Source organism: Trichosurus vulpecula, chromosome 2, assembly GCF_011100635.1.
Source record: "Trichosurus vulpecula isolate mTriVul1 chromosome 2, mTriVul1.pri, whole genome shotgun sequence".
In the NCBI taxonomy this organism is placed as follows: domain Eukaryota; kingdom Metazoa; phylum Chordata; class Mammalia; order Diprotodontia; family Phalangeridae; genus Trichosurus; species Trichosurus vulpecula.
This window is the reverse complement of record NC_050574.1, coordinates 118,333,648-118,620,709: the sequence shown is the minus strand read 5'-3', so window position 1 is coordinate 118,620,709 and position 287,062 is coordinate 118,333,648. Positions and strand designations below refer to the sequence as shown.

General features: G+C 43.1%; 1 protein-coding gene across 2 annotated transcripts; it reads right to left on the bottom strand.

Moving 5' to 3' along the window:
• Positions 1 to 46,900: 46,900 nt before the first annotated feature.
• PAK1 (p21 (RAC1) activated kinase 1) lies at positions 46,901 to 259,729 on the bottom strand. 2 transcript variants are annotated; one of them, XM_036745606.1, is made up of 15 exons: positions 164,465 to 164,975; positions 143,999 to 144,206; positions 116,125 to 116,225; positions 108,983 to 109,130; positions 99,684 to 99,721; positions 93,980 to 94,096; positions 87,341 to 87,518; positions 84,484 to 84,547; positions 73,127 to 73,175; positions 68,013 to 68,125; positions 60,047 to 60,164; positions 59,706 to 59,805; positions 56,998 to 57,194; positions 54,414 to 54,551; positions 46,901 to 48,344 (listed from the first exon to the last, which is right to left on the bottom strand). In XM_036745606.1, exons 2-15 carry the CDS (start codon positions 144,186 to 144,188, stop codon positions 48,258 to 48,260), a joined length of 1,638 nt encoding a protein of 545 aa, XP_036601501.1. In that variant the 5' UTR covers positions 144,189 to 144,206; positions 164,465 to 164,975; the 3' UTR covers positions 46,901 to 48,257. The 2 variants fall into 2 exon arrangements, with proteins under 2 accessions (XP_036601501.1, XP_036601502.1); XM_036745607.1 differs by lacking the exon at positions 164,465 to 164,975 and adding an exon at positions 259,253 to 259,729 and having other exon boundaries at positions 46,902 to 48,344.
• Positions 259,730 to 287,062: the final 27,333 nt, after the last annotated feature.

The following is a 287,062-nucleotide window of genomic DNA, read 5'->3' as shown; positions in this document are numbered from 1 at the left end:
CTTAAGCAAGGCCCTGCTTTGCTTTCCAGCCACCATTTTGGTTCCACCCTCCTGCCCACTCCGACGGAATCTGCGTTCTTTTGTAAGAATGTGGGCCCTAGGTGGACAGATGGTTTGTTGTGACTTCCTAGGGGGCCATCTTAGTAAACACCATTACTAAAAGCTAATTGTGTCTACTGGCTGACTTTTGGCGAAGGGGTCGCTTGAGCTGTAGGATCTTATCATCCCCTAGGGACCCAAGCCACTGCTGTGAATACAAGTTGGGAGAAGACCAGAGAGTTGCTGTAAATACCAAACATGCGGGAAGCTTCGTTGCCACTCTAAACTCATCAAAATGTCACCCCTCATTCAACTTGGGGGAGAAGCATATCTTCCATACAAAGGCTTGAGCAGGTTCCCCACCCCTGGGCCAGACTATAACAATGAGTGGAATGAGTGAAGACCTCTCATAAAAGGGTACAAATTAAATAGAAGTAAGTAGTGAGGCTCATTTGTCTTAGATATTTTCCTTTCTGTAAAGCCATTTCTAGTGACCGTAAGGCCCCCGGGGATAAGAATAGGACACCAGATATTCCCATCCTGTGTATTTACCTAAAGGCGAGAGGCCCAAAAGAAAGCTAGGTGAGTAAGTCAGCAACCCTAAAATCCTCTGAGAGTAAGGATGGACACAGAATGCTCACCTCCCGTGTATTGGCCCGAGGATAACAGACCCTCGGCTCAGAAGAAGAACGGATGAAAAGCCAGGTGCAATGTAGATGTGCAAGACCAGTTAGGTATTAATGATGGGAGACAAAATGTAAGGGTGCTGGGGGACATCCATCACAGATGCAAGGGTGATAGGAGGTATCCATTGCAGAAGCAAGGGTGGTAGGAAAGGCTAGTTTGCCACAGATGTGAGGATGAGGTAGCCAACAAGTGGCTTCTGCTTGTCACAGATAACCAAACCATTTGTTCATTGTCACTGAGGTAGATTTATCACTTAAGATATAAGAATGGTGCATCACCTGCTTGTCAAAAATAGCCACACTATTTGTTCTTCGCCATTGTCACCTGGTAGATTTATTGCATCCAGATTGTACCCTCAAAGATTACATCTTCAAGCCAAGAGGAAGGAGGCTGGGTAGGGGAATTTCAGTTAGGGACCTATATAAACACTCCAATTCTGTGTCCAGTGCCCTCTGACACTGAGAGGTGCCTGGAGTTGCCCTTTCCCATGGGATCGTAATAAATTTTCCTTTCTACTTTCACCTTGAGACGCCTCTCTTTTAATTTGTAAATTCACATCACACAGCAATGACAAGGTAAGGTTCTGTCACCACTGCAAAGAGCAATTACAATTTCTTTCACTCACCTGTCTGAAGATGTATACCTCTTTTCACGCAAAAAGAAATTCTTTCCAAAAAAATGGCCACTTGGGGCTAGGATCATCATAAAACATAGGAATGAGCTCTTGGTAATGGTGAATTTAAAATCTTCCACAGACAAGATGTTTTTGATTGCCAAAATTGTCTTTTCCTTTGCCCCAATCCTAGAGATGTCCCAGAATCCCACATCTTCATCACTTTCATGTTACCCCGATTGACCCTAGCAGATACTAAGCTACTTGGAACTAGGATTGTTTAGTGGGGGCAAGAGGAAGGTGAAGAGCCCTTACAAGACAGTATGTTCAGTTTGGAGTGTATGTGATCCAATACCCACTTTGCTAGGGAAGAAAACACATTTCAAGAGTCCAAAGACATGAAGAAGCCAGTTCCAAGGAGGCTGCTACTTTCTCTACACTGAGAAATGATTAATAGGGTAGACCCACCCCCTCAGGTTTCTGCAGGACAATGGGATGCCTGCCCAGGGGACTTCCTCACTTTTTTTCACCTCACCTCTTTCACAATGAGGGAGCTCAACATTTCTCATGTCAGTCCTTTGGTTGAACTTCTACAACAATTAGGGAAGTATCCATGATTACAGGACAGAAATTATGCCAAGCCAGGATGCTCCTAATCTCTCTGGCTGTCCTAGTCAGAGAAATACCCATTCGTCTATGGATACGGCCAGAATAAATAACAAGCCTGATAGTGACCCCGATAGGGAATATATAGCACTATTGCCAAACTCCTGATCGGAAGTGAGAGAATTCATTCCTGTATTTCATATTTGATTTTACTAAGTGATTTCATTCTGTATTCTATGTAACAAACCTAAGCTCTATTCTATCTCTTAGTGAAGATCATGTGTGCCAAAATTCAATCTCCTTTCCCTCTGAAGTTAAATACCAAATCAAGACTGTTCAAGAAAAATCTGTTCAACATTCTCAGCGCTTTCTGCAAGGTTTGTATATTATCCTTTAGTAGCTGAAGTAGCTGACCTTGTCCCATCCTTAAAAAAAAAAAAGTCACAGTTAAGCCTATATACCTGGGTCCTTAATCAGCAACCCCAGGATACAGCTGAGGCCCAGAGAATTCACAGCATTCCTTAAAAATAGAGGGGTGGTCTCTATTCACGTTTGGACTATGCCTACTTTATTCAACGTAACCAGTAATGAATCCTCACCCCCTCACATCCCAGCTAATAATGTGATTTGTTCTGTTCTTTGTTCTATGCTTATAAAAATGAGTTCTGTCTTCAATTCAGAGCCTTCTGGCCAGAGGCATTTTATGAACAGGGCTTGTGCCGATTAATAAAGGTATCTTACTCAGAATTACCTCAGTTTACCCCCTTCTTAAATTTCACACACTACAGAAAAAGGCACCTTTCCCAAATTGTAAGACAATATGTGCCACATCTATCAAAGGACTAGATAAATGATGGCAAGACGGACCCTGTGGCTCATATTAGAAACAGCTGAACTTCCTTCAAGTTCTCCATCGGAAGCAGTACACGTTTGATGAAAATCATCTTCCCATAATAAGTGATTGCCTTGAAAATCAATGCTGAAAACTAAATATGTTAAATAAATTAAAAAAAAAAGTAGTGATTGCCTGGGACTGACCGGGACATCCAGGAAGTACTGAATGAGTAACTAATGAGCTCCTGATAATAGCAAACTTAGAAACCTTCAGCAGAAGAGTTTTAACACCCCCCCTTCCCCCCCTCCACCTTCGCCCCAGGCTCAGGAATTCCTTAACTTCTAGTCTCCATCTTCAACCCCATGCCAAATTACTCATTGGGCATCGCAGAAACTAATCTCCCTGAGGGCCAAGACTGTTTGCTTTGGGCTTTTTAGTGTTGATCTCCCCCCAGCTTAACACGGTCTCTTCCACCTCCAATCCTTTCGCATTAGACACAAAAAAGGCTGAGTCCATAAGCACAAAGTGAGGATGCCCAATAAGGAAAAGCCAGCAAGGACAGTGTTCTCACTAGTTCCTCCAGGACAACGACCTCTTGCCCTGGAGATTTTTCTACCCATAAAGGGACACAACAGGTCAGAATCCAGTTAAGTTCTTTTGGAATACCGTCCCACCAATAAAGGGAGTGCACTGAGAGTCCAGGGTGGTAACAATGCCAAGCCAGTGACTGAGCTGTCTGTTTTTATGAGAACTATGGTTTGTTTTCCGTGATGTCAGCCTCAGAGAACCAAGAGAAATGTCAACTGGGCTAGACCCTCCGTAACTTCAACCCAACCTATTCACAAGACTTAGCTTGGTAAACAAACATCTCTCATCACTACCACAGGACTAGTCTAGTAAAGGCCAGGCCTTATCAACATTACTAGAAATAGTGAAGCTTCCTGTACTCAGGGGTCTGAAAATGTACAACTCTTTTACATATGCTTGAGGAATACTGCCTTTCCACAAGACATGGCCATGGCAGACTGAAGCATACCAGAAATATGGGGATAAGTTCTTAACAACAACTTAGAACCCTTCCAGAAACAAGTTTTTCCCCTCAGGTCCTCCCCCCACAAATGATCATCTCTCCCTTTGCTACAATCACAGGAATTCCTTAGATTTTCAGTGTTAATATCCTCAAGCTTAGTAGTGTTTTGCATGACAGTTAATAGTTTGTTTTGTTAAAGCAAAACCAAAATATTGCCCCACCTTTCATAGTGAAGAAAACGCTAAGAGGTCCCAAAGAGTTAGGGGAGCAGAGACCATTTCTCCCTGATTCCTCAAACACAAGCACCCTTACCTTGAAGACCGCACACTTTCCCTTTTCTAACCCACCTGCTCAACACTTAAAGGGCACAACCAGCATGTACCTCTGTAAGAGTTAACATAGGTAACACCAACTACAGCACGTGTCAGAAAGGAGACACAGGAGCTTTTGGTCTACAGGCCCCTAAGCAGGTTCTTAATCTGGGCGGCCAGAAAGACAGCATAAGGAGTCAATTAATTAACTCTTCTATTCTTCTCAATGCGTTGCTGATAATGAGAACCAACTCATACAACTTCCCTCAACTACTCTTCTCACATGGGCTGGTGAGAAGGAGAGGGCCAACCAAGACCAGCAAACACATTCACAAATCCCCCCCCCCAAGCCTTGATGGGAGCCAATCAAGGTATGCTCAGCATTCCAGCTCGTGCATTCCCATTCCCCCCATGGGCTGGCTTCCCCCCTTACTGACTGGAGCTCAATTATTTATACAGAAGCACACAAAGACGACTTTTTGCCAGCAACAACCTCCCAAATTTGCATTAACTTTAGCAATACCATGGTAATTCAGCATAGGAACTCAAATGTTGACATTATTTTAAGATTATGATAAAATGCACAATCATGGTGGAAGGTTATGGCCATGAATCCTGGGAACTAGTATCTTATTAAGAGTAACAAAATCCACTGTACGTACTGCCTCTTATGCTGAGGTCAGACCTGTCTGTTTTTAGGGGAAAATGGCTTATTTGTAGATTCAAAGAACAGGGCTGTCCAACCTAGGTTTCATTCAAACAATAGACATTTTCATTTGCCATTTTAGTGAGAACTCTGTGGTAGCTCAGCTTCATTTACTAAAGCAGTTAGGTAAATGTCTATTTTTGTAAGCAAGGCACATAAATCACATGCAGCCCATGGGCTGCATTTTGAACAGTCCTGGCCGAAAAAGGGAGATAGATAATGAGGAGAGATGATTTTCAGTTGTTAAGTTTCCTCATTGCTAACAGACCACACACTACTAGACCAGTTTAAATTCGATTCCTCCAGGAAGTAACTACAAATGACAAGGGTCCTCTCCTGATTGGGTAAAAAGATATGGAGAATTGAAATACCACTCTTTAATAGGTTAAAGCTTCTTTGCTAATTAAGATTGAAGCATGGCTTTTTGATGGGTTAGTTTTCAAGCTCTGAATATTATGCTAATAAAGGATTGTAGGCAGCAACTTTCCAGTAAGACAAAACCTGTTTGGGATTAAAGTGCTTCCCGCTATAAAGAAGACTGTGAGCGCTGGGTTAGGGAAAAATAAAAGCCTGCAAGCTTCTGCAATTTGCCCTCCCTGCTATCACTGCTTGATGTACTGGGGCAGTGGTACTCAAGACTCTGAGCTGTGGCACACAGATACCAGACACATAGATTCCCAAAGTTGGCGATACCACCCCCTAAGGGGTGGAATGATCCAAGAGGGGCGGTAGTAGCCTTAGTTGTCAATTGGGGGGCATTCAATATAAATAAGGATTAACCTAACCCCAGGGGACACTATTTTGAAAGGAGGCAGGGTCAAATGTTTGCAAACCTCTGAAAGATGCAGACCACTCCCTTGACCCAACAGCTTCATGTATCTTTGGAGATAAGCATCTCCAAACTCCACCAAAAGCCATAGTAACAAGGCCACGACAAGACTCATCAGGCACTACAGGTGAAGCTCCCTGTTCTCATTTTTGTGAAGATGAGGAGCTTTACAAAGATTGAGAGGATTTGGGAGAACTGTTCCCAAAAGACATGGCCATGTGGAACTGGGGCATTCACGAAGTATGGGATGAGCTCTTGGAACTGGTGAACTTAGAAACCTTCAGCCAACAGCTGGTGATCCCAGAAGGGTTTTGTCTAACTTTTCCTAAATCTCAAGAATTCTGTCTGCAACCACCATTCACTTTCTTCATCCCAGTGGTATGTTACTCAATGATCTGCAAAGTAGGCTTCTTTTAGTCCAAGCCTCTTGTTTTGTGGCTTTAATATCTCCAGGTTAACAAGTTCTTAATGTATAAGAGACTCAATATATTTTGTATCATTAAACCTCATACCCATTTTACAAAAGATTAAAACATCCAGATGCCCACAAGCAGGGCAGATTTCCAAAAAGGATGTGGCGACACCTTTACCAGAGTGAGGAAACCAAACTGAAAAGTAAAAACACCAAGAATTCACTGATCACCTGCTGAAACAGACCCCAAGCTGGAAACACCTAGGAATGTCATAGTTGGAAGCCAGGGCTTCTAAATCAAAGAAAAAATACTGGAAAGACCCAGAAGAGTTTCAACTATTAAGGGAACCACAATCAATACAAGACCAGTGGGTCCCCTAGGAAAGTTTTGAATGGTCAAGATTTTTCTAAAACTATTTTCATAATGATACTAAGACATGATTTGCCAATTCTTACCAGTGGAGCCTTAGTCCTAAGGCTACATGACCTGACACTGTCATCACTCCTGAAGTTCTTTGAGCAAGCTCATAAGGTCAACTGGCAGTGCTCACCAAGAGCCTAAGGGTCCTGCAAACCCATCTGTCTCAGCACAAATCCAGGCAATGACAACAATCTATAGCTAGTCACTGTATTCTTCACTTCCATGAGCTCATTGTTTTAAAAAAAAACCCAGTTTCACTTAAGTATGTGCCTGGTGATTTGGTGTGTGACATCTGAACTAGCCACGTTTTTTGTAGAATACCATTTTTACTTGAAAGAGTGATGAACTGTGGTTATTCAGACTTGGATGTGGCAGACTTCTCAAATACGGAACAAAGTGAGTCTGTCACTCCACAGCAAGCAGCTGAAAATATTTATCATCAATGATGAAATTTAAGCTTTTAAGAAAAAATGAGAATTAGAAAGCCTGTATCTGCTACTATTGTTCAGTCATCATAGGACCAAAAGTCTGACAGCTTCCCAATACTTCAGACTTTTCTGATGGAGTTGGTCATGATACTGACTATGTGATTTTCAGAGACTACATCACAAAACGCGTCCACATTCATAAGATCTGCACAACTGAGTGAACAAGTACTTTCCAAAAGCCAGTGCCTGATATTACAAAAATCATTGAAAACATATTAAGACCAATGATTTTCATGTAATAGAGAATGAAAAATTCTTTGATAGGAGTCCAGATTCCACACTGCAATTAACCATTTGACTTTAGATAGTCTAAAAGAATATCCACAATTTGCAAAGGCTATTAAACAGCTGCCCATCTACGTCAGACCTCATTTCTGAATAATTCAATCATGTCACAACAGATGGAACGTAAACATAGATAGGAGAATCTAGGTTTCTATTAAGCCAAACAAGCAAAAACGTGAAATAATGCCGATCTCACTAAAATTTTGCTTTGGAAAATGTTTTTTATGTTAACTTGTAATGGGTTTATAATTGTTATTTAAATGAACTGATAAATTTTTAATCCATATGAACAAAACTCTTTTGGAAGTCCTCAAAAACTTTTGAGAGCATGAAGAGGACTTGAGGCCAAGAAGTTTGAGAACCACTGTGCTAGAATATACTGTATGATTTTCTACAACAAAGCTGCCCACTATTACCCTGCTGTTTTTTCTCATCATCCCTGTAATTAAATCAGTGGCCATTTAACTATGTTACCTGCCCCCTTTCGCAGGTTTTTGATCTCCATTTCCCCCAACCCAAACCCATTTGTATCCTATATCCAACCCTGCCTAACCCTTCCAGTGTGTCCTTTGGAATTCCCATTCCAGAGCAAATAAATTTCCCTTCACCCTGAACCTCTTCCTCTCATTCTTTTAAACTACTAGCCCTCAAAGACACCTCGGATTGACACTGTTCCTCCGGATTATCACTAGTAATAGAACGAGAGGAAAAATACTCCTTGTTCCCTGTAGTCACTTTCAGACTCTTCCTTTGCCTTCTTGTTTCAGTGCACTTTTCTCTTTGGAAGGTCCACTCAGCAAGTTTTCACTCCATCAGAATGATGCTAGCTATAGTATACAGAGCCTCTAGAGGTCCTTCTACCTCCTTTCTAAAGCATCCTGTACCTGGCTCACCATCCTCCTCTTTCCCAGCTCATGCCCTTGCTTGTACTAGGGGGCTTTGATGCTCCCTCAAATCCCCTCATCTCCATTTTCTCAACCCCCTTGAGTCGTATGACCCACTCCATCTACCTCAGCCACACATAGGATCTTGCCTTTGCCCACAAATGTTCAATTTTCCCCAATTAGAAACTCTTGACATTCCCTCATCAGAACAACCACTTCCTATCATCTCACCTCCTTCCTATGCTTCACCCCTGTTTCTTCGCCCTCATGAGACCTCCAATCTTATGGAATCTTAATTGTGTCTTCTTCCTCCCACATCCATCCATTCTTCTACCCACCCCCTCAGTACTTTCAAGTTCTGATTTCACTTTCTCCCCTCTCCAACCTCAACCCAGTAAACAGCCATTTCAACTCTACAATGTCCTCTTTTCTTCAATCCTTTGGTCCCCAGTTCTAGCTCTGGATTACTCCCCACAGTTTCTGCTAGGCTTTGAAAACGTACGAATTCACAGACTGGGCCCTAATTAAATCCGAAGGAGTTATTTCAAACTTTCTGTTCTCTCCCACTCCTAATCTCTCCCTTCCCTCTGTGAGGACCTCGCTTCTTAATACTTTACTGAGAAAAAAACATCCAACATGAGCTCCCACTTCTCTCCCTCTCTTCATCTCAAAACACCTCACCCTATTTCCTACTCTCTCCTTTCCCCCAATCACTGACAAAGGCAGCCCTTCTGACCAAGAACAAACCTTTAATTTAACATTCAATCCATCCCTTCCAGCAGTCATCCCCCACTCTCAATCTTAAATTCTTCCTCTCAACTCGTTCCTTCCCTTCTGGCACCTACCCCTCCGCTATAGCCACTGTCTTGTTTCTTCTCCTTTTATTAACCAAACTTCGTGGTCTCCACTGTATTTCTATGATGTCTTATACAGTGGTTGTAGGTTTTTTTTACTTGCATTTCCCACTTTTTCGTGCTTGTTATCTTTACACATTGTTTGCATTAGTTACCGGTAGATTATGTTTTGCCATGTTCAGCCCAGAAATGGCTCCAAAAGATTTTCGTACAGGTGCTGAGTTCAAGTTTAAAGTGACCCAGTTAGCAAAAATGAAATGGAAATCATGCTGCTGAATGTAAGTTTGGCCCTCCTCCAACTGAGGAAACGATCCGAGACTGCCTACAAGAAGAAACCCTACTGAAAACACCACAGCAGAAGGCCATGAGAGGCAAAAGTCAGCAAAACGGCCTGATTTAGAGAAGGAAGTGAAGATATGGATTGAAGAGCAAAGGGCAATTGGAATTCGATGGTTCAGCATGAGGCAATAAGAAAAATAATTTACTGTTTTCAAAGAGGACACAATCGGTGCTTCAGATTCATGAAACAGAACTGTCTAAGCATGCTTACACGCAGACTTGCCCAAAAGATACCTGAAAGCTATGAGCAGAAGGTCCTTGAATTTCTTTGTCATTCAACGTCCTAAATCGGGACAGATTGCAAACATGGATTAAGTTCCCCTTCAATCTGATGTCCCACTGTTGATAAGAAGGGGGTGAAAACTAATTGTGTACACAAGTGGACATGAGAAGGGCCATTTTGTTGTGCCTATGGAACCAAGCTGCCTCCTAGGCTGATTTTCCAACACAAAAACAATGCCAAAATCAGACGTTCCTTGAGGAGTGATTGTCATGACAAGGGTTGGATGGATCAGTTTGGGATGAAGATCTGGTTTGAGAAAGTTTGGAGCAGGGCACCGGGGGGCTCTTATGCAAACCTACCCTATTGGTGGCTTGATCAGTTCAGGGCTCACACATATAACAAACACAACATTGCAGCAGAGCAAAACTTGCTATCATACCTGAAGCTTGACATCCCAACTCCAACCACTTGAGGTCAGCATTAAACAAACCCTTCCATGCCGCCATGGGAGATAAATGGAACCAATGGGTGTAAGCCTTCTGGGACAATTTGACACCAGCTGAAAGAGTGAAAGAAACCAACTACGGAGATGTTTGTACCTCGGAGAAAAGATCCTGGGACATTACCAAGAGTGTGTCGTTGTCAATTAAGAAGCATGGCATTTCAAATGCCATAGATGGAACTGAGGACAGGCAATACATGAAGACAATGATTGGTCATCAAACACAAATGAGGACAAGCTAATAGATGGGAGCTTTGACTCTCCATCACTGTCAAACTCCTCTGGTTCAATAACTTATGTAATATTTTTTTTCCCAAATTTCAGGCCCCAAAATTAAGGCATGTTTTATACCTGGGGAAATATGGTATCATATTTAACAAAACAGTGCCTCTCACTCAGGGAGCCAAGAATGTCTCACATCCAAGGGATCCCAGACTAATGATGGCAAGAACACAACCTCTTGTCACCATTAGCAACAGCTGACACTTCCTTTACTCATTGGTTTCAAGATGGGCACCTCTTTATACACATGCCATAGATGAGCTAACCCTCCAATATGATTAACACGTTAACAATGTTTAACCATTACTCCAACATGATTTCTCCCCCTGCCCCCAGAAATTCTTTGGTTTTTCAACATTCATATCCCCAAGATTAAACACGTTGTCATGACAGGCAGTTAATAAAATTTGTGGAAGTCAATCTGTGTCCTACCAAAAACAAACCCACAGGCACATTTTCCTCTATGAGGAAGAGCCAATGGGGGACAGCTCTCCCACTGGCTTCCCAAGACAATATACTCTTTCCTAGGATTTTTCACCCTCCTGCCTTTTCTGGCCTACCTCTTCTTCGTGTATAAGACACAAGTAGGCAGAACCAGGTCAGTCTTTTTGGAAAATTGTTACACCAATGATGTGAGTGCCTCATTGTTCAGGAGAAAGGATACGGAGCCCTGAGATGGTCTTTTCCCACCTTAGCAATACCTACTTCTTCTTGCTCACAGATAGAGCTGAGAAGGCTGAGATGCAAATGCCGGCACAAACCTCCTGCCCCAGGATAAACGTCACCTCAACTAGGGAATTAAGCCTACCAAGTCGCTCAGGCCTCATCCCCACCCCGTAAGCACACACCTCTTGGAACGTGTTTGTTCACCTATTATACAGATGCCAAAGGAAAATCCTATTCCAAGAAAGTCTGGTTACTAGAGATAGGAGCATTCACAAAGCCCACGAATGAGCTCTTGCTAACAAGTGAACTTAGAATTTTGCATAGACAAGTTTTTTTAATCCTCCCGTTTTCTTTTCCTTTCCCAAAATCCTGAGAATTCCTTGCCAAAAGTACCAGTCTATTTTTTTTTTTTTTGCCATGCTAAGTTACTCATTAATCCTGACTAGAAACTAAGCTCCCAAAGGGCCTGGTCTGTTTTGTTTTGTGTTTGTGTAAGTGAATCCGGTACTGAACCAAGCCAGCCCTTTTGGGGAACTGTTACATCAATGAATTAAGTGCACTTTTGAATCTAAAATGGGTATTTCTAAGGCAGTCTGCTCCTCTTCTGATATAGTATCATGACCCATATGTTTCTAGGAAGAAATAAGGGTTTTTTATTGATGGATTCAGCCCGAAAAAGACATAACACCAACCCAGACTCCTAACCATAAAGGCATGTTTCACTAAATGAAAAGCCACCCATTTCAATAGGCTTGGGGAGGGGGGGGCTCTCAAGGGGGAGTGGCTAAGACCAGAGCCAATAGTAGGCACCCAAGTTCTGGTCACTCAGATGACATTCTAGTTGACAGGGATGCTGCCTACCAACTATATAACGAGGTAGAGAAAACACAGCTCGGAGATTGAGACGCAGCAGAGGGAGGAGAAGGAGAAGCGGTGGTGGCAGCAGAAGCAGCAGGCGCTACTAAAAGCGGGACTAACCCTCATGCAGAGCAGAGAGTGCTGAGCAAGGGCTTGAGGCCAGTGGGTATAATCTTCTTACTGAAGGGCCCTAGCATTGGGGGGGGAGGGGGGGGAAGCACCAGCAAGGCTCATGTTTTTTTGTAACCTCCTGGTCACTATTGTGAGATAGGCATGTTGGTTTTGGAAGATTCTTGACAGGATATCAAATTGGGGACACTGGTCCATGAATCTGCTCTTTTGGAGCTTAAGAATTCCTTACATCCTGTGATTCTGGACCACTCAGGAATGTTCATGATTTTCTTTGAATCACGAATTCTGCCTTAGTGATTTACCTGGCAACGAGGATGGGATGGCTAGGTATCAGATCACTATTTAGTTACAAGCAGAACTGCAGAGGAAGAGATGTATGTCCCAGGGTAAGCAAAAGAACAGGCTAAAAGAGCTGAATTCTGTGAAAACTGGGAACCAAGGCTACAGAAAGAAGTAAAGATTTGGAAAGGTGTTTACAAGAGGTTAGAACTCAGTCAGGGGCATCACTATCCAGGCAAAGCTGGACAGTTTTATCAGCCTACCGGCTAGTATACAATTAAGTGGAAAAAAATGGGTACACTCCTATGCCATGGCAAGATGGGAAATCAGAGTCTGACTCAAACGAGAATTTTTCCATTTATGTGGCTAGGAGCAATAGGAGGTCAAATAGGCTAAGAGTACATTTCAACTCAGCCCAGGTCGAGCCTGACCCCACAGGAAGGGAGCGGAGAGAAAAATGAGACAACGTCAGGGGCTGAGGCACAAAATGCTAGAGTTCAAGATGTCCCTCGCATAGAGAATGTGAGGTCAATTCTCTAACACTCAGACGTTCATCCCATACAAAGGAAGACAGAAATCCAAGGTGACAATTCTGTTACAAGGGGAATTCAGCAAGATTTTTCACGGCAAGAGATCAGACATTTTGAGTAGATTCACCCAAATAATGGGAGAACTTAATATCTTGCATGGTAACACTCAGTAATCAAAGGGCTGGTGGAATCAGTAGACAGATATCACCCATGATCCTCTAGTTCAGCACATCATCAGCAAAGAGATGGTGATGGCAAGACTAATCGTTGGCATTAGCCACTGAGGGATAGAAGAGACAGGACATACTGATTCAATGTGGCCCACTGAGAAAAAACCTTGGTATTCACTTAGAGATTGTATCATAAAACTAAAGAAGGAGGTAATTAAGACTGCTATCATGATGGGAACTTCTAACACATATTACGATGATTCCTTGGAAGTCCCTCATAGGATTTTAATAGTCAGGACAGCTCCTCCTGCTTATAAACACCTAATTTTGACTCAGTTACTTGGGGAAATAGGGAGCCGATTTTCAGCGGTGATACATAAGACTTCAGAGTTAAGTGACTTAGACTGGGGAAGGGATAGATCTCCCTGAGAGTTTGACGCCAAAACAGTGTCCAGAAAAGAAATGTTCACTGCTCTATTGAGAGCAGGAGTAGACCTTGAAATGATAGATAGCATTCTAAGCAATGACCTGTACAGAATGTACCAAGATAAAGGACTTGATAACAAAATAGGGAAGTAAGAACTGCTCCTGTAGACAGCACAGACCCTGAACCCTCACACCCAAATGAGTCACAAGTTAGGGAATACTAGGAAACAGGGCAAGCGCTCCAGCCCACATTAAGGAAACACACAGGCTGGATTGCAGGCCCTACATTAACTTGACTATATATTGGAAAAATGGGCCAAGTACTGGGGCAGAGGCCATCCTTATCTATGGAAAATCCAGCAAGTTCAGCCATGGAACTCCTACTACCATCACAGGTTTAGGAGGAGCTGAAATAGCCAGACAAGTTAAACTGATGATGAAAATTGGACAGTTGCCCAAGAAAGAATATGCTGTGGTTATTGTGCCAATTCCTGAATACATCATTGGGATAGACGTGTTTAAGGGTATGACCTTGAATTTACCTGAAGGGGAAACGCCAATTTGCTGTGAGGAAAACCGGCATTAATGCAGTCCCCTGAACCTTTGGAAGTGATTACTTTGAGGCAACATGTGCCAGATGGGCAAGATGAAATTGCTAGTACCATAAAGGAATGTGTTGAAGTGGGAGTGTTAGTCCCTACAACTACTCAACGGAACAACCCTGTCTGGCCAGGTCTCAAGTCAGATGGAACATGGAGGATGACAAAAGATTCTAGAAAGCTGAACGAAGTGACTCCTCCCCTGTATGCTGCTGTTCCAGATACTGTTACTTAATAAATACAGAAACATGAAGGGACTTGATATGCAGTTACTGATTTGGCCAGTGCCTTCTTTATGATCCCAGACCCCAAGCAATGGGACCAGTTTGCTTTTACTTGGCAAGGCCAATGCTACACATTTATGTGCCTGCCACAAGGATATCTTCATAGCCCAACTATTTGCCACAGGATTGTAGCTGAGCATTTAGATGAATTACAGTTACCTAGTGTATAGCTTACCCACTACATGGATGACACCATGATACAGGGGAGAAAATATAAAGTGTTAGGGGCGCTCTGGACCTAGGCCCCCAGAGAGGGTAGTGAGACGCCAGGGAGTCTGGACCTGCTGACGTGGCAATGCCTGCATGGTTTCTGCCACCTCAGTACCAGGGCGGCTCTAACTGGAGGAGCTCCAACCCTCGGGGAGGAACTGGGGAGGAGCCAACCCAAACACCCAATATAAGGCGCTCCCCAGAGAGGGTCAGTGGGATTTGTGTGTGAGATTTCTGGTACGCCATTGCAATAAAACTGCTTGTCGCATTCCAGTGTACTGCCTGGTGATTCTCCTCTCGCATCCCCCGAGAGGAGCCGGAGACGTCCGAACACCCGAGGGCAGGGTAAGTGGTAGGCGGTAGTCAGGGAGAGCGGGGTGCCAAGTGGGCACATCCCGCCCGGCCGCCGACAATAAAGAGAAGAGTTTGATGCTATTAATTGACCATATGAAAGGAAAGGATGGGACAAGGTTCAAGGGCCAGCTCAAACTGTAAAATTTGGGGGGATACAGTGGAACAAAGGACTGTGAGAAATTGTTCCACAAGCTCGACAAAAAATCCAGGATTTTCTCACTCCTACTAATTGGAAAGAGGCCCAAAAGTTCACAGGGCTATTTGGTTATGGAGACACCACATCCCACACTTGGGACAGATTTTGAAACCCTTGTATAAAGTCACCAGGAACGGCGGAGCCAAGATGGCCGCATGAAGGCAGGCATCTTACCGGAGCTCTCTCACAAGGTCTGTCAGATTCCTATAAAAAGTTAATTTGAGCAGATTTGAGAGAGTCAGAAACCACGAGCAGTCTGCGTGGGGCAAGTTTCCGAGCCGGGAGAGTCTGAAAGGCTGGAGGAACGAACCTGCAGGCTCGGAGAGTGCTCGGTGCGGAGCTGCTCCAGACCAAGACGGAAGCGGCTGGCCGAGAATTCCACGTGGGAGACGGGCTGGGAGAAAGCTGGGTGCCCGAAACCGGCAGAGATCCCCAGGACTCCCAACACAGGACGGCAGTCTGTGGGAGGAACAAGAGGCAGCACAACGCCACCAGCTGCGAAAACACCCAGTCCTGACGCTTGCAAAACCCAGGAACTCGGCTTCTTGAACTTCCGGAAGACTCAACGGCCAGGTAAAAGACTCTAATCCCTCCCCCCCTCACCCAGAGAATTCCTCGGGGGAGAAAAAAGAGAACTGAAACAGAGGAGAGAGTAGAGGGGCCTCACAGGACAAATACTAGAAGCTCATTAGTCCCAGAGGGGCAGAGTGGCAGGAGTTAACACCGGGAGCCCAGACATAATCTTGCTCCCCCAGGGGAAGTGCCAGACATCAGCTCAAACAACAAACAGCTGAGACCATTGCTGAAAAGCAAGTGCTGGAGAGCACCCACAGGGAGTGAGACGCCAGGGAGCCAGACCCCTTCCCCACACCTCAGGAACCTGAAGGTCATAATTCTAGACTCACAACCCCCAGAATAAGAAAGCTGGGACAGAAAGCCCCGAGACCCACAGACAGAAATTCGTTGAAATGCCAGGAAAAGGGAAAACAACAAACATTAATACAAAAAAACCGAGGACAATAGATTCTTTTTATGGAGACAGGCAGGATCAAAATATCGATATGGAAGAGGATGGCAATGACACGGTAGATACATCAGATACCTCAAAAGCTAATATGAACTGGTCTCCAGCCCAAAAAGCACTGCTGGAAGAGCTAAAGGAGGATTTTAAAAACCAAATTAGGGAGCTAAAAGAAAATATGGAATAAAGGGAGAAAAAATCCACTGATGAAATCAAGTCCCTAAAGAGTAAGATTGGCGAAATGGCTACAGAGATTCAGAATCTAGAGAGAGAAAAGGACACCCTGAGAGGTGAAATCAACCAATTGAAAATGGAGGCTCAAAAGCAAAATGTAAACACTAACTCATTTAAAATTAGACTTGAGCAAGTGGAAGCTAATGAATCTATGAGGCATCAAGAAGTAATAAAACAAAACGTAAAGAATGAAAAAATAGAAAAAAATGTGAAATCTGATTGGCAAAACAACTGACCTGGAAAATAGATCCAGGAGAGATAATTTGAGAGTTATTGGTCTACCGGAAATCCACGATGAAAAAAGGAGCCTTGACAGTATCTTCGAAGAAATTATCAGACAACTGCCCAGAGGTCCTAGAACCAGAGGGCAAAATAGTCATTGAAAGAATTCACCAATCACCCCCTGAAAGAGATCCCAAACTGAAGACACCAAGAAATATTATAGCCAAATTTCAGAGCTATAAACTCAAGGAGAAAATACTGCAAGCAGCCAAAAAGAAGCAATTCAAATATCGTGGAACTACAGTCAGGATCACGCAGGATCTCTCAGCTTCCACATTAAAAGACAGGAGAAATTGGAATATGATATTCCGAAGGGCAAAGGAGCTGGGACTACAACCAAGGATCAACTACCCAGCAAAACTAAGCATAATTTTCCAGGCAAGGGGATGGACATTCAATGAAATAAGGGAATTCCAGACCTTCCTGATGAAAAGGCCAGAACTCAATGGAAAATTTGATCTCCAAATACAAACCTCCAGAGAGACATAAAAAGGTAACCAGGGAGAAAAACCCCACAAACCTCATTAACCAATAAGCTTAGGTTGTTTACATCTTTATGTGGGATTACATCATCTTATGTATGTTTTTTATGTATATATATATATACATATACATACACAAGTCGTTCTTGTGAATGGTACAACTATTATGACAAATGAAAGGGATATACATAGGTTGTGAATGCCTGTATAAATTAACTGATGAAGAGATATAAAGGGAGGGCTGTGAGGAAAGTGGTAAGGAGGTTGTAGAAAAGGGTAAATTTTACATCAAATTGGCAAAAAAACATATTATAGTAGAGGGAAAGAAGGGAGGGAGAAGAGCAGTATTTGAGCTTTACTGTCATCTGATCTAGTTCAAGAAGGGAATAACATACTCTGATAAGTTTAGAAATCTAACTTGTCCTACGGGAAGTGGGAGGGAAAGGGGGGAAAAAGGGAGGGGGAGGGCAGAAGGAGAGGAGAAGTAGCAATTGGTACGGTAAGATAAAGGAGGGGAATAAAAAGGGAGAGATAACTGAGGAAAGCGGCGGTCAAAAGCAAAACTTTGTTGGGGAGGAGAAGGGGAAAGGGAGAAATATAAAAGCATAAACAGGGGGAATTAAGATGGAGAAAAAGACAGATAGAAATCATAACCCTGAACGTGCAGGGGATGAACATTCTAACAAAACAGAAGCAGATAGCAGAATGGATTAAAAACCATAATCCTACAATATGCTGTTTACAAGAAACGCATCTGAAACAGGGGGATACACATAGGGTTAAGGTAAAAGGCTGGAGTAAAATATATTGTGCCTCAGCTAAAGTAAAAAAAGCAGGTGTAGCAATCCTAATCTTAGACAAAGCAAAAGTAAAGATAGATCTAATTAAAAGAGATAAGGAAGGACATTATATCCTGCGCTAAAAGGCACCATAAACAATGAAGCAATATCATTGCTTAACATATATGCACCAAGTGGTAAGGCATACAAATTCTTAAAGGAGAGGTTAAGGGAGTTACAGGAAGAAATAGACAGCAAAACTATAATATTGGGAGACCTCAACCTCCCCCTTTCTGAACTTGATAAATCTAACCTCAAAATAAGAAAAAACTTAAGGAGGTTAACAGAATTTTAGAAAAGGCACATATGATAGACCTCTGGAGAAAACTGAATGGGGATAAAAAGGAATATACTTTCTTCTCAAAAGTATATGGCACATACTCAAAAATTGACCATGTACTACTAAGGCATAAAAACCTCACAATCCAGTGCAGAAAAGCAGAAGTAGTCAATGCATCCTTTTCAGATCATGATGCAGTAAGAATCATTTTTAATAAAGTACCATGGAAAAATAAGCTAAAAACTAATTGGAAACTAAATAATTTAATTCTAAAGAGCGAGTGGGCCAAAGAACAAATCAGAGAAACAATTTCATTCAAGAGAACGACAATAATAAAACATACCAAAACTTATGGGATGCAGCAAAAAAGCAGTTCTTCGGGGAAGTTTTATATCTCTAAATGCCTATATGAATAAAATAGGGAAAGAGGAGATCAATGATCTGGGCAGACAGCTGAAAAAGCTAAAAAAGAGCAATTGAAAACCCCCAATTAAATACCAAATTAGAAATACTGAAATCAAAGGAGAGATTAATAAATTGAAACCAAGAAAACTATTGAATTAATAAATAAAACAAAGAGCTGCTTTTATTTAGAAACCAATAAAATTGACAAACCTTTGGCCAATTGGATTAAAAAAAGAAAGAAAATCAAATTACCAGTATAAAAAATGAAAAGGGGGAGGTCACCTCTAATGAAGAGGAAATCAAAACAATAATTAGGAATTATTTTGCCCAACTGTATGCCCATAAATTTGACAACCTTAGAGATATGGATGAATATCTACAAAACAAACTGCCCAGACTAACAGAAGGAAGTGAAATTTCTTAATGACCCCATCTCAGAAAAAGAAATTGAGCAGCCATCAACGAACTCCCTAGGAAAAAATCTCCAGGGCCAGATGGTTTTACATGTGAATTCTATCAAACATTTAAAGAACTAATTCCAATACTTTGTAGACTATTTGGGAAAATAGGTGAAGAAGGAGTCCTACCAAATTCTTTTTATGACACAAATATGGTACTAATACCCAAACCAGGTAGAGTCAAAACAGAGAAAGAAAATTAGACAAATTTCTCTAATGAATATTGATGCAAAAATTTTAAATAAAATATTAGCAAAAAGATTGCAACAACTCATTACGAGAGTAGGATTTATTCCAGGAATGCAAGGCTGGTTCAATATTAGGAAAACTATTAGCATAATTGACCATATCAACAACAAAACCAGCAGAAACCATATGATCATCTCAATAGACACAGAAAAAGCCTTTGACAAAGTATAACACCCATTCCTATTAAAAACACTAGAAAGCATAGGAATAAGTGGAACCTTCCTCAAAATTATAAATAGCATCTACCTAAAACCATCAACAAGCATTATTTGTAATGGGGATAAACTAGATGCATTCCCAATAAGATCAGGGGTGAAACAAGGATGTCCATTATCACCCCTATTATTCAATTTGGTACTAGAAACATTAGCTGTAGCAATAAGAGAAGAAAAAGAAATTGAAGGAATTAGAATAGGAAAAGAAGAAACTAATTTATCACTTTTTGCAGATGATTTAGAGAATCCTAGAGAATCAAGTAAAAAACTACTTGAAATAACAACTTTAGCAAAGTTGCAGGATATAAAATAAACCCACGTAAATCCTCAGCATTCCTAAACATTACTGACAAAGCCCAACAGCAAGAGATAGAAAGAGAAATTCCATTCAAAGTTACTGAAGGCACTATGAAATATTTGGGAGTCTATTTGCCAAGACAAACCCAGGGCCTATATGAACATAACTATGAAACACTTTTCATGCGAATAAAATCAGATCTAAATAAATGGAGAAATATCAGTTGCTCATGGGTAGGCCGAGCTAATATAATAAAAATGACAATTCTACCTAAATTAATCTATTCAGTGCCATACCAATCGAACTACCAAAAAATTTTTTTTACTGAGCTGGACAAAATAACAACAAAATTCATTTGGAAAGACAAGAGGTCTAGAGTATCTAGGATATTAATGAAAAGATAGGCTAGAGATGGTGGTTTAGCCACACCAGATATTAAACTGTACTACACAGCAGCAGTCATCAAAACTGCCTGGTACTGGTTAAGAAACAGGGGTGTGGATCAGTGGAATAGGATAGGTACACAAGTAGGAGAAATCAACAAGTTTAGCAATCTACTCTTTGATAAACCCAAAGAAGCCAGTTTCTGGCTAACTATTCACTATTTCGCAAAAACTGGGCATAGACCAATATCTTACACCATATACCAAAATAAAGTCAAAATGGGTTCATGATTTAGGAGTAAAAGTTGATACTCTAAGTAATTTGGGAAAGCAAGGAATAGTTTACTTATCAGATTTGTGGAAAAGTAAAGAATTCATGACCCAACAAGAGATAGAGAGCATTACAAAGTGCAAAATGGATAATTTTGATTATGTCAAATTGAAATGTTTTTGTACAAAAAAAGCCAATGCAACAAGAATTAGGAGGGAAGCAGAAAATTGGGAGAAAATCTTTGCAACTAGTATCTCTGATAAAGGCCTCATCTCTAAAATATACAGGGAGCTAAGCCAAATATATACGAATACGAGCCATTCCCCAATTGAGAAATGGTCAAAGGATATGAACAGGCAGTTTTCAGAGGAAGAAACTAAGGCTATCTACAGGCACATGAAAAAATGCTCTGGATCGCTGCTGATTAGAGAAATGCAAATCAATTCTAAACAACTCTTAGATACCACATCTCTCCTGTCAGATTGGCTAAAATAACAAATCAGGAGAATGATAAATGCTGGAAAGAATGTGGGGAAATTCGAACATTGTTGCATTGCTGGTGGAGTTGTGAGCTGATCCAGCCATTTTGGAGGGCGGTGTGGAACTATGCCCAAAGGGCTATAGAAATGTTCATACCTTTTGACCCAGTAATACCACTTCTAGGGTTGTATCCCAAAGAAATCACACGAACGGGAAAAGGACCCATATGTACAAGAATATTTATAGCAGCTCTCTTTGTGGTAGCCAAGAATTGGAAAGCAAAGGGATGCCCATCAATTGGGTAATGGCTGAACAAGCTGTGGTATATGAAGGTGATGGAATACTATTGTGCCATAAGAAATGGGGATGATGCAGACTTCATAACAACCTGGAAAAACCTACACGACATAATGCTGAGTGAGCGGAGCAGAGCCAGGAGAACGTCATGCACAGCCACAGATACATGGATTCCGTGAGGTCCAACCCTGACATACTGCGCTTTTCTCAGCAACCTAAAGGGCAAGGACAACTCCAGGGGACTCACGATGGAGAATGCTATCTTCATTTAGAGAAAGAACTGCGAAGTTTGAATACAGACTGAGGCACACCACATGCTCGCCTTTTCTGCTTCTCTTTTGTTTTTGGTTTTTTTTTTTTTGGTTCTGTTTCTTCTTTCTCATGATTCATTCCATTGGTCAAAATTCTCCACGACTTGACTAGTGCATAAATTAATTCAATGCGAAGTTATACATGACAGTTATGAGACTTCATGCCGTCTTGGGGAGGGAGGGGAGAAAACCTGGAACTCAAAACTATGTAGAACCGTGTGTGGTAAACTAAAAATAAAGATATTTATTAAAAAAAAAATAAAGTCACCAGGAAGAAATACGAATTTGACTGGGGACTTGAACAACGTTGAGCTTTTGAAGGAGCAAAGGCTGCTATACAATTAACCCTGGATTTATGGCCTACGCAAAATGGGCCAGTGGAATTACAAGTGACTGTGCAAGATGACTACGTGAATTGGAGTTTACAGCAAAAAAAAAAAAAAACCCACAAAGCCAAAGTGTACCTTTAGGATTTTGGTCAAGGAAACTACCTTCATTCAGAATGCAATATACACCTCAACTGACTTTGGGTCATGAACTTGTGTTAAGTCCTGGAATTCCGATTATGACCGGTAATGAGTACCCCAGCTTCCCACAGAATTAGACATGAACAAGAGGCGAGCATGATCAAATGGAAATGGTATATTCAGAATAGTCTGAGAGCAGGCAAAAGTGGAGTTTCTGCTCTACATGAATGTGGCAAACATTGACATGGAGGTGAACGAATAACCCCCTGAACCTAAGCAACAGTTGGTATCATCCTTAGTGAAATGAAGTAACGGATATGATGGACTAACCAAGGAACAGAAAAAACATGCTTGGTTTACTAATGGGACAGCAAAATATTTGGGACGCAAGAGACATTGGAAAGCAGTAGCCTATAACCCCTGTACTAGGCAAACTCTGGAAAGTTCTGGGATAGGTGGAAGTAGCCAATATGCTGAACTGATGTTATTACACACCAAGCCATCAGAGAAAGGAGGACAGTCATATTTACTGACCCACGGGCAGTAGCTAATGGGTTAGCCACATGGAGTTTGGGTTAAAGAGTTGTGACAAGACATGAGATACATTTCTGGTTACAAATTTGTCAGTCTCACGATGCTCACATGACCTTGACCACACCAGTATGCAAGTACAACGCACATGCGGATTGGCTAGCAAAGATTGCTACTGAACATACTGTCCCTACTCTGACCCCAACTGATGACCCAACCTTGGCAAAATGGGTCCACTAGACAGCCAGCCATTTAGGGGTCCAGGCCACTCATCAATGGGCACAGGATCGAGGTACTAACATCTCTCATGCATTAACAGAGGAGTGTTGTATGTGCCAACCGCAAAAAGAACAAACTGTTCCTAGGATGGTAACTGGAGAAATACCAAGGGGGAAAAGAACCAGCCCAGATTTGGCAGATAGATTACACCCCAAGATAAGGGATGTAAATATGTATGTTCATGTGTTGACACCTACACCTGTAAAACCCTAGATATTTTAAGCTTATACTATGGAATCCCGATGCAGATTCAAAGCGACAATGGGTCACATTTCAAGGGTAATGAAATGAGAAGATACTGTGTATTGAATAACAGAGTGGATATCACATTCCATACTACCCACAAGCATCTGGGCTAATTTTTTTTAAAGAACATTGAGAAAATTAAGCTCTAATAATTCGTATTGACATTGAAGGATGTGTATTAACTTACATAATTTGAACAACAGGCCCTTAGGAGGGAGTACACCTCTAGCCAGAAAGATGACCCCAAATCTGCAGATTAGAAAATGGCAAACACATGAGATCCAAAATACTGAATTTTGGACAGAGAGATGTCATCCCACAATATGATTTACATTGTATAGAGAATTTTAGGTTGAATAGTAGAGAGATAAGGAAAACCTCTACTGGGGTACGTATGAGAATCTCCAGGAATCATTTTGGGACAGATATTACCTAAACCAGAATTAGCAGCTCAAGGAGTACATGTATTGGCTGGAACGATAGACCCTAATTATCAAAGATAAATTTTTGTGACACTCCAGAATTTGGGTGAGAAACCTGTACAATTCTGTACTATAGTATAGTGCAAGTAATTATTATCCCCTATGAAAAAATACCCTTGGTGAAAACTGACCTCCTTCCTTCCACAATAACTCTCAGAGGAAAGGAAGGTTTTGGTTCTACTGATGGAATAAAATTGGGAGCTAAAGTATGCGTAAAATGGAAGCCAGATAACGTTCCAAAGGCTACATAAGTCATAGCCCATGGGAAGGACAATACTTTTAACAGTTGTCTATTCAGGGGAGCATAATTACCAAATTGGACCCCTGAACCATATATTTTACTGTTAATAGGGCTATGATAATAAATGCCACAAGCCACTCAGAGGGAAGGTGATCTTGTGTGATTAACAGATTTAAGTTTGTATTCCTGAGTTAGGCTATGAGATTGCATTTTTGCATAATTGGAGTCTCAATGAAGGCAGAGATGATTTTATTTGAAGGATAACAACCCATACTTACCTACCCCTTTTTGTTCTTTGTTCTGGTTAACTTTGTTGCTAGTTCTGTCTCCTTTAGACTTAGGTACCTTAAGTACCCTACACTTTCAGATGACTGACTGCCTAGGCACCTAGCATCCTGGACTCCTGCCAGCTTGCTAAATAACTGACCTCTCAAATGGGACTCTTGGGGTAGGTACAGGTCCAATTTCAGCAAGAAGCAGCTATGGAAAATGAGACCTTCACCCCTCAACCAAGATTTTGAGCCCAATTCGTTCAAGGGGCAGAATGATATCGTTCAGTGTACTTATTTTGATAATATCGTTCAGCATACTTATTTTGTATTACGGTATTATTGACACCTGTTTCCCATTGACCTATGTAATGGATAGAAATATCAAGGGGCCAACAAGTGAGCCATGTGGCCACTCTGATGAGATATTAAGTAAATCTTTGCAACAGTGATGTGTTCATTTCATGGGGGATTCTATTTTACAAAAAAAAGGGGAAGAAAGTTCATACCTATTTAGACACAAGTTGCCTATTGAATGAAAAAGCAATCAAGATCTTTCCCACCCATTTCAATAGGCTTGGGGGGGGGTTCTCACAGTCCTAGGGGGGAGCTGCTAAGACCAGAGCCAACAGTAGATGCCCAAATTCTGGTCGCTCAGTTGACATTCTAGTTGACAGAATGACATCTGGCAACTATATAAAAAGGAGAGAACGCAGCTTGGAGATTGAGACATAGTGGAGGGAGAAGTAGAAGCAGGAGGAAGGAGCAGCGGTGGCAGCAGAAGCAGCAGGCGCTACTAAAAGCGGGACTCACCCTCCTGGAGACCAGAGGGTGCTGAGCAAGGGCTTGAGGCCAGTGGGTAGTCTTCGTAGGGCTTGGCTTGCTGCCATAGGATTTCTCTGTAACCTCCTGGTCACTATTGTGAGATGGGCATATTGGTTTTGGAAGTTTCTTGCCAGGGTATCAAATTGGGGACACTGGTCCATGGGTCTGCTCTTTGACTCCTCTGCCTTCTACTTAAGGAGAACTCCTTACATCCTGCAATTCTGGACCATTCAGGTATATTCATGATTTTCTTTGAAGTCATGAATCCTGCCTTAATGATACAGGCAGCTAGGTGGTGCAGTGAGTAGAGCACCAGCCCTGGAGTCAGGAAGAACAGAGTTTGAACTTGACCTCAGACACTTGAACTTACTGTGTGACCTTGGGCATGTCACTTAACCCCTCAAAAAACTAGCCAACTGATTTCAAGGCCAGGTTTCACTCCCACTACTAGAAGCACTGAGGCATCCTTCACTAGCCTTAAGATGCACTGCCCTTTACAAACATAACAGAAAAATCCTCTTCCCAAAACACAAGGCCCCATCCAGCTAAAGCATCCAAGAAGCGTGAAAATTAGTTCTTGTCCCAAGTTAACATAGAAACCTTCCTCAGTTTTAGATCCCAAACATTTTCTTTTCCAAATCTGAAGAAGTTCTTGCCAATTCGTACCTCTCCATCTCTTTTTTCCGTTACCAGAAAGGTTTTTTGGGGGCCAAGACTTTTAAAAAGAATAGCACTGTGTTAACCCTAGGGTTATCTCATAACTGCCAGGCCTCTCTACTTTCCACTCTATTTCCTCCACTAACAAGCATATAATTCAGACGAACCATGGCAGTCATTCTGTGAAACTGCTCAACCAATTAACTGAATGCTTCACAGCCTCCAAGATCTTCTCTGGATAGGCCATCTGATCCAAAACATAGTAACTTAATAACTATTAACTATGTGTTCTTATCAGTGGGTGTAGCTTGAGAAGACTAAGAGGTGTGGAATGACAGAAGATGCAGGGAAGGCGCTGCTCAAGGAGACCCCTTCTATCTAGCTACACTCATTTGGACCTCTCCACCATGATATCTCCATGCTACCTACCTCTCCCTTCCCTCAGCTTTTCAAGCTTCCTTTTTTTGTGTGTTGTCTTTGCCCATTAGGACTGTAAGCTCCTTGAGGGTAGCAGTTGTCTCTTGGGATACCAAATGCTTAGGACAGTGCCAGGTATATGGTAGGCATTTAATGTTTACTGACTTGACTTAGGAGAAAAACTGTCTTACATCCACCAGCTAAGGGCTAGGCCAGGCCCTGTTGTTGCTAGATGCCTCCCCTCCTTTGTGCACTAGTACTGAGGAAAATCTTCCCCAAGAGTACATCCCCAAGGACCTGAATCATCTTGGAGGACCCTGGGTGGCTCCTGGCACCAGTGACCTTGGAAACATTCTATAGAAACTTCTGGTTAAGATGGCAACAAGAAAAGTTGTAATGGAACCCCCAAGTCTCCCACACATGAGAATACACTGTAAGAACATTTACACCAGGAACGCAGGTAACTGAACATAACAAAACAACATGACTGAAACTGGAGAGGTAATGCGCAACCAAAAGTGAAACTCCACGATGAGTTCCACAGAGTGGGGAAAAAAAAAAGGGGCTTGGCCATGAGACCTACACCTACAAGCACTGGAAAAAGAAATGAAGCAAGGAACAAAAAAAAAAACCCAAAATAATATTCAAGTCCTGGGGGCCCCAAGTGCTTTGAAGACATAGGAAGGTCATGGCTGTGGAACGTTGCCATCTATTTGCAGATTTTGTCCACCAAAAAAAAAAAAAATGATTCATCAGGTAGGATGACTTCGTGGCAGGGGCCCTGAGGTGGGACGCAGGAGGAAATGTAAGAACAAAAAAAAATACATACACATGTGTATACAAATTTAGGTTTCTAAAACAGTACCTCATCGTCAACCTTGACCAGTGCTTCTATCAAGTTGACTCTCCAGCATGCAACATTCCTATTATTCTGCTTAGGTCACGTAAAACCTCTCATTTAAGCTTTGTACCCTTATTTAATCTTTCTGTAGCATTCTGTCTTCATTATCTAATGAACGCTGTAAATTGTTAGTAGAAATGGTTTGTCAGATTTTTCTATTAAAGCAGGAAAAACTCTGCCTGTTAGATTCCTCATTGGAGGGGCTCTGGTAAGACAGGCACACCAAGACCAATATAACTGAAAAAACTGAAAGCATATTCTAATAAAGCATGCATATCCTTTGACCCAGTGGGCAAATACCTCAAAGCAATCAAAGCGTTCAAAGGAAGAAAAGATCCACAGACACAAAGCTATTCATAGCAACTTTATGTAATAGCAAACAATTGGAAACTAAGTAGTGCCCAGTAAATGGAAGAATGGCTAAGCACATTATTGCATACAAAAATGATGGAATATTCCTGCTGTGCTATAAAGAAATGATGAAAAAGGATAGATTCGGAAATACTTTCTAAGAAGCTGCATACATTTGCTGTATTTAACAGATCAGAAGCTCCATCACCCCAATCCCCTGACCACAATGTACCTCTCTTAACTAGCATCAGACAAGCCTGTCCCACACATACCCAAGGATCAGACTAATTACAAGTGTATACCACCCCACTGTCACGATTAGAAATTAATAAGCTTCCTTTATTCTTCTGCCTGAAGATATGTACCTCTTTACATTACACACAGACCTCAGGAAAATCCTCTTCCCAAAACACATGGTTATGGGGACATGGCATCCAGGAGGTATAAGGATGAGTTCCTGGCACTGCTGAAGTTAGGAAACTTCCAGACAGCAGTTCTTGATCTCCACAATTATTTTCTCTGACTTTTCCCCAATCCCAAGATTTCATTGCCTGGAAACGAATGCTATTTCCAACATCCTTGTCCGGGTACCATGTTATCCCTTGTCCATTAGATACAGGGTAACATGGTCCTCATTCAAAACAAGCACATCCCAGTTTGCTTCATTTTATCTCAAATCCATTTTTCAGGTGAGGAAAACAATGTTTAGAGTCCCACAGGGCAGAGCACGTTTCCTGTCTCTAGTTATTTTCCACTAGATTTCTTCTCCAATTAAAACAAGTACCACTGCCTTAAGGCCAGGTATAATTTCAATTCTGTCTCCTCCACCTCAGTAATAACTATACCCTTCTTATCAGTTGGTAACACCAGATAATTAAGAGTTATGAAAGGGTAGAAGATGCCAAGCATCCCTCCAACCTCCTGACCAGGAAGGTACTTGTTATAAAACTTGGTATGGAAGTGTTTCTCCCCTTCTAGGCAAGTAACAGCAAGAGAGCCCTCATCATCAGTAGTAGAAACAGTGAAGTTGCTTTACTCATCTGTCTGAAGGCATTCACCTGTTTCTAACACAGGCTAAAGGAAAATCCTTTTCCAGGCACATTACTGGGGTTGGGGCATGCAGGAAGCATGAGTTCTTGCTAACAATTAATTTAGAAACCTTCCACAGACAAGAGAATTCTTTGCCTGGAACCACCAGGCCACGTCTTCCCCCAGTCAGGTCATCCACTGACCCTAGCGTAAGTCACTCAACTTGAACAGCAGGTCTGTTTTGTTCTTGTTTTTCAGGGTTTACTTTTAACTTAAGTGCCTTGCACAGAGCAGGCAATTCACAGATGTTTGTGTAAGGGGGAAAAGGCTCAGACTACAATAGGCATAAAGCTGACTCCCAGAAGCATGTTACTTTTTTTGCCCTAGGAAGAGGAAACAGAGGGATATCGCTCTAATTGATCCCCCCCAGGACAAAGCAGTCTTCTCTTGGAGACTTCCCCATTTCCCCACTATCTCCTCCATGCTCAAAAAAGACAAATACCCCAAAACCAAACAAGTTCTTTGGGAAAGTTGTTAGACCAAGAAAAGTGAGTATGCTTCTGAAGCCAGAGCAGACAATGCCAAAGCCAGCCTGCTCCTCTCCTTCTGGTGCCTGACGTATTTTTGAGAATAACCATGGTTTATGATGTATGGATACAACTTTGGACAACTACGATGTCAACCAGGTTGGAACTCCTGACAACTTCAACCCAACCTCCTGACCAGAGGGGCACCTCTCACTTGGCTTGGGACATGTGCATCTCTCATCTACACCAGATGACTTGACTGGTAACAGCAAGGCTTCATCACCATTACTGGAAATACTGAAGCTTCCTGCACTCATCTCTAAAGATGTACACATGCTCAGGAAAAAGCTTTTCCTCCCCAAAGACCTGGCTGTGAGGTGCATCCAGAATGTGTGGCAATGAATTCTCGATAAATGAACTTTAGAACCTTTGACAGAAAAGTGTTTAATCCTACAAAATTATTTTCTCTCCCTTTCCCCCAATTCCAGAAATTCCTTGCCTGAAACTTCTAAGTCCATATCTTCAATCCCATGCCAGGCTCCCAATGGCTCTAATAAAAGCAAAGAAGATGGTTTCATTTTTTCAGTGTTTATATCCTCTGGCTTAACACAGTGCCTTTCACATTAACAGACAATAAGTACAGGTTTGTGAAAATTTATGCAGTACCCACCCATCTCTAAACAGAACCCAAAAAAAGAGGCCCATAAGCCCAGAGGGCATGATGGTGACTCCCTAAGGCTCTTATTTTCTCCCCAAAAGGGCACAGTCCTCCCAGAGACAACAGGAACAACCCTCCAGGAACAAAGTGTTCTTGCCCTGGAAATATCCCCCCCCTCCCCTTATTATTAGTAGCCTGCCTCTTCCACCCGTAAAGGGCACAACGGGCCAGAATCCAGCAAGAAGAACTTTTGGACTTTTGGAATACTGCTCCATCAACAAAGGAGGGGACCCCAGAGTTCAGGATGGTAGCAATACCCAACTAGTTTTCTCTTCTGCTGGTGTCCAACCTGTCTGTTGTAACTAAAAACATCCATGAAGCATAGGTGAGCTCCTGGAACGAGCGAACTTAGAAACCACTCAAACAGCATTTCTTAATTACCAAAATGACTTTCTCTGACTTACCTCCAAAAATTCTTTGCCATCACCACTCTACATTTCCATCCCCATGTCATGTTACCCATTAGCCCTAAGATAAGCACCTTGAGAACTAGGACTCATATCATTAGGTTGAGTACCTTGTATGTTAACAGATAACTTTATTGAATCTCATATACCCAGCTTTCAGAAAAGGAAAATAACTTTCAAGAGTCCCACAGGCCCAGTGTAGATTTCCAGGATGTTGCTACTTTCCCCAGAATGAGGAAGAGCCAACAGGGAAAATTTTTCTTCACATTTCCCCAGGACAAAGGCATTCTTCACCTTTCTGTGGTCTTGCCTGTCTCTTCCACTGTATTTCCACCCCCTTTAAAAGTACCCAACTCATAAGAGAAAAAGCTTTTGTTTTTTGGCTCAGGGAGATTTACATCCTGAGCCAGGAGGAGTACCTTCAACCAATATCACTGAACACTTAACTCTGAAAATTAGCTTTTGCTTCAGCCTTATCTTCAATACTTGTGCAACCCAGGTTTTGTCTGGGCACTCCCAAATTCCCTAACATGGGGAATATAAAGGGGGAAGAGGACAGCCTTTGATTAGGTGCATAATTAGAACTGGCTACATCTTTAAAACCGCAAGTCTTTCCGATGCGCTTGCTAGGTTTACATTCTTTCCCGCACTCATCCAGGAAGCATTAGTTTGTTTCACTCACAGCACGGATGCCATGAACTTAACTGCTGCTCCCTCTTCTACCCCAGTTGGGGATGTTTATTTCTGTTCCGTTTCATTGGGCCTTCTTAGTTTTTAGGTGCCAGCATGATCTGCAGCAGAGCCACTAGTAGTTTGAGCCATGGTGACCTTGGAGCCAGGATTCCAGGTGGGATGGTATACAGCAAACAACATTCTCAACTAGCAGTGAAGTCCTGAGAAAGCAGGGTAACTGAGAATCTAGCTTGAGAGAGACTTTGGACTTGGAATAAGGGTTGTGCTCTATAGGAACTGAGGTAAGTAAGCTATGAACTAATAAAACCTCAAAATTCATACAATTGTGAAATTAAGAAGCTTCCAGTTAACTTTTAATAGGAAGTGATTAATCTGCAATTTAATGACATGCTAATATAGATAACAGAATTCTATAAATGCCTTCCAAGCAAATGAACACTGTCATTTGGTCATGTCTGACTCTTCATGACCGAATTTGGGGTTTTCTTTGCAGAGATGTGAAAGTTTACATGACTTGCCCAGAGTCACATAGCTGGTTGTCTGAGGCCAGATTTGAATTCGAAAAGATGAATCTTCCTGAAGGCCCAGAACTATCCACTGAAGCACCTAGCTGCCCCAAGCAATAAAAACAGGCAATTAAAATCCTAATTTTGGCAGTACCTATTCTGTGTGAGATGACACCTCCAAAGATGGAATGCATGAAATCTCATAGATCAGCATTAACAGGATGAAGGTTCTCAATATTTTGTTGAGAGCGAACGTTAATTTTGAACCTCAATTAAGCAAAAAGTTATCCTCCAAGAAGGAATTCCGTTATTAGCCAACAGAAGTTTAACAAATGCTTACAGGAGTGAATCTAATAGCCTCTTTATCATAAGTGAAAAGGAAAAAGCCACAATGCTGACTCCCAGGGGCAGCCTCAATGAGGGAGACAGAAGAGAGCCATTTATCATACCGCGCCCCCCCTCCCCCTCCAAGGCACTCATGCCCTGGGGACTTAGCTCCCTGGTGTTCTCCACACTCTTCAACCCTTGAAGGAGGAAGGGCCACAACCAAGTACATCCTTTTGAAAGTGTTGCACCAATAATGCGAGTGCATTTCTGAGTCTACGGTCTACGCTGTTTTTAGAAAGAACTATAGCTTATCTGTGCATACAGCCTGAAAAACACTATGTCAAAGACATTAGAAAATGCTAAGCCCCAACCCAACCAGAAAAGCCATTCACACTTACGCTTATTTTCAAGTTCTCGTCTCCAGCAGAGGTCTAAGCTATTTAACAGTGAAGACCAGCCTCAGCACCACTGCTCAGACACTGAAACCCACCCTCATCTTCCTGAGGATGGGTATCTTCTACACGTGGCAGAGGAAAACCCTATTCCCAAAAGAAGTAGCCATGGGGGACTACAGCATCCAAGAGAAAAAGGGACGAATGAGGTCTTGGAACTAGTGAACTTAGAAAACTTCCACAGACAAGTTTTTGATATGTAAAATACCAGGCCCCAGGGTTTTCTTACCCAGATTTTCCACCTTCATCCACCCCCATGCCAGGTTACCCATTGGCCACAACAGAACGTAAAAACTTTTTCAGCCCCAGGACTGTTTTGCTTTGGGTTTTCAATGCTTACAGCTCCTAGAATGAGCACAGTGCTTTGCACGTAAGGCAGTTAATAGATGTTTACTGAATTGGACTGAACGCTAATTTTGGAGACTGAAGATTCAAAGGCCCACAGGCTTTTTAGCCAACTCCCTGAAGGCTGCCACTTTCTCCCCAATGCGGGAGAATCAACTTGGCTGGTCCTTCCTAAGATTCCTATAAGTCACTTTCCCCTTTACTGCGTATTTTATTCCCACCTCATCTAGTCTTCACTTTAAGATATAAAAATTTTGGAAAAATTCTTCACCAACAGGGTGGTTCTTATTCCAGGATTCGGGCAATGCCAAGTCAGTATTCTCCTCCCCATAACCTGTCTTGTTCACCTTAGACATAACTATAGGTTCTTGTCTGCGAACACAAGTCTAAGAAAAACGAAGAGATGTGAAAGAAAGTTAGAAGCTTCAAAAAAACCACTCTCCTGACCAGGAGAAAGGCACTTGCCGCTCAGCTTGTCTATCAGTCAACTATGACTCACACCCACCTGAGGACTGGGCTATTAAGGGCCAGATTAGACCCAGCTGGCCCTATCATAAAGCAGGACATTTCTGAAGCTCTCTGAAATTGTCCTTCCCACACTTACCATAGGAAAACCTATGATAAGCATGTAAACCAACAGCATCTGCCTGATTCAGATGAGCTCCTGCCACTATTAAACCCTCCACTGACAACTGACTCCTTAAGTTATTTTCTATCTCATTTCTCCAGCTTAAATTCCCCACCAGTCCCCAGTTCATCGCCATTTCAACACTTCTGCTTGGGAAAATAACAGCACCTTTACGTTGAAAGTTTTTCTTTTCTTCTTTGTGTGTCCTTGTATTCTTTGGGCCTTGCATGTGCATGATAGTTAATAACATACATGCAAAGTAGCCATTTTCCAGAGAATGTTAAACTAATAATCCAAATTCCCTTCGGCACAGAACACTCCTAGAAGGCTGCTGCCTACCCAAGGAGAAAAAGCCAACAGGGCAGGTTCTCTACTTCCAAAAAGAGGGTTTCTATTTCCCTTGAATCTCTCCCCTTCTCCCCGCCATCTCCTCATTTATACGTCAACGCTTTCTGAAACCTGCTCCCCAAATAAGTGAGTGAACTCTTCCGCGGCCTATCCTACCTACCCAAAGAATACCTATAGATTATTATTGTCCGTATAGCCCAGGGGAACTGTGACATCAAAGTTTAGAGGCCCTGGTAAATTACCAACCTCCTGTAACTTCACCAAGCTTGGAATACTTGGTTTTAGTTTTAAAATCTTCGAAGCCTGTCATGTAATTTTGTTTGAAGTGAATTTAATCTTTGAGCACTAACAGTACAGAATGAGTTTTCCTTCTAAGAAGGAGTAACATCTTCCTAATTAGGCAGATTCATGCATCTCTCTCTAGCTCTCACATTCCCATCTCCTCATTTTCTCCCCTCCCTCCTCTTTCTTCCACCCTAGAGCGGGGAACCCAATTTTAAAGAGGATGCCCACAGCATTTGCACTCCTAAAAGGTAAACAAACAGCTAGTTGCTAATAGAGTAAGCAAGAAGAGAGGACACCTTGTTGGGCCGAAAACAAGCGAGACCCAGATGTAAATTTAGATGTAGATTTATTGAAGCAAGCGACTGCTCGGAGTAATCACTCAAGTCGAACATTCCTGAGTAAAGAAAAGAGTATTTAAAGGGAAAGAACACAATTAGATTTCCGTGGAGATGAGGCCCACAAGCAGTGGGACAAGCTAAGGCAGGATTATTTGCGTGGAGAAGCGAACACAGATAGTGGGGTCTGTGGAGATGGGAGTACAGAGTGAGCTGGGGCAAGATGGAGAAACTGAAAGGGGGGGTAGGGCATAACAGCCTCAGGTACAGAATTTCTATACTTCACCTTGGGACTTCTAGATTACAACTACGGAAAGAGGACCCCAGCAGTGATGAGGATCCTTAAGAATTAAAAGTAATATTGAAGATTGCTTTTTCAGTACACCTTGTGAGGTCCCTTCCTGAGCCTGAGGGCATCCTAGAATCTCTCCCTTTATCTTGAATTACCATGTAACTTCCCCTTTATCTTGGACCTTGGAATTCCTAGTCTCCGGCCCCACCCTGGGTCATAAAACGTCTCTCTTGTCTTGTGTCAACTGTGGTCCTCTACCTGTGTTAGGATTACCCTATCCCTACAACTCCAACCCCCACAAGAAACTCTAAAGTCACCCTACAGGCTGTTATCTATGTATGTCTATGAAGTCCCGTTCCTTCCCCACGTCAGTGCCTTTGTTTAGCTCCTAGCTAAACCTCAGGCCTGCTGCTTTTGCGTCAATAAAGCTCCCAATAGCTACAGAGAAGGTCTAAGGTAATTCTTTCACATTTGAAGAACCGGCTCTCCCAACTCTGACCTCACCAGCAGTACCCCCCTTCCTTCTCCTGCCACCTCCTACCCTTCCCCCCTTCCTATGCTGTATCTTGCAAGTTGGGGGGGCAGGAAAAGGCTGCAAAGTGTTCTGCAGCCCTAGAGGTAACGTGGGGCAGTTTTCTGCAGCATTTTCAAGGACGTCTGTTTCGGGCTGGTGGCAAGGTTGCCCCGACAGCTTCGGAGGAAGGAAGAACACCTAGAACGGGGATGCTCTCTGCAGCATATTGGCGGCTTGGTTAGAGCCTGCAGCAAGTGGCCTAGCAGCCGCCCTCTGTCCCTAACGCAACCATGGCTGTAATACAGGAGGCAGTCACGGGGCTCCCACTTGTCGGGAAACCCCGCCGTTCCTTGAACGGCTTCCCCCTTTTTTGGGGGGGGGGGCAGTAAAGAACGAGGCAGGCCCTGCTGTGGAGGGAGCACCGCAGGCAGGAAGGCATGCACCACCCAGCCTGGGGCTCAGGGAGGAGAGAAGGCGCAGCGGCGGCAGCCAAGGCGACTCCCAGCCCAGACTAGGGCGCACGGAGAGCCCGGCGGGCCTGGCCTGCAGCCTCTCTATCCCCCCTCTCCTCTCCCAGGCCCAGCCCCCATCTCCCCCGAGGCTCTCTCAAGAACGACTCCAGGAAGGCTTCCCCCTGCGCCCAAGTCCCTGGAACTTCAGGAACAGACTGAGCAGGAGCCGGGCGTAGAGCGAGAAAAGACCCGCCCGAAGCTCCCCCCTGACTTCTCTAAAGTTCCAACTAAACTCCCATCTTCTACAGGAAGCCGCGAGGTAGCAGGGGCGGCCGGGCAGCGCTGCAGCGAGGAGACGCCTGGGATAAGCGTGAGGACGCCAAGCACCCGCCGCCCTGCCCCAGCTCGCTCTGCCGGTGCGTGCCCCTGCACTGACTTTAAAGGCTGAGGGCGTGGGCGGGGCAGCCTCGTTCTGGGGCCTGAGCGCAGCCTCGTTCCCATCACGGGGCAGACTATCCACCAATGAACAGCGTCCTTGGCAGATCCTCGCCCTGCCTCCTTCCCAGGGCAGCCTCTTTCTAAGAACTAGTTCCTAGGCCAGACAGGAAGGCGGGGTCTAAGGGGCTCCCCTCCCCCAAGTTGTAGTTAACCCAACTTTGACTTTCATCAATCACTCAACAAGCGTTTATTGAAGGTTTACTGTATACCAGACATTGTGCTAGGTTGTAAGGATGGGCTCAAAAGCATAATGAAACCCTTAAAGGGACTTAAGTTTTGTAGATTAGGGGCTCCTAACCAGGGGTCCATAAACTTTTTATCCTGATGTTTTAATAACTTTTTAAAAATTCTTAAAACTTATTTACATATTTTGAAAATTGTGCTTTCCAATAATTAAAATCATTTGAACAACAACAAAAGCAAGCACTCTGATTAATTGCATTTTACAGCTTCCCTGTGAATGGGACAGATAATTGTGAAGACTTCACAGGGTATGTCTAATGGAGAGGTTTGGGGATTTGGCCTTGTAATTTTGGGAAGGCGTGCCCTTCCCCCCCATCTCTCACAGATGTTAGAAGATAATGAACTTCCTGTGAGCTATTTGTTCTCTGCTCCAGGAAAGGTCTCTCCTTCCCCCACCCCATTTCTTTCTACCAAGACTTTCAGACGCCACCCTGGCAGTTGAGTTCTCATAGGGAAAAACCTGAACGAACCGGATCAATCTTGGTCCTCTGTGTAGTTTTCTCGCCTAGACTGTAAGCCCACCTCCCAGCCAATGGTGAGAAGGGATAGAGGTGGGTGGGAATCTTTTCCATTAAGACTATAAATTAAGGCAGGTTCCCTTTTACCTCGCCTCCTCCATTATGGAGGTGTGCCTGAATCTTGCAAGGTTTGTAGAATAAATTTACTTTGTTTCTCTTAAAGATGTCTCTCCTATTATTTAAAAATTTTGTCCCATACACCTGGACCTTGCTACAGTGATGCATTTTACTCTGTTAGCTAAATTTGCTGTAGTCACATCCAGGTCATTTTCTCTGGCTGTCTGCCTCCCCTGAAAAGCTCTCTCTTCATCTCTGCCTCCTGGCTTCCTGGAAGTCCCAACTAAAATCTCATGTTCTACAGGAATCCTTTCCTAAACCCTCTTAAATCTAATGCCTCCCCTCTTCTTTCCTGTTTATCCAGTATATTGCTTGTTTGCACACATCTGTTTGCTTGTTGTCTCTCTCATTAGATTGTGAGCTCCTTGAGGGGAGGGACTGTCTTTTGTCCCTTTCTGTAACCCCAGCACTTGACAGCGCCTGGAATATAAGTCCTTAATAAATGTTTAATGACTGACTGACCAATATGCAAGCTCTTTTTATGCCACCAAGACCAAAACTGACTAGACAGGCAGTGCTGCAAAGTCATCATTCAATCTCAGTAGTTATTTCTTCTTTTGATGTTGAGTCAGCAGTCACAGGTGATCTTTATCCAACCTATTGGCGTCTGATTACCAAGTTAATTAAAAGAAGTAACAAAAAAGGCAATCCTTGTGTAGCATTTAGTGTATATCGGCAAGACAAATTTCATTATAATTCACCCAAAACCTACTTGCTTCTGTTCAATTAATTCTTTTGAAGGCAGTGGGTTTCTCCTCTTGTGTTTCTGTCTTCAATTTAGAATTATCAGATTTCTGACTCCCAGCCATATCTGGTTTGTCATTTTTGCAAAGTAAGCAGCGATAGGGGAGAGACACCAATGAATCATATCTCCAAGGTGGCAGCTCTTGACTATATCAATAACCATATTTCAATATGTAATCCTTTGTATTTTACTTTATATATTTTATTTTCATTGCATTTCATGCATTTTAAAAACATTATTCTGAGAAGGGCCATAAATTCTGCCATACTGCCAATGGAGTCCACAACATAATAAAGGTTAAGAACTGTAGGGTACACATAAACATACATGTAACATGTATTAAAGGTAATTTGGGGGGAGGCCCTAGCAGCGAGGCGGATCAGGACCAGCCTTGTGTTGGAGGTAGACTTTGAGATGGGCTTTGAAGGATTCTAATAGGCAAAAGAGAAAAGGGAGTGCATTCCAGGCTCATACAATGAATCAGGTCCAGCATTCTAGCCTGTAGAGGCCTATTTTGGATGCATTGAAGTTGTGAGCTAACCCCCTCAGCTTTGTGTCATCTACAGGTTTCTTAAAGCATAGTCAGAATGGAATTTAGAGGCCACTCAGTCCAAACCCCTCATTTTACAGGTGAGGAAACATGAAACCCTGAAGATTACATTACTTGCCCAAGGTCAAACGAGTAGTAAGAATTAGAGGCAAGAATTCAGTGCCTAATAAAGTGTCAAACACATAAGGCTTGTTGAAAAGTCTATACACTTTCCTTGCCTTCCCTGGCTCAGTTCCCATTTAATTCTCTATCCCTTTCGACCCTGCTTTGGACCCCCCACTAGTTGAATGAATGAATGAATCAATGAATGAAGGAATCCATTGTAGAGGGATTAGGAGAGGGATTTAAGGGGAAGGGGTAGTTAGTACCCATCTTCCCCTCATCAAATGTCAGCCATCTTACCACTGATGAGTTCTTTCCAGAACTTCCATTTTGGAGAAAGGACCCAGACCAGGATCTCTGCTTCTCCATACTTAGCTATTAGGCCCCTCCCATGAAGATGTCTCCTACCCACCCCCATCCCTCAGTTTTTCAAAGCTTTCTTTTAAATTCCTTCCTCATTAGGATGTAAGCTGTTGAGGGCAAGAACTCTCTTTCTCTTCGCTTGTATTTGTATCCTGTGTTGGTAACCAAAAATGGGCTCCTTAGCACTTAGTTCAACAAGTGCCCTTGAATAATTTGGCTTTTGTTCCCTTTGAGTGATTCATTGAGCCTTACTAGGTGCTAAGCCCCAGGCCCAAACCCCTATTAGGTGTAAAAACTCAGTGGATGTGGATTGGCAAATAAGGTGGGGCCCAAGGTGGGGCTAACTCCAGGGAGGGCCTAGTTTACATATCTGGGAGAGCAGAGGCTTTTAGACCACGAGGGTTTAAGTCCGCCTCTTTGTGACGATTCTAGGTCACGTGGGTGAGTCGCATGTGTGACTCACTCCTGACACTAAAAAAGATATAAAAACCAGGGGTTGGCTGTCTATTCTTTGGAGCTCATTCCCGAAGCAGTGGTGACACTCGTGACTCTGGGCCAGCCCGTGTTCTGAGCTCCCGGGCTGAACCTAGATGTTGGTAACTATGAATTGTATTGGGTCTGTCTGTTGATGTTTGTACTTTATTTGTATTTTGTTCTGAAGTTCAGGGTGCTGGATTTTTCCCCTGAACTAAGTGAATGCTGTTTGTATGCTGGATTAAAGTAAGCTTGTCAACCCCTTCACCTTGCTTTCCTTAGTTAAGCAGATCAATAGAACCTGTGCTGTTGGCAGCTTTCTGGGTGCTGGCTGTGGGTGGATCTTACACCTCCACAGAAGCTGCTAGCCGGATTGTTGAAACATATCCCCAGCACTTACTAAAGTTCCTCCCACATGGTAAGTAAGCAAATAAATGCTTGTTTGACTTGACACCACCAGGGAACCTCCCTCCCCCTTCACTCTTAATGAAAGATCTGGTTTCATTCTTTCCTGAGAAAAGTAGATCTCACCGTTGTGGGCCCCCTCTTCCCCTAAAATACCCCTCAAAACCTCTCATTATTCCCTTCACCTTTCCTTTCTTGCAATATCCGATAAAGAAGTGCCTGGACTTGTTAAGGCCAAAACCTTGTTGTGTGCCCTGGGTGCTATCCTCTCCCATCTCCACCAACAGCCTGTTACTTCAATCATTCCTTCTTTCTCATCTTCAGTCTCTCCTTGTTTACTGGCTTCTGCCTCGATACCCACAAACTTTCAAAGGGATCCTTAAAAGACCTTCTTTTGAACTCAAAATGTTATGAAAGTTGATGTTGAAAACTAAAAATAAAATTTTATTTAAAAGACTCTCTCTGGATCCTGTCAGCCTATCAAGCTATTGTCTTTTACAGTCAAAATCCTTAAAAAAAAATCCACTTTCATTGCCCTCCCTGACTCAGTTCCTTCTTAATTCTCTATCCCTCGCTGTCCTGCTTTGGACCCCACTAATTGACCAACACAGCTCTCTTTGAGATGACCAGAGGTTTCTTAATTGCTAAATCCAGCTGCCTTTCCTCCATCCTCAGCCTCCTTGACCTCTCTATAGCTGTTAACCGCCCCATCCCTGGTGCACACTTTTCTCTCTGGTTTCTTATAATGCTGCTCTCTCCTAGGTCTTCGGTCTGATGGTCTCTTTCTTCCCTTCTTTGCCTGGATAATGAGAGAGAGGGAGAGAGGTACAGTGTAAAGAATGATGGTGAGGATCTAGAATGAATTAACTTCGTCTCTTTGGGCCTCCCTTGTCTTGTATGTAAAATGGAAGAGTTAGACTGGATTATTTCTGAGGTCCCTTCTAGCTATTACACTGTGATTTTATGGCCTGCCTTTCACGTCTATGTATCTGAGGCTACCCTAGGCTCTCTTTATTCAGTGATCTCCTCTGCCCCCACGAGTTCAATTTTCTTCCTGCCTCCAGGAGGACCTGAGTTCAAATCCGGCCTCAGACACTTGACACAATAGCTGCGTGACTTTGGGCAAGTCACTTAACCCTGATTGCCTCCCCTCCCCCCTCTAAAAAGAAGAAAAGAAAAGAACTCCCAACTCTATATATCCAGCTTAAGTCTCCTCTGCATTCTAGCTCTATAACACAAGCTGCCTGTTAGACATTTCCACCTGGATGTCCTATGGGCATAGAAAACTCAATTTGTCCAAAATAGAACTCATTATCTTTCCCTGTAAATGTATCCCTCCTAATAAGTTCTATAGGACATCTAGGTGGCCCTTTGGATACAGCTCTGAGCCTGAAGTTAGGAAGACCTATGTTCAAGTTTGACTTCAGATACTTACTGGGTGACCCTAGGCAAGTCCCTTAACCTTGTTTGCCTCAATTTCCTCATCTGTAAAATGAGCTGGAGAAGGAAATGGCAAATCACTCCACTATCTTTGCCTAGAAAACCCCAAATGGGGTCACAGAGACTCAGATGCAACTGAAATGACTGAACAACAACAAAGAAGTTCTAATTCAATACCATTCTAGTTATCCAGGTTCGCAACCTCACAGTCACATTTGAGTCTTCACTCTTCTTCATCTCACTTTCATAAATCAGTGCCAAACCTTAACGATTTTACCTACTCATAGCTCACATCCATTCCTTCCCTCTACTCAGTTAGCCACTACCCTGGTTCAGGATCTCAGTTTCTCTTGCCTGAATTATTGTAATAGCCTCTTAATTAGTTTCCATGATTCTAACTCTCATTCTCTAATCCATTTTCTGCATAGCTACAAAAATAGTCTTCCTAAAGCACAGCTGACTTCCCTGCTCAAGAATCTCCAGTGGCTCCCTATCACCTCTAGGATTAAACACAGACCCCACAGTTTGACATTTAAAGATCTTCCTTTTCTGGCCCAGGCCAACCTGTTCAGGCTTACTTCACTGTGCTCTCCATCGCACACTCAGTTCCAGCTGGATGGGAGCAGTGACTGTTTACCAGGCTCATGATCCCATCTCCTAACTCCATGATGTGGCACGGGCTTTTCTGCATGTCTAGAATGCAGTGTCCTCTTACTCGTAGACCCTCTAGGGTCCTTCGAGGCTCAATGCAGAGACTACCTCCTGCAGGAAGCTGCCTCCTTCCTCAAGTCGTATTTCATTATGTATATTTGTAGACTCCAGTAAGACTAGGTTCATTGAAGACATAAGCTAGGATGGGGTTTTTTCCATTATGAATTCTGAAGTTAACACCAGGTAAGATACACATTTCCAAATTCAGAGTAGAAACTACAAATGTCTATGATTTTGAGCTTCCTTTTGTTCTCAGTCTATAATAAATTCATCATGAAACTTTCTAAGCTGGCATTCTTTTGTTTCCTTGTGTGTGTTTTATTTTTAAAAATTGCTTCAGTGACCCTCATGACCCCCTTTTCCCAGCACCCCCCACAGTACCTTCCAATATAGAAAAAAAGACCTTAAAATGTTTATTAAATGGAAAGTGTGAGAGCCAAGACTGGAATTATCTAAAAAGCTGCAAACGACCAGCAGGGGGTATCTTGACTCCATTAATGATACCATTCCCTTGGACCACATGGAATAGTGGAAAGAGCCTTGGCCTGGAAATCAGGAAACCTGTGTGTATTCAAGATCAGTTCTTGGCCCTGGCTTTGTGACCTTACGCATCCCCCTGGAGCTACCCCCATCCCCATCCCCCATCTCTCTGGGTATCAGTTTTTCACCTCTACAAATGGGGATAATACCTGCCCTGCCTGCTAGAGGGAGCTAGGTAGTTCCGTGGGCAGAGCAACGGGCCTGGAATCAGGAGGATCTGAGTTCAAATCCAGCCTCAGACACTTACTAGCTGTGTTACTCTGGAAAAGTCACTTAGCCTGTTTCCCCATCTGTAAAATGGGGATAATAATAATACCTACCCACCCAGGGTTGTTATAAGGATCAGATGAGATGATTGCAAAGGAGTTAGCACAGTGCCTGGGACATAACTTATCATGTTAGCTATTTACATTATTACAAAGCAATTATAGTAAGTGCTATAGAAATGTTAGCTATTATGTTATATATAATTATGTATTATTAATATATACATTATACATATAACAATATATACACATATTATTATATTATAAAGCTAGGAGATAAGAGAACCAGAACTCAAACCCAAGCTTTCAAATTCTTTAATCCTTTTTCTTTCCACTACATCACAAATCCGTTAGACGAGTTCAAGGATTGGCAAACCTTGGCCCGTAAGGCCCAATCGGCCTGAGGTAATAATGCGTTTCAAATTTTACAGTAATCGTATTTATGAAGTTGATTTCTGAACCCAAGTATAAGATCTTATCGTTCACCCTATTAAAATTTTCTTTCAGTCTAATGTTCTAGCAGAGCCTTCCTTTTGTCCAAATCCTTTCTAATCTCGATTAGAGCACGTGGGCCACCCCTTCCAGCTTTGTGTCATCTCCACATTTGGTATATATGCCGTCGATGCTGTATTCCATGTCCCTGATGAAAACATCAAGCCAGCACGAGGCACGGGGGGTCCTTATGGCTCCCAATGGAGGCATCTTCCCAAGGCGATGGCTACTCTGAGGCCCACATCACTCCCACTTATCCGCAAGAATATCATGAAAATTTATTAAATACTTTTCTTAAATCTAGGTCACCTCTTATGTGCACCATCCCTAGATCTACCAGTCCATTAATCCTGCCAAAAAGAAATTAGGGTTTAGTCTGGCATGACTATTCTTGATTAAAAACTATGTAAGCTCTTTTCTTTTCTAGATGCTCATTAACCATCCTTTTAATGATACATCCTAGAATTCTTCCAGAGAGTCAAAGTCCAGTTCACTGGCCTATCATTTACAGAATCCATTCTCTTCCCTGTTTTGAAAATTGGAACTTTTCCCACCTAATCCTGAATTACCTCTGCCTGTGTCCATGATCAAATCCTGCCTTAGAGGATCATAACAACACTTTCCTCAGAATTGTTGTGAGGATCAAATGAGGTAACATATACTCATGCTTTGCAAACCTTGACATGCTACATAAATGTGAGCTACTATAATTATATCCATGTTATCATAGCTAATACTTCTAGATGCACTTTATATGTATTATCTCATTAGATCCCCACAATGACCTTAGGACGGGGGTGTTATCATTATCCCCATTTTATAGATGGGGAAACTCATAAGTTTAGTGACTTGTCCAGAGTTACACAGCTAGTAGTATCTGAGGCTGGATTTGAACTCAGGTCTTCTGATTTTATATACAATGCTCTATCCATTTTCTGACCTAGCCACTTCCTTGTGGCTAGTGTTGGCTGGCTCTTGGTGATTCCTCTCCTCCTGCTTGTTGGCTAGACTAAATGCACCATCACTTTAAAAATCAGCTAATGGATTTTACCAGGAATCTACATCTGGCTCACCAGCCTGCACCATTTGAAAATATTCCCATTCTAAGGGATCCATATGTACAAAAATATTTACAGCAGCTCTTTTTGTGGTAGCAAAGAATTGGAAATCAAGGGGATGCCCATCAATTGGGGATTGGCTAAACAAGTTGTGGTATTCATATGAATGTGATGGAATACTATTGTGCGATAAGAAATGGGGAAGATACAGACTTTATAACAACCTGGAAAGGCCCACATCATATGATGCTGAGTGAGCGGAGCAGAACCAGAATATTGTACACAGGCACAGACATATTGATTCTGTGATGACTAATTTTGATAGACTTGGCTCTCCTCAGCAATACAAAGTTCAAAGACAGCTCCAAAGGACTCATGATGGAAAAAGCTGTCTATATCCAGAAAAAGAACTATGGAGTCTGAATGCAGATTGAGGCAAACTATTTGCTCTCTTTTTTTTGGTTTTGTTTCTTCTTTCTCATGATTCATTCCATTGGTCATAATTCTTCTTTACAACTTGTCTATTGTGTAAATAAGTTTAATGCAAAGGTATGTGTAGAAGATATATCAGATTCCATGCTGTCTTGGGGGGAGGAGAAGAAAATCTGGAACTCAAAAACATGCAGAACTGAGTGTTGTAAACTAAAAATAAAAAATCTTAATTAAAAAAAAAATTCCCATTCTTCCCCTTCCTGAAAATTGGGACATTCCCCAGCTCCAGGCCACTGGTACCTCTCTTGCTTGCTGCCGTTCTTCAAAAATTGCTCAGCAATCGAAGTTAAAAATCCTTTTAGTACCCAGTGACGACTTTGATCTATGGCCAGAAACTGAGATTCATTAAGTGGCTACTAGGTGCTTGCTTAACTCTCTTCTTAGTTTGGGTTTCAATTGCCTGTTAAACATTTTTGTTCCATCCTTCCCTGTCATGGGAGGCCTCCAATGACCCCTCATCAGGGATACTGTAGAAGGGCAGTCTTCTCAGATTAAGGGTCCAGCTAGATGTCTTTTGAGATTCCCCCATGACTCACTCTGTAATTTTAGGCTTCAGTGAATGTTTCTTGAAAAAATTGCTCTTCTGGCTTCCCTACTTGACTATAAACTCCCTGGGGGTAAGGGACCAAGTCTCTATTTAAAGGAGCTGCTCTTTTTTATTTTTTTGGTTTTTAAGTAGGGCAATTGGGGTTAAATGACTTGCCCAAGGTCACACAGCTAGTACATGTGTCAAGTGTCTGAGGCTGGATTTGAACTCAGGTCCTTCCTGACTCCAGGGCCAGTGCTGTACTCACTGCGCCACCTAGCTGCCCCCTGGAGCTGATCTTTTTGCCAGGCTGCTACCTGTTCTGAAAGGTCAGAAGGTCCACAGTAGGATGCCCACCACCAGGAGAAGTCCTGGCAAATACAAGAATGCCTAAATGGCCAATAAAGAAAGAATCAGTGAGTTTGATGCAAAATTATTCTTTATCCATAATAATAGAAACAAGTGATACGCTTACATAAATCTTTACCATTTATAACAGGTCTTCCTCATGATTATCTTAGGGTAGGTCATCCAAAGTATCATTATCCTTAGCTCATATGTAAGGAAACTGGGACTTAGTAAATTGACCTCTGTAGGTCACATAGCTCATAAATGGCAGAACCAGACCTTAAATTTGGCTCTTCCAATCATAGACCCAGGATTCTTTCTTTCTACTGTATCACAGGATCACAGATTTAGAGCTTGGAGTGACTTTTTTTGGAGAGGGGATGGCAGGGCAATTGGGGTTAAGTGACTTGCCCAAGGTCACACAGCTAGTAAGTGTGTCAAGTGTCTGAGGCTGGATTTGAACTCAGGTCCTTCCTGACTCCAGGGCCAGTGCTGTACTCACTGCGCCACCTAGCTGCCCCCTGGAGCTGATCTTTTTGCCAGGCTGCTACCTGTTCTGAAAGGTCAGAAGGTCCACAGTAGGATGCCCACCACCAGGAGAAGTCCTGGCAAATACAAGAATGCCTAAATGGCCAATAAAGAAAGAATCAGTGAGTTTGATGCAAAATTATTCTTTATCCATAATAATAGAAACAAGTGATACGCTTACATAAATCTTTACCATTTATAACAGGTCTTCCTCATGATTATCTTAGGGTAGGTCATCCAAAGTATCATTATCCTTAGCTCATATGTAAGGAAACTGGGACTTAGTAAATTGACCTCTGTAGGTCACATAGCTCATAAATGGCAGAACCAGACCTTAAATTTGGCTCTTCCAATCATAGACCCAGGATTCTTTCTTTCTACTGTATCACAGGATCACAGATTTAGAGCTTGGAGTGACTTTTTTTGGAGAGGGGATGGCAGGGCAATTGGGGTTAAGTGACTTGCCCAAGGTCACACAGCTAGTAAGTGTGTCAAGTGTCTGAGGCCAGATTTGAACTCAGGTCCTCCTGACTGTAGGGTCGGTGCTCCACTCACTGTGCCACCTAGCTGCCCCATACTTGGAGTGACTTTTAAAGGATATCTAGTTCAACACCTTGATTTTATAGATGTGGAAATTGAGGCCCAGAGAGGTCAGGGCCACATAGGTAATAAATAGCAAAGCCAGGATACAAATCCAGGTCCTCTATGTTGTTGTTGTCTAGTTGTGTCTGACTCTTCCAAGGGGTTTTCTTGGCAAAGATAATGGAATGCTTTGCTATTTCCTTCTCCAGTGGATAAAGGCAAAAAGAGGTTAAGTGACTTACTCAAGGTCAAACAACTAGTAAAAGTCTGAGGCCAGATTTGAACTGAGGTCTTCCTGACTCCAGGCCTTTATCCACTTTATCCACTGAGCCATCCAGCTGCTCCCAGATTCTCCATATTAGAGTAATATTTTCAGTGCCTCATGCTTGTGTGTCTGTGTGTGTATGTCCACATGCACTTGTGTGTGTGTATGTGCATATACACATGCATGGAGACTCTTTATACCCACCAATGTTAAAAACGGTGGGTGGAGAATGAGGATGCAGTGTACAGTCCACTCAGAATTCATAGATTTAGAGTTAAAGGGACCCAAGCAGCTCACCTAGTCCAATTCTTTCTTTTTACCAATAGGGGACCTGAAGCTTAAGAGACTTGGTCAAGGTCCCATAGACAGGCAGTGTCAGAGCAAGATTCAAACCCTGGTCCTCTGACTCCAAACCCCTAGGATACTATACTTAAAGGAGAGAGGCTCAGGAGGGATACCCACAACCTGCCATCTGCTAGAACTGAGTTCTCCCAGGTGGGACATGCTACCTCTTTCTTGACCCCAGAAGATTTTATATAAAGAAAGATGACACCCATATAGTATTTTCATCTCCTTTTATTGAAGGAAATAAAAACTTGTGCTACGGAGTCTGGGACACCTTCAGAGTAGGACTCAGTGGCCAACAGGCCTGATGGGAGGCCACGGCTAACAATGCCAGCCCAGGCCCTGTCAAGGTGGGAGAACAGGCTACAGAAGGGGTAGATGTGAGCCAACCATTCCAACCGCACATGGAAAGCCAACAGCCAGGCCACGCATCTCCTGGGACAGCATCTCCTTCACGGCTGCCAAAAACATCATCTCACGCTATTCCTCTTGCGCTGTAAAAGCCAAGTTTATTCAATCCTCCCTGTAACCAAGCGTGCCCCAGATCTGGCAATACTTGAATTCTCCCCCTTGGCTCATCTGCCTTGAAGAGCCAACCTCATCGTCCGGCTAAAAATTCTAGGCTGAAACCAATTTGAGTTCTCTCTAAAAATAATCCATAATAAGTTGGCAGAGGCATAACCACCCTAAAAGAAGAAAAAATGGCTCGACAAATTTCCCCACCCTCAGCTTTCTCTCATGTTACCCCCCTCACCCAACATGTGTCCTTGGAAACTTCTCGGTGGCACGAAACATGTAGAAAATAATGCTGAGAGGGAGCGAGCTTCAGGGGAGAAGGGGGCCAGTACAGGAGCAAAACTGAAACCTGTTACATTAGGCAAGGCTGGTTCACAAAAAAAGCACAGGGACCTTTATTGGGCCAAGTCCTCCCAATGGTCACAAGCAGTGCACAGACACTGAAAAGTCCAGGTCTCACCCGCCAATGGGCCAGAGGGGCTCGAGTCAGGCTCCAGGAAGCAAAGCCATACCCTATCCTCTGTTGGCTAAAGCTGCTCACCATTCTTCCAGTATGTTCCAGTCTTTGATTTAAAATGAGGTTGGCAGATATGGCAAAGAAATATGGAAGCCTTCACTACTGGGAGAGATAGGCTATCACAGGATCAGGCCCCCCAACAGTTCTATTTTCTTTGTAGGATGACAATAAAAGTTATAGGGAGAGAAGGAAAATATTTTGCTATGTGGAAATCGGGTTCGGCGGCTCTCCGTGAAGATGCCAGACCATCCATACGCAATCTTTGCCTCCTGGCCCATGGCAGAGAGGGCAGGTTCTTGGCTTAGAAGCAGCAACAGACGGATTGGTGTCTCCATCCCAGATCTCTCACTGACGTTGGACCAAAGCTATTTTTGCCAACCTTTACCCAAGGTTCTCAGGCTCAAGAGCTCTAGGCGAGCAGGGAGAGGAGGACGACGACGAGGAGGCGGGGACCAGGAGCGCACCAGGGATCGAAGGTCTCTGCGGGAACGTTTCACAGCAGGCTTGGCAGGTGGATGCTAGGGAGGGTTGGGGGTTCTAATGGTTGTTTTTGGTGGCCTCCTTTGCAGCGGCAATCAGGGGTGTGAGGCTGGAGAGAGGTTTGGCGAGTTTCAAGAACTGATGCTAGAAGAATCAAAGAAAAGAAAAAGAAAGTCATTGTGGGAAATGCGCCGCCCCCCCCCCCCTTATTCAGAGCACACAAGAAACAAAGGCTCATTGACTTGACACTAAAGATCTGTCCATACAGGATGTGAAGACTGAGACAGTCTCCAAACAGTAACTAGTAATTGTATAGTTCTTTTATGACTTGGCAAGTCCCAAACATTATCCCACTTGGGTCTTATAACAACCCACTGCGGCAGGTGCCACAGTTACCATTACTTCCTATTTACAGACGAAGCGACTGGCTCTCGGTCATATAAGACAGTGAGCGTCAGAGATGAGTTGGAAGCCCAACCTGGTATTCCTGATACACCAAGTATTACAGATAAGAAAACAGTGTGTTGGAATGGAAAGAAAACTGAATGGGAGTCCAGGGACCTTAGTTCAAATCCTGATTCTGCCTGAGTACTCTCTAAGGAAGTCACTGAACCTCTCTGGGCCTCAGTTTCCTCATCTGTAAAATGAGGGAGTGGGGTTCAAAGAATTCTAAGGTTCCTTTCAGCTCTAGATATAGGATCCTATGACTCCAGCCCCCAGCCCCTATCTCCTACATCTTGCCTCCAGAATTCTAAAGACGCCTTTCAAGAGTCCAAACTGTCTCCTCAAACATTATTTCCATCAGACCCACCGAAGTGCTAATATACTAACTGGGGGCATTTAAGCATCCCTATTAAATTATAAGGGGATGGCAATGAGCAAGGCTGCCTGGACAGACCCCTATCACTATTATACCTTATGTAACATTGCATCTCCCCTAGTACCCAGCATTGAGCTCTGCGTACAGTAGGTACTCACTAACTGCAAGCTTTTGTTATCATGCCCAGTTATGGGAAACTCACTTTGAGAGAAGTATTAACGAGCATAGGGCAGCTGGCGGCTCAGTGGAGTTAGGAGGACCTGAGTTCAAATCGAGCTTCAGACACTTAGTTAGCTATGTGACCCTGGGCAAGTTACTTAATCCTGTCTGCCTCAGGTTCTCATCTGTAAAAGGAGCTGGAGAAGGAAAAGGCAAACCACTCCAGTATCTCTGCCAAGAAAACCCCAATTGGGATCAGAGAGTCAAACACAACTGAAAACCACTCAACAACAACAAACACTGACAAGCTTGAGTGCATCCAGGGAAAGGTGCCCAGGGCAGTAAGAGAACTCTAAACTAGAGGTGTCAAACACACTACATGAGGCCCACAACACCCCCAGGTGTAGCCAGAACCAGATTAAAATGTGATTGAGAAATATTTCACAAAATAAATGAAAAGACCCTAAAACACAGATACCTTTACATTTTAAAACTAAGTCACTCTGCAGCCCTCAGGGATCCTTCTGTATGGATTAGAGTTTGACACACTGCCGTAACTGTATCACAAGAAGGACGGGATAGATTAAATAGTAATCAGTTTAGACTGGAAAAAGGAAGGTTTAAAGACTGCGGTCTTTACACACATGGAGGACTGTAATAAGGAATAGTTTCACTCTACTGGGGAATGTGAGAGGGGAAGCTCAGAACTAGGGGCAATAGGAGGAAGTTACAGGAGGAGCTTTTAGCTCAAATGCAAGAAGAAATCTCTAATAATAAGAAATATGCAACAAAAAAAAGAGGAAAAAATAAAGTTTCCTGTCACCAGAGGTGCTAAAGCTGAGGAGGGATGCCGGCGCTTCTCAAGGAGACCTCAAGTAAGGGCTAGTCTAGCCAACTTCTGTGGTCTCCTCCAGCTCTGAGGTGCTAGGACGCCAGGTAGCCACAATGACGTAGAAATAATAACAATGATGATGATGATAATAGCTAGCAGTCGGCACCAACAGCCAGCGCGTCAACAATCACTAGCATTTCATCACGTTGACAATTGCTGGCGTGTCAATAACAAAAGTGATTGCTAGCCTTTTATCAGAAACTGGCATGCCAACCACAACAGCCAGCGTGTGTAGCCCTTTAATGTTTATCAAGTGCTTTCTGTTATCTCATTTGACACAGGTGTTACTTGAACCACCACAGCCAAATAACAGCTACATTCTTGCAAAAGTTCCCCTACTTTCCCTCACCGGCTCCTTTCACAACTAAATAGGGTTCTTCCGCTGAGGTGCCTGAGCTGGACTATTTCTAGGTGTGGTTTCTCTTTCTGGGGAGAGTTCAGAAGTGGTGACGTTTTTTCAGCATACAGCAGAATCCAATTATAATCTTAACACCTTTGGATGTGGAGTCTTCTAAATTTAAGCTGTCATGGCAAAGAGAGAACAAGGCCTCGGAAAGGAGAACTAAGAACAATATATGATAAAAATAATAATAGCCGGCTTTATGTAATGCTTTAAAGTCTGCAAGGCATTTTAATAGAATAACGTAATTGCTAGCATTTATACAGCACTTTAAGGTTTGCAAAGCACTATACGTATGCTGTCTCATTTGATCCTTTACAGCCCTGTGAGCTAGGTGCCGTTACTACCTCCACTATAAGGAGGAGAAGACTGAGGTGGTGAAACATTAAGAGGCTCAGAGTCACACAGCTAAGCAAACGTCTAAGGCAGGATTGGAACTTAGGTCTTCCTAACTCTAAATTCATTGTTCTACCCACTGTGCAACCTAGCCTCAGAATAATCCTGTGAGGTAGGTGCTACAATATCCATTTTAAAGCTGTAGGAACTGAGGCAGACAGAAATTAAGTGACTTGTCCAGGGTCATACAGTGAGTATCAGAGGCAGGATTTGAACCCAGGTCTTCCTGACTTGTCAAGTATAAGAAGAATTCTTTTCATGTATGGTGACCAAAGTTCTTTCCAACTCTAAAATTCTGTAATTCTGAGTCCAGCAACTGACTGCACCATGCTGCTTTTCAGGAGGCAGATTTCAGTTCAATATGAGAAAACTTCCTAATAACCACATCTACAATGCAATGGGCTGCCTTATAAGGTAATGAGCTCCCCGTCACTGGACTGATGCAATGTGAAGCCCCTTCTGGATCAGAGGTTCTATCGTTACATGGCGTAGACACATAAACATGCCATAAAACCTTTGGAGGACTGCTGGACTCTCAACAGCACCACGGTATGTGTAGAGATGCATGGTTGCCTTCAATTTTTCTCATGCTTGTAAATTCTTTAACTATACTTTTGTCATTTCCAACTAGATGTTTTGGAATCAGTCACGTGGTGCAGGAATCAGCCTGCCTCTGACACTTATGAGTCATGAGACCACAGCCAAGTCATTGATCATCTCTGTGCCTTAGACATCAGGGAAGGAAGTTTCCACACTGGAAATTCCCCATGCTGATGAAATCACAAGGCTGGACATTGTCACCTGCATGTCCCTCCCATAAGCATCTCACACTCAAAATGTCCAAAATAGAACTCAGTTGTCTTTCCCCCTAAACCCATCCCTCTTGTGGGAGTGACTTTTCGTAGGTCACAAGGGCAATAAGTGGAAGAGTCAGGATTTGAACCCAAGTCTGCCAACTCCAAATCCAGTGTTCTTCCCAATGTGCTTTGCACTATGTACCCAAGAGTCACTTAATAATATTTTCCTACTTCTGGGTGCATGGAGGCACACATTGACAGAAATGCCCACAGTGACTGATGAACCCATAGGCATAACCAATAAGCACCAATTCATTCACTCATTTATTGACTTATTCATCCATCCATTTATTTATTTGCTCAGTTGTGTTCATTTTCTCATTTGTTTAAACCAACCCAGGTGTCCATTCTTATCTGCCTTACTTCTAATTGGTATAATCATGGGTGCTTGGATTTTTCTTACCGTTGGCAGTTCCTACCAGAGTAGCTTCTTTCTCATCCCAGGCTATAAAGGAGCGTACCCTCAGAAGGGGCAGGGAGCCACTTGGGATCAGTCTCTAGTCCTGGCAAAGGCAGCTAGCCCCTGGTTACATCCCACTCATGCCACCGAATGTCACGTAATCAGAACAGATGGGACCTACCGTGGCCCTGTCACGGGCTGGCATGTGCATCCTCACTGTACCCTGCGGTACAATGCCAACAAATCCTAGTTAGGTGAGTTCCCGGGGGGTGTGTGAGTCATGTACCTTTTGAATCCATATGTGAACTGATACAATATCTCCTCCTTAGTGCCTCTCAGATGAGGGGATCTAGAGTTGGAAGGGACCTTAAAAAAGACATCTAGTCCAGTTCCCCCATTTTACAGATAAGGAAACTGAGACCCAGAGAGATTAAGTGACTTGTCACAAAGGTAATAAATGGCAGAGCCAGGATTTGAACCCTAGCTGCTGACTTCAAACCCAGTGTTCTTCCCACTCTGCCATGATCCGTGTACCCAGGAGTCACTTAATAATTGTTGGCTGAATGAATGGTTCTCCCTGCTACTGGTATCTCCCCTCTCTCATAATAGCATTTATATATAGCCTCTTAAGGTTTGCAAAACATTATTTTTATATATATATATATATATATATATACATATATATATATATATAATCTTGTTTGATCCTCATGATGACCCTGTGAATTGCTATTATTACATCCATTTTACAGATGAGAAAACTGAGGCTGGGAGAGGTTAGGAGACTTGTCCAGAGTCACACAGATTACTAAGTGTCTGAAGCAGGATTTGAACCCAGGTCTTTCTATCGTGTACACCACCTAGCTACTTTAATGCATTGTGCAGAGGCTATTAAACATAGCTTCTTCATTCCCACTTATAGGACATCACCCAGCCCCCTGCTCCTAAAGCTTCAGTGGCTCCACATGCATGCAGGTTAAAGCCTATAGGCCTTAGACTAAATTCTAAGGCCTTTCACAATGGATATTCCTAATCTTATCTCAAGCTACCTTCCAGGCAAATGGGTACAAACACTGTACACCAAAGAATTCTCAAGATTTTCCCCTCTTCTTGCTTTTGGTCTCATTCTTCTCTCTGCCTGGAATACCCTTGCCCTGCCAGCTCTGGCTATCTGATTCCGACCCATCCTTCAAGGCCCAGTTCTAAGGCCACCTCCACCATGAAGCCTTCCCTTTTCCTCCAAGGTGGAAGTGATCTTTCCCACCTCAGAAGATGCATTGCATCTTATAGCATTTCCCCCCCTGGTCTTTCATACTGTCCTGGATAGCTGTCACTCCCTGAGTTTTCTCTCTCCTCCCAGACTGTGAATTCCATCAAGGTAGGGACAGGCTACACCTCACTCATCACTAGATAGTCTCCATTGTTTAGCACATGACATGCCCCAAAGAAGTTTAGAAAATGTTTGTGGTTCCTACCCACCCTTTAAAGCCCAGCTCAAAAGCTACAGAACTATCCAATTTAGAATGGGAAAAGAGCCTAAGCAAACATAGAGCCACAGGTTTACAAGTGAAAGGGACCTCAGATGTCATCTCTTCTTTTTTTTTTTTTTGAGGTCATCTTTTCAAATCCTCTCATTTTACAGAAAAAGAAACCAGTATCACACATTAAGTGACAGAGGCAAAGTTTTCCTGCTCTAAAACTAGGGTTCTTTAAAGTTAGCAGACCACTAATGTCAAATTCTAATAGAAGCAGGTCCCCATGGGCCACACAGTGACTTAGAAAACCATAAATTAACATTATCTATGTTGTGTTGTATTTTTATTTATTTTGTTAAACATTTCCTAATTACATTTTAATCTGGTTTGCTACCACTCAGGAGTGATGTTGCCCATAAGTTTGACACATCTGTCCTGGACTAGACCACACCTCTTCCTTGATGTCCACCACCCCCAGTCCCTTAGACCTGGTTGCTGGCAATTTCCCTCCCCATGGAACGCTTTTTTGCACTCTCTCTGAAGGAAGTGCTTGTCCTATGTGTAATAATGATCTGTGTGTGTCTTATCTCCCTGCTAGATTATAAGCTCCAAGAAGGCAGGAACCATCTTTTTTTAAAAAATTCCTATCTCTCCCATCACCTCACACAGTGTTCTGCGTGTTATAAGCGCCCAAGTGTTTGCTGAGCGACTAAATGAATGAATGAGTGCCCCCTCTGCGCTTTATGACAGAATGAGCTGGGATAAGGACACAGGCTGAGCCAGGAACCCAGAGCCCCACCAATCTGGGTGTTACCTGTAACAGCTCTTTGGCTGACCCTCTCTTCTCCACATCCATCTCAAGACAGCGGTTCAGGAAATCCCGGAAGATGGCGGACAGCTTCTCTGGATTCTGAAGCTCAGGAGTACCGTTAGTAGCAATGAGGTATAGGGCCTGTCAGAACAAAGAGAGATGATACTCTGGAGGCCATCATTTGATATATTCTACATGTACAAAAACACAGTCAGCGTATCTCCATCCCTCCACTAGACAATGTCCTGACTGGACTTTCCCTTCAGCCTACCACGACCCAGATGCTGGTACAAAAATATGAGTGTATATTTCTGTAATGTGTCCAGGTGACATATGTGTACACACATACCCGTGTGTATATACCCACAGTTAATATACATACATGCATTTGCATGTGGACACACACATGCACACACACACACCCCACGTGTCCCTCAGTGCAATTTCAAGCTTTAACAGGTTACAACTACACAAAGACTCTTGGGACACCCTATATATAATAACTCGGATTTCTATGGCCTTTTAAGGTTTACGTTCTCCTCCATATCACCTTGTGAGGGAAGTAATGCAAACATGACTCTCCCCATTTTCAAGATAAAAAGCCCCAAAATAACTTGATAATAAATGTCTTAAAGTGAGGACTTGAACTCTGGGTCTTCCTACTCTTGGACTGGTCTTCCTACTCGTGGTTTCCTCCCAGCTCAGGACACTAAACAATCACTGTGCCCATCTCTGCAGCACATGAGGCTCACACAGCATTTCCCCCACTGACCCCCAGGGTCCAGGAGAGCCAGGAAGACTGGCCTTGCTTTCCACGTGCCCCTGTAAGCTCAATCTGGGGAGATGAGTCATCCTCCTGGGGCCTTTCTTCTCCATCTCACCAGTGTCCCATTGAGGTATTGGGAGAATGTCAACTCTTAGAAGGCAAAAACACCTTCACTTCTGTCTTTATAACGCCTTCATTTAGTACAGTACCTGGCACATACTGAGTGTCACGATTATTTGTGGATTGCTTGACAGATTGTTGGGACAGCCAGGTGGCGCAGTGGATAGAGCACCGGGCCTGGAGTCAGGAAGACCTGAGTTCAAATCCAGCCTTAGACGCTTACTAGCTATGTGACCCTGAGCAAGTCATTTAACCCTCTCTGCCGCAGTTTCCTTATCTGTAGAATGTGCTGGAGAAAGAAATGGCAAACCATTCCAGTAGCTGTGCCAAGGAAACCTCAAATGGGATCATGAAGAGTCAGACATGACTGAACAACAACAATGGCAGATTGTTGGAGGCAACCTTGGGTTCTACCCAAGTGGAAAGGCTTTGAATAGGGTTCTGACCACCGACTATGCCTATTTTGTGAGAAGTGGCCTAGCTAAGTGTGGAAGGACCACCTGGTGACTGATTCTTTAGCAAAGGCAAGCCATGAACAATCCATGAAACAAATCATATATATATATATATATATATATATATATATACATACATACATATACATATATACATATATATATACATATACATATATACATATATATATACACACACACACACACACACACACATACATACACATATATATATACACACATTGTATATATACATGTGTGTAGGTATATATGCATACATGTTTGTGTGTTTATATATGTGCACATGTATCTCCACATACATATATGTACATATGCACCATCCAGGTACCATTAAGCACAGGATCCCAACCATGATGCTTTTCTTGGTCTGTTCTGGTGAAAACACATATATATTTGTGTGTGTGTGTGTGTGTGTGTGTGTGTGTGTGTGTGTGTGTGTGTGCATTCTCTCTCTGTCTCTGTCTCTTTCTCAACCCTAGAGCACTCCAGATGGACAAGTACTGATAATATTGCCATCCACAACCCGTATGTACAAAAATATTTATAGCAGCTCTTTTTGTGGTGGCAAAGAAGGGGGAATGGCTAAACAAGCTGTGGTATATGAATGTAATGGAATACTATTATTGTGCTATAAGAAATGAGGAGCAGATGGACTTCATAAGAACCTGGAGAGTCTTGTATGATCTGATGATGAGTGAAGGGAGCAGAACCAGGAGAACATTGTATACAGCCATAGACACATTGCTTCTGTGATAACTAACTTTAATAGACTTGGCTCTTCTCAACAATGCAAGGTTCTAAGGCAGCTCCAAAAGACTCATGATGGAAAAGGCTATCCACATCCAGAGAAAGAATTATGGAATCTGAATGCAGATTGAAGCAAACTATTTGCTCTCTCTCTAATTTAATTTTATTTTATTTTTGGTTTTGTTTCATCTTTCTCATGGTTCATTTCATTGGTTATAATTCTTCTTTACAACTTGATTATTGGGAAAATAAGTTTAATGTGAAGGTATATGTAGAACCTTTATCAGATTACATGCCTTCTTGGGCGGGGAGAGGGGAGGAGAAGCAGGGGGAGAAAATTTGGAACTCAAAAACTTGTAGAACTGAGTGTTGTAAACGAAAAAAGAAAATTAATTAATTAATTAATTGAAAGATAGATAGCCATCCGCAGCACTGGAAATGGAAGAGATGTGAGTATGTGAAACCCAGAGACACTCACCCTCAGAGGGTTTTCATTGAGGTAGGGGGGCTCCCCCTCAATCATCTCTATGGCCATGATGCCCAGGGACCAGATGTCTACCTTTGGCCCATAGGCTTTCCGAGTCACAACCTCCGGTGCCATCCAGTATGGGGTCCCAACCATGGTGCTTCGCTTGCTCTGTTCTGGGGTGATCTGAGCACAGAAACCAAAGTCGGCTACAGAGAGAAAGGAGAACAGAAAGTGAGTTTTATTTGAACATTCATTTATTCGCTTAACATTTAGGGCTTTCATTCCCCGAGCCTTTAGAGACTGTATAGTAGGCTGCGAGGTCAATGTTAATCAATAGTGTGATGTGGCAGCTAAAAGAGCTAACGTAACGCTTCTACATTAGGAGAAGCGCAGAGTACAGCATAATAACAGTGACCAGCACGTGTGTGTAACATTTTTTCAGTCACGTCTGACTCTTCATGGCCCCGTTGGGAGTTTTCTTGGCAAAGATGCTGGAGCGGTTTGCCATTTCCTTCTCTGGCTCATTTTACAGATGAGGAAACTGAGGCAAATGAGGTTAAGTGACTTGCCCAGGGTCTGAGGCCAGATTTGAACTCAGGAAGGTGAGTCTTCCTGACTCCAAGCCCAGCACTCTACCCACTGCACTACCCAGCTGTCCGTATAACGTTTTAAAGTTTATTATCTCATTTGAGGCTCACGATAACCTCATGAGGCAGGCACTATCATTATTCCCATTTCTTACACGATGAAACTGTGAGTCTGAGAGAGGTTAAATCATCCACCCAGGATCACGCAGCTGGGGGTGCCACAGAAACGATTTGAACTCCGGTCTTCCTGCGTCACCTAGCTGCCCTCAATGAAGGAGGCAATGGTCCCGCTATATTGCCCTGGTCAGACACTCGAAGTACCGTACTCAGTCCTGGGAACACGTTAATCAGAATTCCAAGGACAAGCTGGAGTGTCTCCAAAGAGGAGAGACGAAGGCGGCAAGGAGGCTGCAGGGTATATCATGTGAAGATAGGCTGAAGAAACTGGGAATGTTTAATTCAGAAGAGCGTAGACTTGGGATGGGCATCATCACTGACTTCAGGTACCTAAGGGGCCGTCGTGTGAAGGAGGAAGTGGATTTGTCTCGCTGAGCTCAGAGAGTAGGACTAGGAATAACACATGAAAATTCTACCAGCTCCTAATATAATTGGAGCTGTTCAAAAGGCAAATGGGCCGCTTTGGAAGGTAGTGAGTTTCCCATCACTAGAGTTCTACAAGAGGAAATTAGATGATTACTTGTCAGAGATGTTATAGGGAGGTAACATGACATATCATGGAGTGGGGAGTTAAGGAGATGTATTTGCAGCCTACCTCTGACATTAACTATCTGGAGAGATCGCTTAGTCTCTCAGTCTCTATTGCTTCACCTGTAAAACGGGCAGCTAGGAAGTGCAGTAGATAGAACTGCTGGGACTGGAGTCAGGAAGACTCATCTTCCTGAGTTCAAATCCGGCCTCAGACACGTCCTAGCTGTATGACCCTGGGCAAGTCACTTCACCCTGTTTGCCTCAGTTTCCTCATCTGTAAGATGAGCTGGAGAAGGAAATGGCAAACCACTCCAGTATCCTTGCCAAAAAACCCAATGGGGTCATGAAGAGTCGGACATGACTGAAATGACTGAATTAAAAAGACAACAGATGGCGTTTCTAATGCCTCTAGTATTTATCTCAGTGTTGCTAAAGAATAAAGAGAGACAATGTATGTAAAGTCCATAGGATCAGAGATGTACAGCTGGAAAGGTTCTTGGGGCCATTTAGTTCAAACCCTTCATTTTACAGATAAGGAAACTGCGGTGCAAAGTGACTTGACAAGGTCACAGAATTTGAGCTTAGAGCCAGTGATCTTTCTGCTGTATCACAGGCTATACACAAGTGTCACTTATTGTCATTATAAGGAGGGGATCACCATTCAGGCAGAAGTTGTACCACACCAGTGGTGTCAAATTCAAGCAGTAAACGGGTCCCTGTGGGCTGGATACTGACTTAGAAGACCATAAATTAACATTATCTATGTTGTACTGTATTTTTGCTGATTTTGTTAAACATTTCCCAGTTACATTTTAATCTGTCTCTGTACTAGATGATCCCTTCCAACTCTGAGGATCCATGATTCCACCAAGCATGCACCAAGCCCTCCGCTCAGCACTGTGGGGCTGGGGGTGGGTGGGTGGGTGGGAGGGCCAGCATGTCACAGAAAATGCAGTCACAGTCATAGATGAGGCCAAAGGATGTAGAAATGAAAGGGGCCTTCACAGTTCATCTGGTCCAAACTTCTCATTTTACAGAGGACATAGAGACCAAAGGGTCTTTAGTGAGTCCCCTCACTAACGAGGGACAGTGAGTTACGCAGTGTCACACGGTCAGGCCCCAAGTGCAAGCCTAATGAGTACCTAGCTGTGAGAAGGGCCATCCTATAGAGAGCCAAACTGTGAAATAGGCTATGTTTATCTCTGGGGCCTGCCGCCCCACATGCCCTCATAATTCTTTCCACCACCAAATCAAACTCACTCTCCAAAAAGGGTGGTTAATATGGCTGACCGTATCGCTGCTCTTGTCCAAGGGCCTATCCCTGATATAACTTAGTCCTCTGCAACACAGACCTCACCTACAGCCAGGACCCAGGGCTCCACAATTAAAAAGGGGTGATCATTACCCGGACCATAGACATACTTAGCTTGACAGAACCATCCATCCCAAGCAGGATATTGTCGCTCTTAATGTCCCTGTGAATGACCTGGCTGGAATGCAGAAACTCCAAGGCCTGAAGACACTAGAGGGAGAAAAGAAGAGAAACCCATTAACATAACACATTCTGTGATTCTGAGTCTCTATGGCGCTAATCCTAAAATCCTATGAGAATCTAAAGTTCTATCATTGCAGCATTTTAAGACTTTGCCAGTGTAGATCTCCTCTCGCTTCTGTTGGTGCCCAGCCTACTTAGTTCTAAGCCTGAGGTCCCTCAAGGTGAAGGGACCCAAGCTGGTAAAATAGGTTTCTTAGGCCAATCTTACCTCCCGGCACACAGCTGCTATCTGTCCTTCATCCATGCAGGTTTCAGTCACAACGTCTGTTAAGGAGCCACCAGCCAAGTATTCCATAACAACCCACAGCTCATCTCCCACTAGGTAACTGCAAAGGCAGGAAGCCGGAGACAGAAACAATGAAAAAATGAAAAAAATCTTTGAGCCACGACGCTTCCTGAAACTGAAAGGTAAGGAGTACCCCTTCAAGGCACAGGTCTCCAGAGGAAGCAAAACCAAGCCAGCAGGGCTTCCTTTCATGGCCCACAGCCTGACGCTCAGACCTGTTTTCACAGAGAATCTATGGAGCTGGCCCAGGTTAAAAGTCTTAGCTTCCCACTACCCTGCTACATGACCACCCTCCACTTCTCCTGTGCTGGGTTCGTTGGGTATAAGACTGACTGGGCCCTGAGCTTAATGGAGACCTGGGGCTGGCCCACAATTATTATTAAGGCCTCACAAACACCCACAGAATATGGTAGACAAAGGGGCTCTATGTTCTTCCTGCACCTCTGATCAACCTTAACTAGCTGTGGGATAAACTACCACCTTCCCCCACCTCTTCCATTATTTGTTGTTGCTGTTTAGTCGTTTTCAGTCATGACCCCATTTGGGTTTTTGTTTTGTTTCTGGCAAATATACTAGAATGGTTTGCCATTTCCTTCTCCATTCATTTAACAGATAAGGAAACTGAGGCAAACAGAATTAAGTGACTTCCCTAGGGACACACAGCTAGTAAGTGTCTGAGGCCGGATTTGAACTCAGGAAGATGAGTCTTCCTGACTCCAGACTCAGCGCTCTATCCAGTATATCACCTACCTGCCCCCTCTCCCATTATAAGAAAGAGCAAATCAAAGAATTAGGAAGCCCTTTAAGGACCCTCCCAATTTTAAGAATCTGTGATGCTGTGTTAATAAGACACCAAGATTCTATGATTTCAACATTTTAAGATGCCAAAGTTCTAGGATGCCAATGATCTATGACCTCCCATGGAACCCTTCATGGGTAGTGTTCTCTATATTCATTTGGATGATTTAAGTCCTGATAAAAAGATCCATTCAGAAAAGACAAAGGATTAGCAACCAAGACCTGCCTCCCTAGCACAGGGATAGAATATTGGAGCTGAGCCACCGAACAAAGAAACACAACAGATGACCCGACAGGAGGAATGATTCACCAGCATACCACCTGGGCCAGCTCTTCAGCAACTTCCTGACTAGGGAGTTAGGGAGTGAGTGAGTGAGTGTGTGTGTGTGTGTGTGTGTGTGTGTGTGTGGGGTGGATGGAGGAAGATGGCAGAATGCTACTGCTATAAATAAACAAATACATGCATACATAAAGAATGCTTTATTCTTTTCGACGTACTTTTATATCCATTACCTGGCCTATTGGAGAATAGGGAGAAGAGTGGATTTTAGAGTCAGAGGGTCCTTGCCACTTATTAACTGTGTAGCTATGGACAGCTCACTTAATCTCACTGAGTTTCAGTCCCACGGTCAGTGAAATGGGTTTGATTATGCTTGGGCTAGCCACCTTTAGAGGGGTAGGGAGAAACAGCAGAGTACATTTTAAAGTGTTTGAGAAACCGGGGTCTGTGATGACATCAGCCCGTCAGGCAGCATTCATATTGAGTGCTCGATATATGCCAGGAATTATGCTAAGGTCTGAGGATACAGAGAAAGGCAAAATGTGGCCCCTGCCCTCAGGGAGCCCACAGTCCAACAGGGGAGAAAATATGTAATTCAGTGTGAACATATATGGACTATGTGGAAGGTGATTCAGTGGTCTTGTGATCTCTTCATGCCCATCTAGAACAAACAGGACATGAATAAGGTCCCACCTCAGACCTCCTACCCCCCTCGCCCTGTTAGGCTGCCCAATATCCGCCAAGCCCCAAGCACAGTCCTTTTAGAGAAAAAAGCCTCAAAGAAAGCTCAGTGGTGCCTATTCTTCAGATAAAGAGAATATTCTCATTTTCATCAACACCTATTACACAGCATTCTATCCACTACGTATGTATGTGAATGAAGAAGTCATAAGGTTATGTTTTTAGAGTTGGAAGACACTTTAGAATTCTGGCTCCAATATTTCCTGCCACCTTTTTGCCACATCCACCACCACTCTGTCTCCCTCCTAATGCCCCTAAACAGCCCTCTGGAGCTGCCATCAACTACTCCCCTCCTCCCCCCCTGAGAACCCTCCCACACCAAATGCAGCTTCTGCCTCTCTACAAACCCTTGGCATCACCAAGTGAGAGAACTAGGGAGGCTACAAGGTGGCTCAAATGGGGACCCTCCTCAACCTGGCACTTCAGGCTGGGCAGAGCCTTATTACCAACAGGAAGCCATGGCATGTGCCTATTTCCCTACCTGAGTATTGACACTGATTCCCAGCCAGGGGCATTGTACGGGGAGAGATGGCACTTTCCAAAGAGGGTACACTGGGTAGAAGGGACACATGGAACCAAGGTGACTCTATCCAGGCTCAGACTACAAGTAGAACCAACCAAGGTTTCAAGGACTCAGAAACCCCAAACCTAGAACTCACTGAAGTCAAACCTGATGCAGGAAGCCCCTCTCCAGAGTTCAATGTGCAGGGTGTGCCAAAGGTGTTAGCGCAAATTAAAGCAGAGAATACAAACAAATGAGGGAACTAGGGAAGGCTTCACCTGAACCAAGACTTAAGGAAAGTTAAAGACTCTTGAGAGACAGAAATGAGGAAGGAGAGCATGGCAGATGTGGAGGCCACCTGGGGTCAAGGCATGGAGGTGAGAGATGAAATGCTAAATTAGGGGAACAATGTGGAGGACACCTGGGGTCAAGGCATGGAGGTGAGAGATGAAATGCTAAATTAGGGGAACAATAAGGAGTCCGCTGGGGCTGGAACAGACAGTACATAAAGTAGGGGGTCATCACACTGTGGTCTCTCTCCATTAAAACTCAAGTCATGGGAAATAAGTATCTCTTTTGCTCAAACACCTACAGTGATAGGGAACGCACTATCTCTTCTTCCTGTTCCACTATGGCTCAAATTGTTTGAAAGTGCCTTTTTATACTGAGCTGGAATCTGTACCCACACCCCTCAAAAAATTTCTTCCCACTGCTTGTGGTTTTACCTCCAGATAGCACCAGGAACAAATCCACTCCCTTGCCCCTTTGACAAGCTTTCAGATGTTAGAAAAGAGCAATCACATCCCCACTAAGACTTAACTGAATACTTCTAAGACTTTTCTCCTAAGCCAAGGGGATAGAATACCAGATTTTGAGTCAGGAACATCCAAGATCAAATCCTGTCTCAGACAATCACACGGCTCATGAGTGCCTGAGGCAGAATTTGAACTCAGGTTCTCCTGATTCCAAGTCTACCACTCATTATTATATTATCATCAAGCCCCCAGTTGCTCTACATATAAGAAATCCACTAGGACCTCTTAAAGCAATCCAGTCCATTTTTGGACAATTGCAGGAATTGCAAATTTTTCCCCATATTGAAATAAAAAATGCCTCTCTGAAGTTTCTACCCCACTGCTCTTGGTTCTGTCCTGTGGGATCGAGGGAAAATGTCTAATCCTTTTTCCACATGACAACCTTCACCGATCTGATAAGAGCTATCATGTTCCTCACAGGTCTTCTCCAAGCTAAACATTTCCCAGTTCTTAAAAATAATCTTTATGTAACACAGTTGTTAACAAGCCCCTCACCATCCTGGCCACTCTCCTCTGGAAAAAGTCCCACATGCTTTATTTACAATATCCTTCCACAAATGGGGCACCCAGAATGGGACAAAGTAATTCAGAAATAGGCTGAGCAGGGCAGAGAGGTGATCTCTTCCATCGCTTTGTACATCAGACGCCCACTCGATGCAGACAAAAACTACAATATCCATGATATTCTGCCTCAATGAAGGTCCCCACTGACCCAAAATCCTCTGATCATTTTTGAATAAGTTTGTGTACAACCATGCCCATTCCATACTTGTGTGACCGATGCTTCGATCCAAGTGCCGGGCATGATACTTATCACTATTAAACAAGCAAGATCTATTAAATTATTTTTTATTCAATGCGGCCCATTACTTTAACTTGTCTAGATTTTTCTGAATCCTGACTCCATCATGCATAAGCAGACTAGGTGCATTCATCCAAGTCACTGATAAAACTCTGAATAGCACAGGGACAAAGAAACGGGGCACCCCACAGAAACTTTTCTTCTGGCGTATATTAATTCTTAAATCACTACTTTGGGATTCTGTCACATACGCTGCCAATGGACTAGTGTGGGCTCTTTTCATTGGCCGCCATCAGTCACACCACTGATGTTCTCAATCAAATCCCTCAGATTTATTTTTCACAGAAACTACTGTGTATCCCAACTTTTCCCATGCTATACTCAGTAAGGTATTTTAAAAAAAAACGAAGTAGAGAATATGTAATTTAATTCTTTAATTTCATCTTTTTTTTTTCATTTGATCCAACTTGCTAGGCTGTGAGATCTTTTTTGCAGCCTGACTTTGTGATATATCCTTGCAAACTTTGTGTCACCTGCACATCTGGCAAGCCTTCCTCCTACAGCCTCATCTAAATCACGGGTAAAAACATTGAACTGTAAGGGGCGTGTGGAGGACTCCACTAGAGGTCTCTCTCCAAGTGAACAACCAGCCATTAGTGGCTGTATCCTGTGGTTCCAGCTATCTAACCAACTCTGAATTGACCTAAACATCCTATCGGCTAGCCTATATCTCTCCATCCTATCTACAAGAATAGCATAAAGGACTTTCCGAAATAAACCATCTCTAGCATTCCTCTGATTTTCCCTTCTAGGAGCCTCATCAAAAAATGAAATAAGATTTCTCTGGCATAATATGTTCTCTGGGATCGCTGCTTCTTTTTCTAGATGGCTGCTAACCATCCCTTTAATATTTTTTTTTATCATATCTGTGATTTTATTGGTACAGAGAATTCCTGGAAAGGAATTTCTTCTACCTACATGGACTGGCACCTTCTCCACAACTTAGACCCTTTGTGATTTGCCCAGAAGACTAAGGGGTCAAGTCATTCACCCTAGGGTCAGAGACCAAATGTGTCAGTGACAGCACTTAAACTCAGGCCTTCCTGGCTCTGAAGTGAGCCTCCCTACCCACTGTTCCACACTGTCCTTTAATAATACCTTCTAGAATTTTGGCAGAGAATCAAATATAGCTCTCTGTCCTAAAATTTGCAATGCAAAACCCATTTTTTTGAAAGTTGGGACAAGTTTCCTTTTCCCCAGTCATACAAGTCGTACCTACCCTGTTCTCCACCATCTTGCAAAGATCACCAGTAATAGCTGAGACATCATTTTGGCCAGTTCTTTCAACCCTTGAGGATGCGACCCCCAGATTGGTAACTTGAACTCACTGATGGAAGCTAAGTGCTCTTTCTTTGCTTAGCTGTTTTTCGGCCTTGTCCAACTCCTCATGACCCCATTAGAGGTTTTCTAGGCAGAGATGCTGGAATGGTTTGGCATCTCCTTCTCCAGCTCTATTTACAGAAGAGGAAACTGAGGCAAACAGAGTTATGGGACTTGCCCAGGGTGACACAGCTAGTAAGTGTATGAGGCCAGATTTGAACTCAAGAAGATGAATCTTCCTGATTCCAGGCCTAGCAATTCTATCCACTGAGCTATCTCACTGCCCAAGGGCTCTCTTACTTTTATGTTGCTTGAATTTCAACTTTCTCTATCAGCTCCTTTTATTCCATCTTTCTCAGACCAAAGATAAACGAAAAGCAGAGATGAAGTGAGAGTTGAGTATAAGAGCGAACCCAGGGGAGCTGGGTTCATTTCTTGACTCTTCTGCTGACTTCGTCTGCGACCTTGGGCAAGGCCTTTCCCTGAGTCTTCATGAGTTTCCTTGTGAGGAATGGGCCTGACATTCCTCATAAATGCACCCCTTTAAATGCTAGCTGTAATGATGATTGGAAAGTGAGAAGGTTGGAACAGATGGTCCCAAATTCCCTTCTACCTACAGAGCTATGATTCTACACTGATGAGCTAGGAAAGAAGATTCTCCCTGTCATGCTTTCCGGTTCTCCCATCCTCCCTGAGTAGCAGCTCTTTCCCTTTAATTTGTTCCTCCATCCCTCAGTGCCACTTAAAAAAAAACTGCCAAAACGTTTGCTGTCCACGACTGACGTGGAAATGTGTTTTGCATGACCACACATGTACAACCTATATCAAATTGCTGGTCTTCTCAATGCGGGGGTAGAGGAGGAGGTAGGGAGAGAATTTGGAACTCAAAAATAAAAAAAAAATTTAAAGAGAATTAAAAATTGTTTTTACATGTAATTGGGGGGAAAATAAAACACTAAATTAATTTTTAAAAACTGTTCCTTGTCCTTAGCGTTCATCAGACAAGCCTCAGCTCATTCTGTGCTTCGGCACTGCTGACACTTAATGCTTTGTATTCATCCTCAGTTATCCAGCCTGCTTTCCATCTTCTCTGTAGCTTTTAAAAAAATCTGAGTCCATCAGTAAATTCCCTGTGCATTCATATGAACCTCTTTAGGAAACTCCTCTACTTTCTGTTTTATGAGAAATATGTCTGCTTGAATCTTCACAATTCCATGGGATCTATAGATTTAGAACTACATAAGGTCACGGAACCCAACTCCTTTCTACAGATGAGGAAACTAAACCTTAGAGAGGATGAATGACTTGCCCAAAGGTTCACATGGCTAGAAATCTGAGTCAGGATTAGAACTCAGGTCTTTCTGACTCAACCCAGTGCTCTATCCATTATGCTACTCAGTTGCCTCAGTTCTAGAGATTTTTCCATCCTTCTTGGGCCTGCTTCCCCTGTAAAATATTAGAACAGATCTTACTTGTCCTTGTGCTGAACATTTTAAAATCTTCTTTTCCAAAATATAATGTGCGTCTCAGGCTATGCCTGTCGTTTGCCAAAGTTCTTATCATCTCTACATCAGCAGGCATTTCCTTTTTATTGGTCAGCTCTCTTTATCAAATCCTCTACTTTCTGTAGGAAGAAACTGTCCTGGTTTTGGAAGAGAGAGAGAGAGAGAGAGAGAGAGAGAGACCCAGCAGCTATCTAGAGCACTGGAGTTTCCCCATCACAACAATATTATGTCTCCAAGCCAGGTTTATGATCTAATTCTTCCTTCTGCCCAGGTGGTCTGTAGTGTACTATCAGATGTAGTATACTATCAGACAGTATCACTTCTGTTTTCCCCTCTGTTCTCATATGGTTATTGTAGGCAGGATAACAGATAGAGGACTAGACCTGGAGTCAAGACCAAATTTCAAATGCTACACGAGATGCTAACTGGGCCAAGTCACTTAACCTCTCTAAGACTCAATTTCATCATCTGTAAAATAGGGTTAATAACAGCACCTACCTCACAGGACTGTTCTGAAGATCAAATGAGATGGAAACATGTAACATAGGTAAACAGCAACTAGGTGGTGCAGTGGATAGAGCAGTGGGCCTAGAGTCAGGGACATAGGAGTTCAAATGCAGCCTCAGACATTTACTAGCTATATGACCCTGGGCAAGTCATTGAACCCCGTTAGCCTCAGTTTCCTCATATGTAAAATAGAGAAAGAAATGGCAAACCCCTCCAGTACTTTTACCAAGAAAACCCCAAATGGGGTCATGAAGAGTCAGACACAACTGAAAAATGACTGAACGATAAGAACAAAACAGGTAAAAAGTTTTATAAACTGTAAAGTGCAGTATAATTACCAGCTATCATTGTTGTTAGGAAAACAATCTGCGAACCTTAAAACACTATAAAGATGGGAACCATTACAGAGATGACCACAAGTAGAAGATGCTAGAAGGCAGATTCTTCTTCGGTTACAGGTCAGGAAATAACCTCCTCTCCCCAGGTACCTTCCAACTCTGGGATTCCAAAGAACACCTCCCCCTCAGCCTACAGCTGACCACACCCAGAATGGCATACCTGTCCAGGTAGTTCACAATGTTGGGGTTCTTGTTTTCCCTCATGACCAGGATCTCATTAATGATCAGCTCCTTCTTGGGCTGCTGTTGTAAGTTCATCTGCTTGATGGCCACCTGAAGTCAGAGCACAGAGAAAGGCCAAGGTCACTTTTACAAGCCAGCAACAGGGACCTAGCAGGAAGCCCACCTCACTCACAGCTGGTGGGACATCACGACCCAACCCAAAGGACAGGAAGATGGCGTTTATTAGGTTATTGTAGCATTGCCGCCCTCTCCCCTAATCCAGGACCTGTCTTCTGCTCAGACTGGACCCTTTCCCCAAGGTCACCCATGTACTAAGTGCTGGAAATGCAGGCACGCTCACAGTCTGATAGAAGAAGAAATGACCTTGAGCCCAGAAGATTTGGGTCCTAGTGCTGACGTATGTGAGCTGTGTGACCCAGGGCAAGTCCTTGATACTTTTGGGCGGACCTAGTTCCTTCACCTTTAAGTTGGCAATGGAAGTACTTGCATGACCTCTCTCAAGGGGCCACAGACCTGAGAGGATGTCTTGTCCCATGCCCTCATTTGACAAAGAGGGGAACCGAGGCCTGGAGAGAGAAGTGACTACCCAAGCTCACACACATAAGTGCTAGAGCCAGAATCGGAACCCTTTTTGTGGCTCCAAATCCACCGTCCCTCCTTCCATACCATACTACATCCTCTACATTATCAGAAAGATAGTGCTTTATAAGCCTCATCATGCCATAGAACCAAGGGTTTTAAATACTGGTACTCCTCCTAGGACAGATTGAGGCAGCTAGGTGGTACAGCGGATACAGTGCTGGGCCTGAAGGTGAGAAGACCCAAGTTCAAATCTAGCCTAGGAGATTCACTAAGCCCTGGGACCTAGGGCCAGTCACTTAAGCCGTCTTGGTCTGTTTCTTCACGTGTAAAATGAGGATAATGATAGCCCCTACCTCCCAGTGTTATTGGGAGGATAAAGTGAAATAGTACTTGTAAAGTACTTGGCTATAATAATTATTGTCAATCCCATTAGGTGTGAATATAAAGTCTTTTATAAACAAAGTATTTTATATATGCATGTGTGTGTATGCATGTGTATGTGTTTGTATATACACACGCACATAATATACATGTATGTATAATATATAATGTGTACATATAGCATATATATTGTGTGTATGCTACTTTTTTTGTTGGAAATGGAAGGACCAAATTGGAAGCTTAGTTCGTAAGCTCCTCAAGGGCAAAAATAATGTCTTATGTAGTTCTCTTTCTATTTCCCATTTTAAACCCTGGGCCCTGTATATTATGGGTGCTTGATAAGGATTTGTTGAGAAACAATAAAACTGAATCCTGGAAAAGTTCAATGACCAAGCTTGGCCCCAAAGAAGAGAAATGAGACGGTACCACCTGGCATTCTTGGAAGAGGACTGGGAGTTGTGGGTATGGAGCTCTGTCTAGGAGAACAGGCTTTTTAAAAAATGTGTTTAGTTTTGCCTTTCTTTTCTTTTTTCCTATTTTTAGAATTTCTTGTTCTAAGGAATGGCTCTCTGGAGGAGAAGGGAGAAGAATATATTTGGGGAGTAAGTAATGTAAGAGGGTCTAGGGCAAAAAAAAAAAAAGAATGAACAGGAGCAGAAAAAGGTCTTAAAGATCATCTAGTCACTCCTCCTCCTCCCTGTCCACCTCTCTGTCTCCCTTTCTCCCACTCTTCTTCTCTCCCCTCTCTCCTTTGTCTCCCTCATTCCCTCCCTCCCTTTCTCTCTCTCCTCCTTCTCTCCCTCTCTTCTTCTCCTTTTCTCTCTTCCTCTCCCCTCTCTCCCTTTACTTCTACTTCCCTCAGAGGAAACAGACAGCAGAGCGACTTGCCCAGATCACAAACCTAATAAATGATAAAGCTGGGGGACCTTGCATCGAGGCTTCTATAGAGACACCTGGTGGCAGAAATAACGCTGGGCCCAGAGTCAGGAAGCTCAAATCTGGCCTCAGACACTTACTAGCTGGGTAACCCTGAGCTAGTCACTTACCTTCTCTCTAACTCAGTTTCCTCACCTATAAAAGGGGGATTTTACATTTACTTTCTAGGGTTGTTGAGAGGATCAAATGAAGTAATGTTTGTAAAATGATTAGCACAGCGTCTGGCACACAACATACACGTATTCCTTCCTTCCACTCTAAGGTCAATGACCAATGCATCGCTGCATGTTCAACTCTGAGATGCAATGATGTGTCTGTGTCTTAGCACCCCTGCTAGACTGAAGGGCCACTGAGGGCACACAGCACCTAGCTCAGGGCCCCGTGCTTATTAAAGCTTGTGGAACTGAACACAACTGGAAACTGCCAAACCCACATCTGATCAGAATCCATTCTGGAAACATTTGATAAATGTCTGCTATGTACAAGATACTTCATCATGAGAGACATGGGCTCCTGGTTCAGGCAGGCAGATGGAGTGGTAGATAGAGTGCTGGACATGGAGTTAGGCCAACTAGCCAAATCCGGCCCCAGACACTTTGGAGCTGTGTAACCCTGAGCAAGTCACTTAGTCTCTCTCGTCTGCCTCGGTGTCCTCATCTGCCAAAAGGGTTTAACAATAGCACCTCCATCCCAGGGCTGTTATGAGGACTGAACGAGATGACATCGGTAAAGCTCTCTGTAAACATCAGAGTGCTGTATAAATAAATGCTAGCTATCATTACTGTTGCTGTTACTGTTACTATTATCAATAATGAAGGAGAAAGACGACCCTATTCGAAGTTCAAATGATGCCTCTCTCTGTTCCTGTGTGACAGCAGACACACGCTTTCATCATCACTAAAATGAAGGGGCAATTAGACCAGAGGATATCCAAGGCTCCTCATGGCTTTCCATCCACAGTCTTTTGCTACTAAGAAAAGAAACCCCGCCATGCCTGTGGTTTCCTTCCTCCTAATGACATCCAGTAGCTCCTACCTCCCAGACCAACCCCGGGGCATTATGCTTCCATCTATTATTCAGAACAGCAAATGCCCATGTGCTGACAGCTCGATCAAAGATCCATAAGCCCCGATGACAGAGAGCGGCCCTTCCTCAGGCGCTGCATTAGCCATTCTAATGGGACGACTTCCATTCACAGGTTATGACCACAGACAGCACAGGCCAACATGACATCAAACTTCTCTTCCGGCCTCCCAAACAACAGGGCCTCTAGGGCCTTCCAGGAACCCTGGGTTGAGAGCTGTTCTTCCACGAACACCCAGGGAACACGGATCAGGGGACCACACGGTCATGGCTGACTCTATAGCACCTTAAAGTTTATTTTAAAATGTGTCAGGCCTTGAGAATGAGGATGGTTTCATTTCTTCTGGCATCCCCAGCACCTAACATAGTGTCTAGCACACCATAGGCATTTAATAAATGTTTGTTGGTTGTCATATTTGTCCCCATTTTACAGATGAAGAAATTGAGAGTCTAGTCAACTCTACTAGTTAATAGTAGAGCCAGGTCTCCTGAAGCCTGGTCCAGCACAGTTGAATAAAATGGTTTTTTCTAAAAAGAAATTAGAGGATATTAAAATTAACTAATTAATTTATCTTATTGCTATATATTTTGAATCCTCTCTTTAAGTTTTGCTGTGCACATGACATGCGGTTTTTTTTCTTTTCTTATTTTGTATTTAAGTTTATAATATGTTTCTTTTTCTTTTCTTATTGTGTATTTAAGTTTCAGTAATAAAAAAAACAATAATTAATCTTAGGGATTGATTCTGACCTTCCTCATTTAGAGGATTAAATATGAGCTATTATCCTCGTCTTTTGAGCTTAGACTTTCTGTGCTATGCTGTCCCTTGGGCAGCTACATGGCACTGTGCATAGAATGCCAGGCCTGGAGTCAGGAAGACTCACCTTCATGAGTTCAAATCTGGCCTCAAACACTTCCTAGCTGTGTGACCCTAGGCAAGTCACTTAGCCCTGTTTGCCTCAGTTTCCTCATCTGCAAAATGAGCCGGAGAAGGAAATGGCAAACCACTCCAGTATTTTTGCCAAGAAAACCCCAAAGGGGCTCACAAAGAGTCAGACACGACTGAAAAAGACTGAACAATAAAAATAGTCCCTCAGCCATGTTCAGCTCAGTTCCTCACAGGTTAGGGTATATCCCTTTGAGATATTCCGCATTCCAGCCAAACTCGTCTATTTATTATTCTCTGAACTCAGCATTCCTTCTACCACCCACATATCCAGAATGGATTCCTACCTCATACCTCCCTTTAGAGAAGGGAGTTCTTAGCCTGAGTCCCTGAATTTGGGGGTGTTTTTTGTTTACTGTTTGATAACTGAATTTCAATAAAATTAGTTTCTCTGGGAACACTACATATTTTATTTTATGCATTTGAAAAACACTATTCTGAAAAGGAGCCTGCTGGCTTCACCCCTGCAGGCTTCTCAGGCTATGGCCCCTTCTTCTGATCTGTTGCTCCCTCCCAGAGCCTCCATTTTGCAAAAGGGCTCCAGAGCCAGCCATGTTCACACCTTCATTCCTCTCTGGATCCTGCTCCTGTCTCTCCAGACGGTTCTCCACCATGAACCACCAGAAGTGCCTTTTTCCACCCATACTGCCTTCCTCTCCTCACCCAATTCAGCTTCCTTTTATATGTTGTCTTTACCCGTTAGGATGTAAGCTCCTTGTGGGCAGGGACTGTCTTTCTTTTTGTTTCTACTTGTATCCCTAGCAAGTAACACAGCATCTGGCACCTAGTAAGTGCTTAATGAATGCTTGTTGACAACTATAGCTGGAAAGGACCTTACAAACCGTATAATCCAACTTCCTCATTTTACAATTAAGGAGACCAATGGAATGTGACTTGTCCAAGATCCCATGGTGAATTCACTTCCTCTACCTATTTCTTATTCTTTACCTATTGCTTAGGGTGCAGACGTGAACAAATGCTTTTACTCCTTTCCACAGAACTGTCTTCACTATGATACAAATTTTGCTATAGGAAAAAAGTGTTTTGAGTAAGTAATAAGGCAATTCTACGAACCAGAGCTATGGTCCCAAAGATGGAATTAAAAAAAAAAAAGACAAAAACCAGTACCATCTCAAAAGCCATTATAAATGACTGACACTCACCTCCTGTCCAGTGGCCACATCCATTGCTGTGTATACTGTGCCTGAAGCTCTGCAAGTGAATCAGAAAGAGAGAGAGAGAAGGAGGGAGAGAGAAAGGTAGAGAGAGAGAGAGAGAGAGAGAGAGAGAGCGAGAGCGAGAGAGGAGGGAAGAAGAGAGGGAGGGAGAGGGAGGGAGAGGGAGAGGGAGAGAGGGAGGGAGGTAGGGAGAGAAACAGGGAGACAGACAGAAACAGAGAGAGAGAGAGAGAGAGAGAGAGGGGAGGGAGGGAGAGGGAGAGAGGGAGGGAGGTAGGGAGAGAAACAGGGAGACAGACAGAAACAGAGAGAGAGAGAGAGAGAGAGGGAGAGGTGTTTAATACAGACAAGATCACTTATTGACTTTAACTCCAAACTCATGCTTCTTCAAAACATTATTAGGTGAGATATTTCAAGATTTTCCAGATTTAAAGAGATCTTGAGATATAAAACTTAGTGCTTCAGAGCTGGGAGGGACCTTAGAATGAAAGCCAGAGATAAGAAACCTGCCTTGTCTTGTCCCAAGTCCTTATTTTATATGAAAATGGAGACCCAGAAAGAAAGGAACTTGACCAAAGTCACACAGAGAAGTAATTAGACTTTCAAAAAAATCAAGAGCAAATTAAAAAAAAAAGACAAGGATGATCCATAGGTCAGGAATTGGGGAGACCTGCAATGGCAGGGTCAGATATGCTTGAGATCAGGAGTTCTTACCCTTTTCTGTCAAGGACTCTTCCTCAGACTAATGTTTGAAAATATATAGAATTACAAAGGAAATAAATTATATTGGAATAGTTAAAAATTTTTTAAAAAAGCAAGTTTACAGGCTGCAAGTTATAAGCCTCTCTGCTTTACACAGATATTGATAGATGTCTGGTCACACCTGTGATTTCACTGGTGCAAGAAACTCTCCCGATAAGAGTAACAGCTAGCATTCATAGCACTTTAAGGTTTTTGTTGTTGTTCAGTTGTTTCAGTCATGCTTTGTTACCCCTTTTGGGGGTTTTCTTGAGAGATACTGGAGTGGTTTGCCATTTCCTTCTCCAGCTCATTTGACAGAAGAGGAAACTGAGGCAAACAGGGTTACGCAACTTTCTCAGGGTGTCTGAGGCTGGATTTGAACTCAGAGCATACTGATTCCAGGCCTGGCACCCTATCCACTGCATCATCTAACTGTTATACTTTAGGGTTTACAAAGCATTTAATGAATATTTCCTTCTAGCCTCACAACAACCCTGGGAGGTGAGTGTGTTAATCATCCCCGTTTTACAAATACAGAAACTGATGCAGACAGTGACCCAGTGACTTGCCTGGGGTCACAGACCTAGTATGCAAATGAGATTGGATCTGAACTCAGATCTTCTTGAACCCAGGACCAACGCTCTATCCACTGGGCTTTCTAGATGCCTCTACCTGCCAGTAAAGAAACTCCCTTTACCAGTGCAGATCAACACTGATCTACAGTTCACACTCTCAAGGAGTCATCTGGAGCACTGACAGCTTAAGCCTATTGTCACATAATCAGGTATAATTTGAACCTAAGCCTTCCTGACTACAATAGCCACTATGCCATGGTCCACCTCCATAACATACATACCCACAAAAACCAGTAATCCATATGTATATACATTTATACATATATGTGTGCATACACAGGCAGCTAGGTCAGGCCTGGAGTCAGGAAGACTCATCTTCCAGAGTTCAAATCTGGCCTCAGACACTTCCTAGCTGTGTGACCCTGGGCCAGTTTCCTCATCTGTCAAATGAGCTGGAAAAGGAAATGGCAAGGCACTCCAATATCTTTGCCAAGAAAACCCCAAATGGGGTCACGAAGAGTCAAGACATGACTGAAAAAATGGAACAAATAGGTATATATACACTCATGAAAATCATATGTTGCTTCTAGATGTGTTTATAAATATAAATAAAATATAATCATGTATTGGATACATACATACCTGAAAAGATGCACACAATCCACACAGGGTCATACAGGCAGAAAACAACCATCTCACAAAGAGAAACACATTCTTAGAGTTAGTTATTTGGATAAGCCATCAAGGAGCCTCTGTAGGGTGTGGGACTAGAGTTGGATTCAGAGGATCTAGAAGGGGAGTGGGGGTGGGGGGTAGGATGAGCTCTGACATTCCATATGCTCCCAGCCTGTAGTTTAAAGCTGTATGTTCTAAAGGCCCTTCTAGCTCAGAATATTTCATGGACCTATGATTGTATAGTGCAAACCAAGAAAATCCAAATTTTGTGCCAGTTACCAAGACTCTTATTGGAATGTGTTTCTTTCCAGGGTGGGGGTGGGGGTGATGGTAGGAGAAAACCCAATTTGACAAATTTTTTTAAAAAATTTATTAAGTGCCCATGATGCATAGGGTATAATTTTGTGACCCTGTATCTTATATGCCTTACTTTTAGACAGTAACCTTTACTTTTCATTGAAAAACAGAAGAGTTCCAATTCTGTACTATAGTAGGAGCTCTTTGGAGCCTATTTCAGATTACAAGGAATTTACAAGTATGCATTTTGGCCTGAAAATTACAGTAATCAGGGCCACAGAACCATAGACAGACTTTTGCTGTGGGGCACAAACCCCATGAATCTGGAGCTAACTCAAGATCCTGCAGTCTCCTATCAAGATGACCGATTACATAGGCCTTGTCCTAAGGAGAGTGTATGCCCCCCACCCTCCATGGGGCCCAGACATGGTCTAGGACCATGGTTAGTTGACAATGAATGCCCCAAAGGCTGCTTAGACCTACAAGCCACTATAGAGCACACAGTCTCTCTCCCTCCATTCTTTCCTCCTCCTTCGTCTTCTCTTTCTTCTCCCTCCCTCCTTTATCTCTCTCTCTCTCTCTCTCTCTCTCTCTCTCTCTCTCATATGGGAGACATGCAATTAGCCCTCAGTCTCTAGGACTCAAAAAAAAAGCCACCCACAGACAAAAAAAACAGGCTGTGGGTGTAAAAAAAAAATCAAGAGCCTGAGCACTGAGAGAATTCTAATAGATAATAGATCTGAGTGGGCCAAGCACCCCTGAAATCATTTCATCACAGAGGTCCACAGAGTGGGTACATCAGGCACACACTAAGACTGGCATACATACTCACAAACACCCCTACCCATCACAATGATGACACAAGAAAAAGACCCAGAACCAATCACTTTGATCACTGGCTGGAAGCAGGGTCAAGATGCTCTCTGCCAGTCTCCCCCACTTTGCTCCAGGTGCCGTCCCAATCTCACTCTCCACATCACATGTTCTCACACCCCCAAGGCCAGTCTCAACCTACCATGAAATCACTCACACTTCAGTCCCCCTTCTGCTATCTTTGGGGGGAGGGGTTCAGACCATGATTTGACAGTTGGAGGAAACTCTCTCTGCCAGTGTAGAGCAGAAATTATTGGGCAACTTCAATCCCTAGAGATCTGTCTGGGACACTAAAAGCTTCAGTGGCTGGGTTGAGTCCAGGGTCCCAATGGCACATCCGTGTCAGATCTGAGTCTTCTTGACACCAAAGATGGTTCTATCCATTACCCCAGGCTGCCTCTGTTACTTATCATCTAGGACAGATTCAGGGCATTTGAGGGCTAAGGAACTCTCAACATTGCAAAGTTATGCCAGCCCCACCCCAGGCCCCCAAGCTCTTGGCAAAGAGCAGGAATGCTTACATAGTGCTTTGTAATTCTTTAATGCAGTTATCCTGTAATGTTCTGCATTACAGCTATCTGCAGTGGGGTACTGTCCATCTGCTTGAGAGGTTCTTAACCTTTTTTGTGTCATGGACCCCTTGCAGTCAGGGCAAGCCTATGGACCCCTTCTTGGAATATTGTCTTAAGTCCTTATGTTACAAAAAGAAAACTGAGAACCAGAAAGGAAATGGAAGTTGACCAAGGTCACACAGAGACTTAGTTAGGTGCCAAGACACACTTTAAAAAACAAATAAATAAGACAAGAGAAGGAAATAAAAAGGTCAGGAATGAAGATTTACAATGACAGGTATAGGCAGTTTCAATCGGGGGGGGTCCCTAACTTTTTTTACATCATGGACCTCCTCCCCGACTTTGGCAGTCTGATGAAGCCAACGGACCCTGTCTCAGAATCATGTCTTTAAATGCATAAAATAAAATACATAGGATGATAAAGGAAACCAAAAGTTAATGAAGATAAAAATGTCATTTTTCCCCCATCCAAGTTCATGGACCCCCTGCCACCTATCCTCAGACTCCATGAGGGCTGAGGACCCTAGGTTAAGAACACCCAATCTAAAGGGGGTATAGAAGGGTGTTTAGGATAAGGGAAGGATTATTGGGGGAGTGGGGGCAGGGTAAGTTAAGTAATAGGAGGGTAAGGTAGCAGGTAGAAGTAAAGCAGTAGAATTAGGAGAAATAGGAAATAAGAAATATGTACAAAAATAAAAACAAAGATCAGAAGTAGAAATGGTTAGGGAAAGTGCATATCTACACATGTATGTATGTGTATATATGTTTATGCATATCTATATGCCCATTATCTATATCTATATATAAATGTATCTGGGCTTAATTGTAGCCTGGGGTCAGGGGACAAAGGAAGGGGGAAAAGAACAAAGTAAAAAGTACACAGCAGAGAACCAAGGAAAACTAACAAGGAAGCAAAGAAAAGATGGACAGCTCTCAACACAATGGGTAGCATTTATTATATAGGCTTTCTTGAAATGGAAATTTATTGCTATATATTTTGAATACTCTCATATTCTGCTGGGCACATGACTTTTTTTTTCCTTTTCTTATTTTCTATTTAAGTTTATAATATGTCTCTTTTTCTTTTCTTATTGTATATTTAAGTTTCAGTAATAAAAAAAAATACCCGATCTATTTGAAAATACATGCCTTGAGGACAAACAACCTGCAGTACCTCCCCTCAGAGCTGAGCACAAGGCCTGAGTACAGAGCCCATGGCGGGTCCCTAATAAAGACTAGTTGTTTTGTCTCAGTTTTATTTCTTGGGCTGACCTACAATTTTTGACTCTTCACAGGATTCATAATAATAGTAATTGACACTTAAGGTCTGCCAAGCACTTTACATAGACAATTGATCCAACAACTCTGTGAATTCAATGCTTTAGATTTGGAAACTGAGGCTGGGGTTAAAATGACTCGCCTGCAATCACTCCCCTTCTAAGAAGCCTTTGCTGGCCCCTCCAGCTCCTCTGATGGTCTCCCTTTGTGCATCGCAATGAGAGGCAAGCAGGTCTATAAAGACAGAGAAAGACAGATGGAGCAGAAGGCCAGGGGGAGGCTGAGCTTTGTGCAGGCAAAGGAGCAAAGAGATGGGCTGCAATGAAGCAAAAGGTATGGGCTTGGGAGATGAGGGAGGGAGGATGGTACACAAGAATGCTGGTGTTGGAAACAGAGGACCTATGTTCAAATTCTGGCTCTGCCACTGTGTGACTGTGGGCAGGTCACGTAATGCCTCTAAGACTCAGTTCCCTTTATTGGTAAAAAATGAGATTGGAATGTAAAAAGGAAAGATTAATTGCAAAGCGGTCAAAAGTGAATGTTAATAAAATTACAAAGAACGAACACAACACCAAAGAAGAGAGAGAAGACACCTCTTCCCACTCCTTTGCAGAGGTGGGAGAACCATGGGCGTGGATCACCGCATGTATTTTCAGATTTTTTTCAATGTATTCAGTGCTTTTGCTGATTTTTTTTTCTTTTAAAAATATTCTTTGTTATATGGATTTGCTCTCTTTGGGGGAAGGAGGAGGCAGAAATTTAGGCGATATAAAAACAAAAGATAAAAAATATATTTTAAGTAAATAGGTAGAATTAAGGTCTTCTGAGGTCTCTTCCAACTCTTAATCTACGATCTAGTGATATAGGAGCCTATGATTACTAGCTGGGTAACCACAGACAAGTTTTCCTATCTGGAAAATGGGGATAATAAATAATTCTCAAGGAAGAATCTACCAGCAGCACCACTCCTATCGAGCTCCATCATCTCTTCTCCCTTCTCTGAGATTTCACAGCACTCAGTCCTTCCCATACACACATATCACTTTTTAAATCCATATTAGAATGTAAAAGCACTCTATAAAACAAAGTCTCTCCTCCTGGACTTTCTCTATAATCCTCTATCAACCTCTCACCCAGGAAGCTCCCTCCACTCTCGGACCAGGACCCTCCAACTTCTGTGACCTCTCCCTCTGATTGGCCGGTTCCTCCCACAAGCTTCATTTTAGGGAGGTGTCCAGCCAGGCCAGCCATGTCTCCATTTCCTTCCAGGCTCCATTCCTGACTTTCCGGGACTTTCTCTAAAACCTGGTATTTTCATCTCTTCTCCCCAGAAGTCTTCAGATAAATTACATTTATTCTGAAATCCTAGTGTTGATGTTGGTGGTGATGATGACAGTTAGCATTTATGCAGTACCCACTTTGTGCCACGCACCATGCTAAGCACTTTACTAATAAATTTTTAAAATTAAAAAAATTACTAATGTAACTAAATCAACTAAAATAATATTCATCTCATTTGAGCCTCACAAAACCCCTGGGAGGTAGGTGCTATCCATTTTACAATTGAAGAAACTGAGGCAAACAGAAGTTAAGTGAATTAAGGACAAAAACCACATTGTATTTATATCCGTACTTTTCCTGTTACCTGGCACAGGCAAGGCTCAGCAGATATCAAGAGAATACCACCAACAACTCTTAATTCTATAATTTTTTTATGTATCTTAAGGCACCTTGTTCACTTCAGAACCATGAGGTAGGCTCTTGTTTTTCACTTATTTTCAGTCATGTCCAACTCTTTATGACCCCTTTTGGGGGTTTTCTTGCAAAGATATTGGAGTGGTTTGCTATTTCCTTTTCCAGCTCATTTTACAGATGAGGAAACTAAGGCAAAGAGATTTAATTAAGTTATTCCTTTGAGTTAATTGTCTGGTAGAGGAAGTAATAACAGCTCATAGTTCTAGAGCAATTTAAGGTTTGCAAAAGGATCATGACAACCCTGTGGTAGGGAGTGCATTATTATCATTCCTTTTTATAAGTAAGGAAACAAAGACTAGAAGGGGTAAGGTACATGCTCAAAGTCACACAGAAAAAAACAGAGCCAAGATCTGAAGACCAAGACCAGTGATCTGGAAAGGACACTCGGTGCATGAGTGAATGAATGAATATGAAAAAGCACTTATTAAACACTATGGGCCAATCACTGTGATGACCAGAAAAGCAAGACAGCTCCTGTTCTCATTTTAAATGGAAACAACACCTAAAAGAAAATTCATCTACAGCATAGAGAAAGGCCTAGGAATCCTAAGGATGCAGGGGAGGGGGCAGATGGCAAACCCCAGGGGTCCTTAGGTTACAGCAGGTCGGACGACAGTGCCAGGAGATAGATGCAGAGCAGATGGTGAGACCTGGGGATCCTCCATATCACTGCAGAGAATAGAACTGGTGATTCCCACCTCATCCAACCCTGTGAACAGAGGGCCAAGGGGGAAGGAGGCAGGGGAGGGTGGTGAAGGCTGGGATTCCCACCAGGCCTTCCTGTATGGATTCTGGGAAAGCCTGGGGCTGGGGGAAGAGGAAAGGCCAGAGGAGAAAGGCCCACCCATGCTAGCAGGTCTTCCTGTCTCACTTGTCCCAGATTAGAAAACCAGGGTATATAAAACAACAACAACCCAATGGTGACAATACTCATTTTCTAAAGCCTTTTAAATGCACAAAGGTCTTTCCTCACAAAAACCCTGTGAGGCAGGTAGCACCAATACCATCATCCTATATTGCGGATAAGGAAACTAGGGGGTCCATACAGCTGAAATAATTTGTCCAAGGTCACAGAGCTAGTTTGTGGTAGAAGCAGGATTTAAATTCAAATAGTCTAATACCCAATCCAAATGTTCTTTCTACAGTACATCGTTGTCTAGTCAATTAATTATCTGACTCTCTGTAACTCAATTTGGGGTTTTCTTGGCAAAGATACTGGGATAGTTTGCCATTTCCTTCTCCAGCTCATTTTACAGATGAGGAAACCAGAGCAAACAGGATTAGGGGACTTGACCAGGGTCGTGCAGCTAGTAAGTGTTTGAGGCCACATTTGAACTCAGGTCTGCCTGATTCCAGTGGAGGTCCTCAAGCACAGACTGGATGACCACTTCTTAAGGAACACTACAGAGGAGATTCCTGTTTAAACTAAAGATTGGACTAGAACTTTTCAAGCCCCTTCAGAGTCTAGGGTCAAATATGTTAGCTGTCCTTCCTAGACCTAGTAAAAATGATTCACATGCCATCTATACAAGCCTTCTTCACATTTCCAAGGTCTCCACTGGCTCTAACACACCTCCTTTTGTGTTCTAATAGGTCCCATTGTGAGGTCCCTCCTGGCTCTATATTCTGACATCCTATGTCCTTTTTTCCTAACATTCAATAGGCTAGAATCTTTTCCCACTGACATCTCTCCATCACTATGGAGCTCCTTCCAGGTTTGATATTCTATGAATCTGTGAAGACCTTTATTTATTTCTTTCCATGTGAATTTCATTTACTCAACCTATAACCACCTGCCGCTAACATAGATCCAAAAGGTTCTAAAGCCAAAAATACCCCTGGCTCCGGCTCTAACTGGCTGTCAGCCTTTTCTAAGCCTCATGCCGGAATGGCAGCTAATCTTTGTTTTAATTGGACGAGCTTCTGACCGTGCACGTGTGCAAGCACACACACTCACACACACGGCCCTAGTATTTATATAGTTTCCACTGGACTGTAACTGTTCCCTGGGGCCTTGGGGCACAAGTTACATGTTTAAAAATGTTGAACGAGAGAGGGATGGGAGGCGGCACAGAGCAGGGGAAGCATCCCTGGGAGGGCAGTAACTGTTATTTTAACCTAGGTTCTGACTTGCTGCGTGATTTTGGGCAGGTTAGTTCCCTCTTCTTGGCCTCCACTATCTTCACTAAAATGAAGGTAATCATTCTTGCCTTAAGCACCTCACAAGAGTGTGGAGATTCAAGGGGATAATAAAAATATAAATTCAAGGATAATAATAAATAACATAAACATAAAAACATAAATTCAAGGAGATAATAAAAAACTATTAAAAATGTAAGAGGTTATGATTTGTAGAAAGAAGATAGGGAGAGAACTGTATAGTCTAAGTCCTGAGGAAATTAAGTGCCAGCTGGGACCAATGTTCCTGAGAAGCAATTTGGCTCCACTACTACTACTATTACAACTACGACTATGACTACAACCACTATTACTACTACTCTCAGTAGCACTTAAAATAAGAACTAACTTTTCCACAGCACTTCAAAGTTTAGAAAACACTTTTACACATATTACTTTATTTGATCCTCACAATAGCCCTGAGAGGTAGATGCTACTATTATCTCCATTTTGCAGATGAGGAAACTGAGGCTAAGAGAGGTTGACTTGCCTAGGGTCACACAATTAGTAAGCACCTGAGGAGGACTCTGAACTTAGGTGCATCTAGTTTCACGCTCTTCACTCTATCCGCTACACCATCTACCTCCCTCTGCTGTGCCTATCAGACGTGGGATTTGAACCTAGGGGTCTATGCACTCCAGGTCTGTGCTTTTTCCATTTGCACCGCATTGTAGTCCCAGAAGGAAGAACTAAGACCATCTAGGGTGCAAATTACAAGGAGACAAATTTTAGCTAAAAAAAAAAAAAGCTTCTTAAAATGATCCTTCCCACAATAGAACAGGCTGCCTGGGAGGACAGATAGCACCCTCTCTGAGCAGAAGCCTTCTGAGCACTGGGTACTGCAGTGAGTCCTACAAGGAGTGGGAGGTTGGACTCTTATTTTCCCACTTTAAGATTTTTATGACTCTAATACTCACGGCTCATGTTGCTACAACAGCTTACATTTCTAGAAGCCCTTTCCTCCCAATAACCCTATGTGGTAGGTATAGCTAGGTCCAGAATTGCGTGAATAAACGAATCCCCTAGAGTGGCTGCGTGGACGCTAATTTGCCCTATTCAGAGTGATAATTGTATAAAATAGGGTTCCACCCCAGTGGAAATATCCCAAGCAAATTCAAATCATGTGACTACTCTGGGAGATTTTTCATGAGCACCAAATGGGAACTGGCTGTAATGTGGGTAGCAGCACTCATGTTTTCATAGAATTTCAAGGTTGGAAGGGGCCATACTCCCCCCAAAAAGAACCTCATCTATAACATGCTGGATACATGGTCATCTGGCCTCTGCTAGAAGATCCACCACCCTGCGAGGCAGCCCAATTCCACTTCCAACTCTAAGTATTAAGAAGTGTTTTTCTGACTAGCAGCCTCAATTTGCTTCTTTGAAATCTGTACCCATTCCTCCTGGTTCTTCCCACTGGGGATGAACAATCTGATAGGTCTTCTTCCTGACAGTGCATCAAACAGGTGAAGATAGCGTCATCATGTCCTCACTTACACCCCCAAAGATGGCTCTTCTTCAAGCTTCATTTTTACAGATGAAGAAACCAAGGCTCAGTGAGTAGATGACCTGGCCCAAGGAGACACAGCTAGTAATATACATTGCAGGACCAGGGCTCTGTCCCAGGTGCTCTGAATCAAGCCCAGCCTCCTTCTGGCTAGCCCAGCTCCCAGCCTAATGCCAGCAGTAGGACTGTTTCCTTCCATGGCTGAGGAATGCATGATGACTTCTTAAGATCTAAACTGCTCTGATATTCTAGGATTCTACTGCTCTCCTCTTCGATGGGCTCCAGCTGGAGGCCTCCCACCCCCACACAGTGTCTGCATTCAGATGGGACAGTTGACAATGGGAGAAAGAGCTACAATTTGGGTGGCTGGTTTGGCACTCACAGACTAAATGATTCTTGCTTCCTGTGGGAGTATATTTAGCAAGTATGGTCATCTAATGGCAAGCCCTCACATTAAGCATAATTACTTCCAGGGGTGGAAGAAGGGGATGGAGGGGAGAAGATCAGAGCAGAGGGAAGTAGATTTGTTCAGCCAGAGAGACACATGCATCCAAACAAGCCACACTGCAAACCATTTCTCCTGGGAAAGGGATGTTGGACAGGGGTTCCAAACATCAGGCAGAATTGGCTCTTTTAACACCTAAAGCCCCTTCCAGCTCTGAGATGCTATGATTTGGCTGCCCTCTCCTTAGAAGGGGCCTGGTTCTGGGCCTCCCATTCACACAGGGTAGGCACCACCTGGTGATGTCAGCATTCAGACCAGACACAGCTACTCCAAAGAGGCAGCCTTTTAGAAGTCTGGTTTGGGGTTTAGAAATAAGCAAACCACCCTTTAAATCAATCCTCTTGGGCGGGGGTGGGGGAGGAAGAGAAGAGAAGGCTCCTACTAACCCTTGTCCAATCTTCTCAAACCGAGTGTACTTCTTCTTGGGGTCACCCACACTCACAATGCTCCCTGTGACAGAGACAGAAATGATGAGACATTGTTCCCTCCTACCCCATCAAATACAAAGTGCATGACATTTCCCCACCCCACCCCACACCAGGGTTGGAGTAAAAAGCCAGCTACTTCCCATTCAGAAATCACCAGAGGCAACGATAGTACGGAATAGCAGAGACTCCCAAGTGAAGTCCAAACCAGATCACAATGTAACTGGGTAATATTTAATAAAATAAATAAAAATACAATAGAACACAGACAATGTTAACATATGGTTTTCTAAGTCAACACCTATGGTTTAGTGGCCCCCATTTCTATCAGAGTTTGGCATCACTAGTCTAGAGAATCCCCAATCTTGAAGCCCTGGCTTGAGTCCCCACCCTTCCATGAAGCCTGTCCTGATTGATCACTCATCTTCTCCCCTTTCTGGATGTCCAGAGAGAGAGCGAGGTGATGGTTACATGCCATTCTGTCTCCTGTTTCCTTGCTTTTGTATGGAATACTCTCCCCTGACCATGGCTTCTGAACTTTCCCTGGCTCCCTTCTAAATTCAGCTCAAATCCTTCTTCCTGTATAAGGCTTTTCCCAGTTCCCCACCCCCCAGCTGCTAATGCCTTCCCGTTGCATATTATTTAATCTAATATGTATACATCTTGTATAAATCTAGTTATTGACATGTTGTCTTCCTCATTAAAATGTATGCTCCTTAAAGGCAGAGTCTGTTTGGTTTTTTTTTTAATTTTATGTCCTTGTATCCCCAGGGCCTAGTATATAATTAATGAAAGCTTGTTGATTGGCTGACTCATCTCTACCCCAATCAGGTCCCACATACAGCATCAAGTTTATTCCAAACTTTAAGGAGACCCCCTACTGCCATCTTATCTCTTCCTATCCCCCCTCACCCGATATACTGATAAACACCTTAAAAGCCATCAGGAATCTTTCTTATCTCAGCTTTATGTATGTACTGACCCCTAGGACACAACTGCAGCTAACTCCTTTAATTTGCAAGACCCCTCATGGAGAAAAAAGCCCACAGACATTACCCTGGATAGGGACTCTCAGTCTCAGGTCTGAGCTGACTGTTCCCATTAACGTAGGAACAGATTGTTATATTTAGAGAATGTCTAGGAGGAAAGAGGAGGAAATTCACAGCTCTGCTGCCTCCAAATAAAGAAAGCAGAATGTGGCCCGCAGGAATGGCATTTGTCTGGTTTCTCACTTGACTCTCCCTCCAGTCTTCTATGTCCCCACCAAACTCTATCACTAGAATACAACCAAACTTTGTAGACCACCTTTCTCATCCTGCCCTCGCACATCTCTGTCCAGCTTCTCCCTGACCCCCACTCTTCTTTAAAGACCCCTTCCCCCCTTCCTTTGAGGTCCAGCTTCCACACTGCCTCCTCCCTAAAGCCTTTACCTCATCACCCATGGAAAAGACTTCTCCCAGAACCTGGCTGGATGTCTCCTCTGTACGTCTCTGTTTACTCCTCTGTGTGTGTGTGTGTGTGTGTGTGTGTGTGTGTGTGTGTGTGTGTTCTTCCCAGCTTAGACTGGAAACTCCCTGAGAGTAGGGACTGTGTCATATAAAAGTTTAAATCCCCCATGGTTGAACATATGAGAGCCTAATATGTAATCATTATTATTTTTTAATCCAAACTGAGTTAGATTCTTTCTACATTTCTCCAGATGGTGCTGAGGCAGGGGCAAAAAGGATTTGGCCTTGGGTCAGACCCTATCTTATTCTTCCAAGAATCTTGACAGGCCCTGATTTCCCCAGTGGTTAGTGTTCTCTTACATATTATTTCCTCTAATTTCCTCTAATAGAATGGAAACTCCTAGAAGGCAGTTATAGTTTATCTAAAAAAGCTTTTGAATCCCCAACACCCAACGACAGTACCTTGTACACAGGAGGCCCTGAAAGACAGTTAACTGAAGACAATGGAGAGCAGGTTGCTTCTGAATTAATAGCCAGGAAAAACACAGCTTGTTCCCCAAATATACATTCAAACCACTGATAATGACAGTCATTTCTTCCAATGGTGTGGTGACATGGTAAATTAAGAATCTTGGACTGGGAACTGAGGTCCCAGTTTATTAACTGTATGTTGGCAAGAAGGTACAACTACTAGCTGTGTGGCTAAGTCATTTTGCCTTATAAGGCTCGGTTTCTTCATCTGGAAAATGGGGAGAAAGACTTGTACTACCAGTCCACAAGGCTGCTGTGAGGAAAGCATTTTGTAAGGCTTAATGTGCAACAGAAATACAAGTTATTAGATCATCACTTCAGTTCCCCTTCCTAGGATCTAGGAAAATATGTCTTGGTTTGGGGGAACCACATAGGGCACAGAATAAAGCCAAAGGGTTCACACCTGGGGCCCAAAATTTGACCTAGCAGGAATTGTGAATGCTGGAAATGTCCTAGAAGCGGCAGCTGTTTTTAGCTTTTCCTGAATCCCCAGGGATTATCTGACATACAGGAGGTGCTTAATAAATGCTTGTTCACTAACTAGCTTCATTTGAAGGAGGGAAATATATATGTGGACATATGTGTATTATACCTGGGCATGTGTGTCATAGTAATAGCTAGAATTTATATACTGTTTTAGAACTTATAAAGTGCTTTTACAAAGCAATCTGCACATATGTTACCTCATCACAACAACCTTGTGGGGTTACTATTTCCATTTTACAGATGAGGGCACCGAGGCTGAGAGTGGTTAAGAGACGTGCTCAGGCTAGGAAACCAACAAGTGGCTGAGGCCAGACTTGAGCTTGCATTTTCCCAGTTTCATGATCAGCACTTACTTAATTTCTCCAAGATCTCTTCATCTGACATTTTGGGCTTCTTCTTCTGCTTCTCGGCATTGCGGGTCAGGGTGTCCGGAGGGGTAGTGTTGTTATTCTCAGTGGGAGAGATCGGAGATGTGGCCACATCTCGAGTCGGAGTGACAGGAATGGGGTCGATCACCGACCGTGTGTATACCTGGATGGATGGCAAGGAAACCAGAACAGAGTCAGCTTTCCTAAGCAAAGAGAGAGCCGGGGGGGACGGTTCTCAGACCCAAGATCTTGGCTGGGGATCGGGGGCATGGTGGAGCTAACCCCAATAAACTCACCTCACAACATCCTATTAGGTCCAACACGTTCTCTTTTTTTTAAAAGAGAGAAATGAATGAATCAGGTTCTCTTTGGGTTTTTTTAAGAGTTTTATTGATTTGTATGTATCTGTACATTATAATCCTTTCCCATCCCCTCTCATTTAGCAACTTCCCTTGCCAATACATGCATTCTCTACACAGTGGGCACAGTGGAGACACAAAGTGACATTAACCCCATTAGACCAAGGAGAAAGTTTGGAAGAGACCGAGGGAGGAAGGAATTCCTCCACTCCAAAGAAAGAAACCAGGACAAGGTGATGCCATCATATTGCCACCAAGTCCCAAAATATGAGATCAATTGTCCCTCCTGCAGCCCTCCCTCTGATCTTGTCTCCACCATCTTGGGACAGGCAAGGAATCTGGTGTAGCCACCATAATGTGAGCACTGCCCTTTCCAGCCTTTGAAGGGCTCAGCACAAGTGAAGCTTGAAGAGACGGAAAGTGTCCAGAGGCCCTGTGCCCCATATCTCTTAAATATGAGCTGCCCACCAAGGTGGAAATCAGGAGACATGCATTCTAGGTCCAGCTCTAGCACTGACTAGCCCCCCAAGTAAGACAAATTACCTCAATGAGCTTCAGTTTTCTCCCCTGTAAAATGAGAGGGTTGAACCCGGATGATCTCCATGGTATCTTCAAACTCATAACATTCTGTGCTCTAAGTTCCCTCCAATTCTAACATCACATGTTTTAAGGTTCCTTCTGGCTCATGCATTCTATGCATTATGTGTTAAGCCCCATCCGAGTAGAGCATTTTACAGAATGAGGTCAAAATGAGAGAGAGTGCTTGATAAGAGATCCCACCAAGCCTCCTCCAAAGCCTAGCCTCTTCTTGATCTCATTCCTCCCCCCATGATGTTCTAGCCTCCTTTCATAGCCCGAGCTTCCTGGCTGCAGGTACAAGAACCTCTAACGCTAGGATACTAGAGGCCAGCAGGCATCTCAAATGTTTACCTCAAATGTTAGCATCTGGCTTTCAGACATATCTCAAGCTCCCAACTCTTTTTGTGTGTGAAGCCTTCCCAAATGTCTCTAGACCACATGCAAGGCACTGTGGCATGATGGAAAAGTCTGTGGATTTGGAATCAGAAGGCCTGGGTTCCATTGTCTTTATCATCTGATGAGTGAGATCTAATAGACTAGATATTAATAATACAATAATAGGCAACATGTATATAGCACTTACTATATGCCAAGCACTATGCTAAATGTTTTATAAATATTATCTCATTTGATCCTCATAACAACCCTTGGAGGTAAGAACTATTATTATTCCTATTTCAGAGATGAGGATAAAAAGCAAATAGAGGTTAAGTGACTTGCCCAGGGTCACACAACTAGTAAGTGCCTGAGGCTGGATTTGAACTCAGGTCGTCCTGACTCCAGGTTTAGCTCTCTACCTGGTGTGCCATCCAGCAGCTATAGATGAACTCTAAGGTCCCCTTCAGGTCCAGTGTTCTATTATTATGTGTCTAATCTTCCTGGGAGGCTAAGGGACACAGTGCTGGACCCAGAATCAGAAACACCTGAGGAATGAGATCACAGTGGAGACTGGATAAGAACATAATGTGTTGATGTCTTCAATTCTTTGTTCTCAAGGTGTCCCGCAATGTATTCTCTTGGCTACTCTGAGGGGCAGGCAAAGAAATCAGATGCTAGGTGAGGTTCCTCTAGAAAGGCACACTGGCTTGGGAGGAAGAAGGGCCGGGTTTAGGGCCGTTAGTTCTGTCCATCACTGTGTGGCATTAAGCAAGTCACTTATAACAATGCCCACTTCTACAAGGCCTACATGGTTTGTGAGGCCTGCTGCCTCATAGTAACACGTGGACTAAGCGGTGCAAAGGATACTATCATCCTCTGACTAAGGCCCTTTGGGGATGGACTTTCCTCTCTATCCACTGTGTCACCTTGCTGCCAGGTGAAGCCCTTGGTACCTGGAAAGTGCTGTGGACATGTATGCCATTGTCCTGGGATGAGGATGAAGGGTTAGTCACTTGCTAACTGATGGGAACCTTCAACCAGGACAATTTGCTCTGTGGCATCATCAATCCTACTCTGTTGCCATGTCCATCGAGGCACTAAGTTCCTGTGCCACCTTTACAATTTTAGGGCTACCTTCCTGCATCTGGCTTCCTTCAGAGCAAAGCTTGGGTGCCACTTCCTACCAGAGACCTTCTCTAATTCTCTGCCTCTCCACCCATTACATACACTCTCGCCCTCTTCAAATTATTTCGTGTTACTTGGAATTGATTAGTGTCCATGTTGTATCTCCACCTCCACTCCACACCAAGGGAATCTAAGCTCCGCCAGGGGAGGGACCATTTCATTTTCTGCCTCTGTATGTCCACAGTGTCTTGCATACAGTAGGTGCTCAATAAATGGTTTGAATGTAAGCATACACTTGGCTCACAGACACCATTCCTTCTTTCATGTCTCTTTTCTCAGGCTTGAGAATCTTCAGGTGATGGCATAGTCTGAGCCATGGAATGCCAGAGCCAAAAAGACCTGAGAGATCATCTAATTCAACCCCCTCACTTTACAGAGGAAGCTTTTAATTAACACAAGATAACATGGAATTAGCTTTTTTTTTTTTTTTGGCAGCCAACACTGTGATGTCAGAGTCAAACGAGCTCGTGTGAGCTGAGGCCTAGCACCACCCCCACAGCCAAGGAGATGACAGTCCCACTCCTCTGCCCTGGTCAGAGTCTATCCTAGTGATCTGAGTCCAGTTCTGGGGCCACATTTTGGGGAAAATGCTGACCAACAAGAAGAAAAGGAAGACTAGGTAATGGGAACGGAGACTGTGTTATATAAGGAATGGCAGAAAAGTCTAATAGGATGCTTAGTTTGGAAAAGAGAATATTTAGAAGGGATGTAATCATTGTTATCAAGTATCCGAGGGGCTGTTGCATGGCCTCATTTTCTGTGGCCCCCAAATGGCAAAACTAGGAACCATGAGGGAAAGATATAAGTAAGATTTCAGCTCTTCTCCTAACAAGCAGAATGGGGAATGGGTGGTTTCAACTGGTAGTGAGTTCCCCATCACTGAGAGAGCCTACAGTAGATTGCTAGGAATGTTACAGAAGGAATCCCTAGTATATGTAGGCTTTCTTGAAACGGAAATTTATTGCTATCTATTTTGAATCCTCTCTTACGTTCTGCAGTGCACATGACATGCTCCTTTTTCTTTTCTTATTTTGTATTTAAGTTTATGTTTCTTTTTCGTTATTATATATTTGTTTTATTATTTAAATCTAATAAAAATTTCAAAAAAAATTAAAGGAAAGAAAGAAAAAAGAAGAAGAAATCCCCAGATCAGGCAAGGAGTTGCACTAGTTCCCTTCACTAAGGTCTCTTCTGGCTCTAAGTTTCATAAAGTGGGGAAGTGATTTAACTCAAGGTCACTTACAATAGTTACAAGGTTACTTACAATAAGTCAATGGCATTACCAAGCCTGGGCCCCCCACGTCTCCTAATTCCTCATCCACAAATACATTCTCCAATCTTTGCCACTGCAAGATTTACGAATGGGATGTGTTTGCTTGTTTGTTCTCTCCCCTCTTCTCAGGGATTCTACTGTTCCTAGATTGCTGCTTCATAAGTTTCCACATTGTTTAATACGTAAAGCCAGGAAGGAACAAGGCATCTCATTTTCCCATTTCTCATTTTCTCAGAAGTACACATCACATCTTAACACCAAATTTAAGGCATTATCTATGTGTAATACACAGATCCTGAATTTCTGAGATTCTACACTGAGACCAAGAGAAAGGAGGTCACTTCTCCAAGGTCATGCCATGAGTTAATGGCAGAGCCAAGTCTAGACTTCAGGTCTCCTGGCTCCCTGGCCAATGGGACCAGGGCTACCACATCTCAAAGCCCTATGGGTCTAAAAAGGAAGGCCTAAAGAGGTGCTGTCGATATCTAGCACGTGAAGAGTTTCATGGCAGAGAACAGCTACTGTGGTTATAAATTCCCAACAGTGCCATCCATCATGCTCCTTAGTTTCACATGCTGAATGCTGCTAATTTCAAGCAAATCTTGCAGAACTGCGATTACCAACTTCCCAGGAGAAGGCAAGAATGACTCATTTCAGCCTAGAACTAAATAATGTCGACTGTACTTAAGGTAACATTTGGTGGAAGGGAGGCTGGGGGGCCACAGGAGAGGGCAGGGAAGGTATAAATGAGAAGAAGCCCTTCCTGCCTTATCTCCCACCACTCCCCTCCAAATGCTCTCCCCACAGCAGCCAAGCTCAAGTCCATGACCATTTGATGTGGAAGAGGCCTGAGAGATCCTCTAGGCCAATTTTCTGATATTAACACATGAGGAGAAGGAAGGCCAGTGGATGGGTTGGGACTTACCCCAGACCACACAGGTAATAAGTGGCGTGGATAAGGATCTGAATGTTCATCCTCAGACTACAATAATGATATGATGATGATATTATGATGTGTAATACTAGCAAAAATATCATTTATTATAGTTTGTTAAGGTTTGCAAAGCACTTTATTTATATTATCTCATTTGATTCTCACAACAACCCTGGGAGGTAGGTGCTATTATGAACCCCCTTGTATAGATTAGGACGCTGAAGCTTACGAGAGAATAAGTGACATGCCAGGGTCACTCAGCTACTAAGTATGTGAGGCAGGATTCTAATTCGGGTCCTCCTGACTCCAAGTCCAGTACCCTACCACCTAGCTAGGCAGGAAGACCTGTGTTTAAAAAAAACAAAACAAAACTCTTGGCTTCAGTCTCCTCATTTGTAAAATGGTGGTGAAACTAATTATCACCTACTTCATAGGGTTGTTTTGCAGATCCAATGAGATAATCAAGTGTTTGGAGACCTTAAATTGCTATATTAATGCTAACTATTATTATTATAAAACCAAGTCTTTTCGTTACATCATGAAATCTGCCATTCTTTCATCCCCTCCTGCCCTCTCCTGCTTCCTTGCCCCTCCTGATTAGAATAGACTCCCTCCTTCCCCATACTTCCCACACCTAACTTGCCTATCTCTGCTTCGGGAAATTCTTTCTTTCTTTGAAGGCCTAACTCAAGTCCAACCTGCTCCATGAAGCCCTCCTTGATTTCCTCTCCCCTCCAAGCTAAAAATGATCTTTACTCGAGCTTTTTCCTGACCCTCTGCACCTCTCCCCATCATCACATTCTAATTTATATCGTAGTTGGTTACGCTATCATTGTGTATCTTACTTCTAGAGCACAACAGGGGCCTTGGGAACGAGGAACATGAAGTAATTTCTCTTTCTGCCTCTCCCAGGGCTAAATACATCTTACACTCAGCAGGTATTCAATAAATACTTCTTGAAAATTGACTTAAATTGTTGGTGACTCTCTACAGGCGGCTAGGCAGTGACAGGAGACAGAGCAATGGACCCGGAGTCAGGAGGACCTGAATTTAAACCCAGCCTCCGATTTTTAGTAGGTGTGTGAACTCGTTTAATCCCTGTCTGCCTCAGTTTCCTCAAATGTGAAATGGGGATAACAACAGTGCTTACCTTCCAAGGTTGTTGTGAGGATCAGATGAGATAATAAAAATACTTAGCACAGTCCCTGACACATAGTAAGTGCTATAGAAATGTTAGCTATTATTATTATTCCTTCTTTGTTTCTCCGTAAGGATAACCACAGTGATGATGATGACGTTAATGGATCATATCGGAGATGGGTTGAAATAACACATAATATTTCTCCAGTGCTTTTCTACAAAGTGCAAAAACCCTCCCCACCAAAGTAACTTTGAGAAAGATGATATATGCATTATTATCTCTACTTTACAGATAAAGAAACTGAGGCTCAGATTCACTAGATCAAGATCAAGGAGAGTCAAAGCACTGATTAAATCTGTATTCTTCACTCACTTTTAAAGAATTTTAGCTGTAGGAATAGAAATAAGAATAGGGATAGGATAAGACTTGAGATTTCATTGGTATAGGGAACTCAGATCCCTACACTAATGGAGGTCAGTACTGTCTCTACAACTTAAGAGTCCTAAAAGCGGTCTAGAACACAGACAAGGTAAGTGACTTCAGGTCCCATGGCCCAGTATGTATCAGGGGCAGGACTTGACCCCACACATTCCTCATTTTGAGGCCACTGTGCCAAAGTGGAAGTGTGCATCAGCTGCAAAAAAACCCAGCAATGTTTCACTTGCATACCCCCGGCCTTTGGAAGCCTCAGGGCACCAATCTCCTTCCTCCAAGATTCTACCTCCACCCATTCACTGACAGCAAAAGGGTTGGGTTCAAATCCCCAAGGACTCACAGATTTTGTGTGCTCTGGCCGAGGTGCTATCACTGGAGGGGGAGCAGCATCATCTTCATCATCTTCGTCCTCTGAAACTGGAGGGACCGCAGGCGTCTCAGACACACTCTTCACATTCTAAGTGAGAAGCAAATACAAGATTGGTTCTACTCTGTTGGGATAAGACCTACCATGGAGATGCAGACCTCACCACTCACATGCATACTCAGAAATGTACCAATCCCTAAAGCCGGAGGCCAATCTTTCTCCCCTCCTTCCAAAGGATTATCTGCCCCATGTCAATGTTCCCACATTTGAGGATAAATTTGGTCCTCACTGATAACTTGCCCCATTGTTTCAAAAGGCACGATGGTAAGAATCACAAGCTCTCACAGCTGAAAGAAGACCCAAGGGCTATTAGCCTTTCCCACACTCTCTTCCATAATGTCACCAACAAGCTGCCCACTGAAGACTTCCAGTGAGCAGCATCTCCCTACCTGCTGAGGCAGCCCCTTCTACTTTCAGACAGCTTTCTCACTGGGAAATTTTCCTCCCATTGAGCCAAAATCTATCTCTCTGAACCTTCCTGCCACTGCTTCTAGTTCTAGGCCACACAGAACAAAGGTCATCCTTCTTCCACATGGCAGACTGAAATACACTTTATTTCCTTCAAGAAATCCTGCACCTGTGGCCTGACTGTGGGCTAAGGATATTGGGACTGACATCTTGCTGGTTCACAACACCTTAGTCAACACAGACTATGATAACTTTGGTTTTTTGGCTGCTCCCCATCTTTCCAGGATTCTCATACCTTTCATCTCAACATATATGCTACAGTACAGTGACACTGGCCTCCTGGGTGTTCCTCAGACAAGACCCTCCATTTGGCTCCAGGCATTTCCCCTGGGATACCCCTCATGTTCTCTCTCCTCAGCTCTGCCTCCGGGCTTCCTTCAAATCCAAGCTAAAATTTCCCAATCCCCCTTAATCCCCAGTCCTATATATTTTAGGACTATATATCCCCCTTCCATCAAATCCAAGCTAAAATTTCCCAGTCCCCCTTCCCGCTGTTGATTATTTCCTATTTACCCTGTATTTGGCTTGTTTGTACATAGTTGTTTGCACGTTGCCTCACCCATTAGACAGTGGACTCCTTGAGAGAAGAAACTATCTTTTACCTTTATATCTGCAGAGTTTAGCACAGTGCCTGGCACGTAGTAGGTGCTTAATAGTGTTTGCTGATTGAGATTGACTGTGTCATACTGCTGACTCACAGTAAGTTTCCAGTCCATTAAAACCCTCCAGATCTTTTTAGCACAAAGATCTGGCTGTTCAGGAGAACAAATACTGATGGTCTATATCTTCAGATACAAGCAAGGCACCCTCGCATTGTAGCAGAGGAATGGCCAGAATCTACTTCCAAGCGATTCTGCTTCCCATCCACAGAGCCACGAATGGGGTGGGGTAAGCTAAGAACACTTTAGAAGGCACTGACAGGGTCGTCCTAGAGCTGAGAAACAGCCAAGGGGAAGCCAGGCCCATTCTGTAGGCATACCTGAACCTTACCACCTGAAACGCTAAAGGTTCATGAACACCAAGGGATTGGACAAAACAAAACTCAGGTGACATTCACAAATGATTCTGGGAGGGGAGAGGGGGGAACGAGGGGTGGGGGAGAGGAGCTGCATCTTTAAGAGACCAACTTGGCTGCACAGGGAGATCATAGATGAGTTTAGCTTTTAAAATAAAAGGGATCCTTCCACTCCGCTCAAGTCCTCCTTCACTGCCTCATCAATGAGGGTGGGCTCGTGGGGGGCAGAAGGGAGACATGTATGGTCTTAGCGGAGGCAGCCCTGGAGGTGGAATCACAAAAAAACTGAGTACGAATCCTGTCTCTCCCACTTACTGAATATGGTCACTCTCTTTCTTAGGAACTATTTTCTAGGGTATAAAACAGGAGAGCTAGAGTACAGGACCTTCTAAGGTCCTTTCTAGCTCTAAATCCCATGTTCCCAATCAACTACTTTACTTCTGTATTTGCTACCAAGTCAACAAGCATTTATTAAGCATTTACTGTACACCAGGCACTATACTAAGCTTTGAGAATACAAACACAAGCAGAAAGGAAGGACAGAATAAAAAGGATTAATTGAGAAGTATGTAACAATACAGAAAGAGCTCTTGATTTGAAATGAGAGAATCTGGATTCAAATTGTTCCCTAAACTGTCTGGACCTCAGTTTCCTCATCTGCAAAAAGGATGGGGATGGGCCTATCTTTAAGACACCTTTCCAGCTTTAAATCAATGAGCCAGTGAACTGAAGCTCAAGATAAGGGAGGGAGGCAAAGAGCAGCAAGCTGTCAGTCACCAGACCTGGAGTGACCCTATCACAAGCTTCACATCAGCTATCCCAGAGCTTGAAGGCCCATCCTCATGCCACACCTTGGCAGGAACCAGAGATCAGCTAGCGACTCCTAACACAGGCCGGGCAAGACGTCCAAATGCAGGGCACTGGGCCACTGCAATCACTGAGTGATCTGCTTCTTGGACTCCGTAGAGAACAAGACATTGCCACCCTTCTCAGACATTGCATCATATTGTGAGGATGAGGAATGGTAAAAACCAGTAGAAGCAAGAGTGACCGAGATGGAAGGGGACCAGAAACTATGCTAGACAGGGAGCACATCAAGGACCTGGGGGTATTTAGCAACAAAAAGAAAAGAGAGGGAAGGTGATTTAATATCTCCCATCCTCTCTCTCCACCCCCCTCCCCCCACCAAAGAGCAGTTCTTTGAGTCCTCAAAAAGGAGGGGCTCTTCATGGTCTAATTTCCAAGCGGAATTGGCTTGTTCAGTGTGGTCCACAGGAGGAGAGTTAAGGGTAAAAGGAGGGAATAACAGAATTAATAGTCTTTTATTTTTCTCCCCAGTGCTTGAATGCAGTAAGCATTTAATAAATGCTTTTTTATTCATTCATAAATATGTCAACATTTACATAGTGCTTTAAGGTTTGCAAAGCACTACCTACATACCTCTATGTTTATATATCTATGTACATACAACCACACATATGCGTGTGTCTATGTGCCTATATATCTGTGATACATGTGTATACACACACAAATACACACACAAGTGTGACTTTCTAAGACTTCAGTTGTAGAGACGGTGCTGACCTAATTTGGTAAAAGGAGTTTTTTGATCCACGAGTCTCCATATCAAAGAAATCACGGGGCCACTCACTGTGCCACAAGAGTTCTGGATTTAGAGGGAGGACTTAGGTCTGAATTCTGGCTCTGCTACATTGTTGCACAACCTAGCCTTCTCCAGCTTCAGTTTCCTTGTCCATAAAATAAGGGCATTAGACTCGAGGATCAGAGTTGCTCAGATTGTAGGTGAGTGAGTCAGTCCTCATTCAGTCCCTCCTGATCCAGCCGGTCCCAGACCCCCAGGACTCAGCCGCCATAGGCATCTCGCCTGAGGTAGCTCATGCTCCAGCCTCCCCTTGGCACCTCTGACTCAGAGGAGAATAGTCAGATCAGTATCAACATTCCTGTTGTCACAAAGGTCCTGCCATACTCCCGGGGGACCATCTAGGGCAAAGTCCCTTCCCCCAGGCTCCACTCCCTTTACAAGAAGTTTTATTGATATTTTTGTTGATATTTTGATAAGTGTTCCTAGAACACAAACTCCTTGAGAGCAAGGCCTGTCTCACTTTTGTATTTTTATCCTCGGTACCTGGCATGCAGTAGGAGCTCAATAAATGCCTGTTGGTTGATCACTTGATTAATTCCTTCTAGCACTGACAGACTGTGTTTAAGGAAAACTCAATGCTCCTATAAACCTCTCAGGAGAGGCTAAGGGCTGCCCCACAACAGACAAACACCCCCAAATAAGCAAAAGAACATGGCCCTAGATGCATTCAAGCAGGTGTTAGATGATTCCTTGTCAGGAAAGCCATGCTACAGAGGGGATCCCTGCATGCAGTGGTTGTGTGGACTAGTTACCCTCCAAGGTCCCTAACTTGGAGATTCCAGGATTTCTGTACATGCCCTACTGAAAGGTGTAACCTGCTTTACTCTCCTGGCCAAACTAGACTTTGGTCAAGAACACCAGGTGGGCCCCAAGTAGACCTTTGGACCCTTAATCCCTTGAGACAAAAATAACATACTAAACAGAAGAATGCACCTCCCATCTTACAGGAGGCACCATGGCATGGTAGAAGGAGTCACGTGGCCCGGGTTACATCCCAAGTCACACAGCTAGTAAGTGTCTGAGGCTGGATCTAAACTCAGGTTCTCCTAATTCCAGGGCCAGTGCTTTATCTGCTGCGCCACCTAGTTGCTCCCATTTGAGGTTTCCTTGGCAAAGATACTGGAGCGATGTGACATTTTCCTTCTCCAGCTCATTTTACAGATGAGGAAACTGAGGCAAACAGGGGAAGTGACTTGCCCAGGGTCACAGGGTCACAGCTAGTAAATGTCTGAGGCCAGATCTGAACTCAGGAAGATGAATCTTTCTTACTCCAGCCCTGGCGTTCTATCCATTGCACCATCTAGCTGCTCAAGTCAGTAAGACGAGTTAAAATCCTCCCTCCCTGTGTGATCCTGGCTGGGCAAGTCACTCAACCTCTCTCTGCCTCAATTTCCTCACCTGTAAAATAGGGATCATAATAACACCCACCTCCCAGGATAATTGTGAGGATCAAATAAGGGAACATTTGTCAAGTGCTTGGCTAGTGCCCCGGAACATAGTGATTTAATAAATTTAAACACTTAATTAAACATTTAACAAATGTTTATTTGTTCTCATTCCCACCCATTCCCCTTTCTTTCAAAAAAGGATATAGATATAGATAGATCTATCTATGCAGGTATCTATAACTACAGGTGTCTACATCTCTTATCTACACACGTATAGTGTATGTATGTGTGTGGAGAGAGAGACAGAGACAGCGAGAAACAGAGAGAGACTGAGATTCAGGGGCATGATGCCAAAGGGTCAAAAGAATGGCGTTGGCACAGTATGACGTACAGCCTGCCTATTTTATCCATTACTAAAGTGCCCTCAGTGCAGGATTTTGCTGAGTTGGTACCATCCTATCTGCCATATGGCACTAACCTCAGGCCACTTTTTCCTAAACACATGGCAGGGCTACCTATTTTCAAAGTCACAGAAAGTCAGAGATAGAAAAAGACACTGAATAAAGAATGTCAGTGCAGGATAAAGCCTCAAAAATGAATAATGTCAAGAGCACTAAAGGACCTTGGAACACAATGTTAAAGCTGGCACAGCCCTCAGGATGTAGAATGAGGGCTAGGAGGAACTTCCAAACTGGAAGGGACCACAGAAATCATCTAATCCAACCCTCTGACTTTAGAGACATGGAAACAACCGTCCAGGACACAGAACAAGAGGAGAACTATCATATCGAGACGTCTATTCAGAGCTTTACATCCACCTCTACCCACCATCTTCAGTGCTCTCATTTCCCTTGCTCCTACTCTTACTACTCCATAGCCATTTACCAGTTTGAAAAGGCTGAAGCCTTCACCCACTAATGAAACCCGCTAACAGGGATGGGGAACCTGCAGCCTTGAGGCCACATGTGGCTTCAGTCAAAGGGTTACACTTGAGGACCTAGAGGGCCACATGTGGCCTTAAGGCTGCAGGTTCCCCACCCCTGCTTACATCTACTAGTCTTAAAGTGGAAAACAAAAGCTTACCAAAGTGTTAGATGAGTTGTATTCTTCCGTTGATTTATCTGAAAGAGAAGAAAGCCAATAAAAGACTTAGACATCATTAGACAACCAGTAGGGCTCATACCTCACTAAAATCCTGAGGGGCCAAATGGGCCAACTATAATAAAGATATCAATAATAATAACTTATGTTTGTACAGTGCTTTAAAGTTTACAAAGTATTTTCTTTGCAAAACCTATGTAAGTTTAAGTGTGAAGTCAAAAACCACCACTGACTTAGCCTTGGTGCACTTATCAGGTGAGAAGGTGCCTCACTGGTCACTGGGTGTGAACAAGTTCTGGACTCCTAGGTACTCCAGGAAGTCTGTCTGGATTGGCTGATGGCCTTAATTACACTCCCTGGGGCTTATACAAAACCATCAAGCTAGCTGGAATCAGAGATTCAAACAAGCAGTGTGCCAGGAGAGAATCTTCCAGAGAAAAGTTTGAAAAGGGATTGCTTGAGAGAGGAAGGAATCTTGGTCTTCTCCCTGAGGAGGGTCAAGAAGATTTTGGATTTCCCATTTTCTCATCAGAGTCCTAGCAGCATAGTCAAAACAAGTGATGGGCAGTGTCTCTATCTGAAGCCAAGAACAAACCGGCATGCAGATTTAGGGCTCTACAAAGAGCCCCAAAGGACAAAACCTACACCATGCCTAAGGTGAGCTTCTTCATCGCCCATCAAGGGTGTTGAGGGAAGAAACCTTTGAGAATGGAAGAAAAGGATCTCTGAATTAACCCTTTACCACAGATGTTCTCTAAGCTTGAACCCACTTTCCCAAGCTTTGAATGTGCTGATGGGAGAATGTTTCACAGACTTCTAGGGTGATGTTTTGTCTTAATTCTTCCTACTCCACAACACCAGGTAAATACTCCTTTTTACATACAAAGTCTGTCTGACTAATTTATATCAACTGATAACCTTAGAAGGGGGAACAGACCACTGGGAACTCAACTCATGAGTTCTGTTGTTCAGTTGTTTATCAGTCATGTCTGACTCTTCATGACCCAATTTGGAGTTTTATTGGCAGAGACACTGGAGCAGTTTGCCATTTCCTTCTCCAGCTCATTTTACAGATGAGGAAACTGAGGCAAACAGGGTTAAATGACTTGCCCACAGTCGCACAGCAAGCAAGTGTCTGAGGCTGGATTTGAACTCAAGAAGATGAGTCTTCCTGATTCCAGGGCCACCACTCTATCCACTCTATCTAGAACATTTTGCTACAATTTCACTACCATCTAACTACCCAGAGATTTACCTAGTATTCAACAAACAGCTCCCCAACCCTTCTGGGATACCACCTGGAGCTTATGGTGGCCAGGTCTGGAAAACCAACCTGCCAACGTGTGCAGAGGGTGGGAGAGTAAATCCTGAGCCAGTTTCCATTTGGTAGAAGTATTATACTCCCCTTTTTATAAATGAGAAAACAGCTTCAGAGAAGCAAGATGATTTAGCCAAGGTCTTTAAGCTAGTGTAATGTCAGCCCCAGGATTCTACTTCGATTCTCAGGCTTGTAACATTCTTTCCAGTATACCATCCTGCCAAAGACCTTGTGGTCCCAGACGACTGCTTCCATCACGCTCTAGCATATCTTGAAATGATCCATCTGAATCCTGGGAATATTAGACCTCAATGTCCCAGAAAGTTTTTTTTAGGGTCAAAAGAAAAATAACCCCAGAAGGAAAGAAAAAGACAGAACAAGGACATGAGCTCCTGGCTCCCTCCACAAGCCTTCCAAAATGAGTCGTGACCCAGTCTGCTTGTCCGCTTTCAGAATCAATCTCTCCATGTCCGTGTCTTCTCTCCCCCAGGGACAGAAGAGTTGAAGCTTACAAGCTTCATTACTCTAAGATTGGAACAGGGCCATTCATCATGTCCCATCCAATTACAGGCAAAGAAGAGTATCGCTCCTCTCCCCAATGCTCTGAACTTTGGGCAGGCCAGTATGGACCACTTCATCTTTTAATCAGTGTTTCAGTACTACCCCTGGAACTTACTAGCTCAGTTATCTGGGTCATTTTCCTTCTCTGAGCCTCAGTTTCCACACCTGTGAAATGTGGGTAACACTTGGATGTAGTAGAAAGAACGCTAGATTTGGTGTCCAAGGAGCTGGCTTTGAATCCTGACTTTTGTTACCTGGTTGCCCTTGGAATGGTCAGTTTCCCTGGTCATTTCTCTGAGTCTCGGTTGTTTCAACTATAAAAGAAAAGGGCTGGACCAATGTCCTTTCCAACCCCAATTCCTATGAAATTGCACTGCCACCCTTCCTGCTGAGAAGAAAGCACTTTGTAAGCTTAAAAGCACTATGGAAATGTAAGGTATTATCACCCTGAGACCCTCTCCAGGAAGGACTCATTATGCAGATTTATACCAAGATAAGTAAGTTTAGGAGCAGGGCAGAGTAAGATAAAGAACTTTAGACCAGGAGCCAGGAGCAGCATGACAGAGCACAGATACAGTGCTGCCCTCAGGGCCAGGGAGAACTGAGTTCCAACCCCACCTCTGACACTTACTAATTGTGTGACCAGAGGTTTCCTCATCTGCAAAATGAAGGTGAATAATAGTTGGTTATTGTGGCAATCAAACAAGCTAATTTATGCAAAGTGCTTTAGCAAGCTGGGAGATGCTCTAGTAATACTTGTTATCACTGTCATTGCTACGATGATGATGATGATGATGATGATCATGGGTCTTGCTCTGCTAACCAGCCAAGTGACTTTGGGCAAATCGGCTCCCTGAATCTGCTTCCTAATTGGTAAAATGAGAACCAAAATCTTGCCTGACAAATTCGTAGGGTTGTTCTGAGGATACAATCAATCACTCAATCAAACAAGGAGAACAGATGGGAAAGCGATGAACAAATGTCAGGGATTCTTGTTCCTCCCGGGGCTGGGGTGGGTTGCAAGAACACGATGCAGCCAAAAAAAGCCCTGGACTTTTAAGAATCAGAAGACCTGGGTTTAAGTCCTTATCCTGCAAAAACCACTCCCTTTCCATAGTCTAGAATCCCAGACCCTAAGAATAGTTGTGAGTTATTTACAGGATGAACAGCAGTGAGAGGAGGCAGAAAGTCAGGATACCTGGGTCCTAATCCCAGCTGTACCATTTGCTCAGATTTTGACTGTCACACCCCTCTGGACGTCAGTTTCCCCTTCTGTAAGATGAGGAGGGGTTTAGACAAAAAAAAAAATCTCCAAAGTGCCTTCCTATTCTAACCCTCTTAGGATGAATTGATTAATATAAATCACAGGCATGGAGAATTAGGGAAGAGAGTCTTTTCACTCATGTGATTAGAAATCAGGAAGTCCAGACTAAACATTTGACCAACTCTAGCACCTTCCTCATTCAAAAGTTAAACCCACAAAGACCCCAGAGCCCCAGTTCCTTTCATAAGAAAAATCCAGTTTCCAACCTCCTTCTTCCCACAATGAACCGAGAATCCACAAAGCAGTAGAGTGCATCAATACAAAAGATAAGTCGGTCCATTATTTTTTCAAATCATATCCTTCTGTGGTCAACTGTAGCTCATGGAACATACTTCTGCATTTGCGTTCGATACATAGAAAACACAGCTCAACTGCTCCAGGACAATGGGCCAGCCTGCAAACCGGCCCAGAGCTGTACTCTCCCTTCTTGGATCAGCAGCCTCAGGGCAGAGAAGAAGCTGGTGCCCTCCTGGGAGATCTTAGCAGTACCTGCTGCCCTCCTGCTCCCCATACCAACTGCTCGTCTCCCAGATTATGGGGACCCTAGGACAGGCCAAGCACGTCCTTGGTCACGGCTGAGGGTCCTTCTTAAGGAAGCACGGCCTCTCTGGGGGCACCTTCCAGGGAACAGGAGCTGGTGGTGGTTCCATCATCCCAGGTCTCACTTGCCAGCTGCCTGATCAAAACCAAGTCTCTTCCTCTCTTTCTCTGAGCCTCAGTTTCATTATCAACAAAACGGGGAGAATAACACCGGCACGAATAATCTCCCAGGGTTGCTGTGAGGAAAGTGCTTTGTTAAACCTTCTTTCAAAGTCTGTAGAAATATGAGTTGTCATTATCTTACCATCTGTGGATTTCTCTTTGACCTGGAGGAGACTGAACCAGCCCAGCTCACCACAGGGGAATGTCATTAGGCATGGACTTCCCAATCACATTTATCAAAACACAGCCAGTTTGCCATAATATTTGTCCCCGCAGCAACAGCCCATTAGGCCTGTTTTTTTCCAGAAATGCTGGCATCTCAAAGGCACCTTACAGGGAATAGAACAAACTCTACTCAGGAAAGAGGAATCCCAAAGAGAAATTTAATGATCTCTGAAGTCTCTTCCAACTCCAATCCACCATGGTTCCCTGATACAGGTCTTAGCATGGTGTTGAAGAAGAAATGTTAGAAGTGAGGACTAAGTTTAAAGTCTAATTTCTCCTTGTGATCTGTGTGACTTTGGGCAAGTTACTTAACCCCTCTGTGCCTCAGTTTCCCTGTCTGTCATATGGACAGGTATATGATGATAACTGACCTGTGCAGCTCATTTGGAGTATCAAATAGTAACAATTCTTCACTTGTATAAGGTGCTTTATATAAGCTCCTTATATCAATCCATTATCTCCTCTCATCTCAATAGCCCTGGAAAGTAGGATATTATTATCCCCAGTTGACAAATGAGGAAACCGAGACTCAGAGAGCCTAAGTCAGAGAGCCAAACAGATAGTGAGTGGCAGAGCTGGGCACTGTCCCCTCTATTCCCCCTCCCCCAAAGAACAAAGTATTTGAAGGCATTTTGAAACACACACAGAAGCTTCTACAACTGCAAGGTATCAGCATGGCCCATCTGCTTACTCTTGTTAGCATACCTCCTCCTGTGCCTCAGAGAACACACAAGAAACTTTGCTTATCAGTCAGTTTTATTTAAAAGCAAATTATTCCAGCTCTAAAATTTTAAGATTGGATCCTACTAATACTAACTTGCTGAGTGACCTAGGCCAAGTCACCCCAGTCACTGATTCCTCAACTGTAAAATGAAGGAGTCAGACAACAAGATGTCTACAGTCTCTTTGACTCTGTAACGTCTCTGGTCACTGTTGCCTCACTGAGTCATGGAGGTATGACCCTCGGTTCTCAAAAGCTAAGACAGCAAACCCAAGCTCTGCAAACCTTGCTTACCAAGCTGAGAAGTCTTCAACAATGGTCCTAGCAATAAAATGTGTGTCCATTGTCCCAGGGCAAGCTTAACTCAGAGAGGCCTGTCACCAGAGCGCTGACCCCCAGGGGATGCCGTTGGTCACAGCAGTGCTCAAAAACCATCTACCAGTGTCTGAGGTTCTTAACATGGGCTCCTTGGAATTCTTTTCCTATTTCTTGACAACTGTATTTCAATATAATTGATTTCCTTTGCAATCCTATATGCTTTCTTTTACACATTTAAAAGCATCATTCTGAGAAGGGATCCATAGATTTAAATCTGCCAAATGGTTCTGTGCAAAAAGGATAAGAACCCCTGGACTAAAAGTATGGATAGGCTACAATCTGCATAAGAAGCCCTGTGGACACCTCCAAACAATAAATAAGCATTTATTAAGCACCCAAGAGGTACCAGGTACTATGTTAGAGAGAGAGATATAGCTATAGACATAAATGTGATAGGGAGTGTGTGTGTGTGTGTGTGTGTGTGTTTGTGTGTATGTGTGTGTGTGTGTGTGTGAGACAAACAGGAGTTGGATGTGATGCCCAGAGGAAATAAGCTACAAGAGTTTACTGAGAAGGAAAGTGGTATTTCTAAAGCCCAATGCTTTGGGAACATCATTCGGCAGCAGAGTGGAGAAGGCACTGAAGAAGGAGAAGGAAGAGGGGAAAGATTTGAGGCAGAGGAAAATAGACTATTGCAATGGTCCAGGTGAAGTAAAAAAGACTGAACTAAAGTGGTGGCTCTATGAGTGGAAAGAAGCGGATGAATGGGAGATGTTTCAGACGGAGAATGGACAAGATTTGGCAAATGACAGCCTCGCCACCCCAGTCTTCCAGAGGTTACTGTACCTCCGACCTTCAGTCTTTACTCATCCCATCCTTTTTCCCTTCTGCCTCGGAGGATGAGATGGTCCCTCCCTCTTCTCTGTTAAAAGCTTAACCCTCCAACTGTCCCCTGGTCTCACCTCTTCCTATGAGGGGGCCTCGACACATCAATCAAGCCCACTTCCTCTTACCTACAGTGTCTCTCATGGTTCCTTGCCTTCTGTGCTTGTACATGTTAGTTTGCATGTCCTCTCCCCAATTCAACTGTAAGCCCCTCGAGGGCAGGGACTGTTTTTGGCCTTTGTGTTCCTAGTGCTTGGTAGAGTGTTTGGCACATAGTAGGCACTTAATAAAGGCTTGCTACCTCGTCGAGTCTCTCCGATCCTTTTTGGAAAAAGCTTCCCCCTGACTCTGCTTGCCACCTGTCTGAAGCTATTGTTCTGTCTCTCTTCTCCCTTCAATTTCTATAAAATCTGTATTTGTTGTATAGTCTTCCTTGCCAGCTACTGACTCCTCAGACCTTCATCATTTAGGCTTCTGTCTGCCACTACTCAGCTGAAATGTCCCCCTCCAAAATCACCGATAACTTTGGGATCACCAAATCTCATGGCTTCCCTCAGTTCTGATTCTCCTCGACTTCTCTTCAGTCTAGGAGACTGCACTTGTTCCTTCTGCATGCCTGAAATTCTGTCCCTCCTCCTCCTATGGGCCTCCTGATTTCCCTGGCTTCCTTCAAATCCCAGCTAAAATCCCACCTGCAAGAAGCCTTTCCCATCCCTGCTTTCCCTCAACTGGTTATCTCCCTGCATGGTTCTTGTATGTACATAACTGTTTGCATGTTGTCTTCCCCTTAGATTGGAAGCTCCTTGAGGGCAGGGGTTGTCTTTCGCCACTTTTTGTATCCCCAGCACTTAGCACAGTGCCTGGTACACAGTAAGTGCTTAATAAATGTTTATTGTCTGACTGCTTTTGCTTTTATTTATATCTCCATCACACAGCACAGTGCCTACCACATGATAAGCTCTTAATAAATGCTTGTTGATTTAACTTGACTTCATCTCCTCTCCTCCCTTTGCCTTCTATGACACTGTTCTCTCCCAGTTCCTCCTCTGGGTCTGGCCTCTCCTTCTTGACCTCCCTTCAATAATTTATGTTGCTCTTCCTGACTCCTAAATGTAGGTATCCCCCGAGACTCTGTTCTCAGCCTTCTCCTTCTTTCCCTATTCTTTCTCCCTAGATAATCTACTACATTCCCATGCCCTCCAGCTATTGTTCTATATCTGCCCTCCTTTTCACATTCAGTTATCATCTCTAAGTTACCTCCAGGACATCCGTTACCATGTCCTGCCAGCACCTCAAACCCAACATGGCCCAGGCAGAATTCATCCTCTCCTCCACAGCTGTCCCTCTTCTCACCTTCCCTGTCTCTGTTGATGGCAACACTATCCTCCCCATCCTCAGGTTTGAAAAGCCTGGAGTTAACCCTGATAGTTCCCCTTCCTCACCCTCTACTTGGTCCAATCAAGTCCTGCCAATTCAACCTTAATTACATTTTTTGTATCTGTCTGCTCCATTCCATAACAATGGCTACCATGCCACTGGGGGCATCCTTCTCCCATTGCCTTCTATTCCCATTGGCTCCTTCCCTCCAGGCCTGGACTAGTCCAGAACCCATCTGGGATCCCAACCCCCACAACACCAGCAGAGGTATCCTCCCCTACAGACCTTCCTCCCCCTCCCAATTTCCCACCAGTGCTGCCCAGAGCCTGTACGTTCTGCTTGATAGCTCACATGGCATGGATGATACAGGAATAACCAACTCTATTCCCTTTGATGAGACAGATGACCTGGACTAGGCCTTACCAGGCCTTACAGTCTATCCTACCTTTGTACCCTGCAGATTCCTGGCATCTAACCATCTAATGTAATCTGAAGACCCCTGGACTTTGCCAGCTACCCCACTGCTGCATTTTTTGGATTTCTGGGCCGTCCCACCCTCCCTGAAACTGAACTTTTTTTTTTTAATGTGCTGTCTCCTTCAATTAAAACATAAGCTCCCTGAAGGCAGGAACTACTACCTTACTTTTTCTATTTGTATCCCCAGCATAGAGCATAGGGCTTGGCCTATAGTAAACACTTTAAATAAATGCTTTTCCCCTTAATTCAGCATGGTTCAGACCCTCATCACCTCTAATCCTGATCTAATATGATTGAAATGGTCTCTCCCTGACTCTAGTCTCTGCCTTCTCCAAATCACCCTCATATGACTGCCAAAAAATCTTCAAAATGATTATATCACACCCATACAAAGCAAAAAAGTTTTAAAAGTTCAGGGGCTCCCTGTTAATCTTAGAGCAGAGCTGTCAGACTCCAAGGTCTGCAAAACTGAGCAAAGCAGAACCAAATTAAGATGTAATTGAGAAATGCTTACAAAATAAATAAAACTATAATACAATATAGATGATGTTACATATCATACTATAAACATTATACAATATATACATTATGTGTGTGGGGGTATATGTATGTATATGTATATGTAGATAGGATAGAATATAAACATTTTTCCTATTATTTAAAATTCTCCACCACGTAGAAGGTCCAACCTACTTTTCCAGGTTTATCACACTCTATGTTCCTTTCCAACTGGACAGCTCACTGTCACTGTCTCCTGCCTTCACTCATCTCTATGTATTTGATCTAACTGTTCCCTTTGCCTGGACATCTCGACAACTTATCGCAGCCCAGCTCTGGTGCCAACTCGCTCAGGAACCCTTCTCTAAGAGAAGGTATGGAAAGCACTTTCTCTCATCTTTTTACATTGACTTCCTTTAAGCCTATCACATTATATCTTGGATCGTATCCATTTAAGTCTCATTCCCTCCATTAGACTGTAAGATCCTTGAGGGCAGGGACTGTGTCATTTTTCATCTTTATTATCTCTACCACTTATACATAATAGACACTTAAATAAATCACTGCTGAAATGAATTTAATTGAGAAGACATCTTATATTGGTAAGATCTGTGTTTTCATCACCTGTTGGTGCCCCAGGCAACTCTCGAAGACTAGAAATTCCAGAGAAAGTGCCAACCTGCATTGTTGGAGAGAGTTTCATCATCTGGGAATCACCCATAGCAATGAAAATCACAGGTCCACTCCCCACTCCTGTCCTGTATGCACCTAATTCAGCACTTAGTATAAATGGGCACACATGAAAGGTACAGTAAATACTGGCAGAATGATGAGTTAATACACACGCGAATAAATGCACATGCACACACACCTACCTGTAAAACTCATATACTTTTGGCTGTTGGAGGTTTTCTTGGAATTATAGAATTCCAACACGTCGAGCACAGCCTGGGGGTTTTTCTTCTGCTCAGATTTGGTGATGTTGGATGTCTGCAACAAGCGAGCCCACTGTTCTGGCATCCCCTACAAGAGAGGTTGGCAGGATTGGCTGATTTATTTTAACTGTACCTTTCTGTTACAAGGGAAGGAGAAGGAATTTGGGAAGGAGAAGGAATTCGTTGGTAAGTGACAAAAGTGTATTTTCTTAAAAAGAACAGCAATAAAACTTTTTTTTAAAGGAGAGTTAGTAAAAGACTATCAGAGTTATCACAGCCACCAGTGTATTTCAAGACTCAGGTATTGACCACCTTCTTCCCGCCCTTGAGGACAGGTGACCAGATGGAAGGGGACTGAAGACAACACTGAATACTTAGCCTGGAAAAAATAAAATATAAGATCGGTACCTTCAAGTATTTGATAGGCTGACACCTGGAAGCTGGATTTGACTGATTTGGTTGAAGAGGAAAGGACTAGGAACAGTGGGTGAACATTACCAAGAGCAAAGATGTATGCTTTATAAAAGGAAAATCTTTCTAACAATCAGTGCTGTCCCACAATGGAATAATTTGCACCAGACTTCCCTCCAAAACCACCTATTTGCCTTGTATACTGATAGTTATGTGCATATTGTTTCCCCAATTAGAATGTATGATCCTTGAAGGCAGGGACTGTCCTTTACTTTTCTTTGAATCCCCAGTGCTTAGCACATAGTAAGAACTTAATAAATGCTTGTTTATTTATTGGACTTGAGTTAGAAAAACATGGCTCAAGGCCTGGGTCTGACACTTACTAGCTATGGACAAGTCACTTCACTTTGCCAGATCTCAGCTGCCTCATCTGAATACAATACAATAATAATAATAGTAGTTTTTATATGTTAGCTGCCTTATTTGTATACAGCAAGAATAGCTAACATTTATACGGCACCTACTATGTGCCACACAGTGTGCTTAGCACTTCACAATTATTATCTCATTTGGTCTCCACAGCAACCCTGGGAAGCAGACGCTATTATCATTCTCATTTTACAGATGAGGAAACTGAGGAAAACAGAGGTGGAGTGACTTGCCCAGGGTCACACAGCTATCAAGTGTCTGAGGGCAGATTTGAGCTCAAGTCTTTCGGATTCCAGGCCAGGGCTCTGTGCACTAAGGCAGCACCTAGCTAAGCACTGCCCATTCTACTTAACTCATCAAAAGCATCATACCCATCAAGAGTAAGATGAGGAGCTTTGTGAACCTTCAGCAACTTGAGAAAAATGCATACAATGTAGTGGAAAGAGCACTGGATTTCCGAGGACCTTACCACTTCATGTTACCCTGAACAAGTCATGTGATCTTTCTGGGTCTTCAGTTTCCTAATTAGTAAAATTAAGGAGCTGGACAAGATGATCTCTAGAGTTCCTTCCAGGCTCTGACCTTATGACCCTATGATCCCTCCTCATCTAGGCACTGAGTTAATTCCCCAACTAGAAGTGTTAGAATAATGACCATTTCTGGGGGATGTAAAAGAGCTGTTTTCAGGTTCACGTTATGAAGGATAACCCCTGTGAGGTCCCTTCCAACTCTGACATTCTAGGATTCCAGGCTCCCACCCTTCTCGTTTAGGGCTCTGGGTCCTGCTGGGTCTAGCTCAGACATTTTCTTCATTTGAGAGCCGATGATCCTTAAAACACAAGGTTCAATGTTGTTCTGTCATTTTAATCAGGTCTAACTCCTTGTGACTCCATTTTGGGGTTTTGTTGGCAAAGATACTGGAGTGATTTGTCCTTTTCCAAGTCAATTTTCCATATGAGAAACTGAAGCAAATGGAGTTAAGTGACTTGCCCAGGGTCACACAGCTAGTAAGTGTCTGAGGCCAGACTTGAATTCATGAATATGCATCTTCCTGATTCCAACCCTTCTATCCACTGTGCCGCCTAGCCACCCTAAGGGACCCAGAGGAAGTAACAATTACTTCTCCAGCCTGATTTTTAAGGTCCTCCAAGATCTGGCCATAACCAGAGTTATCCAACGTCATCTCACATTCCTCCCAATGTGCATTCTACTCTGATGATCAAAACTGATCACCCCCTCCTATACGTACATGAATACCCACACATACACACACATACACACACACACACACACACACACACACACACACAACCCTGTCCAGGTTGTCCCCATCCTTTGAGGCCAACTCAGTGAAATCGTTCCTTCTCCACCAAGCTCTTGTCTCTGACCATTACAATCCACAACCTTCTTTCCACAGTCTGAGCTCCTACCGCATTTAGAAGCTGGACCTCACTTAATTACTGCCTTGAATCTACAATATGAAAGGCAACTCTGGGGAAAAGCAAAGACCACTGGGGCATGGAATCAAAAGGCCTGAGTTTCATATCTCCACTGATCATTGATAAGAAAGTGCTCTGTAAATTATTAAAATGTGATCTAACTTTCTGTTGTTGTTTTGGTGAATTTAATTCCCTGGTTACAGGAGGGTGAGCCAAAAACCTCTCTCTGTTTCAATTGTGGTCAATGAAAACCTTTCTACTTCATTCATGGAGGGACCATCCCTATATCAGTCTCTGAGTTAGATGGGAACTCAAGAGGGATCATCCTGAGTACACACACACACACACACACACACACACACACACACACACACACCCCTTTTTTTTGCTGTTGAGTTGTTTCAGTTGTGTCTAACTCTTCATGACCCCTTTGGGGGGGGGGGAGGCGTTTCTTGGCAAAGATACTGAAGTGGTTTGCCATTTCCTTCTCCAGCTCATTTTACAGATGAAGAAGCTGAGGCAAACAGGATTAAGTGACTTGCCCAGGGTCACACAGCTAGGAAGCGTCTGAGGCCAGAATTGAATTCATGAAGAAAAGTCTTCCTGATTCCAAGCCCAGTGCCCTAATCCACTGCACTATGTAGCTGTCCAAAGCCCTCTCTACCTTAAGTAACATTACCTCCTCTAAAATCCCTGGGTAATATGTTATAAAGGAAGAAACTGACAAGACAATAGATAAAGTGTATCCTGGAATCTCTGCAATCCCTGAGCAATTATCTCTTCTATTAAACCCCTACCAAGCACAGTGCCTAGCACAGAGTAGGCACTTAATAAATGCTCACTACATCTATCTTCTATCTCATTCTCCTGTTTCTATTTAAAGACCTCCAGTAAAAGGAAGCCTGCTCTGCTTTTATAAAGAAGTTTTTTCTGGGCTTAAGGCCAAAATTGGCCAGAAGAAACTTTGCACCCATTGCTCCTATTTCTGTCCTCTGGGGCCAGGCAGAGCATGTCTAATCAGTCTTCCACATGACAATCCTAAAAATACTTGAAATGGCAATTGTGTCTCCACCTTTCCCTCTGAATTTTTCTTTGTTCGCTGAGAACCTCAGCTAGCTTTGATGGAAAAGAAGATTGAACCAGAAGTCACGAAAGCTAGCTCGCAGTCCTGGTTCTGATCATTAACTTGCTGAGCTACCTTGGATAAATTACTTGTGCTCTCTGATCCTCAAGTTTTCGTATCTATAAAATGAAGGCATTGTAATAATTTCTTTTTCTTTCTTCTTTTTTTTTTTTGAGTCATTTGAGTTAAGTGACTTGCCCAGGGTGACACAAGCTTATTAGTTACTTATTAGATACTTATTAGTATCTGAGGCCAGGTTTGAACTCAGATCCTCTTGACTACAGGGCCAGTGCTCTATCCACTGTGCCATCCAACTGCCGCATAATAAATTATTTCTAAAGCCTCCTGCACATTCATTCAGTGCTCAAATGCAGCCCTAACTTTCTGCTTTTCATAGCATTTCCAAGACCTCTAGAGCCAAACCCTGCTACTCACACCATCATCTCTACTTCCTCCCTCCTGGAAAATTGGACTCTGCCCCTGACAGGCCAGCTTCCACCTCCCCTTGCTTTATTCCAGGCATCCCAAGCCAAGCCACCATGCATGCCCACTCAGACCCCTTTCTATCTCCCCTTTCTGTGCTGTCTTCCCCCATTAGAATATGTTCCTAGAGCATAGATATTGCCTGGGATGTCTTTATTTGTTCCCCCAGCACATGGTATAATGCCTGGCATACAGTAAGAGCTTAATAAATGCTTTCTCTATCACTGTTCTCAGATTTCTTTCAGCTCTGATATTTTAAATCCTAACGACCCTCTCAGACAGCTAGATGGCTCAGCGGATAGAGCGTTGGGCCTGGAGACGGGAAGACCTGAGTTCAAATCCAGCCTCAGATAGTTCTTAGATGTGTGACCCTGGGCAAGTCACTTACCCTCTGTCTTAATCCACTAGAGAAGGAAATGGCAAACCACTTTAGTATCTTTGTTAAGAAAACCTCATGGACGGTATAGGCATGCTATGGTCCATGGGGTCGCGAAGAGTAGGACATGACAAGAGTCCTCTCAACTCTGACGTTCTATCTTCTCATTTCTAAGGCTGTGGAATCATAGGTTTAGAGCTGGGAAGGACTCTAAGGATCACCTGGTCCAATCCTGAGGCCCAGAAAGATTAAATCACTCACCCAAAGTCATATCAGCGGCCGAGCTAGGATTTAAAGCCAGATCCCTTTATTTAAAATTCTGGGCCCTTTCTGCTGCACCGCCCCACCCCACTCCCAGCTCCAATTTCATGAGTCTACAGTCACTCTTGACTTACAATGCCCATTCTGAACAGGCGCTATGATTCCTGGGATTCCAGGTACAGATGTCAGAGAGAGAACTGAAGGCGTCATAACCCCTCCTTCTCCACTGTTCATCCTTTAGAAACGGCTTTTCGGACTAAATCCTCTATAGGAGGTTGAAGAAATTTGCCTCCTTCGGCCAAAAGCTGATGTTTAAAAAAAATAATTAACTGAGGATCTCAGTGAAAGAAACCCCCATCAACCTAAGTTTAGCTGAATCCTAGTTCCCAGTCAGGAAATGTTGGTGATAGTGTTTTGATAGAAGACAGATACCCCTCCTGAACACACACACACACACACACACACACACACACACACACACACACACCCCAGACCCAGTGCCTTGGCTCATGTAACTGTCCTTTCCCCATCTCAGGAATGTCTCACGGTCCAGGGCGTCGCCACCCTTTGAAGACAACTGCAACCAAATCATTCCTCCTCCACCAAGCTCCCTCTGACCATCACAGCGAAGGCATGGCAGTTATTGATCGTCCACTGAGGAGTAGTGGTCAGCCGGCTTTCAGGAAATCCCTGGAGCCTAAGAAAGGGCCATTTTTTACTTACTTTGGTCCCAATAGTTCAGGAGAAAGAACCCTCTATCAAGAATCAGAAAACCTTGTTTCAGATCCTGGTTCTTATTACTGATTGCCTGTGTGACCTTCGCTATCTCCCCTGTGAGCCTGTCTCATCCCCTATAAAGTGAAGGGGTTGGACTGAATGGCCTCTGAGGTCCTTTTCCAACTCGAAACCCTAAGAGCCTAGGAACCTAGTTCTCCTACCACATAGCCCTAACAGGAGGATTCTGGCATCCCTTGTATCGAAGAGAAGATTCATAATGGGACTAGCTGGCATCATTATTGTGGTGGTTGTGACTATGATAAGTATTAGCTACCTAATGTTATTGTAGCTATTCCAGACCTGCAATTTCACCAACATAGGGGAACTCCCATTATGAAGACACTAATGCATATTGGCAACTCTTCTACCTTGTATATGATTTTTTACATATGTGTGTGTACACACACACATAACCACACGCACACACGTATACATACTTGTCTGCCTGTAGTCTCCTCCTTTAGACTGTAGACTCCTTGAGGGCAGAGACTGTCTTTGCCTCTTTTTGTATCCCTAGCACTTAGTACAGTGCTTGGCACACAGAGAACATTTAATAAATGTTTAATGATTGGTTGATTCTATACTGTTTAGTTTTAGAAAGTTACTGAGGGCCAGCTAGGTGGCGCAGTGAGTAGAGCAACAGCCCTAGAGTCAGGAGGACCTGAGTTCAAATGTGACCTCAGACACTTGACACTTACTAGCTGTGTAACCTTGGGCAAGTCACTTAACCCTAACTGCCCTTCCCTGCCTACTCCAAATGGAAAAAAAAAAAAAAGAAATAAAGTTACTGAGAGGGAAAGTAGCTTGTCCAGGGTCACCGAGCTAATATGTATCGGAGGTAGGACTTGAACCCAGGTTTTTGTAATGCCAAACCCATGCACTGAACCAAGTTGTCTCTTATGTATATTGTATTTTATGTTTACAAAATAATAATAAGAATAACAAGTATTATTGTTACACTGATATAGCACCTACTATGTGCCAGGCACTGTGCTAAGTGTTCTACAAATATTATCTTATTTGATTCTCACGACGACCCTGGAAGGTAGGTGCTATTATTAGCCTCATTTTACAGATAAGGCAAACAGAGTTTCAAATATATCTTTACACCCCCTCATTTCATAGACATCTCAAAACAGTCCAAAGGGGGAAGTATGGCAAGAGTTATCATCACCATTTTATATACAAAAAGCCTGAAGCACAAACAAGTGACTTGTCTAAAGCAGTAGTAGAACTGGGATTCCAATCCAGATCTTCCGATGCCAAGTCCAGAGCTCTTCCCACCATACCAAAGATCCATGTTTCTTTTCAACTCCACATCTCTCCCCTCCTGGTTGTTTCCTTTTTGGAGGTAGGAGGAAAGTGAGGGAGGGAAGTAACAGAATCACGGAGTCTCTGACTTGGAAGAGACCTCTTAGTCGGAGGCTGTCTAGGGCTGCCTTTGAACCTCAGTGTCACAGATCAGCAGTCATTAAGCCTATTTGAAAACCTCCAAGGACAGGGGGACTCATGTCCCCAAGGCAGCCCATTTTATTTCTGTGCCATCTAAGTGTTAATGAGCTTCCCTGCTTCGATCAGACCTAAATCTGCCTCTACTTTTCTACCAGTTATTCCTGGTTCTGCCTCCTGAGGCTAAGCAGAGCAAATTGAAGCCTTCTTCCACATAAGCAATTGGGATACAAGATAAAGACACTGGTTAGGGGCCAGTACCCAACATGCATACAGAAGAGGGGGATTTAAATGAGTCCAAAGCAGAAAAGGGGCCATAGTCCCTGGGACTCACCGTGAACTCCCCAGTAACAGCATCAAACCCAACGTGAATCGTGTGTTCAAAATCAGAAGGAAGCGAAATCTCGGGCCGTTCCTTCTCCTTCTTTTTATTGGCTGCAAGAGAAAAAGGAAATGAATGATATTAACACTATCAAGTGAGACAATATTTATAATGCACACCACAAAGATGAATCAGATGAAATCCCTGCCCTCGGGCAGCTTCTAGATAATGGATATAATGGATGTGGAGTGAGAAAGCTCAGGCTGAAAGGCTCTGCTGCTAACTACCTTTATTGTCTTGGACACATCGCCTCACAGTTTCCTCATCTGACAGACAAGGAGTATGGGAGGGAGAGATGACCTTCCACATCTAATTTTGAATTACACTACAAGGTGAAATGCTAGAAGCTTCATAAGAGAGGGAGAATATAGTACTGCGGGCACAGAGAAAAAAGACATCACTTCCAACCAAGGTGAGAGAAATCAGGGAAGACTTCCTGAGGGAGATGGCAAGATTTTAGGAGCTGGTAAGATTTTAACGGACGTAGATGGGGGAAGGGAGACATTCTAGGCACAGAGAATAACATAAGAGCAAAGACACAGGGATCAAGAAGCATTAAACAACCTGTAAATGGAAGCAGAGTGAGTAAAGACACAGGGGCCAGAAAAGAGAGGCTACATTCGGGGGAGGGCAAGGAGACCTATTTGCTTGGAGAGGTAACAAGGAAAGACAAGGGAAAAAAGGTAGGAGCCAGATCTGGGGGACTTTGAATACTAAGACCATAGATTTATAGCTGCAAAGGACCATTCAGAGGCTATATACTCTAACCCCTTCAATTCACAGATGAGGAAACTGAGGCCCAGAGTGTTGCGTGACCAGCCCACGGTCACACAGTTATTAAGAGGCAGACCCCAAGCTAAAACCAAGGTTCTCTGACTCCAGAGCCATTGTCTGTACCACACTGAGCAGGAGTTTTGACTTCCTGTTGTAGGTGGTGGGAGCCCCTGAAAACCTGAGTGGGAAATCCATGTGATCAAAGAAAAGTTTTAGGGAGGGAAGGGGGGAAAAAAAGAAACACACCTACTATATGCAAGGCACTGGGCAAAGTACTTTACAATTATTATCTGATTTGATCCTACTTCACATCACCCTTGTGGAGTAGGTGGTATTATTATCCCTGTTTTTCAGATGTAGAAACTGAGGCAGACAGCTTAACCCTAGCTTAACACAGTTAGTAGATCCAGGAAACCAACTCACATCCTTTGACTTCAAATCCAATGTTCTTTCTACAACACCATACTGCTTTTGGGTCTGGTCCTCTCAGGGAGGGAAATCATAAAACAGCTGAATAGTTATAGTTGGGGGTGGTGGCATAAGGTTCTCTTCTCTGCAGGTTTGTTTTTTATTGGCTAAAGACCCAGATTGGGAATTTTGAGGTGGACCCTTCTTGCTAGCATTGGTCAGCATAGGGGGGCCAGGCAGGGGAGGGTCTTCATCTGGGGTCCATTAACTTTTATTTTTTTGAAATTTTGATAACTGTATTTTAATATCATTAGTTCCTTTGTCATCTTAAGTATCTTAATTTATGCATTTGAAAACCTTATTTTGAGAATTGGGCAGCTGGTAGCCCAGCGGATAGAGCACTGGTCCTGGAATCAGAAGACCCGAGTTCAAATCTGGCTTCACTTACTAGTTCTGTGACTCTGGGCAAATTGACTTAACCTCTGTCTGCCTCAGTTTCCTCAAGTGCAAAATGGGGATAATAATAGCCCCAACTTCCTGGAGTTGTTTTGAGACTCAAATGAGATACTTGTAAAGTGCTTAACACTGTGTCCAGGCAAAGCAGGTACTAGATAAATGCTAGCAATCATTATTATAATCACTCCCCTCCCACCCCCAGGCCTCAGATCCTTCCTCTATAAAATAGAGGCTTTGGACTAGAATGGCCTCTAAGGTCCCTCCTAACTCCAAATCCTCTGACTTGACGCTGTGGGGAAGGCCAGACCTTCTTCCTATCCTGTTTCCTGGGCCCAGCCCCAAGCCCCTTCTCATCTCCGGCCTGTGGGAGGGGCGGAGGGCCAGGGACACTCAAATGATGTCATTTATCCCAGTCACACAGCAGGATCCTGGCAGCCATTCATCCCTCTGAGTTCTCTTTTCTCCAAGTAGCAAGAGATATTTTCAAAGGGGAAAGAGAGAAATGAAAGGAACATAATCCCAACCAAAAAGGAACAACCTGCCTTTCTAAAGGCAACAGTCATTAATTAATTAATGTGATTAATGTGTAAACACTCTTCATCTTCACACTGGAAAGTTAGGCTTCAAAGACAGACACCAAGAGGGGCAGCGTGCCACCCAATATTTTGTCACAGTATCTGCCAATGAGAAATAATTAGTTTTGATCCATTTGGTTGATTTTTTTTTTAAAGAGCAGGGTGGAGAAGTAGCGGATATATATATACAGCAGACCCTGGATCTAGGAAGACCTGAGTATAAGTCCCACCCCTGGCACATACTGGCTGGGAGACCCAGGCAGGGAGAATCATTATAACTGCTCTCTGCCTCAGTTTCCTCTTCTGTGAAATGAGGGAGTTAGACTTGATAGTCTCTAAAGTCCTTTATGTTTCGAATAAAAAAAAAAATCTAAGTCCTGCCTATGACACACACTGGCTGCTGGGTGACCCTGAGCAAACAAACTCTAAGGCTGAAAAATTGCAGGAAGTGTCCATCTACATTGGCAGAAGGCCTTCCCTTATCAGGAACTCCCTAGACCAGTGACGGCCCACGTCCACTCGAAAACAAAAGCAAAAAGACCCCTGGTGGGATTTGTAAACTGTAGGTTTCATCAACAACCAGCTGATTTTCCTTGGTTCTTTCCCCCTGCTTCCATTTACATGGCACCTTTTAGGTTTGCAAAACACTTTACATCCACCATCTCACTGGGTTCTCCCAATGACCGTGTGTGTTTTTGAGTCATTTCAGTCACGTTCAACTCTCCATGACCCTATTTGGGGATTTTGGGCAAAGATACTGGAGTGGTTTGCCATTTCCGTCCTTCTCTCTCTCTCAATATACACATATATTAAAAAATCACAAATATATGCACTCATATACTTGCGTGTATACTATGTGTTTGTAATGTATATATGTGTGTGTGTGTGTGTGTACATATATATGTATATCTGTGCATGTATACACACACACACACACAGAATATTATTGTCCCATTTTACAAATGGGGAAACTATGACCCAAACAGCAGACAGGCATGACCACAGGGCTATGTGGCAGGGCCAAAGGCTTCCACCACCTTGGCTGACCTCCCCCGAACACCATAGAGCAGAGGTGTCAAATATCACAACACTGCGCAGGGCCATCCTAACTGGATTAAAATGTAATTGGGAAATATTTAACAAAATAAATAAAAATAATATTCCATTTAAAAAACCAAGTCCATACAATGGCCCACAAGGATCCCTGTGTACAGATTGGTAGCGTCTGCTTCTATTTGAGTTTGCTACCACTGTTCTAAAGTTTATTTATGTTGTCTCATCCGTAAAATGGGATGATAATAATAACACTTACCTCACAGGGTTATTGTGAGGATCAAACGAGATCAATACAGAAAAGTACTAAGCAGACCTAAAATGACCTGGATAAATGCTAGCTATTATTAATGTCTACCCTAAAATGAAGTAAGCAGAATGGAACCCAGTATTTAGATGTTATCCGAGCAAAGAAGAACCATCATCTACTCATTTCTGGACACTAGGATTCTTTTAGTGCCAGCTTCATGACAGATGGCTGTCATCTCACAATGTTCACTCAGCCTGAGTTTATAACACACTGAGACACCCCCAGATCTTTTTCAAACTAGCTATTGTTGGCTTTACATCACATTACAATTGTTTTCCCAATCCCCCTTAACTGTAGTACTTTCCCTTTGAGATTATCTCCAGTTTATCCTGGATATATATTGTTTGAACATGGTTATCTATATGTTGTCTCCCCTATATCAGACCTATATCTCCTTGAGAGCAGAGACTGACTTTCATCTCTCTTTGTATCCCAAGTGCTCAGCTTACGTAGTAGGAGCTTAATAAATGTTTAGCGACTGGGTGAGACATGACAAACATAGCATCTATGCATTTTTCCAAATCGCTGGTAGAAAAGTCAATAGCACAGAGCCAGGGCTACACCCTCTCGGGGTATCCCCCTGAAGACCTTCTTCCAAACTTTATAGAACTTTTGTTATTCAGTCATTCTCAATCGTGTCCAACTCTTTGTGACTCCATTTGGGGTTTTCTTGGCAAAGACACTGGAGTGGTTTCCCATTTCCTTCTCCAGCTCATTTTACAGATGGGAAACTGAGGCACACAGTGTTAAGAGACTTGCCCAGGGTCACACAGCTACTAAGCTTCTGAGGCCACATTTGAACTCAGGAGGATGCACCTTCCTGACTCTAGGCCCGGCGTTCTATCCACTGCACCATGTAGCTGCCCTTTGCACTGAACCATTAATAACAATTCCTTGGTTCTTACCATTTAATTAGTTCCAAATCCACCTGACTATATCATCACTGAGCACACGTCTCCCATCTTCTGCACAAAAATACCATGAGAGTCGCTGTCTGATGCTTTGCTGAAATCTACATAAACCAACTACAGCATGCCCCCAATCTACCAGCCAGGGAGAAGACAGAAGCTTCCCAAGGCTTGTTGTTAATCAAGCTTCTGTACCTTTCGAGCCTTATCTCAGGTTATGCTGCTCCATGTATTCTATACAGAAGGTAACACAGGGTCACCCTACCCTAACATGACCTAAATTCTCAGGCTATTACACACGCTCTTTATTACCTATGGCTGGAATGCCTTCCCACCTGCTCTCTGGTTGGTGAATAGTGATCGACCTAAAAAACCCAACTGAAATACTACCAGTTCCAGGAAGTTTTCCTGATTTCTCTTCTTTTCCGGCTCCCACCAACACCACCACCACCTTCTTCCTCAGACTTATATACTTTGCTTATTAGTTATATTACTACTCACACTATGGTGCCATGGATAGAGAGCCAACCCAAGGCTAGAAGACCTGGATTCAAATCCTGCTTTTGATACCTACGGGTTTATATGGCAAGTCAACGCTTCAGGCAGAGAAGGCACTGGCTGATCTATATGGTAGAAGGAGTTTCTTTATCTGAGAGTTACCAATACCAATGAGATCACAGATCTGGTCAGTCGATAAACATTTATTGAGCATCTTGTATGTGCTAAGGTACATGGTGTGGTGGATAGGGTGATGGGCTTGGAGTCATGAAGAGCTGTGTTCAGATCCAGCCTCAGACCCTTGCTAGTTGGGTGACCTTGGGCAAATCACTTAACCAACCTCTGTTTGCCCCAGTTTTCTCATCTGCACCTACCTCCTGGGGTTGTTGTAACGATAAATTGAGATAATTGTAAAATGCTGAGAATACAAGGGAAGAGACATGGTGAGAGGGGGAAACCATCTTGATCAGATCTCAGACTACAGAACAAGAGAAGGTTGCCACCACAGGAAAAGTCCAAAGGTGGATTCTGGATTACCATCTCAGATCCAGGAGGCCCCGATCTCACAGTTCCTGACGTAGGATCCCACACTCTTCCTCAGCCCAGGGCCTTAGCTCGGGCGGAGCTCCCCTTCACCTGGAGTCTTCTCCAAGCAAACATTCCATTGCAGTCCAGCCTACCACACTGGCTCACACCCTGACTCCTCCAGGCCTCATTTGATTTTCCTACAGCCTATACCATGTAATTTTAGCACCTAATCTCTCAACAACATCTAATCCATGGTAACTAAGCCATCTCTTAATCTTAGTTATCTAGTTATCTATCTAAACGGCAAGTAAAAATCTAAATAGGTTTTATAGAATTGTGCCGCATCAAAGTTGGGAGGGACTTTGGCAACCAACCTAACACACCCCTTTTACAGAAGGGGAAGCTGAATCTGTCTTCGCACTTAGAAAGAATCATAACAATTATTTTCTTAGAACCTTATATTTTCAAAGCTTTGAGCTCAGAGCTCAAAAGGATCATTTAATCAGAAGATTAAGCTGGGGAGTGGGGAGGAGGGAGGAAGAGAATAGATTTTTGTTCATCGGAAAAAAATAAAATAAAATTTTAAAACAAAAGAATTATCTAGTCCCAAGCCTATCATTTTACAGAGTAGGAAACTTAAGGACTAGACAGGGAAAGGGACTTGGCCAAGGTCACATATTGAGTGAATATCAGACACAGGACCAGAATCCATGTCTGATGACTTCAAAGTGGCCAGGCTCATCCACTACACCCCTCTGTCTGTCATCAACTTTGCTCAAAGGGAGCCACAGAGGCCCTCACCCAGAGATGATATACTCATACTTTAAACACAATTCTAATCACCTGGATTGATGATTCTAAAACCCATAACAGAATAGAACCAGTCAATTAAAGGGTGGTAAACAGCCACTGATGACGTAACTATTGGTAATAAGAGAAGGGAAAGAAAGAGAAAGAAGGGAGGGAGGGAAGGAAGGAGGGAGGAAGAAAGAAAGAGAGAGAGAGAGGAAGGAAGGAAAAAGGAAGAAGAAAAAGGAAGGAAGGGAGAAAGAAAGAAGAAAGGAAGGAAGGAAGAAAGAAAAAGGAAGGAAGGAAAGAAGGAAGGAAGGAAAAATGAGAGAGGAAGGAAAGGAAAGAAGGAAGGAAGGAAGAAAAAGAAAGAAAGAAAGGAAGGGAGAAAAAAAGCAAAGAAAGAGGGAAAGAAGGAAAAAGGAGACTTCAGAAATCAAAACAATCAGTGACAATTTAGAATAGACAGCTTTGTAGATGGGCGGGGGGGGGGGGGGGGGGGGGCGGGGGCGGGGAATGTCATGTCAAAGAGGCCTTAGAGCTTTAAAACAACAGATATTAGAGCTGGTGGGAAAGTGAACCTTTTCAGTCTCCAGATAAGGAAACTGAGGCCCAGGGAGGAAACAGGCATGGCTATGATTGGCACACAAGAAGCAAAGGCCCTCACAGGACTTAAAATGATGATAACAGGTGGACTGCACTGTGTGTAGGGGGAGGGCAGTTTGGGTAATTATAGGAGGCATCCACAGCACCAGGCTGAGAGCCAACGGCGCAGGAGATTCTGGCTCCAGCTTGCTCACTCCCTTACTGCACGACCTTGGGCAAGTTGCCACTTCTCTGGAAATCAGTTTCTGCATCGTCAAAATGGGGAGTGGGGAGAACCCTCCCTGCTTACTTCAGAGTTATTTTACAGGCGTCATTAGAACCCACCCGTGTAACCTTGGGCTTCCCCCTTCCAAGCTTTAAGCATCTTCCTCTGTAAAATGAATGGGTTGAACCAAATGACTTCCAATTAAAGATCCCTTCAAACTTAGAGGAGATGGAGTATTCTAAGACAGTAGAAGTTGTGCATCTTTATAAACACAAAGAGAGACCCAAAGGGGGACAGGGCAAATGTACCATCTTTTTTGTTGTTGCTGCTAAAACTTGATATTATAATAAGCCAACATTTATATAACACCTACTATGTGTCAGGCACTCATCTAAGAGCTTTGCAAATATTGTGAACCTCACAATAACCCTGAGAGGTAGGCGCTATTATGATCCCCATTTTACAGATGGATATTATATTGCCACTTAAAAACTTAGCATATAAAGGGTTTAAATTTTAGGATTTTACATGGAAATCTACTCTCTATTTGGTTTGCTCCTTTTTTATTAGTATCTGTTGAGAGTGTTGTTTGTAACAAAAGAGAGAACAGAGAGAAAGGGAGAGAAAGAGACAGAGATTGAGAGAGAGGAAGAGAGAGACAGAGAGAGATAGAGCAAGAGGGAGAGAGAGGAAAGGAGGAAATGAGAGAGGGAGAGAGACAGAAAGAGACAGAGCAAGAGAGAGAGAAAGGGAGGAAGAGAGAGACAGAGATAGAGCAAGAGGAAAGGAGGGAATGAGAGAGGGAGAGAGATAGAAAGAGACAGAGCAAGAGAGAGAGAAAGGGAGGAAGAGAGAGACAGAAAGATAGAGCAAGAGGGAGAGAGAGGAAAGGAAGGAATGAGAGAGGGAGAAAGAGACAGAGCAAGAGAGAGAGAAAGGGAGGAAGAGAGAGACAGAGGGAAAGAGACAGAGAAAGAAAGTAAAAGGAAGGGAAAGGGGGAGAGAGGAGGAGGAGAAAGGAGAGGACAGGGCAGGAGAGGAGAGGAAAGAGAGATGAGACAGAGAGAGACAGAGAGGGAGGGGGAGAAGGAAAAGAAACAGAGAGGGACAGAGACAAAGAGATAGGGAGCTAGAGAGATAATAAGAATAGGAGCTGAAAGAAGAATGCAAGAGACTAGGATCAAAATCCAATGCTTGGTTAGGGATCCCCATTGTTAAAAGAAATAAAAAGGGATGAGTTCCCCATCTCAAGGGGTATTCAAGCAGAGGCCAGAACTCACCATCTCTGCTTAGAACTCACCTGCCAAAGCACACCAGCTGGGGCTGGCTGACAGCCCAGGGAGGCAGAAGATGGAAGGAACAGTCATTCTTCTAGCTGAGCCCCAAATACTCTCATGGGGATGGCACAGAGGGTGAGAGGGTCTACCTTAAAGGGGAGAGTAGGCACTCCCCACTGGACCAACTAAATGATCACCTTCACAGCGACTTACTGTACCCAGGCAGGAAGCACAATGGATGCAGAAGCTCTGCCAATAAATCACTAAATGACCTTCCCTCTGAACCTCATTCGGGCAGCTCTAGCTCCAAATGTACAGGATGGAGGGGGTGGAGAGAGGTGGCAAAGTCCAACCGAAACACTTACTTGTAAAGACCATAGCACCAATTCATTTAACTAATCTCTCTGAGCTCCCATTTCTTCATCTATAAAAAGGGGATAACCTCACAGGGTTGTCATAATAATCAAATAAACAATTTATGTAAATCACTTTGCACACCTTAAAATGCATATTTAAAAAATCAGCTGTTACAACATTTTTTAAAATTACAGCTTGCATTTATATAGCGCTTTAAAGCCCTTTACACCTAAGAGCTAATAGTTACAAAGCCCTTCCTATGCGCCAAGCACTTTACAATTATTATCTCATCTGTTTTTCACAACAACCCTGAGAGGTAGATGCTAATATTTTTCCTATTTTACAGATGAGGGAACTGAATCTGATTCAGCAACTTGCCCAGGGTCACACACAGCTAGTAAGGGTCTCCACTATGCTGGTGAAATCAAGTCTTAGGAGAGCCTCTGTGGTATGGGTAATATTCTCAACAGTAACAGAGACAATAACAGAGTGACTTATCCTGTAAGGTAAAGACAGTTATTATCCCAATTTTATAGACTTGTTCAGTGAGTATCTGAGGGAGGATATGAATTCAAGTCCCCCGACTCCAAACCCAGAATTCTACCCATTGTGCCACCTTAGCTTGCCTGCCTTTTTCAGTGGTTATTAGTACTATTCTACATCTCATTCTTCTCATTTTTCTAAAAAGAAATGGTCCCAAGACAAGTCTCTATCCTACTACTATTCATCTACATTTAATGTTCTGTGGTCTATTGCTTGTTTTGGTTGAAGAAATGCCCTGGGGTATAAAGCTCATCTTCTGTAGGCTCATCTTCTGTAGGAATCATCTTGTGGAAATCACCAACCCTGAAGAAGACAAGATAGCAAGGAAGATATGGAACCTCCCCCTATCCCCGTGGCTTTGATTTCTTCTCCTAGATTTCTATCATTCAAAAGCTTCTCATTCCATGAAGCATGGAGATTATGAGTCTTTGGTGTGACAACATCTGTGATGGGGCTATCAGAAGGTTCTCAGATAATGGAGAAAAGGAAGAAGTCATCCTTTCTCAGCTTGGCTGCAGAGGGCGAAATTCATCTGGGGATGAAGGAAAACTGTCCAACAGTTTAGGGCCAGGGATTTTCTAATCAGTGCAAGACTTTAAATGGAGACTGGAAGAGCCCCAGTCCAGAATGCACTGGAGGGTATTATTACTCAGACAGGAAGTGCCCAAGATAACCACTCCCCAGGACAGTGTAATACTTTACAATTATTATATGAATTACAAAAGACAGGCTCTAGATCTCTGATTTCATTGATGAAGGGAACTCACAAGATAGGAAATTCCCCCTACTAATAAAGCAGGATCACAAACCCTGTGTCTAAGACAGAACTTGAACCCAGGTCTTTCTAGTTTTGAGGCAGGCTCACCATCCATTGTGCTATCCTGATTCTCATGAATTACAAAAACCTTTTCAGATTCATATTTAAGATTTGTATACTATGGGTGGCTGTCACCATTACTGGGAGGCAGGCCAGGGACCATTACATACACCCATTTGAAGGCTATAAGCTTCCAGAGAGCAGAGCCAGTGTTACTCAATCTTTTTCTCCTCATCACAAAGCAGGGTGCCTTGTGTACTGCAGGGCCTACAGTATACACTATACAGTGTAGGCATTTAATATATTTCAGTTGAAAAATCTGTTGAATCAACTGTTACTTTCTGGAAGGGACAGGCTTTTTTTTCAGTGACTTTTAAACTCAATCCAGCAGTACCATAAGGAATGATAATAGGAACAATTTCAAAGAATCCTGAGAAGATTTATATGAACTGATGCAAAATGAAGTGAGCAGAACCAGAAGAAAAATTTATATAACAACATTGCAAAGACAAACAATTTTTAAAAACGTAAGAATTCTGATCGATGCAATGATCCCAGGGAACTAAAGACAATTGCAAACTACTGCCTAAAAGAGAGAGAATAGACCCAGGATCCTGAATGAGACATATGCGTGGGAATTGTACCTGATTATGTATGTGTGTTACAAGACTTCTGCTTTCTTTGAGGGAGGAGAGTGTCAGTCAATAATCATTTATTAAGTACTTGCTATGTACCAGGCTAAGCACTAGACAATGAGCTATGCCACCTCCCAGAGAAAGGCAGAGATAAGGGACAAGAAAACTTGAAAACAAAATCAATTCAAAACATGTCTATTAAGTAGCTACTATGAGCTGTTGAAGGAAATAGGATTAAGACAAGTTTCATGTCCTCCAAGAGCTTATGATTCACAAAAATAATATATTTATGAGAAACTTCACAGTTTACCAGTTAATTTACCATTTACAAATAATTTTATTGTTTACAAAGAGCTTTACCTTTGGCAGCTCAGTTTATAGTTAAAATGCAAAGTAGAAATATCACTGGACATAGACCAGGAGATATGGGTTCGAGCTCTGGCCCTGATTCTTTCTCACTGTACAACCTTATTTAATCATTTTATGTCTCTAGACATTAGTTTTGTGCTATATAAAATGAGAGGACCGGATTAAAGAACCTACAAAGTCCCTTCCAGCTCCAATGACTTAGGGTATGACTCACTTAACTACTCATTCTCCAGCCATCAATTTGCTTATCCTCAGGATGAGTTGTATTTGGCAGCTAGCCGACACTATAGTGCACAGAGCACTGGACCTAGAGTCAGGGAGACCTGAGTTCAAATCCAGATTCAGACATTTGCTACTTGTGTGATTCTGGGCAAGTCACTTAACCTGTCTGCCTCAGTTTCCTCAAATGTAAAATGGGGATAATAATAGCAGGAAGTCCCAGGATTGTTGTGAGGATCAAATGAGACAATATTTGTAAAGTGCCAAGCACAATATAAGTGCTAGCTATTATTCCCCCTAGAAGTGCAAGCCTCTTGAAGGCAGGGACTATCTCATTTTTGTCTTTGTATCAATAGTACCTTAAGTGCTTAATAAATGTCAGTTTGATTGGACACATTTGAAGTTTACAAAGCCCTTTAGAGCTGACTTTTGCATCTTTACCTTCCTTAATCTTTCCAATTACTATTGGAGGTCAACAGGGCCAGGATTATCATTATGCCCATTTTACAGAGGGGGGAAGGTTACTTCCTTTAGGTCCCATGGCAAGTCTCCACCCTGATTCAGGGCTCCTTGCATTACAGGAGAAATCCTCAAAGTAAGACCCTTTCAGAGGGTCTCTGAGGTTATTTTCATAATACGAAGACGTTTTAACTTCCAATATGGTAAATATCACTAGAGGTAACTCACATAAACACAATCTCTTATGGGTGGGGTCTTCAAGAAGTTTCAAGAGTGTAAAGGGGATCCTGGGACCAAAGAGTTTGAAAATCCATACGCTGACTTCTTATGGAGCTGGAAGGAATGTGAAAACAGAGGGCTAGAGCAAACAATTCCCAAGTCTTTGGTATTTAGTTCCAGAACTTTTAACCTCACAGCAGCCCCAGGAGGTAGAGCGGGTACAAGAAGGATTCTCCTCATTTTACAGATAAAGCTGAGGCTCCGATGAAGTGGCTTGTCCAGGGGTCATATTTCTACAGTACTTTAAGGTCTATAGCTACTCCTTACAAGAGTCCTAGGAAAAAGATGAAGAGAAAACCATGGAGGAAGGAGAAGAAATCCTGCCCCCAGAGTATGTAAAAGGTGCCTACAAATCATGAAATGAGGGTCAGACATAGAATTCAGAACTAGAAGGGGAGTTGGGAAAGGGGAGAAAATTTAAAACTTATGGAAGCAAATGTTGAAAACTAAAAATAAATAAAAAATAAAATAAATTAAAAAAAAACTAGAAGGGACCTTGGAGATCATTTAGTCCAATCCCTTCATTTTCCTGAGAACCCCAAGCAGGGAAATGACTTGCCCATGGTCATACAGATAGTTAAGTAGCAGTACCAGCAACTACAACATTGTGAGTTTCTAAATGTCTCCCCTTCAGGTCCTATCTTCCACCAAACATCTTCCCCACTTATTTCCCATAGCAGCTGCCTCTCCCACCTGCCCCTGAAATCCCAACAATAACAAATACCCCACTGCTTTGGGTCAGAACCCTGAAGGTGGAGAGTGGTCTCTCATTCTGTTGCAAAGTACAAGTTTTACCTGGGAAGGAACAGCTCAGGTCAGAGAGGAGAGGATCTTCACGTTTCCTCCAGGCCAAAGGAACAAGCTTGAATGGCAGAATGTTTCCTTCTAAATCTGCCCAGACTGAACCTCTAAATTCCCTCTTATTGCCTTCCTGGCAATTACCCAGCTCCTGAGGCTGAATCCAGCAAATAACTAACTCATCAGCAGCTCCTGGGCCAATTTTAGCAATGTCATTTTTAGGCGAAGAAAAGTTTGCTTTGGTGACTGGGAGCGCTATTCTGGGTCTGGCATTCACAGCCTGATTCATGCAAGAAAACCCTGGTGAGGGGGGTGGGGGTGGGGATGAGGGCCAGAGGCAGAGGAGGAAGGGATCGAGAAGAGGGGTGGATGGCAGGTTGAGGTTTAGAGAAGTCACTATGGGGTAAATAAAGCTTTTGCAAAGTAATATATTATTCAACTCCTGAGAGGAAGAATTTAACCTTTCTGCCTGAGAAAGGCAGCTGAAAAAGAAGGACTGAGGACAGAGGATCTGGAAGTCCTGGTTGGATCCTAGTTTTGCCACTAATTTACTGTATGACCTGAGAGAAGTCACCTCCCCTATTAATGCCTCAGTTTTCCCATCTGTGAAATGACAAGATTGGGCTCAGTGACATTCAGACATCCTTCCAAACTCTGATCATGATGCATATTTACAGCCATCTTATTCTGGGGGATGTGAACCGACCAGAAATAATGATGAGTCCTGTAGAAACAAGTTCTTCTGTGGTGAGAACGGGAGGCAGCATAATATATGGGGTGAACCATAGATGTGGAGTCAGGGGCCCTGGGTTTGTCCTAGCTATTATCTAGTATTTACTACATAGCAAATGCTATTCACTACCTACTAATTCAGTCGTTTCAGTTGTGTGCAACTCTGTGACCCCATTTGGGGCTTTTTTGGTAAAGATACTGGAGAAGTTTGCCATTTTCTTCTCCAGCTCATTTTACAGATGAGGAAACTGAGGCAAACAGTGACTTCCCCAGGGTCACACAGCTAGTGTCCGAAGCTTGATTTGAACTCAGGAAGATGAGTCTTCCTGACTTCAGGCACAATACGCTCTCCACTATGCCACCTAGCTGCCCCAATACTACTGTCAAAGTATTATCTATGAGTACTATCTATACTTTATGCCTCTGGATTTCAAGTTCTTTATTAAATGAGTGGGACTGGACCAGATCAACTCTGAGCGCCCTTCCACTTTAAATCTATAAACATCTTCCCACTTTAAAAAGCAGTCCTCTCTTCAACAAGGAATGAGAAAAGATATGTCCTTAAGAAATCTTTGAACATGAGGAGAATGGAGAATTTGACTTAACTATCCAAACAGGGAAAACCAAGTGGATGAAGAATGCCTGTGGTCCAGACTATTTTATGCAGTTAGATGGTCCATGAAACTGGTTCATCAATACAAAAGTCTTAGACAAACACTAAAGATGGATAATAACTTGGGTCCAGAAGTGAATAAAAGGAAGCAGGTAGGTTTGATATCATTTAGGAAATTTTGCAGCGCTCCCAGTGACATTACAAGTTTCTTTCCTTTTTTATAATTTACAGCTTAATGTTATACAATCAAATTATTTTTGAGAGGTAGAGCTCTTGCTTAGGGAGGAATAACCTCTGCCTGAAGAGATTAAATGGATTCAATTCAATTCGATAAATGTTTATCAAGCGCCTAAGATATACAATAAGCTATTCAATATACTGGAGATACAAAGACAAAAATGAAACAGTCTCTGCCCTCAAGGAGTTTATATTCTACTAGGGAGTTATGATATATACCCGAGAAACACAACACAAGGTAGGAAGTGAAGAGGGCAAGAGAGGTCAGAGTAAGTGCTCTAGAAATATTTCAGGACAGAGAAAGCATTAACAGTTGAGGAACCCAGGAAGGTTTCCAAGAGAAAGCTGAGCCTTGAAGAAAAAGGGAGGGTCCGAAAAGGCAAAGATGAAGAGAGAGCACATTCCAGGCACTGGGGAGAGAAAGCTTGTGTGAATGCCCAAGACTGGCATGGGAAAGGAGGGAGAGAAGGATGGTGTGCCAAATTTGGGAAACAGATTAATACGCTAGTTTGACCAGAACATGGAGTGCATGGAGAGAAATAACATGGAATCAAGTTAGAAAAGTAGGTCAGAACTGGAGGATGGAAGGCCTGAGTTTTAGGCTAAAGAATCTGCCTTCTACCTTACAGACAATCGGCTGACGATTTTTGATCAGGAATGACATAGCCAAACCTGTGCTTGAAGAAGATTGCTCTGGAAGCTTTGGGAACCTGGACTGGAGAGGGGAAAAAGTGGTGTCTGATAAAGGTATTAGCTCCTAAATGACAAAAGGGATGGTGTCAGAGAAACCTGGGGAGGAGGTGTGTATGAACTGATAGGAAATGGGTAGATGCAAGAGAACAATTTATACAATAACAACAATTTTGTAAAGGCCACTCTGAAAGTCTTAAGAATTCTGATCAATGCAAGAACCAACCAGCCATGACTACAGAGGACGGATAATGAAGATACCACCCATCCCCTAAGAGAAGAGATGGGTTCAAGATGCCAAATGAGACATGCATTTTGGGGCGTGGCCAATACGGTGACTCTACCCAGAGGCCTGCTCAGTGACTGCTGGGTCCCTGCTGGCTCCACTCACAGGCCTGCTCAATGACAGGTTTGATCACCATACCTTGAAGAGTCCCAGAAATTCTATTCTGTTTACTTCATTCTTCCAGCTCACTTTCCATGGTGCCCCACCTCCCCCCAGCAACCTTGTCCAACCAAGAATGATACTATCCTGAGGCCTACATCTACCCTTCCCTCCCCATACTGCTTCTAGCTCCCCTTCATGTTCTGTCTTCCCCTGTTAGAATGTAAGCTCCATAAGGGTTGAGACTATCTTGCTTTCATACCCCCAGTGCTTAGCAGTAGGTGACACAAAAAAAACACATAATAAATGCTTTATCTATATCTATTTGGAAATTTGTTTTGCTTGTCTATGCAAAATATAACAGCTTTGTTTTTCTTTTTCAAGGGGGGAAGAGTCAGAGTGAGAAAATGAATGCTTGGCAATTAAAAAATATTTTTTTTAAATTTAAAACAAAATTATAGTATCTACTCCAGAAATACCCACTGTCCCATCCCACCTTCTATTCTCTATCCTACTAATGGGGGGGAGGGGGAGGGGATCAGCTGGATTTGATGTCAAAAGAGCTAGCACAAAAGATCTGACCTCTTTGCTATTTACTGCTTGGGTGACCTTTAGCAAGTCATTTCTGCTCAAAGAGTCTCAGTACAACTATAAAATATAAGGGTTAGACTAGATGATCTCTAAAGTTTCTACCAGCTCCAAATCCTATGATCTTTGTTTTGCTTTGTGGAGAACTCTTAAGACCAGGTCCCAGCAGGAACTGGGATCATTTAACAGTCCCCATCTGTAACTTGTCAAACACGTTTTCTGAGAACAGAGGGATTCAACAGGCTGAGAGACACTTATCGCTGAGTAAGACATTAGCATAAAGATCCAGCTGGCTGGAACCCAGGGGAAACAGAGCAGGCTGGAGAAACCTCCAGAGAACACAGCCAGGGCTGGCAAGTCTGACCCCTTTCCCTAATCCAACCCAGAATAACCAGCAAGAATGGGTGCTGAAAATGAGTGTTCACCACAATCCAGCAAACATTTATCAAGCGTCTACTATGTGAGGTGTATTGAGCTCAGCAGCAGCTCAGGTGTGTGTGAGACCTCAGAACAGAGCTCCCATTACAGTGAGGGATGAGAAACGAACATGAGACAAAGTGTACGGGAGACCAGAGAAATCAGGACGTATATCCTGGAGGAGATGGCATTGCAGTTGGGCTTTAAAAAGGAAAGGACAGAGAGGAATTCCAAATGCAGAAAGTGAAGGAATGAATATTTTTTTCTACCTGCCTGGAATCTTTTCTCTTTCCTCTTCTTTGCTTAATGAAATCTTATCCAACCTTAGAGTGTCAGTGTGATGTAAGAGAAGTATGGAACTCAGAGTGAGGAGATCTAAATTTGAATCCAGTCTCTCTCTGTGGGAGCTAGTTTCATCATCTGTAGAACAGAGCTAATATTACTTGCATTCTTTACCTTGAAAAGGTTTTGTGAGGCTATGCCTTCTAAATCTAAATGGGTTTAAAAAAATGTGAGTTATTCTATTAGTAGCCTTGAACACTGAGTCTTATAAGGCTTGATCCCTGTAGTCAGAAATAGTCATGAGCAGGATGCTTTCACAAAAACCTAGGAAGATTTGTTTGAACTGATGCAAAGTGAAGTGAGCAGAACCAGAAGAACATCATACAAAGGAACAGCAAGACTGTACAATAATCAACTGTGAAAGACAGCTACTCTGATCAAGACAATGATCCAAGACCATTCCAAAGGACCCATGATGAAATATGCCATCCTACCTCCTGAAAGAGAAGTGATAAATTCTGAGTGCTGTTTGAAGCATACTTTAAAAAAAACTTTCCTTATGTACATTTTCTTTTGCACCATAGTTAATACGGAAATATTTTTGTAACTTCATGTGTCTAATCAATATCATATTGTTTGCCTTCTCAACAGGTAGAGGAAGGAGAAGGATGGAGGGAGAGAATTTGGAACTCAGAATTTTAAAAAATGAATGTTAAAAATTTCTTTACATGTAACTAGAAAATACTTCATGAAATAAAAAAAAATTTAAGGAGAAAAAAATAGAAATAGTTATTCCTTCCTTGCTCCTCCAAAAAACACCTCTAACATACCTTCAGCACTTGGTGCTCTGATACTGACTAGCTGTGTGACCATGGGGGAATCATCTAACTCCTCTGAGCCCTCATTTGCAAAATGCATTTAGGTTGGAGTAGATGACTTCTGAGATCCCTCAAGCTCTAAATCTACGATCCCAGAGATTCTATCAACAAGTAGAATATTCTATGTTATTATCATTGTGAAACTGTGCACTCCATGAGTTTGGTGACCATGGCATATTCATCTCTGTTGCACTTGGTACAGCACCTGATATGCAGGGGGCACTTAATAAATGCTTGTTGATCGGTTCTATCAGTGCCTCATAGAGTAAACACATTTATTATATACCTTCTGTGTGCAGAGCTTTATGATGGACTCTGGAGAAGATAAAGCAATTATTAGGTACTTACTATGTTCCAGGCACTATGAAAAGTGCTCTAGACATAGAGTTAAGTAAGACACAGCCCCCTCTTTCATAGAATTAACCATCTACAAGGTAGATAAAACTTGCACATATAATTACAATACCCAATATTACACGTAATTACATTACATGTAGTAATATTACATATAACTCTTCATTTTCCTTCAGCTGCTCTGCTGTTTCCATTCTACAAATATCATGCCTCCCCCAGGACATGTTCATCATCTGAAATTTCATCCTTACATGGAGATTGATCCAACTTTCATATGCAGCACCTTCTCAGCATGCTCAGCTACCTCTTCCTTCTGGAGGGCCACAGAGTAAAGCAAAAGAGCAATAAACTCTTCCCCAAGCCTTCCTTTAGAGAGGGCTTAGAACTTCTCCAGGTAAATGCATCATTTTCCATCAGTTGCTTGGTTGGTTCCACCCTACCTTCACCCTTCACCTTCTTTTTATGTACTGTCTTCCAGACCCCAAGGCCAGTATTCTATCCACAAGGCCTTACTGACTTTCTGAGTACCAGATAAGAAAATCTAAACTTTATTCCCAAGGCAAGAGTCACTGAAGATGTTTGAACAGTTTGGTTTAAGAAAGGTTATTGTACATGAAAGACAGGACAATAAGACCTGTTAAAAAGTTATCTAAATGGTCCAGGAAGGTGTTGAAGTCCTATACTACTGTCTTTAATAAATGATTATTGGATTACTGAATCTGGATCCTCTGACCCAGTATCTGTGGTGTCCATGATGCTGAGGAGCCAGGTCAACAGGAAATAGAACCTTCCCCCACAGGTGGCCAGTTACATATTTATGAAGTGAATGATCCTGTACTTCATCGTTCCCCCACAGTCCCAGCCAATCAACCTGAGTAGTTATGATCAGGTTTCCAGTGTGTGGGTGGGATGGCCATCACAGAGACACGGAGTCTGAAAGGCAGGATATGCAGCATCTCATTGAGGCAGTGAGTTTAGGGCAGTAAACCTACCTCTGGGGGCTAAAAAAACACAACCAGAAACACTAATCAAGGGAGTCAGGCTTAGTAAGAGAAGAACAGAGGACTAACAGGTGGAAGAAATGACCACTGACATCCGATGGTATCCACAGCATCTCTACATTGGAAAGGACCTAACTGGTCCTAGAAAAAGAGATATAAGGTGCCCCAGAAAGCAATTAAGCCAGCCCCAACCCCGCGTAGCAATGCCACTCTTCAACATCCCTGGTAAGAGTTAAGAATGGGTAAACTCACTACTTTTTAAGGTGGCCAATTCCAATTTTAGAAAACTCATTATTATAGAGTTTTATTTTCTAATAAGCTGAAATCTGTGTCTCCAAAGACTCAATCTAGACAAATTTCCTACCCAATCTAGAAAGGCCCCTGAAAGACATTATCTGGCATATGCTTGAACACATATAATGATGAGCAGCCAGGTAACAAAGTGGATAAAGTACTGGGCTTGGAGTCAGAAAGATCTAAGTTCAAATCTGGTCTCAGACACTGACTAGCTGTGTGACCCTGGACAAGTCACTTAAATCTTATTTGCCTCAGTTCCTCATCTGCAAAAAGGGGACACAAAGGAGAGGGAAATGGCAAACAACTCCAGTATCTTTGACAAGAAAACCTCACAGATTTGTCCATGGGGTCATGCAGAGTTGGACACAACTGAACAATGATGAGAAACTCAGTCATATGAGGTAACTGGGTTCACTCCTGGAACTCCCCGTAACTTCTGCCCCTCTTCCTAATTCTGCCCTTGGGGCCAGGCTAAGATAGTTGCCCAGACATAAGAAAACTTCAGTTTTGCACAACCATGGTCTTCTCCAGTCTAAATGTTCTAGAGCTCTGTAAAATCTGAGGGGCCAGATGGAGTGAATGGTAGAGTGGACACAGATCCAGCTTCAGAAGAGCTGGTTCAAGTCCCACCTTTTGACACACATTGGCTGTGTAAACCTGGGCAGAATCTGTAACTTCTCAGCAAGGGCCCCAGGCAATTAATTGTCTAAGGCCAAGTTACCAAAAAGGTGCCAATCTGCACAGGTAAGAAAGAGTTGCCTCACCAAGAGCCTCCTATACCAACTAAATCACAGAGCGAGGCCAAAAAAAAAAGAAGAAGAAGAATTAAATAGGTCTCTAAGAGCCCTTCTGGTTCTGATTCTACATTAACTATAGTCCCCTATCAGAGAGACTGCAGGACAGACATAGTAGGTGTGGTGTGATCTCAGATTCCACTGGTCTTGAAATCAGGAGACATGGATTCAAATCCTAGTTGTGGCACTAACTCATGAGTGACTTTGGCAAGTCAATTAGTTAAGAAAGCATCTAGGTGATATGCTGAATCAGGAAGACCCGACCTCTAATCTGACCTCAGACACTAGATGTGTGACCCTGGGCACATAAGTGCCCATTAATTAATTAATTAATCAATTAATCCCTGTTTGCCTCAGTCTCCTCACCTGTACAATGGGGACAGGGGCCATCACCAGTCATCTTGACTTTTGTCTTGCCACTGGACTCCAGTGACTCCAGAGGAGACAGTGAGGCTGATTACTTTGCGCAGCTCTGCCTCCCTTAAATTTAATTAAGGCGCAAGTCAAGACCTCACCCTCATGATGTCATTGGTCTTCTTCAAGAAGGAAGGACTAACAACAATGGAGATAATGATGGTACCTGGGATCGCTGGATCAAATGAGACAATATCTGTGAGCTTTAAAGTACTGTATAGAAAGCCAGCTATTATTATTGTGATTAAGCCATTTTACTTTTCTGTGACTGTCTACACTTCCCTGAAAGAGGGGCAGAGGGGGAGGCTGAAGAAAGAAGGCTACACGCATCGTTCCCGCATCTATTCCAGCTTCTCTCTCATAGAAGGAAGATTCGAAGAAGCTAAGGAATCACAGACTATTAGACCCTGGAAGGGATCTTAAAACACAGACTGTCAGAGCGGAGTGGCATCTTAAGAGACTATCTAATCCGCCTGCCTCATTTTTCAGAAGAAGACGCAGAAAAGCATAGAAGGTCAGTGACTTGCCCAAGGTCAAAGAGCAAGTGGGGAGAAGAGCCAAGTGTAGAAGCCAGGACTTGTGACTCCCAGGCCACTTACTTAGAGAGAGCGGCTGAATCAGTTGAAGGACACCGTTGTTTGCCGTGACCACACACACCTAAAAATGACGATTTTATTGCTCCGATGAAGAACAAAACACCATTTCTTACTGGGCTTTGCTCTGCTGATTCTAAGTCAAGGAACAGCTCCAAATTGGAGAAGGTAAACAGGGCTTCAGGGAACAGTCTTAAAATTAACTTTGCTAAACTATTCCCTTATTGAAACAGTTTCCCCATTCAGGCAGAAAAATACAGACTATGTTTTGCACGACTTCATATGCATAATGGGTATCGTATTTCTTGCCTTCTCAAAGGGGGAGGGAGGGAGAGAATTTGAAAATGAAAATAAAAATATTCTTAAAAAAAGAAATATGTACCAAAAGAAAAAAATAAACTTAGAAAAATTTTTTTTTAAAAAAAGGGAAGTATAGTCAGAAGAAAAATTCCAGACCAAATCTTTCAGTGTCACTTTGAGACAAACCAGATTATGCAGAGCCTGACCAGAACAACCCACATGCCAATATTTCACTGTGGGGCTTTATAACAACATAGTCTGGGACTAGAGCTATTTCTTTTATCCATCTATCCATCCATCCACCCATACAGTGAACACATAATGAGGGCCTACTGAAGATCTAGGACTGGACTAGATTACTGGGGTAACCAGCTCCAAACCACCCTTCAAAGGGCCAGTTCAAGTCCCAGCCTCTCCCCATCTTCCCTGATTGCTCTGGCTTATATTGATTTCTGCTGGCACTTAAAAATACCCTTGCTCTAAATGATATACTGACCTTTAATTGATGTCTAAAAGTCTCTTCTCTCCACTTAGACTGTAAGCTACTTGGACACAGAGAATGTGTATTCTAATTATTATTATCATTATCCTAACACTGTAAAACATCAATGATTTCCCTGATCTGGGCATTCCTTCCACTGATACAATTCACCACTCATCCTAGGCAATTCTCATCCAGGTTTTCTAAAAAAAAAAAAAAAATCCTCCGTAGAAGGTCTCTCCAGTGGACTGGCAACTTCCTCTGACTCTTGGGATCGATTTCTATTCTTGGGAATATATATATACCAGCGTGGTCCAATGAAGAGAACACTTAGAGCCAAAATACCTGAATTCAAATACTAGCTCTGCCATTTACTAATATGTCAAGTCACTGAATTTCTTAGTTTCAATTTCCACATCTGCAGAATGGGGGTAATAGTACTTAGATGAAATGTCACACACATGGAGAGGCATTGTATTGAAGTGAGCAGAGAGCTGGCCTCCAACTCAAATTAGGGTGCCTCTCCTACGGGACTCCTCAATACCCCCTGGCAACTCTCTAAGACAATGGGCAGCTGGGTGATGCAGTGGGCAGACTGCCGGGCCTGGAGTGAAGAAAACCTGAGTTCAAATCCAGCCTTAGACAATGACTTGCCATGTGACCCTGGACGACTCAACCCTGTTTGTTTTCTCACCTGTAATACGAGGTAGAGAAGGAAATGGCAAACCGCTCCAGTATCTCTGCCAAGAAAAGCCCAAATGGGGTCACAAAGAGTCAGACACAATTGAAACAACTAAATGAGAAAACCACACCTCCGAGGGTGGTCATGAGGATAAAATGAGATAACATTTGTACGGTGCTTAACACATTGCTTTGCACACGGTAGACACTATATAAAAGCTTATTCTCTCCCTCCTCTTTATATAGGTTGGAGAGAAAATGGCAGTCTAGAGTGGCAGAGAATGTTTCTCACCAGAAACTTCTTATACTAATGAAAATACAATCCTAGTCAAAAAGAAAGATGGAAAAAAAAAAACCCACACAGGGTTGTGAGTAAATGTTCTAAAATCTTAAAGTATTATACATATAATTATCATAGAATTAATTCTTAAAATAATTATAGTTCTTTTGTATTCCCCACAGTGCCTAGCACATAGTACTGATTCCACAAATACCAAGTGATTGGCTCATTAACAATAATAATAGCTACCTTCTACGACATTTATGATTAGCTATTAATATACAAGCAGGCTGCCAATGGGAAACCTTTCCCATAAAAAGAAAAAAGTCTAAGAATTATTTTATTTCCAAAGATTTTAAGATTCTAGGTTTTAGAACTGGAAGGAACCTTTGAGATCATCTAGGCTAGGAATTTTTAACCTTTTGGGGGGTCATGGACCCCATTCTGCAGACTGGTGAAGCCTATGGACACCTTCTCAGAAACTTGTTTTTAAATGCACAAAATAAAATACACAGGATTACAAAGAAAATTATATTGAAATACAGTTAGTGGAATTAAAAAAAAAAAACAAGTTCACCGGAAATGACAAGGGAGAAGTTTCAGAAAAACATGGTAAGACCTATATGAATGCATGCAAAGTGAAGCGAGAAGAACTGGAAGACCACTGTGCACAGTAACAGCAATGTTGTCACAACGATCAAAGGTGAAAGACTTGGCTACTCTGATCAACACAATGATCCAAGACAATTCCAAAGGACTCATGATGAACAATGCTATCCACCTCCAAAGAAAGAACTGATGAACTCTAAGTGCAAATGGGAGTGTAATTTTCTCACTTTTTTATTTTTCTAGCTTTTAAAAAAAATATGGCTAAGATGGAAATATATTTTGTATGATTTCACATGTATAATTGATTCGTGTTGCTCATCCTTCTCAGTGAGTGGGGGAAGGGTGAGGGGAAAGAATTGGGAATTCAAAATTTAAAAATAAATAAATTATGAAATACCAAAATGTAAAAAAAAAAAGTTCACAGACTCTGCTAAGAATCTCTGAATTAGGCCAACTCTTTCAATTTATAGAGGCAAAAAAACTGAGGCCCAGAGATATGCATCTTGTGATGAGTAGAGCAAGTATTTGAACCCATGACCTCTGATTCCAGAACCAGTGTTCTTTCTACTACATTTAAAGTCCGGTGAAGAAATTTGTTCATGATGTTGAATAGAAAAATCTTTACTATCTAGTGGAGATAAGGAGGCTACTAATCAATTCATCTACCACTTTCCAAAAACTCCTGGCAATTTCCTCTTTCCAGCTTTAAGCCTTTAGAAATGGGGCCCTTATCTAAGAATTGGGGATGATGCTCTGGACACAGCTAGGTTCAGATAACTCAGCTGCAAATGAATAAAAGATCCAGACGCAATCTGGACAAAGGATCATAAGATCACAGTGCAAAGGATCGTAAGATCACAGAAGGGATCTTAGCAATTCATCGAGTCCAACTGCTTCATCTTACAGATGAGGAAACTGAGGCACCTAGAAGTTCGATGGCTTGACAAGGGATACAAGTAGCAGGTGAGACAGGTGAGATTTGAAACCAAGGACTTTGGTTCCATTTAGAGTTAAGTGAATTACCCACAGAGCCAGCAAGGTCAAGGGTAGAACTTGAGCCTAAGCGTTCCTGGAGGCAAGGCCAGGTTTCTATCCGTTATATCGCAGTGCCTCTTATCAATTCAATAAACATTTAATTGATTCGCAAGGCAGTGGAACATGATGGATGGAGCCCTGGGCACAGAGCAAAGAAGACCTGGAAGAGAATCCAGCCTCTGATACTTAATAACTATGTGGCACGAGCTCAGTATCCTCATGTATATATCAGAATAAAACCCACAGCACCTACCTCACAGAACTGGCGTTAGACTCCAATGAGATAATAGACGGCAAGCACTTCACAAAAGTCAGAGGTACTGTCCCCAAATCAGCCATCATTGGTCTGCCATCTGTGCCCCCCCTCACTGCTGCTTAACAGAGCTGGAGGAAGTCCCATGACCCAGATGACCCAATCCACTGACCATCTGTGTTGCCTAACTTCAACTGGGTCGTTACTGTAGCAAAGCAGTCCTTTGATTCCTCCCTAATGAGAGCGAGGCTGACAACTTCTGCCTCACTTAAATCACAAACAAGTCATCACCCTCATGATGTCATTGGTCCTCTTTGAGAATGAGGGACGCAGGACAACTGATTCTCTAACCCATTCCCTAGAGAAGCTGTTCCAAACCTCTTCTGTCCTCAGGCCCCCTTTATATCGCCTTTCCCCCTCACCCTCTCAGCTGAGGACCTTGCTTAATACAATGCTTGGCATATTTTGTTTTTGTTCACTCATTTTAGTCACGTCTGACTCTTCATGACCCCATTTGGGATCTTCTTGGCAAAGATACTAGAGTAGCTTGCCGTTTTCTGCTCCAGTTCATTTTACAGATGAGGAAACTGAGGCAAACAGCATTAAGTAATTTGCCCAGGGTCACATAGCTAATAAGGTCTGAGGCCAGATTTGAACTCAGGAAGATGAGCCACTTAGCCGCCCTACTTGGCACAAGATACATGCGTAATAAATGCTAGAAGTTGGCTAACTGTTCTTATGGAGAAAAATTAGGTCAGTTGCCAGGAGCTCCCTCTTCTCCTTTTTTCTATACCAGACATCTCCCACTTGTTCCTCCTTCCCTGACAAGGTGGCCCTTCTCCACAAAACCAGCCCCTCTAAATGTGCCTCTGATCCCATCTTGTCCTGTCTTTTCCAACAAATGACCTCTTCTTCAGTCATCTCTCCTCTCTCTTTCTAGCCTCCAATCCTTTCCCTCATCTACTGGTTCCTTCTCTGCCAGCTACAAACATATTCAAGTATCCTCCATCCCTAAAAGAAGCCTTCACAAGATGCAACCATCTCCTCCAGAGTGAGCTGCATCTCTCCTCCCTTTCTCAGTAAATAAAATCCTAGAAGGTTCTCTATTTACTCTCCTCCCTCTCCTCTCACTCATTTCTAAGCACTCTACAGTTTGCTGTCCAACCTCATTATTCAAGTGAAACTGCTCTCCCCAAAGTTACTGATGATCTCACTTGCCAGATCTAATGGTCTCTTCTCAGTCCTCATTCTTCCTGACTTCCCCCACAAGTATAAAACTGTTGATCACCCTCTCTTCTCCTTATTTTTTTTTTGAGGCAATCAGGATTAAGTGACTTGCCCAGGGACACACGGCTAGTAAGAGTCTGAGGCCAAATTTGAACTCAGGTCCTCCGGACTTCAGGGTTGGTGCTCTATCCACTGTGTTACCTAGCTGCCCCTGATCACCCTCTCTTCTTGAATCTTCTCTCTTCTCTGGGTTTTGGTAACATTCTTCTCTCCTGGTTTTCCTCTTATGTGGCCGATCAATCCTCAGCCTTCTCTGCCCACTTCTCTTCCATGTCATGTTCCTTCCTCTGGAGCCCTTTCCTGGATCTTCTTCTCTCTAGATACTTTCCCACTTGGTGATGTCACCAGCTCCCATGGATTTCATCATCATCTGTATGTTGATTATTGCAAAATCTATTTATCAAGTCTCATCTTTTTCCTGAGCTTCAATTCCACATCACCAACAGCCTACTGGACGTGTCAAACTGATGTCCTAATGACATCTCAACCTCAACATATCCAAGACAGAACCTATTATCTTTCCAAAAAGAACTCACACTTCTTCTGAATTTCTCCATTTCTACTTTTTTTTTGGAGGGGGGAAGGCAGGGCAATTGGGGATAAGTGACTTGCCCAAGGTCACACAGCTAGTGAGTATCTTTCAAGTGTCTCTCTATTTCTACTGAAGGCAACAACATCCTTGTAGTCTCTTAGGACCCCAACTTCAAAATTATCCTCAAGTCTTCATTCTCCTTTATCTCATATATCCAATTACTTACCAAATCTTGCCATTTCTACCACTACATCTCCTGAATGCATCCCATTCTCGCCATCCATACTTAGAGTCAGACTCTCATCACCTCTCGCCCTACCACAATGGCCTCCTAATTGATGCCCTTGTCTCCTGTCTCTCCCCACTCAAATCCATTCTCCATACAGCTCCTTGAGCACAAGTTTAAGTAGGTCACTCGTCTACTCAAGAGACTTCTGTGGCTCCCTATTGTTTCTCAGATCAGATAGAAGCTGCTCCAAAAGTCTTAGTGCAGTGACAAGCTTTAATAGCCTATGAAACAGCTTACACAAGCTATTAAAGTTCATCACTGAGTTGGCAACAGTTTGTATAAAACCCTCTACTTGGCATTTAGAGTTCTGCATAATCTAGCCCCAATCTATCTTTCTAAAGTCAGTATACAGCACATCCCAAAAGTCTAAGCTTTGATAACTTAAAAAGGCACTAAGACTTATAGGACATGCTGTCTTAATGTTCCCCTTCCAAAACATTACAGCCTGGTCAAAGGGGTTTTCTTCCTGTTCCTTGCATGTGACATGATGTTCCATCTCCTATCTGTTTTCAAAGGTGCCCTTTGTCCTGGCCACCTTCCATCCACACCTGCCTCTTAGAATTCCTTAATCTTCTAAGACTCACCTCAGGTGATACCTTCCACAGGAAGCCTTTCCTGCTCCCCCCTCCCTCAGCTGCTAGAGCCCTCCCTCTAAAAGCTAGTTTGCATTTCTACTGAACATATTCACATATACATGTCTCCCCCAACAAAACATAAGCCCCTTGAGGGCAGGGATTTTCACCTTTGTCTTTATAACGCCATAGACTAGAATGATGCTGGGCACATAGTATGTGCTTAATGAATGCTTGTGACCTAATTGATTTTATTGCAATTGAAACACTGAGTTAGTGGTTGTCAGGGAGCCCTAGATCTGGGCTCTAAATGAAATTGGTCTCTAAAAACTTAGAAAGGCAGAGAAAGGAACAAAATGGTGCACGTACTCTTATCCCCTGGTAAGATGTTGCGATAAAATCGGTCTTTTTTCTTCTTTTCCTCGGGGTTTGGAGGCAAAGGTTTGGAGCCGTGGTTCAGGGTCCCAGTGTCTTTCCCGCCAGCTCCAATCATAGTGCTGGTGTTTCTCATCGGAGGGGCCGGAGGCTTGTCCTGGATGTCCACACTGTTATTGGACATCTTCACAAGGAACCGCTACTACAATGGGAGGCAGGGGAGAAGAGGAACAGAGAGAGAGAGAGGGAGAGAGAAAATTCAACCTCAATATTTTGAAACAATAAAGAATCAAAACATGAGTTAAACACCTAAGTGGTGCAGTGGATAGAGCACCAGACCTGGAGTCAGGAAGGCCTGAGTTCAAATCCAGCCTCAGACAATGACTAGCTGTATGACTCTGGGAAAGTCATTTAGCCTGTTGGTCTCCATTTCCTCATCTGTAAAATGAGGTAGAGAGGGAAATGGCAAACCACTCCAGTATCTTTGCCAAAAAAAGCCCAAAAAGGGGTCATGAAGAGTCAGACATGATTGAAACACTTATGTTTGCACCCATTTTTCCAGAGGGTACGGCAATGTAAATTAATACAGTCAATGAATCAATCAGTCAATAAACATTTATTAAGCCCCTCGTACGCATCAGGCACTGGGCCAAGCACTGGAATAGACTTGGGAATCAGGAAGACCTAGGTTTGAATCCCACTACTAATGTCTTCCAGTTGTGTGAACATGAATAATCCCTCACTTTACCTCATCTACAAAATGGGAATAAATTACCTCTCATACCTGCATGTACTTCACAGAGTTGTCCTGGGGTTCGAATGGAATGAGGTATGTAAGGCTTTGTAAACCTCCTAGCACTATAGAAACACAACTGATAACTCTTATTCCACACCCAACTTCAGCCCCACAACGACAGAAAATCCCCACCTTTATACTGTATTTTTTTTCTTACACAGTACTTCCCCCAACTAGTCTCATGTTCCCAACAGCCCTAGAAAGGTAGCAGGGCAGAAGTGATCTTGATTTTGACCGTATGAGTCTCAGAGCTGGAATGACGTGCTCGTGGTCAAAGTCAGTAGCTGAGTCAGACTGCAAAAAATCCAGATCTTTTCACTCTAAACACAGGGCTCTTTTCACACACTAGTCTTGTCTCATCTTTCTAAATAACTTTTAGCTGACCCCTTGCTGGGAACTCAAAAGCACTGGGAGACCAGGTCAGAGTCAGGAGATGTGGGGTCCAGTCCCAACTCTGCCCCTGACCAATTCACTCTGTGTGTGTGCGTGTGTGTGTGTGTGTGTGTGTGTGTGTGTGTGTGACCTTGAGAGCAAGGTGCTTTCTTCCTCTCATTTATAGAAAGGGGATAATAATCCCTGCCCAGGCTCCCAAACAGGGATGCAGAGAAGACTCAAAGACAGCTAAAGGATCAGACTGTTTTATAAACCGGCAATCACCATCCAAAAGTCTGCCATTGTGATTACTTGCTGTCTAAGAAATAGAAGTGAGCTCAGGTCAGAAAAAGGAGCCCTACAAGCCATGGGCTGCCTGCCTGCCTCAGGAGGGGGTGAGTTCCCTGAAATAGAGACAGCCAGGCGGTACAGTGGAAAGAGTCCTGAGCCTGGGGTCAGGAAGGTGGGTTCAAATCTAGCCTCACACAGACACACCCTTGCTGTGTGATCCTGGGCAAGTCACGTAACCAATTTGTCTCAATTTCCTCCACTGTAAAATGGAGATCATAATAGCGCCTACCTCCCAGCAGTGTACTGAGGATCAAATGGGATGAGAATTGTAAAGCACTTTGCAAACCTTAACATACTATATAAATGCCAGTGATTAATAGCTGCCTTCAAGCAAAGAGTAAAAAGGACTGATCACTTATTTAAGGTGCTGTGTACGTCGAAATGTTTTTGTTTTGTTTTGTCTTTTGTATTTAAGTTCAAAATGAATAGAAAAAAATTTTTAAAAGGCAAAAAAAAAGATAGTATAGAAGTGATTCTTGGTATGGTACAAGTTTACACTTATGGCAGGACACCAGGACAGTCATCTCCCTTACTCTAGACACTGAGCCTAAACTCATATGACACAGTGTTGACTCATAATGGGCTTCCACTGCACTCTCCTGTCTTTTCTCCAAACTCTTATCTAGTTATGGGTGTTTCATTCTGCACTTTTGCAGCTCCTTTTGGATCTCTCTTCCATTTAATCTCAACAGATTTGAGCCATCATTTTAATCTGCGCCTTTGGGGATCTCTTTGGACTGGAACCCAGATCTTGAGCTTCCGAGTCTAGTGCTCTTTGCACTGTACCATACTGGGAGCAGAAAACACCCAAAACCTAAACAAGAGAAGGAAAGATCTTTGCAAAGAGACAGAAGCAAGATGGTTCAGTGAAACTTTCTGCCCTTTAATCTCCCTCGCTATGTCTACGTGCCAAGGATTAAGGAGGATGAGTTACTAATGTAAAAGGGCCATGATGGGCAACCCTAGGCCTTAAGCCAAAATTCTGGAGATGTTATTCTGCCCTAGTGAAATGCATGTTCCTGCTTAACAAGATTTCAAAACTAATTATAACTGACTTGTGATGAGGTGAGGGATTGACCACACTTTCCCAATACCTCCAGAGTTCCAGGGAGCTCTAATAATTTATGAACAACTAATTATACCCAAGTATTAATTATGCATTGACTAAATGGATCTACAGTAATAACGATGAGATTCTATAGGAATGAGGGCTAGTGTTACTTTTCTCCAGGAAATCTTAAAATCCAAGTAATTTCTGTGCATGCTCTCGGGTCCCAAAAGGAACAGAGAAGTAGTCAGTTATGCTCATTTGACAGGTGGATAAAATGAGACCCCAGGAGGTTAACTGACTTCCCCCAAGCAACTCCATGCCAATAAGAATAGAGTCTGAGGGAGGAGTTAAGGCCCATCTGACTGGACTAATGTTTAACAGGAAGAACTTAACCAGAGTCTGAGCCAGAGTGGGTATGACTGAAATGGAGGAACAAAGGTTTTTGCTATCCACATTCAAAGGAGAGATAAAGCTAACATAATATACAAGTCAGAAAAATTACTGGACAACAAAGCTAGAAGGCCTAGGGTTCCAAGCTAGAGCTTGGAACAAAGCCCAAAGAGTGAAAAAGCTGGAAGGAACATCAGAAAACTAAACGTCTAAGAATTGGTAGGAACCCTAGACCAGAAGGAATCTCAAAAAACTGGATGTTAAGAATTGAGAGATACCTGGACAGACTTTCCTGAACTGATGCAAAGTGAAGTGAGCAGAACCAGGAAAATGTTGTACGCAGTAACAGCAATACTGCACGATAAAGAACTGTGAAAGACTTAGATATTCTCAGCAATGCAATGATCCAAGCCTATGCCAAAAGACTAATGATAAAGTGTACTATCCACCTCCAGAGAAAGAACGGATATTGATTGAACATAGACTGAAACATGCTATTTTTCACTTTCATTCTTCCTTTTTCAAATCTTCTTATACAAAATGGCTAATATGGAAATATTTTACATGACTGCACATGTATAAATTATATCAGATTGTTTACAGACTCAGGAAGGGAAGAAGGATAGAATTTGGAACTCAAAACTTTTTTAAAAAATGTTTAAAAATTTTTAACCAACAGAATCATTACCGACTTAGGTGAAAACAAAAGTTTCCTGCTGGGCCTTGAAGGATGGGCAGGATTTCAACAGACAAGGGAAGGGACAGGAATTCCACACATAATGAGCAGAAAGAACAAAGGCACGACAGCAGGGTAGCAAGAGACACATTGGTGGAATGTTCAGGGGTTAAGTTTGGCTGAATCATAAGATACGTGAAGGGAAATGATGGAAGATAAGGCTAGAAAGGTGGGTTTGTAGTGGAAAGGTGGAACTTGAATGCCAGAGTAAGGAGTGTAGAATTGAACCTCTAAGGCATTGGGGAAATTCTAAATTTTGTAGGAAGGAGGGAGAGGGGGGAGGGGGTGTGACACAGCCAGACCTGTGTTTTGGGAAGGTTATTCTGGCAAACAACGCAGGATGGAGTGAGGGAAGAGAGACTGGAGGCTGCTTAGAAGGTTATGATGAGGTCCTGAACTAAGGTGATGGTGATGGGAATGGAAAGGAAAGGAAAGGAGCAGACAGAAGGAAGAGTGGGGAAGGAAGAAGAATCAACATCTCCAGTCAAATGATGGAAGCTTAAGTGCTGGGGGCAGGAGCTCTTCATTTACATATGAGAAATGTCTTATTAAGCAAAGACAAAGGAAGCTAAAAGAATGTTGGACTCAAAAGTCAGAAACCCCATGTGCTAATCCTAGTTCAGCCATCAAACTCACTGTGAGCTCAAGTGAGCTACTTCCTTTCTATGGGCCTCAGTTTCCTCCTCTCCTAAAAGGAGGAGGGTGGACAAAAAAATCAGTGACTTTTCCTCCAGCTCTGATATCCTCCAATGTTGTGATTCCATGATTATGTGATTTCACTGAACATCCCAAACTGAACCTTTGTAGCTCTGTGCCCTGATGGACAAGTCTTTGGGACAGAATACAACAGCCTCCCCCTCTATGGAGTAGTAGTACTATGTGTAAAACAAACACTCATAAAAACCTAGGCAAAATTGCATCTGAGAAACAAGAAGGCAGAAGCGTAACTTAATAAGTGTCTTCCAGTTATTACACGAAGGAGGATAACCAGCTATTTTCCATTGAGAACAGAGTAAGGGGTCAAGGGCCTAAAACCATGGGAATAGACAAGGAGTCACAAAATCAAAGTATGTCAGAACTGAAAGGGAGCTCAGAACACAAACTATTAGAGATAGAAGGGGCTTTAGAATGTAGAATATTAAAACAAATAAAGCCAGACCTGGAAGAAGCTTAGAAAATGTATTAAGAGATAAGAGGGACCTTGGAACACAGACTATAAGAACAAAGACTATAATAACTTCTGGAAGAGACCACCAGCATAGAATGCTGCCTTATACAAGATTTGAATAGCAATAGACCTTAAAATATAAAATGTCAGAACTTAGTCTGGAGTCGCTTAATCCAAGCTCCTAATTTTACAATTGAAGAAACTGAGTCCAGAAGGAGAAGTAACCCAAGATCACACAGTGAATCAGTGGTTGAGCAGGGACTCAAAATGAGACAACTCAGGTCTCCTGCCTCCCAGTTCAGGGCTTTTGACATCACACTGGTCCCTATTTAGAAAGAAGAATTTTTTGACTTTCAAAAGTTATTAAGATAACGAAATGGATTCTGAGGAACCAAGGTACAGTATTCCTGAATCTTAAGTTTCAAAAATGGTGTTGTATGGTTGAAAATAAAACTGCAAATGGATTCTGAACACACAAATTCAAGCCTTGGACAAAGCACTTAACTCTCTCTGGGTCTTAGTTTCCTCATCAATAAAGGGAGGAAGGAAGAAAAGGATACTTGAATTAGGTCAAGAGTTTACTCATGGCCCAAGAGCTAAATGTAGCCTGCACAGTTCCTGAGTATGGGCCTACCAGATTAAAATATAATTAGGAAATGTTTCACAAAATAAATAAAAATACAGTACAACATAGATAATGTTAACGTGTGGTTTTCTAAGTCACTATGCAACCCACAGGGATATGTTTCTATTTGAGTTTGATACTACTGGTAGATGATCCGTAAGGCCCCTTTCAGCTTTAAATCTATGATCCTCTTATACTTTCCACAGAAGCTATTCCAAGGCTCTCCATTCCTAAAGGACTCCCAAAGGACTCCCAAACTTCCTCCTCATACCCACCCAACACCTCCCCACCTCCCAAGCTGAGAGCTTTGCCTCTTACTTTACTGGAAAAAAACTGGTCACTTGATGAGAACCCCTTCTTAACCCATTCTCTTCATCTTAAAATCCTACTGTTTCCTCCTTTCCCATCTCTAAAATAGAGGTGGCCCTTTTCATAACCAAGGCCAGTCCTTCTACATGTGAACTTGATCCCATCCCCTCCAATCTTCTCCAGCAGATTTCAACTTCAGTCATCCTGTCTCTCAAGTCTTCAACCTCTAGCAACTGGTTCCTTCCCTGGTGCCTAAAACTGGCCTTCTTTATTCCTCATATGTAACACTCTACTGCTAGTCTTCATGGATTTGCACCAGCCATTCCCCAAGGTTGGAAAGCAGTTCCTCCTTATCTCTGCCTTATAGAGTCCCTCTCTTCCTTTAAGGTATAGTTAAGCACCATCCTCTACATGGAACCTTTCACGATTACCTCAAATGTTAGTACCTTCCTTCTCAAACTACTCTGTATTTAACTTCTTTGTATATATTACCTTTATGTTTATGCTGTAATACTTTTATAAGCTATAAAGTTATAATAGTGGTGGACCTCAATGGATGCCCTTCAGAACTAAATAAATCTAACAAGAAAGAAGTTAAGGACTTGAAAAGATTATCACAAAAATCAGGGATGATAAACCTCTTGCAATTACTGAATGGTAACAGGAAGGAGTTTACATATTGCTCAGCTGTACTTCACTTCCCTAGGCCTTATCTATAAAATGAGGAGAGTTTACTAAATGACCTCAGAGGTCCTTTCTAGCTCCAGAGCTATAAATCTATGACTGTAGAGATGAGCAGCAGTGTAGTGTTAGAATCTCAGCTCTGATACTTACAAGCTATCTGACTTTAGGAAAAAAAAAAACAACTCTGCTATCTCTCTGAGATTCATCTATAAAATGGAGATAATAATTCCCTATTACCTACCTCACAGGATTATTGCAAAGGAGAGCACTTGGAAAACCTTAAAGTGCCATAAGGAAATGAGCATTTGCTTCTACAGCTGCTATTATTGTTTTTATTCATTTTAAGGCAGGGTCTGGAGGTTTAGAGTGGCTCATTGGCCCAATGGAATGTTGCAGCTTGGTATTTGCTGGGGCTGTTGTTTTTTTCATTTTTCTGGTATCTGCTTGGCCCACAGCCTGCTACAAAAGCCTTTGGTCCTTGCCCCTGACTATTACTGGAACACCACAAAGCTGAAGATGTTTCTTAGAGACTGGAAGGAATGAAGAGGGGGAGAAAGGGGAACTTCATACCTTTTCATCGACTCACAGGACCTGAGTCAAAAAGGCCCAGAGGTCAAGTCCAACCCGTTCCAGAAGTATGAATCATGTCCACAGGGAAAGCTCGCTGTTATATTTTTCTAGGCTAATACATAAAATAATACTAGCTTAACAGGGAGGAGACCTGAGTTCTCACCCTGGATTTTCCCTTAACTCAATGGATGACCTTTGGGAACTTGGTTCAGTAAATAGAACACCGACATGGGAGTTAGGACCTGGGCTTTACTTCTGGATCTAGCATTTCCAGCTGTGTGGCCCTTGGCAGATCACTTCTCCTTGTTTGTTTCTTCCTTGGTAAAATGAAAGTCAAATAGATGATCTCTAAGGTCCCTCCCAACCCTAATGTCTGTTTCTTGGTCACTTCCTCAATTTAGCCTCAGTTTCCTCATCTGTAAAGTGGAAATAGCTTTTCAGCTCACACGATTATTCTCAAGATAATATAAAGCACTGGATGTGAAAGCACTTTGAAGAATCTAAAGAAACTTCCCCAAAATAGAGTGGGCTGCTTAAAGAGGTGTGTGGTTTCACCCAATGGAAGTCTTCAAGCCAAGGCTAAATCAACATCTCTTGGAAATGTTTAGAAGGGATTGTTGGTCAGTGAGTATGGACTGGACCAGATGGCCTCTGAGGTCCTTTTAACTCTGAGATTCTGTGACTATAAAAAGGGCATCAGCCTTATGGAAAATATATGGTATTGGTGTCTCTGGGAAGAGTCTTGGGAAATGAGGATGTTAGACTGAAGTCCAAATCTTTAGGTAAGTGCTGGAAGACTTGGGCTTGAATCTCAGCAGTGCCAGGATGTAAACACAGGCCTTCTGACTCCAAATTAGTGGGAGAAGGAAGAAAAAAAACCAGGGAGAAGAAAGAATCACAAGAGGTAGCAGAGGAAGAAGTGGCAGAGAAAAGAAAAGGTAGGAAAAGAACAGAGGAAGAGAGGAGGAACAGGAAGACAGAAAGGAAAACAGAAGGACCTAAAGGAAGAGAACAAAAAAGATCAGGAATAAAAGGAGGAGAAGGAACAGGAAGATGAACAGAAGAAATGGTGCGAACAGCAGGAAGGTGGAAGAAAAACCGGAGAAGAAGCCCAGGCAGCTGTTCCTAGCTCCAAGCTGCTTCACAGTTTTACAAGTGACTTGGGCAAAAGCATGGATGACAAGAGTATCAGGATACAAAGCAGGGAGGAACAGTTAACATCATCCTTCCTCATTCTCATAGCTACTACATTAAGTGCCTACTATGTGCCAGGCACTACGTATGCACTTAGAGCCTTACAAATATCCTCTCCTTTGATCCTTACAACAACCCTGGGAGGTAGATGCAGTTATTATTCCCATTTACAGATAAGGAAGCTGAGGCAGACAGGTAAATGACTTGCCCAGAGTCACACAGCTGGGAAATGAGGCCACATTTGAACTCAAGTCTTCCTGATTCCAGGCTCAGGGTTCTACTTAACTGCATTTCAGTGCCCAATATATAGATAACAGAGTTGGGACCCCAAAAGATCTCGTTAGAACAATGGGCACAAGCTAGTAACATGAAATGTAATAGGAAGGTTTTAGTTACACACGTAGGTTCAAAAATTCAACTTCACAAGTACTAGATGGCGGGGGAGGCGTGAGTAGAATTTTTTTGCATTAAAAATATCTGGGGGGGTTGAGTGGCCTACATGTTCAAAATGAGTCAACAGTATGGGGTGGCAGCCGAAAAAGCTAATATCATCTGAGGGTGTTTTAAGAAAAGCCCAGCACCCAAGCATGGGAGAGGACAGTCCTGTTACATTCTGCCCTTGCGCCACACCCATAGGCTCCTGTTTGTAAAAGGCAGTTGGAAAAAGAACATCCAGAGAAGGGAATGGCCTCGAGACCACACTATGAAAAGATGGAATGAAGGAACTGGGGATGTTAAGCCTGGAGAAAAGAAGCTTGAGGAAGGACATGGTTGCTGTCTTCAAAGATTGCATGGCTTTCATGAGGAAGAAGGGTAAGACTTCAGTTCTGTTGGTCCCAGACAGCTGAACAGAAAGCAATGGCTGGAGAAGTTTTAAATTCAATGTAAGTAAAAACTTCCTAATGATGGTAATTTGCAAAAGCAGAATCTTCTCTAGGGAATTTCATAACAGAGAACATCCTATCTGAACACTTTCAGTGACAGTGAACTCACCACCTAAAGAGGAAACACATTCTACTGTGAAACAGGAAGAAAGGAATCACTACTTCATACTTTAATTTGTCCTAATTCTGCCCTTTGGGATCAAAGAGATCATGTAAATTCTTTTCCCACATAACAGCCCATGAAATTTTTGAAAGCAACTACCCTATCTCCCCTAACTCCAAACCCCCTCAGTCAGTTCAACAGATCTTCGTATGGCCCCATCTTCAGCTCTCCTTCAGGTGATCCTTACATGGACATGCTTCAGTTTAACAATATCCTTCCAAAACCATGTCACCCAGAACCGAACACCATGCCTTTCCTAAATCAGCCTAAGCTGAAGTTATCTTCAGGCTTTTAGGTTTAGGGATGAAAAGCTTCTCCCAACCACAGCCCGAGTTTTAACTTAATTCAACAAAGATCTTGCTGAGTTATTATGTGCAAGCAGCACTCGCAATGCAGCACTGAGGAAGAAAGATGAATAGGAGGCAGCTCCTGCACTTAGAAAATTTATAAGTCAGAAAGGGAGAAAGAGAAAGCTCAGTGGCCCAGTTTTCCATTCAGTCATTCAACAAACATCAGGACCCAACTGTGCACAAAGCCCTTTGTCGGACACTGCAAATATGAGTTAATAACATGATATGATATAGCTCTCACACAGCTGCATGTAGTGGCAGAAAACCCATGCTGAATCCCAGTTCTATTAGTCACCAATTGGGTGATCTCAGCCAAGTCCCTTCCCTTCTCTGGAGCTCCTCTATAAAATATTGGGGTTAGCACAGTGGACAGAGTGCCAGGCCTGGAGGCAGGAGTTCAAATCTGGCCTCAGACCCCCAGCTGTGTGACCTTGAGCATGTCACTTAATTCTGTTTGCCTCAGTTTCCTCATTTGTAAAATGAGCCAGAGAAGGAAATGGCAAACTTTTCCAGTATCTTTGCTAAGAAAACCCCAAATGAGGTCACAAAGAGTTGGACACGATTGAAAACAAATGAACAATAGCTCCAAAACCTATGATCCCAGGTTGGGGAAGGGCTGAGAGATTGATAGAATGAGGCCAAGGAAAGTTTCACTGAGAAGGCAGCGCCTGGGCTGGGCCTCAAAGGAAGGGAGGGACATCAGTAATCAGAGATTGGAGGAAAATCAGAAATTGGGGGGAAGAAATCATATTTTTTTTAAATACACAGAATTTCTGCATTGAACAGGACCTCAGAGTTCATACTGTACAGGTCAAGGCAGCATGCTATAGTACATAGAAAACTGGACTTGGGAATCAGAGAAACCCATATTTAAATATAACCTCTGACACTTGTGATCATGGTCAAGTCACCTTAACCCCTCTAGGCCTCAGTTGCTCCCCTATGAAATGAAGAAGCTGGATTATAATGCCTCTAAGGTCTCCTCCAGCTCTAAGCCTATGATCCAATGGTCTACACTCTACAAGCAAGAATGCCCTCTCTACAAGAGGATTTCTTAATCTTTTAGGGGTCCTAGATCCCTTTGATAGCAGTCTGGTGCAGCCTAGACCCTTTCTCAGAATCATGCTTTTAAATGAATATACATTGTTATTACTATTCACTAATTTCAATTGTGTCCAACTCTTTATGACCCCAGACCCCATTTGGGGTTTTCTTGGCAGAGATACTTAAGTAGTTTGCCATTTCTTGCTCCAGATCATTTTATAGATAAGGAAACTGGGGCAAATAGGGTTAAGTGACTGTCCAGGATCAATACAGCTAGTCATTGTCTCAGGCCAGATTTGAACTCAGGAAGATGAGTCTTCCTGACTTCAGACCTAGCACTCTATCAACTGTGCCATTTAGCTGCCCAAAATGAATTATATAGAATTACATATATATATATTATATATATACACACATATATATACACACACGCACACACACATATATGTATGGTTTTCAAAATTAAAAAAAAAAAACAGCTTCATGACCCCCTGAATCTATCCACGGAGGATGAGAATGGGTGCTAAAGAGTAATCCAGTTTGGTCGAACTTTGAACATACCAAAGGGAGTGAGTAGTTTGAGGCCACACAGATTCACAGAATCTGGGAGTTGGAAGGGACTTTGAGTAGGTATCTAGTCCAACCTTCATATTCAATACATGGACATCTAACCATTTGGGAAAAATCTACCACTTCCTAAGGAGGTCTGTTCCACCCTTAAGTTTGCCTCCTCCTTCTGGGCCTCAGTTTCCAGGTCTACAAACCAAGAGGGCTGGAGAGATGAGCCCTAAAAAAAATCCCTTCTATCTGAAACCTGTTATCAAATTGCAAATGGCCCAGCCAGGAGCCCAGTCTTCTGGGTGCTCTAAGAACACCTACTTCACTGCCCTCACAGACACTAGAGTCTAGTTGGGTCAGTGGAATTGACACACTGAATGATAAAGATAGATGGAAGGAATATCATTCAAGGCCTGAACTTTATTCAAGAGGCAATAGGGAACCCTAAAGGTATTTTAGCAGAGGAAATGATATGATCAGAGTGGTGTGTAAGGAAGACCATAGGATCAGAGTCTCTTAAAGCTGAAAAAGACCTCTTAGGTCAACAATACAACCCCCTCATTTTACAAGTGAGGAAACTGAGGTGGGCGGGGGCGGGGGGTGGCGGTGATATGGCTTGCTGGAGATCACCAAGGTGGTAAGTGTCAGAGGTGCAATTTGGACCCAGGAACTCTGACACCAAAGAGTAACTCTTTCCAAATGACTCAGGCAATGGTGTTGAGGGTTGAGTTAATTGGAAAAGTGGCCTTCACCCAATAATGACAGCAATAGAAACAGAATTCTTCACCATTCCTGAAATGCCCATGGTGCGTCTGCTTTGACTCACACTGATCTTTCCATCTGAAATGTACACCACTCTCTCTACTTGTAGAAATCCTATCTGTCCTTCAAGGTCAATGGCACCTTCTCCAGGAAGCCTTCCTTGATTTCCCATCTGGGTGAGCTCTCTTGCCTCTAAGTTGAGGAAACACTCCTGGGGTTATTATTCTAGCCTGCCTTGTACTAGAATGGTGTCTACCTGTCATCCTTCCTACTAGACTGTGAGCTCTCCAAGGACAAAGGTCAGTGTCTTCTTCAAGTCTGATACCTCTCAGTCTATAATACAGGTTCTTACACACAGTGGGTGTGCAAGTCTGGTCACAGCAAGAAACCAATATGGCACCACACTCTTTCCCCAACCATATCCCATTCTACATTTGCTTTCACAAGCTCTACTTTGTCTCACCAAACCCTTGTCTCCTATTCTGATTCAACTCTCTTTCTGCTATCCCTAGGATAGAAATGTACTTGGTCTCCATCTTTATCTGCTATCATCCCTCCTTTCCTTCAAGGCCAAAGTCAAGTGTCACCTCTTTCCTGAAGCCTTCCCTGATTCACCCACTCTTCCACTTCCAGTTTCCCATGGCATTTTAGAATATTTATTTAAATAAATACTTCATAAGAATTAGAAGTATCCAAAAATAGACTGGGCTGCTCTGGAAAGTAGTGAGCTCCCCAATACTAGAGGTATTCGAGTGGAAACTAGATAACTACTTATTAAGGATGCTCAAAAGGGAATTCTTGTTCAGGACCAGGCTGGAGTAGATGACCTCTGTGGTTTCTTCCAGCACTGAGTTCTGAAAAACAGCAAGTGAGCCTGGGGAACTCCCTAGGACTATGAACAATAGTTGCTGCCATAATCCAGAGGATAATTTCTCCCTCTGATAGAGAAACCCATCCACAGGGCAACCCACCCATGGCATCTCATCTTGTGCCTCTCTTCTCTCTTGCCATAAATCCTGAAAACAGATGCTAAAACTAGCTAGAGGTCACCTGACTTCTTAGCTACTTTGTGGGGAGAAAAAGACCAGCGAATCTCCTTTTTCATTCACATTGTTCAGTTGTTTCAGTTGTGTCTGACTCTGTGACCCCATTTGGGGTTTTCTCAGCAAAGATACTGGAGTGGTTTGCCAGTTCCTTCTCCGGCTCATTTCACAGATGAAGAAACTGAGGCAAACGGGGTTAAGTAACTTTTCCAGGGTCACACTGCTAAGAAGCTCTGAGGTTGGATTTGAACTCAGGTCTTCCCAGCTTCAGGTCCAGTACTCTTATCTATTGGGCCAATGACTTGCCCTCATTTTCAGTCCTGAACATCCTCTACCTTGGCTTTTATGCTACTTCTCAGATCCAAGCTGTGGGTAGTAATGTGTTAGTTAGGTCAATAAACATTTATTAAGTACCTACTATGTACCAGGCATAGTAGGCAAAAGACATGCCTTGTTCTCTAGAAGCTCATGGTCTAATGGGGGAGAAAACATACAAACAACCATATACAAACAAGCTACAGACAGGAAAAATTAGAGTTGATCCCAGAGGAAACCATGATTTAAAAGACCAGGAAATGCTTCTTCTTCAAGAAAGGGAGAGTCTAGCTGAGACACTGAGTCTCTCTTTCTTCATATTCTCATTGCTAGGCACTGGAAAGCACTTCACTGCTGACTCCTTGACTTGGCTGCCCTTTTCCTTCTAGTCCAACTATCATCATTCTAGTACAGACCTTCATTTCCACTAGCCTGGTCATTGCAAAGGCCTCCATGTTTTCTGTCCTCTATACACACTGACAGGTTAATCCTCCTGATGTACAGGCCTATGTTCCTCTACAACTCAAAAACTTCCTGATGTTCCCCATCGGCTGCAAGGCTGATCCTGGCCTTCACAGGACCCTGGGGTCATCTGATATCACCCTGCCCTCCCCAATGCCTTCTCACACCATTCACAGAATTGAAGACTTGAAAGGGACCCCAGAGATCATCTAGCCCAAATTCCTCTATGTATAGGTGAGAAAACAGAGTACAAGAGAAGGTATATAACTTGTGGAAGGTCAGACAGCTAATAAATGTCAGAGCTTCGACTTGAACCCAGGTCTATTAAGTCCAAATTCGATATTTTTTTCTACTGCACCCAAACTGCTTTGCATGTAGGGCACAGAAGACGATTCTTATTTTACAGAGGAGGAAACTTGTGGCCTCAAGTGGCAAAACAACTTGCCCAAGGTGACAAAAGGGAACTTGGGATGACAAGCCAGCTGCTGAATGAGAAGCATGAGGACTCCCCAGGTCATCTGGCTTTGAAGTCAGAGGCCCCGAGTTTGAATCTCCACTCTGTGACTTATTATGTGACCTTGAACTGACACCTCTCTGGGCCTCTGTTTCCTCATCTGCAAAATGAGGAGGTTAGGAAGGCCAACAATCCTTAACTTTTTTGAATGTCACAGATCCCTTTGGAAGTTTGATGATGCCTCTGGACCCTCTTTCTCAGAAAAAAAAAAAGTTCTGATATAATTAAAGGAAATGCTAAAATTTCAGTTAGAGGTCATAAAAATCAAAATGAATTTTTTCCTCTCCAAGTTCTTGAAGCCCCTAAAATCTATGGACCTATGGACCCCAGATTAAGAACTCCTAGATTAGGTGAGCGTACAGCTCCTTTCAGACCTAAATTTTGTGATTCTGGTGCTGTTCCCATCCTCTTCATTCCCCAATCAGCCACCTGAGCTGCCTCGGATTTTCCTGCCTCCCTAGCTCACTCTTGCAGCCTGATATGTACTCTGGACCCGACTTCATGATCCTGCCAGCCTGAAGTTGACTTTAAGAAAGAGAGGTGGAGGAGTAAGGGGTAGAGAAGAAAAATCTGCCTATGTCACACAGTTCTGCGATGTGGTGAGTCACACAAGGAGCTCAGCTCAGCACGGAGCCATCCAAATGGCCCCAAGCCAGGAGGAAAAGTTAACATGCTGCAACCCTGCTTCTCTTCCAAGCTAAGGATTGTGTGTCTGGCCAGGGCACCGGGGCCGACCAACTGGCTTTTCCCCATCTCATCAATGCAAATTGTGGGTAAGCGATCAGAATTTTAGGCTATGAAGAGCTGTAAGGGGCCTTAAAATATAGAACTGGCAGAGCTGGAAGAGGCCTTAGACCACAGAATGTCAGAGCTGAAAGGGGCCTTAGATCGGAGAATGTTAGAGCTGGGAAGGATCTTAGACTGAAGAATGTCAGATGTAGAAGGGGCCTTAGAACACGGAATGCTGAGAACTGGGAGAAACCTTAGAACATAGACTATCAGGGCTGGGAGGGGCCTTAGATTACAGAATGTTGGAGCTGGGAGGGGCCTTAGATTGAACAATGTCAAACCTAGAAGGGGCCTCAGAACATGGACTGTCAGAGCTAGAAGGTACCCTTAGAACACAGAATGTCAGAGGTGGGAGGGTCCTTAGAACACAGAATGTCAGTGCTGGGATGGGGCTTTAGAACACAGAATGTCAGATCTAGAAGATGTCTTAGAGCACAGACTGTCAAAGCTAGAAGGTACCTCAGAACACACAATGTCAGAGCTGGGAGGGACCTTACAAGATAGAATGCAGAATGTCAGAGGTACAAGGAATGTTGCAACAGAAAACATTAGGGTTAAAGAGACCTTAATGCAGAATGTTAGAGGTGGAAAGAGACCATAGAAATGGGGAACTATATCAGACGCTAAAGCTGAAAGTACATACAATCCAAACTCTTTGTTTGGCACATTAGGAAAATGAATTTGTAAAGGGGGGAAGGGGGGAAGAGACCTGCCCAGGGTCAATGAAGTTAGTAAGCAGAAAATACAGGGAGCGGTTCTGCCAACTCCCAGCACAGAGCTCTTTCCATCCTACTAACCCTAGATAAGAGTCCCTTTTTTGACTCAATACTAGCTAAATTCAGCAATGGTCAAGGCTCTGGCCTGAGGCCCATGGGTACTTCTTAGCCCCAGAATCAAACTTTCTCAGGCTCATTCCACAGCTGCTAGTACCAAAGGAATAGAAATGTCTCCTAAAGTCAGATGACTCAACGGGAAAGGGGGCTTGGCCTGAGTGTTCCGATGACCCTCCCACTCTTGAACTATGTGTTTGATTTTCCTTTAAAAAAAATCCATCAGCAGTCAAATCATCTGTCCAATCTAACAAATATTTATTAAACACCTCAACCCTGAAGGTGTCCCCAACAAGGTCATGTAGGAGGTACAACAAGTAGGGATTTTAACCACAGCAGGGAACAGTGGCCTCGATTTCCTCATCTGTAAAATAAGAGATTGGTCCCTTGCAGTTCTTGGTACTAAGACGCTCTAACTATAAACTGTCATGAAATCAGATGATGGAGAGATGCCAGGGAACTGAGGGGCAGAAAAATTTAAAGAGCCCCCAACTCAAGCAAAGGGAAATGAACAGACCCAGGAGGACAACTTATACAGTAACCAGAAAAATATAAAGACAAACAACTTTGAAAGATGTAGAAACTCTGATCAATGAATGCAATGACAGCCATAATTCCAGAGGACTCACACTATGACATTCTCTCTACTCCCTGACACAGGTAATACACACAACAGTACAAGCTGAGAGCTATTTTTTGGACATGGCTAATGAGGGAGTTTGTTTTGCTTATCTATACATGTTTGCATGTTTCTCAATGGGGGTGGGAGAGGGAGAGGAGGATTTTTGTTAACTGAAAAAAATAAAATTCCATAAAAAACAAAGATCCCTCAAATACATTATTTCATTTGGTCTTCACAACAAGCCTTCCAGGTAAATGGAATTAGGATTATTATTACTGTTAATAATCATAACAATAATGTTTGTTGAATTGAATGAGGCCCAGGGTGACTTGCCCAATGTCAGGCATTAAGCTGGCTCACACATCTTTCTCACACACTACATTGTGACTGAGCCAAAAATGGAACCCAGGCCTCCCACCGCAAAATCACTTCCTTGTGGGTTGGGAGATGGGAAGGGGATGAGAAAGATGAAAGCAATAGAGAAATTGCAGGTGTGAGCCTACCTGGACCAAGGAAAGACAGGCCACGTCCATAGAGAACAACCTTCCAGGGTTCCTACAGGCTCCTGGGCATTCCTATCCCAAATCCCAGATGCCACATAATCCTGCCCTAGATCACTATAGCAAGTCTCCCCATGAGCAACCTTTGGGACTGCAGGTCCTTGGGGTACTTAGAACTTGGAACCTGAGCCTCTGTCTGAAGCAGCCACCCCCTAAAGGCTCACTGCAGATTCAGAGACTGCTCACTGGCTTCCTACCACTCATTTCCTGTACCCGTTTACTCACTCATCCCTCTGCTGTTTCTCTCAAAACAGGAGCAAATCTAGGAATTTTAGGATTCAGAATTTAGGAATCAGAGGGGGCCTTATAATAGAGAAAGTCAGAGGTGAAAGCTACTCGAATACCATAGAGTCCCAACCGCCTCTTTTTGTAGTGAGGCTATAAAGAAGAAATTTGCCGATAAGATCACACATCATGAAAAGTAGACAGCAAGTTGTTTCACTTTAACTATGCAAATTTATTACAAGGGTTCTCTTTTTCTTTTTTTCCCCAGTGGGTAGGGAGCTGGAGAGAAAAAAGTAAATGCTTGATAATTGAAAAATAGTGAAGTTTAATTTTTTTAAATAATGAATAGGGCTCTTTTGAGGAAAAAAAAAAAGGCAGAGCAGAGATTTGAATCCACATCTTTTGATTCCAAACCCAGTGTTCTCTCACTACATCATGGTGAGGTGAAAGGTAGCAAGTGTTCAGTGAGGAAAAGAGGGCAATGAACAGGCAAACTGAGATTATGGGGGGGGGGGCGGTGCTAGAGGCTAGGTAGGTACAAGGCTCCCCAGGCACAATCCCAAAGGTCTCTGCAAAGAGAAAGTTTCCGGTTAAGAGGGAAGCCTAAGGAGAAATTTCAAGAGGAACTAGTCATCTGGAGCGGCTTCTAAAGGGGGGAGTCCAGCAGTTACCAGAAATGGGGGTGGTTAATAGACAAGGAGAACAAGAGGGGGAAAGAGGAGAAGAATGTGGAAGGAGGCAGGCAAAGAGAGGCTGAAAGAGGGAATGAGTAGGGAGGAGAATGAAAGGAGTGAGAATAAGAGGTATGTAGAAGAGAGAAGGGGGAAGAGGTAGAGAGGGGGAGAAGGAATGGTAAGGGAAAAGATAAGATGGGAGGAGTGGAAGAGAAAAGGCAAGGATGAAGAGAGGTAGGGGATAGAACAGAGTAACAAAAGGAAAAGAGGATGAGAGGAAGAGGTAAAAAAAGAAGTGAGAAAACAGGGGTGGGAGAGATCAATGGAGGAGAGAGAAAAAGGAAGAGGTGGGAAGGAGTAAAAAGGGAAGAAGAAAGGAGGAACGAATGGGTGGCTAGAGAGAATGAAAATGAAGAGGTCAGATAGAAAGGAAAGAAAAACTGGACCATGGAAGTAGAAGGAAGGGGGAGGAGACCTGTGAAGGACTATAGCCATCAGATCAGAAGAATTCAAAAGAATCAAAGCTTCCATATTTCTAGACCAGGATAATAAAAGAAGAAGGAAAGAATTTTAGAAATGTCCCAAGCCTTTTCTTCTTTTCCTCAGAGCCTTTTGTCTGTCCATCCTCACACCTCGCCTAGTAGTTCTCAGTAATTACTCACTAGGCAACCCTTTCAGCTGGTAAGCTCTCTGAGGGCAAGAAACAAGAGGTATTGATTCTCCTTCCCAAACAGAACATGGCTGCTTCACCAAGCTCGCCTAGACCCTTCCTCTTCTCCTTCACCATTCCCCCACAATAGAAAATATTCAAGTTAAAAGAGATCTTAGAATATGGAATGTTAGTGCTGGAACAAACACTTTTCAGGCTGAGAGAGGGCTTAAGGTCAGGAGTTTCTTAACCTGGGGACCAAGATACATATTTTTTGATAACTGTATTTCAATATAATTGGTTTCCTATGTGATTCTACATACTTTGTTTTATGCATTTAAAAATATGATGCTGATAAGAGATCCATGGGCTTCCCAAGGTGCCTAAAGGAAATAGGACACAAGAAAAGATTAAGAAGTCTCAACTCCACTTTACAGCTGAGATGAGCCCAGAGAAGGGAAACGACTTACTCTCTAGGGAAACTTTTGTCAATAAGTGAATTAATGAAGCTGTAAAACCTGTCATTAGCTCAGAGCCAAAGAAGACCAGTTCACTAGCACCTCACCAGCACCAACATCTTCCTCCCCCGCCGCGCCGGGCCGCCCCCCCCCCCAACCCCAGTAAAATAAACATCAGCATTCTCAACCTTTCCCTCGACATTAAGTCACAGAGTCTTGGACTTGCTGGAAGATTGCCATCTCCAAGCCTGGCTCCATGGAAAGGCATTTAATCTAAGGGATAGGACACCTGGGTCCTATTCCCACATCTATCACTGACTGATAGGGGAGAGGGGCCCTGGGAAGTCTGGTTTTAGAGTTGAAAGTGACCTTAGAGATCATTTAGCCCAATCCCCACATCCTGCCTGGGAGAAACTGAGATTCTGAGAGAAATAACTTGAACAAGGTCAGACAGATAAAAAGAGCAAAACTAGCGTTAGAAGCCAGGTCCTTAGATTCAAAATCCATTGTTCTTCCTCTTTGGACGGACACTTAATAACAGAGGTTGGAAACTAACCCCACCCCAAGCTCTGATCTCACTCCCACCCTAAGGAAACTCTTAGCTCTTACAGAATCAATGGTCAGTCAATCTGAAAGGGGAAAATGCCTGGTCTGGGCCCCTCCAGGGACGCAGGGGCCCCCAGCTCCCAGGGAAGGAAGTGGTTTGTGCAAACCCTTCGGCCAGAAGAGCAGTTCCCCAAAAGCACGGCTTCCCCTTGCCTTTCCCAGGGTGCTCCTTCTCTCCACCCCTGAACCTGTGCACCCTAGTACTACAACGAGCACCTGTGCGGGGCTCAGGACAGACCCTACTCCAGGCCAGGTTTTAATCGGTCCCATCCAAGAGCTTACCACGCTAACTGATCTATCAGAGTAGAGAACCCCAAGGAGTCCGCCAATGTGGGGTCACTCAGCCCCCTCCAATCCCCGGGGACTCTTAATAAAGGGGCCTCAAACCTGGATCTGGGGTCCCATTTTGCAAGACCGCCCCCCCCTCCGCCCCAGGATACCAAGGAGCTGGGGGAAGGGAGAAGTAGCCAGCCAGTCCCTCCTGGAGGGACAGCGCACCAACCCCAGCAACCAGGAGATTCTCCAAAGCCTGAGGGTTTCTCCCATCCTACAAAGACCCCTGGGCTAAACCGCCGGGGTGTAAGGGCGGTGGCAGCCCCTCCTCCAGTTCCAGAGAGCACCTAGCCCAGGAGGTTCCCCACAGCTGCACCAGCCCTCTCCCCTCCCCCCGGGAGGCCCCCCAAGGGCTGCCCGCAGTGGGAATTACCTGGTGCAGCGAGGAGCCTGCCCCAGCATGTCCCGTCCTTTGCCTCGGCCTGGCCCAGCCAGGCTCGTACCGCGCAGCAGAAACGGAGGCGGCTCGCGCGCCCCGCGCCCCAGCCTGGAGCAGGAGCACAAGGCGAGGCTAGGTAGAGGCGCCGGCCCACAGGTCTCCTTCTGCCGCAGTCGGCGCACGCCGAGCCAGCCAGCCGGGCCGGCTGCCTCCCTCGCCTAGCCTGGCCTGGCCGAGGCTCGGCTTCCCAGAGCTGATGCGCGCTGCCCGCTGCCCGCCGCCCGCCCTGCTCCAGTCCGGCGGGGTAGGGTTACTGCGCCCAACAGGAGGAGCCGAGTCGTGGTTGGCAAAGGTGGGAGGGGGGAGGGGGCGAAGCAGAAGGGGCGGAGGGAAGAGTAAACCACAGACCCAACTGGAGCCTCCTCCTTTCTCCAGCCAACGAGCTGGGGGAAGAAGCGGTTTCTCCTCCCCTCCTCTCCCTTATTCACTCCCCGAGCCAGAATGGACAGAGGATTCAGCTGGCTAAGATTTTCATCTCCACGCAAAAGCTGCCCCCAAGGGGCGTGCTCCGGGCTCGCCCAGCAGCACAGAAAACGTGAAAGGACCGCCCTGGGACATCAATTAATCATCAACTTTCTGCCCACCCCAGGAATAAAACTCGATGTTCCTGGGACCCCACTGAAAAAGGCACCACCTCCCCACTCCCAGTAAAGGCAAGGAGGAGAGGGAGAAACCATCTCTCATCTCTTCCTCTTTCTGGGTCTCAGGGTCCTCCTCGGTAAAATGAGGGGATTAGACTACAGAATCACTGAGGTCCCTTCCAGCTCTGACATTCCTTCTAGGTTTTAAGGTCCCTTCAATGAACTAACATTCCGAGATTCTAAAAGCACCTAAACTTATTCATCTCGATATCAACACCTCCCCCCACGGCCCCAACCCCCAGCACAATGCTGAACACAGCATGCTATAGAGATGTTGGGCGAACAAATGAATGTATGAAATCAATCATTTCCCTTGATCCCAGGACCCCTCTAAAGGCAGAAAGTGTGTGTGTGTGTGTGTGTGTGTGTGTGTGTTTTTGGGGGAAGGGGCAAAAAGAGTTTGATGTAGTGATGGAAAGAAGACTATTTTTACAGTCAAAGATTCAAATCCTAATTCTGCCACCAGGCGACCTTCGAGTCACTGCACTTTGGGTGAGGTTCAGTTTCGTCAGATATAAACTGAATTTGAATTCGTGATTGATCCTTTCAGTTCTAAATCCTTTGAGCAACCCTATGAGGTGAAAGTTGGAGGAGGGGGCCAAGAAATTCATTGCACCAAATATTCACTGACAGGCACTGAGGCTACAAAAATAACTCAACAGTCACTACCCTCAAGGAGGGTGAGGATTTTCTACCAGAGGTGGAAGATGGGGAGGAGGATGCACTGTGTGGCGTATAGTATAGTGTGAACGAGTCAACTCGCGGTAATTTGAGGAAGTTCGAAAGAGTAATAAGGAGGGAAGGGGTAGGAGAGAGGAGGAGGAGGAAGAGCTCAGGAAAGGCTCTGAAGAGAAGGGGGCACCTGAGCAGAGCCCTGAAAGAGGCTAAGGTTTCTTGAGGAAGAGGCAGAGTTGAGGAGGGAGCTGGCCTATGCCAATGCATGGAGACGGGGTGACAGGTACGCTATATAAGTCAGATTCTTACTGCCTATATCTTGCACCATTGAACGGCTTCCAACCTGTCCACCGTATACAGTTGCCAAAATAATTTCCCTAAGGAACTTCTAGCTCCAAAACCTTCAGGGATTCACTGTTGCCTTCAGTAAATAAATAGATAGATAGATAGATATAGATGATAGATAGATAAATAAATGGTTGGATAGATAGATAATAAATGAATAAATAAATGAATACATAAATAAGTAAATAGATAAATGAATGAAGGAATGAATAAATACATAAATAGATGAATAAATAAATAAATAACTGTAGGCTTCTTAACCTGGGACTGCAGGCCTTCCATGATCTGGATCCCACCTACCTTTTCAGCCTTCCTTCACTCTATTCTCCTTCAAATGGCCAAAATGGACCAATCGCTGTTTTCTCCCCTTGATACTGCATCTTCCTCCCAGTATATTCACAAGTTGTTCCCCGTACCTGGAATGCCCTTCCTTCTCATCTCCAACTCTCAGAAACCTTGTCTTCCTTCAAAACAACTCCGGTACCATCTTCTTTGTAAAGCCTTCCCTGATCCACCTTGGTCATTTCTTCCTCCTCAATTTTTCTTTTACTATACTTAACCTGTATACACAATGCATCCCCAAGTAGATTCCAAGGTCTCTGACCAGAAAGTTTATTTCATTTTGATTTTGTATCCCCAATGTCTTGCTGCAAGAATCATGCCTACCTGGCAAGTTTTAAAGCACTATATGCATGTGAGCTATTGTTACTGTACATAGTAGGTTCTTAGTAAATGTTCAGCTGAATTCAACTAAACTAAAAAAATAGGTGTGAGCCAGACTTTAGAAAGCCTTAAATCTGGGGATGGGGGAGGAGGCCTTTGTATTACATCTCAGGTAGAAGCAGTACAGAACCACCGAGATTTCTGAGCAGAAAAGAGACCTGGGCTTTAGGAAGATTAATTTGGCAGCTGTGTGGAAGGTGGATTGGACAGAGTAGAAGCAAGGAGACCAATTAGAAGACTCTTTGTCAGTCTCTAATGCAAGAGTTCCCATACAGTATAGCAACAGTGAGAGGTGATGAGGGCCTGAACGAGAGGAGCAACCACATAAACAGGGAGAAAGGAAGGGATGCTAAGGAAGTCTTGGAGGTAGAATCCACAGGATTTGGCAGCTGCCTGGATAGGAGGGTGGGGAAGGGATCCAGAAATGTCAGAGACAACTCCAAGGACTTGAAACCTGAGGGAGAGGACACAGAAAGATGGAGGTTTTGTAGGAAAGATGGGTTTAGGGCAGGGGTTCTTAACACCTTTTTGTTTTATGGACCCTTTTGGCAGTGTGGTGAAACTTACAGACCCCTATCAGAATGTTTTTAAATGCATGCAATGTGTAGTATTTCAAAGGAAATTAATTATATCAAAATACAATTCTCAAAATATTTTTTTTAAAATCAGTTCATAGTTTAAAGAATCCCTAGTCTAGGGACACAGGGCCAATTGGCTTTGGCTCCAACGGCAGGAAGGATGGAGGTGGGTCCTATTATAGCTTGAGCTAATTTTTGTTAAAGTCCTAAGGCTCACATGTCAGCCTATAAATCCCATTCCTTCCCCTCAAGCCACACAGATCCTTTTCCCTCTTTCAGACTACCCTTGGTGCCATAGCTAGCTTCATTTCATACCTAAACCCTGCTTCTACTGCCCATTTTCTAGGCCTTTCTCTCTCTCTCTCTCTCTCTCTCTCTCTCTCTCTCCCACACACACACACACACACACTCACACATTTAGCCCCACCCTCCCATATCTGAAATCAGGAATATTTTAGTGTGGATTGATGGGTTGAAGCCTCCTAGCCCCCAACAGGATTTGCATTTTAAAAGAGACTCCACAGGAAGGTTTAACCAAGAAATGCATGTCTTCAGATGGAATTTCAGGTCTGGTGACATCCTGATAATAAAATACTTACATTTCCATAGTATTATAACCCTTCAAAGGGCTTCCCTCACTTCCAACTGCTCCAAGAGGTAGTTAGAGCCAATATCATATCATGATTTTTGGATGTGAAACCAACATGGAGACAACATGATTTGTCAAATATCATTTATACTGGTGGGGAGGAGAGAATTTTCTCTCTTCAAATCAAGGGTCACATACGGGTGGCTACTTGTTGGGACTCTTGATAGGGCAGGCCTAATGAGGGAAATGAGATGGCCATCCCAGGCCAACCCAGATCCTCCCTAAGGACATCATACCAAACAGCATCTACAGCTAGGTATCTACCCAGATTAGTCTCTGAGGCTGAATTTCAACTCAGGTCCTTCCTCAGTCTTTGTCCAGTGCTCTATCCAATCTGCCACCTGGCTGCCTCATCAGCTCATGTGGAGGCTGGATGACCACTTGTCAGGAAATTGACAGAGGGGATGCTCAGGTAGGGATTTACTTGGGCTGCCTTCCTGGATCTTCTATCACTTGTCCTAATCCTGCCTTCTGGGACTATACGGAGCATGTTTGTGCCCTCTTCCCTGTGACAGCTCTCCAAAGGGAGGTAGCAACCATGTACCTGACAGGGGTTCTCCAGTTCCTTCAAAATGTTCAGCTTATGGGGGGCGGAGCCAAGATGGCAGCGGGTAAGCAGGGACTAGAGTGAGCTCCGTACCGAGTCCCTCCAAAAACCTATAAAAAATGGCTCTGAACTAATTCTAGAATGGCAGAACCCATAGAACAGCAGAGGGAAGCAGGGCTCCAGCCCAGGACAGCCTGGATGGTCTCTGGGTGAGGTCTATTCCACACGGAGCTGGGAGCTGGGAGCTGGGAGCTGGGAATGGAGTGGAGCAGAGCCCAGCCTGAGCGGCAGCATGGAACAACCAAACTTGGAGTTGGGCGGATGGGGCCCCTAGCGCCCTGAATATGTGAGCTGCGGCAGGTACCAGACCCCTCGACCCACAAACACCAAAGACCGCAGAGGTTAGTGGGAAAAGCTGCGGGAGTGGAAGGAGTTCGGGGTTCAGCTTCCAGCCCCGGGGGCAGCGGAGGTGGGGCAGCTACAGCTGTTGTTACTTCCGGCTCCAGGCCCACCTGGTGGGAGGAATTAAGTGGCGGATCAGAGCAGGAGTGCACAGCCTGCCAAAGATCTAAGCCCAGTCCGGGTTGGGGGTTGGGGAAGGAGCAGTGCTGGTGTGACAGAGCTGGCACCTCCCCCCCAAACGTGGAACATAGAACTCGTTAGTCTACAAGTAGTCATACCCCACTGAAAAACTCAAGGGTCAAGTTAGTTGGTTGGGAATATGGCCAGGCAGCGAAAGCACACCCAGATTCAGTCTCAGACTTTGGATTCTTTCTTTGGTGACAAAGAAGACCAAAACATACAGCCTAAAGAAGACAACAAAGTCATAGAGCCTACAACAAAAGCCTCCAAGAAAAACATGAACTGGCCCCAGGCCATAGAAGAACTCAAAAAGGATTTGAAAAAGCAAGTTAGAGAAGTAGAGGAAAAATTGGGAAGAGAAATGAGAAGGATGCAAGAAAACCATGAAAAACAAGTCAATGACTTGCTAAGGGAGACCCAAAAAAATACTGAAAAATACACTGAAGAAAACAACCCCTTAAAAAACAGACTAACTCGGGGGCGGAGCCAAGATGGCGGCTGCTAAGCATGGACTAGAGTGAGCTCCGTACCCGAGTCCCTCCAAAAACCTATAAAAAATGGCTCTGAACCAATTCTAGAACGGCAGAACCCACAGAACAGCAGAGGGAAGGAGGGCTCCAGCCCAGGACAGCCTGGATCGTCTCTGGGTGAGATCTATTCCACACGGAGCTGGGAGCTGGGAATGGAGTGGCGCAGAGCCCAGCCTGAGCGGCGTGGACGATCCAGACCAGAAGCCGGGCGGAGGGGGCCCTAGCGCCCTGAATATGTGAGCTGCGGCAGTTACCAGACCCCCTCGACCCACAAACACCAAAGACTGCGGAGAAGGTTAGTGGGAGAAGCTGCGGGAGTGGAAGGAGTTCGGGGTTCGGCTTCCAGCCCCGGGGGCAGCGGAGGTGGGGCAGCTACAGCTATTGTTACTTCTGGCTCCAGGCCCACCTGGTGGGAGGAATTAAGTGGCGGATCAGAGCAGGAGTGCAACAGCCTGCAGAAGATCTAAGCCCAGTCTGGACTGGGGGTCCTTGGGGAAGGAGGAGTGTGGCTCTGACAGAGCTGGCACCTCCCCCCCAAACGTAGAACATAGAACTCGTTAGTCTACAAGCAGTCATACCACACTGAAAAACTCAAGGGTCAAGTTAGTTGGTTGGGAATATGGCCAGGCAGCGAAAACGCGCCCAGATTCAGTCTCAGACTTTGGATTCTTTCTTTGGTGACAAAGAAGACCAAAACATACAGCCTAAAGAAGACAACAAAGTCATAGAGCCTACAACAAAAGCCTCCAAGAAAAACATGAACTGGCCCCAGGCCATAGAAGAACTCAAAAAGGATTTGGAAAAGCAAGTTAGAGAAGTAGAGGAAAAATTGGGAAGAGAAATGAGAAGGATGCGAGAAAACCATGAAAAACAAGTCAATGACTTGCTAAAGGAGACCCAAAAAAATACTGAAAAATACACTGAAGAAAACAACACCTTAAAAAACAGACTAACTCAAATGGCAAAAGAGCTCCAAAAAGCCAATGAGGAGAAGAATGCCTTGAAAGGCAGAATTAGCCAAATGGAAAAGGAGGTCCAAAAGACCACTGAAGAAAATACTACTTTAAAAATGAGATTGGAGCAAGTGGAAGCTAGTGACTTTATGAGAAATCAGGATATTATAAAACAGAACCAGAGGAATGAAAAAATGGAAGACAACGTGAAATATCTCCTTGGAAAAACCACTGACCTGGAAAATAGATCCAGGAGAGATAATTTAAAAATTATTGGACTACCTGAAAGCCATGATCAAAAAAGGAGCCTAGATACCATCTTTCAGGAAATTATCAAGGAGAACTGCCCTGATATTCTAGAGCCACAGGGCAAAATAGAAATTGAAAGAATCCATCGATCACCTCCTGAAATAGATCCCAAAAAGAAATCTCCTAGGAATATTGTTGCCAAATTCCAGAGCTCCCAGATCAAGGAGAAAATACTGCAAGCAGCCAGAAAGAAACAATTTGAGTATTGTGGAAACCCAATCAGAATAACCCAAGATCTGGCAGCTTCTACATTAAGAGATCGAAGGGCTTGGAATGCGATATTCCGGAGGTCTATGGAGCTAGGATTAAAACCTAGAATCACCTACCCAGCAAAACTGAGTATCATGTTCCAAGGCAAAATATGGATTTTCAATAAAATAGAGGACTTTCAAGCTTTCTTTGTGAAAAGACCAGAACTGAATAGAAAATTTGACTTTCAAACACAAGAATCAAGAGAAGCATGAAAAGGTAATCAAGAAACGGAAATTGCAAGGGACTTACTAAAGTTGAACTGTTTTGTTTACATTCCTACATGGAAAGATGATGAGTATGATTCATGAGACCTCAGTATTAGGGTAGTTGAAGGGAATATCCATATATGTATATATATGTGTATATGTATGTGTATATATATATGTATATATGTTTATGTATATATATAAGTGAATGTGTATGTATATATGTGTATATGTATGTATGTGTATGTATGTGTATATATATGTGTTTATTTATATATATATATATGTAAAAGAGAGAGAGCAGACACAGGGTAAGTTGAAGATGAAGGGAAGATATCTAAAAGAAATAAAATGAAATTAAGGGATGAGAGAGTAACATACTGAGAGAGGGAGATAGGGAGAGATAGAATGGGGTGGATTATCTCGCATAAAGGTGGCAAGAGGAAGCAGTTCTATGGGAGGAGGGGAGAGGGCAGGTGAGGGGGGAATGAGTGAATCTTGCTCTCATCAGATTTGGCCTGAGGGGGAATACCATACATATTCAGTTGGGTATCTTACCCCACAGGAAAGAAGAGGGAGGAAGATAAAAAAAAAAAATAAAAGGCGGGGGATGATGGAGGGGAGGGCAGATGGGGGTGGAGGTAATCAAAACAAACACTTTGGAAAGGGGACAGGGTCAAGGGAGAAAATTCAATAAAGCGGGATGGGTTGGGAAGGAGCAAAATGTAGTTAGCCTTTCACAACATGAGTATTGTGGAAGGGTTATACATAATAATACATGTGTGGCCTAGGTTGAATTGCTCAACTTCTTAGGGAGGGTGGGTGGGAAGGGAAGAGGGAAGAGAATTTAGAACTCAAAGTTTTAAAATCAGATGTTCAAAAACAAAAAAAGTTTTTGTATGCAACTAAAAAATAAGATACACAGGCAATGGGGCATAGAAATTTATCTTGCCCTACAAGAAAGGAAGGGTAAAGGGGATGAGAGGGGAGGGGGATGATAGAGGGGAGGGCTGACTGGGGAACAGGGCAACCAGAATATAAGCCATCTTGGAGTGGGGGGGAGGGTAGAAATGGGGAGAAAATTTGTAATTCAAAATTTTGTGAAAATCAATGCTGAAAACCAAATATGTTAAATAAATAAATTGCATTTAAAAAAAAAAAAACAGACTAACTCAAATGGCAAAAGAGCTCCAAAAAACCAATGAGGAGAAGAATGCCTTGAAAGGCAGAATTAGCCAAATGGAAAAGGAGGTCCAAAAGACCACTGAAGAAAATACTACCTTAAAAATTAGATTGGAGCAAGTGGAAGCTAGTGACTTTATGAGAAATCAGAATATTATAAAACAGAACCAGAGGAATGAAAAAATGGAAGACAATGTGAAATATCTCCTTGGAAAAACCACTGACCTGGAAAATAGATCCAGGAGAGATAATTTAAAAATTATTGGACTACCTGAAAGCCATGATCAAAAAAAGAGCCTAGATACCATCTTTCAAGAAATTATAAAGGAGAACTGCCCTGATATTCTAGAGCCACAGGGCAAAATAGAAATTGAAAGAATCCATCGATCGCCTCCTCAAATAGATCCCAAAAAGAAATCTCCTAGGAATATTGTCGCCAAATTCCAGAGCTCCCAGATCAAGGAGAAAATACTGCAAGCAGCCAGAAAGAAACAATTTGAGTATTGTGGAAACCCAATCAGAATAACCCAAGATCTGGCAGCTTCTACATTAAGAGATCGAAGGGCTTGGAATGCGATATTCTGGAGGTCAATGGAGCTAGGATTAAAACCTAGAATCACCTACCCAGCAAAACTGAATATCATGTTCCAAGGCAAAATATGGACTTTCAATAACATAGAGGACTTTCAAGCTTTCTCAGTGAAAAGACCAGAACTGAATAGAAAATTTGACTTTCAAACACAAGAATCAAGAGAAGCATGAAAAGGTAATCAAGAAATGGAAATTGCAAGGGACTTACTAAAGTTGAACTGTTTTGTTTACATTCCTACATGGAAAGATGATGTGTATGATTCATGAGACCTCAGTATTAGGGTAGTTGAAGGGAATATGCATATATACATGTTTATGTATATATATATAAGTGAATGTGTATGTATGTATATATCTATGTGTATATGTATGTATGTGTATGTATGTATATATATGTGTGTGTTTATATATATATATATATATATATATGTAAAAGAGAGAGAGCAGACACAGGGTGAGTTGAAAATGAAGGGAAGATATCTAAAAGAAATAAAATGAAATTAAGGGATGAGAGAGCAACATACTGAGAGAGGGAGATAGGGAGAGATAGAATGGGGTGGATTATCTCGCATAAAGGTGGCAAGAGGAAGCAGTTCTGTGGGAGGATGGGAGAGGGCAGGTGAGGGGGGAATGAGTGAACCTTGCTCTCATCGGATCTGGCCTGAGGAGGGAATACCATACATACTCAGTTGGGTGTCTTACCCCACAGGAAAGAAGAGGGAGGAAGATAAAAAAATAAAATAAAAGGGGGGGGATGATGGAGGGGAGGGCAGATGGGGGTGGAGGTAATCAAAACAAACACTTTGGAAGGGGGACAGGGTCAAGGGAGAAAATTCAATAAAGCGGGATGGGTTGGGAGGGAGCAAAATGTAGTTAGCCTTTCACAGCATGAGTATTGTGGAAGGGTTATACATAATGATACATGTGTGGCCTAGGTTGAATTGCTCTACTTCTTGGGGAGGGTGGGTGGGAAGGGAAGAGGGGAGAGAATTTGGAACTCAAAGTTTTAAAAACAGATGTTCAAAAACAAAAAAAAAAAAGTTTTTGCATGCAACTAAAAAATAAGATACACAGGCAATGGGGCGTAGAAATTTATCTTGCCCTACAAGAAAGGAAGGGAAAAGGGGATGAGAGGGGAGGGGGGTGATAGAGGGGAGGGCTGACTGGGGAACAGGGCAACCAGAATATATGCCATCTTGGAGTGGGGGGGAGGGTGGAAATGGGGAGAAAATTTGTAATTCAAACTGTTGTGAAAATCAATGCTGAAAACCAAATATGTTAAATAAATAAATTTAAATAAAAAAAATGTTCAGCTTATGATGTACTCGTTTCCAGACCCCTTTCCATCCTGGCCACTCTTCTGGATATGATCTAGTTTATAAGTGTCCATTTTAATGTAGCCCCTAGAACATGAAAAGCAGGATTCAGGGCTCAGGAGATAGGTTTACCTCCTCTACCATTTCAGCATAATGACAACAAGAATAATAAAAATAATAGCTAACCTTTATATAGTGCTTACTATGTGTCAGGCACTGTACTAAGTGCTTTATAAAATTATTATCTCATTTATCTTCATAACAACTCTAGAAGTAGGTGCTATTATTATCTGCATTTTACAGATGAGGAAACTGAGGCAAACAGAGGTTGAGTGACTTGCACAGGTTCATACAGTTAGTGTTAGTAAGTGAGGCTGAATTTGAACTCAAGTCTTTCTACTCCACTACTTCTTCTACTCCTCCAGATATGGTAAGACCAAGGCAGAAGAAGATGGCATGTATTTCCTTTGCTTCCGAGGTGATGTTTCTATTAATGCAACCTATCAATTTCATGGGTAGTCTCCAAAAAAGAGCACATTTTGGGGTGTCTGGTAATGAGCCTCTCCGTCCTTTAGCCAGACACAATCAAGCTACATCATGTTACCAACCATAGCTAGATCATCTTCCCTTAAAACAGAATACCTGAAGACAAAAACCAAACCATAGAATAAAAGATGTTATGGAAGATATATTGGGTCTGCCAGGAAGTGGGCCAGTCATGTAGCGAGAGTGAGAAGTATTTCCAATGGCACCATCCAAGTGGTACATTAGCTCATAACTCTGAGATAATCAACAGAGCCAAAGAAAGACTTCACCATGCTGAGTGGGAGAGTCCTCTAATCATGGAAAAAGAGAGACCAGAATCGTGCAAGACAGGAAGGTGTCTGCGTGTGTTAGTGATCAACAATCTGTATCAGTGGAGGAAGAGCTCATGCAAATATCACAGTTCCAGGAAAGCAATCACATATTGTTGGGTTTTGCTTTTTTCTTTTTTTGATTGGTGTATCACATGTCTAAAATTGAACCTGTAGTCCCAAAGTATTAATCCCTGCTAAATTCCATCTTCATCATCACAGCTGACACTTCTGCTGACCTTGATATGCACTCCCCTCCTTGGAGCAAAATAGGAAAGTGCACTGGATTTGGAATGGAGAGGACTAGGGTTCAAATCCTAGCCTTGCCACTTAACTACCATGTTGCCTAGCAACTTAACCTCTGATTCACTTTCTTCATCTATAAAATGGGGGAGTGGAAACGAATAGCCTCTGGAGGAAGTCCTTCCCAGCTTAAAGTCTATGATCCTGGGATCCTCACAAAAATACGGTGAGACAGGCAGGGCTATTTTTATTATTTCCATCGCAAAGCTGATGAGGAGCACAAGCAAAAATGCCTGCCACGGAGCCAGGAGATCATTATACACGATTACAGACACACAGTATCTGTAAGGACTGACTTTGATAGAATGGACTCCTCTCATCAATGCAAGGTTCAAAGTCAGCTCCAAAAGACTCATGATGGAAAAAGCTGTGCACATCCAGAGAAAGAATCACGGAGTGCGAATTGAGGCAAACTATTTGCTCTCTTTTTTTCCTTCTTCTTTGGGTTCGTTTCTCCTTTCTCATGATTCATTCCATTGTTTATAATTCTTCTTTATAACTGGACTATTATGTAAATAAGTTCAATGTGAAGGTATATGTAGAACCTACATTGGATTACATGCCACCTTTGGGGGGAGAGGGGAGGAGAGGGAGGGAGAGAAAATTTGGAACCCAAAATCTTGTGGAACTGAGTATTATAAACTAAAAATAAAAAATAAATTTATAAAAAAAATTTTTTAAATATTATTTAAATGCCTGCCACAGTCATACAGTTAATAAGTAGCAGAGGCCAGATTCAAACCTGGGTCCTCTGAATTTCTCCTGTGCCATCCCACCCATCAGTTCATATATATTTAAACCTTGATTCTCTCACCCAACAAAATCCAGTTAAGTCTCCTCTCAGCTTCATGTTGTCCCCAAATCAGATAGACCTGCCCGCTATCTATGTCTCCATCCAAGGCATGGCTGACAATGGCAGACAGCACAGCTAACCGTTAGTTGTAGAGCAGAGAAGAAGAACGAACAAGTTCACACATTACACTTCTGTTTTAAGAAATCAACCTCAAAAGCCACCAGGCCTTGGAGGCAGACCTCCTTTATCTTTTATCATTGTACTGTCTCCTTGCCATCTATCACAAGCATGGTTGGGTCTCCTCATTTGGAACAGGTAAAGCAGAAACAGCTCTGGCTCTGGGGTAAGAGCACATGGGTTCAAATAACATTTCTGATGCTTATTATCAGTGTGAACTTAGATGAGTCACTGAACTAATATCCCTGGGCCTCAGTTTCTTCATCTTTAAAATGAAGGGGTAGAAATAGCAGTCCTCCAAGGTGCCTTTCCAACTGTAGATCTAGGATACTGTGAACCAATTCAAGGGGTGGCAAGGGGTGGGGGAGTCTTCTTTATATCTTACTACTCTATCTGAGGCAGCTAAGTGGTGAGTGGATAGAGTGCCAGGCTTGGAGTCAGGCAGACTCATCTTCCTGAGTTCAAATCTGGCCTCAGACACTTGCTAGACCCTGGGCAAGTCACTTAACTGTTTGCCTCAGTTTCCTCATCTGTAAAACGAACTGGAGAAGGAAATGGCAAACCACAATATCTCCGCCAAGAAAACCCTAAATGGGGTCACAAAAAGTCGGACGTGACTGAAACAACCAAAGAACAACAGCATTTTCATCTAGCTGACATCAATTATAGTCTCTATATAGATGACTCTGAAAACCCTTCTCTAGCCCTGATCTCTCTTATGAGCTCCATACTCACATTACCAGTTACCTACAGGACTCTATAGCAGTTAGATGGTATAGCAAGATAAACTGGACTTGGGAGTCAGAGGGCTTGTATTCAAGTTCCAGCTTCTTACTTGCTGTGTGACTTTGGACAAGTCACTTAACATCTACAAAATAAGGAAATTGGCTCATATGATCTTTAAGGGGCTTTCAATCACTAAACCCACGATCCAATGATCTTTACCTGGATGTCCCATCAGCAGCTTAAACTCAAGATGTCTATATTCAAGTTTATTATCTGTCTCCCTAAGCCAGCTCCTACTTCCAGCTTCTCTCTTTCTGTGGCATCATCATCATAATGGGCAGAGTGGTGAGTTTAGAGTTTGAAAGACTTTGATTCAAATCCTGCCTCAAAGTGTGACCTTAGGCAAGTCAAAACCTCTCCTGGCCTCAGTTCCTTATCTAAAAAATAAGGGGATTGCATTTAAAATAACTACAGGATAAATATACAAGCCTACCCACCAAGACACACACAGGTATTATATGAATACAACTACTCTTTATGTAAATAAAGACACAACTAAATAATTGGGAGAAACACTAATTGCTTATGATTAGGCCAAGACAATATCAACAAATTTAAATGCTACCTAAATAAATGTACTAATATAATGTGTTAAAAGCCATGCCAATCAAACTATCCCAAGATTACAAAGTTAAAAAAAATGCCTATTCATCTGGAGGAGCAAAAGGTCAAGAACTTCAGGAAAATAATGAAAAAAAAATAGAAAGGATGGGGGCCTATCAGTATCAAATCTCAAACTATATTGAAAAATAGAAATCATCAAAATTATTTGATACTGGTTAAGAAATAGATTGATCGGTGGGACAAATTAGGAACAGAAGCAAATGAACATTGTACTGAATGTTTGAAAAAATCCAAATCAGTTCCTAGGGTAAGAAGTTACTATTTAACAAAAACTCCTAGAAAAATTAGAAAGCAGTCTGGCAGAAAGTAGGCATAGGCCAGCATATCATACCATGTAATAACACAGGACCCGAGTGGGTACATGACTTAGACAAAAAGGATGACATCATAGATAAATTAGATGAGCTAGAAAGAAATTACTTTTTGGGTCTATGAATGGGGAGATCATGACCAAATAAAAGACAGAGAGGATCATAGAAGGTAAAATGCAAAGTTTTGATTACATAAAATTAAGATGTCTTTGCACAAATAAGACCAATGCAGCTAAAATTAGAAGGTAAACAAGTAACTGAGAAAAAATATCTTTGCAGCAAGTTTCTCTGACAAAATGAAATATCTCATTTCCAAAAATATAAGGAACTGATTCAATTTTATAAGAATCTTTCACCAATTAATATATGATCAAAGAATATGAATAGGCAGTTTTCAGAAATCCATGCTATCAATAGCCCTATGAGGAAAGAAATGCGCCAAATTGTTAATAGAGAACTGCAAATTAAAACAACTCTAAGGTTCTACCTCACACCCATCAAATTGGCAAAGTGGACAGAAAAGGAAAATGACAAATGCCAGAGGGGTTATGGGAAAAATAAGCACATTAATGCACTGTTGGTGGAACTGTGAACTGGTCCAGCCATTCTGGAAAGCAATTTGGATTCATGCCCAAAAAAGATATCACTCTTCGAACCAATGGAATCATTACTAGGTCAACACCCCAAAAAAATCACAGAAAGGTGAAAAGGACTCATATGTACAAAACTAGTTATAGTAGTTCTTTTTGTAGCAGTAAAGAAATGGAAATTAAGGGAGTGCCCATCAGTTGAGGAATGGCTGAACAAATTATGGTATCTGAATGTATTGGAATACTATTGTGCCATAAGAAATAATTAAAGGGACATTTTCAGTGAAACGTGGGGAGATTTGTATGAACTAATGTAGAGGTGAAGTGAGCAGAACCTGGAGAACAATGCACACGATATTGTAAAAACAAACAACTTTGAAAGCCTTAATCAAGGTAATGGCCAACTATAATTCCAGTGGGTCCATGATGAAACACACCACCCACTTCCTGATGGAGAAATGATGGTCTTCAGGTGCAGAATGAGACATATTTGTTGGACATGACCAAGAGGGAATTTGTTTTGCTTGATAATACATATATTATAAGACTTTGGAGTTGGTGTTTTTTTCTCTTTTTCAATAGTAGGGAGTTGGGTGGAAGAGAAAGAAAATCAATTTTTGTTAATTCAATAACATTTTTAATTAAAAAATAAAATAACATGAAGGGATTAGATTCAGTGACTACTAAACATTCCTTCTAACTCTATAAATCTATGATCCTATAATCTCCCATAATTGAAACTGAAGGTCCCACAAAGGCAGGTAGTGTTTCATATCTAAACTTTGTAATCTGCATACCCCACCCCAGCAGTGTCTAACAATGTTTCATATATTCAACAGGTGTTTAATAAGCTTTTGTTGATTTGAATTGAATTAAGTTTACTAAGGCTCTTCCTTCTTGATTATGGCTTTTCTCGAAGGAAGGTGTTGATGGAACTGGGCTTCCTCATATGAAAAACAAGAATTATGAAATTCAGATACTTAGGCAAGGCATCAAACATTCCCATTTATTAATGAAGTCCGCTGGCCTCCAAATAAAGAAGAACCTGCTAGCTAAAGAAATGTAAAATGGATCCATAGATTGGCATAACTGAAAAGAGTCTCAGACCATCAGGTCCAAGCTCCTGATCTGATATACGGGGGTGAGGCCCATGGTAAAATGAAGGCAGAGCCAAGAATTCCAGGTCTAGATATCCTGACCCTTCAGATGGTGCTCTGGCTAGGAATGTGAGTGAGCTAGGAATAATTGGTAAAAACTGTAGAGGCAGAAAAACTCTCCTAACAATGAGAACTGACAAAAAACGGAATGGGGTGCTTTGGGAGGAGGTAGCGATTTCCCCAGCACTGAAGGTTTCCAAGAGAGGCAACACTTGTCAGGGATTCCGACTCAAGTACAGGTTGGACTGTGATGCAAGTCAGATCCTTTGATTCCAGATTCAAGATCCACCCTTTCCTAGCTTCACTCCTGTAGGCCCCAGTTAACTCTCCAATGTAGAAAGCAAAGAGGTTGGACTAAATTAGAGGTTCTTAATCTTTTGTGTGTCTTGGACCACTTTGGCAGGCTGGTGAAGCCTAGGGACCTGTTCTCAGAATAATATTTGTTTGTTTGTTTTGAATTCATAATTGAAGAAAATGCAAAATTTCAGTTAGTGAAAATAAAGATGTAATCTCTTTCCCAACCAAATTCACGATCCCCTGAAATCTATCTGTGAATTCCCCAAGTCCACGAACCCCAGGTTAAGAATCCCTAGGTTAGATGGTCTCTGTAATACTCTATAAGATTTATCGATTTGCATATTGGCAGCCATGAAGACTCCATGCCTTCTCAGTGGGTATGTCCCTTCATCAGTTACTAAGGCCCAAACAAAATAATTCACCATCTGGTGGTCAGCCTTCTGATGATAGCTGGCCTGGTCCTTGAATGGTGGGGGTTCTTTGCCATTGTCAGGAAGCCCTTTCCAGTTTGAAAGGATCTACTAGAGCATGGAAGTCCCACTTAACTTGAGGTCCATGAATTAGTTTTGTTTTTAAAATATACTTTTGATAACTGTATTTCAACATAATTGTTTACTTTTGTAATACTATGAATTTTTTATGCTTTTGAAAACATTATTCTGAGAGGGGTCCATAGACTTCACCAGATGGCCCAAAGGGGTCCATCACACACACACACACACACACACACAAACACAAGAGTTGAGAACAGCCGGATTTGACCTTATGGTTCTGAGAAGCAAAGGTCACCTTCAAGTGATGATACGGCAGAACTGTCTTCATGTAACTTCTCCACATTTCACACATACATATAAGTAAACACAAAGGAACTGGTGTCACTAATAATGATAGCTAATATATATATATATATATATATATATATATATATATATATATATATATATAGATATATATAGTGCTTTAGGGTTTACAAAACATTTTATAGATATTTTACCATTTGATCCTTATAACAACCTATGAGGTAGGTGCTATTTTTATCCCCATCATACAGAGGAGAAGACTGAGGCTAGAAGAAATTAAGTGCCCAGAACCACACGGTCAAGAAGGTGTGTGAGGTGGGATTTGGATTTGGGTCTTCCTAAGTTCATCACTCTCTCCACTCTGTCATTGTGCCTAATTTGTACCTTCTGGGGCCAAAGAGAACAAGTCTAATCTCTCTTCCATGACACATCTTCAGATATCTGAAAGACTTCTCTGTCCTTCTCTCACCACCTCCCCCTCAGCCCTACTAAGCCTTCTCTTTTCCAAGCTAAATATCCTCACTTCCTTCCATCAACCCTTGAGACGCCATGATTTCTAATGTCTTCACCACCCCATCTTCCGCCTCCTCTAATTATGCTCTAGTTTTCCAAAGGCCCTGCAAAAATGAGATGCCCAGAACTAGACACAGTACTCTAGAGATGGGGTCTGACCAAAGCAAATTGCAGTGGCATGATGAGCTCCCTTCTTCTGGAGATTATGCTTCTCAATGAAGCCTAGGATCACATGTGCTCCTTGGGTTGCCATCACCATACTGCTAAATCTTCTATTGAAGCTGCAATATTAAAAACCTGCTCGCTCTCTCTCTCTCTCTCTCTCTCTGCTGTTCTTCTCCAACCTGTCTGACAGCTCCTCTTCTATCTCCTTTGTCAGATTTCCATCCAAATCATGCCCAGTAACCATGGGGGTCCCACTTGGCTGTTCTGGGCCCTCCTTCTACATTATTTCACTTGGTGATCTCCTCATCTCTCAGAGTTTCCAATTATCATCTCTATGCAGATGACTCTCAGATCTGCTAGTTCAACCCTAACCTCTCTCTTGATCTGTGGTCTCCCATCTCCAACTGCCTATTAGACATCTCAAACTGAATGTCCAGGAGACAGCTTAAGCCCAACAACCCTAAAACTAAACTCATTATATTTCCCCCATCCCTAGCCTCTTCCTAACTTCTCTATTACTGTCAAGGATACCACCATCCTCTTAGTCACCCAAGTTCACAACCAAGATGTCATACTCAACTCCTTACCCTCCTTCAATCTCCATTTGCAACCAGTTGTCAAGTCCTTTTCATTTTGTCTTTGTAAAATCTCTTGTACAACCTCCTCTTCTGTGACATTACAACCACCCAGATGCAGATCTTCATAGCCTCACTACTGACTACTGCAGTCGCCAGCTGGCTGGTCTCCCTGCCTCAAGTCTGTTGGTCCTCCAGACGCAGATATCAAAGTGATCTTTCTAAAGCTCAGATTTGATCATATCACCCCCTTACTCAAAAAAATAAAATAAAATAAACTTCAATGGCTCCCACCACCTCAAGGATCAAATATAAAATCCTCTGACATTCAAAGCTGTTCCTAAACTGGCCCCTTCCTACCTTTCCAGTCTTCTTACACCTTACTCACTTCCCATATACTGTATGATGGAGTAACCCTGGACGCCTTGCTTTTCCTCATCACAACACTCCATTTCCCGACTCCAAACATTTGCACTGGCTAGTCCCCCTTCCTGGGATGTTCTCCCTCCTTCTCTTCACCTACTCCCTTCCCTGGCTTCCTTTAAATCTCAGCTAAAATACCATCTTCTACAAGAAGCCTTTCTTTGCCCTCCTTAATCTTAATGCCCTCCTTCTATTGATTATTTCCAATTCATCCTGTTCTATGTCTTGTTTGTATGTAGTTGTTTGCATGCTGGCTCCCTCATTAGACTATGAGCTCCGTGAGAGTAGGGCTTGTCTTTTACATTTCCTCCTATCCCCAGAGCTTAGCTTGGCACCTGGCACATAGTAGGCACTTGATAAATTCTACTTGACTTTTTCAAATATTGTCTAGTCATCTCTCCCTCATCTTGTACTTTAATAGTTGATTTTTTTAATCCAAATAGATAATTTTACGTTCAACTCTATGAAAATATTAGGCCAAGTGATTTACACAGCTAATAAGTGACAGTGGTAGGATTAGAACCCAGGTCTCTTTGCTCTAAGTCTAAAGCTCTTCTTACTAAATAGTGCCAGCCCTCAAGGGGCTTACAGTCCTGCAGAAAGCACCTTCCCATTCTGATTATCAATGGTCCCAATTAGAGACCCAAATGTAGTTGGTGCTGTAATTAGAATGGGAAGAGACATTTTGGTGGTGTTGAAGGCTGGAAACTCATTAAAAGGGCTCCTGTCTAGCATGTTTTGAACCTGAAATGATGATTCTTTGAACTGTGATAATTAATATGTTAATGAGTTGTTCTCATCTTCTGCTTTGACAAGATAATAAAACTCCAAAATGTTCCAAGATTTACAAACAACTTAGTTCTCGTTAATCTTATTCTAAAAAGTCACTTCTGCTGCTCCAGCATTACAAACCCTTAGGAAAGGTATTTATGGCATCTGTTAAAAGAAGCATCAGGCCTAGGGAGCCTAAAATAATAATAATAATAATAATAAATAGCTTGTGTATTTCCTCATTTGCTCCTCTCAACAATCCTGCAAAGTTTACAAAGAGAAAGTCATTAGCCCCATTTTGCAACAGAGAAAAAGTAAGTCTTAGAGAAGTGGATTGGACAAGCAAATACACAAGTCATGATCTTGTGGCTACAAGTGTAACCTGCTCCACTGAACTCCAACATGGTCATCTGGGAGTAGAGGTGAAGGGAGGGGCTCAGGAGCGGGGAAGACAATTTGGGGGCAGCTAGGCGGCACAGTAGATAGAGCGCTGGGCCTGGAGTTAACAAGACCTGAGTTCAAATACAGCCTCAGATACTTACTGTGTGACCCTGGCCAAGTAGGGGACCTGCTACCTCCAGAAGCAGAAAATTCCATGTTTGGACAACTCTGATTATAAGCAGTCTCTCTCCACCTTATGCTCTCTAGTTCTGGCCCCTGGGCTCTAACAGAACAGATGTGATCCCTCATCCAGGTGGACAGCCCTTCAGATGCCTGAAGACCACTCTCACAAGCCAGCCCAAGGTTCTTTTGACAAGATGAAACATTCCCAGTTCCTTCAACCAGTCCTTTTGTTAGTTTTCAGACCTCTCACCTGGTCATCTTCTTTGGACTCTTCCAACTAGTCCACAAGGGTGTATGAAGTGCCTACTATGTGTCAAACACTGTGTTAAGCACTGGGTATTCAAAGACAGGCCAAAAAAAATAAATAAATAAACAGTCCCTGTTCTCAAAGAGCTCAGTCTAAAGGTGGAGACAACATGCAAACAATTATGTACAAATTAGATATATACATGTGACAAATTGGAGAAAATCAACAGAGGGAAGGTGCTGGCATTAAGGGGAACAAGGTAAGTCTTCTTGCTGAAGATGGACTTATAGCTGAGATTTGAAGAAAGCAGGAAAACCGGGAGGTAGAGATAAGAAGAGAGAGAATTCCAGGCATGGGGGACAGCCAGCCAGTGTGGGAAGACCAGACCAGTGTCACTGAAGAGGAAGGTATAAAAGATTGTTCCTCCTGAAATGTGACATCCACAATTGGCTGGTGCTCCAGATTATGGGCTGACCAGGGCAGAAGACAAAGGCGCTGATATTGCCCTCTTTCTGGATCCTGTGTTTCTCATAATGTAGCCTAAAATTAAGATAGCATTTCTGACTGCCACGTCGCATTTGGTTTGCAGTAATGGCCCCTGTTCTCCTAGTTCCTCAAACTATTGGTCTTTCCGGTGTTTATTATAATGTTCCTGCTACGTGTTTGTTAGTCACTGTCGTAGGTGCTGTAAGAAATGCAGAAGGCACAGAACAGGTGCCTGCTAGGAGCTTATACACTCACCAAGGAATAAAATTCAGCATGTGATCACCAAAGCACTTCCCCAGGCCCCCTACTCTTCTCTCTCTATACTCTCTCAGGGACCTAATTAGCTCCCATGGATTTAATTATCATCTCTACATTGATGATTACCCAATCTACAAATCCTATCTTGGTCTCTTCTCCAAGCACCGCCCTCTGCCTGCTGGACATTCCTAACTGGATTTGCCAGAGACATCACAAATTCAGGATGTCCGACACTGTACACACTATCCTTCCTGCAATTCCAGTCTTCCAAGTTTGTAACCTTGACTCCTCATTGTCTCTCACCCCACAAATCCAATCAGTTGTTAAAAAATTGCCATTTCTACCTCTGAGATATCTCTCATATAGGACCCCTTATCTCTGCCTACATATCTTCTACCTTAGACTCTCATCACCATTTGAAGGCTCATCTTCCTGAGTTCAAATGTGGTCTCACACACTTACTAGCTTGTGACCCTGGGCAAGTCACTTAACCCTGTTTGCCTCAGTTTCTTCATCTGTAAAGTGAGCTGGAGAAGGAAATGGCAAACCTCTCCAGTATCTCTGCCAAGGAAGCCCCAAGAAAAACCCAAGAAAATGGCTCGACAATCGCAAACCTAATTCCAGTCTCTCTCCACTTCAGTCCATCCTTCACATCACCATCTTTTATGCTGTCAAAGTTTGGCATAGGTTTAGATCTGACCTTACCCAAATAAACTCCAGTGGCTTCCCTTTGCCTCTAGGATAAAACATAATCTCTTCTTTCTGGCTTTTACATCCTTGTCTTTTTTACAACCTACCTTTCTGGCCTCATCAAACATCATTGCCCTTCCTGCACTTTGCGATCCAGCCAAATTGGACTTTTCTCTGTTCTTCACACAGGACACTCCATCTCCTTCTTGTCCCCATACCTTTGAACTGGCTGGCCCTGTGCCTGGAGTATGCTCCCTCCTCACATCTGCCTCATGGGATCCCACCGTATCTTCAAGACCATGGTCAAGCAAAACCTTCTATATGAAGTTTCCTGATCCCCTCAACTGCTCCTGCCCTTCCTCACAAACCACCATGACCACTATGAGAGATTCATTTGTATTTATTCTCTTTATGCTCATTTTACATATATTTGTATATGTTCTCATTTTCTTCCTTTCTACAATGTGAGCTCCTTGTTCTTAGCTCTGTGGTAGGAGGGATTGCTTCAGTCAGTCAAATCCTCAAAGTAAGTACTTAATAAATTTATAATATAAATACAAATAAACCTGTTTGGTTGATTGCACAAACGTGATGAGTAGATGGTACCGCCAAAGAACCAGACTCCAATCCTAATTCATTCCACACTCAGCTGAACCTAATCTCAAGCATCCCTTTCCACCTATGGGCCTCCTCTTCTCCTTAATAAAACAACAGGGTTAGATGAGCTAAGCAGTTCTCAAATTTTTTAGTCTCAGGACCACTTTATACTCTCAAAAATTATTGAGAAACTCTTTACATGCTTAAAAATTACCCCCAAGGGCCCCCAAGGGCTTTTATTTATTGTGGATTATTTCTAGCTATATTTACTATATTAGAACCTAAAACATCTTAGTATTATTATGAAAATAGTTCTGATGGTGAGGGCCCACTGAAAAAAATCTCTGGGACCCCTGGGGAAATCAGGGGATTAGCTGATCTTTAAGAATCCCTCTAACTTCAAATTCTTTATATAGCCAAATAAAGAACTCAGCATCTGAGCAGGTACAGAGAATGGGACCACAAAAGACAAACTCATCACCAGACTACAGTTAGGCCATGATACAGAGATAAGATTCAGATGAGCTTCAACAGAAACTGCCTTGATTCTTGGTAGATCTCCTACAGTGCCAAGCATAGGTCTCAATGCAGCATGTGTCAGGTGATTCACAAATGTTTGTTTACTTGAACTGAATAAAGAAACGGGAAGGGAAGGTGACAGAAAGGAGGGAATAAATAGAGTCTGTGAGTTATGGAGCAGCAGGAGAAAGGACAGCACAGTATGGTTGGGGGAAAAATACTGTGATCTGAATCAGATGACCTGGATTAAAGACGCTGCTGTGACATTTACTAGTTATATGAAATTTAAAAGCCACTTTCCCTCTCAGGGCCTCGGTTTCTCCATATGGAAAATGGAGATAATACTTACACATAAGTATCATTGGGACAAGTCTCACAGCTTGTTTTTTTTTTTAAAGATAAGCAACACATTTTAATTGAAAACAGACTGAATGATGAGCTATTTGCAACACCCAAGGGATTCCATGAGCCCAGACAGCCTCCCCATCTCTGGTCTTCAAAGTCTCAGAGACCTTTTGTCTAGAGGTTCTATTGAACCCATTCCACTAGAGATGGGCTTTTGATACCCCCCCTGCCCCGCCCCAGACATAACAAACTCTCCTGTTGGAGGTAAAGTAAGTGACTACTCTCAAATTGTGTAATTCAGTGAAACACAAAGATCAGATTTGCTCTTTCTGGCCCCAAGGGAAGAATTAGGAACAACAGGGGAAGGAGGAGAGTTTCAGACAGGAAGATTTTGGAATATATGAAAAATTCCTAACAATGAGGGCTATCCCTAAGTAAAATAGGCTACCTTGGGAGGTTTGGAATACCCCATTATCCTCAGGTGGACGTTGGATAATCAGTCGACAGTGACTGAGTAGAAGGGAGGACAGCTAGGTGACATTAGGGCTATAGAGCTTTAGGAAGGGAATCAGGAACACTGATCTTTCTGAGTTCAAATCTAGCCTCAAACCCTTACTAGCTGTGTGACCCTGAGCAAGTTGCTTAACCCCGTTTGCCTCAGTTTCCTCTTCTATAAAAAAAATGAGTTGGAGAAGGAAATGTCAAACCACCGCAATATCTCCGCCAAGAAAATCCCAAATGGGGTCACAGAGTCAGACGCAACCAACAAACAACTAAGTGTGTAAAGAGGAGGCTTACCAGAAAATTGGGAAAAAATCTTTACAACCAGTGTCTCTGATAAAGGCCTCATATATAAAATATACAGGACACTGAACCAAATTTATAGGAAGACAAGTCATTCCCCAATTGAGAAATGGTCAAAGGATATGAACAGGCAGTTTTCAGAGGAAGAAATTAAAGATATCTATAGTCATATGAAAAATGCTCTAAATCACTATTGATCAGAGAAATGCAAATCAAAGCAACTCATAGGTACCACATTTCTCCTGTCATATTGGCTAACATGACAAAACAGGAAAATGATAAATGCTAGAGAGGATGTGGAAAAACTGGAACATTGCTACATTGCTGGTGGAGTTTGTGAACAGATCCAGCCATTCTGGAGAGCAATTTGGAACTATGCTCAAAGGGCTATCAAAATGTTCACACCCTTTGACCCAGCAATACCACTTCTAGGGCTATATATCCCAAAGAGATCAGACAAGTAGGAAAGGGACCTATACGTACAAAAATATTTATAGCAGCTCTTTTTGTGGTGGCAAAGAACAGGAAATCAAGGGGATGCCCATCAATTGTGGAATGACTAAACAAATTGTGGCACATGAATGTAATGGAATACTATTGTGCTATAAGAAATGAGGAGCACCTGGTTCCCTATACCTCACCTAGCACCACTCCCTCCTCCAACAGGGGACCAGACGCTCCGCCCCCCATCTGCCTGTGTCTTTCCCCAAATCTCCTTAGTGGGAGAAGGGACAGGAATGGGAAGGGACTCTATTCCCCTCCTCAGGCATCCAGGAGGGCCCCTAGCACCCCTGGGCCCTACCCCTCCTTGTGGTTTTCTCCCTGACACATTTGTTAAAAATCAAACCTGAATAAAACTACAAGTTTAATATGAAAAAAAAATGAGGAGCAAACAGACTTCATTACAACCTGGAATGACACATATGAACTGATGCTGAGTGAAGGTAGCAGAACCAGGAGATCATTATACACAATTACAGACAGACATGGTATCTGTAAGACTAACTTTGATAGACTTGACTCCTCTCATCAACACCAGGTTCAAAGAAAGCCCCAAAAGACTCATGATGGAAAAAGCTATGCACATCCAGAGAAAGAAAATATGGAGTCTGAGTGCAGATTGAGGCAAACTTTTTGCTCTCTCTTTTTTTCCCTTCTTTTTTGCTTTCATTTCTCCATTCTCATCATTCATTCCATTGGTTATAATTCTTCTTTACAAATGGACTATTATGTAAATAAGTTCAATGTGAAGGTAAATATAGAACCTACATTGGATTACATGCCATCTTGGCGGGGGGGGCGGGGAGGAGAGGGAGGGAGAGAAATTTTGGAACCCCCAAACCTGCAGAACTGAATGTAGTAAACTGAAAATAAAAATAATAAAAATAATTTAAAAAAATAAAAATAAAGTTACTGTAGACACTAAAAAAAAAAGAGGCTTACTCAGATAGACAGAGGTTATACTAGATGACCTCTGAGACCCCTTCAGATTCTGAGATATTATGAGCTCTGACCTCAGAGATAAGCTTAAGAATCATAGGATCATATATTTAGACCTTAGAGATCATCTAGTCTTACTCCTTCATTTTCTTTTAACAGATAGGGACACTGAGGCCCAGAAAGAATATATGACTTACCCAAAGTTAAGTAGAGCTGGGATTTGAACCCAGGTCATCTAATTCCAAATTCAGTGGTCTTTCCACTTATTATGTCCCTGTATCACCAGACATCAAGTATAAGTGAGAAACAGATAACCTCTCAGGAACATGGTAGAGCAGGGATTCATAACCTTTTTATATCATGGAACCCTTGGGCAATCTGGTAAAGCCCATGGATCCCTTCTAAGAATAATGCTTTTAAGTGCAAAAAGTAAAACATACAGCAATACAAAAGAAACTGATTATATTGAAACAGTTATCAAAATATTTTTAAAACAAGTTTAACGGATCCCTGGTCAAGAACCCCTAAACTATATATACTAAGCAGCATTTATCTCAGGACCCCTTCATACTCTTAAAAATAATTGAGGACCTCCTTCCTAGAGAGCTTTTGTTTACATGGGTTTACATAGGTTACATTTATCAGTATTTGCCATATTAAAAACTGAAACATCTTATTTTATTATGAAAATACTTTTGACCTCACAGACAAACTGAAAGGGTCTCAGAGACCCCTGGGGCTCCCCAGCCTACACTTTGACTATGGAGGAGAGCATCTAACTAAAAGCAAGCAGACTATTTCCCATAAGTTATACTCCTTGGACTGGACTCCACCATTATCATGCTCCCAGGAAATGTCGCCACCAAGAAACTTATTACCCTGCCAAATCGAATCAACATTGGTACCCACACCTCTTCAGGACCCTCTGCCTCACTGATTGGAGGGCTAGCAGGCAGAGAATAGAACTCCTCCCAAAGCCTCTTTTATATACATATATACATGCTTATACACAGACACAGACACACACACACACACACACAGATACAAAGACATATGTTATCTATTTTTTGTTACATTTTGAGTTCTGAGCTGCCTCCCTCACTCCAAACCCCAAACTAGAGAAGGCCAACATTTGACATAGATATAGATACATGTGAAACCATAGAATACAAACTTCCATATATCAGTTCTTTCTCTGAAGGTGGATAGCATTTTCCTACATAGGTCCTTTGTTATGATATGAATGTTCGTATTACTCAGCACAACTTAGTCATTCACAGTTACTCTTTGAACAATATTGCCTATTGCTGTATAAAATGTTCTCTTGGTTCTGCTCATTTCACTCTTCATTATTTCATGCAAGTCTTTCCATGTTTTTTTTCTAAAATCAACTTGTTTATCACCTCTTACAGCACAATAATATTCTGTCCAGTGGTGGGATTCAAATAAATTAACAACCGAGCCGAGGCGCCACAACCACAGACGTGGCAGGCACAGGCCCCGCCCCTGCTAACAACCCATTCCCTGAACTCAACCTAAAATTAGGTACCGGTTCTGCCAAACCAGAGCAAATTTGCTGAATCCCACCACTGATTCCATCACAATCATATACCACAACTTATTCAGCCCTTCCCCAATTGATGGGCATCCCCTCAATTTCCAGCTGTTCTAAATATTTTCGAACATATAGTTTCTTTTTCCTTTGTCCCTAATAACTTTGGGAAACAGACTTGATCGTGGAATTGCTGGGTCAAAGGGTACACACAGTTTTCTAACTCTTTGGGCATAATTCCAGATTGCTCTCCACCAAGTCCTTCATTGGAAGAGGGCTCACAGACCAGGCAACTCTTCATTTCCCACCAGCTTCCCATTCCTTGGACTAGACTAGTCACTAGATTCTACCATGCCCCCACACAGGGAACCTTCCCCCTCTGCTGTTGTGTGTTGTCTTCTCCCTTTAGATTATAAGCTCCTTGAAAGCAGGAGCTGTCTTTCTTTTTCTTATTTTTATCCCCAGTGCTCAGCACACTGCCTGGCAATAGGTAGGCACTTGATAAATCTTTATTGACCAAGTGACCTGAGTTCAAGACCCACCCCCAACACTTGTTAGTTATGTGACCTTAAACAAATCACTTATCTCTTTTAAGTCTCAGTTTTCTAATCTATAAAATCCTGCCTCTACTAGGTTGGGAAGTTGATCTACCTGCCCTCTGAGGTTCCTTATAGCTCTGAGAATCTTTGATCCTACGACCTACAGGTAAAGTCCACATGTGGCCACACCCACAACACAGCCAGGCCCAGAGAGGCTTCAAGGTATATGGTGTGAGTCAGTGTCAGTATCTAAAATCCTCCCCTGGTTTCCCCAGCCCCAAAGAGAATAGCAGAGAGAATCCATCAGGGGACACACGCAGTTCTCAGAAGCTGGTCTCAACAGGGTTTTGGGGTTTTTTTGTGGTCTGACTTTTGGGAGGGCCATGCAGCAGCTCCAATTATTCACAGCTTTAAATACGCGTGCACGTATTGGTTTGGCATTGTAATCGGGTGGGATGGGGAGGCACCCAAACCCAATGGACTCGGTGCTTCTGAAAGGAGTTTGAGGGCGATGGAGTAACTGGGCCGAGCTGTGACAGTCCAGGGTCTGCCCAGGAGGGCTCTTCTCCCTCCTGCAACCCTGCCTATCCTCCCAGCCCTAGGGAGAGCTTACCAGCCAGGCTCCTGGGAATTACATGAAAAAAATACCTAGCAGAGACCTCTAATAGAACCAATGGGCTTATTTGCTATCATATTCTCATAAAGTCACAGCATGGTAGAACTGTAAACATCCAGTCCAACACCTTCCTTTTACAGATGAGGAAACTGAGGCCCAGAGGGGTTATGAGACTTTGCCAAGGAGGTATCATTAATCAGTGGTAAAAAACGGACCGGAATATCTATTTCCCAACTCCCATGTCTACTCAATAAACTCCATTGGCTCCCTATGTTGCCTTTAGGATCTAGGCAGCAAAGTGAATAGAACACTGGACCTGAAGTCAGACAGACCTGAGTTCAAATCCAGCCTCAGACATTTAATAGCTGTGTGACACTGGGCAAGTCATTTAATGTCTGTGCCTCAGTTTTCTCATCTGCCAAATGGGGATGATAATCGTACCTCCTTCCCAGAGTTGCAGTGAGGATAAAATGAGCTTTGTAGGGTACTTTGTAAATCTTCAAGCTCGCTGCGAAATGGTAGTTATTATAATATTATTACAACATGTTATTACAACATACATACAACATATACACCTATATATGCGTATATTGACACCTCCATTACAACGCAAACTCTTTGAAGACTGGCCCTTTCAGAGAAGTACAAAATGTGAACGTTACAAGGGTCCCCTGCATCACTTTTTGTTTATCTATCTCTAGCTCTTACTTACTTAGCACAGTACCTGGCACACAGTAAGCACTCAATAAATGCTTTTTGAAAAATATTGATAGCAGCAAGTCTTGTGCCAGCAAAGAATTGGAAAAAGAGGAGATGCCCATTGACTGGGGAATGGCTAACAAATGGCAGTACATAAATATAACAGTAACAGAACATTACTGCACTCGTTTTGTTATTGTTGTTCAAGTCATTTTGATTGTGTCTGACTCTCCCTGACTCAGTGTGAACCCCACAGAACAGAGACCTACAGGCAAAGTCCACATGTGGCCACACCCACAACATGGCCAGGCCCAGAGAGGCTCCAGGTATACAATATGAGTCAGTGTCAGAATCTAAAATCCTCTCCCGATTCTCCCCAGCCCCAAAGACAGGGGCAGAGAGAATCCTGGACGAACGCCAGCCTGGCACAACTCAGCCCAGATATTCTCCATCACTCTCAGACTCCTTTCAGGAGTTCTATGGGGTTTTCTTGGCAAAGATACTAAAGGAGTTTGCCATTTCCTTCTCCAGCTCATTTTACAGAAGAGGAAATTGAAGCAAACAGGGCTAAGTGACTTGTCCAGGGTCACACAACTATTAAGTATCTGACGCCATATTTGAACTCATGAAGATGAGTCTTCCTGATTCCCAGCCCAGGGCTCTATCCACTGAATGACAAACAGAATGAAAACAGAAATGATGCAGAATGAATTAAGCAGAGCCAAGAAAACAAAATACACAACAACCACAACAATGAAACACCACAAGATAATCAAAAGTAAATGCTGCAAAATCCCAAAGAATAAGCCTGTTTTCAGTGAAGAGTTACGAGAAGAGATCTCTCCCCGCCTACTTTGCAGAGGTGACAGATCCACAGATATCACACGTATTTTCAGACTTTTCAATGTATTGACCAGTTTTGCTGATTTTTTTCTCTTTTTCATTTTTTCTTTAAAAATATGATTTATTATATGGGATGGCTCTCTGAGAAGAAGGTGGTGGGATACTAAGAGAAATTTTGGTGATGTAATAAAAAAAGACATAAATAAAAACATTTCAAAAAGCAAAAATTTAAAAATGTTTGTTGATCGATGCCAATCCAAGGCTCTTTCCAATACAATATCTTACTTCAGCCAGTGCCCAATTACATTAAATACCTTTGACAAAAAGTCTGAAATCCAAAGTCCACGAGGAAGTGATACAAATCTTTAAGTTCAGTACTCATTTTCCAATAAGCAACTAGTACAAGGATAAGAGGCTATCCAAATGGAATTAATAATACAGTGTAAGCAGAGAAACTAAATTTAAAACAATCCTGATGAACCATTTCACACTCATCAAGACATCAAAGATGGGAAAACTCATTGCTGGAGTGACATCTGTGGAAAAAAAAAGTAGGCTATGTCAGTGCTGGTTACACAAGAAAATTTAATTAATTGTGTATCCTCTTTAACCCCTCACTCCTTCATTCCTCTCTGGACTTCCAATCTTGACTCTAGACAATCTTTCTCTGCCATGCCCAGGGTCCTCTCACCCTGGAACATCACTCCTCCCCTATGACCTTCTCACTCTGGAATATTCTTCTGCTCCTGTGGCCCTTTCCTCTGACTGGTCAGTCCCTTCCAGAATTCCCATTTTAAAGGAAATGCCTATCAATCAATCATGTTCACACCTTCATCCCTGTTTGGGATCCACTTCTGACTCTTCAGATTTCTTTCTCTGTTGGTACCTTCTCCTCTCTCTCACCCCTTTTCATTTTCCATTCTTTGTTGTTTTCCCCATAAGACTGTAAGCTCTTTGAGGGCAAGGACTGTCTTTCTTTTTGCTAACATTTGTATTTCCAGCACTTATTACTACCTGGGACATAATAAGTGCTTAATGAATGCTTGTTGACTTGACTTTAACCCCTAAATCTCACTCCTGGAGCTACATATACCTCCAATGAGGTTAACAACAAGAAGACAGGACCTACATGGATAAAAACAATGTCTAAAACAGCATTATTTGTGACAACAAAATACTGTAAAACAGAATGTCATCAGACACTGGAGCATGGATGGTGATACATGAAGGTAATATATATGAATGTAGTGTATATAAACTTAATGGAATATTACTGTGCTGTAAGGAATCATAAGATAATGTTAGTACCATATTTTGAGAGTTAAAGGACATAGCCTTCCTTCTTGTTAATCAAAAAACAAAAGTGGAAGGGCATGTATGACATAGTATCACTATTGAGTGGTTTTAATTAAATGTATTTGAAGAATGTACTTTGTAAGGGGAATATTTTGGTTTGGGAAATATCTATCATATGAAAACATGATGTTTCAATAATTAAAAAAATAAATTGATAAACACTTAAAAGAATGATAGCTCCTCACCTCACTTTGGGCCAATGTACAACCAACCAATAATTAAATTAGCCCCAGCCCAAATGTGTCTGTCAAAGTTCAGGACCATTTGGGCCTTAAGAAAATGGCACACCTATGAATAGAAACATCTTAAACTTTCCCAAAGTGGCCAAATGGGGCCCACAGTCTCCAGACCTTTCCAAGTCCCCTTCAAAAGGCTATTGGGCCTTTACTAACAGTAGCATATCTCTACAGTTCTCCATCCCTAATTCCAAGTACTTTCACATCTCTTCCCCCATTCAATTTCCATTCTATCTCCAACAGGCAAAGGAAAGAATTTATGGACTAACAGAATCTCAGTGTTATGAAGGACTGCCAACAAGGGGTGCATGGTACAGTGGGAAAATCATTGGCTTTAGAGTCTGAGGTTTGAACCCTGGTTCTGCTGATGACCGACTTGGAGCAAATTACTTCCCCTTTCTAGGCTTCATTTCCTCATCTGTAAAATGAGGGGATGCCCTTCCAATTCTAAAGGGACTGAACAATATGGTGAGCAGAAAGGAGCAGAATATAAGAAGATTGCAACAGCAGGAAGGTATCAGGTCATAAAGAACTTTAAATGTGAAACAAAAGGGGGTATGGTTGATCCTAAGAGTAATAGGGAGCCACTGGAGCTTACTAAGTAAAAGAATGACACAGTCAGCCGTGTGAGATGAGAGACAGGAGTTCTAATCCCTTTTCTACCAGGATCCTGTCAACCTCACCAACCCTCTAAAGCACATATTTCCTCCTTAACATGCTTAGCAGAGGTTCACCTATCCTTTGCTTGAACACTTCCCCCACCACCACAACCCACCCACAATCTTGCCAGTAACAGTGAACTCAGTACTTTATGAAACAGCCTGTGCTATTTTCAGACAGCTCTGATTATTAGGAAGGTCTTCATAGAATGAAATCTGCCTCCCCATGAACTACCCACCCACTGGCCACAGGTCTACTCTCTGGAGCTAGCAGCTCCCATTTCAAAAAGTCAAAGCATCTCATCTCAGAGCTTAAAGAAATATCAGAGACTATCAAGTCTGACCTAGACCTGAAAAAAGATCACCTCTACAATACAACCTCTCATGAAGGGAAGCTATTCTCTTTCCTGAAATTCTGATTGTTAGGGAATTTTTCAAGATGTCGAGCTTAAATTTACCTCTGTAACTCCAAATTCTGCCATGTGGAGCCAAGCAGAACAGACCTAATCCTCCCCTCACATGACAGCCCTCTAAATACTCCTAGACCTCTATCGCATCCTTCCTAAGTCTTTTCTATTCCTGACATCCCTAGTTCCTTCAACTGAATCTCTTATGTCATCATTTCAAGGTCTTTCACCATCCTGGTTGTTCTCTGGATTCTCTCCAATTTATCAACATCTTTCTTAAAATGTGTCCCCTGGAAGTGAACATGATACTTAGCTGTGCTCTGGCCAGAGCAGAGGACAGTGGGACTGTCCAGTCTTTCTCTAATGCTGTCCTCAGAATAACTGAGAGGTTGGTGGTATGAGGAATATTAGCCTTAGTTCATAGATGTGGAATTTGAGTGGCTTACCCAAGGTCACATAGCTGGTCAGTATAAGAGCCCAAAATAAAACTGCTTTTTCTGACTTTGGTTCTTGTTCCATTTCACTACTCTGGCTTAGCAGACAAAGTGTAATTAATTTTTCTGTGGGGCAGCTCTTTAATTACCGTTGTCATTTGTTAGATAAGTAAACTCATCATGACATCATGACATAAGAGAATCAGCTGAGGAAGCTAAGGATGTCAAATGTACAAGATGAAACACTAGAACTCTGGCCTCCTGGTCCAAGGCATTCTCAATATAACATAACACATGAGATGCTGATGGGAATTCCCCTTCTGGGAGTAGTTTCCCATTGCTTTTTTTTAAGTATAGTATAAAAAGTAATGAACTTGGAATCAGGAGGTTCAAATCCCAGCTCCAACTCTTATAAACAATGTACTTTGGGCAAATTACTCAACCTCTCTGGGCCTCAGTTTACTCACTTGGCAAACTGGGATTATGATCCTTGCAATGTCTGCCTCACAAGGCATCACTGAGGAAAGTACAAGCCTTAAAAATGCTATAGAAATTCAAATTATTACGATTACGTCATTGTTAACTTTGATAAAGGGCTGTTAGACACAGTGTCTTAACTGCCCAGCGCAGACAGCCACATAGAGCTAGAAGTAGGAGGAAAATGGGGAACAAGTGTGGCTCAACCCTAACTTCCCTTTCCATCCCCACCCCCAGCCACATACACACTCATCAGACATAGCACTTGGGGTTTTTGTGGGCCCTGGGGAGATGTGCAGGAAGGAGGAGACCAGTCACCCAGAAAAAGACCACCTTTCCCATTGACTCATGGGCTCCCACCACAAGGGCAGAGCTCCGGACAGCTACACACAAACATGTCACAGCAGGAATGATTCAGAATGACGGGCACGAGTGGAAGCTTCTTGACACAGGACAAAACAGGTTCAGTCACACAAAGTCAGAACTAGAAGGGGCTTTAGAACATGGGATGTTAGAACTGGGAGGGGCCTTAGAACTTACAATGTCAGAGCTAGAAGGGAACCTTTGAACATAGAACGTCAGAGCTGGGAAGCCCTTTAGAACATGGAATGTTAGAGCTGGGAGGGGCCTTAGAACATGGAATGTTAGAGCTGGGAGGGGCCTTAGAACAGAGAATGTCAGAGCTGGAAGGAGGCTTAAAACATAGAATAAAGAACGTGAGATCTGGAAGCAGCCTTATAACAGAGAACGTTAGACATGCAACGGACCTTCTCAATTTACAGACAGGAAAATTGAAGCAAAGAAAAGGGAAGTAACTTTCCCATGGTCAAACATCATGTTAGCACAAAAGCCACAACCAGAACAGTCTCTTCATTCACTCTCTGTCCAGCAATTTTCATTTTAAAAAAAAAATCCTTATCCTAGGAGAGTGAGAGCAGCAGGCAATGCTGCTAATTCTCACTGACCACAGAAAAAGCCTTTCTCCCAACAGCCCTGTGAGGTAGGTGGCAGATGTGGAGACAAAAAGCTTGGGTTTGAGTCCCCAAAGGGCCACTTAACTGGCTTGTAGAGTCGGGCAGGTCACGTCCCTGTCCGTCCATGTCCTCATCTGTGAATGGGATAATAACATTCATTTCATTGGCTTCACAGGTTTATTGTGGGGGAGGAGCTTTGTAATCCAGCGTCGTACAGAGAGGTGACTCGTCATGAACATGTTGTGAGCCTCGGCATTATAAATAACCACTTACAAAATGCTACCTGAATTGAACTGAAGAGTAGAGAGACGGCTGTAATCTAAGGCTCTGAAGGAAGAGCCCAGGAAGAAACCTAGAAGTCTGCTCCCTACCCCAATTCCATCGTCTGTCTTCTTCCCCCACCCCCCCAACCAACCCACAGCCCGCTTCAGCCACTTCCCCACCAGGGCTATCTCCAATGAACAACACACCAACACAGGAAGGGCTGATGTAATCCACGCCATCATTTCCTGGTTCTGAGGTAACAGGTATTCAAGTCAATCCAATTTTTCCTTATCAATATAATGAGTAGGTTTGGATTAAATGATCTCCTGGGATCCTTCCAGCTCTAGATCCTACGAAGACAACAAATACTCCTTGAACAACCAACCCACGAGCATTTATTAACCACCTGTTTGCTAGGGGAGGGACAGTGCATCACAGCAAAGATACCGATAGCCAGGAAGATCTGGGTTCAGATCCTATCCCTGACACATACTGACTGTATGAGGTACCACCCTACCTCGCCCCAGCCCCTGCAAGTAACTTAACTTCTCCATGCCCAAGAAACTAAGACTTTAAGTTAAAAAGAAGATACTGACCTGTTTTGGTGGAGGGATTTTCCTGATGCAGAAGTTCCAAATATGCATGAAATCACAAGTCCGGAATCTATTCTTATGGACCAGGCATTGTGCTAGGTGCTAGAGATGTGTACAGCCCTTTGCCTATGGTAACTCATTTGATCATCGGAACAGCACTGCTTGGTGGGTGCTATTACTGTCGCCTTTTCATTTATGTTACAGCTAGGGATCAACTATAAAAATCTCTGCCTTTTAAAGTCCCCCATATTCAGGCTCCTTCTTACCTTTCCAGTTTTCTTACACACACACACACACACACACACACACACACACACACACACACCCTGCAACATGGGCCACTGGTGTCCTTGCCATTCCTTGCACAAGAAGGTCCATCCCTAGACTCTGAACATTTTCACTGCCTGTCTCCTGGGCCTGCCATTCTCTCTCTCCTCGTCTCTGCCTTCTAGCCTCCTTCAAATCTCAGCTAAAATTCCACCTTCTGCAAAAACAAACAAACAAAAAAAAAAACCCTTTCCTGATCTCTCAATACTAATGCCTTCTCTCTGTGATTATCTTCAATTTATCCTGGATATATCTTGTTTATACATAGTTGTTTGCATTTTGTCCCCTCCAGGAGACGGAAAGCTCCTTGAGAGCAGGGGCTGTCTTGTGACTTTCTTTCTGTCTTTAATACTTAGCATGGCATGTACATGGCACATAGTAGGTGGTTAATAAATGCTTATTGACTTTAACAAGATGCTTGTTGAGTTTCAGGCTCAGAGAGCTTACATACATCACCCAGGGGTAACCAAGCTAGTGTCTGAGGCAAGACTTCAACCCAAGTATTCCTGATTCTAAGTACAGGAACTATCCTTTATACTATATATACATATATATATACACACTACATGTATACCCTATTCTAGGCATAAGACAGAGATAAAAGGAAAATACATCCAGTCACAACGAAGAATTACTCAAAACTATAAGCCCAAGTGGAAGTTGCCTGACATGGGACACAAGTTCAGAGTCACAGAATATGAGAACTATTGGACATCCCAGGTCCAACCCCCTCATTTTATGGGGAAGAGAGTGGAGGCCTGAGATAGCTCAGAGTCAGGACTAGAACCCAAAGTTCCTGAGTCCCAGTTCAGTTTTCTGTCCACTACAGCAGAAGTGTCAAACACGCCCTCCCTTCATACAGAGCCAGATTAAAATATAATTAGGAAAATATTTTAAAAAATAAGTAAAAATACAATAAAACACATATAATGTGAATTTGTAGTCTTCTAAATCAACATGTAGCTCACGGTTTATCAACCCTCCCCCTTCTATTTGAGTTTGATACCCACAGAATAGCTTATAGAAGCAGGATGCTACTCAGAAAACTCTTTGCAGAGACAACAAGAGTCTACTGGAAGAAATAAGCCCCCCTCCCCCAACCCTCTCCGCACCTTGAGCAGGAAGAGAGATAAAGAATCATCAGAAGAAAACTGCAGCCGGCACCACCAAAGGCTTGGAGAAAAGAGTCAGAATTTTAAAATTCAGAACAGTGGGATGTCGGAAGTTGCTTAGAACATAGAACCAGGGAATGTTAGGATACGGACTGTTTGCGCACAAACCACAAGTTATTAATTAGTCATCAACCTCAGCAAACATTTATTAAGTGCTTATGTGACAGACCCTGTGCTCATCGATTGTGACATAAAGATAGGCCTAAAGATAAAAATAAAAATAACCTGGCCCCTGCCCTCAGGGAGTTTACATTCTAATGAAGGGGACAGTATGAAAATAACTTTGTGCATATATGGTACATATTGTGTACCTTAATGGTAGGTAATCTCAGAGGGAAGACGCTAGTGCCGGGGAGGACCGGGAAAGGCCTCTTGCAGCAGGTGAGATTCGAGCTAAGGCTTGAAGAAAGCCAGGAGAGAGAGAGAGAGGAGAGTGAGCATTCCCCGATGAAAGGGCCTGAAAATCAAATCAAATTCATCCCTCTTTTTAGAGGAGAATACTGAGACCCGGGGTGTTTAAGTGAAATCATTCCAGGGTTACACAGCACGTCGGTGGAACAGCTGGAGCTAGAACCCGGACGACTCCTCCAGAAGCTCCATCCAATAATCTCTCTCCCACCCCCTGGTAACACATTCCCTTGAACCATCACGACACAGAGGCTTTATGGGGGAAGCTTCTACCATAAAGGGGGTGGGAAAAAGAAAGAAAAAACGAAGCTGCACCCACTGTCCCTGCTGCCTGAGTCTAACAGACTCCATCTGTCCCAGCCCACAGACAGGCTCTGCAGCTGCCAGCACCACATTAGCCCAAGATGCCAGGTGGGTCTTCAAAGGGAACCCCAAGCAGGCACATTAGCCTGAGGGCAGAAGCCCAGAGGGGAGATGGACAAACTGTTCCTGGAGAGCTCGAATGAGCCCCCAGGGCCCCAGGCCTCCCTGTCCCGCCCCCCTTCCTCTTTATCATGGCATTCATTATCCACCCCCTGCCCCCTACACACAGCCTTGGCCTAGGAGAAATGACTGCATTCAACAGTCTGATAACACTAGTAACAACTGGTGTGTCTACAATGTCTTATGGTTTACAAAGCACTCTTCTCACACCAGCCCTGTGGAAGAGCAGCGTATCCTATCCTCCCCGCCTCCCTGACTCCTCCAGTCCTCTTGGATCTGTCCCTCCCCTGAGCGCCCACATGGAATCACCTTTCTCACAGGCCAACCTTAGCCAGCCCCAGATTGTTGGCTGACTTACAGTGCACGCACACTTCAGCTGCTTGAGCCCCAAGCTTGTCCCTGTGGCTGAAGCCCATTAGTTTTACACAAACATTCCCCTACCTAGCTGCAAGGTATGAAGAAAGAGTTTGGCACAACAGGGGACCCACATGGAGGTCAAAAAGTTTCAGTAATGACACATACTAAATAATAACTCCAATTATAATAATGTTCAGTCATTTTCAACTCTCTGTGACCCCATTTAGGGTTTTCTTGGCAAAAAGACTGGAGTGGTTGGCCATTTCCTTCTCCAGCACGTTTTACAGATGAGGAAACTGAGGCAAACAGGGTGAAGTGACTTGCCCAGGGTCACACAGCCAGGAAGTGTCAGAAGCCAGATTTGAACTCAGAAAGATGTCTTCCCAACTCCAGGCCTGGCATTCTATCCACTGCACCACCTTGTTGCCCTATACGTTTATATAGTGCCTTAAGGTTTTACAAAGCACTTTACATATATTATTATGTCATTTGAGTCTCTCAACAACGCCATAGGGTAGAAGCTGTTAGTACTCCATTTTATAGGTGAGGGAACTGAGTCTGAGAGAGGGCAAGGGACTTGCACAGGGTCATACAGCTAGTAAGTGTCAGGACAGGATTTGAATTAAGGTCTTCTGCACTCCAAGTCTAGCACTCCATCCACCATACCATCTGTCACTGTGAATGAGTCACTCCCCAGGCAACTCTCAAAGACCTTAAGTCACAGATGAGTTATACAGGTGGCTGATCCATATCAGCGAACCTTTCCCCAAAGTAATGTGGTCATAGGTCTAGACTGAAAAAAATAGAAATAGCAGCAAATCATGGAATGCACTGCCATCAGAGAGATGACTGAAAGGCTACAGTATGCAAACAACCTACTGAGCATTTATCAAGTGCCTACTATGCGCCAGGCACTGTGCTAAGGGCCAGGGAAACATGGGGTGCAACGTACTGGGCCAAGCATGTTTGACATGGAAGACATCCTCCAACAGGCTGCTGAGGCACTGAGGGGTGGGATGACAGGCAGAGGAGAATTCACGTGCTACCCTGGCATGCGCAGGATTTTACAAGACCCAGTCAAGGTACTCCCGATAGATTGTGCTGAGCATTTAACAGAGGATTCACAGAAAGACTGGGACAAGAATCACCTGGGTAAAATGTCATGGGTTCCAATGTGCAACTAGCATTAGGACCATAGTGTTTACAACACACACAGTAGGTGCTTAATAAATGCTCATTGACTTAACTTGAGAAAAGGGTGGAAGTGTCCTTGGGGCAGATCTTGACATGACAGAAAAGAAAAATATTCTAAATATCAGTACTGTCCAGAGGTGGGATGGGCAGCCTTGGGGATAAGGGGACTCACTGCCACTGAAGGTACTATTCAAGAGCAGCCTGGATGACCCCACAAAGGGGAAGTTGTGCAAAGATTAGACACAGGTGGTACGGGATGCCCTCCAATGTCCCTTTTGGCACGCTGATTTTGTCACAAAGCCCAGGGCCCTTTCCACCCCCAAACATTTTTCCATTGCTAATTTTAGTCTCATCAGAGCAGGCATTCCTGACATCCTAGGCTCTGCCAGATAGAGGCTGCAGGGCTCAGGACAGATCCCTTCCCTTCTCTGAGGCTTGGTTTCCCCACCTGTAAAAATGGGTGTAACAGCCCTTGCCTAACCTCCCTTTACTGGGTAGTGTTGAGGAGCGAATGTGATGTTCTATCTGAAAAGGGCTTTCCAAGTGGGGAGGGCTATATGCCCATGACTGATAACTAACTGGTGCCTTCTAATGTTGCTAACTGCTCTGACGCTCTATGTTCCATGCTCTAAGGACATTCTCTATTCTAAGGTTGTTCTTGCTCTGAAACACTCTATTCTGGTTTTCACATTCAGTGCTCCGGTGTCCTCTCATTCCTCCACCGTAAAGTTCAAACAGGAGTACAAGAAAAGGGAATTCTAAAAATTAAGAACTGAGTTTTACAAGGTGTCCCAAAAAATCTTAAGGCAGTTTTAAGATGTTTAGCGCTTAAAAAACTGTGTCTTCCCCTTACTTCACAAACACAAGCAATTTCATTCCCTCTACCCCTCAGTCCTACTACCCCCAGGCTCTTTATTGTCAGAAATGTTACCTGTTTCACTTTCCTTAGGATGTCTCCAGTTGGTTTCTGAGCCTACCCTCAGGCTTCCTTCCAAGGGACAGTCGCCCTTCTGGGATGTTCGTCCTCCTTTGCAGACCCAAAGTTCCAAGACTCTCACAAGTCTTAGACAGATCTCAGATAGTACCCTCAGGGGACCCTGGCCTCTATTACTCTGCCTTACCTGAAGGCCCTATCTGAGTGAGGGCTGCAGCTCTATCTCCCCACTTCTCCCAGTCTGAAAGAGAAGGACAGGTGAACGGGAACCAGCCAGGGTGGGGTGGAGTTCTTCCTCCCCACCTCTGGGAATGTGCCCAACCTTTTCCTGCCTACGCCACTGGGAAGGAACCTCCCCCTAATATGGTCAAACTACTTGTAGGCTGGACTTTCTTCCAAGGAGACTTTTTTTTGGTTGTGTTTTTTGTTTTGTTTCGTTTGTTTTATTCCCTAAAAGCAGGAGTTAGTCTAGGCAGGAAAGGTAAATAACACGCCTGAGGTAGTCAGACGTTGTGGGCAAAGCACTGGGCTTGGAGTCAGAAGACACCTGGGCTTAAAGCCCGGCTGACTCCTCCTAGCTGTGCAAACATGGGCAAGTCATTTAACATTTGATCCTGTTTACTCAATAATACAGACAATAATCCTCCATCTTGAAGGGCTGTGATAAAAGTCACTTTGTGAACTTTAGACGTCTACAGAGATGGAAGTTGTCAATATTATTAGAGTTCCATTGGCTTCAGCCAATCTATTCGTCAAGGCAGAGGCAAGAGGAGTGGGCAGAAACCTTGTGGGGTACAATCGGCAAAAGGGGGGCACAGTAAGGGGCATCTCTGAATAGGGCTTTTTAGAAAAGCACGTTATCTTTGGTGCAGAAAATGCTGTTCTCCAAAGCCATGGAGACTGCAGCTTGGTCAAGCAGAAAAAGCAATGAATTTGTATCTAGAGTAAGAGCCTGGGCTTAAATATCACCTCTGTTACTTCCTACTGGTATGACCTTGGGCAAGTCATTTACCTTGTCTAAGCTTCAAGCTATCAGCAAAATAAGGAGTTGGATTAGATGGCCAGTGATGCTCTTTCTAGCTCTAAGTCTTGTGAAAGATTTCTTTTCTAAGTCAGTTTGTCAGATTCCACCTACGAATGAATGCTTCTTGATACCCAGTGGGCAAACCTAGGTCAGTGGGGCCTATCTCCTGCTATCACTTCTGCCAGGCCAGAGAGAGAGACTATGCCAACCAGCAAAAGACAAGCCTAGCTAAGTGCCAGGAGGTTCATTACCAGAGAGGTAGACAACAAGGGATTATTTTTTTTTCAGCCACAGCAATTTACCATCTAAGATGGGCAGTAGGTTCTGATAGAAGAAGGTTATAGGCCAATAAAATGGCAAATTCTTAAAGTATTTGTTCTGATGCTTAACTACCTACATGACTTCAGGCCATAGTTTCCTCATCTATGAAATGGGAGGATTGGAATAGATGACCTATATAGTGATCTAGTCCAGCCCTCGAATCATAAGGGGCATGTGCTACCATAAAGGTTCAAAGGCATTGGCTAACAGAAGGGTCCTAAAATGTTAGAGTTAGAAGGAACCAAGTTCAATTCTCTCATCTCACAGAAGAAGGAAAAAAATGAGGTATAGGGAAGGGAAAATAATTTGCCGGTGGTCGCACAGAACTTTTGCAGCTGAGCCAGACAATAATACTGACAGTAACAGTAAGAACAATAAAAGCCAGCATTTATAGAGCACTTTGGGCAGCTACAGGGCGTCATAGTGCACAGAGCACTGGGCTTGAATCAGGAAGACATCTGAGTTCAAATCTAACCTACGACACTTACTAGCTGTATAACCCTAGACAAAGTTGCTTACCCGTGTTTGCCTCAGTTTCCTCATCTGTAAAATGTACTGCAAAAGGAAATGGCAAACCACTCTAGTATCTTTGCCAAAAAAAAAAAAACAAACAAACCCAAAATGGGGTCACGAAGAGTTGGACACATGCAGACACCTAAATACCACCACCACAAAATATAGCACTTTGGTTTGCAAAATCCTTTACAATTATCAATCAATCAACATTTATTAAGTGTCCATTATGTTCCAGGCACTGCACTAAGTGCTGGGGATACAAAAAGAGGAGCTTCCAATCTCATACAAGAGACAACATACAAACAAATATATACAAAGCAAGGTATAGACAGGATAAATAGGAAATAATTAACAGAGGGAAGGCACTGGAATTAAGAGGGGTTGGGCAAGGCTTCCTGTAGAAGGTGGGATTTTAAAATCCTTTACAAATACTAGCTCCAATTCTGGAAGGTAGATGCTATTATCCTCCTCTTTTTACAAATTAGGAGACTCAGTGAGACAACCTGCAAAGGGGTCACGCCTCTAATAAGTGTATGAGACTGGATTTGAAATCAGGTCTCTCTGACTCTAGTCAAGAAGCCAGATCTCACACTACCCCAAATACCTCTTTTAAAAACCCAGGCCAAGCTAGATCAACTTGACATCTGAGGGAAAGATAGACTGAGGTGGAGAGAAATCAATCAGCAGGTTATTTTAACAGACCAGGTTGTTGTCATTCATGCTAAAATGACAACACTATGTCAAGGTCCAGGCACAGTGTGTCCTACTGTGTTTGGTTAGACCAATATAAGCTCAGAAGGCTCCGCCACAGGTCAGACACAAATAGTTCATGTGAACATCTGGAGATAGATCAGGAGTGAGGTGATGAGAACCTGAACTAGACTGGTGGTAGTGTCAAAAAAGAAAAGGGTGACATGAAAGATGTCACAAAGGTAAAATGTTTAAGACTTTACCACTGATATGGATATTGGCAGGGGAGAGGGAGACGGGAGAGAAGAGAAGAGGTGGGGGAGAAGAGAAGGGGGGGGAGAAGAGAAGAGGGGGGGAAAGGGAAGGGGAGGGGAAGGAGGATGGGAGGGGAGAGGAGGGGGAGGGGGAGGGAGAGGGAGAAGGAGGGGGAGAGAGGAGTTGAGGATGACTCTGAGGTGTTGAACCTGTGACTGAGAGAATGGTGGTGTCCTTGATGATAATGGGGAAGTTAGGAAGAGGGAAGAGTTTATGGGGTAGGGGTAGGGAAGATAACAAGTTCAGTTTTTGACGTATTGAGTTTAAGATGTTATAAGACAGCCATTTTGAGATGTCTAAAAGACAGTTGGAGATAAGAGACAAGAGACTGAGAGAAGGTAAGACTAGAGAAGGAGATCTGTGAACCATCCATGTAGAGCAGTGGTAGGGGATCTGCGGCCTCAAGGCCACATGTGGCCCTCTAGGTCCTCAAGTGCAGCCCTATTGTGAAGTTTGGATTCCATCAAAGGGCAGCCCCAGGTTCCCCACCCCTGGTGTACAGATAATTGAAACCATGGGAGATGATGCTTGATCAAATGAAATTGTATAAAGGGAGAAGAGAAGGGGGCCAGGAGAGAGCCTGGGAGTACCCATCCCGCCCTCCACTGGGCCAGGAGGCAGTACAAGGACGAAGATTGAGCAGAAGAGAAAGAGAAGGAGCAGTCAAACAGACAGGAGGAAAAACTAGGAGAGAGGGGCGTCTAAAATCCCTCAAACTTTGAAGGCAAGAAGGATGAGGATGGGGAAAAGGTTATTAGACTTGGCAATTGAGGGATCATTCCTAACTTGTCTAGCATTGGCCTAGAGATATGAAAGTCTGTGTTCTTATCCAAATCTTACCACTAATTAACAGGGCAACTCGATTGGTTAGTGATTAGAGACTGGCAGTTCCCTAAGGGCAAGGATCAGTGTTTATCCCTGTGGCAAGGCAGGTGCTCAGTAAACATTTGCTCACTGACTGTTGACAGGGCATGTAAAGTGGAAAGAAAAGGGAACCTGGAGTCAGGGAAGACCTGGATTCTAGTCTATTAGTTACATGACTTTGAGCAATTACTTCCAATTTCCACTCTGTTTCTCCATGTATCAGACTCTCCACCGCCCCTTCCAGCACAGACTTCCTATGTTTCAAAGCACCTATTTTCTAAATACATTCTAGCCTCAATATTGTGTTTTAAGATCTTTTCTAGTTCTCACATTCGGTGTTCTAAGGGCCCTCCCAGCTCTGACATTCTGGGTTCTAAGGCCCCTTCCAGATCTGACACTGTGTTCTAAGGGCTCTCCCAGCTCTGACATTCTCTGTTTTAAGATCTCTCCTAGCTCTTGACATTCTGGGTTCTAAGGGCCTTCCAGCTCTGACATTCTGGGTTCTAAGGCCCCTTCCAGCTCTCATATTCTGTGTTCTAAGGTTCTTTCCCGGTCTCATATTCTGTGTTCTAAGGTCAATTCTGGGGAGCTAAGTAGTACAGTGAATAGACCGCTGGGCCTGGAGTCAGGAAGACCTGAGTTCGAATCCAGCCTCAGACACGTAGAAGCTGTGTGACCCTGGACAAGTCATTTAACCCTGTCTGCTTTAGTTCCTCATCTGTAAAATGTGCTGCAAAAGGAAATGGCAAACCACTATAGTATTGCCAAGAAAATCACAAATGGGGTCACGAAGAGTTGGACACAACTGAAGAACGACTAAACAACACAAAGGTCAATTCTAGTATTCTATATTTTAAGATTCCTACCAAGGCTGACATCCTACAAGTCTAAGGAAACATGCTGCCTGTCACCTTCACAAATAAATAAAAATCAGGTTGCCTTCTGTGTAGGCCACACTGCATGATCTGAGCCCCTGAGAGGTCCATGCAGAAGCCACCCAACTAAAGCGAAGCAGCTTACTTCACAAGTCGGTCTTACAGACACGCTTTAAGTCATTGTTCTATGTAAAGCACAGTTCCTCTCCTCTGCCTGACCTTACAACGTCTCTTCTCAGTTATGAAGTACAGAGGCAGAAGCCAGCTCTCAAGAAAATCGAGTTGGAAAGCCCGGTATACTCAGCCCATTCCAGCTAATTCCCAAACCAAGACAGAAGGTCACTGGTGACAGTGATGAGGGTGACCCCCTACATTTACAGGCTTCAACAGTGCTAGGTTATTTAGCTTTTCCTTTCCCTGCCACTTCTAGGAAGGACTTCTCTCCTAGAAAAACCAAGACACTTTATGGAGACATAATGAAATGCACCTTAGAGGTCATCCAGTCTGACTCTCTGTTTCCTAGATAAAACACAAAAAGGGAAAGTAATGTGAGACCATACAGCAGGTAGGAGGCAGAACCAAGAGCAGAACTCAAGATCTCTTGACTATGTAGTTCACAGTTCTTCCCATCACACCTTAAAATACATGTCAGTAAATAATTTGGGGAGGCTAAATTTTTTAAATTAAATTTCTACAAAAATTTTAATTACCATTAAAATTTTAAATTTTGAAAAAATGGCCATAATGTCATCATACATTTGTAAAGTACTTTATAGTTATGAAATATTTTTATATCCATGGGGTATCAATTAAATTAAACATGCATTCATTAGATATCTTCTATATAGGTGGTACAGTAGCTAGAGCATTGGAGTTAGGAAGACCTGAGTTCAAATCCTACCTCAGACACTTATAAGCTGTGCGAACTTGGGCAAGTCACTTAACTGCTATCTGCCTCAGTTTCCTCATCTGTAAGATGGGATAGCACCTTTCTCAGTCCTACAAAGACTCTAAAGCCCTCCCTCTCACCCCAATTTTAAAGTGCTTCCACTGATCAAATACTCACTAGACGCCATCCCTAATCCAGTTATTCTCAAGGGTGTTCCCAGGGGAGTGAAATCAGGTCTGCTCTGCTAAGGCCCACCGTCACTTTGCCCCAGGATCCAGAGCTAGAGAGGCCAGGAAGAGAGCTGTTATCTCACCCACCTCAGTGAAGGGGATGTACCAAATTTAATTCCACAAACATTCATCAAGCACCTACTAGATGCAAGGCTCTCTATCCAGCCTCTAAGCATACTCTGCTTGCAATTAGGAAAGTCCTCTAACCTCTGTGCACCTCAGTTTCCTGATCTGAAAAAGGAGGCAACACGTGACCTGCGAGGTCCCTTCAAGATCTATATGTGTGGTCCTATGAGATCACTCAGTCAATAAATATTTATTAAGCACCTACTAAGTGCCAGGCATTGTGATGAGCACTGAGGATAAATAGAAAGGTAAAAAGTCCCTGCTTTCAGCAAGCTTACAGTCTAATGTAGAATTATGTCAAAGTATAATATGTACAGAGCAGCCAGGTGGCTCAGCGGATAGAGCGCTGGCCTGGGGTTAGGAAGACTCATCTTCATGAGTTCAAATCTACTCTCAGATATCTACTAGCTCTGTGACTCTGGGCAAGTCACTTAACCTCATTTGCCTCAGTTTCCTCGTCTGTAAAATGAACTGGAGAAGGAAATGGCAAACAACTCCAGGATCTCTGCCAAGAAAACCCCAAATGGGGTCATGAAGAGTTGGATAGAACTGGAAATGACTGAACGACAACATAGTACATACAATTGTACCCAACATCTAGAGTCAGCAACACCCGCCCAGAATGGGACAAGAGCCAACCAGGTTTTCTGCCCATATAGAGATAATAGGAAAAGTTCACGGTAACCGTAAGGCTTTAAGGTTTCATAACAACGCTGACAAAGCACTTTCTTGGCAACAAACCTCTAAGGAGAGAAGTACACGCTTATAAGCGTTCTGGGTCTCCCTAAATACCTTGGATTTAACTACTAAATATATTTCACGTTTGCTTATTCTGTATATATTCCTACATGCACACGCTGTCTTCCCAACATGATGTTAGGGCCTTGAAATGAGAAATTATCTCATTCTTTCTTGGTATCTCAAGCACTGATAAGACAACTGGGCCTGGCACATAGTAGGCACTTAATAAAGGCTTATGGATTAATTCTAATTCTACAAATGAGAAAACTGAAGACAAGGTACAGAAGAAAGGACATTTGATTTGTACGCAGAAGACGCAGGACCAAATCATAGCTCTATGTGATCTTGGCAAATCACTTAACATATCTAGACCTCATCTCCTCATCTGTAAAAGAGGGGGCTCGGACTAGAGGCTCTCTGTAGTCCCTTTCAGCTCTAAATTTGTGCTTCTGGGTCACACAACTAATATATGCCAGTACTGGGAACAGAACCTAAATCTCTGCCGACTCCAATTCCATAGCATAATGACTCTGCATCTGAACCCCACTCCCTCTCCTGGTCCCCATCTCAGGGAGGATCCCACAAGGTGACAGATGTCACAAAAATCAGAAGGGGGAGATTTGCATCTCAATGTCCCACGGGAGCCTCAATAGGGAGGCCAAAACTTCTCAGCTGCTGAGCCCAGCCGCCTCCCCCCACTTCTTGGGGAAGGGGGGAGGCCGGTTCTGTCTCTTTCATCCAAAAACCTGTGCAGCGGAACAGCAGAGGGTGCCAGTGCAGAGAACTAGAATACCTCCCTGCAGCACCCATCACAAAATGTGTTTTTTTTCTTATTAAACAGACTGAAAGAGAAAAGGCAGGAGGATTTGGGGGGCTGGGATTTTGGCTACAGCCCTAGGGTCTCTGACTTGTCACCATCATAATTACAGAGACTACATGGAAAGGGTCAGTCTGTCAATAAACATTTATTAAGTGCTTACTATGTGCCAGGCACTGTGCTAAATGCTGGGGATACAAAAAGAGGCAAGAGACGTCCCCATGCCCTCAAGGAGCTCAGTCTAATGGAGGAGACAACATGTAAACAGCTATGTACAAACTAGACATATGTCAAGAGTAGATAGAAGGTAGCCTTAGAGAGAAAGGCACTAACAGCCAGGGAGATTGAGAAAGGCCTCCTTCCTGAAGAAGGTGACATTCGAGCCAAATCTGAAAAGAAGCAAGAATTCTAAAGAGGAAGAGGCAAACGGGCAGCTTCCCAGGTACAGCGCACAGCCAGTGCAGACACACAGATACAGGTACCACGATGGAGGAAAAGCAAATAGGTCAGAATGGCTGGGCCTGCAGAGTATATGGAGAGCGTGAGATGATTGGAAAGGCAGGAAGAGCCACATTATAAAGTGCTTTCCCTCTCAAATAGTAGAGTTTATATTTGATCCTAGACTTCCAGGATCCTTGCCAAAGGTGGCTGCTCCCTCCACCTACAAAGATCCCAAGCCCTACTCCCTTATTAGTCTCATGAACTGTTGTGAGAAAAAAAAATCACCACCCGGTGTCCCTCTCTCCCATAATGCTGGTCCTTGGACAGTAGACAGAGACAGTCTGTTCTTGGGCCTGGATTCAAAGTCTTGCCAGCTCAGTAGGTCCCACCAGATCATCACTGGCAGAGCCCACAAGAGCCCAGGTTCTCCTTCATACCAGCCAGCAATTTCAGAGGCATAATACTTCACAAAAGGAAAGATACAAACCAAGCAGCAGAAAGACTAGCTCACACTTCAAGGTTTAGAAGCACTTTCCTCACAACAGTATAGGAGTCCAAGGATCATTATCTATTTTTCACAGGGGAGGAAACAGGTTCAGAGACAAAAAGCGGCTCCACTGAGGTTAAAAAACTAGTGAGTTGCCAGCATTGAGACCCAGACACAGGTCTTCTGATGCCTTGTCTAATATTCTAGACAGTTTGGTTGCACGTGGAGTCAGAAGAACTGAGTTCGAATCCTGCCCTACATTTCCTAGCTGAATGACCCTGGGCAAGTCACTTAACTTGCATCTATCTGCCTTGGTTTCCTCAGCTGTAAAATGAATGTAAAATACCTACCTCCCAGAGTTGTGAGCATCAAATGAGATAACATATACAAAGCACTGTTTCCTCCAGAGTCTAGTTCACAGACTCCCAGGTCCTAACTCTTCAGGGATCCTCCAGGGGAGCTTTGGCCCCAATTAACCATGCAAATTCATTCTCAGTTTCTAATCACACCATTGATTGCCACTAAGGTCAAACAGTACCCTAAGGGATGAATGTTTAATGCTTTGGTTTTTCTCATGAATAAATTTAGCTTTGTTGGTTGGTCTGGGATAAGCTTTCGGGGCATTTCTTTAATGCCCTTAAAAAACATTTTTAATGGGGGGAGTGGGAGAGAGGGTTGGGGCACGGGCGCCAGATGTGCAGGGTTACTAGCCCTTTGAGGTGGTCACTCACTGTAGTCTTAGCTTTACTTAATGGTTTTACTCGGTTGCAAGAGACCTTCCCGAGAGCAGAGGGTAATCTACAAATGTTTGTAAGGTCGAAAGAAGACACAGAAATATCACTTTCATTTTTAAGAAGGAGAAAGGATTCAGGGTTCACCTCCCTGAATTCTGGCCAGTGATGGAAGCCAGAGCAAGTGAATTACTTCCCCTGGAGCCTCAGTTTCACCTCCAAAATTGGGGCTCCCAAATCACAGAATTTCATTGTTTCATGATAGTAAAGAAGATGCTTCAGCATAGAAAGGGGAGGTGCTTTTATTAGCATGGTCAGCACAAGTCAAAAAATGCTGCGCCTGTGGTGTTGTCCAAAGAGCCTCCTAGATATAGGATCCAAGGCATGTCACTCACCCTCGACTATTTATTCAATTGTAGCAAGAGAACATATACAGTAGTGACAACATCAGGCAGATAAACATCTTAGGAGCAGTACAGTGTCCTAGGGGAGAGGATGCTGGTCTCCGAGGCAGGGAGTCTTGCTCCAGACACTTGGCTGGTTGTGTGATCCTGGGCAAGTCGCATCACTGCTGCCTGCCTCAGTTTCTTCATCTGTAAAATGAGAATAATAATAGCCCCTCCCTCCCAGGGTTGTTGTGAGGACCAAGTGAGATATTTGTAAAGCCCTTTGCAGACCAAATGCTAGCTGTTATTAGTTTATTGGGTCTGGAATGCAAGATATATAAAGGTCAATGAGTAGGATGAAATGAAGCTGGACAGGTTCCTCAGAGGCAGACAGTGGCAGGTCTAAAATACCTGAAAGAGTCCATGGAGTGGTAGGAAGAGGAAGAACGGCTTTGGGGACCAGGCGGCTGAGGGTAGAAAAGGAAAAGCTTTGAGTGGGTGGGCCTAAGGGGCAAGTTATCTCCTTTCTCCGGTTCTTCACTGGTTAAAATGGGGGAGGGGGGAGAGAAGGAGAAAGAGAAGTGAGATTAAATATCATTTGTGTCCCTTCCAGCTCTAACACTCAGCAGCAACTACAAGAATGTCAGCATTTATATCATTCTTTAAGTTTGTACAGCACTTTACAATTATCTCATTTTATCCCCACAACAGGGGACAACGAGGAGGTACTATTATCATCCCCATTTTACAGATGAGAAAACTGACATAGACAGAAGCTAAGTGGCTTGCCTGAGGTCACAAGGTTTCTGAGGCATAATTTGAATTCAGCTTTTCCTGACTGCAAGGCTGCCTTAGATGCTATCCACTGCACCACCTAGTGGCTAGCTTTTTGCCATTCTTTGTATTCCCGGCACATTGTAAGTGGTTCACCAAATGTTTGTTGAACTCAGGTCTTCCTGACTCCAGCTCTCTCTCCACTATGCCTAGAGTTTGATCATTATGAGAATTAAATGTATTGTAATTATTATTGCAATCTTGGGTTTTCATAGCCAACACAATTCAGGACCTATTTCTCAGCCTTCTCTTCTAACAACAACAAAAAAGTCATGTGGGTAACAGCCACAGGGTGCAAGGACTGACTTTGATAGACTTAGCCCTTTCTCAGCAATGCAAGGACCTAAACAATTCCAAAGGACTCATGATGGAAAATGCCATCCACATCCACAGAAAGAACTGTGGAGCCAGAATGCAGAGTGTAGCAGACTCTTTTCCCTTTTGTTTTGTTTTCTTTCTCATGGTTTCTCCCATTCATTAGAATTCTTCTATGCAACATGACTAACATGAAAATGTGTTTAATAGGAATGTATGTGTAGAGCCCATATCCGATTGCATGCCATCTTGGGGAGGGAGGGGGAGAAAAATTTAAAACTTATGGAAATGAATGTTGAAAATTGAAAATAAATAAATTAAATATTTATGTTTTTAAAAAGTTATGTGCCATGAAATTTTGGAGAGAAGGTGATGAGGAATGGAAAGCCCAGCTTGCTGTGAAATCTTCAGCATATTGCTGGACCTCTTGGTGCTCAGGTATCTTCCTCAGCAGTATCACCATCTTAGCAGTTCTTCTCTACCTCACAAAAATAGCACAAAGATAAATTAGATAAGCTCTTCAGATAATCCGCAGCTCAAGAAAAGGAGCAGTTTCCTCTATCATTTTATCCTTCACTCATTTCCAGCGAGCCACAGGGCCTAGGGTCCAGGGTAGAAGTCATTCAAGTAATGTTGATTGAAGAAAGGGGGTAAGGAAGGCATGGATAAGGGGAAGGAGGGGAGTGACAAGAAAAAGGGTCAGAGAAGGGGAAGAATGGAAACAAGAAAGGTGTAGAGAAGGAGAAAGAGGAGAGAGGGAAAGAAAGAAGGGTGAAATCGTGGAGAGAAAGGGAGAAACAAGGAAATAGGGAAGAAAAAGGGAGAGGTAGGGAAGAGAGAAAAGTCATAATAGATGGAAGGAGGAAAAGGAGAGGGGGAAGGAAAAAGAGAAGAGAAAAAAGAGGAAGAGGAGAAGAGAGAGAAAGGTGGGAAAGAAAAGTTAAGGGAAATGGGGAGAGAAAGGGACGAAGGAGAGTGAAAGGAAAAGAAAGAGAGAAAGAAAGGAAAGGAAAGGAAAATGCTTGGCTTCCAATACCACCTCTTACACAGATGACTCTAGCCCTGACAAGTCTTTCTAAGATCCAGACCCTCAAAATGCCTAAAGACCACTACTACAAAAATGCCTCAGTATAACCCCAGAAGAACACAAGATTTAGAGCTAAAGAAGATCATCTAGTTTCCTAATTTCCTAGAGGAGGAAAGTGATGCCAAGAGAAGGGAAGGGACTCTCCTAAGGTCACACAGGTAATAAACAGAAGAGCCAGAATTCAAACTCAGGTCCTCAGATGCGTAAATCCAAAGCTATTTCCACTCTTAGCAAGCTGCCTCTCAAATTCCACGTGCCCCAAACTAACTCTTTTCCACTAAACCTGCTCCTCTCTCTGGTTTCATCATTTCTATCTCTGACACCACCATTCATCTGGTCTTCCATGACTGAAACTTTTTAGGTTGTTTTTTCTTTTCCCTCTCCCTTACTTCTCCCTGAACCTATCAGTCCCATCTCTACCACATCTCCTGCACCCATCCCCTTTTCTCTACTCAGTCTGCCCCCCCACTCTAGTTTCTAAGCCCTTATTACCCCCTCCCCCACCCCATCCCTTTGGATAATTACAACAGCTTCCTTATGGGTAATCCCACCAGTTCCAACTCTTCCTGGGAGAAAACACAGGCATTGTTTGCTTAGGATAAGGAATCCCTGAGCCCCTGAGCCTAGAAGACCCACTCAGGATATCCCATCTTCCTGACAGCATTGATCTTTCAGCCTGCCTCTTTAAAAGGCATTTTACCAATATTCCATTGATCCAGGGCTCACATGGGACCAGCGGGCTACATCATTATCATCTCCATTTTGCAGATAAGGAAGCAGTGAGAGGAAGCAATGGGGGCCAAGATCAGGACTGGAAGCACAAGAATCACTTGGCTGGGCACCTCAGGCAGGCAGAGCACTGTGGGCTTCCCAGTCCCCACCACAAGACCTGATTTCAAAGCAGAAGCTGTCAAGGACTCTGGGGGATGGTAAGGGTTAGTTCTTGGCCTGGAATGGTTTATCAGGGTTTCTTAACCTGGGGTCTATGAACTTGTTTTTAAAAAACATTTTGATAATGATATTTCAACTTAATTTGTTTCCTTTGTAATCCTATGTATTTTATGCATTCTTAAAAAAAAAAACCAAAAACCATTGTTCTGAGAAGGGGTCTCTAGGCTTCACCAGACTTCCAAAAGGCCATGACACTAAAAGATTAAGAACCCTTGGTTTGGAAAGATTCAAAGGAAGAGGATGGGAACCCTTCAAAGCACAAGGCAGAGGCAGGAGAAGAGAAGAAAAGATCTTGAGGAGCAAGAGAGCGCCTGAAGGAGAAAATATGGAAGACAAAAAGCGAGGATAGAGAAAAAGGAAGGATAAAAATAGAAAGGGTTGAAATACAAATGGCCCCTTTGCTATAGCATGTTAAAGTTCACTAAGCACTTTCCTTATAACAGCCTGTAAAGCAGGAAACCCAAGCACTATTATTTCCATTTTATGGATGGAGAAAGTGAGGCTAAAGGAAGTTAAAGAAATGTGTCCAGGGTCACATAGCTCCTGTGCTCAGACACAGGTTTCCTGACTCCAAGACCAGGGCTGCCTTCCTAGACTGGCCTTTAAGGAAAAAGAAAAGGAGAGAGGAAGAGATCAGAGAAGAGCCTGTGTACCGAATGGAGAGATAACAGTGATTCTAACAAGGGACAATGCCCCAAGTATTGCCCACTCCTAAACTGGAACCTGCCGTTAACCTCTGATGACTGGGTAAATGAGCAGAGGGCAAGGGAAGATGCCCCTGGGGTCTCAGATTGAGATGACAGAGTATTACAGTAAAGAACGGGTTTAATCCCAATTCAGCCTTTTTGTGAGCATGGATGGGGCTCATCAGTAACCTAGTGTTATGGTTAAACGTTCTTGTCCCAGTCTGCCACGGGGTAGAATGCCGAGCATTTGGGATAGAGGATACCACACTCTACCACCTCAGAGAACATTAGCAGCAAGGAAAGCAAGGTATGCAGAAGACCGAGGACGGAGAGTGAAGCATGCCTCCCACCTTTCATTAGAGGTGGTAGACTACAGGTGCAGAATTCGGCATATGTGTTCAGACATAGCCAATGTGGGGATTTTTTTTTTTGGTTTGACTATACTTATTTGTTACCCAGAAAGTTCCTATTGGGTGGGGGAAGGGAGTCATTGGGAAGTAGCAGTGACTTTTTTTTTTTTGGAGAGGAGAAGGCAGGGCAACTGGGGTTAAGTGACTTGGGCACGGTCACACAGCTAGTAAGTGTCAAGCGTCTGAGGCCAGATTTGAACTCAGGCCCTCCTGACTCCAGGACAGGTGCTCTATTCACTGCACCACCTAGTTGCCCCAATTTTTTTAAAGAATATTAATAAAATGAGTATCGGGGCAGCTAAGTGGTGCAGGAGATGCAACGTCAAGCCTGGAGTCAGGAAGACTCAGCATTCTGAGTTTAAATCCGGTCTTAGACACTTACCAATTGTGTGACCCTGGGCAAGCCACTTGACCTCTGTTTGCCTCGACTTCCTCATCTGTAAAATGGGCGTAAGAACAACACCTGCCTCCGAGAGTCGTTGTGAGGATCCAAACTAATGCTCCCTACGGTTGGTATCCTGGTTGTTGCTGCTTTGCCTCTCCTAGTCTCATCCCTAAAATGAGGGAGCTGGGCACCAAGGTCCCTTCCAAATCCTAAATCTATGTTCCCAGAAGGCTGTAAGCTCCTGCAGGACTGGGTCAGTGGTGTTTTCTTCTTTGCATATATTCATTGCCAAGTGCAAAGTAAATAATTGTCCCTTAAAAAGTGTTTGTTGAATTCAACTGAATCTCAGAATAGTATCAGTGCAATGCAACCAAAAAAAAATGGGCACCAATTCTCTCTCTGTCTCTGTCTCTCTGTGTCTCTGTCTCTCTGTGTCTCTGTCTCTCTCTGTTTCTCTCTCTCTCTCTCTCTCTCTCTCTCTCTCTCTCTCTCTCTCTCTCTGTCTCTCTCTCTCTCTGTCTCTGTCTCTCTGTGTCTCTGTCTCTCTCTGTCTCTCTCTGTCTCTCTCTGTCTCTCTCTCTCTCTCTCTCTCTCTCTCTCTCTCTCTCTCATTGTTCTAAGATCACAGAATCATAGCTTTAGAGCTGGAAACGTCCTTAGAGATCATCTAATCTGACCTCCTCATTTTACAGATAAGATAACTGACGCCCAGAGAGTCTGGGTGACTGCTTAGGGTTACACAGACACTAAGTAGAAGAACTCCTATTTGAACCCAGGTCCTCTCACCCCAAATCTGGAGCTCTCTTCACCATATCACACCTACTCACCAAAGACTTCCCACCTCTCAGAATCATAATATTAGAAGGGATCATAAGGGGCAGCAAGGTGGCACAATAGATAGAGCACCGGTCCAGGGATCAGGAGAATCTGAGTTCAAATCTGGATTCAGACACTTACCAGCTGAGTGCCCTTGGGCAAGTCATTTAACCCCATTGCCTCAAAAAAAAAAAAAGAGGGGGAGGCAGGGGCTGGAATGTTGGGAAGCTGCTGAGACGAAATTAGGCCTTTGTATTTGTAGCTAGGCCAGTACTGGACAAGCATTGAGAAATGCTTACTGCTAGATTGATCACCCTAAACAAGTCCAGCCTTTGCTTAACAACCTCTAGGGAAGGGGAACTCACAGAAAGCTCCCTGGGTAATGGTGGTAGGGAGGGATATATTTAGAAATGAATGTGATACAAAAACAAGTAGCATCAATTTTTTAATCATTTTTTAAAGGAAAAAAAAAGGAAGCTAAGGAATCTATTACCTCCTAAGGGCAACCTCTTCTCCTTTTGGATAGCTCTAATTGTTAGGAGGTTTTGCCTTTTACATTTAGCCTAAATATGCTTCCTTGTTGTTTCCACTCAGTGCTCCTGGTTCTGCCCTCCAGGGCTGAGCCTAATTCCTTTTCCACATGACAGCCCTTCAAATATGAATAGACAGCTATCATCTCCCCTCTAAATCTTCTTTTCTCCTCCAGGCTAAACACCCTTGATTTCTTCAGTCTCTTACAGACGGATCTCAAGTCTCCTCTCACCATGTTCCCCTCTTCAGCTAATCACTAGCATCCATAAAATGCAGCAGCCAGTCCTCCAGATGTGGTCTAGCCAGGACAGAGGATAATGGGATGCTCCCTTCTTCCTCCTGGACCATCATGCAGCCCAAGTAAGGTCACATCAGCTTTCTCAGCTGCCATAACTCTCTAGTGACTCATCTGCAGCTGGCAGGCAAGAGAAATCTCCTTTTTAGACAAACGACTCTAACCATGCCTCCCTCATCTGGTACTTATGAAATTGATTTTTTGAACCCAAGTCTAAGACTTTACATTTTTCCCTATTTGATTTCATTTACTTAGCTTCAGCCCAACTTCACAACCTGCTGAGATCTCTCGATCTCTCTGACTCTATCCGGGGGCAGGGAACCTGTGGCCTCGAGGCCACATGTGACCCTCTAGGTCTTCAGTTGTGGCCCTTTGACTGAATCCAAACCTCATATGCAGCCTCAAGGCCAATCCAAAGGGCCGCACTTCAGGACCTAGGGGGCCACTTGTGGCCCAAAGCTGCAGGTTCACCACCCCTGGTAAGTACAGGGCTTCTTAAACTGTGGGTCGAGACCCCATATGGGGTTGCGAAAAATTTGGCAACAGTAAAAGGTTTCTGAATGCACGATGACCAAAAATTAATCCAAAATCAAACGTGTAATGAATCCCAGGTGTTTCTGGCAGTGCTTGCCCATGTTCCATCTTGTTACTACACATACTACATCACGTTACGTCACACGACCACACTGCAGCCTCAGTTCTGAACACAAAGCATGCATGCTTTGCACTGCACATGCCCTCAGGCCATGAAATGCTGCCAAAGGGGAAAAGGGGTCTCAAGTGGAAAAAGTTTAAGAAGCCCTGGGCAGGGTGTCTATCCTTCCCAATACATAGTTATCTCCAAGTCCGTTAGTTCCACTAGACTCAAAATCATTTATTAAATGTCTACTATGAGCCACACACTATGTTATGTGCTGGGAAAACAGACTAAAATGTAATGCATGCTTATCATCAAGGAGTTCACATTTTAGCAAGAGATACAACACAGTATGAATAATAATAGCCAAAAGGAAAGAAATAAGCATTTATTAAGCGCCTACTGCACTCCAGGCACTGTGCTAAGCACTTTTACAAATATTATCTCATTTGGTCCTCAAAACAACCATGGAAGGTAGCTGCTATTATTGTCCCCATCTTACAGCTGAAGAAATCGAGGCAGACAGAAGTTTAGTGACTTGTCCAGAGTCACACAGCTAGTAAGTGTCTGAGGTAGGATTCAAACTCAGGTCTTTCTGACTCCAGCCCACCATTTTATCCACTGCTCCATCTGTACAAATAAAGTACAAGGAAAATCGAGGAGGAAGATAGCACTAAGGGGGGAGGGAGAAGGGGGTCAGGTCTGGGAATTCTTCATGGAGGAGACAGCTGCTGAATTCAGTGTTGAAGGAAGACAAGGCTTCTGAGAAAGAGAAATGAGGAGGGAGTCTGTGTTCTAGTCACAGGAATGCTCTGTGTGAGCTCACGGAGACAGGAGATGGGGCATCCAGTTCTAGAAATAGCGAGTCGTTGAATAGAGTTCATGAAGGGCGTAGTATGAAATAAGGCTGGAAAAGCAGATGGACGGGTCAGCTGGTAGAGAGCCCTAAACACCAGGCCTAGAAGTTAGCATTTTATCTTACAGGCACCAAGAGGCCCACTCAAGGTTTTGGGCCCAGAAGAGACAGGGCTGGGTGTGTGCATTAGGAATGTTCTTTTGGAGGCTGTTCTGAGGATGCGCTGGAAAGGAAAGAGAGGAGGCGGGGAGACCCATGAGGAGGCTACTGAAATAATCTGGGGGGGGGGGGGGGGAGTGATGAGGATGTGAATTAGGGGGATGGTCCTGTGGGAGCAGAGGAGACAAGCAGGCCTAGATGGGCATAGATTGCCTTCATCCAAGCCATTAGTAAAAACTTTAAACTCAACTTCCAGCAAGAAGTCTGAGTGAGGAGTAGTGAGTAACTAAGCCCCATTCCCCTCCATCACCTAAAAACAGCTAAAAATGTGCTAAATAAATGTTGTCACAAAATGGGAAGACATGGAATATTTCCCAAGCAGAGGCCAAATGGAAGGATCTCCTCTAACAAGGTTCTCCAGAAGCTCCTGTTTACGGATGTCTGTAAAAGTCTATGAAGTCTTAGGATTCAAGGCTACCCCAAAGAAACTAGCCTAGAAATCCACCAAAGAAAAAACAAGTGGCTGTGGAATACCCATCCCCACTGGACTTTCCTAACCCACTGACAAAGGATTCTTTCATAGGCTCTCTGGCAGAGTCAATCCAGGTGAAGAGAGCAGAAAGAAAAGAACCGAAGCAAAACAAGGATTTGTGTGAGTCCTGCAAAAAAAGGGTAATTAGGAAATCTAATGGAGAAAGCAACTAGGCATAGCTGGATGGAGCACTTGGGCCTGGAGTAGGGAGGAACTGAGTTCAAAACTGGCCTCAGACACTTACTAGCTGGGTGATCTTGGGTAAGTCACTTAACCCTGTTTGCCTCAGTTTCCTCATCTGTAAAATGAACTGGAGAAGGAAATAGCAAACCATTCCAGTATCTTTGCCAAGGAAACCCTAAATGGGGTCCCAGCGAGTTGGACATGACTGAAAACAACTCAGCAATGGCAAGGCACGGTGGATAAAGGCCTGACCTGAAAGTCACAGGAGACCTCAGGTCTAGCCCCAGTTCTGCCACAAGGTGACTTCCAAGCACGGCACTTTCCTACACTGGGCCTCAGTCCTTTCTTCTGTAAGACAGAGATAATCATCTCTGCCCTGCCTCCCTTCACAAGGGTGTTGTATGAGACTTCATCATGCCACTTGCGAGCCGGCTGGTAATAGATAAAAGACTCTGAGATGTATGAAGTCCTAAGGCCTCTGCCCACATAATCATCACCGGCACCAGTAACTCAGGTTTAAATAGTGCCATTACAGTTTGCAAAGTGATTTCTTCACTTCTCTCACAGGGTTGTTTTGAGCATCAAATGAGATCATCAGAGCACAGATTTAGAACTGGAAGGGCTATTAGAGGTCATTTAGTAGAACTTCTTTTTAGAGATGAGGAAACTGAGGTGCAGAGCAGTTAAGTGACATACTTGAGGTCACACTAATTAACAAATGAAAGTACAAGAACTCAAACCCAGGTCTTCCATCTTGAAATCCAGCCTTATTTCCACTGCCCCATGCTTTCTTCAATAACCCTGTGAAACTGCTTTGTAAACAATTAAGCATCATATAAACTGTAACAGGGGCGGCTAGGTAGTGCAGTGGATAGAGTGTTGGGCTTGGAAGCAGGAAGACTCATCTTCCTGAGTTCACATCTGGCCTCAGACACATACTAACTGGGTGACCCTGGGTAAGTCACTTGGCCCTGTTTGCCTCAGTTTCCTCATCTGTAAAATGAGCCGTAGAAGGAAACGGCAAACCACTCCAGTATCTTTGCCAAGAAAACCCCAAATGGAGTCACAAAGAGTCAGACACAGATATGACTGAAACAGAGGGGAAAAAAAACCATAAAATACAATACAGATGGCAAGAAGATGAAGACAAGTAGAATGAGAAGATGGGGATTGGGGCCAGGTACAGAGGTGGAGATGTTTCTCACCTCTTTGAGCCAGCCAAAATGATCTCATGAGTTACCCAGCCCATTCGTGTGGAGGGGATGAGACTGAAACTGATGGCCCCGTGTTCCCAGCACTGGGTTCCTCTGCCGTGGAAAAATAGGTCACAGACGCCTGATAAAAATAAACCAGGCTTGGGGGCGACTGACTGTCTCTGAAAGCAGGAAGAATGTTTTAGGTCTGAACAGAGCTCCCCCACCTTGCCGGTGGTGAGAAAGACACCGGCAGCTCTCAAGGATGGTTTAGAACAGAACATGCCCAAAGGTAGGTGTTGGTCCATCTGCCAAACAGCTGAAAACAAGCCAGTTAAAAGAACCAAGATTACATGAGCTCCAATTAGGCCCACCAACTACTCAGGGCCATCTTTGAGTCTGGAAATATGGTGACCTCGGGCAAGTGATTGGTACCAGGGAAAGATTACTGGGTCAGAGAACCTGGGTTCAAATCCTAGCTTCACCACTTTAATAGCTGCATGATCTGGGCAAAGTCACAACCTCCCTGTGTCTTGAGTTTTCTCATCTGTAAAATGTGGGGGTTGGGCTAGTCAGCGCTTCTTAAGTTGTGGGTCTCGATCCCAAAATTTGGCAACAGTAAAAGTTTTCTGAATGCACAATGACCAAAATTAATTAGAAATCAAACACGTAAGGAATCCGAGGTGTTTCTGGCAGTGATTGCCCATGTTGCATTTTCACTGCAGCCTTGGTTCTGACCACAAAGCATGCCCACTCTACACTGCACATGCCCTCATGCCACACGACACCAATGTGGTGGAATGGAAAAAGTTTAAGAAGCCCTGGACTAGGTGACCTCCAACACTTATCACAGACTTCTCTAGCCCCCAGTTTCCTCATTCATAAAATGAGAGAGTTCGACCAGATGCTCTAAATTTGGGATATAGTGATAATTTTTCTGTTCAGTTGTTTCAGTCATGTCTGATTCTTCCTGACCCCATTTGGGGTTTTCTTGGCAGAGATACTAGAGTGGTTTTACCATTTCCTTCTCCAGTTCACTTTACAGATGAGGAAACTGAGGCAAACAGGGTTAAGTGACTTGCATATAGCTAGTAAATGTATGTGGCCATATTTGAACTCAGGAAGATGAGTCTTCCTTATTCCAGGCCCGGTGCTCTATCCACTGCACCCACCACCTAGCTGCCACGTTATGATGATGATAATAGCTAGCACTGGGGCAGCTAGGTGGCGCAGTGAGTAGGGCACCGGCCCTGGAGTCAGGAGAACCTGAGTTCAAATCCTGCCTCAGACACTTGACACACTTAACTAGCTGTGTGACCTTGAGCATTCACTTAACCCTGAGTGCCTCAGTTTCCCCATCTGTAAAATGAACTGGAGAAGGAAATGGCAAACCACTCCAGTATCTTTGCCAAGAAAACCCAAAAATGGGGTCAGGAAGAGTCAGACATGACAAATGATTTAACAACAGCAAATGTGTCCAGAACAAGGGAAATGACAACATAAAGTCTTATACTTAGATTTAAAAAACAAAACAAATGTCCAAGTACAATTTGCGGAAGACATGAGAATTGGTTGTGCTTCCTTCTCGAAGAGGACCAAAATGACATCACCATGCTGGGGTCATGGTACAGTGTATCCAACTGTGGCTGATCAGACCAACAGGAGCTCGGAAGGCTCTGCCACAGGCCGGGCACAAATAGTGCCAGCGATTAGATAAGACTGCATACAAAAGAAGCCTAGGGCTTCCGGTGGGCTGCAGCTGCAAACGCAAAATGATTCAGCGGCTGGATGTAGCAGTTAAGTTCCAACGTACAAACATTTATGAAGGATCTATCGTACAAAAGCTTGTGCTCAGGATTGCAGAGTCCTGAGCCGCAGATCCTGCCCTCAAGGAGTTTACAGTCTACTGGGAAGATGGGACTGGGAGTATAACATGTATCAAAATGAATGCAACTCTAAGTAAGCTGTATTAAGAGAGCTAGAACATCCAAAAAGAGGGAGGCGCTAGGTCTGTCAGCCTCAGCCAAGGTCAATCTGTCAATTCTGGGGCCACATCTAGGGAAGTGACAAACTTTTAGTTACCATAAGTAATGAGGGGGATTGAAACCGTGTCATACTGTGAGCCTCTGAAGGAACTGGGGATGTATAGGCTGAAGAAGACACGGTGACTGCTGTCTACTCTGTATCTTGTAAGCTCATTAGTTGTTTACACGCTGACTCTCCAATTAGAATGAATCTTCCATGAGGGCAGGGACCTGTTTTTGCCTTTCTTGGTATCTCCAGGGCTTAAGCACTTGCTAAGCACTTACAGGTCAATTATAACAGGCTAAAATAACCAGACTGACTTGATAAATGCCCCCTAGTATTTATACTGTACTCATATGGAAGAAGAAGAAAAAAAATTTTTTCTGCTTGGCCCCAGAGAACAGAGCTAGCATCAAAGGCAATGAGCTAATGGAAGGCAGAGTTTCAGTTCAAGATGACAGAAAAAACCTTCTATCAGAGATGCATGACAATGAGATGGCCTACTTTGGAAGAAAGAGTTCCCTGTCACCGAAGGTATTCAAGCAACAGCTGGAGAATCATGCTTCAGGGACAGGTTGAACTAGCTGACTTCTGAAGTCTCTTCCAGCTTTGAAACCCTATGCTTCTATCTTATAAAAGGTGGCCCTAATGCAAGGGTACATAGCCGTTGCTGTGCCATAGACAGTCACTGGCAATCTGGAGAAGTCTTGTGAGGCCCCTTTTCAGAATCGCGTTTTGAAATGATTGAAGGGAATACTAAATTTCAATTAGAGGTGATTGAAAATAAAAATATAAAGTTCCCATCCAGGTTCACAAAAATCTAAAGGGTCCATGGATCCCAAGTAAAGAACCCTTGCCCCAAAGCATACTGGGCAGCAGCAAGTAAAGCAGGTCAATTATTCCTGTGGATAACCACCAGACAGGTAATTTGTAAACCAATGGAACAGTTTTTAAAAGAGGGTAGATGGAGGGAGAGAAGAATCTCCAGCTTGAAATGCTTTGTAAAACTCAATGTACCGCCTAAATGTGAGATATTATTATACCAAAGAACAGACGTTCTGTGCCTGGAAAATTATTCCTTGGGGATAGCAGCAAGGGCCAGCTAGGACTGAAGAAGAGAAATCAGCAGCAATATATATCCGTTCACCAGGAAGAGTTACCTCTCTAACAAATCTCCCAGGGATCCTAATACATCCTAATGTATTCTATCCCAATATATCCCAATAATTCCTTACTTATATTTACGTAGCAAAGCATTAACTAAAACCTAACAACCTTCAGTGGCCCCCTAGTCCCTATAGGATAAAACACAAACTCCTTAGCCTGGCATTCACGACTCATCACAATCTGGCTCCAATTTACCTTTCCAAATTGGTTTTGTATTAACCCACTCCATTCACTCTGCATTCCAGACAAACTGGACTTTCAACCATTCCCTGAACCAAACAGGCTGATGGTGGCCCCAGCATCATTACGCTCATGTCTAAAATGTCCTTTCTTTACACCTCTGCCAATCCTTCTCTTCCTTCAAAGCCCCACTCAGGTGCCTCCTCCAAGAAGTCTTCCTTGATCCCTGAAGCTGAAACATGATTTCTTCTTCTCTCCTAAATTGTCTTAAAGAACTTTATCTCCTCTATTAGACTGTGAGCTTCTTGAGAAGGAATTGGTGGGGCTTTTTGCCCCTTTTTTGTAACCCTAGCACTTAGCACAGTGCCTGGGACATAGCAGGCACTTAATAAATGCTTGTTGTCTAGACTTGACGTGACTATCTGGATCTCTCCTTTGCTCCTATCACATTCCACTTTGCATCATACCATATATGATGACATATATATGATTATATCACATAAGAATATGTGCTTCAGGGATGTGCTACAGCCAGCTCTCCCCAACTGAGAATCAGTTGTTTAAGTTTTCAGTGTGAGCATTTACACCTCAGAAACTGGCAAATGCTGGGGACAACTCATTGTCACAATGGACAGAGAGAGCACCAGCCTCAGACACTTACTAGCTGTGCAACCCTAGGCAAGTCACTTAACTCCAACTGCCTCCAAAACAAAAGAAAGAAATTGGCAAATGCTACAAATCAGGGCTTGCTTTATCATTCTGCTGATTTTATAAGCTTGAGAAAATGATGGAGAAAATCTTAATAATGTAGATTAAACATTACATGCATCCTATGTATGGTTCTGCCTTGGAGAGCCAGTTGTTAAAAATTTGTCAGCACACCCCTGCATATGATTATAGCTCAGGGATTCTTAGCCTAGGGTCTGTGAACTTTTTAAAAAATATATTCTGATAACTGCATTTCAATATAATTGATTTCCTTTGTAATGCTAGGTATTTTATTTTATGCATTTAAAAATATTATTCTGAGAAGAGGTCCATAGATTTCCCCAGAATACTAAAGGGGGTCATTAAAGAAAAAAAGTTTATGCATGCCTAATATAGACTGTGCTTGTTTGCATATGTGCATACATTTGCATATGTGATATCCTGGCTCTGTCATTTATAACTACCAGAAGTCAGACACATAATAAATGGCAGAGCCAGGATATCACATATGGGTTCTCAAAGGCTATCCAAGCAGAGTGTAGCCTCCATCAGAGCCTGCCCTAGAGGGAAAGGCTTTGAATAGGGGCCCAGTGGCGAAGTTCATTGTCATCCGACAAACAACCCAACTAACAAAAGATAGACTGGTCATCAAAGGGCTGACTGCTGAGGGCCACAGCCATATATGAGGGTCACCTCCTGAGGGAGATGTGGGAACTTGGAGATTACTATCTGTAGAGAAAATATACATACTGATGAGTGAAATAAATACTTCTTCCAGCAACTCTCTGGGGTTAGTGGCCCGAGAACCACTGTCCCTATATTTCAGATCAGAAAACTGATTGTGAATAAGTCCCAGACTAGGAAGTAACGTTACCAGGAAAAAAGTGACCACGAAGTGTCACTCACAGGAGCTGCAAGGCCATATATGTAGAATGACATTGCTGCCAGTTCCTCTCAAGGTCTTCATTCTCCTCACTGGAGAGGCTAAGGGAATTAAACTAGGCAAAGAGAAAAGGACACCATGCGGAGACCCAGAAGACTTGGGTTCCAGTCTCAGCCTTGTCACTGGTTCTTTGCATGACTCTGGGTATGTCCTCAAACACAGGCTCCTGCAAGAGGAAGTGATCTTAAAGATAAGCTCAGTCCCATCCTAATCATTCCCTAAACCTGGAGCCCATGGGCACTCAGGGACGCTGGAGCCTGACTTAATAAAAGCTGCCTTGGCCTTGCACTCCTGCCTAACATCCTCTCCTACTGTATTTTTCTGGAAACCTCCATACCCCACACTTTGACCCTCTCTCTGGTTCACCTGGCCTCCTTGTGTCACTGCCATAGGCCAGTACTTAGTGGCAGACCTTCACCTGACCATCTATAAAATGTAGGCGGTACCTGCTCTGCCCCTCTCAGAGGGAGGCTACTGTTAAGATTAAAGTAAACTAAAATATTAAATTAGTTCAATTAAACTAAATTAAAATTAAAGTAGGAAAGAGTGTTTTACAAACTCTAAATTGCTGCATAAACACACTGTGTTGTTGTTGTGTTACATCCAACTCTTTGTGACCCCATTTGGGGTTTTCTTGGCAGAGATACTGTAGTGGTTTGCTATTTCTTTCTCCAGCTCATTTTACAGATGAGGAAACTGAGGCAATCAGGATTAAGTGACTTGCCCAGGATCACACAGGTCATAAGCATCTGAGGCCAAATTTGAACTCAGGTTTTACTAACTCCAGGCCTGGTGCTCTAAATATGGTATTATTCCACTAACAAAAGCCAAAATGCATATGTAGTTTAAATAAGACACTGTCCCTATCCACATGGAGCTTACAGTCTAGTCATCAACCAGCCTTTATGTTAAAAAGCACATTCACATACATTATCTCATCGGAACCTGTGAGATAAGTAATGGAAAGGTTATCATCTCCATTTTACAGATGATAAGACTGAAGCTCAAATGACACAGCCAGGGAGCAAGGACTCAAATGCAGGTTCTATGATCCTCCCTCTGCAATACACCATCTCAAAGTGTTTCTATTTCTGAGTAATAAATACCCTGTACTTTTAAAATCAATACAGATAAGCAACCCACCATGTTGAAAACCGTGACAAAGAACTGTTCTTTGTAACAAAGCCATTCATCCATCTCCTCTCATGGTAACTGTATTTGTTCAACAGGTTACTGAGAATTAGCAACAATTACTAATCTTGCAGGAAGGACTTTCTCTGCTTTGGGCCCCTGCAACACCAATGGCAGAGTGCTTCAAGAACTTTACTCACTGCTGTTGTGCATGACTATGGGAGCCTGGCCAGGCCACCGAACCACTCTAAGACTTAGTCTCACAATCATCCTTTTTAAAACGAGGGGTTTTTTTTTATTATATACACCCTTTGACCCAGAGAGATCACTCCTAGGCCGATACCATCAAAAAGATCAAAGAGAGGACAGGCATCTGTAAGTGTAAAAATATTTACAGCAGCTCTTTTTGTGGTTGTGAAGAGTTGGTAATTGAGGGGATGCCCACCATTGAGGAATGGCTACACAAGTTGTGGTATATGATTATGATGAAATAGTATTATGCTATAAGAAATGACAAGGGGGAGGAGTTCAGAAAAACTTGAGAAGAATTACATGAACAGGTGCAAAGTGAAATGAGCAAAACCAGGAGAACAATTTTTATATAAAAACAATTTTGTAAAGACCAAAAACTTTGAAAGATTAAAAATCAAGACAATGACCAACCACAAATCCAGAGAACCAACAAGGAGGCACACACCTTGGAAAAAGCAGTGATGGACTCCATGCAGCATGAGTCCTATATTTATGGACATGGGCAATGTGGGATTTGTTTTGCTTGACTATGTATATTTGTTAGGTGGGGTTTGTTTTTCTTTTTTCTTTCTGAGGGAGAGAAAATAAATTTTTGCTAATTCTTTACATTTTAATTTAACACTTTAAAAAATAAACTGGGTGAGGTATAGTTGACAGCCTTACAGACCTCTTCCAGCACTAAAATCTTAGGAACCTATAATTTCACCTTTCCTACAACCATCAAATGGGAATCTCTACAGAACTAAAGATTTGTTCCCTCTCTAAGTTTTTTGGACAGCAGGTGACTTTTAGCAATAGGCTTATCTTAACCAAATTCCATCACAACTGAAATGCAGGAATATCTGGTAACATTTGCCTTAAGAGTGATTTTCAATATGACATACATTCATAAGTGCCTGTGGGGCTCAATACTAGGGCAGAGGAATACCAAGTTAAGATAAAAGTTCCTGCCCTCATGGGATGGAGTTTATCAGTTTAGAAATCTCCATGAGACATTTATAGGCTGAAAGGCAATGAGGCAAGTGGATCTGGCATGAAGAGCCCTGGATTAAAATCCTGTCCCATACACTCACTAGCTGTGTGATCTTAGAGAAGTCTTTTAAACTCTCAGAGCCTCAGTTTTCTCATCTGTAAAAAAAAGGGATAATATTAGAATTACCTACCTGCATAGAGTTATTTTAGAGAAAGCACTTTGCACAATTTAAACCAGGCGTGTACAACTTACAGTCCGCCAAAGGATTTCAGGCCAGCCAAAATCCTTTGGCGGTCTGCGGGTTGTGCAGGCCTGACTTAAACTCTATGTGTATGTATACGCACACATATATTATATACAAATATATACATTATATGTGTACGTGCTGTTATTGATGATAATAACGAAGTGGCAAAATGGCACAGAAGTCAGAGAGCCAAACTCACAGGTAAGAATACATCGGTTCAAGTCCTTCCTCCAATGCACTATGATCCTGGACAAACTCCTTAACCTCTGAGTGTCCCAGGAAGCTTTCTAAGACCATAAATTATAGAACAGATGCCCATCTGCTTTAGTAAATGGAGTTTCCCACCTGGGAATTCCCTACAGTAATGAAATCACATCACAAGCCCAGACAAAAACGTTAATAATGATTCACATGTATGTAACATTTTAAAGCTTGCAAAGGACTTGACTTTAGAGGGGTAGCATGGTGTGGTCGACAGAGAGCCAACCTCGAAAGCAGGAAGATCTGGGTTGAAGTTTCTCCCTATGACACATACTAGCTGAGTGACCCTGAACAAGTCACTTAACCTAAATGTTGTAGGCAATTCTCTAGGACTATAAATTGCAGAGAAAGTGGCACCCTGCATTGCTAGGAGTTTCCTCACCCAGGAGTTCCACACCAATGATATCTCAGGTTTAACTCCTGTTCTTATCCCCTTCCTTTACATGTGGGTTTCACAATTAGCAGCAGCAGCAGCAGTAGAAAGGACAAAAATAATATAAAATAAATCAGAATAAGTGCCTAAGAGAAATACAAAATACTATGTGAAATGACCTCCAAGATCCCTTTCAGCTTTAAATGTATGATTCCAGATGAGAAGAGTAAAATGCATGGGGGACAGCATATGGAGAAAGTGACATTTAAGGTACCATCTTTTAGGAATTCATCATGAAAAGGGGGAAAAGAAGGGTATTTCAAACATTTCTGTACAAGAAAAGGACAAGAAATTATAGAGCATGTTGGGGGGATGCGGGGGTCCTGTTTGGCTAGCATGGAAATATTCTAATGGCCAAATCCAATGGCCTTTCTTCAACGCCCCTCCTTCTTGACCTCTCTACAGCTTTTGACCCTGTTAATCGTCTTCTTGATATTCTCTCCTCTCTAGGTTTCATGACACTGCTCTGTCCTGGTTCTCCTTCTACCTGCCCAACTGTTCCTTCTCAGTCTCCTTTTTGCTGGATCATCATCCAAGTCATGCCTGTTAATTGTGGGCTCTGTCCAGGGCACACTTGGTGATCTCATCAGCTTCCATGGATTCCGCTATTGTATCTATGCAGATGTCTCAGATTTGTTTGTCTCATTTCCAAATGTCTATTGGCTGTTTCAAAGTAAATGTGTCAGAGACATCTTAAACTCAACATGTCCAACACTGAACTCATTATCTCCCCCCATCCACCCACCCAAATCCTCTTGTCTTCACAGTTTTCTTATTACTGTTGAGGGAACCACCATCCTTCCAGTCACCCAGGCTCACCAACTACGTTTCATCCTCCCTCTTCACTCTCTCTTAGCCCCCATATCCAATCTGTTGCCCAGGCTTGTCATTTCTACCTTTATAACATACTCCCTTTTCTCTCCTCTGACACTGTCACCCCTCTGTGCAGTCCCTCAACACCTCAAGGATCGCACTTGAATCATTACAATTGGTCTCCTGGCCCCAATCCCTCCTGATTCCAGTCTATACCAGCTGTCAAAGTGATCCTCCCAACGCAACTCTTCAATCAACTCCACTGACTCCCCATTGCCTCCAAGATCAAATATAAAATCCTACATACCTTCAGTCTTCATACTCCTTACTCACCCACCACCACATACTCTGTGATTCAGTGGCCTCCTGGCTGTTCTTTGTACAAGACACTTTGTTCAAGACATTTTCCATCTCAGGGCTTCCTTTGAAAGAGTCTGGTTGTGTCCCATGCCTAGAATTCTCTCCCTCCTCACAGTTCTGCCTCCTGGCTTCCCTGGCTTTCTTCAAGTCTCAGCTAAAATCCCTCCTTCTGTAAGAAGCCTTTCTCAATCCCCCTTAATGCTGGTGCCTTCTCTCTGTTAATTATCTCCAATTTATCTTGTTTGCATCTTGTTTGTACACAGTAGCCTGCCTGCCATCTTCCCCTTTGGATTATGAGCACCTTGAGAGCAGGGACTGCCTTTGCCTTTTTTTTGTATCCCCAGAGTTTAGGAAAGTGCCTGGCACACAATAGGTGCTTTAATAGATGCCTGTTGTTGACTAACTGGTGAAGTGTGTCAAACCCTGAAAATAAATGGCCAAAGAGCCACAGAGGTTATGCAACCACTGTTAAACTCTGAAAATAAAATAAAAGCAAAGAGCTAACAGTGGTTATAAGCAAAAATCATTCTTTATTCCACTGGAGGAGAGAAACTAGATGTGTGTGCCAGGTTCTCCTTTAAGAAGATCAAACCAGATTGTGGCAGGCCCTGAATGAAAAGTTTGAGTCTGAACTTTATAACAGGAGTAATAGTAACCCACTTAAGATTTTTAAGCACCTCATACACAACAAACATTCAAAACTGATTCCACTTTCTTCCCTATTTATGTTGGTGATACCATCACCCTTCTAGTCACCCAAAGTCAAAACTTCAGAGTCACCTGTGAGTCTTCCCTTTCCTTCGCCCTCCATATCTAATTCCTTGCTTGATTCTGCCTCCATAATATTTCTTCCATACATCCTTTCCCATGTCTAATATGACCACCACCCTAGGTCAGGCCTCCCTTACCTCTCAGCCCAACTGTTGTAACGGGCTCCTAACTAGCAGGGATACTTCCTTTCTCTCCTCTCCAATCTGTCACCCAGGTGTCCATATCACCTTCCCAAGGCACAGCTCTGACCTTGTACTTCCCTTCTCATTTCAAGACCTTTAATTGGTTTTCTATTGCCTCTAAGGTAAAATGCAAATGAACTCCCAGTCCCAGCATTTAAAGCTGTCCACAACCAGGCTCCAATCTACCTTTGCAGTCTGTTTTTTCGTGACTACCCTTTTCTTCATTCTATGTTCAATTACAACAAATTGGAAGCTATCTCCCAAATTCAACGTGCTACTTACCATCACTTTGTACTCAGTTACCCAGACTGTCCCCTTTGCAGCCCAACCCCAAGCCTGGAATGTACTTTCTATTCATCTCTCTAGGCAGTTAGGTGTGGAGTCAGGAAGACCTGAATTCAAATCCTGACTCAAATATTTTCCAGTTACATGACCTTGAGCAAATCACATAACCTGTTTGCCTCAGCTTCCTCATTTGCAAAAAGGCGTAATAGTAGCATCTATCTCCCAGGGTTGTTATGATAATATAACACAATAATATGGCACTTTTTTCAAACCTTAAAATTCTACAGAAGATCTAGTCAATATCATTATCAAATTTTTCTATCGGGCTTTGTCTGGATCTCTTCTTCGTCTCTATAGCATTCTACATGTATTAAGTTTATCTCTTGGGACAGGTTATATGTTCCCCCAGCGGAATGTAAGTTCCTCCAGGCCAGGGATTATTTCCTGTTTGACTTTGTATCCCTAATAATAAGCATAATGCCAACCACTTGGTAGGTGCTCAAATTAAATGTCCACTGAATTTGAATCTTAAGCAGATGGGACAAATCATAGGAAAGATTGTCTTAGAAGCAAATGAAGGAGAGAAGAGAACAGGGACAAGAACACCTGCCAGGGAATTATTAAATGATCCAAGTAGGTAGTGATGACGGCGTGGACTAGGGGTGGTAGAAGAAGGAAGAGAGAGGAGGGGATGGATGGATGGATGGACACAAGAAATACCAGAGGTCGATTCAAGGCTTTGGTAACTGGCTGCATATGAGAGAAGGTGAGAAAAAAGTCAAAGATAACCCCAGGGTTTCAAAAATGGGATAAGGATGAATAGTGACACATAGTTGAGAGAGGATTGAGAAAAATACTATGAGGTTGGGACAGATGTTGAGTTTGAGGTGGCAGTGGGCACCCAGGGGAGATGTCCTGTAGGAGCTGGGTCTAGAAGTCAAGGTTGGAGATACAGATTTGGGAGCCTTCTGATGACTGAAACCATGGAAGGACGGGAGAATGCCAAGACAGATGTAGAGGAAGGGGTTGAGGAGAGAAGACGAGGAAGCAAGAAGAGAAAGGAGAGGAACTGTGAGAATGGGAAGGACAGGAAAAGAGGAGGCAAAGAGACAAGGAGAGAAAGAAGACCTTGGGCACATCTACCTCCAAAAGCCAAGGAAGAAGACAGTATCCCCTAGCAGGAGAACCAATGGCACTGTTCTCTGGGACTGGTGGAGTAGGAATGCTGGGCAAGAACTATGAGGACGTAAAAAAAAAAAGACAACAAAAACTAAAAAAAGGAATGAAAGCATTATAAAAAAAGCAAGATAACTTTTTTAAAATTAGAGGCTTATTCTATGTGATCCCTAAGAACTTTCAAACTCTAAACCTTGTGATCTTGCCCATCTCTACTTGGGGAAATTTCAACCAATATTCTTTAAGGTCCAGCTCAAAGGAACAGAGTCAAAAGATCTTTGTCCAAATCCCCATTCCACCTCTTCTTAGCTGTAAGATTTGGGGCTAGTTACTAAGCTCTCTGAGCCTCAGTTTCCTCATCTGTAAAATGGAGGTAACACTACAACAGAGTTGCTGGGAGGAAAGCACTTTCATAAATATTAAAGCCATACGGAAATGCGAACAATTGTGACTATTATTCCACTTTGAACTGAAATTTAGCATTTCTTTCAATTTGTTACCGTTATTCAGTCATTTCAGTGTGCCCTACTCTTCGTGACCTCATTTGGGGTTTTCTTGGCAATGATACTGGAGAGGTTTGCCATTTCTTTCTCCAGCTCATTTTACAGAGGAGAAAACTGAGGCAAACAGGGTTAAGTGACTTGGCCAGGGTCATACAAATAATAAGTATCTAAGGCTGGATTTGAACTCACGAAGATGAGTCTTCTTGATTCGAATCTCAGTGCTCTATTCACTGCACCAGCAAGCTGCCCCTTCTTTCGATTACGAATGTAACAGGGACAGCTAGGTAGTGCAGTGGATAGAGCAAGCAACCTGGAGTGAGGAGGACCTGAGTTGAATTCTGGTCTCAGACATATACTAACTGTGTGACCCTGGGCAAGTCACTTAACCCTGACTGCCTGCAAAAAAAAATGAATGTAACAACAAACCATTTTTCTGAGAACAGATCTACGACATAAAAAAGGTTAAGAACCCAATGTTTTCCAGAAAAGGAAAATGAGATTCATGGAGACAGAAACTGACCTGTCCAGGGTCACATAATGATTCTGTAGCAGAACCCAGGTTTCTTGCCCTACTTCATCCCCATCCAGTGCTTATTCTAAAGAAATAAACTAGCCAGCCCTTTTTCCACAGAATGTTAAGATAAAACAATTCAGAGGTGGGGTGTTTTTTCCCTACTTTACAGTATATTTTGACTAGCAAGTTTCCTAATCTGAAAAAATTACATTTTCTCCTTTTGATGGTTCTTTCACAGCTTGAAAAACAATGTGGTGATTGCACTGGACAGGGAAGTTAAGAGACTTGTGGTTCTAATCACAGCTCATGCCAGTAACTCTTCTGTGACCTTGGACAAGAACCCACTTCTTTGTGGGTCTCAACTTCCTCCTCAGTCAAAAAGGAATAGTAATGGCTGCCCTGGCAGTCTCATGTGAAAGCCCTTTGCAAAGTTCCCAGCCAATCTCCCATAAGGCTAAAACATGTGTCCTTGACCCCATAGGTAAGGAGGAGCTATTCACACCAGTGCCTTGTGAGGACTATGGGAGCAAGGCTGATAATAAAAATAGCTTGGTTTCCATATAGCAATTTACAGTTTCCAAAGAGCCTCCTCTCATAATCCAAGATCATCCAAGGATCATTGTTTTCATTTTTTAGATTTGGAGAAAAGAGGATCAGACCGGCAAATTGTGTTGCCTAGGACTAAAGTCAGGAAGACATCTTCATGAGTTCAAATCTGGCCTCAGATACTTTTACTAGCTGTGTGAGATGGGCTAAATCACTTAACCCTGTTTGCCTCAGTTTCCTCATCTGTAAAACGAGCCAGAGAAGGAAATGGCAAACCACTCCAGTATCATTGCCAAGAAAACTCCAAACAGAGTCATGGAGAGCCAGACATGACTGAAACAAATGACCAACAAGAAGGGACAAACGGCTAGTAAATGGTGAAGGCAGGACTCAAACCTGATTGCCAGTCCCCTAGAAGTAGCCTGGTGTATGTATCGGAAAGAATACTGGGTCTGGAGGCAGGAAGCCCATTCTGGCTCTGAGCAAGTGTGTGGCCTTGGGCAAGTCACTTCCCTTATTTCTGCAAAATAAGAGTCATAAGGAGCCGTACCACACACCTCAGAAGATTGCTGTCATAAGGAAGTATACTGGAAAGCAATTTAGAAAAGGGGACTATAAAGGGAGCAATTATTTATTTCCACCATTCCTGGCTGCCCTTCCTGTATGTCTGTCTGCAAAAGCCTCTGCTGGCCCTGATAATTAGTGCTCCAGTGGTATTAGAAAGGAACAAGCCTGGCCCTCCTGCTTACAGCCTCCACAAGGTCTGGGAGTGGGACCATTGACCAAAGCCCAGACTGCAACCAATTATTTCCAAGGCTTCTTTACAATCTGCACATTAGCATTAAATTAATTGGTGCAAAGGAGGCCGTGGGACAACAGCTGCAGCCAACCCTGTGGCCCGGCTGGAGGCAGGGGGCTGCAGACTTTCCAACAAAGGCCAGTGCCGGCAGACTGGGTCTGACTGCCCTAGGTCAGGGTCCTGGCTGACAACAGGCAAGAAATTCAGTTAGTTGCAACTTCTTAGGAAAAGAGATGCAGGAGGCCGGAGCGGCCCCACCCCCTCAGGAGCCCTCAAGCTGCTCATTACCATCCAAATCCCCAAAAAGAATTTCCATGAGAACACCCCAGCTATTGTGGACCTGCAGGCTGTGAATATCAAAGGACTTGGCTGGGGCCCAGAAACCGAGAGGAAGAAGAGGACACACACACTCACACAAGTCTCAGACAAAGAACTCCTTCCCCTCACTCCCTGAGGAAGTCCCAAAGAGAAGAGCAGGGAAGCGGTGTTTGGGCTCCTGAAAAGTACATGACTACACACCAATACATTGTTAGTGTTCTGGAAAGCAATTTGAAATTACTCTTTAAAAGGGACTAAAGTACCAATACCCTTCGGCCCAAAGATTCCACCCCAAGGAGGTAAAACACAGAAAGGTAGGTTCCATGTACAGCAAAATACACCCATATGTTGTTACTGTTGTTCAGTTGTTTCAGTCTTGTCCGACTCTTCATGACCCCATTTGGGGTTTTCTTGGCAAAGATACCGGAGCAATTTGCCATTTCCTTCTTCGGCTCATTTTACAGATGAGGAAACTGAGGCAAAAGGGGTGAAGTAACTTGCCCAGGGTCACAGAGCTAAGTGTCTGAGGCTGGATTTGAACTCACTACTAATCTAGTAGGACTCTTTTTTGGTATCGAAGAACTGGAAATAGAGTAGAAGCCCACCAGTTGGGGAATAGCCAAACAAATTGTCATATATGAATGCAATGGAAGGAATAAGGAACAAAGCATTGAAAGAATCACGAAAAGGCTACTGAAATGAGGCTGAACTAAGGAAACAATATACAGTGATAACAAAAGTAGAAAGAATGACACTTGAAAGTGTATCTCCCTCCCTTTCTAGTTTACAGAGACAGTATCTCCAGCTGCGAAAAACTGTGAATGTTGTCAGGCTAGTCGACAGGCTAGTTAGTTTTCCTGAATTACTTTTTTCCCCTTCTCTTTCTTTTTTATTCTTTCTTATAAAAGATGACTCACTGGCTAGGGGAGGTGGGAGAGATATATGTTGTAAATGATGGAAATGTGAAAACAAAAGGTATCAAAAATTAAAAAGAAAAAAAGCCATGGCTAGGTTACATGGAGAGTTAGTAACAGCTTCCCAAGACCTGGATCAAGTTCCTAGACTCCAGTGGTAGAGCAGTTGGACAAAAACGAATTCTCAAGTCTCTCCTACTAGATCAGACATCTAGAAATGAGGTAAGTAGTCAGGCTGGAGAAGAGAGTGTTGGGAAGTAGTGGAAGCTATGGACAGATGTGTTGGAAGGGACCATGCTTTAGAGGTCTTCGAATGCCAGGCTGCAGAATTCAGACAAATTAATGTGCTTACACAAAAGAATGACATAGTAATAAACAGAAGGCCGTATCAATAGACGATTAACTGAACAAATTGTGATACATGAACGTAATAGAATAGTACTGTGCCACACAGAACAACAAATCAGTTCCTGTAGGAAAGTTCTATGAACTTATGCAGAGCAAAGTAGGCAAAACAGGAAAATAATATGCATGGTGACTATGACAATGACCAAGCTTGGCCCTACATCAGAGCTGAGAAAATGTACCTCCTTCCTCCCTTCAATGACATGCTGAGACTCGGGGCATGAAAACTGCATTCACCATCCGATACAGTCAATGTGTTAGTTTTACTGAACTGCTTTTTTTCCTCTCTTCAAATCTTTGTCACAAAGGGGGAGAGATTCATTTGGAAATTAATGTTATGTAAAAGCAATATCAATTTAAAAAATAAAAATTTAAAAATAAACATAGTGGATGAGTGCTAAAGACTAAATTCACCTTATCCTGAGTTTTAGCTTGGCTGTATGCACCAGATGGGGCAGGTAGTGGCACAGTGGATGGAGTACCTGGCCTGGAATCAGGAAGATTCATGTTCCTGAGTTTAAATCTGATCTCAGACACTTAGTAGCTGTGTGACCCTGGGCAAGTCACTTAACCCTGTTTGCCTCAGTTTCCTCATCTGTAAAATAAGCTGTAGAAGGAAAAGGCAAACCCTCTAGTATCTTTGCCAAGAAAACCCTAAATAGGGCCGCGAAGAGTCAGACACAACTCAAAATGACTGAACCACAAACAGTAGGCATTAAAGTGAGAATCATAAATTGGAAGACAGAAGGGACCTCAGTAGCCATCAAGTCCAATGCCTTCACTTTACAGATGAGGAAACAATGTCACAGAGGTTAAGTGACTTGTCCAATACTTGGCTCCAGAGTCAGAATTTTCACCATCTTATATGAGCCTCATGGGAAGGTAAGAAACCATGGATATGAAACAATGCTTATACTAACAAAGCAGTCACAATATTGGATGGAGGTAGGAATATATCTGAAACTATGATACAAAAATAAGAGTTATGAATAAACCCGACAATTCAGCACCATGGAGTCTAAAAACCATGACCCATCCCACAACTACAGCCTAACATTCCAGTCTTCCCCATGACAGGGACTCAACTTACTTTCCGATTTACTTTTCCAATCTTTTCTCTCATAACTCCCACTGGCTCCAGTCAGACTGGGGTCTTCACTATCCTCTACCAGGCCATGATCATGTCCACAAAATAACAGCTCCCCTTTTTATACTGATTTATGGTTCACAAAGTATTTTCCTCACACTAGCCCTATGAGACAAAGAATGAAAGTATGATTAGACCCATTTTTCAGAGGAACGACTGAGGTTCAATGAACTAAAAATGACTTGCCCAGAGTCATACCATATCAGAGCTAGGATTCAAAACCTAGGTCTCAATTCTGTAATCCACTGTTCTTTCCACTACGTCACAAAGACCTGAAATGCCTTCTCCCTCTTTCCTTATCTCCAAGTCCTACGACTTTCTCCTTCAGGAATCTCTCCCTGACCATCCCATCCCTCTATAGATTCAGGAATTCTCAGCTTTCCTACATAGAACACTTAAAACAATCACTCTTAACTTTGGACTGTCTTTTGGCAGCTCTTGTAAGTGTTAACCCATAATTATGAGAGTGGTCTTCAGATAATTGAAGGACTGTCATCAGTATCAGTATTGTCATTGTAAGAAGTGGGAGGAGGAGTTTTGTTTCCACAGAACTAAAGGTGTGCTTTCCTGCCCTCCCCCACCCCAGCTTTAGCAGAGACCAGGCCTCAAGGTCGGTCAGGTGAGAGGTCAGAGGCTTGTACGCATGTGCATATTTTTTGAGAAGGCAGTCTGGGGAATTAGAGAGGCCAAACCCACTTGAACCTGTTCAAGCTTATCTTGGGTCTGGTCTTGGTCAAGAATCCAGGCCTACTGATTTGCATCATTTGCATATGTTAAAGAGGGAAAGTAGGGGAAGTAAAAGAATATGGTTTAATCCTAAACTAAGACAAGGAAAATCTAATTAACTTCACTTTTGCTTCTGTATCCTTATTATCTTATTTATGTAAACTGTATAACCTAGGAAAACTATGTAAAAAAACAAAGATTGTAAACTAACCATGACTCTAGCAGGAGTGGAGGGAATGGTTACCCCTGCTCCTGCAGCTGTATCAGTGTGAGTGTTCCCGCGAGCACTGCACCTGCTCTCCCGGGGAGCGTAATAAAATGCCTTCCTCTGCCCACTCTGGTCCTGAGTTCTTTGGGTGTGAATGGGCAAATCACATGGATTTTCCTAAGGTCAAGTGAAGGGAAGCAACAGGCAGCGGAAGCTCACCAGGCTTACTCCTGGATCTTGTCTTGGGGTGTCCTGTGATCCCCACTGCGGTGTTAAGAACGCTACCACTCTGGATTCCCTTGGGGAACCCTGTGGTCTGCACGGCCTTCTTAAGGGGACATCACATGGGACTTCCGGCCCTGTCTCGGGAGCCTTGTGATCTAGGATGGCCATTGCTTGGGTCTTCCTTAGGGTCTGACCCCTAGGAGGCCCTGTGATCCCCGCAGATTAAGGGATGGCTACCACTTGGTCTTCCTCTGGGAGTCCTGTGGTCTGTACAGCCTTCCCTAGGGATTATCACAGGGTTCTTCTTCAGGACTTTGGCCCTGCCTAGGAAGTCCAGTGATCCCCAAAACCATGTTTCTCACATCATTAATAGTAGCTTACAACTGTATAGTTCTTTACATACATGATCTTACTCGATTCTCACAAAAACCCTGAGATACAGGCAGTACAACGGCTATCGTCCCCATTTTGCAGAGGAAGAAACTGAGACTCAAAGATAGGAAATGATGTAGCCAAAGTCACATTTATCACTAACTCATGACACAGTCAAGATTCAAACCCAGATCTTAATAATGCCAAATCTGGTGCCTTTGTCCCTATGTCCATTAGGGAAGGGGAACTAGATTTGTGTTATTTGACCCCAAACACAGAACTAGGAAGAACAGGGGAAGGTGGAAATCCCAATTCTAGCTCCAAATAAGGGAGAATTTCCTAACAATGAACATCCAATAATGCCTCATAAAGTAGCAAGCTCTCCATCACCAGACATCTTTAAGCAGAAGCTGACTGATTATCTGTCTGAGTTACTGTAGAGAGAAAAAGTGCATCAGGTAAGGGTTGGAAGAGAGATTATACCACTGAGGTTCCTTCCAGCTTGCAGATTTCATGATTCTTTGTCTCCTTGTCATGCCAAGCACCTAGTCATTGCCCATGGACTGACTATCTGAATCAGGAATGAATGCTCCCAAATTATTCATCAAACTTGAGCCTTTTCTTCTTTTGAGAAAGAAAGTTCCAGGAGAAAGGTCAGTCTAATTTTGAACTTAAAAATTCTGCTCTGGAAACATCAGTGAAGGATTAGCCCTGGAGTCAGAATGTGGACCTGCCCCATGACAGAAGTCACACAGGAAAGAAGAGAGAGGGTAGAAAAGGCAGTTACTGGTGTGAAAAAGCCCTAAATAATAATGATAATAGCTAGCATTTATGTAGCCCTTGACATCTATTATTTCATCTAGGAGGCAGATCACTGCACAGTGAACAGAGGGCTGCATCTGGAGTCAGGATCTTGCCTCAGACGCTTATTAGCTGTGTGGCCCTGGGCAAGTCACTTAACCTCTGTTTGCTTCACTTTCCTCCCCTGTAAGATGGAGGTAATAACAGGACTTCCCTCACAGCATTGTTGTGAGGACCAAACATAGCAGGCTCTATGTAAAAATGCTTATTACTTCCTTCCCTTCACTGTAGGCCCTTGGGCAAGTCCCTTATTCTTTCCATCCCTCAGTTTCTTCATGTATAAAATGAGAGAAAGGATGCATCTGATCCTCCGCCAAGATCTACTTTGAATGCTTTAATCGGACACCAGAGTTAACCAGGAAATCTACACAGACAGCACTCCCTCAGACTGTCAGCCCCAAGTGAAAAAGTCAGGCATCCATCGGTGACGCAGACCCATACCCAAGAAGACATCTCCCCCGACAGGATGCAGCTCATACAGCCAACAATATATACCTCACACAGCTCACCAAAAACACACAACACGAAATGTCTGTAGTTCTGAGTGCTCTAAAGGGCTGCCGGTACCTGTAGTCAAAAAGAGACCTGGATTCAAGTCCTACATCTCACCCTTACTTACTGGCTGTGTGACAGAGGGCAAGCCACTTAATAAATAATGATAGCTAGCATTTACAGAGAGCTTTAAAAATAGGATCTCATCTATCTTCCCAACAACCCTGGGAGGTAGATGCTATTATTTATCCCCATTTTACAGATGAGGAAACTGAGGCAGACAGAGATTCAGTGATTTGTCCAGGATCACATAGCTAGTAAATGTCAGATTTTAACTCAGGCTTTCTGGAATCTGGGTCCAGAGCTCTCTATCCTCTTTGCCACCTAGCTGTCTCTCAGAGACTCAGCTTCCACATCAATAATATAAAAATTACACACAGGGTTGAGAGACTCAAATGAAATAATGTATGTAAAGTGTTTTGCGAACCTGAAAACACTATATAAAATGTTAGTTACTATTATTACCAGGCTAGAAAAGCTGAGTATGGTCCCAGGAATGGATTATGTTTGCTAATTGCTTCCTAATTATCCTGCGTATGTATGTATGTATGTATGTATGTATGTATGTATGTATGTATGTATGTATGTATACATGTATGTAATATATGTTTACACACACATATGTTTGTATGCTGTCTCCCCTAGTAGATTGTAAGGTCTCTGAGGAGCAGGGACTGTCTTTTGCCTCTTTCTGTACCCGCACCACTCAGCACAGTGCCTGGCACATAGTGGGTGCTTAATAAAGGTTTACCAATTGATTATTTATGTGCCTGTCATGCAAGGACCAGCCTGGCTACATACATTAAAGATTTAACACCTGGGGGTGGCCAGCAGAGGAGGATGATTTTGGCCATGAAAACACGTGAAGACCTTCTATGTACTGAGACGCTGGAGGGACTGAGAGGTGCCCTGGCGAGGGCAATGCCCAACACATAAAACCTGGGGTCTTTCAGAGAAAGATTGAAATGCTTGTACTCCTTACCTCACACGAGGTGGTTTAATGCAAAGAGCAGACGCAGGAATTGGATTTAAGTCTACCTCTTGCCACTGACTAGCTCCAAGACTCTGAAGAGTTCAACCAACCTCTCTGAGCCTCAGGTTTCTCAGATGTAAAATGAGGGGGTTGAACTAGATGACCTCCAAGGTCCCTCCGAACTTTGGCATTGTGTAGTTGTACAGATATGATAACGACGACGACAAGTGCTTTACCAATATTATCTTATTTGAGCCTCATAACAAGCCTAAGAGATAGTTACTATTATTTCCTCCATTTTTACAAATGAGGAAACTGAGGCAAACAGAAATTAAGTGACTTGTCCAGGGTCACACAGCTAGCAAACGTGGAAGGCAGTATTTGAACTCAAGTCTTCCTGACTCCATGTCCCATTATCCAACCACTTTAACATTTAACTGGCTAGGAAGTTTATAATCAGAAAAAAAAAAATTATTAAAAAAAATCATCTCCTTTGTCCTATCGTATTCTACCTTGTATCAGGCATGATAATCTTCATAATCAGAAAAAAATTATAACATGCAACTATGAAGGATTATGGTCATAATAATTCCGCCTACACCCTGAGCTTCCAACTCAGAAGATGATTGTGAATTTGAGCCAATGGATACAAATTAAAAGCCTACTGTATACAAGGCCTTGTTCTGAGTGCTGAGAATTAAAAAAAAAGAAAAAGGAAAATCATTTAGTCACTGTCCCAAAGAGCTTACAATCTAATTGGATTTCTCTCTCTCTCTCTCTCTCTCTCTCTCTCTCTCTCTCTCTCTCCCTCTCTCCCTCTCTCTCTCTCTCTCACACACACACACACACACACACACACACACACACACACACACCCCTGATACAAGATAGAATACAACAGGACAAAGAAGAGTGAGGCGCAGTGCTTTAAGAACTCCAAGGAGGGAGAGAGCATGTCCCAGAACTACCATCCCCAGCTGGCAGTCTGGGAAGGTTTCATGGCAGTAATTTCTGAGTCAGGCCTTGAAGAAAACAAGGGAGGGACTTCAAATGTCAAAATATGTCAAGCGAGTCTGGATAGCAAGGAATAGCCTATTCCAAAGCCAAGAATGGCACTAATGAAGACCCAGAGAGAAGAGTGGGCAAGGCAAAAGGAAAAAGGCAGAATGAAAATGGAGAGCTCTCTAGGGAGAACACAGAATGGATGAAGGAAAGTGGTATCAGATAAGTCTGAACAGGCAGGTTGTAGCTACAATGTGGAAGGCCTTGAATGCCAGAGTTAATGTTTAAATCTGATTGGATAGGCAGTTAGGAGCCCTTGAAAGTTTTTGAGGAATGACATAATCATTGTGTTGGTATGTTGACAGGCTATGTGGGCAGCTGAAAGAAGGATGGGTGGCAGTGGATAGGAGGAGGCTATTACAAGAATCCAGGACACTTTTTGTAGGTTGATTGGGAAATGACCAAACAAACTGTGGGACATGAATATCATCACATCCTTGCAGAAGGGAGGACCTAAAGGGTGTGGAGTGTTGTAGATGGTGCCAGAGATGGCCCATGAGCTGATTGGTTTTGCTGAATTTTTTTCTCTTTCTTTTTTAATCTTTATTACAAGAAGAGGCTTTCTGGGTAAGGTGTAGAGAGATACATTCAGAAAGAATGTAATGTAAAAACAAAACACATAGATTTAAAAAAAAAGAATATTATTGTGCAGTAAAAAAAAAGTGACAGATATAAGGAATTCAGAGAAATGTGGGAAGATCTGTACCAACAGATGAAAAGTGAAGTCAATCAAGTCAGGTGAACAACACACACAATGACTACCATCCTTTAAAGGAAAAAAAAAGGAAGAACTCTAACTGTATTAACCAATCTGGACCCCAGAGAACAGATCATGGAAATATACCTCCCTCCTCTAAATAGAAAACTACAAGAATATTTGTTGTTTCCTATGCTCTTATACTTGGATTTTATATAATTATTTTCTTTTGTTACAAGGGAGGGTTTAGTTCCTGGAGAGATATGTCCAGAAACGATGTGATGGGGAAAAAAATTCATTTATGAATTTTAAGGTACAAAAGTGAGGAGATCAGGCCTGAACTAGTGAGGTAGCAATGGGAAGGGCGAGAGCAGCTTCTTAAATACATTTATAAAGCGCTGTTTGAATGAAGGATGTTATTTAGTATTACTGTAGAATCCCAGATGGCTCTCTGAAGCCGTGGTGACAGGCAATACATCTATCTTACCAATTTACCTCTTCTCCAACGTGCCACTCCCTACGGGCAGAGCCTTTGTTATTTTCCCCCAGATTCACCCTCAGCTCCTGGAACAAATCCCTCCAGCTCTGAGTCTCATGTCCCCCATTTATAACATGGCGGAAACAGTGCTTACACTACCTTCCTCAGAAAGTCATTGAGGAGAAAACATTCTGCAGCTGTAAACTGAACCACAGACATGCAAGCTCTCACTGCTGTTTCTCCCTGTACAAAAGTAATCTAAAAATTAATCCTGAAAAACCGTACAAAGCCGGAAGTCACTGAGTTGGACTCAGTCCAGCTGATGGGAGGAAGCTGGCAGTTGGGTCTAACTAGAAGCACCCATGAATTGGTCACCAATTCTAATTTCAAGGGCCTGAACCTGGAGTCAGGAAGACCAGAATTCAAATTTAGCCTCCAACATTTACTAACTATGTGACCTTGGTGGAGTCACTTAGTCCTATTTACCTCAGTTTCTTCATCTGTAAAATGACCTGGAGAAGGAAAAGGCAAACCACTCCAGTATCTTTGCCAAGAAAACCCCAAATGGGGTCATGAAACCATGGAACAGCAACAAAATTGTAATTTCTAACCTGAAGGGAGCTAATCTGATTGGAGCAATTTCAAGCCAGATAAGGGAAGTGAGAAAAGAAGGTTCTTAAGTTCAGTGAGGGAGACATTTAGAGAAATGGAGATGTTTTTAATGCTTGCGTAGCTGCTGACGTAGAATCGGCACAGTTTGCAAAGCATCTTTGAGCCTGCTTTAATAGTGGTGGAGATCACTAATATGTTAGACCCCATGTGTCAGGAGATCTGAGCAGAGACAAGGAAACTGGAGCAGTGCCAGGCAGTCAGGCAGGCCCCTAGCAGCATTCCCCACCAGGGATAAACCATAAAACTTCCATACAGGATGTGTTCGCAGCAAACTTCGCAGCTGTCCCTCACACAGTGGAAGAGCAAGTTGGGTTGTACAGTTAGCTCCTCCTGAGGCACCACTTACAAGCTGTAAATATTCAGGCAATCTCACAATAGTGAGTGATAAAAACCAACACAATAGAGGATGTTTTATACTCAGTCGGGGATGAAAGAATCTGGGTTCTGGTCCAGTTCTAGTATGACTTTGGGCTAGTTATTTCCCCTTAGGGCCTTAGTAAAATAATAGGACTATGCTGGACAAGCCTTAAAGTTCCCCCCAGTAATAAGATTCCATGTGTTAAGATTCCCTTCCAAGGTTTGTTTTTCTTTAATTGGGGGCAGGGTGAAGGCGGGGCGGGGTGGGGTGGGGTGGTAATGTGTGAAAGAGTGAAGAGGCAGATTTTTTGCTGATTAAAAAAATAAAATAAAATTTTTAAAAGAGAAGAAGATCCCTTTCTGGTCTAATATTCAATGTTCCAAAATTCTTCTGCCCTGACCACCCATCTATGTGCTAAGACTCCTTTCAGATCTGGCATTCCCTGCTCTAATATCCCTTCTTGATCTGATGTTCTGTGACCCTTTTTTATTCTGTGGTGAGTAAGCTGGCTTTTTTTTTTTGAAGCAATCAGGGTTAAGTGACTTGCCCAGGGTCACACAGCTAGTAAGTGTCTGAGGTCGAATTTGAACTCGGGTCCCCCTGACTCCAGGGCAGGGGTAAGCAGGCTTTCTAACACCTAAGCTGAGCCTAACCAAGGGAAGTACTGCTACTCTTCTGTTAGAAAAGGCTATTTACTAGCAGCTGCAGTGTACTGGGCTGGGAAGGATATAAAGGTCAAAAAAAAAGCCCCCCCCCATCTGCCCCCCAAGAGCAGATTTATGTTTATCGTTCGCATAGCACTTCAAGGTTGACATTATCTCATTTGATCAGCACAACAACCAGGACAGTTAAGTATTACAGTTATCTTTTTTTCCAGAGGACCAGTGGTACAGGAACTCTAAGTAAAGAAACTCCCTCTATCCATACAGATCAGTGCCTGATTTGACTTACAGTCTTACAAGAGATGCCCGAGTCCCTGACTTGACTAGGGTCACATAACTAGGCTAACTTGAACCCAGGTCCTCCTGATCCTTAAGGCAGGCTCTCTCTCTCCTATCCCAGAAACTGTCTCTCCACTATGAATATCATTATTCCCAGTTTACAGATAACAGAACTTGATCAAGGAGGACTTGCTTCTGATCACACAGCTACTAAGGGTCAGAAGCAAGATTCAAATGCAAGGCTTTCAGATTTCAAGTCCAATACCCTTCCCACTACAGCACACGGACTATATTACCACCCAGAATAGCTGAACCATTCCTACTCAGCGAACCCATTCCTCCAGGTTTTGACATTCACTCCCTTTCCCTATTTGCTCCTAAAGTCTTGGCATACTCAGCAGAGGGAGGGATTTTTTTCTCCCGGTCTCAGTCCCAGCTGCAACCTCCAATCTCAAGGGGTCCCACATGTCTGGATGGCTCTCTGCTGGGTTTCCTATCCTGAATACAAATGGCCTAATCCTGCCCCCCAGAACAACTGCCAAGAGGTAATGGAATTTTTATAACTAGGAACCAAATCAATTTCATCCAAGCAATCAATATGGCACAAGCAGCCTAATAACGGGCCAACAGATCCTTAGTTCTTTCTAGACTTAATATTCCTAGACAGGAAATCAGATGGACTTCAGAATCACTGCACAGAAGCAATTTCAACTCCCATGAAAGACTGAAGAGGGAGAAAAGTTTTTCCCTAGAGAACAAGCTGTAAGTGCATGGGGGGAACATCCTTCAGTAAATTATACTTATGAATTTCTGATGAGAACAGCAAAGGGAAATGAAGATTGAGCCACAAGTGACTCAGTCGCTGGGGACTGGGATGTCCCTGATGGGTGAGACAGGAATGATCTCTTTCTCAGAAAGCTAGGGTTGCTCTGTGGATAGAGTGCTGAGTTTGGAAGAGGTTTTGAGGGGAAGAAAGATAATGAGTTCAGTTTTGGACAGGAAGACATCAGATTATTTCCACTAAGTATTATTCTATATCTTTCTTTTCTCTTCTTGGCTAATCTCCTGAGAAAACCATCTATAATCGATGTGTCCACTTCCTCTCCTCTCTCACTTTTAAACTTTCTGCAGTCTGGCAAAACCTCATCATTCAACTGATGTCCTGTCCAAAGTCACCACTGAACTAATGCCAAATTAATGGCATTTTCTCAATGCTCATTCTTCTTGACCTCTTTGCAACCTTTCATACTATCATCCTCTCTGGCTTTTTCATGACACTGCTTTCCTCATTCTGCTCCTAACCATCTTACTATTCCTCGGTCTTTTTTGCTAGATCTCTACCTAGCATTAGTCCAATAACCCTGGATGCATTCCCCAAAGCTCTACTTTGGGTCCTCTTCTCTTTTCTCTCTATACTATCTCTCTTGGTAATCTCACCCATTCCCATGGATTCAACTATTATCTCTGTACAAGATTCCCAGATTTGTTATCTAGCCCTAATCTCTCTCTGTTTCTGTCTCTGTCTCTCTCTGTCTCTCTGTCTCTCCCTCTCCCTCCCTCCCTTCCTCCCTGCCTCCCCCCCCCTCCAGTTCTAGATCATCAGCTGTCTCCTAGACATCTTGAGTTGAATGTCCTCAAATTCAGCGCATGAAAATAGAATTCATTGTCTTTCCACCCAAACCTTCTTCTCTTCCCATCTTCCCCATTACTGTTGATGGCACCACTATACCCTTAGTCATCTAGGCTCTCAACCTTGAGGTTGACAGTGATGTCATCCTTGATCCTTAACTTGCACTCATCCCACAGGTCCAAACCATTATCAAAGCTTGCCATTTTCACCTTCACATCTCTCATCTCCAATTACTCATCTTGAACTGGATGTCCCATAGACATCTTAAACTGAACACAATTCAATTCTTCACAGAACTGAATTCGCCATCATTCTCCCCCCAAACCTTCCCCTCTTCCTAACTTCCCTATTAGTGTTAAGGGTCCCATTATAATCCCAGTCACCCCATACTCACAACCTAGGTGTCATCCTCTATTCTTCCCTTAATCCCCATATCCAATCAGTTGTCAAAGCCTGTCATTTCAATCTTCATACTATCTCTCATTAGAGAGAGACAGAGAAAGACACAAATATAGATCTACGCCCCCTTCTCTCTTCTGACATTGGCATCACCCTAGTGCAGGCCTTCTCATCACTTCATGCTTAAGCTCTTGCAATAGCCTATTGGTAGGTCCTCTGCCTCACCACTCCAGGCCACCCTCCAATTAGCTGTCAAACTGATGTTAAAGCACAGATCTGATGAGATCACACCCCTACTCGATAAACTCCAGTGGCTCCCTATTACCTCCAGGTCAAATATGAAATTCTCTAGCTTTTAAAGCCCTTCATAACCTGGCCCCTTCCTACACTTCTCCTGTCTTCTTACACTTCCCTGCCTCTTATGAACTCTAAGATCCAGCTATTTGCTGCAGTTCCTCATACTCAACATTCCAAGTCCCTACTCTATACATTTGCATTGGCTGTCTCCCATGGTTGGAATGCTCTCCTAACTCATCTCCAATTCCTAGATTCCCTTGCTTCTTTCAAGGTTCAGATTAAATCTCAACTTCTAAAAGAAACCTTTCCCAGTTCTTCCGGTCTGCAACAGTCCTCGGCCCTCCCCTAGTCCCTTCCCTCAAAGACCACATTCATTTACATTGCATATATGTTGCCTCCCACCAGGAGAAAGTGAGTTCCCAGGGCAAGGACGGTGTTTTTGTCTTTTTTTTGTATCTCTAGCAAAGTACCAGACACACAGCTAAACTCTAAATAATGGTGACTGGGGTCTGAGAGTCACAAAATCATAAGTAATAAGGGTGTAGGACAGACCCTAGGGAGTAGACATCATAATTTTACAGATGAGAAAATTTGGACTTGAGTGTGCGAGGTAATAAAATAACCTTCCCGCCCCAGCCCCCTAATTTGATTTTCAGTCCAGGGCTCTTTTTAAATCACAAATTTGAACACTAGCCATCAGAAACCAAGAGGCAAACTAGAAAGTGGCAACTTGACCACACAAGCCAATGAGGGAAAATGGTGGAAGGGAAAGCATTAGGATAGGATCTTTTATCAGCTTCAACACTAACCATCTAAGGAGGGAAGTCACTTCCTCTCTAGACTTCCATTTCCTCTTCTAAAACAAGGTGGTTGGACTAAGCAGCTGATTGCTAGGTTTCTACCAGCTGTGACATCCTAACCTCTAACATTCTACGTTCTAAGGGCTGTCCCAGCCAGTGGTGTGCTAGCAAATGTTCAATAACTGAATCTCTGGGGGAAAATGTACATATGACACATTTTTAAGTTTAATCATCAAATGAGATAATAATTGTGAAGGGCTTAGCACAGTACCTAGAACATAACAAGCATAATAAAATGTTAGTTATTGTCATTACGATTATTAACGTTTTTCTATTGCTTTCAATTAAAAAATGAAACTTTGGTTTGTAGCATTTGCCAGTTTCTGAGGAGTAAACGCTCACATTGAAAATTTAACAATCAGCAGGCCAGCAGCTGCCTCCAGCACTCTGCCTGGTCCCAGCTCATACATTTTATGGTCCTAAACCAGCATGAGGCAAAAAGCCTTCTTTCTTTTTTTTCAAGAACCTCAAAGCTCTATGTTTATTGTACAGAAGTTGGCGTTTTTCTCTTCCTACCAGTTGAAGGGGATGGGGGAGGAGCAAAGTGAAATTTAACAAAACCAACAGCACAGACTGCTGGGAAAGGGGAAAGTAAAGTTGTTGATTCTCCCCATATTTTTATTTCCACCTCCCTCACTGACAATCCAGTGACTGAAAGAAGATTGTTCATCTAAATGACACAGACTTGACAAGAGGGCTTAGGGGTTCAGAAAGAGGAAGGACCAGAATATGCTTTCTAGCCTCAGGAAGAATGGGACAGCTCTATGAGAGGGAAGCCTAGTAAGGGGAGGGTTGGGGGGAATTCGGAAAGTTTCATCAAACGAAAAAGAAAAGTGAAAGAGACAGAAGCCATTTAAAGGACTGCATCCGGTAGAGCTTCCACTTGGCCCCAGTGTGGAGTCAAGCAGGTCCTTGTATGGCATTAACATCAGAAGCACTAAAGAGAGGCAAAAACCACAGGACAACCGGAGGTAGCTTCAGGCTCAGAGGTTCAAACACAAAGCGTGGGTGCTTATCTAGGCTTTCAAAACTGGGTTGCAAAGACTCAAAGCATAGTTCCTCTCTAGGGTATTTCAATAGCAAATTTCCCTAGTTAGATTTGGAGTCAGGGGACCTGGGTTCAAATTCTATTTCAGTCAGTCAATCAATAAGCATTTATTAAGTGCCTCCTGTGTGTTCGACAATGGAGATACAAAGACAAACATGAAACAGTCCCTGCCCTCAAGGAGCTTACGTTCTATTCAAGAATCAGGCACCTACTAAAGTGAAAACAAAATAAATACATGAGGAGCAGCTGGAAGGCTCAGGAAACGTGGAAGGTGGTGTTTGAGCTGAGCCTCAGAGAAAACTAACGATTCTAAGAGATGGAGGCAAGGACTGCATTCCAAGCATTGAGGATAGCCAATGCAAAAACATAAAGATGGGGGATGGGATGTGATGGATGAGGAATCACAAGGCCATGCTGACTGGATTGACAGGGCTCTGTCCTGGACCCTCTTCTCTTCTCCCTTCATACAACTTCACTTGGTAATCTCATCAGCTCCCATGGATTTAATGACCATTTGACATCTCGAACTAGGTGTCCGAGAGACATGTTAAACTCAATATGTCCAAAACAGAACTTACTATCTTTCCCCCTAAACCTTCCCTATTACGGTAGAAGACAACACCAACCTCCCAGTCCCTCAGGCCTAGGAGTCATTCTGAATTCCTCACTATCTCTCAGTATCCAAGCTGTAGCCAAGACCTGCTGATTTCACCTTAGCAACATCTGCCCCCATCTCTCCTCTGACACTGTCCCTACTCATCACCTCACACCTGGACAATGGCAATAGCCTGGGTCTCTCTGATCCAATCCATTCAGCCACATCTTTTGCGATCTTCCTAAAATGCAGCTTCCATTCTGTCACTCTCCTGCTCAATAAACTCCCTCAACTCCCTACTGCCTCCAGGATCAAAGACAAAATCCTCCATCTGGCATTCAAATCCCTTTATAATCTAGCCCCCTTCTACCTTTGCAGTCTCTTACTCCCCCACATATACTCTTTGGTCCAGCGACACTGGCCCCCTGACTGTTCTCTGATCAAGAGCCTCCATCTCTGTCTCTGGCCATCCCTTGTGCCTGGAATTCTCTCCCTCCTCCACTCTACCAAATGACCTCCCTGGCTTCCTTTAAGTCCCAAATAAAAACCCTTCTCTTACTGGAAGCCTCTCCCAACTCCTTTAATTCTAGTGCCTTCCCTCGGCTATCTGGCTATCCGCTGCTCCATATAGATTTGTTTGCTTGTTTGTTGTCTCACCCATTAGACTGTAAACTCCTTGAGGGTAGGGGCTTCCTTTTTCTTACTTGCATCCCTAGGGCTTAGTGAGCAGTAGATCAGCACCGACTACTAAATACTAAATACATACCCATTGACTGGTGGACTTAATTCTGAACTAGTGTACATGACCACGATATAAAACATTTCCTTTGCTATCATGGGACTCTTGCATTTAGGGCTGGAAGGAACCTCAGAGATCATCAGGCTCATCCTCCTCATTTTACAAGGGAGGAAACTGAGGCCCAGAGAGGAGAAGTGACTTGTCCAGAATCATAGAGGCAATAAGTAGCAGGGCCAGGATTCAAACCCAGGTCTCCTCATGCTAAATGTCCTGCTCTCACCACTATAGCACCCTCACATCTGTTCTAGGAATAAAACAAGGGGGGCAGCTAGATGTGGAAGTAGATAGAGCACCAGCCCTGAGTTCAAATGTGGCCTCTCATACTTGGCACTTACTAGCTGTGTGACCCTGGGCAAGTCACTTAACCCCCACTGCCTCGAGAAAAAGAAAGACAGCTCTTCAAAGAGTTAAACAAAAATAAAAGCCAGACATTCTATCTAGACACTCGATAACCATATAGCCTTATAGACTCTTATCTCCCTCGGTGTTAATGTTGTGCCATAAAGCTACCCTGTGATATTTACTATTGAAAAATATGCAAGCTGAGGGTGTTAGAAGAACCCTGCCTTTCAGTAGGAAACGAGGAAAATCAAATAGTTCTGATTACCCTCCTCCCCCAGTTTCTTGATAGCTGTATTACTGCTATACTACCCCAGGGACCACACCCAGCTATTATCTCATTCCACCCTCCCACCAGGCCAAGAAGAGAGACAGTGGGGGAGGGGGGAATCAGGATCCTTTTTCTACAGAGGAGTAGACTGAGGCCCAGAGGGTCACAAGGACAGTATATATGGCAAGCTGGGACTAGAGCTCAAGTCCTGAGAGTTTTCACTTTTTTCACAATTCAAAAAACATCTATTAAGGGACTATTCTTAAGTAGTGGTGAGATAGCCTCCTAGGGGAGTTGCTGTTCCTGAATCTCACCCCACCCTCTCCCATTTCCCCCGAGTTAGCCTAGAACAAACTCTGTTCTTGGAAACTTCCTCTTCCTTCAAGGTCTGGGGCAGTTGCCACTTCCACAAAGAAGCCTTCCCAGATTGCCATGCAACCCCTTCTAGCTGAGATTTCTCCTAGACCCCCTCTGCCCGCATCTTTCCGGCTCCACCTCAAAGGTGGATGTCCCCAAGGTTGGCTTTGGCCACTGGGTTAGGTCTGGCTCTCTCTTCTCTTCTCCCCTCTATACTACTTTAACTCCCATGGATTTCATTACCAGCTCTTAATTACGGACAATGCCCTCAAGCAAAAACACACACACACACACACACACACACACACACACACACACACACACACACACACACACACACACACACACACCCCAGGATAGGAAGCACAGTAGTCAGAAAAGGGCCTAAGACAATGTTGGAAAGAAGGAAGCAAGCATTTATTCAGGGTATATTATGTGCCAGGCACTCTAAGTGATTTATAAATAATATCACATTTGATCTTCACGACAAAGCTAGGAGGTAGGTTTCTTTATTTATTACTCCCATTTTACAGTTGAAGAAATTGAAATAGAGGTTGACTGGCCCAGAGTCACTCAGCTAGTAGTATAAGGCCACATTTGAACTCCAGTTCCCCTAATTCAAGGCTCAGCCCTCTATCCATTGCACCTCCGCTTTGGGGTACACGCATCCTGGGAGCAGGACATGGAGGCAGGCAAAGAGACGGGTTAAAAGCTGTCATGCTTCAACTATCATATCTACACGCAAATGATTTCCAGATCTACATAACCAGCACTAATCTCTTCTGAACTCTAGTCTATATCATCCTCCATTGGACGTTTTGAACTGGATATCTCATTAGTATCTCAAATTCAACATATTCAAATGAGAACTCATTATCTTCCTCCTCCTCTCTGCCCTCAAACCCCAGCCATCCTTCCACAGAAGCCCAACTTTGCAACCCTGGGCTCATGCTTAACTTCTCAATCTTCCTTTCCTCTCCCTCCCATTCACCCCGCCCTTCACTCCCCACCCCAACCATGTCCATCCATTCAGTTGCCAGTCTTATAGATGGTTGTTGTAACTGCTCAGTCTTGTCTGACTCTTCATGACACCATTTGGGGTTTTCTTGACAAAATTACTGGAGTGGTTTGCCATTTCCTTCTCCAGTTCATTTAACAGATAAGGAAACAGAGGCAAACAGGGTTAAGAGGCTTGCCCAAGGTCACACAGCTACTAAGTTTCTGAGGCCAGATTTGAACTCAGGAAGATGAGTCTTCCTGACTCTAGGCTCTAAACTCTATCCACTGGGCCACCTAAATAACCCCTTAGAGATGTTATTTCCACAAAATCTCTTGAATTCATCTCCTTCTCTCTACTAACATAGCTGCCACCCTAGTTCATTGCCTTAATCACCTCATTCCTGAATTATCACAATGGCCTCCTTACTGGTGGCTCCCCTCTTGGATCCATCTTCTGCACAGATGCCAAAACGGAATTCTTAAAGCACACACACGTCTGACCCTAGGCACTCCCCTGCTCAAAGTTCCAGGTGCTCTCTATTGCCTCCAGAATAAAATGCTCTGTTTAGCATTTACAGTCCTTCACAATCTGACTCCAACCTACCTTTCCAGACTGCTTGCCAGTTACGGCCTATTCATGACATCCCATCTCCTGCCATTGCACCTGCTCTCCCCCATTCCTGGAGTGATCTGCCCACTCACCCATCTTCCAATCACTAAGCTCAACTCAAGAGCCACCTGGCAAATATCTGCCAAAGGCTCCTAGTGCCTTCTCCCTCTCCTAACCACATAGTTTGTTTTTATTTATTCATATATACATGCATATATACATACATATACACATATACACGTGTGTATGCATACACAGATATATACATATACACACATACACACGTGTATGTGTGTATATATATCTGTACTTATATATGAACAGGTTGTTTCTCTTGGCAGAAATATAAGCTCCTTGAGGGCAGGGCCTTTGCCTTGGGGGGGAGGGGCTTTTGTTTTTGTATTCACAATGTCTGGCACATAGAAGGTGCTCACTTAGGGACTGATTTCTCTTTTCCTTATAGTTTGAATTATTCTATGTATGTTGTATCTCCCCTAGGAGATGAGACTTTCTAACTGCCATTTGTATAACATTTTAATTGAGGCCCTTCATCCTCATTATTTCACTTGATCCCTTGGTAAAGTAGGTTTGAGAGGTTATAACTGTCCCATCTTACAGATGAGAAAAATGAGGCTCAGAGAGGTGAGATGACTTCTTCGTAATCACACAGACAGGAAGGTAGATTTGAATCCAGGTCCTCCTGACTCCAACTCCAGCACCACATCCCCCGACTCCAAGCTGCCTCTCCTTGAGGGTAAGGACCCTCTCACTTCTAGGATCTGCAAGGTACAGGGAAAAGGGCACTGGTCAGAAGACCTGGATTCCAGTCCCTGGACAAGTCACTTTTACCTTTCTGTACCTCAATTTCTTCATCTGTAAGATGGAGATAATACAACTTAGTTTCTATGTCACAGGGCTTTTTTGAGGAAAGCCCCTAGCAAACTTTAAGGGAATGACTGAAAAGTGAACTTTTTTTTTCCCTCTTGGAACCCCAAGGCCTGATACAGACTTCACATATAATATGCGCTTAATAAATATTTACTGAAGTAAAAAACCAGATTAGGTTTTGAAAGATAAAGAGGAGCCCTCAAAAACATGCTGGGTTTGGCGCCTGAGGGTCTGGATTCTAATCCCAGTTAAACCACTGACTAGCAGTGATTCCTTACAATCTCTCTGGGCCTCAGTTTCCACCTCCGTGAAAGAAGGGGGTTGGACTAGGTCCGAGGTGCCTTCCAGCTCTTAGCGCTATGATCCTAGGAATAAGGAGCTGACTCCTGAGCCTACCTGTGCCCAGGTTACTTCGGCAATAAGCATGCTTCCTGGACTTCTTTTCAGTCGAAACTAATATCCCATCTTCTACAGGAAACCTTCACCAGCCCCTCTTAATACTAGTGCCCCCTCTCTTTTAATTATTTCCTATCTATCGCTTGTTTGTTCATATTTATTTGCTTGCTGTCTCCCCATTAGACTGTGAGTGCCTGAGGACAGGGACTGTCTTTTGCTTCTTTTTATATCATCAGCGCTTAGCACAGGACCTGGCACAAAGTAGGCGCTTTATAATTGTTTATTGACTGACTGATAATGCCTAGGGGAGTCCAAATGGGCTGGATTAAACCATGTAGAATCGCAGAGCTTATCACTCAAGAAAAGCAAACAAAGTTGGAGGAAGTCGCCAAACCTGTACCTGCGCCCAACTCCCCGCCCCCACCCCGTCCCCGAAGCCAACAAAAAGATGCTCCCCCACCACCCAGGGCAGACCCAACCACCCACGGGGCTTTGATGCCCCTCCCCCACAGGCTCCACATTCTGTCCCAGCTCGAGGCAGCTGCAGGGCAAGGACCCCAAGGGGCAAGACGGTCTTTGTGGGGCTAGCCCGCGCAGCTGAGCCGGGAACCGGGGTTGAGGGTGGCTGCCCTGTGGAGCCCTCCCGGGACCCGCACACGCTCCAAACTTTCTACCCTGAGTCCGAACTCCGCTCCACTCCACCACCCCATCCCTACCTCCTAGTCTGAAGCCAACTCACCTGGCGCCCCTCCCCCAGCCCCAGTCCCAACCTCAGCGTCAGCCTCGGGGGAACTTGTCCCGCGATGAAGACCCCCCCCCACCGCCTTTCCCCGCCAGTCACTGAGCTGCCCGGACCAGAGTGGGGGACTCCCTCCAAGGAGAGGGGCAGGACAGTCCCCATACACAGCCGGTCCCCAGGACTCACCCAGCCCTGGACGCCCGCTCCCCGCAGCCACCGGAATCCACCCTGGGCTTCAAGTGGGGACTGGCACAAAGCTCAGCCCCCGAGCCGAGCACGCCCATTGCAGCGGCGGCACTCACCTTCTCTCTCTTGCTCCTCCAGCTGCTGCTGCTGCCGCTCCCGCCGCAAGCCCGGCTTCTCTCCTTTCCTCCCTCTCTTCCTTGATCACTCCCCCTCTCCCTTGATCACTCCCTCGCTCTCAGGCTCTCTGCCCTCCCTCCCTCTCTTCTTCCCCCTCGCTCCCCCTACACCACTCTCCTCTCCTCCTTTCTCTCCCTCCCACCTTCCCTCTCTCTTTCTCCCTCTCTTGCCCGCCCCTTCGCCGCTTCTAGTTCTCTCTCCCCAGCTGCCCGGACGGCCCCTTCGTCTCCCCCGCCCTCCTTTCTCTGCCGCCTTCTCCCCGCAGGGTCCCGGGCGGGCGGGAGAGAGGGATGCCTCTACAATGCAGCCCCTACCTTCTGCCGCCCCTTTCGCTGCCCTTCCTCCTCCTCCTCCTCCTCCTCCCTCTAGCCGTCTCTATTGTCAGCTGCTCCAGAGCCCAGTCCTTCTCCTCCTCCTCCTCTCCCCTCCCCTCACTCTCACACCCCTCCTTCCACCTCCACCGGCCGCCGCCTCCAGTCCCTAGAACTCTTAGGCTCTCTCATTGGAAGCTGCGGGCGTCCGGTATGAGCCTGCCCTCCCCCCAATTTCTCTCCTGAAGTAGGTGGACTAAGTCAAGGAGGAGGAGGGACTGAGGGGAGGAGGGAAACCGGACAGACACACGTGAGCAAAGCCCACGGGGAGTAGGGGGAAGGGAGAGTGCTTGCTTGGGGTGACGTAATGTGAAGGTGACGCAAGAGACGGGGGAATCTCCCGGCTGGCACATGACGTCACTGCCTAGGCATTCCTCTCCCTCCCCTCCTCCCTTCTGCAAAGCTGACCTCTTGCTCTGATGGTCCCCGGGGGACTGTGGGGTCCTCTCTTTGGATGCCACCCACCCTCAGGTCCGTGCTTCTTCAAACAGTGTATGTAATGGAAAGAAGACTGGCCTTGGAGTCAGGAGAGAGAGAACAGCTCCACTCTGTCTGGCTCCGTGACCTTGGACAAGTCATTTCTCTCTGAGCGGTGGTTTCCTCATCCATAAAATGGAGATGATAATAATGAGTCCACTACCCACCTCGAAAGATTTTTGTAAACCTTAAGGCCAGAGTTTATTAGTAGCAAAATAGAGTAATAATATTTGTTGTATCTTTCCCTAACCCCTCCTAATTCCAAGGCTTTCCTTCTTTTAAATAGTTCCTATTTATTCTGTATATAGCTTGCTTTGTATATATTTGTTTACATGTTGTGGGAGACATGCATTAGACTGCAAATTCCCAGAGGGCAGAAACTGTCTCTTGCCTCTTTATATCCCCAGCACTTAGCACAGTCTGACACATAGTAGGTGCTTAATAAATGCTTATTGAATTAACGAATGGCAGACTTGGAGCTAAGTATGACAAGATTTTACACGGGTCTCAGCCATTGTCTCTTTATTTGGCTTTCTTTGTGTGGTAAAGAAAGGTAGAGCAAAAGGAAACAGTGCCATCAGGGCACAGGTTGGAGTGATAAATGCAGAGCTGAGATGGAGAAAGGCCTCCATGCAGGGGCATGCTGGGGCCAGTTCAGTACCAAAGCTGATTGTTAAATTTTCAGAGTGAAAAATGGCAAATATTGGAAATCAGGTCTTGATTTATTTTGTTGATTGTTGAGGCTTTAAAAAGTGATGGAGAAAATGCTAATAGTGCAGATTAAACTTAAAAGTGAGTCCTGTGCATCCTTTGGGGAGAGAGCCAGTTATTAAAGCTGTCCCAACACACCATGGATCTGTGATTTCAGAGGTATGGGTGAGTACGCCCTCCAAAGGTACAAGTGGCAAGGCACCCACATCTTCTGACCCTAACTCTTCTCTATGGCATTCTATGAATCCTCAGGGAGATCACCCAAGACCCTGGTCACCTTCCTCTAGATCTAGAAGAGAAATAAATATTTTATTATGCTGTTATTGGGCAGCTAGGTGGTGCAGTGGATGGAGCCCCTGGGCCTAGAGTTGGGAAGACCTGACTTCAAATCTGCCCCCACACACTTATTAGCTATGTGACCCTAGACAAGTCACTTAACCCTTATTTGCCTCAGTTTCTTATCTGTAAAATAGCTGGAGAAGGAAATGACACTCCAGTATCTTTGCCAAGAAACCCCCAAATGGGGTCAGGAAGAGTCAGACAACAAATAAGTATATATTATGTTAGTATCACTTCCCTTCAGGGAATAGAAGTATCAAGCACCCAGAATTGCCCATCTGCATAGAAAAAATTTCTACACTGGAAGTTTCCTACCTGTACACACACACACACACACACACACACATCATCATCATCATCATCATCGTCATTATCATCATCATCATCACATTAGGAATGTTGCTATAGGGTTTTCAGTTTTATAACTTGTTTTCCTCAATAATCCTGGGAGGTAGGTAATATAAATATTACCCTCTTGTGCAGATTATAGAGCTTAGAGCCGAAAGGGCCACTGGAGAACATTTAATTCTTACTTTCCAAAATCCTGGCTACAGACTCTTGGAAGCCACAGAGTAATTGCAAAGGGGTCCACTGAATGTAGAACCTAGGACTGAAGTATTCTTCAATTCAACCAGATTTCAAATCTCTGAAAAAGTCAAAAGAACATCTACCTCATTCTGACTAATGTTATATCATCATTCCCCCTTTCACAGATGAGAAAACTGAAGCTGGGAGAGGTTAAGAGACCCAACCAGGGTCACACATCTAGTATTTGTATCTGAACCCAGAGTTTCCTGTCTTGAGGCCGGGCACTCTACCCGCTGCACCACCTAGCTGCCTGATGTTTATTAACTATCATCTTGCCCACTGGCTTTGTTTCCTCTGCAAGTTTGATAAGGATAATTAATAAGCCAGCAGACCTTCTTTAGACTGAATAAATCACACACTCCTATCTATTGCTATCTTTCAAACATATGTACATACTATTGTGATTAATAAAATACAAATTCACTGAAATGCCATTAATTCATTGTAGCTCTTTGTTTATTGTATATTTTCCGATTCAATGAATCAAAATTACAATTATTATGACATCCATTAATTGTTTTTTAAGTTAAAAATATTGGGAATCATCTACCTAGTCCAATCCCTAGAGGATTAGCTAGCTGAGGAATTGAGGTTCAGTGAGGAAATTGATTGACTCAAGATCATATAACCAGCAATTGTCAATGTCAGTATTCCACCTGAACTCAGATCTTTTGACTACAAGATCAAGGTTGCTGTCCCATATTAGAGATGGGGACACTGAGGTTCAGAGAGCCAAGAATGCTCCAATTTACTTACCAGGGTGGTCACCTCCCAGTGACACCTCCAGCTTCTCATGTGTTCTGGGTATGGAGACCAAAGGAGGGATTGTCAGTGGGGAGCAGCCAGGCCAGGAACTGACAAGCGTTAATGTTTGCAGCGCCAATACCTGACAACATTTCTAAAAATCTCTCTCACCCATGGCATCATGCACAGGCTCATGAAGGGATTGAAACTCTCCCTCGACATTCTTGTTGTTCAGTTGTTTCAGTTGTATCTGACTCTTTATGACCTCATTTGGGGTTTTCCTGGCAAAGATACTGGAGTGGTTTGTGATTTACTTCTCCAGCTATTTTACAGATGAGAAAAGTGAAACAAATAAGGGTTAAGTGACTTGCCCAGGGTCACACAGCCAGTGTCTCTGAGGCCAGCATTTGAACTGGATCTTCCTGACTCCAGGCCCCATGAGCCACCTAGCTGCCTTATACCCTCAGCATTGGTGAATTCCTAATTATTTTTTTAAATCAATTTATTTATTTTTAGTTTTCAACATTCACTTCCATAAGATTTTAAGTTCCAAATTTTCTCCCCCTCCTTCCCTTTCCCCGACCTCAAGAAGGCATGCAATCTGATATAAGCTCTACATATCCATTCATATTAAACTTATTTTCACATTAGTCATGCTGCAAAGAAGAATTAGAACTAATGGGAGGAACCAAGAGAAAGAAAAAAACAACAAAAAAAAGTGAAAACAGTACGCTTCAATCTACATTCAGACTCCATAGTTCTTTTTTCTGGATGTGGATAGCATTTTCCATCATGTGTCTTTTGGAGCTGTCTTAGATCCTTGCATTGCTAAGAGGTAAATCTATCAAAGTTAGTCATCACACAGTACTTTTGTTATTGTGTACAACGTCCTCCTGGTTCTGCTCACTTCACTCAGCATCAGTTCATATAAGTCTTTCCAGGTTTTTCTGAAGTCCACCGGCTCATCATTTCTTATGGTACAATAGTATCCTATTATATTCATAAACCACAACTTGTTCAACCATTCCCCAATTGATGGGCATCTCCTCAATTTCCAATTCTTTGCCACCACAAAAAGAGGGGCTATAAATATTTTTGCACGTTTGGGTCCTTCTTGAGTTCCTAATTCTTATCACAGCTATATTAGATTGCAAGCAAGACCTGTGTCTCATACATCTTTATCTTCCCAATACCTAGCACAGGGCCTTGCATGTAACTGGGAGAAGAAGTGGACCGATAATTTTATTGCTATCTGAAACTCCCAGAAGCAGAAACTCCCTTGACCATTCACACAGGTTTGGAGGCTGGGAACTTAACATCTTAGAGAATTGCCTAGACCACAGATCTTCCTGTCTCCAAAGCCAGCTAAGGACTAGACTCCAGCTGCCTTCCTTGCATATAACAGATACTCACTCAATGTGTATTGTATTGAACCAAAAACCAAGCCTCCAGATTCCCATGCCAGGCTTCTTGAATGTCAGAACATGGCACCAAAGTGTCAGTGAGTTCCTTAGTGTCCTTTCAAATTCAAATCCTCATTACTGTGCTGCGTGGAGGAAAAAACTTAATTTTTTTAAAAATTTTATTTATTCGTTTTTCGTTTTCAACATTCATTTTTATAAGATTTCGAGTTTTAAATTTTCTCTCCCTCTTTCCCCTCCCCCAAGATGGCATGCGATCTGATATAAGCCATACATGTACAATCATATTAAACATACTTCCACATTAGTCGTATTGTAAAGAAGAATTAGAACCAAAGGGAAAAATCATGAGAAAGAAAAAAACAAAAAAAGGAAAAATATTCTGCTTCGATCTGCATTCAGACTCCATAGTTTTTTCTCTGGGTGTGGACAGCATTTTCCATCATGAGACTTTTGGAATTGTCTTAGATCATTGCATTGCTAAGAAGAGCTAAGTCTATCAGAGTTGGTCACCACACGATGTGGTGTTACTGTGTACATTGTTTTCCTGGTTCTCCTCATTTCTCTCAACATCAGTTCATGTAAGTCTTTCCAGATTTTTCTGAAGTTCACCTGCTTATCATTTCTTATGGAACAATAGTCTTCCATTACAGTTATATACTACAACTCGTTCAGCCATTCCCCAATTGATGGGCATCCCTTCAATTTCCACTTCTTGGCCACCACAGAAAGAGCTGCTATAAATATTTTTGTACATGTGAGTCCTTTTCCCATTTATATGATCTCTTTGGGATACAAATCTAGAAGTGGTGTTGCTGGATCAAAGACTATGCACAGTTTGGTCACCCTTTGGGTGTAGTTCCAAATTGCTCTCCAGAATGGTTGGATCAATTCACAACTCCACCAACAATGCATTAGTGTTCCAATTTTCCCATGTCTTCTCCAACATTTATCATTATCCTGTTTTGTCATGTTAGCCAATCTGATAGGTGTGAGGTGGTACTTCAGAGTTGTTTTAATTTGCATTTCTCTAATCAATAGTGATTTAGAGCATTTTTCATATGACTATAGACAGCTTTAATTTGAAAGAACTAATCTTTAAGTCAGACAGTTTTATGTTTGCATCCCAGCTCAGACCACTGGTTATATAACACTGAGCAAGTCACTTGGACTTTCTGAGCCTCAGTTTCCTTAGCTGTAAAATGGGGAGAATAACACTCACACATTACCTACCTCACAGGTCATCCGGTCTAGCCCATAATGAGAAGGACCACATACTATAACCTCCTTGACTAGTAGTCATCTGGCTTTGCTTGAAGACCTCCAATAAGGGGAAATCCACTACTTCCCAAGGCAGCCCATTCCATTTTTTAGATAATGCAGATTGGTAAGAAATTTGTCTTTATTTTAGGTCTAAATTTATCTTTTTGCCACTTCTACTCACCACTGGTCCTCTGTGCCCAGAGAGAACAAGTCTACCTTTTCCATGTGACAGTCCTTCAAATGGTTAAACTCTTTTCTCCCAACTTATACTTATGATGTTGATTTTTTGAACCCAAGTGTAAGACTTTATTTTAATCTCTATTACATTTCATCTTTGATTCAGCCCAATACACTTGGAAGATAGCCTGTCGAGATAATAATAGCTAGCATTTTTAGAATGCTTTAAGATTTGCAAAATGCCTTAGAAATATAATTTCATTTGTTCTTCATGAAATCCCTCTGTAGTAGGTGCTATTATTATCTCCTTTTTCACACAGTTATTAAGTGTTTAAGGCTGGATTTGAACTCAGGTCCTCCTGACTCTAGCTGCCTGATCCTCATTATCTATCTTCCCACCAACTATTCTGTTGCAAACTTTATATGAATGTCATCTATGCTTTTATCTTAGTCATTAATAAAAATATTCAATGAAATAGGACCAACCATAGATTTCTAAGGTAGTCCAGCAGAGACACCATTCCAAGATGACACAAAACCACTGTGCTCTCTGGATGTGTCTTACACCTTCTATGCTACAAGTTCCTTGAGGGGAAGTAAAATGTCTGATTCATCTCTGTATCCCCATGTTTCTAGGTACAGGGCCCAGCCCATTTACTTTTTAGCCTTCCTGACTTGGAAGTCAGATCTCTGTCCACTATCCCATGTTACCCAGAGAAAGCATTTAATAAATCCTGTGGAATGATGCATGAGTGCATTGAGTTAGAAGGAAGGTATACAACTTAAGTAGTTTAATTGCTTATATTAGGAGAAGCAGAGCAGGGTGAGGCAGGGGAAAGAATCCTGGAAAGGAATCAGGGCTCGTCCCTGGTCCCTGGATCCTCATTTGGGGTCCATCACTAATATACTGGATGCCCTTGGACAAGTCATTTTCTCTCTGTTTCTTTCTCTGTGAAATGAGATTGTTAGATTGGACGAGTTCTAAGTTTTTTGTTAGCTCTGAGAAGAGTGTAATGGGACTATTAATCACCCTCCTACTCCTGAAAGCTGCATCTCCCTTGATATAGCCAAAATGCCATTAGCTTTTTCGACTGTTAGATCACACTGTTCACCCATATTAAAGTCCACTAACATTTCTGGATCAGACAAACTGCTGTCCAACCAAGTGTGTCTTGCCCCCTGCCTCCCAACTCATACTTGTAAAATGGATTTTGGGGGCCCAAAAGGAAGGCTTTATATTTATTCCTATTAAATCCTGTCTTATTAGATTTGGTCAGTAGATTTGACAGTAGACTGTCAACATCTTTTTGGAACCGGACTCTGTGGGCAGTGTGTAAGCTATTTCTTGCACCTTTGTTGTATCTGCAAATGGGATAAGGATACGACTTTATGCCTTTATTAAAGTCATTCATAAAAATGGGCTCAGCAAAGATCCCCATGGCACCTTCCAGGAGGATGACGCCAAACTGCAAACGCCTATTCCTGGAGTCCAGTCACTCAATCAATCTGGAGCATACCATGTAAATTTTTGGAACCCAAGTGTAAGACTTCATACTAATTTTGATTAAATTTCATCTTCTTTGATTCAGCCCAATATGCTAGAGTAATTTTCAATTCTGAATATCATTTAGCCGACATTTCTCCATTTTCCCCCAAGAATAACACAAAAGACTTTCTCAAACGCTTTGTTAAAAATCTAGATAAATAAGGGTGGGCTCTCTGGGTGTGAGAGTAAAGGGAAATACATCCAGAAATAAATGTGATATAAAATAAAATGCATTAATAAAAATACATTTCTATAACTGTATATTGGTATGTTTGGATTTTTTTTTAACAGACATGGTATACACAATTAAAGGTAGGATTTGAACTTAGGTCTTCTGACTCTAAAGCCAGTAGTCTTTCCTTCATAGCACACTGTCTTCTACTTAGCAAGGTTGTTGTAAAACAGAAACTTTGCGAACTTTAAAGTGATATAGAAAGGTGAGCAACTGTTCTCAACGGTTATAAGCTGGCTTTAGTATTGCCTGACTTCCATTTCAACTGACCACCTCTCTGACTTCAGGTTCATCCCTTTTTGACTGAAGTTTAGTCTTCCAATTCTTGCCTCATTTTTCTCCCCATGGAACATCCAGCTCCATAGTTGGTAATAGGTAAGGGTTAATGGCCACAGCTTGCAAGCCATTAACTCTTGATTTGCTGCCACCTGGTGGTGAGACAGGACAAATGGTTGGTCAGTGCTGGAAATGGGATTTTAACACAGGTCTCCCTACTAGAGTTCTTTCCACTGTACTAGAGAAACAGAGTCAAGTGAACTCCGTCTATATATAATGCAATGGTGAACAACCAAGAAAAACAGCCCTCCAGTGCTATCTACCTTACAAAGTGATTTCCCATCCATTCTATCGTGGGTCTGAGAAGATACGAGAAAATAAGTACCAGAATTACACAGACCAGAGGGCTTGCCCAGGATGCCAGGGACTTTGGTGGACCTTTCTGGTAGAGAGAATCCTTGGGCTACACTATTCTGTACTTTATTTTGTTTGGGGATTCCAGTGGCCTTGAGGAAGGGACTTTCGCCCAAGTTTGGGGGTGATAGGCATGAGAGGCAGAGAAGTGAAAGCATTCAGACCAGAGAGCAAACAGAAAGATAAGGAGCACGTGGTAAGAGTGAACTGGAGCTGAGTCTTGGCCTAAACAAGGAATTGTGACTATTGTGGTAGTTTTGGCAGGTGGTCAGAGTAAAGTCCAGTGAACAGCTCCTTTCTGTCCCTGCTTTGCTAGAGCACAGCACTGAGGCAAATTTCCACCCAGAATTTAAATCTCTATACCTTTCTTTGGAAACTTTCTCCAAATGACTAGGAGTTGTAGTTAGGGAAAAACAAATGACCTTGTCTATAACACCTATCACATCTTAGTTTTCTAAATTTCTTGTTTGAATGTTAATTTGTACTTTATGTTACTTGATACTGCTAATAATTTACATGGTTATTAACAATAGTTTTTTAAATAAGTTTATGGTCCAAAATGGAAAGAGAGGAAACTACACCATGGCAGAAGAGATTTCCTCAGCTTTACTCTGGGGTCAGGGCCAGGTCAATTAGAGAGAGTTTCTGCAAATTTGGTAATTTCTGAGAATATCCCAGAGCCTACCTACTAGACTGCCTTTGAACTCAGAGAGAGAATTAATGACGGAATGAGCCAACAGTGGAGAGTGGTTGGGTTTCTGTGGTTGTCCCCAAGTGCACTTGAAATCACATACTCCCACCACACAAGAGCTACAAAGCTATAGCTCATGAGGAACAATAGAAGGAATTGGGGTGTGTGGCCAAGTGAAGAATTAGAATCGTCAGGATCAATATTCTCAAATGTCTCAAGTGTTGTCACATGGAAGATGGAACAGATTTGTTGTTGTTTTAAGCTGTCATTCAGTCTCGTATACTCTGTGCCCTAGGTCATCTGATCCTTTTTATACTTCCTTCCATGTATGACCAGTCACTCCCACTCTCACTCTCAATCAATTCCACTCCCCTCTATTTTGGAGCGGCATAGAAATTCAAGAGATCATGTTACCAAGCAAGATGGCAGAATGATGGCTTTTCCCTAACCCCAGCAAGCCAACGACCTCCGAAAAAAGAATTATGCGTGAAATATAGAGTAATTACAACTGAATCTACAAGGTAATGAGATAGTGGACTGTATAAGGTAAAAATCTCATGAAATAACACTGGAGAACTTCATTACTTACAGGTCTCATTCAACCTTCTCATTTCTAACCCATCCTATATGCCAGAGTCAGTTAGCATAAGCAAATTTGAAGGCTTCGGATTTAGGGTCTAGCAGTAGGGACCCTTGCCTGTTTCCCACATCACAGTGACTTAGCCTGAAGCCCTCCCCTCTTTGGCTGTCATTCCAAAAGAGCCAGAACACACTGATTCTTCCCAGCCACTCCAAGAAAAGGGAGAGTTTATTGGGGGAGGGTATGGAGTAGTACGGAAGATACAGACGGCATAAAATAAAGGTGGAATGACAAAATACGGGCTATGTCATCACGGGCTAAAGGGGAAAGATCTTGAAGCTGGAAGGAAGGTGTATTGGAAACCCAGATTGGACTAGATCTCTTCTCCAAAGAAGCAAAAAGTAATAAAATTGGGGTAACTAGGTGGCACAGTGAGTAGAGCATCAGTCTTGGAGTCAAGAGGACCTGAGTTCAAATCTGACCTCAGACACTTGACACACTTACTAGCTATGTGACCTTGGGCAAGTCATTTAACCCCAATTGCCCTGCCTTCCCCCCTCCAAAAAAAGGGGGGGAAGTAACAATATTAAAAGAACACAAGAATTTTCTACAAGCCAAAGCAAATAACCTTGAAGACAGGATAACTTAAGGATCATAGGTTACGAAGCACATTTCTTATATCCATGTGAGATTGACAGGGTTATTATGCACATTTTACTGCTTACTTCACTTTGTATCAGTTCATATTAGCCTGTCCATACTTCTCAGAATTCATCATGTTAGTAATTTCTTATAGTTAAATCATAATCCATTTCCATTCATGCACCACAATTTGTTCAGCCATTCTCCAGCAGAGGATCATCGTCTTTGTTTCTAGGTCTTTGCTATCACAAAAACTGCTGTTATAAATATTTCAGTGCACATAGAGACTCTTTGTGAGTGACCTCCTTGAGATGTGTGTATACATATATACATGTGTATATATAGGCGTAGCAGAATCTCTGGGTTAAAGGATATGGACATTTTCATCACTTTATTTGCCAAATTCCAAATTGTTTTCTAAAATGGTTGTGCCACTTCCCAGCTCTACTAAGAATGCATTAATGTGCCTACCTTTCCACAACCCTTCTAACAGTGACTATTCTCATCTTTTGTCACATTTGCCAAATTGCTGAGTCAAAGTGGTATTTTTATGGAGATAATATTATTATTCTTACTTCATTACTATATGAATTGTGAGGTTGTTGGTGTAGGCACTTCATTGATAAAGGTCAGAACCCCCCAACCCTCAGGTAATATTCTTCAAGAATTGCAACAGCTGAAAAATCTGTTCTCTGGTAGTCAGCCCCCTGAAGATAAGCCTCCCTGAAATGCCCTAAGTACATTCTCCAACAATGGCACTCAGGCCATCACTGGGACCAAGTACAGAATGCTCTACATCTGAGTTGAACTCATCAGACTTTGTGCCTCCCTTGGTATATCTTTCAAGAACCCAGTCACCTTCACACAATGCTTAGGCATTGGAGGGGGATTTACTCATAGTAACATACATCCAGACCTTAGACAACTCAGCATCACAGCCAGATAGACAGAAGGGACTTCCAGGGGAACATTCCCAAGATCAGAGAAATACATTCACAGACACACCAGAGCATTAGGCCACTGCAGCTGTGCAACTCTCCGTCCCTACACAGCCTGTAATGTGGGCCTCTCTCTTCTGGCATCAGGTGGTTCCTTAGGCACAGGTTGATGAGGACTGGTTTCCACACATGACTGGTGAAAGCACTACCTTTTCTTTCTTGAATGTGTTGACTGCTGTACAGATCCAGCACCAGCAAGAGGTTAATGTCTGTCTAGGGCTATTAGCTGGAGGTGCTCCAGCATGCCCCGATGGACCAGCTGTATCATCTTTCCTGTTGTACTAACAGAGAGAATCATCATGACAACAAAGTCAGCACGAGCAAGTATCATCAAGTCCTGTCCAAATTTATGCACAGAAAAAGAGGCTAGGACAAACCTGGAGTCAAAAAGGATCTCAGGACAAAAAAAAGCCAGAGAATCAGGATGCAGATACGGGCCTAGAATTTCCATTGAAATCAGAACAGTTTGCCATTTTCAGAAGGTAGTCTGTAGTAGCAGCCTTTTAAGTTTGCAAAATGCTTTGTATTGATGATAGGGACAATCAGGGAAGCCCCTGATTTCTTGAAGTGGGGTACTTTGCATAGAACTGGACATGTGCACTCTTGACTGTGGGGTCAGAGATGAAGGGGTAATGAAATTGGGGTAACGAAATAATCTTTTATTGGTTCCTGTGAGTGGGGGCTATGAAGAAGATGATCAGTTACTGAACTAAAAAGACCTACCTACTCAGAAAGATATAGAAGGTGAGGAGAAACTCTCTCTTTAGTTCTGTGTCTCTGTCTCTTCCTCTGTCTCTCTGTACTTCTCTGTGTCTGTCCCTGTCTCTCTGTCTCTGTCTTTTTCTCTTTCTCTCTCTGTCTCTGCTCTCTCTGTCTTTGTCTGTGTATGTGTGTTTCCGTCTCTGTCTCTGTTCTCTCTGTCTCTGTCTCTCTGTGTCTCTCTCTCTCCTTCGCTCTGTCTTTCTCTCTCCACTTAGTATTCAGGCAGCCTTTCTCTTGGACTTCTAGCAAGGGAGTGAAGTGAATTTCTCTTCCCTTACCCCTGCACTCCACAAGCAGCTACAACTCAAACACATGGCATCTGTTCTTGCCCAGGTGAGCCTGGCTGCCTCTTCCTTTTTGGATTTTTTCCCCCTGAACTCAGGTCACTAGGTACCTAGTGATCCTAGGTACCCGGCAAGAGGAGGTTCCTACAATTATACCAATAGGACAATGATGTAACCAAAAAGACTAAGAAACTCCAAACCATGTCCCAGATGACGAGAAAGTCAAGGTTTTGTGAGTTTCTCAGACAATACGTTTCCAAGTAGTTTTTACCTCCCAAGAGAACATACTAGGTGTAATATGTTACCTTTTTATATCATGTAAATATTTGCTAAGGAGCACTTGAGTCTTTTGTTTTTTTATAATTTATTTTGTGTTAGAGGAAATAGACAATCCATACCTCTTATCTACTTTGTACATTGCACACTTTTCTGGAAGAGATTCTGTTAATCCCTTTTGAGGATAACCTAGAGTTAAGGAATATCTAAAATTTGTTTAGAGACCTTCTCAAGAGGTCTTTCCAAGTTGAATCTGGGTTGGCTTGAGTCCAAGACCAAGGGTCCCTTGTGAGAGGAGTCTCCCTAGTCTGCAGAGGCATCTAAAAATCCCTTTAAAGGATATTTTAGCATCCTTGTATATTTGCAAAGTGCTTTATGTACATTGTCTCATTGAGTCCCATGTCAAGGTTAGCACTAGAGCAATTATCATCCCTGTTTTGGTTCAGACCTATCAGAAGCCAGATTTTTCGCTGCATTTTGAATTGGAAGCCAGGTCAACAAGCATTCATTCATTCAGTGCCCACAAAGTGCAAACACTGCGCTAAGCGCTGGGAACACGAAGACAAAACAACAACCAAAAAGTGGCTCTTACCCTCAGGGAGCTGTCATTCTGCTGGCTGGAAGGGACCTCAGAAACCAACTAGCCCAATCCCCTCACTGTAGAGAGGAAATCCAGCCTCAGGGAAATGAAGTGATTTTGCCCAAAGTCCCATAAGTAGTAAATGGCAGAGTTGGAATGGGAACTCAGGTTCTCTGATTCTACATCCAGGGCTCCATGCTTCCCCAGTGCAAACAGATCCTAGTGATTAAGGACTGCATCTTTTTCGTCCTTGTATCTCCCATGGCACCCAGCACAAGGCCTTGGATATAACAGGCACTTAATAAACCTTTATTGAATTTGCTTGAATGGAATGACTAAATCCCCAGCAGCTCAGAGGATGTGAGAGCATCGTTTATCAGGGGTGTACCAAGCAGAAGAGGGTAGTACCATCAGCTGGCTCTGGCTCTGAGGAACAGAGATTCTTTGTTCTCCAGTCAGACAGCAACCTTAGCCTTAGTCAGCTGGTTTGAGATGATTTCATTGCTTTGATGAAGCTGTGATCTCACTGCAAACCATGCTCTCTGACACTATGTGACTCCTACCTATGTCCTCCAGTAACCCTTCCTCAGCAGATCCAAAGTGCTGAGTCCTTCTTTCAGGTCTCTTGCTTGCATGAGTACCAGTGAAGTATCTGGGCTGTGCATGGGCTCTCCCACCCTCTCAGGGCATGTCCACCCCACCTCTTCTTTTCCAATTGTACAGTTCCTTATGCACAGTTATGTGCATACATTATCACGGGAAATATGATATAGTTTATTTACACCCATAGACATGCCTCTCTCCATGGTCCTTTGGGCATCCTACAAATCTGATTCTCTTAGAGGCTAAGACTTAGACCTTGTGGCTTTCCATGATTTACAGCTATATATAGCATTACCCTTTGCATGAAAGCCCTTCCTGATCCTCTCCCCAAGTACCTCCCTTCCAAACTACCTTGTATTTGCCTACTTTGAATATAAAGTTCCTTTAGAGAGGATTCAGAATTTCGTTTTCCATCGGTGGCTCTGCTTGGTTTTGGCTCCTGAACATAATCCTCTCCTCCTATTCCCCTACCCTGCCTTTTGTATATTGTTTTCTCCCATTTGATTGTAAGCTCCTTGAGGCCAGGGACTGTCTTTTTTTCTAATCTCCAGAAGTTAGCATGATGTCTTGCACATAGTAAGGGCTTAATAAATGTTTATTAACTATTGATAGTTTCTGGGCTGCTTACCAAGTGAAGAAAAAAAAGTTTTTCAACCGTCTGCTGAGCTGCAACTGAAAATGCTTATGTTATGGGAGAAATATCTCTTCTCTGAGTTCATATGGTAGGTAACTGCCACCAGAATATATTTACCACCATGCAGAAATGATAGAGATAATAGTCTAGGTTTTATTATTATGTTCAAGCAAAGATTCAAGCCTCAGAGAAAACCTGAACCATCATCAGGATTTTAACAAGGCTTTTTATAGGTGAAATTACATCAGAATGACAGAGAAATAATTCTTTTACATATTGCAATCTTGTACATTCCTCTCAGGCCATAACAGTTAGAGAAAAGACAGATTCATAATAGCATACTTCCTTCAGTGTCATAAAAGCTGAACAATCTTAACTAAACAGTCTTAATCTCATACATCTCTTAAGAAAAGAAACTTCTTCAAACACACTCCATAGGTAAACTAAGTCAGGTTACAGATTAAGCTACATTTAGAGGGTTCACAAATAGGCTGATTTAGAAGGAAGATTTATACATTATCAAGGTAACCAGGAAGACTAGGTGTCAGGAAAATCCTTCCTTCAGCAGTTATCTAGGGGAGTTAACAAATGGCTAAATCATTTTGACTTTCCTTAGCTTCTATCAGAGAAATGTCAAACAGTCTCCCCTTATTTCATGAGTCAGATTTTGGGTAGATAAGATTACTATTAACAGAAGACAACTTTCAGTTAACAGAAATTTGCAGGAGGAATGGTCCTGAGTCCCAAATAATACAAAATTTTAAAAGGAAATTTAGAATTCCCATAATACTTACAAAAGGCCCGTTTACTTGCCTAGCTGTTACAAGTGAATACATGCTCTGTCTCTGAATGGGGGGAGATCTTGAGGCCTCCCCATTTGGGCCAACCTGAGGCCTGTGTATATGAACCTCTAGTCTTTGTCCCTTTTGGGTTTGTTCATTCCTGCTATTAAGAGAAGGAGTATTCTTTGTGAATTTAAAAAAAAATCAGAGAACGATCTAGCACAGAGAGTCAACGTTAGTATTGGACATCACAAAGAAGCAATGATTTTGCTAATGGTTAAGACTAGTGCAACCTAAGGGAATGACCTGACGCAATGAGTTCAACTGAATCCAAGACGATAACTAACCTAGCAACTGTGCCACATTCAGAAGTGAACTTAGTTGAGTGAACACTTTATAGCAACTGCTTTGAGCCTGAGCCCACTCCTCCTGGGGAGTGAAATGATAAAGATAAGAACGTGTCCTTAGGTTAGGGGAAATGTTTGTACTAATGATCTTGCAATATATTCTCAGTAAATATCCCTTTGTAAAAGCTGTTTGCTGCTAATTGGTTACATGATAGTGGAAGGCTAATCAATTGACTGTTGATATGGAGAGAACACCCCGGAATAAGAGCTTGAGCTGATAGCACTAGAAAGATTCCTCCAATCTGTCAAGATAAAATACAAAAGCAAAGATAAAAAATGCCCTGGCCTTAAGGAGTCTCTATTCTCATGGGACAGACAATCCATACAGGGGAGCAGTGACAGGACAGGGCTTTTTATCTGAAAAGTTACTTGACTTGTCTAAGTGATAATGTCATCATTCTAAAGGATCAGGAACTCACAAGGGGGAAAGTCTATTCTGCATCTGATTCTCACTTAACAGGGGGAAACTCGCTGTCCGGTGAAAATGATAAGAACGCTGAAAAAAGCAAGTAACTTGGAATTTTTTATGAAGGAAATGAAAACTGGACATATTCTGACATTCCCCTGAGAGTTCAAGAAAGCAGATTTACAATGGTTCACAGAAAGGATAGTCAGGATTCCTTAGGCCAGAATTCTTCAGCCCTAGTCAGACCATATCTGGAATTTTGTGTTCAGTCCAGTTAGGAAGGAAATTTGATAAGCTGGAGGGAGAGCTTCCAGAGGAGTGCATCTAGTTTATGCTAAATGAGGATAAGACTGAATAACTGGGGATATTTAGCTTTGGAAAGAGAAGATTGAGGTAGTATTATGATAGCTCTCTTTATATATTTGAAATTTGTCATATATGGAAGCAGGATTATACTTGTTCTTAACAATGGGCGGACATTGCAAATAAGCAAATTTAGGCTTGATGTAAGGAAAAATTTTGCAGCAATTAAAGCTGTTTATTGTTATTGTTGTTTGTCCTTCATTCTCAAAGAGGACCATGACATCAGGGAGGTGATGCCATGACATGCAGATGAATCGGATTTAAGTGAGGGAGGGCTGTGCAAAGTCACCAACCTCACTTTCTCCTCTGGAGCCATCTAGGTGCAGTGGCCAGATATACATCAGGACAACTGGAGATGGCCCCCAGCAATTAAAGCTATCCAAAACTAGACATATGTCTAGCTCTAGCGGGTGATCTACACCAGCACATTCTACATTCCCAGGACCCTTCCAGCTCTGACATTCTGTGATTCAGCTCTGACATGCTGGGTTCTACATTAGAATGTTTTGTGTTCCAAGGACGCTTCCAGTTCTGAAATCCTGAGCTCTACATCAGAAAATTCTGTATTCCCAGGACCTTCCAGCTCTGACATCTTGAGTTCTACGTTCCCAGGACTCTTCTGGCTATGACACTCTGTGTTCTACATTGCAAGGACACTTTCTGCTCTGACATCCCATGTTCTATGTTAGAACATTCTACATTCACAGGACCATTCCAGCTCTGACATTCTGTGTTTTTGTAAGAAGGGTTTAGGTTCCAAGGACCCTTCCAGCCCTGACATTCCAGGATTCTTAGGGGCTAGCTGGGAGTAGTTTTCACATTTGTTTGCAAAGACTTCATTACTGCCTATTTTGCTAGGACTCTGCTTGTTATTCAAGTTCACAGTGAAGGAGAACAGACACCTGAAAAGTATTTGAACTCTTGCTTTAGCTGGCATAGCTGGAAAGTTTTTATGTTACAGAAGTCAACATTTATTGAGCCCGTTGTACCTTGTACCGGGAGTCAAGCTATACAAGCTATACAAGACATGACCTCCTTCCTTTAGAAAGCACACACACACACACACACACACACACACACACACACACACACTGAGAAAGTAACATGATTACAAGACAATTGCTGCATTCAGTAAGTGAAGCCTGGGCACAACCTCTCTGCATCGTCTCCTCAGGGTTTTTAGTTCTACCTTCTAAGACCAAGCAAGGCAAAGCTATTCCTTTCTTCATGTGACAACCATTCACATCCTTGAAGATACTGATCATGTCCCCCTTAAATCTTCTCTTATCCTAGCTAAAAATCTCATTTTGCCTGATTTTAGGCAAGTTATTTCATTTTTGTAATTCTCACTTTCCTCATTTCCCTGACTATTTCATGGGGTGGGAGGAGCAGCATTATGGTGAACAAATGAGAATAATAAATGGAAAGTGCTTTGAAAACTGCAAAAGACTATAAGACTGTATTATGGGTAAGCAAAATTCTTAGGTAAATGGCCTTCAAATTAGATGGTGTCTCTTGCCATGCAGGGACAGGCTCAGAGATTTTTGCTGTCAGACACAAAGGGCATGGTTAAGGGATGCAAATGGCTAAATACAAACTTCCATAACTTCTGGGTAAGCCACTTCTTTTTTATATGTAAAATGAAGGATGAAATGGACTGGATAAAAGATATCAGAAAATTACAGAATTAGAGTTGGAAGAGACCTCATCACTCTTCTTATCTAACTCATACTCAAAAAGGAATCTCTACTATATAATGCCCAACAAGAGGTCATACAGTATTTGCTCAAAGACTTTCGGTGAGGGGAAGTCCAGGGCCTTCTAAGGTAGCCGGTCACACTTTTGGATAGATCTGTTAGGAAGTTTTCCTGATGTAAAGATTCCTTCCATGTCTGCCATTCTATGTTCTATGTTCCAAAGGCTCTTGTAGCTCTAAGTTCTATGGCAGGGGTGGGGAACCTACGGTCTTGAAACTACATGTGGCTCTCTAGGTCCTTTTTTTGACTGAATCCAAACTTTCCAGAACAAATCCCCTTAATAAGGGGATTTGTTCTATAAAACTTGGATTCAGTCAAAAGGCTGCACCCAAGGACCTAGAAGGCCACATGTGGCCTCGAGGCTGCAGGTTCCCCACCCCTGTTCTAGGGTCCTTTAAGGCTCTAGTGATCTGTGACTCTATGATTTTACTTGTAGTTGAATCTCAATGGATCAGACAGACCCCTGACTTGAAAGGCCTGGCACCCTTCATTGTGACAGCTCTCCAGTTTTGACGTTTCTCAAAGACCTCATCAGGACACCAAAGAAGGCTGTGTTCAATATAACTTGTCAAGCAGCCAAGGCATCTGATTAGCATGGATCCTAAGAGCCAAGGAATGAAGTAATTGTATTTGCCTATCTACTTACCTACAGCCCAGGGCTTCCCCGAGCAAAGTGCTGTGTAAACAGGAATGTATTATAGAAATGTGAGCTCTTCTTATCCGGTAAGGATTCTGTAGACTGCAAAAGACAGAGACAATGCAAGATGTGTGTAAAATGTGTCCTCTGTCAAGAGCTCTGGGTGGTACTGGGGGACATACAGTCTAGTAAGGGGATAAAACACCCATATAGCTCTAATAAAACAGTATGTTATCAATACACTGGAGAAGTGCAAGCCAAGTACTATATGAGTCCTGATGGGCAGAGTCATTACCAACTGGGCAGATGGGGGATTCTTGAAGGACCTGGCAGCACTTGAGTTGGCCTTTAGAATTTGCATAGAAGTTCTTCTGGCCCAATCTCTTCATGTTATGAATGAGAAAAAAGGCCTGGAAGAGATAATTGATTTGCTCTGCATGAGAGATGCATTCTGGAAAGATGGCAGAGTAGGTCAGAAATTCCCAGGCTCTCCAGAATTCCTCCACAAATAGATACAAAGTCTCCATGAAATGAAGGTAGAGAAGCAAAAATAAAGAGACAAAGCTTGACTGTGCATAAGGTTTGGCCTGATCCCTCTCCAGCTGCTAATGTGTCTCCCTTTCTCCCTTCCCTCACCTAAACGATCTTGCATTGACTTTGTCCATAGTTTGTATATGCTATTATATGTATACATTGGTTCCTCCAAAAGAAGGCAAGCTTCTTGGGGGCAGGGTTCATTTCATTCTTTGTATCCCTCACACATAGCACAGGGTTTGACACATAGTAGATGCTTAATAAGGACTTGGGGAATGATCTCTTAACTTTTACATCTCTGTATTCAACAACCGTTTGCAAGGTACCCTGTATGTGCGATGCATAGTACCCAGCAATGGGAGAGGCATAGGATAATAGGACAAGGTGCCTTCCCTCTTGGAGCTTACAGCCTTGCAGCCTTGAGAGGCAGTTAGGTGGTATAGTGCCCACAGGGCTGGATTTGGAGTCAGGAAGTCTTGAGTTCAAATCTGGCCTTAGACATTTTAGTTGTGTGGCCCTGGGCAAGTCATTTAACTTATCTGTGCCTCTGTTTCCTCATCTGAAAAACAGGGATAATCATAACACCCACCTCACTGCGCTGTTGGGAGGATCAAATGGGGGAACACAAAGTGTTTTGCAAACCTTAATATGCTAGCTATTATTATTATGATGCAAATATACTACAATTTCACAATAGCTAAATGCAGAGTGATTTTGATGAAGGCATAAGGCAGGATATAGGAAAGCAGGATCATTTTCACCAGGGGAGATCACTGAAGCCTCAGGAAGGAGGAGGCACTTGAGTTGCACCTTGAAGAATGGGAAGAATTTCAACAGGCAGGGATGGGCATGACAGGCATGAGGAATGGCATATACAACGGCAGAAAGAAGGGGAAACACCTTTCAACGTGTTCATGGGGTTTGAACCCTCATCTACACTGGCTTTACTTGCTAATCTCTAGAGTTGGCATTCTAGCCACTGACTCTACACACCTTTGTATAGGCCATCTACCGTGCCTAGAATGTGCTCCTTCCTCACCTCTGCCTGTTTCACATGACAAACTTTTAATTCTTGAAGACAACTAGCATATCTTCTCCTAGCTACGCATTCTCAGTTCTTTCAATTGGTCTTTGTCATTGTCTCTAATTCGGTCGTCCTCTTTTGGACTCCTCCACCTTGTCAATTTCCTTCAATAAGCATCCAAAAGGGAACAAAATATTCCACATGGATCTATGGGGGAATCACAGGTAGGCAGATTTGGGCTCAATAGAAGGAATAGCTTTCTCAATGGTTGGCACTGCCCCACACCAAAATGAATTGGCTTTCTAAGTGGCAGGCTTCTTGTCATTTGATATGTCCATGTGGAATTTGAATGGGGAAGATCTACTGCATTAAAAAAAAAAAGAGGCAATTCATGAATGTGTGTTTGCAGATGGTGGGGAGGGGAAGAGGGCGGTATTGTGCCAAAGTAGAAGAAATTTATTGGGCTTCTTCAGCTCTGATAGTCTATGATTTTAAATGCGATCAATATTGTAAAAGTACTTTTGGAAATATAAAGGGACTATTTGTAACAAGTGTGCCTTGGGTGGGGCCCACAGATTGAAGGACTCACCTGGGACCCATCCATGCAATGACAGGAAAAGTCCAAGGTGTGGGGATTTTAAGAGAGGTCCTGACCCAGTTGTGGAGAGGGAGATTGAGGAGCTCAGAATTCAGTAGGAGGAGCCTTGTCTTTTGTCTCTCTTGATGCCTAGTTAAGACTATACGGGGGAAACACATTACAGGTGCAAATTTCAATTCCCATCTCTATCCCCATACTTGCTAGTGAAAAAGGGCAGAAATGTTCATTTAACATATACCTGAAACAAAGATTCGGGATTGAGAATCAGAGATTGGGGGTGGGAGAAGTGGTACAATGGAATAAGATCTCTTTGCTAGATGGAGTCTGTCTACAAGACCTGAGCCACCTTGAGAGAGAATAGAGTCAACACTCTAGGTTCCCGTTCCAATGGCACTGGAAACTGATTCCTGGGATGTTTTGCCATGAGTCGAAAAGCCCCAGGTTACACACCTTGCCCGCTCCCTTTGGGAATGAGAGGAACTGAGCAACTGGGTTTTGGCCTCTATGATAGAAGAGGTGGAATAGGTGGCTTTCTGGTCTATGATGGATCTTAAGGACCGGTGAGAAGCCCGCAAAGTATAAATTTTTGCTACTGATGAGTTTTCTAATATTCTGATTAAAGTTTTTTTATATAATATCTCTTTCCATGAGTTAGAGGTGAATCAGTAAAACACATAGCCAATGATTGAAGGAGAGAGAGGAGTTTTCTAAAGGGCTGGAGCATTCACATGTATGTATACTCTCCAGAGGCGTTCTCAACCTTTTGGGCGGTCATGGATCCCTCTGGCAGTCTGGTAAAGCCTATGGAGCCCTTCTTAGAATAGTTTTGTTTTTGTTTTTTAGTTCATAATTGAAGGAAATGCTAAACTGCAGTTACGGGTTAGTGACAATAAACATGTATTTTTTTCCCATTCAAATTCACAAATCCCCTAAAATCTATCAGCCCCCAAAGGGTTCACAAATCCCAGGTTAAGAATCCTTGTTCTAGATCAGTGGCTCTCCAGGTATGATCCAGGGATACTTAAAGGTCCCTCAAACCCTTTCAGGGGGTCCTTGAAAATCAAAACTATTTTCATGATAATATTAAGATGTTTTAATTCTAAATACAGTAAATATCCATATCAATAGATATAACCCAGATAGAAAAAACTTCTTTGAGATTTCCATGAACTGATGCTGAGTGAAGTGAGCAGAACCAGGAGAACATTGTACATAGTAACAGCAACATTGTGTGATGATCAACTTTGATAGACTTAGCTCTTCTCAGTAATGCAATGATCTAAGACAAATACAAAAGACTCATGAGGGAAAATGGTATCCACATCCAGAGAAAGAACCATGCAGTCTGAATGCAGATCGAAGCATACAGTTTTCTCTTTTTTTCTTTCTTGTGGTTTTTTCCCTTTTGTCCTGATTCTTCTTCACTGCATGACTAATGTGGAAATATGTTTAATATGATTGTACATGTATAGCCTGTATCAGATTGCTGTCTTGGGAAGGGAGGAAGGGGGAGAGGAGGAAGAAAAAAATTGGAACTCAAAATCTTATAGAAGTGAATGTTGAAAACTAAAACTAACTAAATAATTTTTCAAAAAAAATAAAAACTCTTTGAGGAGGGTGGGTTCTTAATAATTTTTAAGAGGGTAAAATGTTCCTGAGAGGAAAACATTGCTCTAGATCAATGAAACAGCCCACACCTCCCACAAAGGGACAGAGCCAAGGGTAGAGAAACGGCCAGTCCTCAAGGAGCTGGAGAATATGCCTATAATAGTGATGGTGCTCAACAGGTAAGAATGGGTACCTAACTGATAGTACCTGGTCCCCAAGTACAGGTCTCAGCAGTTCCCCCTAGCTATAACATATACAAATATAAGATGTCATCATCTAGGAAATTAGTAGGAAGATGGACAAGTATTTTATCCAATCAATCAATACAATTTATTAAGTACCTACATGTCTGAAGCACTGTGCTAAGCATTAAGGATACAAAAAGAGGCAAAAGACACTCCCTGCCCTCAAGGAACTTCAAATCTAGTGGGGGAAACAACATGCAAACAAATATATGCAAAGTAAGCAATATACAGGATACATAATATTCTGGATAAAAATTGGACTTAAAGAGAAGTGGAGTATCTATAGCAAGTCTGATTTGGGTTTCTGATGCACTGAGTACCTGACATCTTCCTTTGCTCTTCACTATTCAGGTTTAGTGCCTAAGGCCTCACAGGGAAAAGAAGAAAAGGTACATATTCCAGTATCACTTCTTCATTCTGTCTCATCAGAAAGATAAAGTCTTTGCCTGAAACCATCAAATTCTTTCTCAATAGAACTAGAAGGGAATTTAACAATGATTACTCAAATTTATTTGGTGCTTTAAAGTCTGTGAAGTGCTCCTTTGATGTAAGAAAGCATTCTGGCCCCTGCCAGTACTCTAATGTCCTGACATAGTTTCACCTGCCTTCTTGTCTCTCTGAATGAATAGCTCCTAGAAGGGGCTGACATCAGGCACAGAATCGCTCATGATCTGGAATTGAAGAGCACATAAAGAGAGGAATACTGAATGAGAAAATTGCAGAAGCCGTGACAATTTCCTGCTGTTTCCCCTCACCCAAGCAGGTATAATAGTCCTTTAGTCTTGATTTCCTTTAGCTTCCTCTCTTTCCAAGCTAGGAAGACATGTAACACCCAGGGTCTTTTTGAGCACTATTACGTGGGCATAAGACCGAGATTTTTCTTTGCTAGTCACCGGTAGCTAAAGTGAGACTAGAGGTGGTTTGAGGTGAAGTAGGTCAGATGCTGCTTTGCTCTTGCCCTGCTGAGCCTAATCAATATACTACAGAACTAGCATCTATGGAAGGAGGAATGACTTTCGTGGAGAAATCCAACCCAGTGGTTTCTCACAGATAATATGACTATGATCCCTTCCCTGAGCAGCTGACATAGATGAAGAGTCCAATATAAAACACTGTATGTCTAGGTTGTAGTGGCTGGGAGTCTAAAGAAGGAGGAACCAGACTCCAACCTGAGGGGGCGCGGTTTGCCTTAAAAAATGGAATTGGAAAGAAATGGAATGTTTTTCTTTATGGTACATCTGTCTATTCTTACTATGCTACTATGTAATTTAACTAAATGGCTTATTCAGCCATGACCTTGCTTAGGGGCAAGAGATTGAGCCAACATGCTTGATCTGGATAAGAGTGGATAAGTAGATAAGAGTGACACCATAAGGAAGAACATGTTCTAAATGACACATATTCCTAGACGAAGAGCCCAAGATACAGAAGTAAGGGACAGAGTGCAACATAAAAGATAATCAGCAACCCTATGGCCCTGAATTTTGGCAGAACAACCCAATGAGATAGGTAATACAGAATGTTAAAAATTAGAATATCTAAGTTGGAAGGGATCTTAGGACACAGAACATTCAGATCTTTCTTATAATCACCTACAGCAGAACTGAACAACTTGGCAGTAGGTAGGGGCCAAAATTAAAATAGGCTAACCTTCTTCAGGCCACAGATAGGTTAGACCAGAGACAGACTGATGATGGTTGGTTGTTACAGGTCACGTGATAAACAGGAGTGTGCACAGTGGCAATCCTACATTTTCTGTGGGCCACTGGAAATCCTTTGGCAGGCCACAAGTGGCCTGCAGCCATATGTCGTACAGGCCTGATCTACAGGCTTCCAGATTATTCTCCCTCCTTTCTCAAGGAGTTCAATACCAGACTCAGTGTTTCTCTCTACCTAACTCTCAAGCCCTCATACATTGAGACCTCAATATATACATTCATGTCCACTTAAAAACTCTGGCCTGAGGGGGCGGAGCCAAGATGGCGGCTGGTAAGCACGGACTAGAGTGAGCTCCGTACCCGAGTCCCTCCAAAAACCTATAAAAAATGGCTCTGAACCAATTCTAGAACGGCAGAACCCACAGAACAGCAGAGGGAAGCAGGGCTCCAGCCCAGGACAGCCTGGATGGTCTCTGGGTGAGGTCTATTCCACACGGAGCTGGGAGCTGGGAACAGAGTGGAGCAGAGCCCAGCCTGAGCGGCGTGGATGATCCAGACCAGAAGCCGGGCGGAGGGGGCCCTAGAGCCCTGAATATTTGAGCTGCGGCAGTTACCAGACCCCCTCGACCCACAAACACCAAAGACTGCGGAGAAGGTTAGTGGGAAAAGCTGCGGGAGTGGAAGGAGTTCGCGGTTCGGCTTCCAGCCCCGGGGGCAGCGGAGGTGGGGCAGCTACAGCTGTTGTTACTTCCGGCTCCAGGCCCACCTGGTGGGAGGAATTAAGTGGCAGATCAGAGCAGGAGTGCAACAGCCTGCTGAAGATCTAAGCCCAGTCTGGACTGGGGGTCCTTGGGGAAGGAGGAGTGCGGCTCTGACAGAGCTGGCACCTCCCCCCCAAACGTAGAACATAGAACTCGTTAGTGTACAAGCAGTCATACCCCACTGAAAAACTCAAGGGTCAAGTTAGTGGGTTGGGAATATGGCCAGGCAGCGAAAACACGCCCAGATTCAGTCTCAGACTTTGGATTCTTTCTTTGGTGACAAAGAAGACCAAAACATACAGCCTAAAGAAGACAACAAAGTCATAGAGCCTACAACCAAAGCCTCCAAGAAAAACATGAACTGGCCCCAGGCCATAGAAGAACTCAAAAAGGATTTGGAAAAGCAAGTTAGAGAAGTAGAGGAAAAATTGGGAAGAGAAATGAGAAGGATGCGAGAAAACCATGAAAAACAAGTCAATGACTTGCTAAAGGAGACCCAAAAAAATACTGAAAAATACACTGAAGAAAACAACACCTTAAAAAACAGACTAACTCAAATGGCAAAAGAGCTCCAAAAAGCCAATGAGGAGAAAAATGCCTTGAAAGGCAAAATTAGCCAAATGGAAAAGGAGGTCCAACAGACCACTGAAGAAAATACTACTTTAAAAATTAGATTGGAGCAAGTGGAAGCTAGTGACTTTATGAGAAATCAGGATATTATAAAACAGAACCAGAGCAATGAAAAAATGGAAGACAATGTGAAATATCTCCTTGGAAAAACCACTGACCTGGAAAATAGATCCAGGAGAGATAATTTAAAAATTATTGGACTACCTGAAAGCCATGATCAAAAAAAGAGCCTAGATACCATCTTTCAGGAAATTATCAAGGAGAACTGCCCTGATATTCTAGAGCCACAGGGCAAAATAGAAATTGAAAGAATCCATCGATCGCCTCCTCAAATAGATCCCAAAAAGAAATCTCCTAGGAATATTGTTGCCAAATTCCAGAGCTCCCAGATCAAGGAGAAAATACTGCAAGCAGCCAGAAAGAAACAATTTGAGTATTGTGGAAACCCAATCAGAATAACCCAAGATCTGGCAGCTTCTACATTAAGAGATCAAAGGGCTTGGAATGCGATATTCCGGAGGTCAATGGAGCTAGGATTAAAACCTAGAATCACCTACCCAGCAAAACTGAGTATCATGTTCCAAGGCAAAATATGGAGTTTCAATAAAATAGAGGACTTTCAAGCTTTCTCAGTGAAAAGACCAGAACTGAATAGAAAATTTGACTTTCAAACACAAGAATCAAGAGAAGCATGAAAAGGTAATCAAGAAACAGAAATTGCAAGGGACTTACTAAAGTTGAACTGTTTTGTTTACATTCCTACATGGAAAGATGATGTGTATGATTCATGAGACCTCAGTATTAGGGTAGTTGAAGGGAATATCCATATATATATATATGTATATATATATAAGTGAATGTGTATGTATGTATATATCTATGTGTATATGTATGTATGTGTATATATATATGTGTTTATATATGTATATATATGTAAAAGAGAGAGAGCAGACACAGGGTGAGTTGAAGATGAAGGGAAGATATCTAAAAGAAATAAAATGAAATTAAGGGATGAGAGAGTAACATACTGAGAGAGAGAGATAGGGAGAGATAGAATGGGGTGGATTATCTCGCATAAAGGTGGCAAGAGGAAGCAGTTCTATGGGAGGAGGGGAGAGGGCAGGTGAGGGGGGAATGAGTGAACCTTGCTCTCATCAGATTTGGCCTGAGGGGGAATACCATACATACTCAGTTGGGTATCTTACCCCACAGGAAAGAAGAGGGAGGAACATAAAAAAAAAAAAAAAGGTGGGGGGATGATGGAGGGGAGGGCAGATGGGGGTGGAGGTAATCAAAACAAACACTTTGGAAAGGGGACAGGGTCAAGGGAGAAAATTCAATAAAGCGGGATGGGTTGGGAAGGAGCAAAATGTAGTTAGCCTTTCACAACATGAGTATTGTGGAAGGGTTATACATAATAATACATGTGTGGCCTAGGTTGAATTGCTCAACTTCTTAGAGAGGGTGGGTGGGAAGGGAAGAGGGAAGAGAATTTGGAACTCAAAGTTTTAAAATCAGATGTTCAAAAACAAAAAAAGTTTTTGTATGCAACTAAAAAATAAGATACACAGGCAATGGGGCGTAGAAATTTATCTTGCCCTACAAGAAAGGAAGGGAAAAGGGGATGAGAGGGGAGGGGGGTGATAGAGGGGAGGGCTGACTGGGGAACAGGGCAACCAGAATATAAGCCATCTTGGAGTGGGGGGGAGGGTAGAAATGGGGAGAAAATT

Excerpts from the sequence above, each read along its gene's own strand:
- PAK1 (XM_036745607.1), bottom strand. The coding sequence starts at position 144,188 with ATGTCCAATAACAGTGTGGACATCCAGGACAAGCCTCCGGCCCCTCCG. Across the intron at positions 109,131-116,124 it reads CTGTTACTGGGGAGTTCACG|GGGATGCCAGAACAGTGGGC; the intron begins GTGAGTCCCAGG and ends CCTCTCTTGTAG. Across the intron at positions 73,176-84,483 it reads TTTGAGAAGATTGGACAAGG|AGCTTCAGGCACAGTATACA; the intron begins GTTAGTAGGAGC and ends ATTCACTTGCAG.